The sequence below is a fragment of the Rhinoderma darwinii genome, chromosome 4 (genome assembly GCF_050947455.1).
Source record: "Rhinoderma darwinii isolate aRhiDar2 chromosome 4, aRhiDar2.hap1, whole genome shotgun sequence".
NCBI classification, from domain to species: Eukaryota; Metazoa; Chordata; class Amphibia; order Anura; family Rhinodermatidae; genus Rhinoderma; species Rhinoderma darwinii.
Window position 1 is genome coordinate 297931371 of NC_134690.1, and position 288358 is coordinate 298219728.

At 42.8% G+C, this 288358-nt stretch overlaps 1 protein-coding gene across 2 annotated transcripts; it reads right to left on the reverse strand.

Moving 5' to 3' along the window:
• Window positions 1–4525: 4525 nt before the first annotated feature.
• On the reverse strand, window positions 4526–202608 carry URB2 (URB2 ribosome biogenesis homolog). Of its 2 annotated transcripts, XM_075862642.1 has the most exons (11): window positions 202529–202608; window positions 197113–197250; window positions 181022–181198; window positions 162589–165856; window positions 158013–158173; window positions 106424–106534; window positions 90129–90371; window positions 77445–77522; window positions 75555–75645; window positions 24294–24421; window positions 4526–5048 (listed from the first exon to the last, which is right to left on the reverse strand). In XM_075862642.1, the coding sequence occupies exons 2-11, from the start codon at window positions 197236–197238 to the stop codon at window positions 4851–4853; spliced, it is 4581 nt and encodes a 1526-aa protein (XP_075718757.1). In that variant the 5' UTR covers window positions 197239–197250; window positions 202529–202608; the 3' UTR covers window positions 4526–4850. The 2 variants fall into 2 exon arrangements, with proteins under 2 accessions (XP_075718757.1, XP_075718758.1); XM_075862643.1 differs by lacking the exon at window positions 77445–77522.
• Between the last annotated feature and the right edge of the window lie 85750 nt (window positions 202609–288358).

Genomic DNA, 288358 nt, shown 5'->3' on the forward strand with positions numbered 1-288358 from the left:
GGACAGTGTCAAATGCCTTTGCAAAGTCCAAAAACACTAAATCCACAGCAGCCCCTCTGTCTAGGCTTCTGCTCACCTCTTCATAAAAACAGATTAGGTTAGTTTGACAACTTCTGTTCTTAGTAAAACCGTGCTGGCTGTCACTTATAATGCTATTTATTGTCACATAATCCTGTATATAGTCCCTTAATAGCCCCTCAAACATTTTCCCCACGATGGATGTTAAGCTTACTGGTCTATAATTACCCGGGGATAACCTAGAGCCCTTTTTGAAAATAGGCACCACATTTGCCCTGCGCCAGTCCCTTGGCACTATACCAGTCACTAGAGAATCTCTAAATATTATGAAAAGGGGGACAGAAATAACTGAACTAAGCACTTTAAGAACTCTAGGGTGTAACCCATCTGGTCCCGGGGCCTTGTGCACATTTATTTTATTTTATTTAGCTTGGACCATATCTACATTCATCCAATTCATTATATCAACTGATATATTAATAGCACTGGCACCGGCTACATCAGCTGCTCTTTCTTCTGTTGTGTACACAGTGCTAAAGAACCCATTTAGTAACTCTGCCTTCTCTTGATCCCCTGTGACCAACTCCCCATTACCACTATCTAGGGGTCCTACATGTTCAGACCTTGTCTTTTTAGCATTTATATACTTGAAGAATTTTTGGGGATTTGTTTTACTATCCTTGGCCACCTGCCTTTCATTTTGTATTTTTGCTAATTTTATTACATTTTTACAGATTTTATTAAGCTCTTTATATTTTATAAAGGCTGCAGATGTACCCTCCTGTATTGCCCCTTTCACAGAAGGTGTAAGCCATGTGCGATATAATTTTAGTCGTTTATACTTGTTACCTATAGGAATAAATTTTGCACTATAATAACCCAAAGAAGATTTGAAAATCTTCCATTTATCATTTGTCCCTTTATTTGACATTAGTTCTTCCCAGTCTATATCCTGAATTGCAGCCTTCATCCTGGGGAAATTGGCTTTCTTAAAATTAAATGTTTTTGCCCTCCCAGCCTGTGTTTGTTTTTTTACAGTATAGGTAAAATGTAACTATATTGTGATCACGGTTACCGAGGTTTTCACGAACATTGACGTTCCCAACAAGCTCTGCATTATTAGAAATTACCAGATCCAACAGAGCTTCACCTCTAGTTGGGTCTTCCACAAACTGGCCCATAAAATTTTCCTGCAACAGGTTGAGGAAATGTCACCCCTCTGCAGTTGAAGCCGAACCATGACACCAATTAATATCCCGGAAATTAAAATCTCCCATTATCACTACAGTACCCGCCTGTGCAGCCTGCTCCATCAGTTTATATAGCTGACCTTCCATCTCCTCAGTTATATTGGGGGGTCTATATATTACACCAAAAGTAATTTTTTCAGTGTTTACCTCCCTTTGTAATTCCACCCACAAGGTTTCAGCCTCCTCGCAATCTTCACCCACTATTGTCTCTTTCACACTTGCCTTCATATCATTTCTCACATACAGACATACACCACCACCTTTCCTATTTGTCCTGTCTTTCCGAAACAGTGTAAAACCCTGTAGATTTACAGCCCAGTCATGTGAAGAGTCCAGCCATGTTTCAGCAGCACCAACTATATCTATATTTTCTTCCAGTACCAAGGCCTCCAGCTCCCCCATTTTGCTTGCTAGACTTCTGGTATTTGTGAACATACACTTTAACTTGCCTTTCAGTTTTTCACTTTTATTATCAGAAATGTGATTTGACATTATTTGGGCATTTTTATTTACACTGCTGTTCTGTAACAAAATGATCTCCTTATCCTGTTGCCTAGTCCTCTTCCCACATTCTGTTTCTCCCCCCACCAATATAGTCTGACCCCTCTCTAACCTGGCTACCCCTTTTTTTTTCTACATTGACCTCCCTCCACAGCCCTAGTTTAAATACTCAACCACCCCAGCTAGAATTCTCTCCCCCAGCACAGCGGACCCCCTTCCATTTAGGTGCAAATCATCTGCAGAATACAGTTTGTACCCCAATGAAAAGTCAGCCCAGTGCTCTAGGAACCCAAATCCTTCTCCTCTACACCAAGACTTAAGCCATGCATTTAACTCCCTGAGCTCCCGCTTTCTTTCCTGTGATGCGCATGGCACAGGCAGTATTCCTGAGAAGACAACCTTGGAGGTCCTTCCCTTCAGCTTGTAGCCTAGTTCTTTAAAATTATTCTTAAGGCTCCTCCACCTACCATTTATTCTGTCGTTGGTACCGTCATGGACCACGACAGCTGGATCATCACCAGCCTCTCCCAGCAATTTGTCCACCCGTTCCACCACATGCCGAACCCTGGCACCAGGGAGACAGCAAACCATTCGGTTGAGGCGGTCTTGGCGACAAATTATTCTATCCGTCTCCCTGATTATAGAATCCCCTACGACTATCAATTGCCTTGGCTTACCTGCATTACCATCCCGCCGACTACTAGCTGGGCTGTTCTCCCGGCTGTTAGGGAGAGAAGTATCCACTAGGGCTGCCATTTCTGAGACTGACACCCTCGCATCATCACCCAACTTGGCAATTTTGCCTGGAATGTCAGAAACCGCATCGGCCTTCCTTTTTTTTGACCCCTTTCTACTGCCCCTAACTACAGAACCGATAAAAACAAGGGGACATATACAAAACCACCGAAAAAGGCCATACTTACAAATGGACACAGCCAGGTCAGAAACGTTGATGGAGTGAGCAGGTGCTTTAAATAATAATAGCCACTCCCACTGGTCTTGAGGGGAGTGGTGTGTGGTGCATGGGATGTGTAATAATCCATTTGTAAGTATGGCCTTTTTTGGTGGCCCTAACTACATTAACCCAGCTACTTGCCTGATCCTGCTCACCCATGTCTTCACCCTCCAGTTCTAACCAACTGCTTGCTCCGTAAGCAGCATGCTTCGCTCAAGATTGTCTATCTTCCTCAGTGTTGCATTTTGCTCCTCCAGATCTCTAATGCGAGCTTCCAGGTGAACAACATGCTCACATCTGCCACAGAGGTATTCACCCTGGAACTCTGGCTCCATTCGTGCATACATATGGCAAACTGTGCACTGAAGAAAACCTCCAATCTTGCTGGCCATTATCCCAGTTACAAAAAAACGGCGAACAGTTGTTAATGCAAAAAGAATAGAAGAGTACTTACTGGGGCTTTAACTCCTCTTTTGCAACTCCGGTTTTTGTAACTCCATTTGATATAAAAAACACTTGTTTTTCAAGCCCACAGAGCAGGCTCTACAGAGTACTGAGGCCCAATTTATACCACCTGGGACCAGCTAACCCCTCCCCCTAGTCAGCTGCTCAGCAGGAAGTAAGCTGCAAAGAAAAGTTGGTTTCATTCAGTCCCATTGCCACAGGTGTACAAAATCAAGCACCTAGCTTTTCCAAACATTTGTGAAAGAATGGGTCAATGGCTCTCTGAATTCCAGCGTAGTATGGTAAAGGGATGCCACCGTTGCAACAAGTCAGTTCATAGAATATCTAAAAGGGAAGACATTTCACAATCAACTAAGTGGTATTATTGAAAAGTGGAAGCGTTTAGAAACCACAGCAACTCAGCCCCGAAGTGGCAGACATAGTAAAGTTACAGGGCAGGGTCGCCGAGTGCTGAAACACGTAGTGCATAAAAGTCGCCAACGCTCTACTGACTCATCAACTTCAGAGTTCCAAACCTACTCTGGCATTAACATCTGCACAAAAATAGTGTGCCGGGAGGTTCATGGCATGAATTTCTATGGCCACGTAGCTGTTGCAAGCATTACATCACCAAGCACAATGTCAAGTGTTGGATGGAGTGGTGTAAAGCACGCTGCCACTGGGCTCTGGAGCAGTGGAAACGTGTTCTGTGGAGTGACTAATCACCCTTCTCTATCGGTCAGTCTGATGAATAAGTCTGAGTCTGGTGAATGCCAGGAGGGTGTTAAATGCCTGACTGCATTGTACCAACTGCAAAGTTTGGTGGACGAGGAATAATGCTATGGGGTTGTTTAACAGAAGATGGCCTAGACCTCTTAGTATCAATGAAGGGAAATTTTAATGCTTCAGCATACCCAAAAAATTTTGGACAATTGTATAATTCCAACTTTGTAGGAAAAGTTTGGGGAAGGCCCTTTTCTGTTCCAGCATGACTGTGACTCAGTCCACATAGCAAGGGTGTGTGGGCGAGTCAAGATTTTCCACATCAAACTCACCCAGAGCCCTGACTTCAACCCCATTGAACACTTTCAGAATGAAGTAGAAGGGAGATTGCGAGTCAGGCCCTCTCATCCAACATTAGCGTCTGATCTCACAAATGCTCTTCTGGATGAATGGGCAAAAATTCCCACAGACACACACCAAAATCTTGTAGGTTTTCCCAGAAGTGTGGAAGCGGTTTTAGGTACAAAGGGGAAACCAACTATATATTAAGGCCTATGTATTTAGAAAGGTATATCATAAAAACTTCTGTAGGTGTAACAATACTTTAATCCATATAGTGTATGTAACTGGACAATTTATATTATAGATAATTTATTTCCCGTTGCTTCTAAAACACCAACTTATTCCACTGCTCTGTACATAGATGATAGTCTCCATTCACATCAGTCCCTCTCCCATATAGAGCTTACAATCTAATTTCTCTCTCATACATGCTAGGGACAATTTCAAAGAAAGCCAATTAGCTTTGGATATTGTTTTTTGGAGAGTGGGTGGGAACTGGAGTATCCACTGTAAACCATAAGAAATATGGGGAAAACATTCACTCCATGCAGATCTAGCTGGATTCAAACATAGGATCTTAGTGTTGCAGGGTCACAGTACTAACCACTGGGCAACCATTATACTGTATATTTCTCTTCTTCTTGATTCCTTGTTTTGTAGCAGGAAGAATAATCATGATACAATTCTTTAAACACTTCTCGTGCTCCAATTTGTAGGGATGTATTTAAGAACTTAATATCACGGTCAATACATAGATCTAGAATGTGAAATATTCCTTCTGTCAAATGCTTCTTTACTTCAGACTGAAGTGTCACCTACATGAAAACAATAAATACAAATGTTTACATTTGAACTGTTAAAACATTGTCTGGCAATTTACAAAAGAGGAGGAACACTTAGGTCAAAGATGAAAAATCAGCCAGCACATCATTGTAAAGGCTTTGTGCTTCTTATTTGCGGTTATGAATATTTTCTACCTTGCAGCATCAAGTGGCTGCTAGAGGTGTCTTCCCTTAACTTATCTCTAGACCCAACATATCTCGACAACTCATCAGCCGTTTGGTGCCCATAAATGTTAAAAAGTATATGTTTAATATATTTTTTTTTTTTTACTGGTGGGCTGTGACGGATGCCTCTGCCAGACGTCATTCAATCATCCAAAGACTATTATGTTGAAAAAAGTATATCTTAGTGTATACCTTTTTTTTACTGGCTGGTGTGAGTTTGTATTGAATTGGTATGACAAATTGCATAACAAACGCAACTCAAGAAAAGTTGGACTCATCTGTATCTCCATGACACAAAACTTTAAAGTCTAGTAATTGAGTTAGGCCGGATTCACACGAGCGTGTTCAGTCCGTGATATACGGTCCGCATAACAAACTCACACCCTCCAGTAAAAAAAAAAGTATACACCAACATATACTTTTTTCAACAGAATAGTCTTTACACTGTGTCACTATGACACAGGCTGCTGTTAGGGCAGCACATAGTGTGCCCGAACAGCAGACTTACTGAACAGACAGCCCTGGGGTCCTTTGTAGGTCCCCAGGGCTGACTGCAGAGGGATTCCCCAATGTTTGATTGATCGCATTACCGGGATTCCGGTGATGCAGAGAGGGGAATTCCCTTTGATAATGCCGCAGTCACGGACCGTGGCGATCAAAGGGTTAAACAGCATGTTTTCCAACCCCAGCTGTGTTCAGGAGGCTCCTCTGAGATCAGGAGCTGTTAGTTACAGCTCCTGCTTAGAGGATGAGTGCTCGCACGAGAGCTCGTCAGCCTCATCTACAGCGTCCCCAAAAGGACATCGTCATAGACTGGGGACCTGCACCGCCTGCCGTCAAAAGACGGTTGGTGGTCGGGAAGGAGTTAAATTAGAGTTAAGGAACATGTTCTCACAGGAATTGCTAGGTGCAGAAAACACAAACTGAAAAGTTGGTGTCCATTAACAACAACTTATTCCAATCTAATAGTATATATACAGTACCAGTTAAAAGTTTAGACATACCTTTTCATTCCATGCTTTTTCTTGTATTTGTTATTTTCTACATTTGTAGATTCATATTGAAGACATGAAAACATTGAAGGAACACACAAGGAATGGAGTGGTAAACAAAAGTGCTAAACAAACCAGATTATTATTATTTTAGGTTCTTTAACCCCTTCCCGACATCCGTCGTATTTATACGACGCTGCCGGGAAGGGCTAACACCCTGCTGTAACGGCCAGGACCGGAGCTAGTCTCCGATCCGGCCGATTAACCCCTCAGTTGCTGCGCTCAATAGAGATCGCAGCATCTGAGGGGTATTTAGCCACCAGTATCCCAGATTTGCGATCACTGGGCTATCTATGACTACAATAGCAACCGGAGGCCTAATACTGGCCTCCTGGTCTGTCGGCTAGGGTAGCCTCCGAGGACTCACCCAGAGGCGGAGCCTAAAAGGCTTCCGTAACCGACGGCAAGATGGCCCCAGCTCAAAAGCTGAGCCGGCTCCATCAGCGGTGGGTGTCAGCTGAAGTGGTAGGATTGGTACACCACTTCCATACAGTGTTTAGTCCTATTCAATTACAGTTCTAATCTACATTATGGCACTCAAAGTAATTATGTACTGTCGTTTCTCTTTATTTAGTTAAGACATGAAGGTCAGTCAATCTGGAAAACTTCCAAGAACTTTGAAGGTACCCTTAAAGGTGTATTCCGGTTACAAGTTACCCCTTATCCATAGGGTAAGGAGTAACTTGCGGATTGGTGGCGTCCACCAGCTCGGACTCCCACCCCCTCGTTTGAACCAAGCGGCAGGTCGCTCATGTGCACTGATGCTCCTTCCATTCTCTATGGCAGCGCCGGAGACAGCCGAGTGCAGTGTTTGGCTTTTTCTGGCGCTGCCATAGGGAATGAATGGAGCGGCAGTCTGCATGAGCGACCTGCCGTTGAGTTCTCGTAAACGGTGGGGGTCTGAGCCATCGGACACCCACGATCAGCATGTTACATTTTACACTACGGATAGGGGGTAACTTGTATCCGGAATACCCCTTTAAGTGCAGTTATGAATACCATCAAACGCTATGATGAAACTGGCTCTCATGAGGACAGCCCCAGGAAAGGAAGACTAAGTCTTTATGGTCAAATTGCTGCAAAGAAGCCACTACTAAGGAGGTAAAGAATTGCTTGGGCCATCAAACACAATGAATGGACTTTAGACCAGTGAAAATCTGTACTTTGGTCTGATGAGTTAAAATTTTAGATTTTTGGTTCCAACTGCCATGTCTTTGTGAGTCGCAGAAAAGGTGAGCGGATGGTGTGGTTTCCAAAATGAAACAAAGTGATGATGTGGGGGTTCTTTGCTGGTGACACTGTTGGCGATTTTTTCAAAATTAAAGGAACACTTATTGCAGAATGCTATGGTAGCCATGCTGGTTGACACATTCCATCTCGTTTGCGTTTAGTGGGACCATCATTTGTTTTTCAACAGGACAATGACCCCAAACACACCTCCGGGATGAGATTAAGGATAAGATTAAGGATGAGAGTGATAGAGTACTGCGTCAGATGATATAGCCTCCGAAATCCCCCGACCTAAAACCAATTGAGATGGTTTGGTATGAGCTATACCGTAAAGTAATGGAAAAGCAGACAAGTGCTCAGTACCTCTAGGAACTCCTTCAAGACTGTTGGCAAACTAACTCATTAACCTGATTGATAGAATGCCAAGAGTGTACAATGCTGTCAAAGAAAAAGGGGGCTACTTTGAGGAATCTAATATATAAAACATTCTTGTTTGTGTAACACTTTTTTTTGTTTACTACTTCATTCCATATGTGTACCTTCATCTTCATTTAGAACCTACAATGTCGAAAATAAAGAAAAATAATAACTAGAAAACCAAGGGAATGAAAAGGGGTGACCAAACTTTTGACTGGTATATATATATATATATACACATATACACACACACACACATATATATATATATATATATATACACACACATATACATACATATACACACACACATGTGAATAAAAACTTTGTAATTTACTTACGGTTAAAATTTAATTTCATCCATGCAAATTGTGTGTGAAGTTACCACCACTAGGTGTTTGCCTACTATTAATCTGCTGCCCACCCGCTATGGTGAAGAAAAATCTGTCTCTAGTTACAGAGCAGAGGAGACAGACTGCATTAAGGGGTGTGTCTTTTTACAGTCTGCCAATACAAGTCTATGAAGAGGGTCGGGGGGAGCGGGAGGAGAGTGCAGAGAGAAAGAAACACAAACACACAGACTTGTTGCAGTTTCTGATGGGGATTATATGTCACCCCAGTGCTGGATTCTAAGCTACAATGCTCCTTACTGCTGTATGATCTCCTCTATTCTGGCGCTGCTTCTATATGTATATGATAGAGACAGGGGAGCAGGATTCTCCTCTTCTCCTTGTGCAGTGTATAGAAGACATAAAATTCAATAACCGCGCTGATGTCATCGGATAAGATGATGGTCTTATCTGTGACAGTGCGGTTATTGAATTTCCCGTATTTTATCAATTTTTGACATTTTGCTGTAACACTATTGTGCACCAGCAAGAGAATAGATGCAGTTGTCATCTCCATCCACTTATCCGCCCACAACAGTGTTGTGCCTGTTTGCACATCCTCTCCTGTTTTCAACCTGGGTGACCTTAACCTTTGTAATAGCCAATAGGCTCTACCTACTAGCTCAGGGAAAAGGAAGAATTAGAGATGGCATCTGCAGATCAAACTGCTAAAAAAAATTGCAGAATACAAGTCATATAATGGCCAGGAATAGTGGGATTCCTCATGTACACACAACAGCTTATTCTGAAAAGTGAGAATACAGAGCAGCTGCATCTAAAAAAGTAAAAAGAACTAATAAAAAGTATTTACAAAGTTACACAAAACACACAGATGCACCTTTTTATATAAAAAAAATAATATATTTTTTCAAAGGTTTACATATCCTACGGTGTAAAACGAAGCAATCCCGTCTCTCCCCATATCTTCCTAGTCTCCTTCCACACTTATGTTCGTAACCTCATTATCGGTGTTTCTTTTCTCTTATCATACCGTGATGACTAATAGCTCAAACAAATCCTTAAATTTTGCCTGGTTGGTTTCTTCCAATTTAGCCCTATTGATAACTGTGCGGCCAAGAAAAATAACAGTAGAAGTGTGGTACTGCCAAACCACCCTGTTTTTTTAGGCAGGGTCAAATATATTTGTTTTATCCCAACTCTTTTACAGTTCCAAATACACTCATTCATGAGCCTATTTTCCTAAATATATTTTTTCCCTATACAAATCGGGGTATGGTTAAAGAAAGAATTTGTGGCAGAATTCCCTTTTTCATTAACCCAATTTTATCAGATTTGGAAAGCGGCAGTCTGTTCCAAACATCCACATTTTTCTTAATTTTTTTTCCAATAATGGGGTGATATTTAAAGGGGCAATCCGGGGGGACCAAAGATTGCATTGCATTAATATTTTTAGGTAAATCACTTACTAATGCACTGTAATTTAAAATTCAGCACTAAATGATGCCTTTCAAACCTAGTAAATTGTTCCCGGCAGTCCTGTAGCTTTTCTAATATTGATGACACGCAGACACAGCCCCATGTGACTGAGGGCTTGCTTCCTGTGCTGTTCGTATCGACGTGTTAGCCCCTTGCGGTCATGCCATTGATGTCACATTGCCTATTGCTGGAGTCCCCGAGGAGAGCATCAGCTAGCGCTTTGCTCGGGACTCCAGCACTGCTCCCGACATTTGGTAAGTAACTTTCAGGGGTTTCCTATCGCTGGAGTTCCCAAGCACAGCATCAGCTGATGCTCTGCCGGGAACTCCAGCACTGCTGCCAACGCTGCTGTCACTGTCCATATATGACTGTGACACTCAGTGACTGCGATGATCGCAGCAGTGCTAGAGTCCCCAGGCAGAGCATCAACCGATGCTCTGCTCAGGAACTCCAGCTATAGGAAACCCGTGAAGTCACTGACCAAATGTCGGGAGCAGTGCTGGAGTCCCGAGCAAAGCGCTAGCTGATGCTCTGCTCGGGGACTCCAGCAATAGACAATGTGACAGCCCCTTGTGGTCATGCCATTGAGAATACACTAACAGGAACAACACAGGAAGCAAGCCCTCAGTCACGTGGGGCTGTGTCGGCATGTCATCAATATTAGAAAAGCTACAGGACGAACAATTCACTGTAGCAACTTCTTTTAACATAAAAATATTAATGCAATGCAATTTTTGTTCCCTGGATAACCCCTTTAAGTCTACATATTTTATTTGGGTCCACAGTCAATTTAATCCCTAAATATTTACAATAGCCTGTAGCATCAACTCTTTGTATCTTTACATTATTCAGGCTTATCCTTGGATCTAAGGGCAGAACTGTCGATTTCTGATAGTTGATCTCTAGCCCGGAGCATTTCCTATATTCCAAAAGCATATCCATTAAATAGGGCAGGCGGTCTTCCGCATCAGCCAAAAACAAGTTGTCTGCATATAGAACTCCAAAGCACCTAATTAACGGGTTCTTTCTAATTTTAATCGCCAAAGGCTCAATGGCCAAGGCAAAGAGTAAGGGGGAGAGAGGGCAAACCTGTATTGTGCCTCTACTCAACTTGAAGGCCTCAGAAATATCTCCATTTAAACAAATCCTGGCCCGTGGACTATCATATAGCATTTTTACCCATCGAACAAAGGTTTCTCCCAGGCCAAACTGTTCAAGTACTTTCCAAAAGGTAGGGCCACTCCACACTGTCAAACGCCTTTGTAGTGTCTAATGACAGTATGGAGTGCCCTCCAGGTCAACCGACCTGGATATTTTCATGCGCCCGAAAGACGTTATCTTGTGTAGATCTGTGTCATAAATCTACACTAATCCCTACCAACTATATGATGTATTATAACAAGCCTGTTTGCGAGAATTTTATCAAAAAATGTTAGCATCCGTAATTATGAGGAAAATGGGCCGATACGAAGACGGATCACTTGAATCTTTATCTGGTTTCAATATTAGTACAATATTTGCATCATACATGGACACTGGGAGTTGACCAGATTCGATCGCATACCTAAGTACCATATTTAATCTCTCCGACATGCATTTCTCACAGTGTCTATATACCACTACCGGTAGTCCATCTGGACCAGATGCTTTATCTGATGGTATATTTTTTATTGCCTGCTTTATTTCTGCTAGTTCTATTGGCCGATCCGATTAATTCAATAAAATGCCTTTACTTTTGGAGATACAGCGACGCTGTATTCTCTATAAAGAACAGCTGTATGGTTCACTTTACACTGAATCGGTCAGTCCAACGGGCCTGACGGGCTCAGAGTTGGTGGGTCCTGTGTCTGACACGCAGGACACACCTGTAAACAATCACATCTAATTTATGAACTTAGATGTGATAGTTTACAGGTGGATACCCACCGACACTGTACCTGTCAGGTCTGCGGGACTGACGGATTCAGTGTAAAACGAACGATACAGCTCTTCTTTATAGAGAATACAGAACAGCTGTATCCCCAAGACGTAAAAGGAATGTTTTTTTGAAATAAAAACTAACTACAAATTTACAGTAATCACACGGACTAATCTATTTAAAAAAAAATTATTCCCTCAAAGGTGTACATAGCCTTTAATGTGCAAGGGAAGCTAAAAAGTTAGCCAATCTAGTCTGATCCCACAGTAGAGCCACTAATGCAGAAATCCATGAAAAAGTAACTGCTGGCTATGAGATAGAAAGGTGTCAGAACACAGAGTACAGGCTTCAGATTACTGGACTCATTTAACATTGTTATTTATTTAGTACATTGTATTGTAACTTATGTTTGTACTATTGCTTGAAGACATCTATATATTTTTCGGATTTGTCATATTTTTATGTCAGAATGTTGTGCTACTCATTTCCACTACGTGAGTTTGTAGAATAATATTTGTTATACTGTACTGCCTTCTTTTGTACTTATTGCTCAATAAAAACAGATTTGATGAGGGGGCGTGGCCAGCTACTGATGTGAGAGGACGTGTGTGGCGATAGCTCCGGGCCGGCATCCTGCATTATATCCTCCTGACGGTACTGTAATCCGTGAATGTTGCCAAAATTCCTTACCAGCTACGTCGGAAGGGAAGGACATCTTCCAAAAAAAAGATGAGCCCGCCTAAAGCGATGGACGCGGTGGAAAAACTGAAATCCTATGCCCGCGTGGTGATCCAAGATGGCGCCGGCGGGTGTCCTGCTGGGCAGGCCGCGGCAGGGACATCCACATCGGCTCCCTCGGAACAGGATGTGGGACTCACGTTGCAGGAGGCATCGGATAAGCTGCTGACAGCCATCCTTGAGACGCGTACGACACTCACGGCTAAGATAGATGAGGTGAGAGTGGACGTGGGCCTATTGAGGCAAGACCTGCAGAATGTGCGGGAAAGAGTGACGGAGACGGAGGGCAGGATTTCGGCCTTGGAAGATCTCACTGCGAATATGCCTGCGGCTATACAAGATCTGCACCGTAAAGTGGATTTGTGGCGCCAGAAAGCCGACGATCTGGAAAATAGATCGCGCCGTAATAATCTCCGCATTGTGGGGCTGCCGGAGAGGGCAGAGGGGCAGAGATCGGGAGAGTTTGTGGAGAAATGGCTGAAGGAGACCTTCCCAGATGCATCATTCTCGCTGGCGTATGCGGTAGAAATGGCGCACAGGGTCCCAGCACGATTACCACCTCCGGGTGCTCCCCCAAGACCTCTGCTTGCACGGATGCTGAACTGCAAAGATCGGGATACGGTTCTGCTGGAAGCTCGGAAGGCCGGAGGGATCCGCTTTGGAAATGCTTCTGTGTCCATATATCCGGATTTTTCTCCTGATTTGCAGAGACAGAGGGCGTCTTATGTCCCTATCAAGCGCCTGCAGATTCCTTATTCGATGGCATATCCGGCTAGATTGCGGGTTGTGGATGGAGACAGAGCCATATTCTTTACGAATCCAACTGAGGCGGAAGAATGGATTACGAGGAAGCATAGGCAATCTCCCCGAAGATGAGTGCAGTGGCTGTGCAGGATGGAAGTTGTGTCCGACATATGGAACTCATGGATACCCCATATTGCTTATAGTACAGACGTTACAGCTGAAAGTATCCTTCTAAGATAATGATGTGATGATGTATCATATTATCTGCAACTTGTTATGGGGGGCATGAGGCCCATGTTATAAGGTGGGCAGTTTAAGCCCCATAGTAACATCCTTATATGTTCTAAATTGAAGGTATGGGGGACCGATATTATACGTCAGGTATTGAAATGTCTTTATAAGTGCCTGGGGGTGCTGGCTCCGGGGTGTGCTACACTTATACAGATAGTGTATTTACGGCAGAAGCACGCTAGCCGTAGAAACTACCCCCTAGAGCAGACATGGGCAAACTACGGCCCGCGGGCCACATACGGCCCGTTAGGCTTTTTAATCCGGCCCGCCGAACTTGTCCAAATCATAGTAAAAACCTCCTTTTTTTTCCCCTTTCCCTGCAATGCCCACGTTTTCCCAATAGATGGCGCACTCAAAACACATTGACCGTTGTCCTTAAAGGAACAGTGTCATCACAAATAAATTTTTTATATGTTAAAGATGTTAGTGCTTTAATAAAAACGTTTATATTCATTTGTGTGTTTGTGTTTTACTGTTTCTTATTTTTACACTTTTTCTTCCCTATGGGGGCTGCCATTTTTTGTTCCATTTCTGTGTGTGTCGATTAACGGCCGCTTCCGGACTTGTGCACATGGAACAGCGGCAGCAAAGGGAGCGGACGGGCCGGAGGGAGCCGCGGCGGCAGGAGCAGGTAAGAGATTTCAATGTATGTTAGTGTTTGTGTGTGTTTACTACTGTATGTAAACCTACTACACTGTGGGTTACCTCAAAAAATGGCGACACACAGTGTAGGAGGTTAAACCTTTCAAACCCCTCGTTTATCCCGGCACTAGCCAGGATAAAGGAGGGGGGGATGCTGAGAGCTCACTAGAGCGAGGGCTTTTAACCCAATGTTGCAATGCTGCAATTTTGGGAACTAGCTCCATCTAGTGACCAAAAATGGGTAGTATTATAAATTAGAAAAAATTTATAATATTTCCTGTCTCTTGAAAAAAATAAAAAAAATTTGAACAATGTTTAATCACCCACACACTAAATGTTTAATTTTTTTAAAAAAAACATGTTTTTCTGGCAACACATTCCCTTTAACGCCGAAGGACGGATATATCCGTCCTCAGCAGCTGCTAGTTCGCGCAGGAGGACGGATATATCCGTCCTGTGATGGCGCGGGTACTGCCAGTGTACCCACGCGATCAGCGGCAGGAGCACGGCTGTTATACACAGCCTGGCTCCTGCTGCAACTGCCGGAATCGAAGCGCGCTCCGATTCCGGCAGTTTAACCCATTAAATGCCGCTGTCAATAGTGACAGCGGCATCTAATGTGTTTGACAGAGGGAGGGAGCTCCCTCTGTCACCCGATCGGCGCCCCCGCAAACAAATCGCGGGTCGCCGTCGGGTTTCCATGACAGCCGGGGGTCTAACAAAGACCCCCAGGTCTGTCTTCCGCAACTGCCTGTTTGGCGATGCCGGAGGCATGACCTAACAGGTTGCCTGTCAGTTTTACACTGACAGGCAATAATGCTTTGGTATACTAAGTATACCAAAGCATTATATATGCGATCGGCACATCGCATAGTGAAGTCCCCTGGTGGGACTTAAAAAAAAAATGTCAATCAGTTAAATAAAGTTTGTTGAAAAAAAATAAAATAATTACAGTCAAAATCAAATAAAACTACTTTTTTTGCCCAAAAAGTGGTTTTATTCAGTAAAAGTGTCAAAACAAATAACACATACACATATATGGTATCCCCGCGATCATAACAACTTGACCAATAAAATGAACACATTAATGAAACCGCCGAATGTACGGCGTCCAAAAAACCCGCAAAAAACAACGGCAAAATTCTCTCTTTTCTCCCATTCCCCCCATAAAAAATAAAATAAAAGTTAATCTATAAGTCCTATGTACCCCAAAATAGTACTAATGAAAACTACGCATTGGCCCGCAAAAATCAAGCCCACATACGGTCACATCGACGGAAAAATAAAAAAATGACGGCTCTTGGAACGCGGCGATGCAAAAACAAGTAATTTTTTTCTAAAAGGGTTTTTATTGTGCAAACATAGGAAAACATATAAAACCTTTACATATTTGGTATCCTCGTAATCGTGCCGACCCGTAGAATAAAGGTAACATGTTATTTATGCTGCATAGTAAAGGGCATAAATTTATAACGTGAAAATTAATGCTGGAATAGCTGCTTATTTTCAATTCTCTCCTAAAATAAAGTTAATAAAAGTTAATCAATATATTGTAAGCATCTAAAAATGGTGCAATTACAAAATACAACTCGTCCCGCAAAAAACAAGCCCTTATACGGCTATGTCGACGTAATAAAAAAAAAGTTACGACTCTTGGAATGCGACCATGAAAAAACAAAAAATAATCCTTGGTCATTAACGTGCAAAATGGCCCGGTCATTAAGGGGTTAATGTGGCGCGTATTTCTCTTTATTTCACTTTAATTTTCACTTCGTTTCACGTCACCATTAAGCCCTTCGGTTTTCAAAGAGTACAATATCAGCCGTCACTTTGCCACGAAGCATGCAAACTATGCTAGCAAGCAGTCAACACAAGAACGGGCGGCTACTGCTCAGAGGTTGGCAGCTAATTTACAGAGTCAACAGAACTTTTTTCTTGATAAATCACAGTGCGTATGTTATTTTAATCTATTTACATTTCCTCCTCCCAGTATCTGCGAAATAGTATGTAAATGCCATATCTTGCATATTCCTTGAGACAAATTTATTAACTGATAAGGGCTATTTTTCACATTTGAAAGACAGTTAATAAATTGGGTTGTAGTGTTCTTACTGTGCTATGAGGTTTGCACACACTACATTTAATGCTTTAGTATATCCGGCCCAAACACTCCCTCCAAATGCTCCTGGCCCGGCCCCTCTGTCAAATTTTAGAACCCATTGTGGCCCGCGAGTCAAAAAGTTTGCCCACCCCTGCCCTAGAGTATAGGCTACAAAGGTTAGCTCCTGTTGAGCAATGTTTGTTTTTGAAGGTGTTATGAAGGATATTGAGTCAACTCACATTACCGCAGAACACGGCTTTGATATTGCATACATACGAGTCATGGAGGGTAATGCATACGGGACTGGGATAATTGTTACTCAGGGGTTGGGGGATAGGCTCCAGGGCAGTGGTGCTCCAAGGTGTGTTAACAGTATGAAATGGCAGGATTACGGTTAATGTCCTGGAATGTCCGGAGAATGGGGTCTCCTGAAAAGAGGCATATGATATTTGCTACTGTGCGGGGACAGCGTCCACATATAACGTGTCTACAAGAAACACACATGACACCGGACACTGTGTCGAATCTGAATAAGCCCTGGGTACAGTGGGCGGGACACGCTTCGCACACTTCGTACTCCAGAGGGGTGGCCATCTTAGTACACGCAGAGCTTCGTTGGAAATTGCTACAATCCAATGTAGACCCGGAGGGGCGGTACATTTTTTTAGATGAATGCCCATATGTGATCCTGGGGGTGTATAATCCTCCTCCAGCCTCATTGGCAGTAATTCAGGAAGCCGTCCGATTTGTGGCAGCACACCCGGGGGTTCGAGTGATCATGATGGGGGATCTCAACTTGGTTATGGACCCAGGTATGGATAGACTGCAGGGGAATGGGAGTAGAGGCCCTGGTAGTCCCACTCAGTTGAGCATGTTGGTAAAGGAAATGGGATGGATAGACTTGTGGAGGGTGACACATGAAGGGATCAGAGAATTTACATGTCACACCTCGCAGTACAACGCGCTGTCCAGAATTGATTATATATTTGGATCACATGCGGTTTTCCAGGAGATAGAATCAGTGGATCATTTACCGAGGGGGATCTCGGATCATAGCCCGATCTTATTGACATTAAAAAGGCCACAGGTAGGCAGAAGGGGGATGGGTAAAATACACCCGTTTTGGCTTCAGCTCATCCAACAGAATGATCGCATACCGGAACAGTTATCAATATTTATAGAAGCGCATGCTCAGATGGAGAATCGGTCACTGGTGTGGGATACCCTCAAGGCCTATTTAAGGGGGTGTCTCTGATCCTCCATATCCTATGTAAAACGAGCATCCGCCATGCAGGAGGAGGACATAGCATATCAATGTTCACAGGCGGAAGGGGCATTTGTTCAGGATCCCACACCAGCTAACCGGAATGCATGGCTGGATTTGGGTAGACAGTATCTACAGATCCTGAGGGATAAGACATCGCGTAGCTTATTCTTTAGCAAACAATCCCATTTTGAATTGGGCAACCAATCGGGTAAAATTCTGGCACATATGGTACGGCACAGTTCTAGATCCCCCCCGGTGATGGGCATAGCGGGGCCTGGAGATGAGATCTACACCTCCCCGGGAGAGATTCTCGAGCAATGTACACGGTTTTATGATCAGCTGTATGCATCAAAAGTTGATTATAGGATGGAGGAGATGGAGGGCTACTTGGATGGAATATCGTTTCCTACATTGACAGCGGAGGGGGTTGCATCGCTTGAGGTTCCATTTACGGTAGATGAGATTTTGGAGGGAATGGCTTCATTGGCCAAGGGGAAGGCTTCAGGGCCGGATGGTATTCCTCTGGAGGTATATTTACAATATGGAGAGCTACTGGCCCCCCAATTGTTGGCCCTGTTTGAACACAGCTATCGGATTTCCGCTCTTCCGGAATCCATGTGTGACGCCACCATAATTGTGTTGCTGAAGCCAGACAAAAAACCAGAAGAATGTGGTTCATATAGACCGATCTCGCTGCTGACAGTGGATTACAAAATCTTGACTAAGATGTTAGCTAGCAGGCTCTGCAGAGTGATAAAAGAGATCATCCATTCAGACCAGTGTGGTTTTATACCTGGCAAGTCCACCTCAGAAAATATCAGGCGGGTACAGGTGGTGACACAGATTGGATGGGAGGAGCAGCAGGACTGGGCGGTGGCATCTCTGGACGCGGCAAAGGCATTTGACTCGGTAGAATGGCCTTATCTGCTGGCTGTGCTGCGAAGATTTGGGTTTGGGGAGAGATTTATTAATTGGGTTTCCTTGTTATATAAATCTCCACGAGCGCAGGTGTTGGTGAATGGGGCCCTGTCCCCTTCCTTTGGCCTCCATAGGGGCACGAGGCAGGGGTGCCCACTTTCGCCACTTCTCTTCGCTTTGGCCATTGAACCACTGGCTCTTAACATCAGGAAGGATCCTGCATATATGGGAATTAGAATAGGAGACAGAGAGGACCGGATAGGATTATATGCGGACGATATGGCGTTGTTCATGGCGAACCCCAATGCCACCCTCCCCAGGGCTATTTCCCTCATTAACGACTTTGGAAGATACTCAGGGTTACTAAATTAATTGGTCTAAATCGTATCTGATGCCTTTGATCTTACTGGCAGTCCGCTAAATTGGGTGCCCCATCCACAATTATCCTGTCTCAGAGTTCAAGTACCTGGGGATTAATATTGCTAGAGATAGCTCTAGATCGTATGGGTTAAATGTAGCAGCCTTGGTCACGTATCTAAGGGACAAAATACAGGTGTGGAAAGGCCTGCCTTTATCAGTAGCAGGACGCGTCAATCTATTAAAAATGATAGTATTGCCAAAGTTCTTGTATGTGCTGGAGCACATGGATGTGTTGGTGCCTAAAAGGTTCTTTAAAATAATAAACTCGTTGTTCGCGCCGTTTGTGTGTGGGGGGGGGGGGGGGGGGAGATCTAAACTCAAGCTGTCGATTCTACAAAGACCTAAAGATGAGGCTGGGGCTGCGTTACCGGATGTCTTTCTATATTACTTGGCGGGGCAGCTCAGGTACTTGATCTCTTGGGTCTCCCCCCCCCCCCTAAAGACTAATGCTGAGAATCATCTAGCCCGGGTACTGGGCTTAAAAACTTTATGGCCGATACTGGAGCCGCATGATTTCAGACACCGCTCCCTGTTACCCTTACATAAGCTGGCGAGACGAGTCTGGCAACAGGCTAAAGATCTACTGGGATGTGTGGGGGTGGTGGCGGAGAGCCCGCTGTGGGATAATCCAAGCTTTTCCCATCTGCATGGGTTGGTGGGGAAACGTTACTGGTCATCTAGAGAGGTAGTGGCTATATCACAACTGCTAACGGAAGAAGGGTCGGTAATGACGGTGAGTGAGATTCAGGCAGCATTCAATATACCGCCAGGGGATGAATTATATTGCATACAGCTTCATCATGCTCTATTAGCACAATTCCCATTGAACTCCGTAACATACTCTAGCTGTGACTTGGTGGTGAGGCTGAGCAAGCCGTTTACAAGGGGTGTTGTTTCCCAAATTTATTCTTATCTAATGGAGGTCAAAATGCGAATGGAGCCCCTGGGGGTGGAGGATAGGTGGCGTGCATTAATTCCACAACTCACAGCGGAGGAATGGAGGGAGGCGCAGGGCTCCCATCTGCTGGTTTCACCAGCTGCAAATAATAAACTAGTGCAACTGTTCATCATCCACCAATGTTATTTAACGCCCGTAAAGTTACATCGTATGGGAAGAATGGCGTCCTCACAATGTCATAGGTGTGGAGAGATGAGGGCAGACTTTATACACCTAATGTGGGGTTGTCATCGGATTCTTCGTTTTTGGGAGGAGGTGGTTGCATTATTAACGATAGTGATGGGGAGGACGATAACTTGCAGGCCGGAGGTGTGTTTACTGGGACTGCTAAATGAGGAGCAATGGTCAATATATGAGAGGATCTTTCTTAGAGAAACACTGTTTATGGCAAGAAAGGCGGTGGTCATGAGATGGATGGCGGATAGGACCCCGACAGTAGCGCAATGGCGTAAAATGGTCAATGACACGCTTCCATTTGAGAAAATAGTGTATAAACACCGGGGAAAGCCAGCTAAATTTGATCTGATCTGTGATGGTTGGTGCTCATCGAGTCTCACTCATTGTACAGTCCAAGGGCTAACAGCTGCTCTGGCACAAGCTGGGGGTGGGAGAGGGTAAAAGACTAGGGAGGATGACACGTCCAGGTGCTTCAGGGTATGATGTACAAGAGGATTGGGGCGATGTGATAGAATATTGAAATGAGGGAGTATTCCTATTTTCATGATGTAATGTAATAAAAGTCGGGTTGGATTGAATTGAGAATCCTGTATTATGTGGGTGTGGTCTGCGAACCACGGGCTATTATGATGGATACCTGCGAGTAATCCCTTTGTATATATTGATTCTTCTGACATATGTACTATTGAATGTATAATGTTTTCCTGATGTATGTGATGGTTTGACTCTGACAGTTACTTTTAATAAAACGAGTTTAAAAAAAACAACAGATTTGATAAAAAGAACACAAAGTGTCTATAATGGGCATGCGAGCATCAGAACTGACCCAACCATGGATAAATAGAAGAAGTGACCTTATCCAATGAATCTCATTTTGTTTACATCACCTGGGCGGTCTGGTACGTTTGCATCGCTTATCTGGGGAAGAGATTGCACCAGGATGCAGTATGGGAAGCAGTCGGCAGAGGCAGTGTGATTGCTCTGGTCAATGTTCTGTTCAAGTGAAACGTTTGGCAATAGTATTTCTGTCGATGTTACTTTAACACGCACCACATACCTTGAAGTGTACTCTATCTACATTTTCAGATGTCTTTTCTAAGTAAGCTGTCAAGTGTGCACATGACGAATAACACTATTTCTGTCCATTATATGGCTTTTACATGGCATTTTTTTTGTATATCAAAAGTAGTTTAGGCACTGTCCACTAACAACCAACAGCTATGTCGTCATCTATACACAGTAGACATATGAGAGCAGGATTATTTTCTTTTAATCTCTCACATATATAGAAACTGCAGCAGGGGAAGCTCAAACAGCAGTAATGAGCAATGTAGCGGAGAATCCAGCACTGGGATGAGACAGTAACACTTACTAGGAAGTATACCCGCTCCATACACTTGTATTACTAGGAAGTCTACACTCTCCGCACACTTGTATTGGAAGGGTGTCTGTCTCTTTCTCTAAGCTTCCTCCTCCTGTTCCCTGTCCATAGACTTGGAATACGGGGTTGTAGCTCTACACTGCCTGCCATTACGTCTGTAAGGGACAGAGTTTGCTTGACAACAGGGGGTGAACAGCAGATTACAGGAAGATAGACCCTTCGTGGCAGTAACGTCACAGAATTTGCATGGATAAAACGAAATTAACAGTAAGTGAATTTCAAAATTGATATCAGGTATGCTATTAGATAAGCATAAGTTGTTTCAAAAGTTAGTGTGCATTTAAGCATTGTTGAAGACAAAATACACTCCTTTATGGCAACAGTATTACCGACTTACAATAGTCTCCTTTAATTTTAGCATGATATTGCACCCTGCAAAAATTGTTCAAAAATGGTTTCAGGAAAATTATAGTTCGAGGTATTGACTTGGCCTCCCAATTCCCCAGATCTCAATCCGATCAAGCTTCTGTGGGATGTGCTGGATAAACTAGTCCGATTCATGGAGGACCCACCTCTTAACTTACAGGACTTAAAGGATTCTGCTGGTAAGATACCACAGGACAACTTCAGAGGTTTCGCAGAGTCCATGCCTCGATGGGTAGGGTCTGTTTTAGCAGCACAGGGGGATTTACACAATATTAAGCAGGTGGGTCTAAACCCTTCTGGCTGCAGTTATTTATTTTGTAACACATTCCAAAAGCTGCAAATTTTTTATTTTTCTGTCGACATAGCTGTAGGAGAGCTTTTTTTTTTGAGGGACAAATTATAGATTTTAATGGCACCATTTAAAACGATTTTGTTTGAGCAATATGGATAAATAAAACAAATCCTCCATTTTTCATGGGTCTTGTTTTTACGGCGCTTACTGAGCAATAAAATTGGCATACCTTTATTCTGTGGGTCAATACATTTCCAGTAATACTAAATTTATACAGGTTTGTTTTTTTTCAAATCTTTTACTAATGTAAAGCAATCAACACAGGAGAATAATGTAATGCTACAGAGGGATTTGGGGAAGCTGGAGGTTTGGGCAGAGAAATGGCAAATTAAGTTTAATGTGGATAAATGTAAGGTTATGTACCTAGGCCGAGGAAACAAATTGTAATATTATGCATTAAAATAGTAAAATACTGGGTAAAACTACTACTGAAAAAAACTTGGGGATATTGGTTGACAGTGCATTTACCTTTAGCAACCAATGACAGGCAGCTGCTGCAAAGGCAAATAAAATCATGGGATGCATCAAAAGACGCATGGAGATTCATGACAAGAACATAGTTTTGCCTCCATATAAATCACTAGTCAGACCACACATGGAATATTGTGAACAATTTTTGGAACCTGTGTATAAGAAGGACATGGTTGTAATAGAATGGGTACAAAAATGAGCGAGTAAGGGGGATGGGTGGATTGCATTACCAAGAAAGATTATAAAACTTGGGGCTATTCAGTTTAGAAAAAAATACTACTTAGGGGGAGAACTCATTACAATATATAAATATGTAAATGTACAGTACAGAGATCTTTCTAATGATCTTTTGCCACCTGTGCATGAAACAAGGACAAGGGACATCCTCTAGATGTAGAAGAAAAAAAGGTTTCACAACCGTCACAGACAGGGATTATGTTTTGTGAGAGCAATGAGACTATGGAACGCTCTGCCACAGGATGTAGTAATGGTTGATTCTTTGAACAAGCTCAAGAAGGGCATTGATGCCTTTCTGAAAAATAGAACATTACAAGTTATGAGTACTAGATTCTAGAGATGGGACGTTGATCCATAGATTTATTCTGTTTGCCATATTTGAGTCAGGGAGGTATTTTCCCTTATTGGGGAAATTGGCATCCACCTCATGTTTTTTTTTTGCCTTCCTCTTCATCAACATGGTAGGATTATAGGTTGGACCTGTGCCTTTTTTCAACCATGTAACCACTTTTGCAAAATAAAACCAATCTATTAAAAAACAAAGTTGGTTTTGTGTCGCCATGTTCTGAGACCCATAACGGTTTCATTTTTTTTTTTACTATGGAGCCGTGTAACGGCTTGATTTTTGCTTTTCATTGGTACCATTTTGGGGTGCATACGATTTTATTTTTATCACTTTTTATAAAAAAAATTGGGGGCAGTAAGGTGACCAAAAAACAGCACTTCTAGCTTTTTTGTTTTTACGGCATTCGCTGTGCAGTATAAATAATGCCATATTGTAAAAGCTTGGACATTTACTGACGCGAAAATCCAATTATGTTAATTTTTTACATTACCTGAGGGGGGAAAGATTTTTTTATATATATTTTTTCTTATCTTACAAAAAACTAACTGCATTTTGTTTTAGTTCCACTAGGGTCTTCAACAAGCGATCATTAGTAGAATATTGTAACGCTGGTACAATACACTGCAAAAAAAAACAAAACTGTGTATTGTGCTTTTTATCGTTTAAACCCCCTCTCTGGCAGGGCTTAAAGTGGTTTTTCCATCTTGGACATTTATAGCATATCCACAGAATATGCCAAAAATGTACTATAGACAGAGCCTCGCCCTTTCTAACAGCTTAGATGCTGCAGTCACTACCGCATCTAAGTGCTTAAATATCCGAAATCGAACTTATTTTCGATCCTGGGCGTTAGTGTGAGGTGTCAGCTGTAATATACAGCGGACACCTGCAGTATATGGTGCTTGCTCAGCCCGTGAGTATACTCCATACAACCCCCCTCCCATGATGTACATGTATGACAAATGTTGGGAAAAAGCTAGGTTAAATGGTGAACAATGTATACATTTGTATAAAAAATAAACACAAAAAAAGAACTTAAAAAAAGGAGTGCAAATGTATTTACAACCACAAAATGTCTCATCTGTATTATTAAAAAAGATCTATAGTCGCAAAAATTTTTGCAAGATAAACCGGTTTATACCTTTTGTAGTTCATGTATATATTGCGAAACAATGAAAGTTGAAAACACAGTGAATTCTTCTGTCTTTGCAGCAATGTGAGTATACATTCTTTCTACCAACTTGGCACATTTTTGGATACAAGCGGCACCTTTAAAAAGAGGAAGCATATTAAAAGGTGAACTAAAATGAAACTATAGCATTTCAACTTTCGTTAACTGCAGATGCACAAGAGAGAAGTTCATAATTCACCACTGATCATATTTTCAGGTATATCAATGAGACAGTTAAGATAAAATGTCTATTTTTATCTTAAAGTAAATTTAAAAAGGATATCCACCTAAAACAGAAAAATGATCATATATTAATAAATCAGAAGTAAAAACCATAAGCCAAGTATGGACATAATAAAATTAGACATAGTAAATTTTCACTTTTTTTCTGGTGTAACCACTTTGTATAATAGTCTCAGAAACCGATGGCAAAACGGTTTGTTAGAATGTTTAACAAAGTGACCAGTTTTACCAGTTAATGGTCTTCTATAAGAATTGGCACAAGTGTGTGTTTGAAATAGAGAAATTAGACTGTAAACTCCATTGGGGATGGGTACAGATATGAATGTGAATATTCTCTATACAGCATTTTGGAATAGGTTTGGGCTATATAAGCAACGGGAAATAAATCCGTTGCTGAGAAGTTAATTTGAAAATAATGGCTGCCAGAACAAAGCCAGTATCTCTAAGTAAAATAAAGAAATCGCAACTTTGGCTGCTGTGCTAACCTCCCATTTTCTAATATAAAATAATTTTTCTGTTTTGGATGGAAATTTTCGGTGCAGAGAAAAATTTCTAGAATGGCTATGTACACCTTTGTGTGTATGTGTAACTATATATATATATATATATATATATTATAATTAAGTTGTAAAAAAGCAGCACCGTTTCTCAAATCCGTGTAATCAGGGTGCAATATTCCAGTTTGGACACATGACCAGGGTCCCTAGATACTTAGTCAAAAACTCCAAAATACGAGACAGCACTCCTCACTTAGTGAAAAAAAGTGTGTTTATTCACCACATGTGACGCTTCAGCCCTACTCCATGGGGGCTTTTTCAAGCATAACAATCAGTGAGCAGTGCAAATATAAAATACACAGATTACAATAATCGACATTTAAGCAATAAGGACGTAATGTATTCAATTTGAAGATCCATTCTAACTCCCGTCTCTTCAGTTGAGCTACTCTGTCGCCCCCACGCCTAGGTTTTACGATATGGTCAATGATCCTAAACCGCAGATCTAATCTTTTGTTGCGAATTGTGAATCTATGATTATTCACCCTTGTTTTGAAGTAGAGTGTTGTCTCCCCTATGTATAGCAAATTGCATGGGCTTTGTAGTAAGTAAATTACATAATCTGATGTACAGGTCAAATAATGTTTGATCCAAAACTCTTTTCGTGTAAATGGGTGAGTGAACATCTCCCCCTTCAACATATACTTATAGTCAGGGCCGCACTTACCATGAGGCAAGTTGAGCCTCTGGCTTCAGGCGGCAGACTGCAGGGTCTTAGAGGGGGCGGCATTACAGAGCTGCTGGCCGACGTTTCCAGCACTTATTAGCAGCTGCAAGATGTGCTGCCTCCTTAAGAGAATATCGCTCCTGTGCCACCTTAATAACCCCCCCCCCCCTGACTTCCCCGCTCTCCACTCTCCTGTCCCTATTGTAATATGATCCTGCTGAGTGTCTGGACGAGAGAGCAGGGGGCAGTGTGTCTGCACTGAACTCATCACGGCATGAGGACGCTCAGGGGAAATCCTGCCATGGACTCTCCACCTCTTCCTAAAGTTTACAAAAGGTATGTGTAGTGTGTACTGTATGTAATGTGTTTACTGTGTGTGTACTGTATATGTTGTGTGTGTATATATATATATATATATATATATATATATATATACATACACACATATATACATATATATACACACACACGAATATGTAATGTATGTACTGTATGTGTATATTCGTGTAGTTTTGTGTGTGTGTGTGTATATATATATTTGTGTATGTATCAGTGTGTAATGTATGTACGGACGTACAGTATGGCCTCATGCACATGACCGGTTTTTCTCAGCTGTAATTTATGCGCATATTTGCGGATAAATTGCGGATCCATTCATTTCTATGGCCCTGTGCACACGACCGTGGTTTACACTGATCTGTATGATGGCTGCAAATCCGGACCGCAAAAACTCAAGACAAGTAATTTTACGGTCCGGATTTGCCAGTAATGGTGAATTGTTGTGAATCCTAATGATACACCAATGCACAACTAACCAGTGCGGTCGTGTGCATGAGGCCATAGTGTGTGTGTAACGTATGTACGTACGTATATGTGTGTGTGTGTGCGCAATATATATATATATATATATATATATATACACATACATACATATACACACACACACACACACACCAATAAGAAACAAAGCGGCACAACGCTCACCTGAGCACTTTTGCTGTTTCGTTTTAGCCATCGGGAGTGCTAAGTGCTCAGACCCCCAATGATCAAAACTTCTGAAATTTTACTATGACACGTCAAATGTTTTTTTTAAAGTTTAATTACACTTTAAGGGTCAGTTCACAAAGAGTTTTTTGACACGGAAACCGCGTCGGAAAACGTGCCAAAAAATGGTCGAAAATGCCTCCCATTGATTTCAATGGGAGGCAGAGGCGTTTTTTTACCCACGAGCGGAAAAACCATCTCGCGGAAAAACCATCTCGCGGGAAAAAGCAGCGGCATGCCCTATCTTTTGGCGTTTACGTCTCTTTCCTCCCATTGACAATGGGGTCAGAGAAAGTGTATTTTGCGGCATTTTTGCCCGTTGCGTTCAATGGGCACGAGCGAAAAGCGCGGCAAACGGCGTACAGGCACATCAAAATCTCTGCAAAAAACTCTGTGTGAACATACACAAGTTATGAGCCTATTTTTTCTAACTATTTTAAAGAGGCTCTGTCACCAGATTCTCAAACCCCTATCTCCTATTGCATGTGATCGGCGCTGCAATGTAGATAACAGCAACAGTTTTTTTGTTTTTTTTTAAACGTTCATTTTTGGCCAAGTTATGAGCTATTTTATATTTATGCAAATGAGCTTTGAAATGGACAACTGGGCGTTTTTTTTTCTCGTTATGTCCAACTGGGCGTGTATTGTGTTTTTAACTGGGCGTGTTTAGGTGTATGACGCTGACCAATCCGTGACCAGTCAGCGTCATACACTCCTCAACATCTGCACGCTCCTCTCCTGAAATATTCTGTGCTGCTGTGAACTCTGCTCTTACCATTACGTAGCTCTCAGTCTGTTACCTCTCCTCCACTCCTTTCCTCAATAACACCTTCACATGATTGGCAAGTCACCACCCCGCACAAGATCCGCACGCTTATCTCCTGAAATACTCTGTGCTGCCTTAAACTCTGTGGACAGGTCAGGATCCTGTTTCTTTTAAATGCTGCTGGGGAACCCGCTCGATCCACTATATAAGGCTGCGCCTCCATCCTCTTCTGCCCCAGTCACTTATTCCCAAGCACTGTAAACTTTCAGATTGGTTGCGCTGTGAATATTCGGAGAACGTGATTGGTTTATGTGCAGGGTAATGAACAAACAGACAAGTAGTAGAAGACTGACTAAGTTCTGAGCATTTCATTGAATTCAGTCTTCTACTGCTTGTCTGTATTTAAACTAGGGCTGAGGAGGGAGGTCAATGTAGAAAAAAAAGGGTAGCCAGGTTAGAGAGGGGTCAGACTATATTGGTGGGGGGAGAAACAGAATGTGGGGAGAGGACTAGACAACAAGATAAGGAGATCCTTTCGTTACAAAACATCAGTGTAAATAAAAAGGCCCGATTAATGTCAAATCACATTTCTGATAATAAAAGTGAAAAACTGACAGGCAAGTTAAAGTGTATGTTCACAAATGCCAGAAGTCTAGCAAGCAAAATGGGGGCGCTGGAGGCCTTGATACTGGAAGAAAATATAGATATAGTTGGTGTTGCTGAAACATGGCTGGACTCTTCACATGACTGGGCTGTAAATCTACAGGGTTTTACACTTTTTCGGAAAGACAGGACAAATAGGAAAGGTGGTGGTGTATGTCTGTATGTGAGAAGTGATATGAAGGCGAGTGTGAAAGAGACAATAGTGGGTGAAGACTGGGAGGAGGTTGAAACCTTGTGGGTGGAACTAGAAAGGGAGGTAAACACTGAAAAAATTACTTTTGGTGTAATCTATAGACCCCCCAATATAACTGAGGAGATGGATGTTCAGCTATATAAACAGATGGAGCAGGCTGCACAGGCGGGTACTGTAGTGATAATGGGAGATTTTAATTTCCGGGATATTAATTGGTGTCATGGTTCGGCTTCAACTGCAAAGGGGAGACATTTCCTCAACCTGTTGCAGGAAAATTTTATGGGCCAGTTTGTGGAAGACCCGACTAGAGGTGAAGCTCTGTTGGATCTGGTCATTTCTAATAATGCAGATCTTGTTGGGAATGTCAATGTTCGTGAAAACCTCGGTAACAGTGATCATAATATAGATACATTTTACCTATACTGTAAAAAACAAACGCAGGCTGGGAGGGCAAAAACATTTAATTTTAAGAAAGCCAATTTCCCCAGGATGAGGGCTGCAATTCAGGATATGGACTGGGAAGAACTAATGTCAAATAATGGAACAAATGATAAATGGGAGATTTTCAAATCTACTTTGAGTTATTATAGTGCAAAATGTATTCCTACAGGTAATAAGTATAAACGACTCAAATTAAACCCCACATGGCTTACACCTTCTGTGAAAGGGGCAATACATGACAAAAAAAGGGCATTTAAAAAATACAAATCTGAGGGTACAGCTGTAGCCTTTGTAAAATATGAAGAGCTTAATAAAATCTGTAAAAATGTAATAAAATTCGCAAAAATACAAAATGAAAGGCAGGTGGCCAAGGATAGTAAAACAAATCCCAAAAAATTCTTCAAGTATATAAATGCAAAAAAGCCCAGGTCTGAACATGTAGGACCCCTAGATAATGGTAATGGGGAGTTGATCACAGGGGATCAAGAGAAGGCAGAGTTACTAAATGGGTTCTTTAGCTCTGTATATACAACAGAAGAAAGAGCAGCTGATGTAGCTGCTGCCAGTGCTATTAATATATCAGTTGATATACTGAATTGGATGAATGTAGAAATCGTCCAGAGCTAAATTAAATAAAATAAATGTGCACAAGGCCCCGGGACCAGATGGGTTACACCCTAGAATTCTTAAAGAGCTTAGTTCAGTTATTTCTGTCCCCCTTTTCATAATATTCAGAGAATCTCTAGTGACTGGTATAGTGCCAAGGGACTGGCGCAGCACAAATGTGGTGCCTATTTTCAAAAAGGGCTCTAGGTCTTCCCCAGGTAATTATAGACCAGTAAGCTTAACATCCATCGTGGGGAAAATGTTTGAGGGGCTATTGAGGGACTATATACAGGATTATGTGACAATAAATAGCATTATAAGTGACAGCCAGCACGGTTTTACTAAGGACAGAAGTTGTCAAACTAACCTAATCTGTTTTTATGAAGAGGTGAGCAGAAGTCTAGACAGAGGGGCCGCTGTGGATTTAGTGTTTTTGGACTTTGCAAAGGCATTTGACACTGTCCCCCATAGACGCCTAATGGGTAAATTAAGGACTATAGGTTTAGAAAATATAGTTTGTAATTGGATTGAGAATTGGCTCAAGGACCGTATCCAGAGAGTTGTGGTCAATGATTCCTTCTCTGAATGGTCACCTGTTATAAGTGGTGTACCCCAGGGTTCAGTGCTGGGACCACTATTATTCAACTTATTTATTAATGATATAGAGGATGGGATTAATAGCACTATTTCTATTTTTGCAGATGACACCAAGCTATGTAATATAGTTCAGTCTATGGAAGATGTTTGTGAATTGCAGGCAGATTTAAACAAACTAAGTGTTTGGGCGTCCACTTGGCAGATGAAGTTTAATGTAGATAAATGTAAAGTTATGCATCTGGGTACCAACAACCTGCATGCATCATATGTCCTAGGGGGAGCTACACTGGGGGAGTCACTTGTTGAGAAGGATCTGGGTGTACTTGTAAATCATAAACTCAATAACAGCATGCAGTGTCAATCAGCTGCTTCAAAGGCCAGCAGGATATTGTCGTGTATTAAAAGAGGCATGGACTCGCGGGACAGGGATGTAATATTACCACTTTACAAAGCATTAGTGAGGCCTCATCTAGAATATGCAGTTCAGTTCTGGGCCCCAGTTCATAGAAAGGATGCCCTGGAGTTGGAAAAAATACAAAGAAGAGCAACGAAGCTAATTAGGGGCATGGAGAATTTAAGTTATGAGGAAAGATTGAAAGAATTAAACCTATTTAGCCTTGAAAAAAGACGACTAAGGGGGGACATGATTAACTTATATAAATATATTAATGTCACATACAAAAAATATGGTGAAATCCTGTTCCTTGTAAAACCCCCTCAAAAAACAAGGGGGCACTCCCTCCGTCTGGAGAAAAAAAGGTTCAACCTGCAGAGGCGACAAGGCTTCTTTACAGTGAGAACTGTGAATCTATGGAATAGCCTACCGCAGGAGCTGGTCACAGCAGGGACAGTAGATGGCTTTAAAAAAGGGTTAGATAATTTCCTAGAACAAAAAAATATTAGCTCCTATGTGTAGAAATTTTTCCTTCCCTTTTCCCTTCCCTTGGTTGAACTTGATGGACATGTGTCTTTTTTCAGCCGTACTAACTATGTAACTATGTAACTGTATTTATTCATATATTTGTACTAATAAAGATGGGGGCAGCCATCTTTATTAGCATCTGTAAACGAGTTTCTGCATGACACAAACACAGGTGAATATATGGTGCACTCAGGGCTAGGGATGCACGATGCATCGAAACTTCGTTACTGTTTCGATACTCTGCATCCCCAAACGGTTCGATACCGTTATTTCATGTATTTCGATACGGAGCTGTGCGGCTGCACAGCTCAGTATAGTAACACATGAATGTATGATAGCGGAGCTGCGGCCGTGTGATAGTCATTGCCGCGCTCCTGAGTCCTGACAAGTGCGCGCGGTCAGGATGATGCGATGCGGCCGGCACTGCACTAATGAGCAGCGACACAGAAGACAGAACATGGCGGGCGCGCTGCAAAACACACCCATGTTCTGTGTTCAGTGCCTGAACCGCCGCTCATTAGTGCAGCGCCGGCCGCATCACCTCATGCTGACCGCGCGCGCACTTCCTGTCAGGAGCGGGGCAATGGCTGTATTACACAGCCGCAGCCCCGCTGGCGGAGATCAGTGAAGCCCCTCATCTCCGCTGTTATTCCCGTGAATGCTGCGATCACAGCGGACTGCAGCATTCAGGGAAAAATGAGAAGGGGGGATGTCCCTTGGATGCGTCACAGGGAACTCCTGTGACGCGATTGAGGGACATACCATATATGGGCAGACAGCCCAGGGTCCATTGAAGGACCCCAGGGCTGTCCTACCATATTTCCTGTTGTTAGGGCATACTTAGGTATGTCCTAACAACTGCCTGTGTACTATCCGTACACAGGCTAATGTACTGGCATATAGATATATGCCTGTGTACTATCAGTATATAGATATATGCCAGTACATTAAGGTTTAAAAAATGTGTCAGAATAATTAATAACGATTAATATTTCTGCCGGATCTCTAGGTCCCGGGCGCCACAATAGGAAGTAGAGTTCATTGACCTCTAGTTTCTATTGCAGCGCAGGGCAGGAGACAGAAGACAGAAGACTGCAGTAGGTGAGTAGAAGTATTATTACTTTTCATACTGGTTATGTTTTGTTTTGCAGGTTCCGCTGGACCATTTGGACAACGTCGTGGATTCGTTGGATTACTTTGACCATTTTATTTAAAAAAATGTAGATCATCAGAGGGTTATGTGAGGGAGTTTTTGTCTTTTTTTATACTTTATTACCGTCTTCGTAATAGCCGCTGTCTGACAGCATCCATTACTAAAGCTGGGGCTTAGTGTTAACCAGTAAAAAGGCTAGCACCAACCTCCCATTATGACCCCAGTACCCAACGCCGCCAGGGGTACCAGGAGGAGCCAGGTACGATCCAACAGTAAGCCCCAGCCTTAGTAATGGATGCTGTCAATCAGATAGCGGCCATTACACTGGCGGTAATAATGTATTCAAAAAACACATGGACATAAGAAACATTTTTTAATTTAACTAAAAACTCCCTCACACAACCCGCTTTCACCATTTTATAAAAAAAACTAAAAAAAAACATAGATCATCAAAGTAGTCAAATAAATCTACGGTGTAGTCCAAACGGTCCATTGGAACCAACCGGGAAAATGATGAAAAATTAAAAAATATACACTTTCCTTCTCCCCTGCAATGCACTAGAGTCTAGAGGTAAAAAAAATAATAATTCCCCTTCAGACTCCGCTACCGGTCAACTGAAAAGTCTTTCGCCAGAGGGAACATTTTTTCCACATGGCAGAGTACCAGGTCCCAGGCTCAGGTGAAGCTTTCTTTTACTCCACTATTGGGAAACATTTTTTCCTCCGGTGGAAGACTTTTCCATTGACATGTAGCAGTTCTATAGTCGTGGTGTTAGGGAGGACAAACTCAGCAATTTCACAATGCCCCCAAAATGGGCCGCTACTCTTGGGAAAGTGCTGTGTGCTTGCCTCCAGGCTAAAATGTGCCAGACAGCCCTGGGCCGTTGACTCCCTGCCCCACCGTTTTCTCTCGTAGACCACAGCCTGGTTTAGGCCTGCGGTCTACAACAGTCCAAGAGCACGCTATTGACGTCAGCGGCTTAGCGCGATTACGTCACTGCATCATGCCATCCGCGCTGGGCCGCTGAACTCAGCAGAAAGTCAGAACGTCCGGCAGTGGTTACTTGAATAGATTTGGGGGGGGGGGGGGGGCGGGGCACCTTTCTATAGTTCGCCTCAGGCAGCAAGGCGGCTAGGTTCACCCCTGCTTATAGTTGATACAATTTAAGCACCGAAAGCAACCTAAATTCTTTGTTCCAAAGAATGTCTGTCTAATCTTCCTAGTACTGCCAACATCTGCTCGTACCAACTTGTCCTTTAGATTATGTGATCGTTTGTGTGATATTAATGGTGGTAGATCAAATTCTGTACCATGTTTTAGATTACTCTTTAACATCGGCCAGTGTTTACGGATTATCTTGGATATGTCATTAACCCCTTAAGGACGCAGCCTAGTTTTGGCCTTAAGGCTCAGAGCCCATTTTTGAAATCTGACATATTTCACTTTATGTGGTAATAACGTCGGAATGCTTAAACCTATCCAAGCGATTCTGAGAATGTTTTCTCATGACACTTTGGGCTTCATGTTCGTGGTAAAATTTGGTCGATATATTCAGTCTTTATTTGTGAAAAATTGCAAAATTTAGAGAGAAAATTCAGAAAAAATTGCATTTTTCAGAATTTAAATGCATCTGCTTGAAAAACAGACGGTTATACCACCCAAAATAGTTACTAGTTCACATTTCCCATATGTCTACTTTAGATTGGCATCGTTTTTTGAACATTCTTTTATTTTTCTTGGACGTTACAAGGCTTAGAACATAAACAGCAATTTCTCATATTTTTAAGAAAATTTCAAATGCCTTTTTTTTAAGGTACCTCTTGAGTTCTGAAGTGGCTTTGTGGGGCCTATGTATTATAAACCCTGATAAAACACCCCATTTTAAAAACTAGACCCCTCAAAGTATTCAAAACAGCATTTAGAAAGTTTTTTTTAACCCTTCAGGCATTTCACAGGAATTAAAGCAAAGTGGAGGTGAAATTTGCAAATTTCATTTTTCTTGCTGAATTTCAATTTTATTCATTTTTTTTTTCTGTAACACAGAAGGTTTTACCAGAGAAACACTACTAAATATGTATTATCCAGATTCTGCAGTTTTTAGAAATGTCCCACATGTGGCTCTAGTGCGCTCGTGGACTAAAACACAAGCCCTAGAAGCAAAGAAGCACCTAGTGCATTTTGAGGCCTCTTTTTTCTTAGAATATATTTTAGGCAGCATGCCAGGTTTGAAGAGGTGTTGAGGTGCCAAAACAGTAGGAATCCCCCAATAGTGACCCCATTTTGGAAACGACACCCCTCAAGGAATTAATTTATGGTTGTTGTTAGCCCTATTCAAATACGTGCTGTGAAAAAACTGTGCCGTCAAAATGGTGTGAAATGAAAAAAATTTCATTTTTTCCAATAAAATGTCATTTGTGATCAAAATTTCTTATTTTCACAGGGAACAAAATACCCCATTTTGTTGCCCAATTTGTCCTTAGTGTGGCAATACCCCATTTGTGGTGATAAACTGCCGTTTGGGCCCATGGGAGGCCTCAGAAGGGAAGGAGCGCTGTGTGTTCTTTGGAGTGTAGATTTTGCTGGTTTGGTTTTCGGGTGCCATGTCGCATTTGCAGAGCCCCAGAGGTATCAAAGCAATGGAAACCCACCAGAAGTGACCCCATTTTGGAAACGACACCCCTCAAGGAATTCATTTATGGGTAATGTGACCATTTAGACCCCATAGTTTCTTCACAGAACTTATTTGAATTGGGCTGGGAATGAAAAAAATATATATATTTTCCAATAATATGTCATTTTAGCTCAAAAATTCTTATTTTCACAAGAAATAAAATACTCCATGTGGGTTCTCCCGGGTATGGCAATTCCCTACATGTGGCTGTTATCAGCTGCCTGGGCACACAGCAGGGCTCAGAGGGGAAAGACGAGGGGGGATAAGCTGTGCGGAGTGCATCAGGGTAAGTAAAATTGGGATAAATTATAAACCAACGGATGTATGATAAATTTTAAAACACTCTTTCATACAGAGCTCTGGTTATTCGGGACACGAGTCACATTGATATATTGTGCCATCCCTTATCGCCCTCTTATAACACACTTTGCACCTCTTTTGACTTTTTCCCTTCTTGCCAGTTTGGGGAACTTCTCCTGGAAAGTGTTGCCGCCCTGGTACGATGCGTGTGGCCTCGCTTCCAGAAGTACTGGGTGCCCCCATTCTTGGTCCCTAAAGATTAAGTTCTTGATAATCACCTCTTGAAATTCCAGGAAAGTTCCCGTCTGGCCTGCACATCGATGTAGCACGTACACATTGTACAATGCCATCTGTATGATGTGCCCGGCCAGCTTCTTATACCACACCGCATTGCGCTGTAGGGCTTCAGGATTTGATCTGAGAAGTCCATCCCTCCCATGTACCTATTGTAGTCCAGGATGCAGTCTGGTTTGGGGGTGGCCTTTCCTTCATATATCCTAAATCTGTAGGTATACCCTGATGCACTCTCGCACAGCTTAGACATCTTCACGCCATACCTTGCCCTCTTACCCAGCAGGTACTCGCGGAATTGAACCCTCCCTTTAAAATGTACCAGGGACTCATCAATAGAAATACACTTCTCGGGGGTGTATGCTTGGGAAAACCGGGCTCTGAAACGGGCACGGCTCATTATAAGTATAATGTAAGAAGCAAAGTATTGCCTCATTTATTTATTTTTTTAGGTTACAGTTCAATTCTGAAGTTGCTTTGAGGGGCCCATATATTAGAAACCCCTATCAAACACCCCATTTTAGAAACTAGACCCCTCAAAGTATTCACAACAGCATGTAGAAAGTTTATGAACTCTTTAGGTGTTTCACAGAAATTTAGAGCAAAGTAGAGGTGAAGTTTACATTTTTTTTTTGTCAGAAAATCCTCTTTATTCCATTTTTTTTACAACACAATTGGATTTATCAGAGAAACGCAACTTAATACGTATTGCCCAGATTCTGCAGTTTTGAGAAATATCCCACATGTGGCCCTAGTGCGGTAATGGACTGAAGCACCGGCCTCCGAAGCAAAGGAGCACCTAGTGGATTTTGAGGCCTCTTTTTTATTAGGCACCATGTCCGGTTTGAAGAGGTCTTGTGGTGCCAAAACATTGGAAACCCTCCAAAAGTGACCCCAATTTGGAAACTAGACCCCTTGAGGAATCCATTGTAGTTTTCTTGGGGTGCATGTGGCTTTTTGATCCGTTTTTATTCTATTTTTAGGTGGCGTGGTGACTAAAAAACTGCAATTCTACTATTGTTTTTTTATTCTATTTTTTTTACAGCGTTCACCGTGCGCTAAATGACATATTCACTTTATTCTGCGGGGCGATACGATTACAGCGATACCAGATGTTTATAGGTTTTTTTTATGTCTTATGGCGTTTGCACAATAAAATACGTTTTGTAAAAAATCATTCACTTTTTGTTTTACCTTATTCTAAGCGCCAGAACTTTTTTATTTTTCAATCAATAAAGGCGTGCGAGGACTTATTTTTTGCGTAACGAACTGTAGTTTCGATCAGGACCATTTTTCGTTACATGCGACTTTTTGATCTCTTTTTATTCAATTTTTTGGGAGGTGAAGTGACCAAACAATTGTGATTGTGATACGGTTTATTATTATTTTCTTTTACGGCGTTCACCGTGCGGGATAAATAACGAAATAGTTTTGTAGTTCAGATCGTTACGGACGCGGCGATACCAATTATGTATAGTTTATTTGTTTGTTTATATATTTTTATTAATAATAAATGACTGATAAGGTAAAAAGGGGGATTTTTACTTTTAATACTTTTTAAACTTTTATTTTCTTATTTTTACACATCTTTTTTTAACTTTTTTTTTACTGTATGACTTTGTCCCACTAGGGGACTTGAGGGCAGGAGGCCCTGATCGCTATTCTAATACACTGCGCTACATGCGTAGTGCAGTGTATTAGAGCTGTCAGCTACTCACTCACCGCAAGCATAGTGGGTCCTGACTTTGTCAGGACCCACTAGGCTTCTGTCTATGGCATAGCCGGACGCCATTGTTTGGTGTCCGGTTGCCATAGTCACCATCGCCGGCCGCTATCTTGTAGCAGGCCGGCGATGGCAGCTTAACCCCTAAAAAGGCGCGATCTCTATAGAACGCGGTTTTAAGGGGTTAATCAGCGGGGACACAGCGATCGGTCCCCGCTGTAGGAGCTGTGACAACTGCTGTACGAGACAGCAGCTGTCACAGCTCCTGTATGTGTCGGGAGGACGGCCGAAACGGCCGTTACTCCCGAGACGTACTATTCCGTCATGGAGCGCGAACGATACAGCTGCCATGACGTAATAGTACGTCCAGGAGCGGGAAGGGGTTAATCGTTTCTGTGTATGTGGATATAAATGGTATCCTTCTACATACATCCTTTTTAGTGTCACTCTCTCTTCTGGAGGGGATTTCTCTGTCTGATCTCATCACTCTATCCCTATGTTGTTGAACAAGCTTTTTTGGATAGCCCCTGGAAATGAATTTCTCACCCATCTCATCCAATCTATTCTCGGTTTTTCCCTTCGCTGTCCACTATTCGTCTCACCGTCAAAAGCTGGCTATACGGGAGTGCCCTTACCAGTCGTCTTGGATGACTACTCTCGAATTTCAACAGGTTATTTCTGTCCGTGGGTTTAATATAAATGTCAGTTGTCAATCTTGTACAAAGTTTTATTATTTTGGTATCCAGAAATTATATAGATGCGGCCGACTGTACCGACGTAAATTTGATGTCCAAATCTATATTATTATTAATAAACTCATGGAACATATCCAATTCCTCCGTGGTGCCTAGCCAAATGAAAAATATGTCATCTATGTATCTCCACCACCTCAGAACATGTCTGAAGTAGTGGGATACATAGACTGACTCACTCTCCAATATCTCCATATATATATTGCAATATGTGGGTGCCACATTGGCAACCATCGCCGTACCTCTCTGCTGTATGTAGAATTTAACTCTGAATAGAAAATAATTCTGCCTCAATAGTGAAAGGAGAAATTCAATACACTCAGGTGTATATTCGCTAGTAGATAGGACTTTGCTTATTGTCGACAGTACCCTACTGTGGTCAATCGACGTGTATAAACTATCTTCATAAGTTATATGAATTTTTGATAATTTATTATGGATTATCGCAATCTGTGTATTTATATTTGCACTGCTCATTGTTATGCTTGAGAAAGGCCCCATGGAGTAGGGCTGAAATGTCGCATGTGGTGAATAAACCCACGTTTTTCACAAACTGAGGAGTGCTATCCCATATTTTGGAGTTTTTTTACACACACACACATATATATATATATATGAGTAGATTAGTCAGTGTGTTTAGTGTAACTTTGGAATTAGTTTTTATTAAAAATTCCTTTTACTTTTGGAGATACAGCTGTACTGTATAGAGAATACAGAACAGCTGTATCGCTTATTTACACTGAATCCATCAGTCCCACAGACCTGATGGATTCAATATCGGCGGGTCCTGCGTGTCTGTAACCAGGATCCACCTGTAAACGATCACATCTAAGTTATGTACTAAAAGGAATTCATAAAAACGAACTGCAAAAGTTACACTAAACACATTGACAAATTATTTATTTAAAAAAATGTAAAAAAATTCCCTCAAAAGGTGTACAAAACCTTTAAAGCAGGGGTCTCAAACTCGGCCGGGTAAGTGGGCCACATATAGAAAAAATGTGACATTGACAGGCCGCATTACTTTCAAATTTGATTGATTAACAATCATTTTGTAATGTATGTTATTTTAACTACTATAACAATACTACATTACTATAATACTTTCTCCACGTGCTTATTTTAACAATCCAGTTTTCCCGTTTAAGTGTTGATAAATGCAGTCCGGTGGCTTAGTTGGCAGCGATTGGCAGACAGACGAATGTACAGATTGGGCCTTTTTAGATAGTGCCACAGTGTCCCTGCAGATCGTGCCACAGCGCCCCCTGCAGATCGTACCACAGCGCCCCCTGCAGATCATGCCACAGTGCCCCCTGGGGCTGTATGGTATTATCTACAGGGGGTGGGGCTGTATGACGCTCTCTACAGGGGGTGGGGCTGTATGACGCCATCTACAGGGGGTGGGGCTGTATGACGCCATCTACAGGGGGTGGGGCTGTATAACGCTCTCTACAGGGGGTGGGGCTGTATGACGCTCCCTACAGGGGGTGGGACTGTATGACGCTATCTACAGGGGGTGGGGCTGTATGACGCTATCTACAGGGGGTGGGGCTGTATGACGCTCTCTACAGGGGGTGGGGCTGTATGACGCCATCTACAGGGGGTGGGGCTGTATGGCGCTCTCTACAGGGGGTGGGGCTGTATGACGATCTCTACAGGGGGTGGGGCTGTATGACGCTCTCTACAGGGGGTGGGGCTGTATGACGCTCACTACAGGGGGTGGGGCTGTATGACGCTCACTACAGGGGGTGGGGCTGTATGGCGCTATCTACAGGGAGGGGCTGTATGACGCTATCTACAGAGAGGGGGCTGTATGGCGCTATCTACAGGGAGGGGGCTGTATGGCGCTATCTACAGGAAGGGGGCTGTATGGCGCTATATACAGGGGGCTGTGTATGGCGCTATCTACTGGGAGGCTGTATGGTGCTATCTACAGGTGGGCGCTGTGTGGCGGAATCTACAGGGAGGCAGCATCTACAAAGGGGGGGGGGAGTTGTGTGGCACCCAGGGGAGGGGGCTGTATGACGCTATCTACAGAGAGGGGGCTGTATGGCGCTATCTACAGGGAGGGGGCTGTATGGCGCTATCTACAGGAAGGGGGCTGTATGGCGCTATATACAGGGGGCTGTGTATGGCGCTATCTACTGGGAGGCTGTATGGTGCTATCTACAGGTGGGCGCTGTGTGGCGGAATCTACAGGGAGGCAGCATCTACAAAGGGGGGGGGAGTTGTGTGGCACCCAGGGGAGGGGGGGCCCCAGTCAAAAGTTTGCTATGGGGCACAGTCTTTCCTAATCACACCCCTGACCGTGCATTTACACACACAGATACAAGCATTTTAAGAATAAAATGTATACATTTTACATGATCTTTAATTTAAACTCCCATTACCGATTCTCTAGCGATAACCATTACACAGTACAGTGATAACAATTCCTGCCAGAGAAGAATGTCAAATGAATTTCTGACTGACTAAACAGATTTCAGTCAGTAAAGACAGACATATTTGGGTCAGTCGAATTCCGTTGTGGTGTCCGTTATTTTGACGGTAAAAAACAGCATTATTGCACTATTCCCATCTAATATGACAGAAACTGCAATTAATGCTCTGAAAGGAGCCTCTGATGCAGATCTGACAGAGGGCTGGTTTACAAAAGCAAATATGTGCCCATAACGAGCACCAATAATTAGAGATCGATTGACGTTCGTGAACAATCATTCGTCCCCATACAGTTTACATTGGCCCGTGTACTAGTGCTGATCGACCAGTAATTAATGGCTCTCGTTTTAAAGCCCTTTACAAAGGCCAATGCAAACTGTAAAGGGACTAAAGATCAGTAATATGATCATTCATGTAACAATATGATGACAGTATAAAATAATTATGAATGACTGTCTTTTATATGTGTATAGCCTGCTAATTTAACCCCTTCCCTCTTTGGCCGCTTTTGACCTTCCTGACAGAGCCTCATTTTTCAAATCTGACATGTTTCACTTTATGTGGTAACTCCGGAATGGTTTTACCTATCCAAGCGATTCTGAGATTGTTTTCTCGTGACACATTGGACTTTATGTTACTGGCAAAATTTGCCCGATACATTCAGTATTTAATTGTAAAAAAAACACCAAAATGTAGCGAAAAATTGCAAAAATTTGCATTTTTCTCAATTTAAATGTATCTGCTTGTAAGACAGGCAGTTATACCACACAAAAATGTTGCTAACTAACATCCCCCATATGTCTACTTTAGATTGGCATCGTTTTTTGAACATCATTTTATTTTTCTAGGACGTTACAAGGCTTAGAACTTTAGCAGCAATTTCTCACATTTTCAAGAAAATTTCAAAATGCTATTTTTACAGGGGCCAGTTCAGTTGTGAAGTGGCTTTGAGGTCCTTAGATATTAGAAACCCCAATAAGTCCCCCCATTTTAAAAACTGCACCCCTCAAAGTATTCAAAACAGCATTTAGAAAGTTTCTTAACCCTTTAGACATTGCGCAGGAATTAAGGCAAAGTAGAGGTGAAATTTACAAAGTTCATTATTTTTTCCCAGAAATTCAGTTTTAATCCATTTTTTTTGTACCACAGAATGTTTTACCCAAGAAATACAACTCAATATTTATTGCCCAGGTTCTGCAGTTTTAGGAAATATCCCACATGTGGCTGTAGTGTGCTACTGGACTGAAGCACCGGCCTCAGAAGCAAAGGAACACCTAGTGGATTTTGGGGCCTTATTTTTGTTAGAATAAATTTTAGGCATCATGTCAGGTTTGAAGGGCTCTTGCAGTGCCAAAACAGTAAAAATCCCCCAAAAGTGACCCCCATCTGGGAAACTAGACACCTCAAGGATTTTGGGCCTCCTTTTTATTAGAATATATTTTAGGCACCATGTCAGCTTTGAACAGGTCTAGTGGAACTAAAACAGTGGAAACCCCCCAAAAGTGACCCCATTTGGGAAACTACACCCCTCGAGGAATTTATCTAGGGGTGTAGCAAGCATTTTGACCGGCCAGTTTTTTTGCAAACATTTTTGGAATTAGGCCATGAAAATGAAAATCTACAATTTTTCAAATTAAATGTAGGTTTACCTAATTTTTTTTCATTTCCAAAAGAACTAAAGTAGAAAAAGCACAACAACATTTGTAGAGCAATTTCTCTCGAGTAAAACAATACCCCACATGTGGTAATAAACGGTTGTTTGGACACACGGCAGGGCTTAGAATGGAAAGAGCGCCATTTGGCTCTTGGAGCTCAAATTTAGCAGGAATGGTTTGCGGAGGCCATGTCGCATTTGGAAAGCCCCCTAGGGGACAAAATAGTGGAAACCCCCAACAAGTGACCCCATTTTGGAAACTACACCCCATGAGGAAATTATCTAGGGGTACAGTGAGCAGTTTGACCCAACAAGTGTTTTACAGAACTTATTGTAAGTAGGCCGTAAAAATGAAAATCTTCATTTTTTCAAAGAAAATGTAGGTTTAGGTATTTTTTTTTCATTTCCAAAAGGACTGAAGGAGAAAAAGCACCGCAACATTTGTAAAGCAACTTCTCCCGAGTAAAACAATACCCGACATGTGGTCACAAACATCTGTTTGGACACACGGTAGGGCTCAGAATGGAAGGAGCACCATTTGGATTTTGTAATGGTTTCTGGGTGTCATGTCATATTTGCTGAGCCCCTGTAGTACTAGTACAGTGGAAACACCCCAAAAGTGACTCCATTTGGGAAACTGCACCCCCTGAGGAATCATCTAGGGGTATAGTGAAAATTTTGATCCCAAAGGTTTTTTGCTGAATTAATTAGAATTAAGCCATGAAAATGAAAAATATTTTTTTTTTCCAACAAGATGTAGTTTTAGATACACATTTTTCATTTTTAAAAGGAATAGAGAAGAAAAAGCACCCCAACATTTGTAAAGTAATTTCTCCCGAGTACGGTAACACCCCATATGTGGTTATAATCGGCTGTTTACATATATGGGAGCATTCAGAAGAGAAGGAGCAGTATTTATCTTTTGGAGCGTAGATTTTGCTGGAATGGTTTGCGGACGCCATGTTGCATTTGCAAAACCCCTGATGTACCAAACAAAAGTGACCCCGTTTTAGAAACTACACCCCTAAAGGCATTTATCAAGGGATGTAGTGAGAATTTAGACTCCACAGGTGTTTTTCAGAAATGAATACGCAGTGGATTGTGCAAAGTGAAAATTGCAATTTCTCCACTGATCTGCCTATTCACCGCACAAGATGTTGTGCCCCTAGAGAATCTTACCTAAATTGTTAAGTGGGTTCTCCCGGGTATGGTAATGCCTTACTTGTGGCCATAAATTGCTGTTTGGGCACACTGTAGGGCTAAGAAGGGAAAGACCGCCATTTTGAGCATGGATTTTGCTTGGTAATAGTTCTGTTTGGGGTTTTGCTGGTATTTTCGTTTATAATGTGGTGGCATATGTAATCTGTGCGGAGTATATCAGGGGTATATGTAATCTGTGCGGAGTACATCAGGGCATAATAAGAGGGTATAATAATGGGGTAAATAATGCAATTATCCATAGATGTGTGTTACGCTGTGAAGCGATCCGTTATGCACAGGCCGGTGTCACACTGATAAACTGTTTTCTTTCTTATCCCCCTTTTGTAACGCTCTGCACCTTTTGGGGACTTTTTCTCCTTCGTAGTTTGGGAAATATTACTGGGAAAGTTTTGCACTGGTATAATACGGGCGCCCTCGCTTCCAGCGGATGTGCTATGTCCATTCCCTTTCCTAGTTCCTAAATACTAGGGCCCTGAAACTGAAGGAATGTTCCCCTCCGGCCTGCGCATTGAGATGTTTTTCATCACCGCATTACTAGTTCCATAACTTTTTTATTTTTCAGTTGATTGAGCGGTGTGCGGGCTTGTTTTTTGCGAGACGGGCTGTAGATTTTATTGGTACCATTTTGGAACACATACGACTTTTTGATCACTTTTTATTTCATTTTTTGGTAAAGGAAATTACCAAAAACAAGCAATTCTGGAATAGTTTTTTATTGTTTTTTTTATCGGCATCCACAGTGTGCCCTAAATTACATGTTAGCTTTATTCTGCGGATACGATTACGGCGATACCAATTATGTATAGTTTATGTATTGCAGCTTTTGCACAATAAAATCACTTTTTTTTATAAAATCATTTGTTGTAAAGGATCTGCCAGGCACAGCTTCGGGGTTAACTCCCAGAACTAATCAGTCAGCACCTGAGAATACATCCCTGAGACTGACTCCTGCTTCCACCATTCAGGCTGGCAGGCTTAGGAGTGGGAGAGCCTATCGTAACCTGGCCAGACTCAGCTAGCTCCCGCCCTCGGTCTATTTAAGCCTGCACTTCCTGTCCCTCGGTGCTTGTGTTTCTTTCCTTGTGGTTTCCTGGCCCAGCTTCAGCTCCTGCTATTTTTGATCCTGCTCCATACAGACCCTGGCTTACCGACTACTCTTCTGCTTTTCGTTTTGTACCTCGCACACTCCTGGCTTGACTCGGCTCGTTCACCACTCTGGTTGCTCACGGTGTTGCCGTGGGCAACGGCCCCTTTTCCTTGCTTGTGTTCCTTTGTATGTTTGTCGTGCACTTACTGAGCGCAGGGACCGCCGCCCAGTTGTACCCCGTCGCCTAGGGCGGGTCGTTGCAAGTAGGCAGGGACAGAGTGGCGGGTAGATTAGGGCTCACTTGTCCGTCTCCCTACCCCCTGCCATTACATTTGTTTTCTGTGTCGCCATATTCTAAGACCCATAACTTTTTTATTTTTGCGTACACAAAGCGGTGTCAGGGATTATTTTTTTGCGGGACGGATTGTCGTTTTTATTAGTACTATTTTGGAGTAAATGTGACTTTTTGATCACTTTTTATAGCATTTTTTGGAAGGAGATGTGACCTAAAAACAAAGATTCTGGCCCTGTTTTTCATGTTTTTTTTTTACGGCGTTCACCGTGCGGGATAAATTACATAATAGTTTTGTAGTTTGGGTCGTTACGGACGCGGCGATACCAATTATGTATAGTTTTTTTTATTTTTACGGTTTTTCCCATAATAAAAGTCTTACTATGGGAAAAAAGTCAGTTTAGCTTTATTTTTATTTGAAATGTGTGTGTTTTTATTGTTTTACCACATTTTTATTAACTTTTTTTTACTTGTCCCACTAGGGGACATGAGGGCCTGATGCCCCGATCGCTACTCTAATACACTGCACTACATACGTAGTGCAGTGTATTAGCGCTGTCAGTTATTCACTGACAGCAAGAATATGAGGACACGCCGCAGGCGTCCGATTGCCACAGCAACCCAGCGATTGCATCACTGGGTTGCCGGTCGGGTGAAAACCTATCAGATGCTGCGCTCTATTGAGCGCAGCATCTGAGGGGTTAATCTGCCGGATCGGAGAATAGCTCCGGTCCTGGCAGTTACAGGAGAGTGCCAGCTGTATAATACAGCTGTCACCCCGCGGTGATGGTGCCGGCTCTGCTTCTGAGCCCGCAACATCACTGCGCCGTACATATACGGCGCTTTGCGGGAAGCACCTCCCGACAGCGCCGTATATATACGGCGGATGTCGGGAAGGGGTTAAGGATAAAGACAATTGTTTTGTCAGCATTGTGCTCCAGTCATTAGGGTAATTTAACCCCATGGGGCCCTAAAGACTCCAAAAGAGCAATCATCATAGTAGGGCTGGGCGATGAATCTAATTAATTTGATAAATTCGCCCTCAATGACGCACACTATTCTGTTTTTTGTTTTTTTTTAAATATTTTTACTGAAAAAATAAATATCTACTGTAAATACAAAACCACTTGTACAATATCATATTTCAAACCACGTACAATAAGCGCAAAAGATGGAAAAGGCACATTTATCTTGCTGCATATGCAAAGCCACGAGTACCGAACCAAATTCAGACAATCTGCAAATGATACGGTAAGACATAAAAATTCTTGTTATATTTCCCTTAACCCAACCGCATAAGAGGGAGACGAGACTGAAGATAGAAAGAGAAAAAAAAAAAAACAAGCATTTTAACCCTTTAATGACCGCAAATACGCCTTTTCCCAACAGTCATTAGTGGGCTTTATTCTGATACAATAGCCTTTTCACGGCGCTACATCAGAATAAATAAACAGAGCAGGGTGCCGTTACATCTCACTGCTCTCAGCTGCTAGAGGTAGCTGAGGGCATCCCTGCTCAAACGAGTGAGATCGATATTAGTATCGATCTCACCCGTTTAACCCCTCAGATGCAGCGCTCAATAGCGAGCGCCGCATCTGAGTGGTTTTGGAGAGAGGGAGGAAGCTCACTCTCATCCCACTGACACCCGGTGTCTGTGTCTCCGATGGCAGCAGAGGGCCTAATAAAGGCCCCCAGGTCTGCCTGTAGTAAATGCCTGCTAGGTCATGCTGGAGGCATGGCCTAGCAGATGCCTGTCCGTTTTAAATGGCCAGGCAGTAATACACTGCAATACAAAAGTATTGCAGTGTAATATGCGATTATCCGATCGCTTTTATAATAAAGTCCCCTAGTAGGACTAGTAAAGTAAATAAAAGTTTAATAAAGTTAATTTAAAAAAAATTTGAAAAAAAAATTAATGAAAAACCCACTTTTTCCCCGTACAAAATGCTTTACTATTATGAAAAAAACAAAATAAAGCAAAAAAGTTACACATATTTGGTATCGCCGCGTCCGTAACGACCCGACTATAGAGCTATTGCATTATTAAACCCGCACGTGAACTCCGTAAAAAATAAAATAAAAAACAATGGAAAAATTGCTGTTTTCTGCGAACCCTGACTACAATTCGTCCCCCAAAAAATAAAAGCCCTCATACAACAGTGTCGGCAAAAAATAAAAATGGCTCTTCAAATATGGAGACACAAAAACAAATAATTTTTGAAAAAAGTGTTTTAACTGTTTAAGTAGTAAAACATACAAAATCTATACAAATTTGGTATCGTTGCAATCGTAACAACCCGTTGAATAAAGTTAGTGTTATTTCTACCACATGGTAAACGGTGTAGATTTAGGACGCAAAAAATTAGTGTGTATATATATATATATATATATATATATATATATATATATATATATATATATATATATATATATATATACGTATATATAATTTTTCTCCCCTCCCCAAAAAAAAGTTAATAAATAAATAATACGTACCCCAAAATGTTGTTTTTAAAAAATACAACTTGTCCCGCAAAAAACAAGACCTTATACAGCTATGTAGACACAAAAATAAAAAAGTTATAGCTCTTCGAAAGAGGCGATGGAAAAACGTAAAAAATGGCTTGGTCATTAGGGCCTAGAATGCAAGCAGGGGGAAGGGGTTAACTATGCCAACACTCAGATTTGTACACAAAGATTTGTAATTTCCCTACCAGGGTTCTTCCTGAAGTCCCACGTTTCAAAAGAGAGATCATCTCTAACTAAATTTCTTCCAAATGGACACTTGCGGAGAATTTTTGGCCAACCAACTTTTGGCGATACAGTATTTTGATATATAATAATGATTTGATAAACATAGCGGTCTGCCAAGTACCCAGAGAGGATTCCCACAGCCCCAACACAGTTATTAACAGACAAATGCACAGGAAGATATGTTTTATAACTTTTTGCCAAAAACGGAACAATTTTGGGCAGCGCCAAAAGAGGAACTAGACCTACGTCTTGTTCTCCACATTTAGGGCAGATTGAAGAGTCACGTTTACCAATTTTATACCAAAAATTTTGCGTACAGTATATCCTGTGTAATATTTTATATTGTACCAAATTATATGAAGAGCTCAGCCTGGAACTAGCTAGAAAAGTCCAAATTTCATCCCATTGTATTTGAGAGCGCACCCAAATCCCTAGACCATTTTAATCTTTTTATCCTCAAGTAAGTCATTGTTTAAGGTGACAGGCCTAGGTTTTTTATAAATTTTTCCTGAACACCCCTTTCTAGTTTGTGTTTTCCAAAAAGTAGGAAAATATCCAATTATCCACTACAAACGACTCCAACGCCTCTGCACATAATGCATAATGTAGTTGGAGATATTTAAATATATCCATATTTTAAGTCAGTGCCTATAAAACCTTTAAGTGATTAAAACAAATGATTTTACCGTTATCCAATAATTGTGATAATTTAGTGATGCCATTTTTAACCCAAAAGGCAGGCGTCGTCAGTTTCCTGACTTCTTTAAGACTCCTATTATACCATAGTGGAGAAAATCTTGTAAATTTGACCTTATAATTCTTCTTAAGTGTTACCCAAACCTCGTACAATATTCTACCACTTGAGAACTCCCAATCCTGCAATGATCCAGAGTCAAGAAATTCATAACTATCGGAATATCTCCCCTTCGGCCATACATCGACCTAGTATATATTAAAGATAATATTTCTCCAGTCAACCAAATATTGAATTCGAGAAGATTAAAAAATATTTTAAAAAATTAGTCTCGGAACAGGGAGGAATGGAATCACCTAACTGTAAAACCTATTAATTCTGTTTTTGTTTTTTTTACCATCCCAAAGTCCAATATCAGAGTCAAGTGACCCAAATCATGCTTTTGTAAACATTACAGGACAACTGAGAAGTCTATGAAGAATTTTAGGCAAAATAATAATTTTAACTAACGCGACCCGATCCGATAGGGAAAATTGGAATCTCCTCCAATTCTACAACTTTGCCCGTACCCGTAACTGGATAGGGGAAAGGTTAAGTTCCAAATGCTCCTCAGCACTACCGAAAATAACAATACCAAGATATTTTAAAAAGAGTTTGAGTGGGTAATACGTCCAATACCACTGCTAACCTCATTGATTGTGTTACCTAGTGATAGCAAATAAGACTTGCCAAAAATTATCAGACCGGAAAACCCACCAAATTTGTTTATTATCTCCATAATAACTGGGTAAGAAATAGATAAGTTACCCAGAAATAACATATCATCCGCATACAATGATATTTTATTCTCGCTGCAAAATCTAATTATACTATCGTCACCTCGGACTGCAAAAACCAGAGGCTCGATAAAAAAAATAGCAAAAAGTAGCAGTGATAGAGGGCAACCCGTCTCATTCCCCGCTCAATACCAAAACTGTCCATTGTGCGATTATTCACCAGGACTTGGGCGTTTGGGTTGGAATTTAACCCAGTCTATAAAGGTATCCCCAAAACCAAAGGCCTTCATCTCCAACCAAAGGTATGACCAGTTCGTACAGTCAAAAGCCTTTGTAGTATCTAAGGACACAAAAAAGAAAAGGCTTTTCCCTTTTTTATCCATGAGGCCAATCCGGATGGCAGTAAAAACATTTAGATTATACATAGTCGAGCCCTGTGGCATAAATCCCATTTTATCCCCTGACACTATTTGTCTTATAATTCTCTAAAGTCGAATAGCAAGAATTTTTGCCAAGATTTTACAAATCGGCATTTAGTAGAGAGATGGGCCGGTAGGACTCCACCAACGACAGATCCTTCTACTGTTTCAAGATTAAACTAATGATAGCCCCAGTCTGGGATTTGGGTAAAATACCTAATTTCTGTGAATCATTGAAAACCTGTAACATAAATGGAAGTAGGGTTTCTTCGTACCTTTGATAGATCTCTGGCGGAATACCGCCAGTTCCAGGTGCTTTATGACTCAGCAGTAACTGAAGTGCCAGTTTAATTTCTTCCAAAGTTAAGGGAGCATCAAGTACATCCCTTGCTTCTCTAGTAATTTTTAGTAGGGGTAAATTCTCTAAGTATAAATCATACTGCTTCAATATCTACACCTCTGTAGTTGCTGTACAATTGTGAAAAGTAATCTTTGAAAACAACTAATGGAATTTAAGCTGGTTTTCCTCCTTATTCTTGTTTTTTTTATAAGTGCTAGTTTTTTTTTTTATCACTAACCCCCTCAAAATATGTAATGACCCACAACTTGTTGTGATTTATTGAAGTATATTTTATACGGCTATTATTGTGGGTTTGTGATTTAATATGGTCTCTCCTGTGTTCCTGTACTCTAGCTGTGATGTAATAGCTCCTCCCCTCCCCCTGCTGGTAATAGCTCCTCCCCTCCCCCTGTATATGCAGCAACCTAGCAGCTATCACCCTTTTTTACCTACTGTACTGAGCATTTTACAAGAATTCAGCCTGGAATAAAGCATTGTATCTTTCTACATGCCTTATAGTCGAGTTAATACTGTCTGACAAGACAACTCTCTCTCGGTGTGAGTACTGGTTTAATACAGATACAGGACTGTCTCTCACAAACCTTAGACTTACAGCCAAGTTATTGAGTCAGAATAAAATATTTTTGAGTGTATCCCATACACAAAGGCTACTTGTGCTAGTTACATTAATCTGAAGGAAAAAATTCAATTCGGTCTTTATTAGCTCATCCTTGTTACATAGGCCCAATAAATGTACATTTATTCTATATCTTAGGATTTTGGGCTCATCTGATGTATTAAGGACTGTTCAGGTGGAATGGTTCGAAATTCCTCTAGCTTCATATGTGATCTTATAAAATATAGATCTAAATAGTTACCCAAAGTGATTCTGGATAACGTACCAAGTGACTTGGAGTAACATGAAAAAGCCACTTTATCATGAAATGTCATTTTCCATAGATAAGCGCAACCCAAATCCTCCATTAATCTAGCTAGAGGAGACATAGAATTAGACTTTTTTTCTTTTGACCAAAACGATCCCTCCCAAGGTCTATCACCTGATTAAAGTCTTCTAAAACCAATAGTGGTATATTAGCTCTGTTTTGTGTACTTTAAATAAGACTACTAGTGAGTAGGGAGGGGGAATATAAACATTGGCCAGAACTAATCTATAACCATTAAGTATAATGTAAAGAAATATATATCTGCCTGCCTTGTCAATAGAGCTGGCCATTATTTTACTATTTTATTATTATCAATTGCATTATGAATTAGGATAGTAACTCCCGGAGAATAACTTGAAAAAATAAAAAAGTGTGATATCCCCTATTAATCCACCACTTTTCCAATTGATATATTTTAATCAGCCTGCAGATGTGTCACTTGCAGGCAGTATACCGATGAACCAAAATTAAGTAAAAAAAAGTATTGTAATATGTTTCAGGCCATTCTGAATACCTCTTGAGTTCCACTATATAAATTTTAAATCTTTAGCCATGTCTCAAAATAAGATAGGTGGAAAGAAAAGAAAAATAGCCCCCACCACATAACCCTCCACAAACCCCAACTTTCCCAAACACCCCAGTAACCAACCTACCCCTCCGCATAACATCCTAAGCTGAATCACAAGTTAGGAAATTCCTCCTCTAAGCGTGACACCCCCTTCAACAAATACCCATATAATTATATAGGGAAAAACAAAACATTTTCTGCCTAAAGACCCTTAGAGTCCAGCCATTCCGATGATGTTGCTGAAGCAAAGAATATGGATTCTTGATTGTAGAGGACTAAGTTTTGTTGGAAACAATAATTTACACTTCAAGTTAGCTTTCTGTAAATTAAATTTCACATCCTTATATTTTTATCTTGCTCTCTCTCTCTGTTTCATAGGAAAAATCAGGAAACAGCCGAAATTGAGTGCCGTTGTAGACTCCCGGTGTAGATGTTCTATTATGAGCCAATATTAAGTGTCTGAAGAGAGTAGAATTCTGGTCAAAATTGGTCTTATAGGGTATTCTATGTGCTCTCTCAAGAGCGAATATATTGGACAGTTTTGCCACTCCCATAAAATTGGAGAACCATTTGGTTACAAAATGTTTGCGAACATCTTCTTCAGCTCCTTCGGGGGAATCCAATGACCTGGAAGTTGTTCCTACGCGAGCGATCTTCAAAATCGCTAATCTTTTTCTCCAGTTTTTTTTAATTTTAGTTAAATTGTCTACCTTCTGTTTAAGGCTATGTAATGTGTCCTCAGACTGACTCACTCTAGTTTCAACTTCTCAAATTCTGCGGCTTTTAGCGTTGCGATCCCCACGAATTAGAGCAATGTTCGTACCTAGGGAGCCCATTTGCACAGAGAGATCCCATCTTGGAGCCCTATTTTTTTTATTTCAATCATTATTTCTGCCAGGGAATGTTCAGCTACGTCACCCTGGTTCTGTCTTGCTCTGTGTGGATATGCTTCTTGTGACTCATCGCTTTCATTCTTGTCAAATTGCCCTTCTAGCAATAGTCGTGCTATTAGTTAGCTTGGATTTATTTGTAACATGAACTGTTGGAGATGAAGCGGCCTGATTGCCAGATGAACTCAAATAATTTTCCATCTTGTTCTTGTGTTTTAAAGAGGCTCTGTCACCACATTATAAGTGGCCTATATTGTACATAATGTGATCGGCGCTGTAATGTAGATTACAGCTGTGTTTTTTATTTAGAAAAACGATCATTTTTGACTGAGTTGTGACCTATATTAGCTTTATGCTAATGAGTTTCTCAATGGACAACTGGGCTATAAATCGCTATCTGCAGCCTCATACACACACACACACACACACACACACACTAACATTACTGCAGTGTCCTGATAATGAATATACATTACCTCCAGCCAGGACGTCATGTGTATTCAGAGTCCTGACTACTTCTGTAGCGTCTCAGTGATTTACAGCATAGCAGGCGTAGTCTCGTGAGATTACGCTGTAAGCTGTCATTCACAGCGAGATCTCGCTGTGCTGTGGTCTCACAGAGGCTACAGAAGTGGTCAGGATTCTCAGGATTTGAGCCATAGTCCCGCAACAGATCAAGTTTTAATATAGCGGAAATACCTTAAGGATTCAATATTGCATTAGAGCCTTCAGTGTTCAATATAGCAGTAATACCTCCGGGGTTCAGTATGGAATAGCTTTTAGCATAGCAATAACACCATCTGGATTCAATGTTAGACAAGTGCCTACTGGGTTCAGTATAGCAGTTGTACCCTCAAAGTTCAATTTTACAATAGTGCCATTCAAGTTTCATTATAACGGTGGTTTCAAAGTTCAATTTTGCAATAGTGTCCCTTAAGGCACATATGTGACTCAGGCAAGGCACCCAAGAAACATGGGACAAAATGAGACACAATGAGGCACAAGTAAAATACGATTAAAGAAGGAGAAAAGAAAACAGCAGCAAAAAAGCCACAGTTATGTAGTTCCTCAATGGAGTGCTATTGGAAGGGGGGCTTGTAGGCAGGCAAGAAATGCATTATTTCACAGAAGAAAAACTTTTCCTCAGCACATACGTAACATATGGTATAGAAAGACCTTTATTAGGTCATCTTTAAAAAATCCATAGAGGACACAGGTAAGGCATGTCACAGCTTACATGTTTCGAACAGGTGTTCTTACTCATAGCATACGTAACAGATTCAATACATGTGTTTGAATGTCAGAATTGGCTAACTGATTTTAAATTAACAGTTCTACACAGCATTTATGAAAAGAAACAAGTTTCATGTGTGACAGAATCACAATTTTTTTTCTATATGCGCATATAGAAACCTATGAACAGTTTACTTTGTAATGAAATTACACAAAGAGTATTTTAAATTAGAATAGGAAAAAGCAAAACAGCAGAATATATCTTGAAAAATATCCTCAAATAGAGAATGTGTCGGAAGACACAATCCCCATAAAATGTGAATGAATTGTTATACATGTTTAGGCACTAAGTGTACACAAACTAAGTATACATATATTAAAAAGAAATTTCAAGACAAAAAGTCTATTTTTCGTTTGGAAATAAAGGTTTATAAGCGAAATTTTTTATAAAATATGTCGATTAGATCAGAGATTGTACAAGAAAAACACAAAATAAATTATTATGCATATTTAGACACTAAGTGTACGCAGACGAAGAATATATATGTTATACATAAATTTGTAGGTGATCGTATATTATTTTTAGCTTGGAAATAAAGTTTACGGTTTAATTTTTTCGAGGTGAGATACTTTATAAGATTTTTTTTGCCAGTAAACTTTATTTCCAAGCTAAAAAAATATCCCTATCACCTAGAAATTTATATATAACATATATATGCTTCGTCTGCATACAATTTGTGTCTAAATATGCATAATAATTTATTTTTTATGTTTTTCTTGTGCAATCTCTGATCTAATTCACCTATTTTATTAAAAATTTTGTTGGAAACATTTATTTCCAAACGAAAAAAAGACAATTTATCTTGAAATTTCTGTTTAATATATGTATACTTAGGTCACAGGACGACCTGGTTTTGTTGTGGCTTCCCACTTCAGTTTCAGCCCTCTAGGAATAATTTACCCACAATACTACTTACGGCAGCAAAATTGCTTATTCCTCTTAAATGGAGATCTGTCGAACCCCCCCCCCCCCACCACCACTATGGAACAGTGGATTGATAAAGTAAATCAAATTTCGAGATTGGAGGAATTGGCCAGCGGGGAGACAGTAAGCCATGTCAAATACGTGAACTTATGGAAACCTTGGTGTGATTTCCGGAGCAACTGTAGACCATCCATTCTAGCTTAAAAGGGAATGTGTCGCGAATTAAACCTTCTTTTTTTTTTTTTTTTTTTTAAGTGTCGTTACTTGTTTCTATTATATTTTTTAAGTTTTTTGCTGTATTTTTTTTCTTCCATATGGTGGAAAGTAATAAAAATCAAAAAATAATTTGACATGTTTTCCTGTTGGCCACCAGGGGGAGCACTTCCCAGAATTACAGCAAGGTGAATAAGGCAAAGCAACCTGACTCACAGCTGCTGTAAATGTGGGAGGGAATCTCACCCCCCCCCCCCTCCCACAAGCCAGGAAAAGGTGTCTTCAAACTGCTAAGAAGTGTCCGGCAGCCATTTTGGGTGTGATTCTGCAGCTGGCAGAAGTTATAGGACACACCAAAAGGCTAAGGGTATAATCACACGCTTACTAAACAAAGGGAAAACAGCTCCTGATTTTCAGCCATTTTTTAATGGCCGTTTTTGGAGCTGTTTTTCTATAAAGTCAATGAAAAACGGCTCCAAAAACGTCCCAAGAAATGATGTGCACTTCATTTTGGTGGGCGTCTTTTTACGTGCCGGTTTTGGAAAACGACCACGTAAAAACGCCCTGTCGGAACAGAATGCCGTATTTCCCATTGAAACCAATGGGCAGATGCTTGTAGGTGGTCTGCTTCAGATTTTACAGCTGTAAACATTGTGTTTGGCCTTACCCTTAGGGCTTATTCAGACGAATGGGATATACGTCCGTGCAACGCGCGTGATTTTCAAGCGCGTTGCACGGACCTATATTAGTCTATTGGGCTGTGCATACAGTTGGGTGATTTTTGCTCAGCGTTAGTCCGCTGCGTAAAACTCACGACATGTGCGAAAAACGCTCAAAGAACGGACATCACGCACCCATTGAAGTCAATGGGTGCGTGAAAACCACGCATGTCACACGGAAGCACTTCCGTGGGACGCACGTAATTTGCGCAACAGCTGTGAAACTATGAATGTAAACAGAAAAGCACCACGTGCTTTTCTGTTTACAAACATCCAAACGGAGTGTCATAATGATGGCGGCTGCGCGAAAAGCACGCAGCCGCGCATCATATGCTGCCTTAGGCCGGGTTTACACGAGCGTGTGCTTTTTGCACACGCAAAAAATGCGGCGTTTTGCGTGCGCAAAAGGCACTTAACAGCTCCGTGTGTCAGCAGCATATGATGCGCGGCTGCGTTTGGATGTTTTTCTGTTTTCATTCATCCTTTTCACTGCTGTTGCGCGAATCACGAGCGTCCCACGGAAGTGCTTCCGTGCGACATGCGTGGTTTTCACGCACCCATTGACTTCAAAACGCTCAAAGAACGGACATGTCGTGACTTTTACGCAGCGGACATACAGTGAAGGAAATAAGTATTTGATCCCTTGCTGATTTATAAGTTTGCCCACTGTCAAAAACATGAACAGTCTAGAATTTTTAGGCTAGATTAATTTTACCAGTGAGAGATAGATTATATGAAGAAAAAAAAACTGAAAATCACATTGTCAAAATTATATATATTTATTTGCATTGTGCACAGAGAAATAAGTATTTGATCCCTTTGGCAAACAAGACTTAATACTTGGTGCCAAAACCCTTGTTGGCAAGCACAGCAGTCAGACGTTTTTTGAAGATGATGATGAGGTTTGCACACGTTAGATGGTATTTTGCCCACTCCTCTTTGCAGATCATCTGTAAATCATTAAGATTTCGAGGCTGTCGCTTGGCAACTCGGATCTTCAGCTCCCTCCATAAGTTTTAAATGGGATTAAGGTCTGGAGACTGGCTAGGCCACTCCATGACCTTAATGTGCTTCTTTTTGAGCCACTCCTTTGTTGCCTTGGCTGTATGTTTCGGGTCATTGTCGTGCTGGAAGGCCCAGCCACGAGCCATTTTTAATGTCCTGGTGGAGGGAAGGAGGTTGTCACTCAGGATTTGATGGTACATGGCTCCATCCATTCTCCCAGTGATGTGGTGAAGTAGTCCTGTGCCTTTAGCAGAGAAACACCCCCAAAACATAATGTTTGCACCTCCATGCTTGACAGTGGGGACGGTGTTCTTTGGGTCATAGGCAGCATTTCTCTTCCTCCAAACACGGCGAGTTGAGTTAATGCCAAAGAGCTAAATTTTAGTCTCATCTGACCACAGCACCTTCTCCCAATCACTCTCAGAATCATCCAGATGTTCATTTGCAAACTTCAGACGGGCCTGTACATGTGCCTTCTTGAGCAGGGGGAACTTGCGGGCACTGCAGGATTTTAATCCATTACGGCGTAATGTGTTACCAATGGTTTTCTTGGTGACTGTGGTCCCAGCTGCCTTGAGATCATTAACAAGTTCCCCCCGTGTAGTTTTCGGCTGAGCTCTCACCCTCCTCAGGATCAAGGATACCCCACGAGGTGAAATTTTGCATGGAGCCCCAGATCGATGTCGATTGACAGTCATTTTGTATGTCTTCCATTTTCTTACTATTGCACCAACAGTTGTCTCCTTCTCACCCAGCGTCTTACTTATGGTTTTGCAGCCCATTTCAGCCTTGTGCAGGTCTATGATCTTGTCCCTGACATCCTTAGAAAGCTCTTTGGTCTTGCCCATGTTGTAGAGGTTAGAGTCAGACTGATTAATTGAGTCTGTGGACAGGAGTCTTTTATACAGGTGACCATGTAAGACAGCTGTCTTTAATGCAGGCACCAAGTTGATTTGGAGCATGTAACTGGTCTGGAGGAGGCTGAACCCTTAATGGTTGGTAGGGGATCAAATACTTATTTCTCTGTGCACAATGCAAATAAATATATATAACTTTGACTATGTGATTTTCTGTTTTTTTTTAAATATAATCTCTCACTGGTAAAATTAACCTAGCCTAAAAATTCTAGACTGTTCATGACTTTGACAGTGGGCAAACTTACAAAAAAGAATATCTCTGTACTTTGCTTGATTCAACCTTCTCTCAACACTGACCAGTCCAAGTCACTGAAAAACACCCACAGCATGAAGCTGCCACCACCATGCTTCACTGTAGGGATAAGTATTGGCCAGGTAATGAGCAGTGCCTGGTTTCCTCCAGACATGATGCTTAGAATTGAGGCCAAAATGTTCCATCTTGGTTTCATCAGACCACAGAGTTTTGTTTCTCACAATCTGAGAGCCCTTTAAGCGTTTTTTTTTTTTTACAAACTCCAGGCAGGATTTCATGGGTCTTTTACGGAGGAGAGGCTTCTTTCTGGCCACTTTGCCATAAAGCCCTACTTTCTTACTGTAGGTACAGCCAAAACTCATTGTCGCTCTGATTCATTCTCATCTGAACTACTGTTACTCATTACTAATCTGTCTTCCTCACACTAAACTCTCCCCTCTCCAATCTATCCTAAATGCAGCAGCCAGGCTCATCTTTCCAACCACCCACTAATAAGGTTGTCACGATACCAGAATTTGGACTTTGATATCGATACTTTGTGTAGTATTGCGATTTCGATACCAAAACGATACTTTCCCAACAGTAATAAAAAAAATAAAAAAAGTTATTCCATTTTCTGATGTGAAGCATGTGGTGTGATGACTTTTGAATGTGCCTCACATTAATAGTAATTAATCCCATCATGTTTCTCAGTCATAATGGGTTAATGTGTAAGGTACATGATGGGGTTAATTACTATTAATGTGAGGGACCTGGAGGTTAAATTCATCACACCTCGTGCCCCACAAGAAGTGAAAGAAAGCAGTTTTTATTAAAAATTTTTATAGCGTACTCAACATAAATGACGCAAAATAAATTGTTGTGCAGGTTATTACGGCAGCACCAATACTGAATGTGTATTTTTTATGTATTGAGACTTATTTTAAATGTTTATTGTAAAAAAGGTGTATGTGTATTTAACATTACTTTGTTTTTATTTTATTTTGAAACTTTAATGTACTGGAATATATCTATATGCCAGTACATTAGCCTGTGCACTGATAGTAGACAGGCAGTTGTTAGGACATACCTAAGTATGCCCTAACAGGAAATATGGTAAGACAGCCCTGGGTCCTGTGACGCGATCCAAGGGGCATCCCCCCTTCTCATTTTCCTCTTGAATGTGGCGGTCAGCTTTGATCGCAGCATTCAGGGAAATAACGGCGGAGATGAGAGGTTTCTCATATCTCCACTGTTAGAGCGGTGCTGCGGCTGTGTTATACAGTCATTGCCCTGCTCCTGAGAATAAGTGCGCGCTCGGTCAGCATGAGGTGATGTGGCCGTCGCTGCACTAATGAGCTTTACGTTCTGCTAACAACCTTAGATTAATTTCCTTCATGATCCGAACTTCCCAGTCCCGTCTCAAAGATTTTTCTCGTGCTGCACCAGTCCTTTAGAATGCGGTACCCCAGAAAATCAAATTAATTACCAACATCCACAGCTTTAAACGTGCCCTGAAAACACATTTTTAGACAGGCCTATAACATTCCCTAATATGACTTTCTTGGTCCCCAATAAACATTAGTCATAAGAACATGAGCCCCTCATTCAGTGGTATCCCCCACACTCCTTGCACCCTAATACACTCCATATCTGTCATACACAGATACTGGCTGGTAAGCGGCTCATGCAGCTTTATGCATACTACACCATGTGTATAAAAGATGGCTGGACCATTGTACAAGACAAGTACTTTTTTAAATTTTTGAGTCTCCCTTATTTCCTCATAGATTGTAAGCTCTTGCGAACAGGGTCCTCACTCCTCTTGCTTGAATTGTAAATTAGATTTGTCACTATGTAATGTCTGATATTGTCTGTTCAAGTTCCCTGTTGGCGCTATATAAAGATTATTATTATTATTATCATTAATAATAAAGCCCAGATTGGTATAGTGCTGCAGTGATGGTTTCCCTGCTGGATGTTTCTCTCATCTGCACTCAGGATCTTTGGTGCTCAGCCCGAGTGACCATTCGGTTCTTGTTTCACTTCCCTTCACAAGGCCCTCCTCCCCCGATTACTTAGTTTGGTGGTACGGCCAGCTCTAGCTAGAACAGCTTTCAAAAAATTGGAACATCACTGGTTGTTCCAATATTCTTCCATATAAGAATTATGGAGGCCACTGTGCTCTTGGGAACTTTCAATGCAGTAGAAATTTTTTTGTACCCTTCTCCAGATCTGTGCCTCCGCAAAATCCTGTCTGACCTCTACAGGCAGTACTTTCCTCCTCATGACTTGGTTTTCGCTCTGATATGCATTGCCAGCTGTGAGAACTTCTATAGACAGGGGTGTCTCTTTCCAAAATCATGTCCAATCAAATTCATTTACCACAGGTTGACTCCAATCAAGGTGTAGAAACATTTCTAAAATGATCTAGAGAAATGGGAGGCCCCCAGATCTAAATTTCAAGTGCCATAGAAAAAGGTCTGAATACTTATGTCCAAGAAAAATTTTAGTTTATAATTTTTAATAAATTTGCACTTTTCACTTTGTCATTATGGAGTATTGGGTGCAGAATGATGGGGAAAAACGTGAATTTTTTTTATTTTAACAGAAAACCTCAACATAACAAAATGTGAAAAAAGTAAAAGGGTCTGAAGACTTTCCGAATGCACTGTATACTATCATCGCATGGGTAATTTAAAAAAAATATATATGTATATTAGTACCATGTGTGCAACTTTGTTGCGTTCAGGTGACTACTATAAATACACATCACGTGAGGCACCAGGATGAAGCATCAGATGACGTGAAACAGCCGTCGTGCCAATAGATAGAACTGGAGTACTGTTTTCCCCAACTGCCAAACGCCCGAAGATAGGTTTTAATAAAAAAAAATATATTTTTTGATGTACCGCTGCTCTGTATCCTGCATACAAAGCAGCTGTATCGTTGACCTGCTGGGTTCAGTGTCAGCAGGTCCAGCGTGTCTCTGACATGCAGGATCCACCTGTAATCTATCACAACTAAGTTATGAACTTAGATGTGATTCATAATAGGTGGATCCTGCATATCAGAGACACGCTGGACCTGCTGACACTGAACTAATCAGTCCCGTGGGACTGACAGATTCAGGTCATCGCAAAAACTGCTTAGTATACAGAGCAACTCTATCTCAAAAAGTAAAAATAATTTTTAACCCCTTCCCGCGATTGGGCGTGACTGTACGTCCAGCATGTAAGCGATTTCCCGCATTCGGGCGTACAGTTACGCCCAAGCTTCAAACTGTCACCATGTCAACAGACATGGTGACATCGTCCCGATCGCAACTGTCAGACAGTTGCCGAGCAGGACTCGTAGACACAGGACCAATCAGAGTGGTCCCGTGCCGGAACGAGCTGTGATTGGCCAGTCAGTACTGACAGGCCAATCACAGCGCAGGAGCAGTGGTTTGCCGGCATCTCCATCTCTGACAAGCTCATTCCTGTCAGAGAGCTTGTGAGAGTCAGAGACAAGAAATACAGTGTAAAAGTGAAAAAAAAGAACGAAAAAACCCAGCGATCTGCCCCTTTTCTGCCCTTTTGTGCCCACTAACCTGTGATCACCCCCTTTGGTGCCCACTGGTTAAGAAAAAATAAATAAAATAAATATATATATATATATATATTATATATCATTTCAGGCCCCCACAGTGTCCTTCTGCCGTGCTGTGATCTGCCACCTGTCGGAGTACCCGGTCGCCATCACCCTGCTGTGTCCCTAGATTGCCCACTGCCCGAGTTCCCTGTTAGGTAGCAATGCCACGTCTCATTTAGTTTTTCCCCTGGTAGGTAGGGTACCCTTACTAATTGAATACAGCAGGGTCTGTTCTCATTCCACGGTTGAGAGTAGCGGTTTATTTTTTGATAAAAAAAGTTTTAAAAAAAATTTGTTCGTTCGTTCGTTAGTTAGGTAGCAAAAGTTTATCAGTATGGCCAAAAGAGTCTTTTCAGCCGAGGAAGCATATGAAATGCTGTGTTCCGACACGGACAGCGCGAGTGAAGAGCAGTTCGTGCTTCCATCTTCCTCTGAATCTAGTGACTGAGTCTGCACCCCCCAGTCGGCGCAGAAGAGCCGTAGGTCCTGCTCTGCCTGAGCTGACCTGGGAAGCTGCGGACAATTATATCCCCCAGGTGCCTGAGTTTTCAGCCCCCTGAGGCATTCAAATTGAAATTACCGGCTTCAGCCCCATTGATTATTTTAAACTTTTTTTTTCAGACTCCCTTTTAGAGTTAATGGTCCAGCAGACCAACATCTATGCGGAACAGTTTATCGCCCATAACCCTGACTCTTATTATGGGAGAAGCCAAAATTGGACCCCCACAAATCCAGTGGAATTGCGGAAGTTTTGGGGCATATTTTTACGTTTTGGTCTCATAAAAAAGCCTAGTATTAGAGACTATTGGTCCCTTGATATTTTATATAACACCCCCCTTTACCGCACAGTAATGACAAGGAAGCGATTCTAAGCCATCCTGAAATTCCTTCATTACAATGATAATAGTTAGTGCCCACCCCCACAGGACCCAAATTTTGATAGGCTATATAAAATAAGACCATTGATTGCCCACTACTCCCAAATTTTTTCCCACGTTTATACCCCCCAACAAAATATTTCGGTGGATGAATCCCGTCAGCTTCAAGGGTAGACTGCACTTCTACCCAATAAAAGAGCCCGGTACGGCATAAAGCTCTACAAGCTGTGCGAAAGTGCCATCGGTTACACGTACTCTTTTAGGGTCTATGAGGGAAAAGACTCCCATATAGATCCCCCAGAATGCCTCCCTTTCCTTGGAATTAGTGGAAAGATCGTATGGGATCTTATCCATCCTTTACTTGGCAAAGGATATCATCTTTATCTTGACAACTTTTATAACAGTGTCCCATTACTAAAAGTTCTCTCGTCCAGATCCACCTTGGCGTGCGGAACAATCCGCAAAAATCAGAAGGGCCTCCCCAAAACATTGCTGGGTCAGATCCTAAAATTAGGAGAGAGCAAAGCTGTCTGCAGCGACGATCTGCTCCTCCTAAAGTATGAGGATGAAAGGGACGTCCTTATACTGATGAGCATACACGACAGCAGAGGCAGCCTAGTCTTTGTACGTGGATCCACCACCCAAGTCCCAAAACCATATTGTGTACAGGAGTACAACAAGTATATGGGTGGCGTTGACCTGTCCGACCAGGTTGTAAAACCATACAGCGCCATGCGCAAGACCACAGTATGGTATAAGAAGCTGTCTGTGCATCTTACACAGATGACTTTATACAACGCCTTTGTCCTCTACAGATATGCCAGCAGTGGAGATACGTTCCTGCAATTTCAGGAAAAGGTCCCTGATATTTGGTGACCAGGAAGGAGAGGGCAGTTCATCCGGCTCTTCCGTCAGTAGGATAATTCCCGGCCAGCATTTCCCCACAGAAATCCCCCCCACTGAAAAAAAACAGAAGCCCCAAAAAAAATGCCGTGTGTGTGGCAAGCGAGGCATTCGTAAGGACATCACATACCAATGTGAGACGTGTCGCACAAATCCCGGCCTGTGCATGAAACAATGTTTCAAAATTTATCATACCTCCTTGGATTTTTAATTTATTTATTCTTTATTCACCTTTTCTGTCTCCCATACTGGCCATGACCAATTATTAATTTTTTTACTGACCAGCCCCATTTAAAATTTGTAAAAAACCACCTAAAACAAAACTAAAAATTCTCACTATACCCGAGGGATTGTCTGTCTCAGCCAGGTTGCAAATCTGGGTAGAGGAATAAATCCAGATGAGATTGGTTGTCTCAGCAAATCTTTTTTTGCTGAGGCCTTTGATTTATTTTTTGGGCTGGATTTTATGGAATGGTGGGTAGGTTGGTAGTGGGACCTGCCATTCCCTCTCCCTCCATTGCGGATTTTCCAGGTTGTCCTCCTTATTTACTAAAATTAAAGTATTTCTTATTATACCCCTAGTTGAATAACTAGAGGGTTGTCACTTCACAACTTAAAAATTCTCATTATACCCCTAGATGAATACCTTGAAAGGTGTTACATTACAATCTAAATATTCTCACTATACCACTAGATGAATTCTTTGAGGGGTTTAGTTTCCTAAATGGGGTCACTTTTCTGGGTTTCTAATGTTTTGACACCCCAGATCCTCTGTTTTCATGACACAGGGCAGTAAATGCCATCGTACTAGGCCTCAGATGTTGCATGGTGCTCTTTACATTCTGAGCCCCGCCACGTGCTCAAACAGCAGTTTGTCTCCACAAATGGAGTATTGACGTATTCAGGAGAAATTGCGTAAAAAACTGTGGGTGCTGTTTCACCTTTAACCCCTTGTGAAAATTATGAATTTGGGGCTAAAGCAACATTTTCTTTGAAAAAAATCTAAATTTTATTATTTTACTGCCCAGTGTATGACACACCTGTGGGGTCAATCGGCTCAATACACCACATGAAAAATTCCTTGAGGGGTGTAGTTTCCCAAATGGAGTCACTTTTGGGGGGTTTCCACTGCACTGGTACCTTTACAAATGCGACATGGTGCAGAGAAATCAATCCAGCACTGCAAATGCTAAATGGCGTGCCTTCCCTTCCGAGTCCTGCCGCATGCCCAAACAGCCGTTTATGACAACATGTTTGGTATTTTCGTACTCTGGAGAAGTTGCTTTACAAATGTTGGGGTGCTTTTCCTCATTTATTTGTTGAAAAAAATAAACATTTTGAGGTAAAGCTACATCTTATTGGAAAATAATGTAATTTTTCATTTTCACTGCTCAATTCTAATGGAATCTATGAAACACCTGTGGGGTCAAAATGCTCACTACACCCCTAGATGAATTCCTCAAGGGGTGTAGTTTACCAAATGGAGTCACTTTTGGGGGGTTAACACTGTACTGGTACCTTAGGAGCTTTACAAATGTGACATGGTGCAGAGAAATCAATCCACTAAAATCAGCGCTCCAAAAGCTAAATGGCGTGCCTTCCCTTCCGAGTCCTGCCGCGCCTTCCCTTCCGAGTCCTGCCGCTTGCCCAAACAGCAGTTTATGACCACATGTTTGGTATTTCCGTACTCTGGAGAAGTTGCTTTACAAATGTTTGGGTGCTTTCCCTCATTTATTTGTTGAAAAAAATAAAAAATTTGAGGTAAAGCTACATCTTATTGGAAAATAATGTAATTTTTCATTTTCACTTCCCAATTCTAATGAAATCTATGAAACACCTGTGGGCTCAAAATGCTCACTACACCCCTAGATGAATTCCTCAAGGGGTGTCGTTTCCTAAATGGAGTCACTTTTGTGGGGTTTCCTTTGTTTCGGCACCACAAGACCTCTTCTAACCTGACATGGTGCCTGAAATATAATTAAAGAAAAGGAAGGCCCAAAAATCCTCTAGGTACTCCTTTGATTCTGGGGCTTTTGTTTCAGTCCAGTAGTGCACTAGGGCCACATGTGGGATATTTCTAAAAACTTCAGAATCAGGGCAATAAATATTCAGTTGTGTTTCTCTGGTAAAAACCTTCAGTATTACAGGAAAAATTGATTAAAATGGAATTTCTTCCAAAAAAAATGAAATTTGCAAATTTCCCTTCCACTTTGCTTTAATTCCTGTGAAACGCATAAAGGGTTAAGAAACTTTCTAAATGATGTTTTGAATACTTTAAGGGGTGCAGTTTTTAAAATGGGGTGATTTGTGGGGGTTCCTAATATATAAGGCCCTCAAAGTCACTTCAAAACTGAACTGGTCCCTAAAAAAATAGGCTTTTGAAATTTTCTTGAAAATTTGAGAAATTGCTGCTAAACTTATAAGCCTTGTAACGTCCTAAAAAAATAAAAGGATGTTCAAAAAACGATGTCAATCTAAAGTAGACATATGGGAAATGATAGCTAGTAACTATTGTGTGTGGTATAACTATGTGTTTTACAAGCAGATACATTTGAATTTAGAAAATGCCAATTTTTGGCAAATTTTCTCTAAATTTTGGTGTTTTTCACACAAAAATATTGAATATATCGACCAAATTTTTTAACTAACTTAAAGTACAATATGTCACGAAAAAACAATCTCAGAATCGCTTGGATAGGTAAAAGCATTCCCAAGTTATTACCACATATAGTAACACGTCAGATTTAAAAAATGAGGCTTTGTCATTTGGTCCAAAAGTGGCTGGGTCCTGAAGGGGTTAAATAAAAAAAACATTTATAAAGTTGCGAGACAAATTTTATTTTTCAATTGCACCATTTTCTTTAGAGCATATAATATATTGATTACATATTAACTTTTTTTTGGGAGAGAATTAAAAAAAACAAAAAAAAACAAGACAGCTATGTTTTTCACCTTTTAAATTTACGCCGTTCACTATGCGGCATAAATAACATGTTACCTTTACTCTATGAGTGGGTAGGATTACGGCGATACCAAATATGTATAGTTTTTGCTATGTTTGCATACTAAAAACCCTTAAATATTTGTTTTTGTATCGTCGCATTTCTAGAGCCGTAACTTTTAATTTTCTGTCAATGTAGCCATATGTGGGCTTATTTTTTGCAGTACAAAGTGTAGTTTTCATTGGTTCTATTTTGGGGTACATGGGACTTATTGATTAACTTTTACGTGTTTTTATTTATGGTGGGGTGGAAAAAATAAAGGAATAGTGTCGTTTTGTGCATTTTTTTGTACGCCGTTCGTCTAGGAGTTTAATGTGTTAACATAATTGTTCGAGTAGTTACAATCCTGGCGAATATACAGTATACACACACACAAATACACGTCCTTCTCAGTGAATTAGAATATCATCAAAAAGTTAATTTCAGTAATTCAATTTAAAAGTGAACCTCATTATATAGATTCATTCCACACAGAGTAATCTATTTCCAGCATTTTTTTTCTTTTAACCCCTTAAGGACGCAGCCTAGTTTTGGCCTTAAGGCTCAGAGCCCATTTTTCAAATCTGACATATTTCACTTTATATGGTAATAACGTCAGAATGCTTAAACCTATACAAGCGATTTTGAGATTATTTTCTCGTGACACATTGGGCTTCATGTTCGTGGTAAAATTTGGTCGATATATTCAGTGTTTATTGGTGAAAAATTGCAAAATTTAGAGAAATTTTTGAAAAAATAGCATTTTTCTTAATTTAAATGTATCTGCTTGTAAAACAGACGGTTATACCACCCAAAATAGTTACTAGTTCACATTTCCCATATGTCTACTTTAGATTGGCATCGTTTTTTTGAACATTTTGATTTTTCTTGGACGTTACAAGGCTTAGAACATAAACAGCAATTTCTCATATTAAGAAAATTTCAAAACCCTTTTTTTTAAGGTACCTCTTCAGTTCTGAAGTGGATTTGAGGGGCCTATGTATTCGAAACCATGATCAAAGACCCCATTTTAAAAACTAGACTCCTCAAAGTATTCAAAACAGCATTTAGAACGTTTTTTAACCCTTCAGGCATTTCACAGGAATTAAAGCAAAGTGGAGGTGAAATTTGCAAATTTCATTTTTCTTTCTGAATTTCAATTTTATTCCATTTTTTTTGTGTAACACAGAAGGTTTTACCAGAGAAACACTACTAAATATGTATTGTCCAGATTCTGAAGTTTTTTAGAAATGTCCCACATGTGGCTCTACTGCGCTCGTGGACTAAAACACAAGCAAAGAAACACCTAGTGCATTTTGAGGCCTCTTTTTTATTAGAATATATTTTAGGCAGCATGCCAGGTTTGAAAAGGTGTTGAGGTGCCAAAACAGTAGGAATCCCCCAATAGTGACCCCATTTTGGAAACTACACCCCTCAAGGAATTCATTTATGGTTGTTGTTACCATTTTGACCGCACAGTTTTTTCACAGCACCTAATTAAGTTGGGCTGTGAAATTAAAAAAATTTCATTTTTTCCAATAAAATGTAATTTGTGATAAAACTTTATTTTCACAGGGAACAAAATACCCCATTTTGTTGCCCAATTTGTCCTTAGTGTGGCAATACCCCATTTGTGGTGATAAACTGCTGTTTGGGCCCATGGGAGGGCTCAGAAGGAAAGGAGCGCTATGTGTTTGTTGGAGTCCAGATTTTGCTGGATTGGTTTTCGGGTGCCATGTCGCATTTGCAGAGCCCCAGAGGTACCAAAGCAATGGAAACACACCAGAAGTGATGCCATTTTGGAAACTACACCCCTCAAGGAATTCATTTATTGGTGTTGTGACCATTTTGACCCCATCGTTTTTTCACAGAACTTATTTGAATTGGGCTGGGAATTTTAAAGGGAATGTGTTGCCAGCAAAACATGTTTTTTTTTTTTTTAATTAAACATTTAGTGTGTAGGTGATTAAACATTGTTCAAATTTTTTTTATTTTTTTCACGAGTCAGGAAATATTATAAATTAGATTCTAATTTATAATATTTCCCATTGCTGGTCACTAGATTGAGCTATTCCCAAAATTGCAGCATTGCATGTGGTAAAGCAACCACATTGCTTTTTGCTGCAAAATTGGGAAAAAAGAACTCGCTCTAGTGAGCTCTGAGAATCCCCCCCTCCTTTATCCTGGCTAGTGCTGGGATAAACGAGGGGATTGAACGGTCTAACCTCCTACACTGTGTGTCGCCATTTTTTGAGCTAACACACAGTGTAGTAGGTTTACATACAGTAGTAAACACACACAAACACGAACATACATAGAAATCTCTTACCTGCTCCTGCCGCCGCGGCTCCCTCCGGCCCGTCCGCTCCGTCTGCTGCCGCTGGTCCAAGTGCACAAGTCCGGAAGCGGTGACCGGAAGTAGTAATCTTACTGTCCGGCCGCGACTTCCGGTCCACAGGAAAATGGCGCCGGACGGCACGCATTTCAAATTGGACTGTGTGGGAGCGGCGCATGCGCAGTTCCCACACAGACGGCGTACACAGAAGTGGATGGGACGGGACCCGTTCGCAGTCCCTATGGGACTGTGGCTGCCGTATTCCATGTCTGAAAAAAAAATGGCAGCCCCCATAGGGAAGAAAGTGAAAAAATAGAAAAAAGTAACCCACAAACACACAAATAAATAAAAACGTTTTTAATAAAACACGAACGTTAAACTGACATGAAAATTTTTTTTGTGGCGACACTGTTCCTTTAAACAAAATTTATTTTTTAAAATAATATATAGGTTTGGCTGAAAATTTCTTATTTTCACAAGAAACAAAATACCCCATTCTGTTGCGCAATTTGTTCTGAGTGCCGCAATACCCCATTTGTGGTGATAAACTGCCGATTGGGCCCATGGGAGGGCTCAGAAGGAAAGGACCACCATTTGGCCTACTGGGGATTTTCTGGTGCGAAGTCATGTATGCAGAAGCCCCTGAGGTACCAGTACAGTTGAAACCCGCAAGAAGTGACCACGTTTTAAAAACTACACCCTTAAGGCATTCATCTAGAGGTGTAGTGAGCATTTTGACTGGAGACATACACCCCATTAACTAAAATGTGGGTTCTCCCGGGTACGGCAATACCCTACATGTGGCTGTTATCAGCTGCCTGGGCACAAGGCAGGGCCCAGAGGGGAAAGACGAGGGGGGATAAGCTGTGCGGAGTACATCAGGGTAAGTAAAATTGGGGTAAATTATAAACCAAAGGATGTATGATAAATTTTAAAACACTCTTTCATACAGAGCCTTGGTTTTCCGGGACACGTGTCACATTGATATATTGTGTCCTCCCTTATCCCCTTCTTATAGAAGACTTTGCACCTCTTTTGACTTTTTCCCTTCTTGCCAGTTTGGGGAACTTCTCCTGGAAAGTGTTGCCCTGGTACAATGCGTGTGGTCTCGCTTCCAGAAGTACTGGGTGCCCCCCCCCTTTCTTGGTCCCTAAAGATTAGGTTCTTGATAATCACCTCATGAAATTCCAGGAAAGTTCCCATCTGGTCTGTACATCGACGTAGCACGTACACATTGTATAAAGCCATCGGTATGATGTGCACGGGCAGCTTCTTATACCACACCGCATGGCGCTGTAGGGCTTCAGGACTTGATCTGACAAGTCCACCCCTCCCATGTACCTATTGTAGTCCAGGATGCAGTCTGGTTTGGGGGTCTCTGTACTGGTACCTCGTACTGCTACATGGGTACTGGTGTGGGCATGTATTGTTGTCAATACAAGGACATCTCTCTCGTCTTGTACTTAACACACAATATGTTGCTGCTAGATTGTGCCCTGCTCTCACCCCTTCTGAGTGTTTGCCCAAGCAGAGTCTTAGGGAGGCCTCTCAGATTTCTTCTAGCAGTGCCGCATGCCGCAGGACTGGAAGTGAGGCAGTTGAAGAGTGGGACGCTGGTATAAAAGTTATCCAGGTAGAGGTGGTAGCCCTGGTCCAGCAGTGGGTGCACCAAATCCCACACAATTTTTGCATTAACTCTCAGTAAGGGGGGGCATTCTGGGGGCTGTATACTGTTGTCCTTCCCTTCATATATCCTAAATCTGTAGGTATACCCTGATGCACTCTCACACAGCTTATACATCTTCACGCCATACCTTGCCCTCTTACCCGGCAGGTACTCGCGGAATTGAACCCTCCCTTTAAAATGTACGAAGGACTCATCAATAGAAATACACTTCTCGGGGGTGTATGTTTGGGAAAAACGGGCACTGAAACGGTCTAATAGGGGTCTCCGTTTAAACAAACAGTCAAAACTGGGGTCGTCTCGGGGTGGGCACGGCTCATTATCAGTATAATGTAAGACACGAAGTATTGCCGATTTTTTTTTTTTTTTTTAGGTTACAGTTCAGTTCTGAAGTTGCTTTGAGGGGCCCATATATTAGAAACCCCTATCAAACACCCCATTTTAGAAACTAGACCCCTCAAAGTATGCACAACAGCATTTAGAAAGTTTATGAACCCTTTAGGTGTTTCACAGAAATTTAGAGCAAAGTAGAGGTCAAATTTACATATTTTTTTGTGTCAGAAAATCCTGTTTATATTATTTTTTTTATAACACAAAAGGTTTTATCAGAGAAACGCAACTTATACGTATTACCCAGATTCTGCAGTTTTGAGAAATATCCCACATGTGGCCCTAGTGTGATAATGCACTAAAGCACCGGCCTCCGAAGCAAAGGAGTACCTAGTGGATTTTGAGGCCTCTTTTTTTATTAGGCACCATGTCCGGTTTGAAGAGGTCTTGTGGTGCCAAAACAATGGAAACCCCCCAAAAGTGACCCAATTTTGGAAACTACACCCCTTGAGGAATCCATTGTCGTTTTCTTGGGGTGCATGCGGCTTTTTGATCAGTTTTTATTCTATTTTTAGGTGGCGTGGTGACTAAAAAACAGCAATTCTACTATTGTTTTTTTATTCCATTTTTTTTTTTTTACAGCGTTCATCGTGCGCTATAAATTACATTCACTTTATTCTGCGGGGCGATACGATTATGGCGATACCATATGTTTATAGTTTTTTTATGTCTTATGGCTTTGCACAATAAAATAAGTTTTGTAAAAAATCATTCACTTTTTGTGTTACCATATTCTAAGAGCCAGAACTTTTTTATTTTTCCATCAATAAAGCCGTGCGAGGACTTTTTTTTTGCGTAACGAACTGTAGTTTCGATCAGCACCATTATTAGGTACATGTGACTTTTTGATCTCTTTTTATTCCATTTTTTGGGAGGTGAAGTGACCAAACAATTGTGATTGTGGTACGGTTTATTATTATTTTCTTTTACGGCGTTCACCGTGCGGAATAAATAACGAAATAATTTTGTAGTTCAGGCCGTTACGGACACGGCGATACCAATTATGTATAGTTTATTTGTTTGTTTATATATTTTTATTCATAATAAAGGACTGATAAGGGAAAAGGGGGGATTTTTACTTTTAAATCTTTTATTTTCTTATTTTTACACATCTTTTTTTTTTAACTTTATTACTTTGTCCCACTAGGGGACTTGAGGGCAGGAGGCCCTGATCGCTATTCTAATACACTGCACTACATGCGTAGTGCAGTGTATTAGAGCTGTCAGCTACTCACTGACCGCAAGCATAGTGGGTCCTGACTTTGTCAGGACCCACTAGGCTTCTGTCTATGGCATAGCCGGACGCCATTGTTTGGTGTCCGGTTGCCATAGTCACCATCGCCGGCCGCTATCGTGTAGCAGGCCGGCGATGGCAGCTTAGCCCCTAAAAAGCCGCAATCTCTATTGAACGCGGCTTTTAAGGGGTTAAATCAGCGGGGACACAGCGATCGGTCCCCGCTGTAGGAGCTGCTGTACGAGACAGCAGCTGTAACAGCTCCTGTATGTGTCGGGAGGACGGCCGAAACGGCCGTTACTCCCGAGACGTACTATTAGGTCATGGAGCGCGAACGATAGAACTACCATGACCTAATAGTACGTCCAGGAGCGGGAAGGGGTTAATGTTGATGATTATGTCTAACAATTAATGAAAACCCCAAATTTAGTCTCTCAGTAAATTTGAATATTAAAGAAGCCCAATTTCAAAAAGGATTTTTAATACCGAAATGTTGGCCTACTGAAAAGTATGTGCAGTATATGCACTCAATACTTGGTCGGGGCTCCTTTTGCATGAATTCGTGCATCAATGCGGCGTGGCATGTATGCGATCAGCCTGTGGCACTGCTGTGGTGTTATGGAAGCCCAGGTCGCATTGATAGCGGCCTTCAGCTCGTCTGCATTGTTGGGTCTGGTGTGTCAGCTTCCTCTCGCAAATACCCCATAGATTCTCTTAGTTGACTCTGGATTCTATATAATACAGTGGACCAACACTGTTGCTCAGTGGTCGAAAGTCCTGTTTTCAGATGAAAATAAATTTTGCATTTCATTTGGAAATCAAGGTCCCAGAGTCTGGAGGAAGAGTGGAAAGGCATCAATCCAAGTTGCTTGTGGTCCTGTGTGAAGTTTCCAGAGTCAGTGATGGTTTGGGGAGACATGTCATCTGCTGGTGTTGGTCCACAGTGTTATATCAAGTCCAGAGTCAACACAGCCATCTACCAGGAAATTTGACAGCACTTCATGCTTCCCTCTGCGGACAAACTTTAATGAGATGCTGATTTCATTTTCCAGCAGGACTTGGCAACTGCCCACACTGCCAATAGTACCAATACATGGTTTCATAACCACAGTATCACTGTGCTTGATTGGCCAGCAAACTCGCCTGACCTAAACCCCATAGAGAATCTATGGGGTGTTGTCAAGAGGAAGATAAGACATACCAGACCCAACAATGCAAACGAGCTGAAGGCCGCTATCAAAGCAACCTGGGCTTCCATAACACCGCAGCAGTGCGACAGGCTGATCGCCTCCACGCCACGTCGAATTGATGCAGTAATTCATGCAAAAGGTGCCCCGACCATGTGTTGAGTGCATATACTGTACATACTTTTCAGTAGTCCAACATTTCGGTATTAATAATCATTTTTGAAATTGGGCTTATTTAATATTCAAATTTTCTGAGACACTACATTTTGGGTTTTCATTAACGGTTAGGCCTCATGCACACAAACGTATTTTTGTCCTCCCGTAAATACTGGCGTAAATACGGGTCCTTGGTCACACATATTGGACCCGTATTGCACCAGTATTTACAGACCCTAGCCCGTAAATACGGGTCCGGTGTCACCAGTATTCCACCCGTATTTACAGGCACGTTTAAGCTGCAAAATTGCACTGCACTAATTGGCAGCCCCTTCTCTCTATCAGTGCAGGATAAAGAGAAGGGACAGCCCTTTCCGCAGTAAAAGTAAAAGAAATTCATACTTACCCGGCCGTTGTCTTGGTGACGCGTCCCTCTTTCGACGTCCAGCCCGACCTCCCTGAATGACGGGGCAGTCCATGAGATCGCTGCAGCGGTCACATGGGCTGAAACGTCATCCCAGGAAGCCGGACTGGAGGAAGAAGCAGGGAGTTCTGGGTAAGTATGAACATCTTTTTTTTTTTTACAGGTTGATCTATATTGTGATCGGTAGTTTCTGCCCAGGGTGCTGAAGGAGTTACTGCCGATTGTTTAACTCTTTCAGCTCCCTGGACAGTGACTATTCACTCCTTCGTCGCCTAGCAACGCTCCCGTAATTACGGGTTCACACACGTAGTCACCCGTAATTACGGGAGCCCCATAGACTTCTATGGGCCTGCCCGTGCCGTAATTACGGCCTGAAATAGGACATGTTCTATATTTTTCAACGGCACGGGCACCTTCCCGTAAGCATACGGGGAGGTACCCGTGGCCAATAGAAATCCATGGGCCCGTAAAAATGTGCCGTAATTACGGGCGTTTTTACGTTCATGTGCATGGGGCCTTAGCTATACTCATCAACACTAAAAGAAAAAAAATGCTGGAAATAGATCACTCTGCGTGTAATGAATATCTATAATATGAGTTTCACATTTTGACTTGAATTACTGAAATAAATCAACTTTTTGATGATATTCTAATTCATTGAGAAGGACTAATAAATATATATATATATTTCTTTTTTTTTTTCATGCACCCTAAAAGGTCACGATCGCATTGCAGGTGTGCGGATGAGCTGCTGATGAGCTCCCTCCGTCAAACACCTTAGATGCCGTGGCCGCTATTGACTGCGGCATTTGAAGTGTTAAACTGCTGGAATCTGAGTACTCCAATCGGTGCAGTTGCGCCTTGCTGTGTATAACTGCCATGCTACTGACGCTGATCTCGTGGATACAGTGGCTGTACCCATGAGATCCGAGTGACTGATATATCTGGCGCTTGTCAATAAGGGGTTAAACCAGGAGTCTCAAGCACGCCGCATGCGGCCCCTGGGGCAGCCATCTGCGGCCCGCTGGACACAGGGCCGCTAGTACAGGCTTTGCTCCGGGACTCTGTGGAATTCCCTGACATCGCTTTCCACATATTGACAGTGTTGTCAAAGTCTTCCCCAGAGCGGCGTCCCGGGCAGAGTGCCAGTATAGGCTCTGTTCCGGGACTCTGTGGAATCCCCCGACATTGCTGTCCACATATGGGCAGCGATGTCTGGGGCTTCCCCAGAGCTGGAGTCCCAGACAGAGCGCTATGATATAGGCTCTGCTCCGGGGAAGCCTCTGACAATGCTGCATACATCGACAGTGATGTCAGGGGTTTCCCCAGAGCAGGAGTCCCAGTGATGTCAGGAGCACAGCTGGAGTCCCAGGAAGAGCCTACTAGCGCTCTGCCCGGGACTCCAGCTCTGGGGTTGCCCCTGACATCCATGTCCATATATGGACAGTGATGTCAGGAGCAGAGCTGGAATCCCAGGCAGAGTGCTAAACGTGGCTCTGCACCGGGACCCCAGCTCTGGGCAAGCCCCTGTAGTCTGTGGCTTCCCCAGAGTTCCGGCGCAGAACCTATACTAGTGCTTTGCTCCGGGACACCGGCTATGGGGTTGCCCCGGATATCACATTCCCGTCCAGGAGGATCCCCTGACGTCACAGTGTATGAACAGTGACGTCAGGGGCTTTAACAGCAGAGGAATCCCCAGCCAAAGCGTCGGCAACGCTCTGGCTGGGGATTCCACTCCTAGAGGGGGGCACAGTGGCAGCATCTAGGGGTGTGTTAGGGCACTGTGGCATTATCTACAGGGGGGCACTGTGGCATTATCTACAGGGGGGCACTGTGGCACTATCTAAAAAAGGGCTGCCCAATCTTGACATGTGTGTCTGCCAAACGCTGCCAACTGAGCCGCCGGACGGCATTTAGCGACACATACTGGAAAACTGGATTGTTGAAATAAGCATGTGGAGAATTCTCAAATTTTAAAACTTGCAGTATTATTATAGTAATGTAGTATTATAGTAGTTCAAATAACTAATTGATTAACAAGAATTTTGTATTGTATCAAATTTTAATGTCATGTGGCCCGTCAACTTCACATTTTTTCTACATGTGGCCCACTTACACAGCCGAGTTTGAGACCCCTGGGTTAAACTAGGTTTTCCCTTAAATGCAGCAAAGTTTTAGTTAAACCTAATGACCGGTCCGATCATAATCAACTACATCATGCTGCCCATGATCATATTACTTTGTCATAGTCCACTGATTTCTCAGCTTGGCTCTCACAAATCCTCATTTTAATCATTAGAAGATACCTTATTATGTAGACATAGCAACTACCACTTAGAAGTAAATTAAGAACAGAATGCTGCAAATTTAATTGGGTGGAAAAAGCAGCAAATTAACCATATGCAGAGCGGTGAATAGACATTCATATTCCAATAAAATACTTTGTAGATTTACCTTTGTCTCCTTTTTGATGTCCCTCATGCATGACAGATGCAACCAATCTATGAAAACAGCTCAAGAATGTGGGAACCGATTTTAACATAACCTTGATGTACAGAGAAAAATAAAGAAAAACTAAGTAAGGAATTATAAAACAGAGATTATATTTCAAACTATAAAAGGTATAAGACACATAGGAAGATGTTTTATACTATGCAAGTCTACATGCAATCCTAGAACAATGCACGTAGCTTAACATGCAAAAATGACCGATGACGCAGTTACTCCATTAAACAGTACAAAAGATGTCTCGCACACTTACACTCCATCAGCAAATCAGACACTTATCTGCAGGGAATGGGGGCCACTAGCGTCTCAGCCTTTTTGGGATAAGAGATGGAGGGATATTAACCCAATAAGGCCTGAGCCGATTTTGGCATTATAAAGCCCTGCCCACACTGAGGTTTTTTTGCAGGCAGAAAAATCTGCCTCAAAATTCAGGGTTGAATTTTGAGGTAGATTTTGACCTGCTTGCATGCAGTTTGCAGCGCTTTTCGGCCAATGAACGCTGCAGGGAAAAGTTCAGAGACTGAAACGCCCAAAGAAAGGGCACGTCGCTTCTTTTTCCCACAAGGGTATTTTTTCCGCTCGCGGGAAAAAAACACCTCTGACTTCTATTGAAACTAATAAGAGGCGATTGTCAGTTTTTTGCCGCGGTTTTCGCAGCCAAAAACTCTGTGTGAACATACCCTAAGGGTTATCCGGGCAAGGGTTTTTGTTTTTTTTAATACGGATACCTCGAGGCACCGGATGTTATGCAATGTTCGGTGCCAGAAGCAGATGACTTCATACTGTACACTGCATAGTGGCTGTGCTGCAGTACAGCAGCTCTGCTCGTATTCACTTGAAAAACCACCCCGTGCCTGGACAAGTACTGCAGGATTTTTTTCCTTTTGCATTGGGGAATTCTCAGAGCGAAGGCTTTTTTTCTTCTACTTGGATGCATAAAAGGCTTGATTTTAGCAGGATAAGTTGAAGTTTCCAATGACACCATTTTGGGGGTTGGGTTTTATAAACTTTTTTTGTGGTGGGAATGGAAAGAAAAAAAACCCTGCAGTTCCATAGATTTTAGAGTCTTAAATTCACACTGTTCACCGTGTGGCATAAATAATTGTTACCTTTTCCACAATAGCTTGTTTTTTGCGGCGACAAGTCATATTTAAAAAGGACCATTGTGGGAGGTGCATGTGTGGGGGAAAATGGTGGATGTGTTTCCCATGAGCTCCGCACCTCAATAGGAGTATCCAGCTATTTCCAGCCATCAACCTCACTCACATTCCACCGGAATCCCTCCTGCTTCCCTCAAGGATCTTTTAATGGTGAAAAGGAACGCCAAAAAGTCCAGGATCGTGCCCAGATCGACAGCTGCTGAGACTGAGTCTGAATTGCAAATTTCACACGTGGAGCAGGCCATGATGGCGCCAGGCCCGCCTCACTCTCCTCAGTTGCAGGCACCCTCACCATACCCGATACACAGCGTCGATGGAGGTACCCCAAGTTTTTGGAGCCCAAGCCCTGCCTCAGTTTTGTTTGGGGATGATGACTCCAATGCTTCCTCTGCAGAACCTGCGGTACAGGGGTTTTCAATTAGCCAGGCAGGATGGATCCTCTCAATTATCGTCCTCGCAGCTGCAAGCGGACACTGGGGCATATTCTGGCGAAAAAAGTGCTTATTGCACGCTTTTCACAACGCTTAGAGCAAGAACTTGAAAAAACATGTGTGAAGATCACATCTGAACATAAAGCTGACTTTCATGCTCTGGGGTCTAGAATGAAAGCTATGGAGGCTAAAATTGATAACACTGTGACGACTTAACCAGCACTCTGATTGTATTGATGACATACCAGCAGCTTGAGGAAGCCCACTCTAAACTTGAAGACATGGAAAACACATCCAGGCTGGAAAATTTCCGTATAAGAGGTCTGTTAAAAAATGTCCTGGATTTAGAAACTGCAGTAAACGATCTTTTCAAACATCTCCTTCCTGATTTACCTGACTGCTATTTGTAAATTTATGTATTTTTATATTTTCCAAACGTTACAGACAGACAAACAAGAATTCAACAAAATATCCCATGACAATAGCAACTCTGAACACTTATATCATTATTTTACATATTATACAATCTAGAAATTGTACAAATCACTACAGATGATGCTGATTAAAGCGATGACAAAATTAGAGATTTTACCCCAAAGTCAAATTGAAAAAGTGTCAAATTTTCATAGGACATAAAACACAGTTAATAAACCATAAAGAAGGTGGAAAGGGAGGGATAGAGGGGGGAAAGGAAAAGCAGATGTACACGTGTATCCTCCACCGTCACTGCGAGGTAGTACAGATATTAAGGAATCATACTATGATCGGTGCCACACCAGACAGCTGTTGCTCCAGGTACCAAGTTGTGGAGCCAAAGCATGCAAATAGTTTTTGTTTTATATGAAATGGTAAGAGGTATAAAGTTCTCCCATAACATAAAAAAGACTTCAGTTTTATGCTGTTTTCGAAGGGAGGTTACCACCCAATCCATTCTGAAAAGATAAGATGTGTGAGGGGTGTTTTAGTTATCCAAACCAGGAGAATCGCCTTCCTAGCAGCCGCAGAGACATAGTAGAATAGTTTTTTGTGATGTTTCGGGATAAAGAGCATGGAAGGTGGCAGTATCCCAAATAGACACCACTTTTGGGTTGAGGGGCATTGTATGGACAGGATGTTTGACACGAAGTATTGTATTTTTCGCCAAAGATCAACAATAGTTGGGCAAAACCAGAGACAATATAATAAGTCTGCGTGCGGTGCTCCACACTTTACACATGAATGATCAGAGGAGTTACCCATGAGAAAGCCCCTATGAGCGGTTTCAAAAGACATTTCCCAGTACATGGCTGATGGGAGGTATTTGGCAGCCGTAGTTACATATGACAGGATATCGTCATGAGTTATTTGATCTAAATGGTCAAATCAGTAAGATACGCCTGATTTCGATTTAGTGTAGTCCAATGGTTGTTATCCCTTTATCTTGTAAGCGTCGAATGACCTTGTGAGCATGGCTACAGGCCTGCATGTAATAAAATGGGTGTTGTCGCCGAAAATCGTATTGTATACGTAGTTCATTAAATGAATATGGACGGCGATTAAGCATGTTAATTATCTGATTAATACAAGTCAACCCTCTCAGAGCCCATCGACGAAAGACCGTTATTGATCCAAGGAAGGAGTATGGAAAATCTAGGGTTTAAACCTAAATGTTGTCTGAGCTTGGTCCATGTCTTCCAGGAGGACATGACTAAGGGGTTAGCTCGTTGATCGGGTGACAGAGCCGAGTAGGGAGTGTGTAAGAGGCATGTTAAGGAAACGGGTCTTGAAAATTGTTGATCTAATGTAGAATCAGTAAAGCAAGAGCTACCAGTTATACAATATGGCAGCTCAACTACGAGTGATTGGAGATTGGATAAGTGAATCTGGTGAAAGTTAATCCCACCATGGTCACGACATTGCTGCAATATACATAGGCTCACTCTTGGTCTCCTGTTGTTCCAAATGTAGCCACGAAAGAGTGTTCAGCCACCTAACGTCCACTGCTCTCAAGTATATAGGCAAGGATTGTAGTAAATATAACAATTTAGGGAATATAACCATTTTTAATAGATTTGCCCTACCTAAAAAGTATAGAGTAAAGTGCCTCCAAGCCATGAGTTGGGACTCCAAACACGCAATAAAGGGATTTAGGTTTTGTTTATATAGACGCGATGGTTGTCTCGTGATGTGTACCCCCAAATAGGGAATTGAATCAAGAGTTCCACTTAAACACATGCTTCGAGGACCATAGTAGCCTGGAGGAACCCTTAAGAATTAGGGCTTCTGATTTTTGTAGATTGATCTTAAAACCTGACAGGGAACCATAAAATGAGATATCCTGAAGAATCGGTTGGAGAGTAGAAGCAGGATTAGATATGAACAACAGAATATCGTCCGCAAATGCCGATAATTTAATTTGAGAATCTCCAATTTGTATACCTTGAAAACATGCTATGGACTGTAGATGACGAAGAAGTGGATCTAGGGACAAGTTAAATAGTAGTGGTGAGAGAGGGCATCCCTGGCGCGTAGCACTGAAAATCAAGATAGGAGGGGAGTTAAGTTCATTGATGGTAAGAGATGTGGTAGAACAGGCCTGTGATCGTGAGGGGAACGTTAGAAAGCGCTCCCCGAAGGCCCGGGACTGCAACACCGCTGTGAGAAATGGCCATGATACAGAGTCAAAGAGCAGACACCGTGGCTGCTACAGCCTGACAGATACCTTTAGTAGAATGTCTATTTCTTAAGAAACCCAGTTGGGTTGGGGCAATGATCGGGCCAAGCATGGTTTGGAGGCGGTCGGCCAGAATCTTTGTTAGGAGCTTATAGTCTTGGTTCAAAAGGGAAATTGGGCGATATGAGCAAAGGAGAGTTGGGTCCCTGTCAGGTTTGGGAAGCAATATGGTCCTAGACTCATGGAAGTCAGGCATGTCAATCTTCCCGCTAAATATGGCTTGTAAAGTCCTCGTCAATGTCGGTATAAGGTCTGGCAAAAGCTTGTAATATTCAGCCGATAGGCCGTCAGAACCCTGCATTTTATTATTGGGTAGCTTAGGGATTGCTGAAGCAACCTCCGCCTCCGTAATATCATTATTTAAAACTGCTCTATTTTCTTCAGTTAGTTTGGGCAGATGAAGCCTGGACAGAAATTACTTTGTTTCCTCCTGGTCATATTTTGTCATTCAATAAAAGTCCGCAAAATAATTCATCAACTCCCGTCGGACGAGGTCAGAGTCTAAAACGTCAGAGCGAGATACGGGATCCACTAGTTTCACAATGTTACGATTCGAGTACTTAGGTCTGTGAATTTTCGCCAGCAGGGAGCCAACACGATTAACCCATCTAAAATATCTGTTATTGGTCATATCCACGCCCTATCTAGCCTGAACCTGTATGTAAGTCTCCAGTAGAGATTTGCTAAATATGCTGTTTTAGCCTCAGGAGTACGGGATTCTAACAGTAATTTATGGGCTTTGATAATGTCCATATTTAAGGTATGAAACTTCTTACGATATTCCTTTTGTTTAAAATTAACATAAGAGATGATATGTCCTCTCATAACCGCCTTGGACGCAGACCAGAAAAGGGCCGTATCATCTAAGTGGGCAATATTGACATCTACGTAATGAGACCAGTGGACGGTCAGGTATTTGCGAAAATCCTTAGAGGCCAACAGATAGGAAGGAAAGCGCCAGTTACGACTATATGATGTCAGAGTGATCGTGGTAACTTTCATGCATACTGGAGCATGATCCGATATACATATGGGTGTCAGGTCTACTGAGGTGAGTGATGGAAAAAGGGAATCCGGTATAAGAAAATAGTCAATTCTCGAGTGAGTGTTGTGAACATGTGAAAAATATGTGTATTCCCGTGAGGCGGTATGGTTTACACGCCAGGGATCAGACAATGGTAAGTGGTCCATGAGTGTAAGGAGTACCGAGGCCCCCGCGCGGTCCTGTGTGGTCGGGTTGGACCGGTCTATGTCTGAGTTCAAGGCGAGATTAAAGTCACCTCCCAAAATCAGAGTATGTGTATATCTCTGAAGTAGAAAAGTGAAGAGAGAGGAGTAAAAGTCCGCGTTAGGGTACACGTTTGCGTATATGTTAACAAGGCTATATCTGTGCTTGTTAATGGTAACATCGATGTACAGGAAATGTCCACCCGGGTCTGAGTATGTATCATGAACAGTCAGGTCCAGAGATTTGTGAAAAAGAGTCGCCACCCCTCTGGATTTAGAAGTGTATGAGGCAGTGTAACAGTCGCCCAACCTTGGGGCCCTCAAGAAACTCCCCCCCCCCTCCACACACCCTTGCTCCAAAAAAATTACATGAGGTCTCAGTCACTTTAAGTGAGTTACTACCTTTTTACGTTTGATTATAGTGTTTAAGCCGGCAACTTTTCAAATGACCATTCGTAGTGTGGAAGGCGTGACAACAGGTGTGTCTATAGTGCTATAAAGGGTACTCATCCTATCCCCGTAGGGGTGATCTCAAAGTAAGGGGGCGTTGAATTAAAAAAAGTTTGGGGTCCACTGTCCCAGCAAGAAGTAGATCCCACGACGTAGCAGCCTAGGAGGAGAACACGTGTCCAGGGAAGAAGAGGGTAGAGAAAAACCGGAGTTAGGAGAAAAATATAGGTAAACAAAGTGAAAAATATGTGCATCACATAGCAATAAAAATCAGTAATGCAAGGCATATCAAAAGAAAACAATAGCAGCGCTACAGTGCAAATATGCAACACGCGATAACGCACTGAAGAAAATAAGGTAGAAGAGTCCCCAAAAGTGAAGACAGGTCAGGCAGGGACATCTCTGAAGAATTGACATCAAGCTGCTCCAGGATCCTCGTAGATGTTGGTTCGGCCATTTTCAGTCACCCTGAGCTTTGCTGGGTACAGAAGTTGGAAACGTATTCCATTCTCATGTAGACGACGGCATATTGGCGTGAATGCCTTTCTTTTCAAGTAGACTGCTGAGGAGAAGTCCTGGAAAATAAGGAGTTTAGATCCCCTGACCTGCAAGTTCTTGGCCTGTCTATAAGCCCTTAAAACACGTTCCTTGATTACCCAGTTAAGGTATTTCGCTATAACTGGGCGAGGTTTACTCTCTCTCTCTCTCGCTCTCTCTCTCTCAATTCCCAATTCTTTGAGCACGCTCAATGCTAAATGGGTCCGGTGGAAGATCTAGTTGGAGGGCGGAAGGGAGGTCTGTTGTGAGAAGATGCATAAGATGGTCACCCACCGAGCTTTCGGGAATTCCTACAAAAGTGCAGATTGTTCCACCTGTTTTCCAGGTCCTCCAGCTTCTCTCTTAGAATGATTTTGATTTCTGCATTTTGGCGTTGAGCTACCGAGTTATCTAGATCAGACACTGTAGATTCGCATGCCAGCACACTGTTTTCCAGGTCCGCTATTTTTTGCGCGTTTGTGGTAATCTGCGCCAAGTCTGAGATAATGAAGGTATGGATCAGATCAATTCTCTTGTCAAATAAAGGCATCATTAAGCGAGATACCTCTTCTGCCACTGCAGTGGCATGATGATGATCCATAAGCGGAGAGGACATAGGACTGTCAGTCGGAGATAGATTTGGAGAAGCTCTGGCGAGTGAGGAAAAGACAGTGATGCAGACAGAGTCTGAGGAGGTCTAGGCCCCGGTTTGTCTTTACCAGCCTTTCCCATTGTCATTGCTTCTGCTTTAGGGTTGGTCCCTTGGGATTGCCTAGTAAGACATGGAGGCTGAGCGTGTCTATGAAGAATTTGTCCATTATCAAGGCAGGGAGAGAGAGATGGGAGGGCTAAATTAGGGTAGACGGGTCATCTCCTACATTTTGGGGTTATGGCATAAGCATCTTATCAGGATTTTCAATTTGTAGAGAAGAAGATGTAACGAACAATGGTAGAATGACCACTAGGTGGCAGCAATATCACAAGCATTCAGCGATTGCTTAATTCAGATGGTAGTGAAGTATGAGCAATCAGGCCCGTGTATCAGGCAATGTAGTTATCCAGGGGGCATATAAGTCATATTGTAGAAGTATGAGTAGTCAGGCCCATGTATCTGGCAATGTAAAGGGGAGACACTGTACTCACTCAGTAACAGGCGGTATCTCCGGTCCAGATGCTTTACTGTGGAAGGTAAAGGTGAGCAGAGCACAAGATGGCCGCCAAACCCCTGATGGTGAGGAAGGAGCCAGCACCAAGCGGGGTGCTCAATTCTTCGCCCCTAAGGAGCCAGGCAGAGATGTCTCAATCCCCTCCAGTGTCCCCTATGGAGGGAGGTGATGTTCACCGGCCAACAGCAGTGACCTGCTGACTCTGGATGGGATGGAATGGCAGGCCCCAAGATGGCCGACAGCTCCTCCGTGATGCGGGTAGTCAGGCAATGCCAGCAGCCCTCACCGGCAGTCAAATGTCCATGGGGAGCAATATCAGGGCGCTGAAACCCTCACCGAGGGGAGAATGTAAACTTGCAGCTTCAGCGCTGCCACCAGGCTGTACTCACCCGTGGCGAGGTAATAGGCCGCAATATGGCCGGCGGCCTCTGAGGCAGCGTGCCTCGATGGAGACACTGACGACTCCCGGAGCAAATGAGCGGTTCCGATGGTGCAGGGGAGGACGTCTTGTGCACCCACTGCTGGAACGAGGTCAGTTCGCCTCCGATGTCGGCGATATCAGCCGGATTCCCTGCACGGTTCTAGGAGCTGAGGTAAGATGTGGCCACTCGCGATGTCCCGCCTCCGGAAGTCACCTGACTGCTATTTTGATATTGATAGAGTGCATAGGGCACTTACTGCTCCCCACACAGATGGTCTGCCCAGAGATTTGTTAGTAAAGCCTCAATATTACTCTGTGAAGGAAAAGGTCATGAAAGCTTCCAGGTCCTCAGAATAGCTATGACTGCGTAGCTGCGACATACAGATCTTCGCTGATCTGGCGCCTCGCACGATCCAAAGGAGTCGTTCATTAAAACGTCTCCTCCAAGTCTTGATTCGCCAGGGGATTAGATATCGATGGGCCTTCCCTTTTCATCTCACTTTTTCTTACCGCAATCGACCACACTATTTTGCTTCTCTCCAAGGAAAAGCCATTATGGAATGTTTGGGTCTACTTTCAAAAGATGGTACACCTCCACCGAGGAAATCGCCACTGCCTGCTTCCTCTTCTTCTACAGCACGTCTTCGACCACTTTGGAGCTCCAGATCTTCGACATGAATTTTGACTTCTAAACATTCCCCATGGCATATATTTGGGCATTGCTTTAAATCTTGCTATATGTACCGTAATAATTTGTGTTTGTTTTTTCTTTTTTACTTTTGCTCCTCTCCTCCTTTCCTGTCCCCTTCTTATGATGGTCGAGTGTCTTAGGAATGGTGCTTTCTGTGAACATTTTGGTCATGGCTGACCCTCAGTCCTCCTTTAACATGGTCACTCACAACGTTCAAGGCCTCAACTCGCCGACAAAACGGCAGCAAGCCTTCCAAACATATACATCCTTGAATTGTGATGTTATGTTTCAACAAGTACTGCATTTCTCCACTAGCTCTTGTCCTAAATTTATGCATAATCATTATCCTTTGTATTACTGAGCAGTGGCTGCGGAAAAGGAGTGGAGTGAGCATCTGTTTCAAGAGAAATATTCCCTTCACACATCAAACTACAGTGGCAGAGTCTGAGGGCAGGTATTTGCTCGTATATATTACACTACAGGACACTCCGGCCACATTTATTTCTTATTATGCACCAAACGAAGGCCTAATAAGTTTTTTCAATGCAATATTCTGACACTTCCTCATTTCCTTGGTAAAGTGTTTTTGGGTGGGGATTCTAATGTAGCATTGGATCACCTCCTTGACAAAACGATCACAGGTGTTCCCCCCCCCCCCTAAACAGGGGTTGCAATTAGCCAAACTCTTACACTCCCATGATTTTGTTGATGCCTGGAGATCTGCCAATCTTACCATCAGCGATTATACCTCTTATTCTCATGCGAATTTATCTTACTCTCGCCTAGACGATCTGTTCATTCATCTCCGCTCTTAAATAGTCTACTCCGTGCCAAAAAACACCCCATTTCGTGGGGAGATCAAGACTTGGTGTTGTTTACATCGGATTGCTTTTGGCTTAAGCCTTGGTCTAGCTCATGGCGTTTAAAGGAGTGCCTTCTAACAAATATCCAAAGAAGTTGCAACTGAACTTGAACAATATTTCCAAATTAATTGCGCGACTGACACTTCCCCAGCTATTAACTGGGAGGCCCACAAAGCTACCCTTAGAGGGAAACATTCAGATTGCCTCACGTCTGAAAAGAATTAGAGACCAAATTCTTAAGGATAAGGAAGTAACTTATTTAGCTTTAGTTGGACAGCAAAAGGCAGATAATAGCCTTGATTTACAGTCTAAGATAGAAGAAGCCCGTACCGAACTTAACTTGTGTCTTACGACTATCGCAGAACGTCACATTCGTTGGACACACTATTCTTTTTTTGCCCAAAGTCACAAACCAGGCACCCTTTTAACTCGGAAACTGGCTTCATTGTCTCGTAACTTTATGGTCCCTAAACTAAGGATAGTGAACGGTAATCTCTCGCAGCACCCTAAAGAGGTTCTCAATAGTTTCTTTTCATTCTACTCCTCCCTTTATAAATCTCCTCCCCAGCTAGATAAAGTGAAAGTTAATGCTTTATTTCAAGATATCTCCTTGCCTGTATTAAAAGACCACCCCCCCCAGAGATAATATGGAGGCCCCTATATTCGACTCAGGAAGTTTGGGGTGCGATTAAATCCCTTAAATCCACTAAATCCCCAGGACCTGATGGTTTCTCTAATCCTTACTATAACAAATTTGCAGATGTTTTGGCCCGTCCATTGGTCAGCCTCTTTAATGCTTTGAGGGATGGTGGTTCTCCTGGACCTGAAGCCCTTAAGGCGTATATTTTGGTGATCCCAAAACCAGGTAAAGACCCTTTTTCTTGCCAAAATAATAGGCCAACATCACTAAATTAATGTTGACATGAAGATTTGCACTAAAATCTTGGCAACGAGACTCAATGCCTTTCTAGAACAATATATTCACCCTGGTCAGGTGGGTTTCGTACCGAACAGACAAGCAGCTTATCAGACTAGAAGGATCATTGGTCTTCTATCCCTTGGTTGTTCACACTGGGATGGAACGCAGAAAACGGGAGCACTGTGCCGGTCGCTGGACCTCCATAAGGCTTTCGATTCCCTGAGCTGGGACAATTAATTTTTTGTCCTAAGGCGTTGGAGGTTTGGTGATAAATTTATTCCCCTTTTGAGAAGTCTATATTCGACTCCATCTGCCCAGGCAATGATCAAGGGATTTTCCTCAGACCGTATATCCATAGCCCAAAGGACGAGACAGGGGTGCCCTCTCTCCACTATCCTTTTTGTCTTGCCAATTGAGCCCCTGGCCCACCTGATTAGGATGAATAAGGAGATAAAGAGAGTGGAGGATGTGGATCAGACACAAAAAATGTGCACTATATGTGGACAACATCTTAATGGCATTATTTTGTCCCTCCTGAATCTTTAATCACATCTTACACCAATTCAACCATGTTAAAGAGGCTCTGTCACCAGATTTTGCAACCCCTATCTGCTATTGCAGCAGATAGGCGCTGCAATGTAGATTACAGTAACGTTTTTATTTTTAAAAAACGAGCATTTTTGGCCAAGTTATGACCATTTTTGTAGTTATGCAAATGAGGCTTGCAAAAGTCCAAGTGGGTGTGTTTAAAAGTAAAAGTCCAAGTGGGCGTGTATTAGGTGCGTACATCGGGGCGTTTTTAATACTTTTACTAGCTGGGCGCTCTGAAGAGAAGTAACATCCTCTTCTCTTCAGAACGCCCAGCTTCTGACAGTGCAGACCTGTGACGTCACTCACAGGTCCTGCATCGTGACGGCCACATCGGCACCAGAGGCTACAGTTGATTCTGCAGCAGCATCAGCGTTTGCAGGTAAGATCGACTTACCTGCAAACGCTGATGCTGCTGCAGAATCAACTGTAGCCTCTGGTGCCGATGTGGCCGTCACGATGCAGGAATCAACTGTAGCCTCTGGTGCCGATGTGGCCGTCACGATGCAGGACCTGTGAGTGACGTCACAGGTCTGCACTGTCAGATGCTGGGCGTTCTGAAGAGAAGAGGATGTTACTTCTCTTCAGAGCACCCAGCTAGTAAAAGTATTAAAAACGCCCCGATGTACGCACATAATACACGCCCACTTGGACTTTTACTTTTAAACACACCCAGTTGTACTTTTGCAAGCCTCATTTGCATAACTACAAAAATGGTCATAACTTGGCCAAAAATGCTCGTTTTTTAAAAATAAAAACGTTACTGTAATCTACATTGCAGCGCCTATCTGCTGCAATAGCAGATAGGGGTTGCAAAATCTGGTGACAGAGCCTCTTTAAGTCTGAGGTTTTGAACATCAGCATTCCACATTCCATGGCCAAGTTGATGCAATTGAACTTTGAGCTGAGATGGAAGGAAGACAAAATCTCCTATCTGGGGGTTCACCTCACTCCTTGCTATTCTCCACCCATTTTCGCTCAAATTTGCTCCCTCTCAAACAAAAATTTACAACAGACTTGTAGCACCGGGCTTCTATGCCTCTTTCCTGGTTCGGTAGGATTGCAGCTATTAAAATGACGGTTTTTCCCAGAATCGTATTTTTCCGCACTTTACCAATAGTTGTCCTTGCCCCCTATTTAAAAGACCTTCAAAGGCTTATATTGTTCTTCGTCTGCAGCCAGATTATTTGCTAATCCTATTTTTGCTCCTGGAATGCAACCGTCAGCGTTTCATTGGTGGCTAGATAAAAATCTATACCGAATTGGACATTTCTGTGATAGATTAGCATAAAACCCTGTCATTTTTTATCAGTCTATATACCACATGCCGGACTCTGAGATTTTTAGCTTTCACCAGATTCACCACTTTATGTCCTCATTTAAACCTACTTCGGTCTGCAGAGTACTTCAGTTTGAGAATTTATGCTTGAATAATTCTAGTGGTCATCTCTTGTCTAACATTTACTCATTTTTGGTTTCGCCGTCGGACAAACGGTCATATATGTCTATGTGGAAGAGGGACTTAGACACATCCTTTACGGTTAGGGAATGGCAAGATATGGCAGAACGTACTGTGAAAATTTCCATTAACGCTTCGCTGTCTAAGCCAATTATAAAGTATATTTACGATGGTACTTCGTTCCCTCTAGACTGGCCAAGATGTTCCCTTCTTCCTCATCTTCTTGCTTCGGACACAGTCGATGTGTGGGAGAGGAGACCCTCTGCATGTATGGTGGGGTTGCCCGAAGGTACGCTGATTCTGGTGAAGAATCTTTAATATGTTATATTCTATAACTCAGCTTAAAGAGGCTCTGTCACCAGATAATACGTGCCCTATCTCCTACATAATCTGATCGGCACTGTAATGTAGATAACAGTGGTTTTTATTTTGAAAAACAATCATTTTTGAGCAAGTTATGAGCAATTCTAGATTTATGTTAATGAGTTTCTTAAAGACCAACTGGGCATGTTTTTACTTTTGACCAAGTGGGTGTTGTAAAGAAGTGTATGAGGCTGACCAATCAGTGTCATACACTTCTCATTGTTCCAGCCCAGCATGATCCACAGCACAGTGTCAATTGTGCTGTGAAAGAAGCTGGGCTGGAACAATGAGAAGTGTATGACACCGATTGGTCACTGATTAGTCAGCCTCATACACTTCTTTACAACACCCACTTGGTCAAAAATAAAAACACGCCCAGTTGGTCTTTAAAAAACTCATTAGCATAAATCTAAAATTGCTCTTAACTTCCTCAAAAATGATCGTTTTTCAAAATAAAAACCACTACTGTTATCTACATTCCAGCGCCGATCAGACTATGTAGGAGATAGGGCACTTATAATCTGGTGACAGAGCCTCTTTAACTTGAAACTCCCCGCATCAGGCATTACTTAATGAGACCGTCCCTGGATTATCTAAAGCCTCTCATACATTTGTATCCTTTCTTTTCCTGGCAGCCAAAATTGCTATAGCTACATCTTGGAAAAGTCCTGTGATTCCTCTTCATCTGGTTAAGACTAAACTGAATTGGATCATGGTCAATGACCGTTTACACTGTATGATCTCCGATAAAGAGGAGCTCTTCCTTCAAGTTTGGCAGCCATGGCTCAGATACCTTAGGATGATCTCGTAGGTTCATTTTGCCTGGAAGACACTTAACCCTCATTCTCCTATCTTCCCCCCTCTTTTCGCTATCTCTCCCTCCCTTTTATTCCTTCTTTCTTTGATATTTGGCAATATTTGGAATATATTTGTCGGTCATGATTCAATTTATGGGGATTGCCCCCGGCTGCTGCTTGCATTGCTTGATGTACAGTTTACCATTCCTTGAAGACCTTCAAAAAAAAATTATTGAAACATAAAAAGGACCATTTTGGGGTACATATAACCTTTAGATCTTCACTGTTTTGCCACGGTGTATAAGAAAAACGGAGGACAAAGCGCTATATAATTTGCAGGAAGAAAAAATTGGTGGACCATATACGGGCGCTGCAGGTAATAAAGGTAGAAGCAGTTCCAGTGTTTGGAAATACAAAAATAAATAATTTATTGTAAAAGACTACACGTTTCAACGCTGTACCAGCGTCTTCATCAGGCCGAGCACTAAGTCAACAATGCATCCTCTCCATTCTCAGAATTGGTGGGGGGCACATTATAAAACCTTCTCTGTGGAAATATTTTTTTTGCTTTTTACGGCTTTCTATTTTAAGCAATAGATTTTTCTATTAAAATTTCCTGTTGTATTGTCAAAACATAAAAGTGAACACACAATACATGCTTAAAAAATAGATACAATCTCATTACCACCAAAAAAACAAGTTACAATACAATGTGCTTTTAGAATGTGAAATTACCTTTGGATGACATTGTAATACAGAAAATAGCACTTCATGTATTGCCACAAATATTCTATAGTAATCTTCCTCGTTCACATTTTCAAGTGACACCATCAGAAGTGTGCTCAATGAGAGTGTAACATGATGAGGATTGCTTAGAAAAAGCTCCCCTCGTCGTAAAATCGAAGCCATAATGTCAAGAGCAGGGACAACAAAAGTGGAAAGCAGCATATGTTCCTTACAAGCTTCCATGCTGAGGGTCTACAAGGATTGAATGAAAGAAATTATAATTTGTTTTACCCATAATTTGAATACATTAAATGGAGCGGAGAGGAAAAACCCGTTTCAAAGGCTAGGAACCTTGATTGCATGTATTACACTCAGCATTGAAATTGCAACACCAAGAACGGCAAGACGTAAAGTTATGTAACTCAAGGAAGTAGCAGGTATCGCTAAGATCATTCAAATGAAAAAAAATTCAAGCACCTAACTCAAATCGGTGGCACGAAGGAGGGGCATAAAAGCCAGATTGATAGCAAAGTTTATAGCCACATGAATCCTCAAAAACCACATAAAGTGGTGTGGGATGATTGCGGGATTGCCTCCGGTTTGTCGATGTGCCAGTTATTGCCACTCGTCACAAACTAAGAGGGCCAGAATCCTTTCACTGCGGGACCTTTATTTGTCACACCGGCAGATCACTGCACGCCCAGGCCGAGATATCAGCACTGTTTAACGTTGTGTCCCGGAGGTGGGGAGAAAAACAACTAACGGGAATGACAGCAAGAGGTGTGCGGAGGCAGGTACACTAACAGCTTGGCGTTACATTGATTTGGTCGTAGAACCAGTGGTACGGCCATTTCCCCAAAGTGTCCCAGAAGTCGTTTTTCAACATGACAACGCCAAACCACCTGTTGCTCATGCTACTATGAGCAGCCTGCGTGGCCTAAACGTGCTACCATGGCCTTCAGTGTTTCCGGACTGATCTCCGATTGAGCACATCTGGGACGTCATTGGTCGGCAATTGCATAGGGAGCTGCCAGCAGCCAATTTTGAGGATTTGGGTACCCAAATGCATTAAGCGTGGCATAACATTCCTCAGACAACCATTAATAACCTCATTGATCGTACGCCAAGGCGTGTAAAGGCTTTATTACATTGGCCCCTTCAGGCCGGTGCCACGAGCGCCGATCAACGTGACCGCTCGTTGATCAACGTGACCGCTCGTTGATCAACACGACCGCTCGTTGATCAACACTCGTTTGCTCCTTTCACAAGGAGCTATGTATGGGGACGAGTGCTCGTTACTCAGATCACTCATCCCCATACATCATCATCATGTTGGCAGCGAGATAATATTTTAGTTTTTTAAAACGATACGATCAGCAGAAGAACGAGCGTTTACACAGGGCAATTATCGGCAACGAGCATTCTATGAACGCTTGTCTGCCCGAAAATTGCCCAGTGTAAGTATATTTTTTTTTATTATTTGCATATCATTAACATGTCTATCGAACCTGTGATTTCCACAATTCCAAAACTTTCCTTCTTAGTGTTGCAATTTCAATGTTGAGGAGAGTATGGGATATAAACATGGCACAGTACAGTATCCCGCACACATGGTATCAATGCTAGTTAAAATCGGAATAATGAAAGACAATTCAACATTCACCACCTAACTCATTTTATGAAAGTAGTTATTATGAAGAACTTCGAACCTTCATCTTAGTACAGCAAAATATACACAATATGTATTTATAGTAAAAAAAACTAATTGATTCAAGCCAATTCTTTAATGTGTGTAGGTTGCACACAAGCTTGTGTAAACAAAAAACCTGGAGGGAAAAAATGTGATTTTCAGAACGTTAAAGGGAGTGTCCCCAAAAATGTGCCCATTAAACCAACAAAGTAATATAGTGTAGCCTCACCTGAAACAAAAGCTTTAATTTTTCACCTGAGTGCCTCCTTTGCAGCGAAAATCACTTTATTGGATGGACCTCGGAATTGCAGAGGTTCGTCTCTTAGTGGTGATCTTATTAATATGTATAAGTATGTGTGTGGTCAATACAGAGAACTAGCACATGCTCTATTCCTTCCAAGGACTCTACAAAGGACAAGGGGACACATATCGAAGAAAGACGTTTCAGACATCAATATAGAAAAGGGTTTTGTACAGTTAGAGTGGTCAAGCTATGGAATTCCCCTCCCCAAGTGGTAGTGATGGCAGATACTATGTCAGCATTTAAAAAAAACGTTAAATGCCTATTTATTTACAAATGGCATTGGGGGTTATAATTAATGAAGCAATGAATGACCTTGTAATATAAGGTTGAACCTGATGGACCTATGTATTTTTTCAACTTATGTAACTATATGCAGTACAGCCGTTAAAACCGGTGAAAATTCAGGGATGTACTGCGCACGCGCCGATTCGGAAGCAGAGGGGTGGGCGCGTTCACGATCGTTACAGGGTCAGGCGTGAACACTGCCTGGCCCCTGTCAATCAAAGTAGGGAGGGACGAACTGGGGATCGAAGCTAGAGTGGTTTGGAGTAACAGCGACGCCCTCGTTGCTCCAAAAAGCTAATTTGCATATGAAGAATAAAAGTGATTTTCAAAGCAAAGGAGGTACTCTGAAGAAAAAAAAAAAAAACGCGTTCGATTCAGGTGAGGCTACACTATATTACTTTGTTGCTGGTTTGATAGGTACATTTCTGGTGACAGACTCCCTTTAAGTTTTCAAAGCTCTGATTATTGGCTGAACACCTAAAAACTTCCTGACAGGAAACGTTTATTTATTTTGATATTACTTGAAAATTTACATATCTGCTAGTAGCAAAACCCAAATTTGCCGACAGTGAAATTTTACATACTGTAAAGGTACCACCTATTCATTCTAATTAAAACCACAGAAAAGGCCATACTCACAGATTAGGAGGAGGGTAAAAAACCTCCTAATGGCCAAAAGAACGCAAGCTCACAATCCACATCACGGATCCCCACACTTGCGAGTCCCTACCTAGAACTTCACATGCACATCATACACAGTACTTTATTATTTTTTCTATTACACATTTACTTCCATGCCCAATACACCACTCCCCTCAAGGTTAGTGGGAGTGGCTATCATTATTTAAACACACCTGGGCACTTCCTTTCATCAGCGCTCTCTGACCTGGTCGCGTCCTGTTTGGAACGGGTTTTTTACCCTCCTCCTAATCTGTGAGTATGGCCTTTTCTGTGGTTTTAATTACATTCTATGTCCCAATTTTTTTGCATATCTTAGATTTTGGAACCAAAAGTTCTAGGTATGGATTCGCAAGTGTGGGGATCCGTGACATGGATTGCGAGCTTGCGTTCTTTTGGCCAAAACGACAACAAATACCCCATGTTTTTTCATGGTTACTTACATTGTACATACCTTTTTTTTCAGGACGCGGCCGGGTCTTATGGTGCTGAGATAGCCTGGTGTGCGGATGTTTGGCACTGCATGCAGGGCAGCCCGCTCTCTTACAGTATAGTCGTTCAAAATAGGCTGCTATACGGCGATATATGCTGTGCCTCACTAGCCAAACACTATGCCTCCATGTTTTACACACTACACTCACTTTTTTGTATCACTCACAGCCCTGATTTCTGCACACTACACTTAGTAATGTCCCCTATAACTCACATGCACATCATACACAGTACTTTATTATTTTTTCTATTACACATTTACTTCCATGCCCAACACACCACTCCCCTCAAGGTTAGTGGGAGTGGCTATCATTATTTAATCACACCTGGGCACTTCCCTTCATCAGCGCTCTCTGACCTGGTCGCGTCCTGTTTGGAACGGGTTTTTTACCCTCCTCCTAATCTGTGAGTATAGCCTTTTCTGTGGTTTTAATTACACTCTATGGCCCAATTTTTTTTGCATACCTATTCATTCTACTCCCAATCTCCACACAAGTTTGTATTAACCCTTTCACTGCCAGGGCATTTTTTTATTTTTACATTGACATTTAAAAATAAAACCTGAATAAAATACAAAAAAAAAAATACATTATACCCCCCTTCCCACATATTTTTTGAAAGCACACACCTGGCACATTGCAAAAATGCCACCCAGCACTTTAAAGCCCCACTTATCATTAATCGACATTCAGAAAGCACATTTCATCCCTGATCGTTTATGGGTGGGATAAAGTAAGGGCACAGGATGAAAAGTTTTACTTTATGGTTCTAATTATGTTTAGGGGAGGAAGTGGAAGGAGGAGCTGAAAGTCAGAGCAGGAAGGAGGAGCTGAAACCAGGAAGACATTCTGCTTTTGTCATCGCTCCCCCTGTACAGCCTTCCATATGACCCCTGGGATGTGATTAACCCCTTAGTGACCAACAGTACGCCTTTTTACGTTCCTCACTAATGGGCTTTTAGGCTAATGCGACGCCTTTTAACGTGATCGCATTAGCCTAAAGTAGCGCCGAAATCAAAGATCGGGGCTCCGTTCTCTCAGCTGAGAGTTCGGGGCAACGACCAGAGACCATAACGAGTGGTCTCTGGTCACGTGATCGCCGTGAATCGCTATTTCACGGCGATCACGCTAAACCGGCAGATAATCGCCATTTCTCTCTCCTCTCATGGAATAACTCCTTAGAGAGGAGAGAGAACGGGTAAATAGTGCGTCCGTCCCCCCCCCACGTCCGATCCCCCCCCCGTCCGATTCCCCTTCATGTCCGATTTCCCCCCCCCCCCCCGGTCCGATCGCACCCCCCCACGGTCTTTTTACCCCCCCCCCCTGCTAAAATGGCGCCCGAGTGCGCTTTGCATGTCTTACCTGTGTCGTCATCTGGCACAGTAACAATCAGGGACCGTTGTGACTGGTCCCTGATCAGGTGATCTCTGTGATAAAACCTATCACAGAGATCACTGACAGTTATTTTCAAAACAGAGCCAGGACATGGGCTGTGTTTCTCTCTCCTCCCATTGTAGTTGTTCTGAGAGGAGAGAGAAATCAGTCTAAGTCCTGTGCTGTGAAGAAAGAAAAAAAGTGAAAAAAAAATCATCGTTCTTATACACACATATATATATATATAATATATAAAATCTATATTAGCGTCAGCGCTAGATTAGCGTCAGTGCTAGTTTAGCGTTAGTGCTAGTTTAGCGTTAGTTTAGCGTTACTTTAGGGTTAGGGCTAGTTTAGCGTTCGTGTTTAGGGCCGTTTAGAATTAATTTTACGTCTGTTATATAAAAAAATATATATATATAAAAAAAATATATATATAAAAAAAAAAAAAAAATAATGTGTCGTTTTTAGGATTTTAGGTTTACTTTAGGGTTAGGACTTATAGGGCATATATATATATATATATATATATATATATATATATATATACACATACATACACATCTATAAATATGTCTCAGCGTATGTGCAGCGCGGAGCAAGCCTACGCCTTGCTATGTTCCGACACTTCTGAAAGCGAAACAGACACCGCTTCAGAATTTGTTCCAGACAGTGACAGTGACGATTCTAATTCCACTGCTGAACCCCATAGTCCTATGGTGGTGGATACGTCAGTCGCTGTAGGGTGTCAGGTGTCAAGTGCAGGGCCGAGTGTTGCAGTCCCTCCCGTGATGTGGGATCCTGCACTATCATTTTCCCCCCAAGTACCCCAATTTGAAGCGACCCCAGGAATTAGTGTCGACGTCCAAAATTTTACCCCCTATAATTTTTTCCATTTATTTGTATGTGATACGGTCCTAGACTTGATAGTCCAGCAGACTAATCTGTATGCTAGGCAGTTTGTTCTACAAAAGCCTGCGTCTATGTACTCCAGAATGTGGAGCCCCACAAGTGTCCCAGAAATACAAAAAAATTTAGGCATTACCCTCAATATGGGTTTGGTTAAAAAACCCTCTGTCCGGTCCTACTGGACTTGTAATGCTGTCCACGCTACCCCTGTATTTGCAGCAGTGATGTCCAGAAACCGCTATGAGGCCCTAATGCGATTCATGCATTTTACTGATAATTCCCAAGTCCCCCCAAGAAGTGACCCAGCTTATGATCGGCTTAATAAATTAAGGCCATTAATCACCCTTCTAAGTGATTTATTTCTAAAGTTGTACACCCCTGACAAAAATTTGTCAGTAGATGAATCGCTCATGAGCTTCAAAGGGCGTCTTTCCTTTCGTCAATTCATCCCTTCCAAACGAGCCAGATATGGGGTGAAATTGTACAAAGTGTGCGAGAGCACAACGGGTTACACCTGCGGTTTCAAAATCTATGAAGGCAGGGACTGCCAAACTTATACCCCAGGCTGCCCAGAAACTATTGGCACCTCTGGCAAAATTGTGTGGAACCTAATGGAGCCATTTCTGCACAAGGGGTACCACGTCTATACAGACAATTTTTATACCAGCGTTGCCCTTTATAAAGCCCTCCATGCTGCAAATACAGGGGCCTGTGGGACAGTACGGAAGAACAGAGTGGGACTATCACAACAGTTGGTGTCCAGGCGTTTGGGAAAAGGAACATCCATGGCCCTTGCAAGTCAGGAATTGCTTGCAGTGAAGTGGGCCGACAAGAAGGATGTCTACATGCTGTCCACCGTACACACGGACACCACTGTGGCAATTACGGAGAGGGGGGCTACCACTGCAAAGCAGAAACCTGTCTGTGTAACAGACTACAACAAATTTATGGGGGGTGTAGACCTTTCCGACCTGGTGCTTCAGCCTTACCTGGTGAAGCGCAAAAATAAGGCCTGGTACAAAAAGGTAGCAATCTACCTCATCCAGGTTGCTACCTATAACAGTTTTGTTATTTTCAAAAAAGCCCAAGGAACGCTCACTTTCCTTCAATTTCAGGAGAAGGTCATTGAGCATCTCCTTTTTGAGTCCACTATACCGGCACAATCCTGCGAATCTGAGGATGTGCGCAGGCTTTCAGAGCGCCACTTTTTACACCCTATTCCCTCCACTGAGACCCAAAAATATCCCCAAAAAAGGTGTCGGGTATGTAGCAAGCATGGCAGGAGGAGGGATACCCGCTTTTATTGCCCCATGTGTCCATCAAAACCAGCCCTTTGTAACTACCCCTGTTTCGAAACCTTTCACACGGTTGCAAATTACTAGAATTTAACACAAAAAAAAAATGGGTTGGGGGCCTTTTTAGGGAGTCAATTTCTTTATATTTTCTTTTTAGTTTGTGGGCTTTCCAAGTAGGGATTATTTCTTGTGGGAGAGGTTGTAGAGCACATTTTTTTCAGACCGTGAAACTAATTTTACCCCTTATGATTTTTTTTATTTATTTGTGGGTGATCAAGTGCTGGAATTAATTGTCCAGTACAAAATCCCACATCCACAATTTTTTTATTTTGACTGTTCTTATGACTATGTCCTGCCACATACAGCTGTTACATTCCTAATTCTGTACCGTGATACGGGCATGATCTTTTTTTTTATTTGGAGGATCTCTAATAATTGAGCTGTTCCTTATCAATACACCATGGGCTTTGTTACGGTTCTTCTGAAAATACTGACATCATTTTGGGGATTAGTGATCCTTTACTGTTCCTATAGATGGTTTTGGACACTGTCCTTTTATATATTCTGTAGGTGATTGGTTGTTTTGTGCACATAGCGGTTCCTACCTTGCCGGGCAGGGGCCTGTTATGGTGTACCGCGTCACTTGGCACATTCGTCCCTCATAAGGATTGATGGAGCTAAAGAGACGTTGTACAACCAGTCACTGAAAAAAAAAAACCTTGTCTTGACAGCCCTGCAGGTGTTCTTCTATCTAGTGAAGAGACTCGAGTTTGCAACATAGTTGGATACATTTTCCTCCATTTGTTTGAAGATATTGCCCGTCACTCCAGTACAGTTTATTTTTTCCTCTTTGACTGATTTTATATTAGGACAGAATTCTGTCCACAATGACATCATAATGGCACCAACTGCTTCTTCAGCCAGCAAGACGTAGTCATAAGTACAGGCAAATAAGTCTATAGCGACATGTATCCGTTATGAATACACGGCTTCAATTCTATTCTGTGCCGCCCAAATTTATTAATGTGGCATATTTCTAACAAAATAACCTTCTACCACGTCTCCTCTATTTCATGTGGAAACGTAATAAAAGCTTGAAGAAAACATATACCCATAGTGTCTGAAATGATACCCATTATTTCCTCCTTTAAAAAATTTTTGGGCCGCATGCCCACTACACCACTAGATGAATACCTTTAGGGGTTTCGTTTTTACAATGGGGTCATTTCTGAGTGTTTTTTTTTTTTGTTCAGGCAGCTCAATGCCTCTAAATGCATGATATGGGGCCTAGAATTTATTCAATTGTGCCCTGAAAGCCAAAGGGTGCTCCCTCTCTTTTTGGCCCAGCCACACGTCTAATAAGCAGATTGGGGCAACAATGAGAGTATTTTTGAAAACAGGAGAAACGGGGTGATAGATTTTGGGGTGTGTTTCTTCATTTTCATGTTCGCTTTACAAAGAAATCGGTCTTCAAAGTGATACTTTTATATAAAAAGTGTTTTGTTTTTTTTAATTTCACCAGCTATGCATTAAATTTAGCAAAAAACTGTGGGGTCAAAATACTCACTACACCCCTAGATAAATACCTTAAGGGGTCTAGTTTTCTAAATGGGGTCGTTTATGGGGAGTTTCTATCGTTCTGGTAGTTCAAAACCTCTCCAAATGTACAGTGGGGCCTAAAACATTTTCAAGCAAAATAGGAGTCCTGAAAGCCTCCGGGTGCTCCCTTTCTTTCGGGCCCTGCTGTGTGTCCAGGCAACACATTAGGGTCACAATGGGGGCATTTTTGAAAACAGGAGAAACAGGGTGATAGATTTTGGCGTGTGTTTCTTCATTCTTATAGTCGCTTTACACAGAAATCGGTCTTCAAAGTGATACTTTTATGAAAAAAGTGATTTTTTATTTTTTTTCACCTGCTATGCATTAAATTTAGCAAAAAACTGTGGGGTCAAAATACTCACTACACCCCTAGATAAATACCTTAAGGGGTCTAGTTTTCTAAATGGGGTCGTTTATGGGGAGTTTCTATCGTTCTGGTAGTTTAAAACCTCTCCAAATATACAGTGGGGCCTAAAACATTTTCAAGCAAAATATGAGTCCTGAAAGCCTCTGGGTGCTCCCTTCCTTTCAAGCCCTGCTGTGTGTCCAGGCAATGCATTAGAGTCACAATGGGGGCATTTTTGAAAACAGGAGAAACAGGGTGATAGATTTTGGGGTGTGTTTCTTCATTCTTATGGTCGCTTTACACAGAAATCGGTCTTCAAATTGATACTTTTATGAAAAAAGTTAAATTATATTTTTTTATGCCTGCTTTGCATGAATTCTTACAAAAAAACTGTGGGGTCAAAATACTTACAACACCCCTTAATAAATACCTTAAGGGGTCTAGTTTTCAAAATGGGGTCACTTGTGGGGGTTTCCACCATTCTGACACCTATGAAAACCTGGCTTGGTGCAGGAAAACAAAATGTACTACAAAATCTATAAAATTATTACTCAACTTGTAAGTCTTCTAAATTGCTCAAAAATAAAAAATAAATTTCAAAAGTGCTGCCAAAATGGAGTAAAGAGATAGAAATATTTATTTAATAAAAAAAATTGTACAGTATGTGTGTACATATGTGACATATTGCAGTTAAAAATAGGGAAAAATGATAATTTTTACAAAATTTCTTCAATTTTTCTATTTTTTAAGTTATTTCCGCAAATCGTATCAGTCTACTTTTACCACTAAAATAAAGTACAACATGTGACGAAAAAACAATGTCAGAATTACTTGGATATTCAAAACTTTCACAGAGTTATTCTCTGATAAAGTCAGACATACCAGATTTGACAAATTTGGCTTGGTCATTAAGGTCCAAACAAGCTTGGTCACTAAGGGGTTAATTAACTTTTGGTTGTGTTATTACTGTTCCTTACGAATGAGAGAGAATATGTGCTCTCTGTCACATTCAAAGTTATATTTTGTATTGCACTACTGAAGTGGTGTGGTGAGCAGATGAGCAGCTGTTGATCTATAAATCACTACCCGTGCCTAAAACAGGCCACTTGCCAACTCAGTGCCTGGAATGTTTACCAACAACTGGATTACAGAGAACTTCGTTCTCTTCAGCTTTGATTATTTTCTGGAGACTGTTCAGGGAAGTGTGGTGCGTCTAAGGCCTTGCTTGGGTCAGACTTTTAATTTCCAAATCATTACATTTTGATAAAAAAAAAAATGCATTATGGTGTTTAAGAGTGTAAAGCGTTGGGTGGCATTTTTACTATGTGCCAGGTGTCTACTTTCAGAAAATATATGGGTATGGGGTATATTATAATATTTTATCATCATTTTGGTTTTATATGTGTATGTCACATGTCTAAATGGTCTCAAAACCATGGCAGCAAAAGAGTTAAGAGACATAAATTTGCCTAAGTTCTGGATTAGCACTGCTACAGGACATTTCTACTAGCAGTATGGAAACGTTTTTCCTAGTAAGGAAGGGATTAATGGTATAAGGAGAAGCTAGGCAGGTGATGTTGGTAGGGGGGTTTAATGACACCGGAAATCTGTTACAAAAACTGGGAAATGGTTTGATAGGTTTAGAATAGCACAGATCAGGTTGATGAATTATTGAAGGGGATGTTAAGAACCATTGGTTTTGGTGCAGATAGGCAGCAGTGACCGTTAAGTTGGATGGAAAGTCCTTTAAAATAATTTCTGAGGCATCGGCCTCTTTCAGGCTTATGGCCTTACTGGTACACTTTAGCATCTATATTAAGGTCGCAAAACTCTGTCCTACCTCTGTTTTTCAGAGCCTGGATCCTATGATGATCTAAATCTGGTTCAGAAAAACTGCGGGAGGTCTAGCTATTTTGTCTGTAATACGTACCCTAGAATGCACCTGTATTGTGGTTGAGGGAAAGCAGCCTTCGGTCTCTTTCACACAGCAGTAGTCACGTAAGCATTTTGAATGAAGTTGGTCCAAAGCACGGAAGAGCTACAAATCTTTTTATCATACTTTTTCAGTTTATGTTCCACTCCTGGTTTTGGCTTCAAAATACTGATGCCAAATACTGACCAAAATACTGCTGTGTGAAAAAGGCCTTAGGTTGAAATCTTGGGGCAGGACCTCAAAGGTGGGTTTTTTAACTACTACCTGTACCAGGGAAGGAAAAACGGGATAAGAATGAGGTAAAACGCTGCTAAAGGGAAAATAAATTCCCCTGACGAACATACATGGCAGTCAGACTGGATTAATATTAATAAGTTATTTTATAAATATACACAGCCCTAAATATTGCTGTCTCTGGTTAAAAAAAATCCCAAAGACAATTATGTAACTTCACTACTCTTACAGTAAAGAACGCTTTTTTTCACCATTAGAAATTAAACCTGTGTCATTTCCTGTTTGAGTGGTCCAGATACATATTACAAGCAAATTGAATCCCCTCTCCCTTAAAGGTCTTTTCTCACAACTAAATACATTTAACCATTTTATTCATTTTTAATAATCCCGGTCACAAGATTTTTTTTTTTCTTCTTCCAACCTCAAGGCATCATTTTTATAAACTGAATTTAAGATGTTGCTTGACTAATGCTTGTATAAAGTAGCAAGATTATGCTCCCTCCTGTTAATACATGAAATAATCCTGCTGGTTTTACAGCTTTTATGAATTTATAGTAGACCCAAATCTTTCCACTTGTTGCTCCCAGTACCCCACCCTCCTACTTATAATTATATTGAATAATGATACTAACACGGGACAATAATGAATAATAAATTTGTGCTCTTCTATATTTTTTTTCTGTCATGTACACCTGTATGTAGTCCCTTAACACCCCCTTAAAGAGAACCTTTAAACCTGCCCATACACGTGCAGCTGAGTGGGGCTGCTCAAACCCTGGGGCACTTTAAAAAAAAATTCTACCCTCCTCTGTTATTTAGAGATCGGTGCCGTTATATTTGGCACCTGATATTTAAATAACCCCCTGAACTGTCAATGGGGCGTGTAATGGCAAGGTGGCGTGTTACTATGGCTGTGATACTGTCCAATCAGATACGGAAAGTGTTACAGCAAGAGCGAGGAGAGCGTGTGCGTGTGCATGCGCGCTCTCCTCTCTCCAGCTTACACTGTCCGTAGCAGTGACACGCCCCCTTGCCAGTTCGGCACACCAGTCCAAAAATGTCTGATCCCTCGCGAGAGATCGGTCTTGTCCTTGTCTGCCGACAGCTGAAGAGAGAGCATGCGCACGCGGTCTCTCCTCGCTCTTGCTGTAACACTGTCCGTTATCTGATTGGACAGTGTCATAGTAACACGCCTCCTTGCCGTTACATGCCGCATTGACAGTTCAGGGGGTTATTACATATCCGGGGCCAAATAGAACGGGCATTAAGAAACTCATTAGCATAAAGCTAAAAATCGCTCATAAAGTGGTTTAAAATAGATCGTTTTTCTAAATAAAAAGCATTACTTTCACCTACATTACAGCGCCGATCTCCTTATTCAGAAAGATAGGGCACTTATAATGTGGTGACAGAGCCTCTTTAAGGCCCAATTTCAAGGACCAATGGTCGTTCCTGAAAACAGGGCAAAGATCAGCAGACGAACGAGTTAACGCTTATTATTCGCTAATTTCACCTTTCACCCGAATCCGTTAGGTCAGGGGGACTTGCTGCTTCGGTGACAGCGGGTCCCGCATGTCTGACCAGAAGTATCCAGCTGTTATTTATCATGCTGTTATTGACCTAAAGTCTGATGTTAGATGTGATGGATAAAAGGTGGGGCTGCTATCACCAAAGCAGTCAGTCCCGCTGACCTGACTGATTCGGGATACATAGAAGCTATTTCTTGCCGGGAGGAAGAAAGGAGTGAAACGTTCATCGGGGCTGGTGGTTTGTGTGCAGTTGGTATATTCCTTGCAAATTAGTTTATTTTTGCCTGCGTGTTAGCTGGACTTTTAGTTTCTATTTACCTTTGGTCAGTTCTTTATATGCTGCCAGAAATCTACTATTTATTATTTGGTCCTGTGGCACATGTTTTATTTCAGCTTACCATTATTGCAATGGACTATGTACTTACCTCTCACCGCAATTTATGTGGGTTCTCTTTCTCCTTTTAAGTGTTTTTACATTTGTCTTTGATTATATGTGTTATACAATAAAGCTTTTTTTCTGATTAAATTGACAGTTTTTTTTGTCCAGTGGATATTCTTGGGGTTTATTACTATTATCTAAAGACAAATGACATTGGGGGTTATAAATAATTTAGTAATGAATGATGTATACCATATTTTCCGGTACAAAATAAATCTTGCTAAAATGTCCCTGCGTCTTATAGTCGGCAGTCAAGGGACCCGGTATCGCCAGGCCCCCTGACCGTTCCTTACTTAAAGGAAGGGTGTCGCGAAAAAAAAAATTCTATATCAATTTGCTTTTAGTGTTTTATTCAAAAAATGTTTATTTATTTGTGTGTTTGTGTTTTACTTTTTTTTATTTTCTAACTTTTGCTTCTCTATGGGGGCTGGCATTTTTTTTTTTCACCTCTGTATGTGCCGATTAACGACACAAACAGACATGGAATACTGCACATACATCCCCATAGAGAATGCAAACGGGAGCCGTTCGCATTCACTATGGTGTACGCCGTCTGTGTGGGAACGGCACATGCACCGCTCCCACACAGTCCAAATGGAAGGTCTTCGGCAGAGCGACATCCAGCGCCATTTTGTTGTGGACCGGAAGCCGCGGCCGGACAGTAAGATTACTACTTCCGGTCGCGGCTTCCGGATATGTGTTCTGAAGCAAGAACTAGGAGCGGAGGGAGCGGCGGCAGCAGGAGCAGGTAAGTTATGTCTGTGTTTGTTCGTGTTTTACTGTGCGATTACCACTGTATGTAAGCCTACTACACTGTGTATTCGCTCAAAAAATGTCGACACACAGTGTAGGAGGCTTGAACATTCAATCCCCTCCTTTCTCCTGCCACTAGCCAGGATAAAGGAGGGGGGATTGTTTGAGGACGCTAGAGCGAGTGTGTCTTCTCAAATTTTGCAGCATAAAGCAATGTGGTTGCTTTACCATATGCCAATGCTGCAATTTTGGGAATTGCTCCCTCTAGTGACCAGAACAGGGAAATATTATAAATTAGAATCTAATTTATAATATTTCCTGACTCGTGAAGAAATGAAAAAAATTAGAACAATATTTAATCATTTATACACTAAGGCTATGTTCACACGGGGTATTCTCGGCAGAAACGGCCCGAGAACGCCTCCCATTGATTTCAATGGGAGGCGTCGGCGTCTTTTTCCCGCGAGCAGTAAAACTGCCTCGCGGGAAAAAGAAGCGACATGCCCTATCTTCGGGCGCTTCCGCCTCCGACCTCCCATTGACTTCAATGGGAGGCAGGAGAAAGCGTATATCTCGCTGTTTTATGCCCGCGGCGCTCAATGGCCGCGGGCGAAAAACGGCGCGATAATTGCCGCGAAAATCGGCGTGCAGGGAGAGGAATATCTGCCTCAAAGTTCCAAACGGAATTTTGAGGCAGATATTCCTCCCCCAAAATACTCCGTGTGAACATAGCCTAACTGTTGAACTAAAAAGAAAAAAATTTTCAAGCAACATATTCCCTTTAACCCCTTCCCGACCCGTGATGTGCCGGCACATCTTGGAGCGGGAAGGGGATGATATATGGAGTGGGCTCGCGCGCTGAACCTGCTCCATACACTGCAGGTGTCAGCTTCCGACACGCTGCGCTAACTGCCAGGAACAGCGATGGCGCTGTTTAACTAGATAAATGTTTTCCCATGAGGGACGTTTATGACATATCCACAGGATATGTCAAATGTGAGATAGATGCGGGTCCCACCTCTAGAACGGTGCCCCCTAAACCCTGTTCTCTTACCCTGCTCTGCTGTCTTCCGGCCACTTCCTGATTACATGGTCGAGTTATGGAAATAGCGTAACTTGCTGAGCTACGCAGTTTCCGTAACACCCAAAGTACTGAATAGTAGTAACGTAAACAGTGTAGCATGCTACGTAGCTTCTGTAACTGCCATGCACTACGATGGGAGTTAAGGAAACAGCGTAGTTCATCGAGTTACGCGGCTTCCGTAACTCATCCATGTATTGCAGTGTATTGTACCAGTGATCTAATGATGGCTGGTTCAAGTCCCCTAGGGGAACTAGTAAAATGTGTGTAAAAAAATTAATAAAAAGTTAGATAAATTTTCAGGAGTGAAAAAGTAAAAAAACAAAAACAAACCCTTTTCCAATTTTTCCCCAAGCACAAAGTAAAAATATAAAAAATAATCAAAAAATTGGTATCGCTGCGTCCGTAACAGTCAGAAACTATTACAATATAGCATTATTTGACTCACAGCGAATGGCGTATCAAAAATTAAATTTAAAACCCCAGAATCTTGTCTTTTGGTCATCATACCGCTAAAAAGAATGAAATAAAGTGATAGAAAAAAATCGTATGTTCCCAAAAAATGGTGCTAATAAAAACTACAACTTGTCCCGCAAAAATGAAGCCCTCACACCGCTCAAACGATGGAAAAATATAAAAGTTATGGCTCTCAGAATGTGGTGAAACTGAACAAAAAATTTGTTAACAAAAGATTTTTCTTTGTAAAAGAAGTGAAATATGACATTTTTTCATATTTTCTGTTGTCTAAGACCGGAGTGCGTCTTATAGTCCGAAATATACGGTAATTGATTTGGGAAAGACTGAATGATGTAAATATGTATTTTTAAAAAATAATAAAAAATAAAGAAATTAAAAAAAATTAAAAAAAAAAATAAAAATTACAAACTTTTCCATTACAAAAAGCTTTATGTATTGGCATGACCACAACTAACGCGTTCTTTATCCTGCATGGTGAACGCTATAAGAAAAAATGAAAAGCAATGTTGGAATTACCGTGTTTTTTGTTCGTCTCTCTCCAAAAAAATGTAAAACTGAGAATATATATATATCTCCCACAAAATGGTAAAAACTAAAGCTCTTCCGCACAAAACAAGCCTTCACACAGATCCGAAAAAAAAAAAAAAAAAGGTTATTATTGTGCAAAGCAGTAAAACAAAACAATATAAATTTGGTATCGCCGTAATCACTGACCCGCAGAATAAGTTTCACATGTCCTTTATACATGTCCTTTATCAGAACGCAGTGATGCAAAAGTGGAAAGCATTCCTGCATTCAAGTGGTTAATATAGGATTTTCATCCAGTTGTAATACAATCAGGTCATCTTTGGCAAACGTAACAAAACGAATAGAAATGTAAAACTTACCACTAATGCAGTTATAATCTGGGAAGCTGTAGACCAGAATAATGTACTTTTTTCTTCTTGCAAGGAACAGTTAAGCACAATTCTAATCATTGTAATTCCAGCAAATAGGTCCTGAAAATTAAAATATCACAGTTTGTCACAGTTTTCCTCTGATAATCAATGTAAACTGATAAAGCTTAGCACGAACTATAGTTATTCTGTACGTTAGCCTGCTCGGCTGTTTTTTACAGAAAACTTAGATTCTTAAGATAAAAAGGGGGGATAAAAACACCCATGATGAACCTTCACCTTGCCAGTTTAACCTGGAAGTGAAGCATATGATACAAGTATATAAGATGATGTATTGTAACCAAATTTATATGCCTGATGAAGACCACAGTGCGTGGTTGAAACGCGTTGCAGCAATCAAATTTTATATTGTTCTTTTTTAATAATAAAATCGTTGAAAATACACCCTGACGATTTTGTGAAGATACCAGTACAAACCACACCTGAGCGCCCGTTCAGAGGAGCAGCTTTTTCTTCCTAATCTGCATTACAGAAAACTTAGAGTAACTTTGATATTAACAACTATATTAACTCCAAATATTTCAATAGGATTTTTCTGAATCATTTAGCTTCCATTTTTGTGTTTTTTTGGCAGGTAGAATTAGTGTAGCCGGTCTATTGATTTAAATTAACCTTTAACACTTTCCCTGCCAAAGACATCTCATACGTCCAGACAGGGAGGCACTTCAGTAGACAAGGACATATCGGTTCCGTCATTACTCCCTAAAAGTCTAGCTCAGGCTAGATCTGTGCTGTTGTTGGTATTGTTTTAAGGCTGGGTTCACACGAGCACATTAACGTCCGTAATGGACGAACGTATTTCGGCCGGAAGTCCCGGACCGAACTCAGTGCAGGGAGCCGGGCTCCTAGCATCATAGTTATGTACGATGCTAGGAGTCCCTGCCTCTCTGCAGGACAACTGTCCCGTACTGTAATCATGTTTACTGAGTTCGGTCCGGGACTTCTGGCCGAAATACGTCCGTCCATTACATGTGCTCGTGTGAACCCAGCCTAAGGCTTAGACTCTTGGCTTTAACCCCTTCAAGACGCAGCCTGTTTTGGCCTGGTGGCACAGACGATTTTTTTCAAATCTGACATGTGTCACTTTATGTGGTAATAACTTGGGAATGCTTTTACCTATCCAAACAATTCTGAGACTGTTCTGTCGTGACATAATGTACTTTAGATTATTGAATTTAGCGACCAAATTTTTCCACTATTAGTGAAAAAACACAAAAATTTAGAGAAAATGTGGAAAAATTTGCATTTTTCTAAATGTAAATGGATCTGACACAAAATAGTTACTAGTTAACATTCCCCATATGTCTACTTTATGTTTGCATTGTTTTTTGAACGTCGTTTTATTTTTCTAGGACGTTACAAGGTTTAGAACTTTAGCAGCAATTTCTCACATTTTCCAGAAAATTTCAAAAGGCAATTTTTACAGGTACCAGTTTAGTTCTGAAGTGGTTTTGAGGGCCTTATATATTAGAATCCCCTAATAAACTACCTCATTTTAAAAACTGCACCCTCAAAGTATTTAAAACAGAATTCAGAAAGTTTAACCCTTTATGCGTTTCACGAAATAAACCAAAATAAAGGGGAAATAAAAAAAATTCTGTAAGGGTATGTTCACACGCAGTAGCAAAATACGTCTGAAATTACGGAGCTGTTTTCGCGGCATATTTTACGAACGTTATTGGAGCGGTTTTTCAATGGAGTCAATGAAAAACTGCTCCAAAAACGTCCCAAGAAGTGACATGCACTTAGACACGGGCATCTTTTTACGCTCCGTCTTTTGACAGCGACGCATGAAAATTACACCGCGTGGGAACAGAACATCGTAAAAACCATTGAAAGCAATGGGCAGATGTTTGTCGGCGTAATGGAGCCGTTTTTTCAAGCGTAATACCAGGCGTAAAACGCCCAAATTACATCTGAAAACAGTGCGTGTGAACATACCCTAACACAGAAGGTTTTACCAGGGAAACGCAAATCAATACTTAAAGGAAGAAGGAAAAAAGGAGGGGGCTGGCACTGTTGAACCAGAAATTGATAGTGGAGTTGAGGTTCACATTGGCACTATTCACACTAATGGATCACGGCAGTCAATATACCCACAGGGTGCTCATCGACTAGTACAGCATGTACAACCTGAAATCAAAAATAGAAAAAAAAACGCAAAAAAAAAACGCGAGGCACTCACCAACTTGGTAATTAAATTCTTTTATTCAGGATATTGGTCTAAATGATGCGGAGTAATGGTGTCAACAGAAACTACTACTCCTCCCACAAAAAATGAGCCCTCGTACCACACTATTGATGGAAAAATAAAAATGTTATGGCGTTTGGAAGGCGGGGAGTGAAAAACTAAAATGGAAAAGCAAAAAAGGATCTGTCCTGCAAAGGTTAATTAATTTCTAATAAAAAAAAAATATTATTACCACATGTGGGATATTGTCGTACCCGGGAGAGATTGCGTTACAAACGTTGGGGTACTTTTTCTCCTTTATCCCTTGTGAAAATGAAAAATTTTTACATTTTCGTAGACAAAAATATTGACATTCATTTTCACGGCCTAATTCCACTAAATTCTGAAAAAAAACCCGTAGGGTCACAATGCATACTATACCCCTAAAAAAAATTGTTGAGGGGTGTAGTTTCCCAAATGGGGTCACTTCTGGGGTGTTTCAACGGTTTTTGTCCCCCAGTGCACTGCAAACACAACATGGCAGCGAAAACTATTCCAGCAAAACCTGCTGCAAATACAGCAAATTCGTTCTAGGCAATTACGTAAGGGTATGTGCACACACACTAATTACGTCCGTAATTGACGGACGTATTTCGGCCGCAAGTCCCGGACCGAACACAGTGCAGGGAGCCGAGCTCCTAGCATCATACTTATGTACGATGCTAGGAGTCCCTGCCTCTCCGTGGAACTACTGTCCCGTACTGAAAACATGATTACACTACGGGACAGTTGTCCTGCAGCGAGGCAGGGACTCCTAGCATCGTACATAAGTATGATGCTAGGAGCCCGGCTCCCTGCACTGTGTTCGGTCCGGGACTTGCGGCCGAAATACGTCCGTCAATTACGGACGTAATTAGTGTGTGTGCACATACCCTAAGCCTTTTTTAACCCCTTCCCGCCATTTCACGTACTGTTACGTGATGGAAGATGGTCTTTTCCCGCATCTCCACGTAACTGTACGTGAAACAGATGGCGCTGGCTCAGGAGCTGAGCCAGCGACATCACCGCCGGGTGACAGCAGTATGTTACAGCTGGCACCCTGGGGTATCGGCCAGGACCGGAGCTAGCCTCCGATCCGACCGATTAACCCCTCACATGCTGCGTTCAATAGAGATCACAGCATGTGAGGAGTTTATAGCCACCGGCACCCCAGCAACGTGATCGCTGGGTTTCCGGTGGCTGCAAAGGCGACCGGAGGGCTAATACTTACCTCACGGTCCGCCAGTAACGGAATCCTCCTATGCCCAGTCGTCGGCGGGGCCCAGGAGGCTTCCGGTACCATCGTCAAGATGGCGCCGGCTCAGCTTCCGGTTCAGAAGCTGAGCCGGCGTCATCAGCAGAGGGTGTCCGCTGTATGTTACAGCAGACACCCCGATCTATCGCCAAGAACCGGAGCTAGCTCCGATTCATGGCATTAACCCCTTCGATGCAGCGATCCATTGTGATCGCTGCATCCTAGAGGTTTGTAGCAAATCGGCAGCCTTGCCATGCGATGGCAAGGCTGGTGACTGTTACTATGGCAACAGGAGCCCTAACAATGGCTTCCTATCTGACATTAAGTAAACAGATTAGGCCCCGCCCGGAGGCGGATGCCTGATCGGCTTGCTGTCAGTGAACAACTGACAGTTCTAATACATTGCACTACATAGGTAGTGCAATGTATTAGAACATCAAACAAACAGTTGGGACCTTCAAGTCCCCGAGTGGGACTAAAGAAAAGTGTAAAAAAAGTAAAAATAAAAGTTGTAAAAAATACAATAAAAGTTTCAAATAATAACACAAAACACAATCGCCCTTTTTCCCTTATCAAGTCATTTATTATTGAAAAAAATAATAAAGCCATACATATTTGGTAACGCTGCGACCGTAACGACCTTAACTATAAAAATATTATGTTATTTATTTCGCACAGTGAACGCCGTAAAAAAAATAACTAAAAAATACTGACATAATCGCTGTTTTTTAGTCACTTTGTCTTCCAAAAATTGAAATAAAAAGTGATCAAAAAGCCACATGTACCTAAAAATGGTACCTATAAAAACTATAACTCGTCTCGCTAAAAACAAGCCCTCATACAGCTCAGTCGACGAAAAATGTAAAACAGTTATGGCTCTCACAACTTGGCGAAAATCCATTCTCTTTACAAAAGTTATTTTATTGTGCAAAAAGTTGTAAAACATAAAAAAGTGCTATAAATTAGGTATTACCGGAATCGGACTGACCCGCAGAATAAAGCTAACATGTAATTTATAATGCGTGGTGAACGCTGTATAAAAAGAATTAAAAAAATATGCCAGAATTGCTGTTTTTTGGTCACCTTGCCTCCCAAAAAAAAAAGGATAACAAGTGATCAAAAAGTCGCATGCACCCCAAAATGGTACCAATAAAAACTACAGCTCGTCCCACAAAACAAACCAGCCCTCATACCACTACGTCTATGAAAAAATAAAATTAGCCAAGGCACCAATAAGCCAGGAAATAAAAATATGCAGTTGTGCCGGCCCGAGGGGAACATTTCTTCTGTTTCAAGTAGCGAATTATCAAGGCCCCTAAAATTAGGGAACCAGGAAGGGGAGGGCCCAAACATATCTGCTGGAAGTGAGGGTGCCCGTATTATACCAGGACAACACTTTCTCAGCAAAATTCCCCATCTTCAAAGGTGCCGAGTGTGGACCAAACGGGGAATAAGTAAAGACCATTTATTAGTGCAACACCGGCCTGTGCAGAAAGGATTGTGTCACAACATAACACACATCTATGAATTATTTTATTGTTTTTTTTTTACCCCACTATACCACCTGACTATGCCCATTATATACTCCGCCCGCCTTACATGTACCCCCACATTATAAACGGAAACACCAGTAAGACTCAAAACAAAACTACTACAAGCAAAATCCACGCTCCTAAAGCCAAATGGCGCTACCTCCCTTCTGAACCCTACAGTGTGCCCAAACAGCAGTTTACTTCCACATATATGGCATCGCCATACCCGGGAAAACCCTTTTAACAATTTTTGGGGTGTGTCTCTCCAGTGGCACAAGCTGGGCACCACATATTGGCATATCTATTGAAAAAAACATTTTCACTCTGGCAGAAATTGGTGTGCACTCGATGTTGCAATCACCTGTGGGGTTAATATGCTCACTACACCTTGAGGGATGTAGTTTCCAAAATGGGGTCACTTCTGGGGGGTTTCCACTGTTTTGGTCCCACAGGGACTTTGCAAATGCGACATAGCGACCAGAAACTAATCCAGCAAAATCTGTACTCCAAAAGCCAAATGACGCTCCTTCCCTTCTGAGCCCTACTGTGTGCCGAAACAGCAGTTTATGACCACATATGTGGTATTGCCGGACACAGGAGAAGTTGCTTTACAAGTGTTAGGGTGCTTTTTTTCATTTATTTGTGGCGAATATGAAACATTTTCAGCTAAAACTACGTCTTATTGAAGAAAAAAAGTTTTTTTTTATTTTCACTGCCCAATTCTAATAAAATCTATGAAACACCTGTGGGGTCAAAATGCTCACTACACCCCTAGATTAATTCCTCAAGGGGTGTAGTTTCGTGAATCGAGTCACTTTTGGGGAGTTTCCACTGTACTGGTACCTTAGGAGCTTCGCAAAAGTGACATGGTGTCAAGAAACCAATCCAGCAAAATCTGTGCTCCAAAAGCCAAATGGCGCTCCTTCTCTTCTGAGCCCTACGGTGTGCTACTGTGTGGTGCTTTCACGGTTTTGGTCCCTTAGGGGCTTTGCAAATGCGACGTTGTCTCCGCAAACCATTCCTGCTAAATTTGAACTCCAAAAGCCAAATGGCGCTCTTTCCCTTCTAAGCTCCGCCGTGTGTCCAAACAGCAGTTTATGACCACATGCGGGGTATTGTTTTACTCGGGAGAAATTGCTTTACAAAAGTAGTGGTGCATTTTCTCCTTTTAGTTCTTGTGGAAATTAGAAAAAATTAGCTAAACCTACATTTTCTTGGAAAGAATGTAGATTTTCATTTTCACAGCCTACTTCCAATAATTTCTGCAAAAAACCTGCGGGGTCAAAATGCTCACTATAACCCTAGATAATTTCCTCAAGGGGTATAGTTTCCAAAATGGGGTCACTTTTGGGGGATTTCCAGTTTTGGTGCCGCAAGAGCCTTTCAGACCCGACATGGAGCCTAAAATATTTTCTAATAAAAAGGAGGCCCCAAAATCCTCTAGGTGCTCCTTTGCTTCTGAGGCCGGTGCTTCAGTCAATAAGTGCACTAGGGCCACATGTGGGGTATTTCTAAAAAGTGCAGAATCTGGGAAATAGATATTGAGTTGCATTTCTCTGGTAAAACTTTGTGTTACAAAAAAAATAGATGAAAAATGAATTTCTGCAAAAAAAAAAAAAAAAGAAATTTGAAAATTTCACATCTCCTTTGCCTTAATTCCTGGGAAACATCTATAGGGTTAAGAAACTTTCTAAATGCTGTTTTGAATACTTTGAGGGGTGAAGATTTTAAAATGGGGTGACTTAGAGGGTTTCTAATATATAAGGCCCTAAAATCCACTTCACAACTGAACTGGCCTCTGTAAAAATAGCCTTTTGAAATTTTCTTGAAAATGTGAGAAATTGCTGCTAAAGTTCTAAGCCTTGTAATGTCATAGAAAAATAAAAGGATGTTCAAAAAACGATGCCAATCTAAAGTAGACATATGGGTGATGTTAATTAGCAACAATTTTGTGTGGTATTACTATCTCTTACAAGCAGATACATGTAAATTTAGAAAAATGCAAATGTTTGCAATTTTTCAGAAAAATTTTGGTGTTTTTCACAATTAAATACTTAATGTATGGAGCAAATTTTGCCAGTAACATAAAGTCCAATGTGTCACGAGGAAATCTCAGAATCGCTTGGATAGGTAAAAGCATTCCGAAGTTATTACCACAGTGAAACATGTCAGATTTGAAAAAATTGGCTGTGTCCTGAAGGCCAAAACAGACTGTGTCTTGAAGGGGTTATAGCCATCTACAGTCCCTGCTGTGACCAGCTCTTGCGGTAGACTATTCCATAGATTAAAGTTCCCACAGTAAAGAACGCTTGACGCCTCTGCAGATTGAGCTTTTTTTTCTCCAGATGGAGGGAGGCCCCCTTTTTTTTTTTTGAAGGGGTTTTACATGGAACAGGATTTCACCATATTTTTTGTATATGCCATTAATATATTTATATAAGTTAATCATGTCCCCCCTTAGTCGTCTCTTTTCTAGGCTAAATAGGTTCAGTTCTTTTAATCTTTCCTCATAACTTAGATTCTCCATGCCCTTATTAGCTCCGTTGCTGTTCTTTGTATTTTTTCCAACTCCAGGGCATCCTTTCTATGAACTGGAGCCCAGAACTGAACTGCATATTCTAGATGAGGCCGCACTAATGCTTTGTAAAGTGGTAATATTACATCCCTGTGCCGCGAGCCCATGCCTCTTTTAATACACCACAATATCTTGCTGGCCTTAGAAGCAGCTGATTGACTTTGCATGCGGTTATTTAGTTTATGATCTACAAGTACACACAGATCCTTCTCAACAAGTGACTCTCCCAGTATAGCTCCCCCTAGGACATATGATGCATGTAGATTGTTCGTACCAAGATGCATAACTTATGATACATTTATCTACATTAAACCTCATTTGCCAAGTGGATGCCCAAACACTTCGTGTGTCCAAATCAGCTTGCAATTTACTAACATCTTCTATAAACTATACAATACTACATAGCTTGGTGTCCTCTGCAAAAATAGAAATCGTGCTCTTAATTCCATCCTCTATATCATTAATAAATAAGTTGAATAATTGTGGTCCCAGCACGGAACCCTGGAGTACACCACTTATAACTGGGGACCATTCAGAGTAGGAATCATTGACCACAACTCTCTGGATACGTTCCTTGAGCCAATTCTCAATCCAATTACAAACTATACTATCTAAATTTGGACGTCTATGAGGGACAATGTCAAATGCCTTCACAAAGTCCAAAAACACTATATCCACAGCGGCCCCTCTGTCTAAGCTTTTGCTCAACTCTTCATAAAAACAAATTAGGTTGGTTTGACAACTTCTGTCCTTCGTAAAACCGTGCTGGTGTCACTTCAAATACTATGTTTTGCTACATACTCATGTATATAGTCCCTCAATAGCCCCTCAACCATTTTTCCCACGATGGATGTTACGTTTAAGACCCCGTTGACAAATTGATTTCTCTAGACAAGGATTTTATGAACATGGGAACAAAGCTCATACACGGTTAGCTAAAGAACTACGAGATCGTACTGCTAACTTAACACACACACCACAATATAGTCCCTTTAAAGGCTATTTACACCTGTGCACAGTGTTTTATTTTTTTTTAAATTGAATGTTTTTTGCAAAAATAAAAACACATTTCACAGTTCTCCATCTGATCCATCAGTCAGCTCCCTGACAGCAAACTCAGCAGCTCCTCCTTTGTAGATTCATGTATGAGCATTTAATGTGACATCTGCGAATGTGCAAGGTCCAACTAACTGGTGTGTGCTGTAAAGATGAGTTCCCCTTCAATTATCCAGCAGTCACTTTCTCCTCTTCACTGATGACTGTGCACAGGGGCGTAGCTAGAGGCTCATGGGCCCCGATGCAAAAATTCTTACTGGGCCCCCCCCCCCCCCGCAAACTTCTCATGGCCGACGGTCCGCATTCAGCTGAATCGCTGGGTCTCAAAAGTGACCCAACAATGCAGCACTAGCAGCCGGGGCGTCACTAAGGCTGGGTTCACACACACTATTTACGGACGTAATTCGGGCGTTTTAGCATTGAATTACGTCCGAAAATGCGGCTCAAAAGCGTCGGAAAACATCTGCCCATTCATTTGAATGGGTCTTACGATGTTCTGTGCCGACGGTCATTTTTTTTTACGCGCCGCTGTCAAAAGGCGGCGCGTAAAAAAGTGCCTGTCACTTCTTCAGACGTAAATGGAGCCGTTTTCCATGGACTCCATGGAAAACCAGCTTCAATTACTTCCGTAATGGACGCAGCAAAAGACGCCTGCACATGCCATTACGGCTGAAATTACGGTGCGGTTTTCTCCTGAAAACAGCACAGTAATTTCAGCCGTAACAGACGCTGACGTGTGAACATACCCTCAGGGCTTAAAATGTCAGGGAAATAGCCCCAATACATATGTGTCCGCCTCAAAAAAAAGTGTGTATAGGAGACAGCATAGCATATCTATAGCACTACGACCCTATAAACTATGGATAGGATTAGATACAGTGGCTCAGCAGACAGTATCACACATGATAGGATTAGATACAGTGGCTCAGAAGGCAGTATCACACATGATAGGATTAGATACACAGCTCAGCAGACAGTATCACAGATGATAGGATTAGATACAGTGGCCCAGCAGACAGTATCACACATGATAGGATTAGATACAGTGGCTCAGCAGACAGTACCACACATGATAGGATTAGATACAGTGGATCAGCAGACAGTATCACACATGATCGGATTAGATATAGGGCCCAGCAGACAGTATCATACATGATTGGATTAGATACACAGCTCAGCAGACTGTATCACACATGATAGGATTAGATACAGGGCCCAGCTCGCTGACATTGCGGCTCCAGCGCTGGACCCAGGATAGGTAAGAATAATAATTTTGCTTCTTTATGTGTTACTGATTATTTTTGTGTGTTTGTGTTTTTTTACAGGTTCGGTTGTTGGACTTCGGATACGAGGACTTCAATGACAGCGTTTTTTTTATTCTCAATAAAATGGTTAATGAGGGTTGTTTTTTTATTTCAATAAAATATTTTTTCTATGTGCTTGTATCTTTTTAAACTTTATTATCACCGCCTTAGTAATGGCCGCTGGCTGATTGACAACCTCCATCACTAAGGCGAGGCTTAATGTTAGCCGGTGCAGAGGCTACACTAACCCCCATTATTACCCCGGTACCCACCGCCACCAGGGGTACTGGGAAGAGCCGGGTACAAACCAGTACCCGACCATCTGTAGTGACGGGCAGGCACCGGGGTGGCCGCAGGCTGGTAGTATTAGGCTGGGGAAGGCCAAAAACAGTGGCCCTTCAAACCCTTGTAATGCTGCCTGCTGCTGCTGTGTTGTATCTGGCTGGTTATGAAAATTGGGGGGGACCCCACATCGTTCTTTCCAATTATTTTTTAAATGACGTGGGGTCCCCCCCCATTTTCATAACCAGCCAGATACAATAAAGCAGCAGCAGGCAGCATTACCAGGATGGGAAGGGCCACTGTTTTTGGCCTTTCCCCTCCTGATAATACCAGCCTGCGGCCACCCCAGTGGCCGACCATCACTACAGATGGTCAGGTACTGGATCGTACCCGGCTCTTCCCAGCACCCCTGGTGGCGGTGGGTACCGGGGTAATAAAGGGGGTTAGTGTTAGCCTCTGCATCCGCTAACACTAAGCCCCGCCTTAGCAATGGATGCTGTCAATCAGCCGGCGGCCATTACTAAGGCGGTAGTAATATAGTTTAAAAAAAACCACAAAGACATAGAAAAAATATTTTATTGAAATAAAAAAAAAAAACACACAACCCTCATTAACCATTTTATTAATAAAAAAAAAAAGCTGTCATCGAAGTAGTCCTGGAATCCGCCGTAGTCCAACGACCGAACCTGTAAGAAAACACACAAAAAATTATTAGTAACACGTGTGTTAGGGTATGTGCACACACACTAATTACGTCCGTAGTTGACGGACGTATTTCGGCCGCAAGTACCGGACCGAACACAGTGCAAGGAGCCGGGTTCCTAGCATCATACTTATGTACGACGCTAGGAGTCCCTGCCTCGCTGCCGGACAACTGTCCTGTACTGAAAACATGTTTACAGTATGGGACAGTTGTCCTGCAGCGAGGCAGGGACTCCTAGCATCGTACATAACTATAATGCTAGGAGCCCAGCTCCCTGCACTGTGTTCGGTCCGGAAACTTGTGGCCGAAATACGTCCGTCAATTACGGACGTAATTAGTGTCTGTGCACATACCCTAAGGCTTAGATACAGGGCCCATGTGTGATACTGTCTGTGGGACCCTGTATCTAAGCCTACCACAAGGTAGGCTTAGATACAGGGTCCAGACGACGGTAATCTTATACAGTATAAGATTACTGTGTGCTGGGGCCCTGTATCTAAACCTACAGTGTGGTAGGCTTAGATACAGGGCCCAGCAGACAGGATCACGCATGGGCCATGTATCTAAGCCTACCATGTGATTGGCTTAGATACAGGGCCCAGCAGACAGGATCACACAATCTGTGATCCTGTCTCATGGGCCCCCTAAGCCTGCTACATCGTAGGCTTAGGGGTTGTGCAGTCCCTAAACATTGATGGCCTATCCACAGGATAGGCCATCAATAGCTGATGTGTCGCCCGGGACCCGCAAATCAGCTGTTTTGAAGGGGCCGCAGCACTCGTACGAGAGCTGCTTCCCCTTCATTTCACTACTCGCCCACACTGTGAATCGCCGAAACCGATTCACAGTGTGACCGGAATGAAGGGAGCTCTCGTACGAGTGCTGCGGCCCCTTCAAAACAGCTGATTGGCGGGTCCCGGGAGTCGGTCCCCGCCAGTCAGGGCTAATCTTACCTTCCTCTTCAGCCGCGGCGGAAGTTCTGTCCTCTCGATGCTGTGCGCGGCGGCATAGCGCTGTGACGTCATGCGCTGCGCACAGCGCCTGACGTCAGGACCTCCGCTGCGATCCGGAACCAGGAAGGTAAGTATAGTATGTTACTATAGTAACAGGGGCCCGCGCCCGAGTTACTATAGTAACTTTTTATTGATGTGGTGCGGGGGGCCGTGGGCCCCCCTGGCTTCGGGGCCCGGTCGCAATTGCGACCGCTGCGACCCCTATAGCTACGCCAGTGACTGTGCAACATATATCCCCTGTGTTAGCAGAGAGCCATGGTGTGAGAAAATCGTGAGCAGAAGCTCAGAGGGGGAGGGGGGAGCATGGGAAACATGCTGTGTAACAAAGTGGGCGAGGTTATGCAAAACAGCCTCAGAAGAAGCAGAAGGGAGGGGGAGAGCGGAGGGTAGAGCAGAGAGAAGGCTGTGCTTGTGCATAAGAAATCCACACAGCCAAAGAAGAGAACATGTGACCTGTGCTGGGGAACACCCCTAGAACTTTGAATTGACAGAAGGTTGTAAACTGGTTATGACAACTGCTGAAGCCATAAAAAGGAAAGCTCAATGCATAAAACAGATAAGTGCAACTTTTTTTTTATTTCTGCAGGGACTTAGTAACATGCATGTATTTTGATTTTCATTCACAAAAGGTTTCCACAGACTTTAACCACTTCCCGCTTTGACCACTTTTGACCTTCCTGACGGAGGCTCATTTTTCAAATCTGACATGTTTCACTTTATGTGGCAATACCTTCGGTAAGTTTTTACCTATCCAAGTTTTCTTGTGGCACATTGGACTTTATGTTACTGGCAAAATTTGCTCGATTCAGTATTTAATAGTGAAAAACACTGGCATTTTTCGAAATTGAAATGTATCGGCTTGTAAGACAGGCAATTATACCACAGAAAATATTCGCTAATTAACATCCCCATAGGTCTACTTTAGATTGGCATCGTTTTTTGAACATCCTTTTATTTTTCTAGGACGTTACAAGGCTTAGAACTTTAGCAGCAATTTCTCACATTTTCAAAAAGCTATTTTTACAGGTTCCAGTTCAGTTGGCTTTGAGGGCCTTATGCATTAGGAAAACTCCACTAAGTCACCCAATTTTAAAAAGTGCACCCCTCAAAGTATTCAAAACAGCATTTAGAAAGTTTCGTAACCCTTTAGAGATTTCGCAGGAATTAAAGAAAAGTAGAGGTGAAATTCCCAATTTCAGAAATTCATTTTTAATCTATTTTTTTTGTAACGCAGAAGGTTATACCAGAGAAATGCAACACAATATTTATTGCCCAGATTCTGCAGTTTTAAGAAATATCCCACATGTGGCCCTAGCGTGCTTATGGACTGAAGCACAGGCCCCAGAATCAAAAGGAGCACTTAGTGGATTTTGGGCCCTCCTTTTTATTAGAATATAGGGCTGAGAAGGGAGTGAGAACCATTTGAATTTTAGAGCTCAAATTTAGCAGGAATGGTTTGCGGTGGCCATGTGCCACATTTGCAAAGCCCCTGAGGGGACAAAACAGTCAAAACCCCCCCACAAGTAACCCCATTTTGGAAACTAAACCCCTTGAGGAAGTTATCTAGGAGTATAGTGAGCATTTTAACCACACAGGTTTTTGCAGAAATTATTGGAAGTGGGCCGAGAAAATGAAAATCTAAATTTTTTTTTTGTTCAAATAAAATGTAGGTTTCGCTAATTTTTTTTCATTTCCACAAGGGCTAAAGGAGAAAAAGTTCTCCCGAGTAAAACAGTACCCCACATGTGGTCATAAACGGCTGTTTGGACACACAGCAGGACTCAGAAGGGAAAGCGTGCCATTTGGAGCTTAAATTTAGCAGGAATGGTTTGCAGAGGCCATGTGGCATTTGCAAAGCCCCTGAGGGGACAAAACATTGGAAACCCCCCAAGATTGACCCCTTTTAGGAAACTACGTCACTAGAGGAAATTTAGGGGTATAGTGAGCATTTAAATAAATGATCCAATTAAAAATCCATGGATGTGTGATAATCTTTGAAGCACTCCTTTATACACAAGCCAGGTTTGTCGGGGCAGGTTTCGCATGGATAGTGTATTTTCTTCCCCTCCATTTGGAACACACACTGCACCTTTTTTGGGTCCTTCCCTTTTTACCAGTGGAGGGCATTTCGCTGGGAAAGTGTTGTCCTGGTACAATACGTGGACCATCGCTTCTAGAAGTACTGGGGCCCTTCCCTTCCTGGTTCCCAAATAAGAGGGCCTTGATTACCACCTCTTGAAAATTAAGGAATGTCCCTGTCCGGTCTGCACATTGGTATAGCACGCTAGCTTTTTGTGCACACCTTTGTTTTCCGCATGGCACTGTATGGCTTTAGAACTTTATCAGGGATCAACCCCTCCCATGTACTTATATTGTAGTCCAGGATGCAATCTGGTTTCGGGGTCATTGTAGTGCTACCTCGGACAGGTACAAGGGTGCTACTGTGTATTGTGGTCAACATAAGGACATTCCTCTTGTCCTTATACTTGACCAGCAACATATTCTCGCTGTTTAGTGACCTGCTTTCTCCCTTTCTTATTCGTTGCCCAATTAGAGTTTTAGAGAGGCCTCTATAGTGTTTGTGCAGAGTGCCGCATGCTGCAGTACTTCTGGTGGAGAGGCAGTTAAATAGTGGGATGCTGGGAAAGAACTTATCCACATAAAGGTGATAACCCTGATCCAGCAGTGGGTGCATCAAATCCCACACTATTTTCCCACTAACTCCCAGGACAGGGGGGCATTCTGGAGGTTCTATCCTGGAGTCCTTCCCTTCATAAACCCTAAACCTGTAGGTATACCCTGACCTACTCTCACATAGCTTGTATATTTTAATTCCGTCGCTCGATCTCTTGCTTGGCAGGTATTGGCGGAATTTTAGACTTCCCTTAAAATATACAAGAGACTCGTCTATTGCAATGTTCTTTTGGGGGTGTAGGCTTCTTGAAATTTGGTGCATAAATGATCAATAACTTGCCTGATTTTGAATAGGCGGTCATGTGTGGGGTCATCACGGGGCGGGCACTGCGCATTAACATTATAATGCAAAAATTTCCGAATTATTTCAAAACGTGTCCAGGTCATTGCCATGCGGTTAAATGGGGTGCTGTATAAAACGTCCGTATTCCAGTATTGCCTAATCTATGGCTTTTTTACTAGGCCCATATTCAGCACAAGGCCCCAAAATTTCATCATCTCCACTGCGGAGATGGGGGTCCACCTAGCAAATGATGAAGTGGGGTTTTGGGTAAAAATTGCTGGGCGTATAAATTTGTCTGGGCCACCATTAAATTAAACAAAATCCTCAGAGAGAAAGACCTTGAATAAGTCAATTTCTGCAAGGCCTGCAGTCTCTGTCCAAATTCCTGAGCTCCCTGTGAAATAAGGAATGTGAGACTTAATTCTCAGGGGGCGGGTTCCACATGGTATCACTCATTTGGGGGGATAGCCTGAGTGGATGTCCTGGGGTGCCTTTGTGGGGGTTCCTCATTACTGATTGATGAGAAGGAGGTCAAGAGGAATGGGGCAATTTCCTATTCTCCCTCGCTGGCCGATTCAGTGTTAGGCTGGGTTCACACGACCTATTTTCAGACGTAATGGAGGCGTTTTACGTCAAAAAACGGCTCCAATACGTCGGCAAACATCCGCCCATTACTTTCAATGGGCTTTACGATGTATTGTGCCGACGACCTGTCATTTTACGCGTCGCTGTCAAAAGACGGCTCGTAAAATGACAGCCTCGTCAAAAGAAGTGCAGGACACTTCTTGAGACGTTTTTGGAGCCGTTTTCTCATAGACGCCAATGAAAACCGCTCCAAAAACGGCCGTAAAAACGCCACAAAAAACGCGAGTTGCTCAAAAAACTTCTGAAAATCAGGGGCTGTTTTCCCTTGAAAACAGCTCCGTATTTTGAGACGTTTTTGACTCTGCGTGTGCACATACCCTTAGAGGCCGGGATGGCGTATGCCTCCTTGGCGGAGAAGACCCTTTGGGATGATTGGGAAATTTTTATTAGGGGGGTATGTAGTGCTTCAACACGTATAATACTTAATTTATTTTTATAGAGATGGTTGTGTGTGTTGTGCTTTTACACGTGTATATAAAACTAAAAGAAAAAAAAAAAGGAAGAGAAGATAAGAAAAAAAGAATAAGATAAAAAAATTTAGGAGAAGGAAATTTACTGAACGTCCAATATAAAACTGTAATAAATTCCTGACTACCTGACAAATGAACCCTAAAGTTGGAAAAAATGTAAAAAAATTTAGTTAACAAACTTCAGTTAAAAAAAAACTCTGAATGTCCATCACTAACTGATGCTGATGACGCTATAAATTTATACTAAAACGATCGCTACGCTATCAAAAACCTGCGTCAACAAATTACCACTGAGGTGGATTATAGACTCAGCACTCAGCCACGTGCAAAAAGATGGTGCTGTAAAAAAAAAAAAGCCCAAAAAATAAAAAACCTGCGCCAAAAATTGATCACAGATGCTGATCAGTGACATTGGTCACTGATCAGTGCTCAGCGGCCGCAGGATGCACAAACTGAAATGGTGTGTACAATAGGTACAAAAAGACAAAAAAAAAACGACGTCAAAATAATGATCACAGATGCTGATCAGTGATGGCGGTCACTGATCGGCACTCAGTGGCGGAAGGGCGCACACAGGGAGACTGTGCAGAATACAGAAAAAAAAAGTCCTGTGACAAAAATTGACGGAGGTCACTGATCCGGACTCAGCGGCCGCAGGACGTAAAAAGGAGAAGAGGGGGAGGGGTACAGGGATAAGAAATTTAGGGTCAAAACTAGTGCTGCTGCTAAAAAAAAACATTAATAATAATTAGCAGCAGCACAGATAAGGATGATGACCACTTAGTGTGATCACACAGCGGCAGGAAGCAGACGGATGAAGAAGTCACAGCAGGATCGCAGCACAAAAGGCCTCCAAACCGCTAAGTATCAGCTCACAGACGGTCACACCAGTTCTGCTCACCGTTCCTAACCGTAACGTGGTGGGCAGGGCTGGTGGAGGGTGTTTCAAACACCCGCCATGGCAGCGACCAACCGTGGCGACTGGGGGGGGGGGGTGGCATCGCCGCCATTTTTTACATGGTACATGGTGGGGATTAGTGCTGTCCTAGACAGCACCAATCCCAACTATATCACTGTGCCCTGTGGCATAGTAATTGGCCGGTCTTAATTGAATAACAGCGATCGCCGATGCGGGGGGAGGTGACACCCCCCTGGGCATCGTGTACAGATGGCCTGCTGTTCTGAACAGCAGCCACCTTTACTTCAAAATGCTATTATTTTTTACTGTAACCGGTTTCCCATTTGTCGTAAGCATACGACATTTTGCGGGAAGCACTGGCTCAATTAGATTGTGGTGATACCAAATTGTTTATAGTTTTTTTTTTTATATTTTACTACTTTTATTGATAAAAAGTTTTGTGTAGCCACATTCGGAGAGCCATAACTTTTTTAGTTTTTTTAAATTGAGCAGTGTGAAATTATTTTTTTTCGGGACAAGCTGTAGCTTTATTTGTACCATTTTTTTTGATACGTAGAACTCATTAAAAAAAATTTACTGCCAAGTTGACCAAAAAAAAACAGATTTTGCAGTTTTAAATTTTTTATTTCTTACGCCGTTCACCGTGCACTTTTATGGACCCAGCGATACCAATTATGTTTACCATTTACATTACTTTAGGGGGAAAATTGTGTTTTTTTAAAACACACACATATATATATACACATACACACACACACACACACACACACACAATACCGTTCAAAAGTTTAGGGTCACTTAGAAATTTCCTTATTTTTGCAAGAGAAGCACAGTTTTTTTTCAATGAAGATAACATTAAATTAATCAGAAATACACTCTATACATTGTTAATGTGCTAAATGACTATTCTAGCTGCAAACGTCTTGTTTTTAATGCTATATATACATAGGTGTATAGAGGCCCATTTCCAGCAACCATCACTCCAGTGTTCTAATGGTACATTGTGTTTGCGAACTGTGTTAGAAGGCTAATGGATGATTAGAAAATACTTGAAAAACCCTTGTGCAATTATGTTAGCACCGCTGTAAACAGTTTTGCTGTTTAGAGGAGCTATAAAACGGACCTTCCTTTGAGCTAGTTGAGAATCTGGAGCATTACATTTGTGGGTTCGATTAAACTCTCAAAATGGCTAGAAAAAGAGAGCTTTCATGTGAAACTCGACAGTCTATTCTTATTCTTAGAAATTAAGGCTATTCCATGCGAGAAATTGTCCAGAAACCGAAGATTTCCTACAACGGTGTGTACTACTCCCTTCAGAGGACAGCACAAACAGGCTCTAACCAGAGTAGAAAGAGAAGTGGGAGGCCCCGCTGAACAACTGAGCAACAAGACAAGTACATTAGTGTCAACGTCTACAGTGAAGAGGCGACTCCGGGATGCTGGCCTTCAGGGCAGAGTGGCAAAGAAAAAGCCATATCTGAGACTGGCTAATAAAAGGAAAAGATTAATATGGGCAAAAGCACACAGACATTGGACAGAGGAAGATTGGAAAAAAGTGTTATGGACAGACGAATCGAAGTTTGAGGTGTTTGGATCACACAGAAGAACATTTGAGAGACGCAGAACAACTGAAAAGATGCTGGAAGAGTGCTTGATGCCATCTGTCAAGCATGGTGGAGGTAATGTTATGGTCTGGGGTTGCTTTGGTGCTGGTAAAGTGGGAGATTTGTACAAGGTAAAAGGGATTTTGAATAAGGAAGGCTATCACTCCATTTTGCAATGCCATGCCATACCCTGTGGACAGCGCTTGATTGGAGCCAATTTCATCCTACAACAGGACAATGACCCAAAGCACACCTCCAAATTATGCAAGAACTATTTAGGGAAGAAGCAGGCAGCTGGTATTCTATCTGTAATGGAGTGGCCAGCGCAATCACCAGATCTCAACCCCATAGAGCTGTTGTGGGAGCAGCTTGACCGTATGGTACGCAAGAAGTGCCCATCAAGCCAATCCAACTAGTGGGAGGGGCTTCTGGAAGCATGGGGTGAAATTTCTCCCAATTACCTCAGCAAATTAACAGCTAGAATGCCAAAGGTCTGCAATGCTGTAATTGCTGCAAATGGAGCATTCTTTGACGAAAGCAAAGTTTGAAGAAGAAAATTATTATTTCAAATAAAAATCATTATTTCTAACCTCATCAATGTCTAGACTATATTTTCTAGTCATTTTGCAACTCATTTGATAAATAGAAGTGTGAGTTTTCATGGAATACAAAAAATTGTCTGGGTGACCCCAAACTTTTGAACGGTAGTGTATATATATATATATATTTTTTTTACGACTAAAATCTTTCACTTTGTTTTTTTCTTCACACATTTTATTAGCCCACCTAGGGGACTTGAACCAGCGATTGTTAGTATTGCAGTGTATTGTACCAGCGATCTAACGTATTGCAGTATATTGTCATTCTTACAGGCTTCTGTTAAGCCCTGCCACAGGCAGGGCTTAGCAGAGGCAGCGTTAAGGCAGCCCTGGGGTCCTTCATTAGGCCTCTGGGCTGCCATGTGAACTGTCGTCACCCCCGATCTCGTTGTGGGATAGGGGCGATGAGCTGTCGGTGTGGGCTGCCACCTCTTTTCAATGCCTCAGATGCCGCGGAGTTAAACAGTCAGGTACAGCGCGATCGCTGCTCCTGGCTGTTAGTCCCGGGTGTCCGCTGTAAAATACAGCCAACACCTGCAGCATATATAAGCGAAGGGCTTAAAAAGTATGTATATTATAGAACGGCCACAAACGTGAAGCCCCAAATGTGCTTCTTGCTTTATTAGTGCACGATCCAAGTTTTCACCTCTGGGGCTGTTTCAGTTGGAGGATACACCAGAAATGGGGTCCTAGTATTTAGCATTTCCATTGTGCACAGATCTAATGTGCCTGGATAATGGTGTCTCCTCTTTTCGATTAATCAAACTGATATGTTTGGAAATGCGTCTTCTCAACTGTTGAATGGTTTTACCAACAGAGTTTGGGGCACGGACATCCTGCAGCATATACACAGTAGAGTCACATTATTATGACCACCTACTTTCGACGTTGGCAGCACGTAGCCCATGAAGGAAGTGATGTGTCGTGGGCTGGCTTAGTGGGTATATAAGGTGTGTGATATAGGCTGTCTGAACACACATCACTTGTTGTTGCCATGGGTAAAAGGACTATGGACTAGGAATTCTCTAAGAGGTTTGCCCATACGGTGATACTTGGAATGGCTGATACAACATCTTCAAAATCTGACTCAGCACACAGGATAGACCAGTGTTTAGAATGTTAGTGACGTGAGAGGAACAAACATATGTGCCAATGCATCTAATATTGGTGGGTGAAATTGTTGAGTTTTTATTATACTTAAGGAGATCCCTCCTATTCGTCGCCCTGGCCCTGGGATAGGCTCTATGTAAAGTTTATTTGGGGTAGCCACGTGCTAGGAATTTTTAAAGATATAAACGGTTACATTCTTTCTGGAATGTGAATTCATCTTAGCAGTTTCTTTTACGCCTCATGCATACAACCGAGTCCCGTCAGTGACCCGCGGAAAGATAGAACGTGTCCTATCTTTCCTTGGACAGGAGACTCGGATTATTTTTCACGGACCCGATTCACCCGCTAAAGTGAAGGGGTCCGTGAAGACTAATCGGGTGCCACTCGGATGCGGACAAAAACGGTCCGAGTGGCACAACGGTCGCGTGCCTGAGGCGTTTGCCTTGAAGGGGTTATGCCATCAAACAGATAATTGCCACATTTCTGTGAGGAAACATTTACTTTTAATAATACTTTACAAAGGTACTCTAAAATGTATATTGACTTTAATAGAAATGGCAATATATAACGGCACAACCCCTTTAACCCCATCCCGTCGTAAACAACTTTCAGATTTTCATTTTTTCCTCCCCACATTCCAGAAGCCATAACGTTTTTATTTTTCCCTCGATATAGTACTATGAGGGCTTGATTTTTGCGGGACGAGTTGTAGTTTTTCGTAGCACCATTTATTTTGCCGTATAATGTACTAGGAAACGGGGAAAAAATTATTTGTGGGGTAGAAAATAAAAAAAAAACAGCGATTCCTCCATGGTTTTTTGTGCACTGTTTTTACGGAATTCACTGTGACATTAAAACAACATGTTAACCGACGCCGCTAGTTATTCCGAAGTGTCGGCTGTAACATACAGCCGACACCGTCATCGTATGGGGCGAGCTCACTGCGTGAGCCCGCTCCATACTTCCCCTACCCGACTTTGGCGTATGGATACGTCAAATGTCGGGAAGGGGTTAAGGAGGCTCTGTCACTAGTTTAGTAATGCCCAATCTCCTAGCTAATCTAATAGGCGCTGTCACACTGATAATGCTAGTGTAAATTGTGTCCCAAAATGTTTATTACATTAAAAAGGTATGAGCTTTTTTCTAAATAGATTAATGAAGCTATACTAGACAAGTGGCTGTCAACACCCGCGATTCACATGAGGTGGAGCTACCTCACAGCCTCCGACACTGTCCTATCAGCAAGAAGCTGCTTCACACACACTGTGAGAGGCTGAGGCTGGAGGGAAGGGGGATCACTTAAAATAGCCATATCACCAGCTGTGGACCACCTAGAACAGTGGTTCTGGCGGCACAGGAAAGATGAGATTCTTATTGCAGCTCTAAATGTGAAACAACCGGAGGTATCACCAGCTGAATAGACAGTCGGGAATGGAAGCTGTATACTATATGATCACGCTGTGTTGTTGGGCTGGGAAGAGGAGTCCTGTATGAGCTGAATGGACTGCGTCATACAGAAAACACTATACCGCCCAGAGTGAAAAAAAAAAAAAGAGAGTGACCTCCCATTTGGAAAGTATAGCCAAATTCGCATATTTGGAAAAATGCAAATAAACTTTTTAAAAAAAAACAAATTACACTACTGTTATCAGCATCATACATTTGTTAGGAGATAGGGTATGAATAAATTAGTGACATATCCTCTTTAACCCCTTCCTGCCTTCTCACGTAACTATGTGATGGAGCTGGCTCAGAAGCTGAGCTAGCGCCATCAGCGCCGGGTGTCGGCTGTATATTAAACCCTTAGATGCAGCAATCAATAGCGATCGCTGCATCTAGGTGGATTCTAGCCTGCTGCCACCCGAGATGGAATTCTCTGGTATGCCAATGGTTGCCATGGCAACCAGAGGCCTAACAATGGCCTCCTGGTCTGCCCAGTACGGAAGCCTTTTGGGCAGGGCCTAAAAGGCTTGCTATCAGGGCCAAGAAAATGGCGCAAGCTTATTTGTCGTGGATGTCAGCTGTTTGTCACAGCTGACACACTGTTGTAACGGCCAGGACCAGAGCTAGGCTCCGATCCAGCCGATTAACCCCTTAGATCTAGGTGGTTAAATCGCACCCGATGGTTGCTAGCGGCAACGATCAGCACCCGCGGTGATGCCGATGCTTGCTATGGCAACTGGAGGCCTAACAATTGCCTCCTAGTAAAGAGCATATTAGGCCCCGCCGGGAGGCGAAGCCTAATAGGCCTGCTGTCCGTGAATAGTTGACAGCTCTAATAAACTGCACTATGTAGGTAATGAAAATGTTGTAAAAAAAAGTAAGAGTAGAAGTTTCAAGTTGAAAAAACAATAACCACCTTTTTTCCCATAAGTAGTCTTTTATTATAGGAAAAAGAAATTAAAAAAAAAAAAAAAGTACACATTTGGTATTACCGCATCCGTAACGACCCGAACTATAAAAATATCATGTTATTTTACCCGCACGGTGAACACAAAAAAAATGAAATAAAAAATTCCAGAATTGCTGTTTTTTTGGTCACTACCCTTCCCAAAACTGAATTAAAAAAGTGATCTAAAAGTTGCAAGTACCACAAGATTATACGATTAACCCCTTCAGCACACAGCCTGCTTTGGCATTAAAGACGAAGGAGATTTTTTTTTCTAATCTGACATTTGTCACTTTATGTGGTAATAATTTAGGAATGTTTTACCTATCCAAACGATTCTGAGAATGTTTTCTTGTGACATATTGTACTTTAGGTTAGTAAAAAAAAAATGTATAAATTCAATATTTGTGAAAAACACCAAAGTTTAGAAAAAATTAGCAAAAATTAGCGCCTTCCTAAATTTAAACGTATCTGCTTGTAAAAAAGATAGTAATACCACACAAAATAGTTACTATTTCACATATCCCATATGTCTACTTTATGTTGGAATTGTTCTTTTGAACCTTCTCTTCTTTTTCTAGGACATTACAAGGCTTAGAACTAGAAATTTCTCATATATTTCTCATATATTCAAAAAATTTAAAAAAGGCTATTTTTTCAGGGACCAGTTCAGTTGTGAAGTGGCTTTGAGGGGTCCGGCCAATACAAACCCCCATAAATCACCCCATTTTAAAAACTGCACCCCCAAAGTATTCAAAACAGCATTAAGAAAAGTTTCTTAACTCTTTAGGCGTTTCTCAAGAATTAGAGCAAACTAGGGGTGAAATTTACAAATTATTTTTTTTTTGTAGAAATTTATTTAACCCCTTAAGGACGCAGCCTAGTTTGGGCCTTAAGGCTCAGAGCCCATTTTTTAAATCTGACATATTTCAATTTATGTGGTAATAACGCCGGAATGCTTAAACCTATCCAAACGATTCTGAGATTGTTTTCTCTTGACACTTTGGGCTTCATGTTCGTGGTAAAATTTGGACGATATATTCAGTGTTTATTAATGAAAAATTAGAAAATTTAGAAAAAAATTGCATTTTTCAGAAATTAAATGCATCTGCTTGTAAAACAGATGGTTATACCACCCAAAATAGTTACTAGTTCACATTTCGCATGTGTCTACTTTAGATTGGCATCTTTTTTTGAACATTATTTTATTTTTCTTGGACGTTACAAGGCTTAGAACATAAACAGCAATTTCTCTTTTTTTAAGAAAATTTCAAAAGCCTTTTTTTTTAAGGTACCTGTTCAGTTCTGAAGTGGCTTTGAGGGGCCTATGTATTAGAAACCCCGATAAAACACCCCATTTTAAAAACTAGACCCCTCAAAGTATTCAAAAACAGCATTTAGAAAGTTTGTTAACCCTTCAGGTATTTTACAGGAATTAAATTAAAGTGGAGGTGAAATTTGCAAATTTCATTTTTCTTGCTGAATTTAAATTTTATTCAATTTTTTTTTTGTGTAACACAGAAGGTTTTACCAGAGAAACGCTACTAAATATGTATTGTCCAGATTCTGCAGTTTTTAGAAATGTCCCACATGTGGCTCTACTGCGCTCGTGGACTAAAACACAAGCCCCAGAAGCAAAGAATGACCTAGTGCATTTTGAGGCCTCTTTTTTATTAGAATATATTTTTTGGGCAGCATGCCAGGTTTGAAGAGGTGTTGCGGTGCCAAAACAGTAGGAATCCCCCAATAGTGACCCCATTTTATAAACTACACCCCTCAAGGAATTCATTTATGGTTGTTGTTATCATTTTGACCACACAGTTTTTTCACAGCACCTATTTTAATTGGGCTGTGAAATTAAAAAAATGACATTTTTTCCAATGAGATGTAATTTGTGATCAAAATTTCCTATTTTCACAGGGAACAAAATACCCCATTTTGTTGCCCAATTTGTCCTTAGTGCGGCAATACCACTTTTGTTGTGATAAACTGCCGTTTGGGCCCATGGGAGGGCTCAGAAGGAAAGGAGTGCTATGTGTTTGTTGGAGTCCAGATCTTGCTGGATTGGTTTTCGGGTGCCATGTCGCATTTGCAGAGCCCCAGAGGTATCCAAGCAATGGAAACCCACTAGAAGTGACCACATTTTGGAAACTACCCCCTTCAAACAATTCATTTATGGGTAATGTGACTATTTAGACACCATAGTTTCTTCACAGAACTTCTTTGAATTGGGCTGGGAATTTTTTTTTAAATAATTTATTCCAATAATATGTCCTTTTAGCTCAAAATTTCTTATTTTCACAACAAATAAAATACCCCATTCTGTTGCCCAATTTGTCCTGAGTGCGGCAGTACCCCATTTGTGGTGATAAACTGCCGTTTGGGCCCATGGGAGGGCTCAGAAGGAAAGGACCACCATTTGGCCTACTGGGGATTTTCTGGTGCGAAGTTATGTATGCAGAAGCCCCTGAGGTACCAGTACAGTTGAAACCCCCAAGAAGTGACCCCGTTTTAAAAACTACACCCTTGAGGCATTCATCTAGAGGTGTAGTGAGCATTTTGACCGGAGACATACACCCCATAAACTGAAATGTGGGTTCTCACGGGTACGGCAATACTCTCAATGTGGCTGTTATCAGCTGCCTGGGAACACGGCACGGCTCAGAAGGGAAAGATGAGGGGGATAAGATGTGCGGAGCACATCAGGGTAAGTAAAACTGGGGTAGATTAAAAATCAAGGGATCTATGATAAATTTTGAAGCACTCTTTCATACGGAGCCTTCGTTTTTCGGGACACGTGTCACATTGATATATTGTGTCCTCCCTTATCCCCCTCTTATAGCAGACTTTGCACCTCTTGACTTTTTCCCTTCTTGCCAGTTTGGGGAACTTCTCCTGGAAAGTGTTGCCCTGGTACGATGCGTGTGGCCCCGCTTCCAGAAGTACTGGGTGCCCCCCCTTCTTGGTCCCTAAAAATTAGTTTCTTGATAACCTCTTGAAATTCCAGGAAAGTTCCCCTCTGGCCTGCACATCGATATAGCACGTACGCGTTGTACAATGCCATCTGATGATGTGCCCGGCCAGCTTCTTATACCACACCGCATGGTGCTGCAGGGCTTCAGGACTTGATCTGAGAAGTCCACCCCTCCCATGTACCTATTGTAGTCCAGGATGCAGTCTGGTTTGGGGGTCTCTGTACTGCTACCTCGTACAGGTACATGGGTACTGGTGTGGCATCTCTCTTGTCCTTGCACTTGACACACAATATGTTGCTGCTGGATTGTGCCCTGCTCTAACCCTTTCTGAGTGTTTGCCCTGCAGAGTCTTAGGGAGGCCTCTCAGATTTTTTTCTAGTAGTGCCGCATGCCGCAGGACTTCTGGAAGCGAGGCAGTTGAAGAGTGGGACGCTGGTATAAAAGTTATCCAGGTAGAGGTGGTAACCCTGAACCAGCAGTGGGTGCACCAAATCCCACACAATTTTTGCATTAACTCCCAGTAAGGGGGGGCATTCTAGGGGCTGAATACTGGTGTCCTTCCCTTCATATATCCTAAATTTGTAGGTATAGCCTGATGCACTCTCACACAGCTTATACATCTTCACGCCATACCTTGCCCTCTTACCCGGCAGGTAGTGGCGGAATTGAACCCTCCCTTTAAAATCTACCAAGGACTCATCAATAGAAATACAATTCCAGGGGGTGTATGATTGGTAAAACCGGGCACTGAAACGGTCTAATAGGGGTCTCCATTTATACAAACGGTCAAAAACTGGGGTCATCTCGGGGTGGGCAGGGCTCATTATCAGCATAATGTAAGAAGCGAAGTATTGCCTTATTTATTTTTTTAGGTTCCAGTTCAGTTCTGAAGTTGCTTTGAGGGGCCTATATATTAGAAACCCCTATGAATCACCCCATTTTAGAAACTAGACTCCTCAAAGTATTCACAACAGCATTGTAATGGCAGGAAGGAGGTGAAGGGAAAGTGAGCCCTAATCTACCCACCGCCCTGTCCCTGCCTACTTGCAACGACCCGCCCTAGGCGACGGGGTACAACTGGGCGGCGGTCCCTACGCTGTCTAAGTGCACGGGAGAACAAACAGGGAACACGCAAGGGAAGGGGCAGTAGCCACGGAACGCCGCGAGGAAACGGAGCGGTGACTGAGTAGTCAGGACCAGGATGAAGTGGAGTATAATTTCACTGTCTAGTTTGATAGAAATCTAATTGTGCTCCCACAATATGAGTTAATTATATAGTTCACTGAAGTAACAATAAAGTAAAAAATACCTTTTAATTAGTAGCTAGTTAAAAACAGGGGTAACACACCACTGTGACATAAGCCCCACCGTGATTGTTAAAAAACGTATTAAACAAAAAACACTGAGTCATTGTGATACATCTAACTCGGTGTTTATAACAATATTATGTCTGGAAACAGCATATATCCAGGGCACATCAGTAGTACAATCCCAAAATAAAGCACAGGCGTCCGAATAGATCGGGTCTCCTAGTGCTGGGTGTAACACGATATGACTATCCCCAATGCAAACATTCCATAAACAGTACAACGACCCTACGCGTTTCAGGTACTCATCCTCAGGGGTCCGTATAATGGTAACTCTGGCCTTCACACCAGCGATAGAATCCTTTAACAGCAGATATTCTGCTGTGCGTCACGGCAAAGATGCACGTATTGATGTCAACGGCATACTTCATTGCAGGCGCTACGTTACTATAAACGCTAAACTCCACCCCTCGTATTCTAGCGGCAAACATGAACTGACCAATCCCCACACCCTCACGATTAGTGACACCTGCCCATGTGACCCCCCGCCGTCAGCTGACAACCAGGGGTCATCATCGGCCGCATCAAACCGCACGCGCAGGCGCAGTAGAAGTCAGGGACAATTCGCCCAGACTGCCAAAATAGGAGAAGGTAAGCGCTACACGATAATAGATTGTAAGTAAATCTCGCGGGACAGTTAAACACCGCAAGTAGGCTACCTCACAAAGCAACTAAAAATGTAATTAATCACATGTAGGGTGGAAGGAAATACGATCCCTCATGACATGGGGGACCGAGAGACGATCGCCGTTAAAAAACGGCAGACCAATAGGGCCATCTCAAACCTACATGTGTTAGGCAAAAATGAACTCACCCACCCCCTGGGCAACCCAAGGGAGATAGGTCGTCCATACGGAGTGTTAAATAAAACATGTATAATTAGTCTGCTCATTTAAACCTGCTGGATGTATGCATTCCAGTCTGTGGATCCATTGTGCTTCTTTGCGTAAAATCAGGTTATCCCAATCACCTCCTCTTTTGGGGGGTCTAACAAGTTCAATAGCTTGAAACTTTAAACATGCTGCCTGGCCTTGGTGTTTGGCATGCACATGCTTAGATATTGGGGTGTCCCTATCATGGACAATATCTCCAACATGCTCCCTAATACGGCGACGAAATTGTCGTGCTGTTTTTCCCACATAGTTAAGGGGGCATGGACATGTGATTAGGTAGACCACTCCCGCAGTCTTGCAATTGACATAATCCCGAATAGTGTATTGTTTCTGTGTGGTGACGCTAGTGAAGCTATTACCTTTAAAAATGAAATCACAGGCTTTACAACTACCACACCTAAAGGTGCCTGGTATTTGTCTGTCCAGCCACGTGCCCCTAGGTGAAATGGGGTCAAAACAGCTGTGCATGACTCTGTCCCTTATATTTTTCCCTCTCCGATAGGTGACAGACGGCCTCTGTGTGATTTGATCTACCAGATCTGTATCAGAACTGAGAATACGCCAATACCTATTCAGTATCTGCATAATATCATTTTGTTTGGAATCATAGGTACCTATGAGTCTTGTGACCTGTTCTTCTTTCCGTTTTTTAGGGACCAGAAGACATTGCCTATCAGCATCCCTTGCTCCCTCATAGGCCTTCCTGATAACCCTCTCGGGGAAACCTCTGTCCTTCAATCTTGTTTTGAGCTCCTTGGCCTGGAACTCAAAATCACCCATAGAACTACAATTCCTACGTACTCTCATAAATTGGCCTTTTGGTATGCCACTTTTGAGGGAATGGGGATGACAGCTATTCCATTGCAGGAAACTATTTGTTGCTGTTTCTTTCCTATGTACCTTAGTGTGGATTGTGCCATCTGATGTTTTTGTGATTTTCAAATCTAAAAAAGACAATTCTTTCTCACTGATCTCACATGTGAATTTAAGTCCTACATCATTCTTGTTGAGGGCTGCTACAAAATTATGGAACTCATCCGCTGTAGAGTTCCAGAGGATCAACACGTCATCAATATATCTAATCCATAATCCAACAGATGAAGTCCAATTGACAAATTTGTCCCCAAAGACAATTGTCTCCTCCCACCAGCCAAGAAATAAATTTGCATAGGTGGGAGCAGCAGGACTCCCCATTGCAGTACCACATTTCTGATGGAAAATTTTGTCTTCAAAAATAAATATATTTCTTTCAAGAACAAACTGTAATAACTGCATGACAAACTGGTTATGAGCTACAAACTGGGTACCTCTAGATCCCAAATAGTACTCGACCGCTTTATAGCCACATTTGTGCGGTATGGATGAATACAACGCCTCGACATCCAGACTCGCCAAAATTGTATCTTTCTCCAGGGAAATGCCATCAATCTGTTTCAGGACATCCATTGTGTCACGCACATATGATGTGAGACTCAAAACAAAGGGACGCAACACTTGGTCAACATACGTGCTCACATTTTGGGTTAAATTATTTATGCCTGAAACAATAGGTCTGCCACGTAAAGGAGGATAACCTTTGTGGATTTTGGGCAGGCTATAGAAACACGCCATAACAGGAAATTGTGGGTATAAAAACCCAAATTCCCCTGCACTAATCAAAGATCTGCTCTTTGCATCACTCAAAATGCTCAGCAACTCTTTCTTGAATAATGCCGTGGGGTTATCCTTTAAAATGGTATAGCAGTCATGGTTAAATAAAATGTCCTCACACATCTTCTTATAGCCATCCCTGCTCATGACCACAATGTTCCCACCTTTATCGGATGATTTGAGAACAATATTCTCTTTTTTCTCTAAAGTGGTCAGAGCTAATCGTTCAGACCAAGACAAATTATTATCCATTCCCCTGCTATCCTGACTGAGACTTTTGATCTCATCTCCCACCATATCCACAAATAAATCCACATTGGTAAAGTCTCCTATAGGTGGCAATTTCCTACTCTTCATTTTAAGGTTGGTGAAGGGACCTATACCTGGAGTGCGTCCAGATTCCTCTAATAGCCCCTCAAGGGCCGAAAGACCTTCCATATCAGACTCCTCTAGGCCTAATTCCATGCATTTTTTTCTATTATGGTGTTTAAAAAATTTTATCCATTTAAGTTTGCGAGCAAATAAATTGAGATCTTTTATCCACGAAAATGAGTCAAATTTAACTGTAGGGACAAAGGAAAGTCCCTTTTCTAATAGTGTAATCTCTGATGCACTCAAATTATATTCAGAAAGGTTAATGATTTGAAGCCTATCCATGTTATTCCCCTTCACTAATCCTTTTGACCCCTCAGCATATAGCGGGAAATGGGAGGATTGTTGGCTAAAAAATTATTGCCACTATTAGAAGAGGCTCTCCCACGGCCTCTATTTCTACTTCTTGCTCCTCCCCTAAATTTGTGTTTCCCACCACTACCGCCAAAGAATGGGCCCACTCTTTCAGAGTCTGTAGTTTCACTCTCTGATGTGGAAGGGTCAGATTCCCTCGGCCCCCTATTGGTCTGTTGATATTGCTGTTGTTGTGTAGTGACAAAATCATACGCTTTTTTCTCCCTAAATTCCTGTAGGTCTCTCTGGAATTGGAAGTGTTTTCGTTCCTTAAGATGATTAGTAAACCTTTCCAAAGTTTGTTGGAGGATTTTGTCCCTTTTTTCAAAACCTGGGGTATCTACCAAGGACTTGGCTGCCTCAATCTCTTTTTTAAGCTCAACACTAATAAAGTCAAACTGGACTTTTTCTTCGTTTTTTAACGGCGATCGTCTCTCGGTCCCCCATGTCATGAGGGATCGTATTTCCTTCCACCCTACATGTGATTAATTACATTTTTAGTTGCTTTGTGAGGTAGCCTACTTGCGGTGTTTAACTGTCCCGCGAGATTTACTTACAATCTATTATCGTGTAGCGCTTACCTTCTCCTATTTTGGCAGTCTGGGCGAATTGTCCCTGACTTCTACTGCGCCTGCGCGTGCGGTTTGATGCGGCCGATGATGACCCCTGGTTGTCAGCTGACGGCGGGGGGTCACATGGGCAGGTGTCACTAATCGTGAGGGTGTGGGGATTGGTCAGTTCATGTTTGCCGCTAGAATACGAGGGGTGGAGTTTAGCGTTTATAGTAACGTAGCGCCTGCAATGAAGTATGCCGTTGACATCAATACGTGCATCTTTGCCGTGACGCACAGCAGAATATCTGCTGTTAAAGGATTCTATCGCTGGTGTGAAGGCCAGAGTTACCATTATACGGACCCCTGAGGATGAGTACCTGAAACGCGTAGGGTCGTTGTACTGTTTATGGAATGTTTGCATTGGGGATAGTCATATCGTGTTACACCCAGCACTAGGAGACCCGATCTATTCGGACGCCTGTGCTTTATTTTGGGATTGTACTACTGATGTGCCCTGGATATATGCTGTTTCCAGACATAATATTGTTATAAACACCGAGTTAGATGTATCACAATGACTCAGTGTTTTTTGTTTAATACGTTTTTTAACAATCACGGTGGGGCTTATGTCACAGTGGTGTGTTACCCCTGTTTTTAACTAGTTACTAATTAAAAGGTATTGAAGTGGAGTATACCAAAGTGAGCACGGAGAAGGAAGCAAGCCAGGGGCAAAGCAAAGCAGGTTAAGCGGAACTGCAGCAAGGCAGAAGCACGGCAGAAGCAGGCTGGAGCAAGCAGCAGTGAGGCCAGGAATCCAGAAGAATTACAAGCACTGAGGAAGAGAACACGGCAGGTAATAAAGGACAGGGGGCGGAGCTAACTCCGACTGACCAGGCCGCGATAGGCTCTCCCACTCCTGAGCCTGCCACCCTGGTTGGTGGGAGATGGTGTCAGTCGAACAGGTCTGGCCTCAGGTGTGGATTGATTAATCCCAGGAGTATACCCAGACGTAGTACCTGGCAGATCCCTAACAGTACTCCCCCTTTTATGAGGGGCCACCGGACCCTTACTAAGAGGAACCGGTTTAGTGGGGAAGAGAAGGTGGAACCTCCTGATCAATACCCCAGCGTGAACATCACGGGCAGGTACACAAGTCCTCTTCTCCGGCCCGTATCCTCTCCAATGGACCAGGTACTGGAGGGAGCCCTGGACCATCCTACTGTCCATAATCTTGGCCACCTCGAATTCCACCCCCTCAGGGGTGAGAACGGGAACAGGAGGTTTCCTCGAGGGGGACCAGGACGGGGAGCAGCGTTTAAGGAGGGAGGCATGGAAGACGTCATGTATGCGAAAGGATGGGGGCAGCTCCAGACGGAAGGATACAGGGTTGAGGACTTCAATGATCTTATAAGGTCCAATAAATCGGGGAGCAAACTTCCTGGACGGGACCTTAAGGCGCAAGTTCCTGGACGACAACCAGACCAAATCCCTGACAAACCGGGGGTTAGCAGAACGTTTACTATCCGCCTGAATCTTTTGTGCGCTCTGGGACGCCTCTAGGTTCTTCTGAACCTGGGCCCAGACAGTGCACAGTTCCCGATGAACATCCTCTACCTCAGGATTATTGGAACAACCAGGGGAAACGGAGGAGAACCTTGGGTTAAACCCGAAATTACAGAAAAACGGGGAGACCCCTGATGAGTTACTGACCCGGTTATTCAGGGAAAATTCAGCAAGGGGAAGGAATGAGACCCAATCGAATTGACAGTCAGAGATGAAACACCTTAAATATTGTTCCAGGGATTGGTTAGTCCTTTCCGTTTGGCCATTAGTTTCGGGATGGAAGGCGGAGGAGAAGGACAGATCAATCTCCAACTTTTTACAAAAAGCTCTCCAAAATAAGGAAACAAATTGTACCCCTCTGTCAGAAACGATATGGACTGGGGCCCCATGGAGACGCAGGATGTGTTTCACAAACAAAGAAGCTAACGTCTTGGCGTTAGGTAGCTTCTTAAGGGGCACAAAGTGGCACATCTTGCTGAAGTGGTCTACTACCACCCACACCACCGACTTGCCCTGAGATGGAGGCAAATCGATGATAAAATCCATGCAGATATGGGTCCAAGGTCTCTGGGGAATGGGCAAGGAACGTAGTTGGTCCCGCAGGTCGGGACCTAGGGGTTTTGGACCTAGCGCAAACCTCACAAGCGGCGACGTAAGCCCCAACGTCTTTGGCAACCCAGGCCACCAATAGTTTCTGGTAATGAGGTGTTTGGTGCCCAAGATGCCAGGATGACCAGATAGAGCGGAGTCATGGTTTTCCCTGAGTACCCTTAGCCGGTATTGCAGGGGAACAAACAGTTTGTCCCCAGGGACGTTCCCGGGAGCTGCACCCTGATCAGCCGCGATATCAGAAGCTAAATCAGAATCCGTGGCAGAAACGATTATACCAGGGGTTAAAATACAAGCAGGATCCTTCTCGGAAGGAGGATTGGCCATGAAACTACGTGACAGAGCATCAGCCTTAATATTCTTGGACCCAGCCCTATAGGTAACCAAGAAATTAAATCTGGTAAAGAATAGTGCCCACCGAGCTTGTCTAGGATTAAGCCTCCGGGCTGATTCTAGGAAAACCAGATTCTTGTGATCCATAAGGACCGTTACCTGGTGTCTGGCCCCTTCCAGGAAGTGCCGCCACTCTTCAAACGCCCATTTAATGGCTAGAAGTTCGCGGTTGCCAATATCATAGTTACTCTCCGTGGGCGAAAACTTCCTAGAGAAGTAAGCACAGGGGCGGAGATGGGTGAGGGAGCTGGTACCCTGGGACAAGACGGCCCCCACTCCCACCTCGGATGCGTCAACCTCCACAATAAATGGCTCCTCTTGGTTGGGCTGAATCAGCACGGGGGCCGAGATAAAGTACTTCTTGAGGGTCTCAAAGGCCTGGACGGCCTCAGGGGGCCAATGGAGGACATCAGCACCCTTGCGAGTAAGGTCCGTAAGAGGCTTAGCGACGACCGAGAAGTTAGCAATAAATCTCCTGTAATAGTCGGCGAACCCTAAAAAACACTGTAACGCCTTAAGGGAGGCAGGTTGGACCCATTCCGCCACAGCCTGAACCTTGGCAGGGTCCATGCGGAATTCATGAGGAGTGAGGATTTGCCCTAAAAATGGTATCTCCTGTACACCAAAGACACATTTTTTAGTCTTAGCAAACAGATTATTCTCCCGAAGGACCTGGAGCACCTTCCTGACATGCTCCACGTGGGAGGACCAGTCCTTGGAAAACACCAGTATGTCATCAAGGTACACAACAAGAAAATTACCCAGGTAATCTCTCAGGATTTCATTAATAAAATTCTGGAAGACAGCAGGGGCATTACACAACCCAAAGGGCATGACCAGGTATTCGAAATGACCCTCGGGTGTGTTGAACGCAGTTTTCCACTCATCCCCCTCTTTGATGCGGATAAGGTTATATGCCCCCCGTAGATCGAACTTAGAAAACCATTGGGCTCCCTGAACCTGATTAAAAAGATCCGGAATCAAAGGAAATGGGTACTGGTTCCTTACGGTGACCTTATTCAGGTTACGATAATCAATGCACGGCCTAAGACCACCATCCTTCTTCCCCACGAAGAAGAAGCCAGCACCTACAGGAGAAGTCGAGGGGCGAATGAAACCCTTGGCCAGGCATTCTTGGATATACACCCTCATAGCTTCACGTTCAGGACATGAAAGATTAAATATCCTACCCTTAGGAAGCTTGGCACCAGGCACCAAATCGATGGCGCAATCGTAATCTCTATGGGGGGGCAACACCTCGGAGGCCTCCTTAGAAGGCTTGTAATTATGTAATGGCAGGAAGGAGGTGAAGGGAAAGTGAGCCCTAATCTACCCACCGCCCTGTCCCTGCCTACTTGCAACGACCCGCCCTAGGCGACGGGGTACAACTGGGCGGCGGTCCCTATGCTGTCTAAGTGCACGGGAGAACAAACAGGGAACACGCAAGGGAAGGGGCAGTAGCCACGGAACGCCGCAAGGAAACGGAGCGGTGAATGAGTAGTCAGGACCAGGATGAAGTGGAGTATACCAAAGTGAGCACGGAGAAGGAAGCAAGCCAGGGGCAAAGCAAAGCAGGTTAAGCGGAACTGCAGCAAGGCAGAAGCACGGCAGAAGCAGGCTGGAGCAAGCAGCAGTGAGGCCAGGAATCCAGAAGAATTACAAGCACTGAGGAAGAGAACACGGCAGGTAATAAAGGACAGGGGGCGGAGCTAACTCCGACTGACCAGGCTGCAATAGGCTCTCCCACTCCTGAGCCTGCCACCCTGGTTGGTGGGAGATGGTGTCAGTCGAACAGGTCTGGCCTCAGGTGTGGATTGATTAATCCCAGGAGTATACCTAGACGTAGTACCTGGCAGATCCCTAACAAGCATTTAGAAAGTTTATGAACTCTTTAGGTGTTTCACGGGAATTTAGAGCAAAGTAGAGGTGAAATGTACATTTTTTTGGTCAGAAAATCCTTTTTATACAATTTTTTTTATAACACAAAAGGTTTTACCAGAGAAACGCAACTTAATACTTATTGCTCAGATTCTGCAGTTTTGAGAAATATCCCACATGTGGCGCTAGTGCGGTAATGGACTGAAGCACCGGCCTCCGAAGCAAAGGAGCACCTAGAGGATTTTGAGCCCTCCTTTTTATTAGGCACCATGTCCGGTTTGAAGAGGTCTTGTGGTGCCAAAACACTGGAAACCCCCCAAAACTTACCCCATTTTGGGAACTAGACACTGAGGAATTCATTGTAGTTTTCATGGGGTGCATGCGACTTTTTGATCAGTTTTTATTCTATTTTGAAGTGGCGTGGTGACTAAAAAACAGCAATTCTACTATTGTTTTTTTATTCTATTTTTATTACAGCGTTCACCATGCGCTATAAATGACATTCACTTTATTCTGCAGGGCGATACGATTACGGCGATACCATATGTTTATAGTTTTTTATGTCTTATGGCGTTTGCACAATAAAATACGTTTTGTAAAAAATCATTTACTTTTTGTGTTACCTTATTCTAAGAGCCATAACTTTTTTTATTTTTCCATCAATAAAGCCGTGCGAGGACTTATTTTTTGCGTAACGAACTGTAGTTTCGATCATTACCATTTTTAGGTACATACGACTTTTTGATCTCTTTTTATTCCATTTTTTGGGAGGTGAAGTGACCAAACAATAGTGATTCTGGTACGGTTTATTATTATTTTCTTTTACGGCGTTCACGGCGCGGGATAAATAACAAAATAATTTTATAGTTCAGGCAGTTACGGACGCGGCGATACCAATTATGTATAGTTTGTTTGTTTATATATTTTTATTAATAATAAAGGACTGATAAGGGAAAAGAGGGGATTTTTACTTTTAAGTCTTTTATTTCCTTATTTTTACACATCTTTTTTTAACTTTTTTTTAACTTTATTACTTTGTCCCACTAGGGGACTTGAGGGCAGGAGGCCCTGATCGCTATTCTAATACACTGCACTACATGCGTAGTGCAGTGTATTAAGAGCTGTCAGCTACTCACTGACAGCAAGCATAGGCTTCCGTCGATGGCATAACCGGACGCCATTGTTTGGTGTCCGGTTGCCATAGTCACCATCGCCAGCTGCTATCGTATAGCAGGCTGGCGATTGTAGCTTAACCCCTAAAAAGCCGTGGTCGCTATTGAACACAGCTTTTCAGGGGTTAATCAGCGGGGACACAGCGATCGGTCCCCGCTGTAGGAGCTGCGGCAGCTGCTGTACGAGACAGCAGCTGTCAAAGCTCCTGTATGTGTCGGGAGGAAGGCCGAAATGGCCGTTACTCCCGAGATGTACTATTAGGTCATTGAGCGCGAACGCTATGGTTACCATGACCTAATAGTACGTCCAGGAGCGGGAAGGGGTTAATCCTTGTTTTTCTGTAGCACAGAGGGTTTTACCAGAGAAACGCAACTCAATATTTATTGCCCAGATTCTGCAGTTTTTTAGAAATATCCCACACGTGGCCTTAGCATGCCTATGCATGGAAAAGCAAAAAGAGAACCTAGAGGATTTTGGGGCATTCTTATTAGAATACAGTATATTTTAGGCACCATGTCAGGTTTGGAGAGGTCTTGTGGGGCCAAAACAGTAGAAACACTCCCAAAAATACACCATTTAGCAAACTACACCCACTCAAGGAATTTATCAAGGGAATAATGAGCATTTTGCTGAATTTAGTGAAATGAGACCGTAAAAATTAAAATCAAAATATTTTCCAACAAATCATAGAAATATTAAAATTTTACAAGGCATAAGGAACAAAAAAAACAAAAAACAGCGTTTAAAAAGCTATTTCTCCCGATTACGGTAATACCCCATATTGTGGTAATAAACTGCTGCTTGGGCACACGGCAGAAAGGAGCACCATTTGGCAAGTGACCCCATTTGGGAAACTACACCTCTCAAAGTATTTATCGAGGGGTATAGTAAACATTTTGACCCCACAGGGTTTTGGCGACTATAGAGGAATTAGGCCGTGAAAATAAAAATCAGTTTTTTCCTAATAAAATGTCGTTTTAGCTCAGATTTTTTCATTTTCACAATAAAGGAGAAAAAGCACCCCAAAACTGAGCACAGCAATACCCAAATGTGGCAATAAACTGCTGTTTGTACCCATGGCAGGGTTTAGAAGGGAAGGAGCACCATTTACACCTTTTGGAGCTCAAATTTTGCTGGAATGGTTTGCAGCGCCATGTCACATTTCCAATGCCCCTGCAGGACCAAATCAGCGGTAACACCTGAAAGTGACCCCATTTGGGAAACTACACTGCTGAAGAAATTTATCTAGGGAGCATTTTGACCCCACGTTTTTTTGCCAAATTTAGTGGAATTAGGCCATGACCTTTAAAAAACAAAATTTTATCCAATAAAACGTGGACATTTTCAATTTTTACAAGGAATAAAGGAGAAAAAGCACCCCAATGTTTGAAAAGCAATATCTCCCGATTACGGCAATACCTCATAAAAATGTCGTAAACTGCTGTTTGGACACACTGCAGGGCTCAAAACGGAAGGAGCACCATTTGGAGCTCAAATTTAGATGGAATGGCTTTTCAGGTACCATGTCACATTTCAAAAGCCCCTGCGGGGCCAAAACAATAGGGCACCCCCCCCCAAAGTGACCGAATTTGGGAAACTACAAGAAATCTATCTATTAAGAAATCTATCTAGTGGTATAGTGAGCATTTAGACTCCACAGGTCTTTTGCAGAATTTATTGTAATTAGGTCGTAAAAATTAATATCAATATTTTTTCCACTAAAAAGTTGAATTTTTTAATTTTTACAAGGGATAAAGGAGAAAAAGCCACCCAACATTTGTAAAGCAATTGCAGAGTACGGCAATACCCCACATATGATCATAACCTGCTATTAGGACACACAGCAAGGCTCTAAAGGGAAGGAGAGCAATTTTGTTTTTGGAGTGGAGATTTAAAAAAATGTGTTTTGACCCCATGTTGCATTGAGCTAAGGTACCAGTACAGTGGAAAGCCCCAAAAAATTACCCCATTTTGGAAAATACAACCCTGAAGAAATCTAGAGGTATTGTGAGCATTTGGACCCCGCAAGTGTTTTGCAGAAATTAGTGCATAGTGGATGGTGAAGATTGAAAATTGCCATTTTTCCACTGATATGCCATTTCAGTAAACAAAATGTTATGCCCAGCTTGTGCCACTGGAGAGAGCCACCCCATAAAACCTTAAGCGGGTTCTCCAGAGTACAATAATACCCCATATGTGGTAATAAACTGCTGTTTGGGCAGAAGTACCGCCATTTGGCTTTGGGGGCGCAGATTGTGTTTTACTGGTATTTCGGCCTATAATGTGGGGGCATGTGAGCTGGGCGGAGTGCATCAGGGTACATCTAAGCTGGGGCGGAGTACATTAGGGGAATATCTAAACTGGGGCGGAGTACATCAGGGTATATCTAAGCTGGGGAGGAGTACATCAGGGTATATCTAAGCTGGGGCGGAGTACATCAGTAAATATGTAAGCTGGGGCGGAGTACATCAGTAAATATGTAAGCTGGGGCGGAGTACATCAGGGCATAATAGGAGGATGTAATGAATAATACATGAATGATGTAGGTGAATGAATAATACAATTAATAATCTATGGATTGGTGTGATGCGCTTTGAACCAATCCTTTATGCACAGGCCGGGTTTTTTGGGTACTGTCCAAAATATCTGCGGTCCAGTATTGCCTAATCTTTGACTTCTTCACTAGCCCTATAAGAAGAACAAGGCCCTAAAGTTTCCTCATCTACAAATGCATCTACGGGGTCCATCTGTGGGGTCCAGCAAATGACGATGTGGAGTTTTTAGTGAAAAACTACTGGACCTAATAAATTTGTCTGGGCCGTCATTTAGCATCGTTTAGCAACATTGCGTTTTGGAAGTCATAAAGTGGTATTTTTCCGTTGACTGAGCGGTGTGAGGGCTTGTTTTTAGTGGAATGAGCTGTAATTTAAAATTTTGGGGTACATGTGATTTTTTTAAATCTCTGTTTATTGTATTTTTTGAGACGAGGAAACAAAAAAACAGTAAATTCTAGCACTGTGCCGTTTTGCGAGAGATTACAGTCTTGTACTTGTCTGCCGAACTGGTAAGGCGGCGTGTAATGGCAAGGCGGCGTGTCACTGCTGAGGACAAGCTGTAGCTGTAAGAGCTGTAGCTAGGGGAGCGCGCATACGCCCTCCAGCTCTTGGACAGTGTCACAGCCATGTTACACACACCCTTGCCATTACACGCCCCATTGACAGTTCAGGGGGTTATTTAAATATCGGGCGCCAAATATAACGGCACTGATCTCTAAATAGCTGAGGAGGGTAGAAAAAAATGTAATGTGCCCCAGGGTTTGTGCAGCCCTGCCCATTACATGGTGCACATGTATGGGCAGGTGAAAGGTTCTCTTTAAAAAACTTAGTTCAGATATGGAGAGCGGGACAGAAATAATATTCAGAGATTCTCTAGTGACTGGCAAATTTGGTGCCGATTTTCAAAACGGGCTCTAGGTCTTCCCCGGGTAATTATAGTCCAGTTAGCTTAACATCAATCATGGGAAAAATGTTTGAGGGGCTATTGAGGATCTATATACAGGACAAAAATTTGTATCTTAAATGACAGCCAGCACGGTTTTACTAAGGATAGAAGTTGCCAAACCAACCTGGTTTGTTTTTATGAAGAGGTGAGCAGAAGCCTAGACAGAGGGGCCGCTGTGGATATACTGTTTTTGGACTTTGCAAACGCATTTGACATGGTCTCTCAGACATCTAATGAGTAAATTAAGGACTACATATTTAGAAAGTATAGGAGAATTGGCTCAAGGTCTGTATCCAGATGCTTGTGGTCAATGATTCCTACTCTGAATGGTCACCGGTTATAAGTTTTATACCCCAGGGTTCCGTGCTTGAACCACTATTATTCAACTTATTTATTAACAATATAGAGGTTGGGATTAATAGCACTATTTCTATTTTTGCAGAGGACACCAAGCTATGTAGTATTGTTCAGTCCATGGAAGATGTTCGTGAATTGCAAGCTGATTTGGACACACTGTTTGGGCATCCACTTGGCAAATGAGGTTTAATGTAGATAAATTTAAAGTTATGCATCTGGGTACCAACAATCTGCATGCATCATACGTCTTAGAGGGAGCAACACTGGGAGAGTCACTTGTTGAGAAGGATCTGGGTGTACTTGTAGATCATAAACTAAATAACAGCATGCAATGTCAATCAGCTGCTTCTAAGGCCAGGAAGATATTGTTGAGTATTAAAAGGAGGCATGGACTTGTGGGACAGGGATATAATATTACCACTTACAAAGCATTAGTGCAGCCTCATCTAGAATATGCAGTTCAGTTCTGGGCTCCAGTTCATAGAAAGGATGCCATAGAGTTGGGAAAAATACAAAAAAGAGCAACTAAGCTAATAAAGGGCATGGAGAATCTAAGTTATGAGGAAAGATTACAAGAATTAAACCTATTTAGCCTTGAAAAGAGAAGATTAATGGGGGACATGATTCATTTGTATAAATATATGAATGGCATACTCAAAAAATAAGGTAAAATCCTGTTTCATGTAAAACCCCATCAAAAAACAAGGGGGCAACTCCCTCCGCCTGGAGAAAAAAAAAAGGTTCAATCTGAAAAGACAAGCCTTTTTTACTGTGAATCTATGGAATAGCCTACCACAGGAGCTTGTCACAGTAGCTTACAGTAGATGGCTGTAAAAAAGGCTTAGATAATTACCTAGAGAGAAAAAATATCAGCTCCTATAGGAATGTGTAGAATTTTAGTTTCATTCCCTCCCTTTTCCCATCCCTTGGTTGAACTTTATGGACAGGTGTCTTTTTTTCAACAGTACTAACTATGTAACTATATAGAGTAGACATATGGTAAATGTTAACTAGTAACTAGTTTGTGTGGTATTACTATCTGTCTTACAAGAAAATACATTTAAATTTCGAAAAATTCTAATTTTTGCAAATTTTCTCAGAGTTTTGGAGTTTTTCCACAAATAAACCCTGAACGTAAGTACAGTGTAAGTGGAAAAATTAGGTTCATATATTCAATGTGTCATGAGAAAACAATCTCAATCGCTTGGATACATAAAAGTATTCCACAGTTATTACCACAAAAAGTGACATCAGATTTGGGCCAAAACAGGCTGTGTCCTTAACCACTTCGCGCCATTTCACGTACAGTTACGTGATGGGAGATGGCCTTTTCGCGCATCTCCACGTAACTGTACGTGATGGAGATGAAGCTGGCTCAGGAGCTGAGCCAGCGACATCACCGCCGGGTGACAGCTGTATGTTACAGCTGGCACCCTGAGGTATCGGCCAGGACCGGAGCTAGCCTCCGATCCGACCGATTAACCCCTCACATGCTGCGTTCAATAGAGATCGCAGCATGTGAGGAGTTTATAGCCATCGGCACCCCAGCAACGTGATCGCTGGGTTGCCGGTGGCTGCAAAGGCGATCGGAGGGCTAATGCTTACCTCCCGATCAGCCTGTAACGGAATCCTCCTATGCCCCGTCGGCGGCGGGGCCCAGGAGGCTTCCGGTACCATCGGCAAGATGGCGCCGGCTCAGCTTCCGGCTCAGAAGCTGAGCCGGCGTCATCAGCAGTGGGTGTCCGCTGTATGTTACAGCGGACACCCCGATCTATCGGCAGGAACCGGAGCTAGCTCCGATTCCTGCCATTAACACCTTCAATGCAGCGATTCAATGCAATCGCTGCATCAAAGTGGTTTGTATGCAATCGGCAGCCTTGCCATGCGATGGCAAGGCTGGCAACTGCTACTATGGCAACAGGATGCCTAACAATGGCTTCCTATCTGCCATTACGTTAGCCGATTAGGCCCCGCCCGGAGGCGGAGCCTGATCGGCTTGCTGTCAGTGAACAACTGACAGTTCTAATACATTGCACTACATAGGTAGTGCAATGTATTAGAACATCAAACAAACAGTTGGAACCTTCAAGTCCCCTAGTGGGACTAAAGAAAAGTGTAAAAAAAAGTGTAAAAAAAGTAAAAATCAAAGTTGTAAAACATACAATAAAAGTTTCAAATAATAACACAAAACACAATCGCCCTTTTTCCTTTATCAAGTCATTTATTATTGAAAAAAAAAAATAAAGCCATACATATTTGGTATCGCAGCGACCGTAACGACCTGAACTATAAAAATATTATGTTATTTATTCTGCACAGTGAACGCCGTAAAAAAAACAAAAAAATACTGACATAATTGCTATTTTTTGGTCACTTTGTGTTCCAAAAATTTTAATAAAAAGTGATCAAAAAGTCGCATGTACCTAAAAATGGTGCCTATAAAAACTAACTCGTCTCGCTAAAAATAAGCCCTCATACAGCTCCGTCGACGAAAAATTTAAACCGTTATGGCTCTCACAACATAGCGACAGAAAAAATCCATTCTCTTTACAAAAGTTATTTTATTGTGCAAAAAGTTGTAAAACATAAAAAGTGCTATAAATTAGGTATCACCGGAATCGGACTGACCTGCAGAATAAAAGTAACATGTAATTTATAAAGCGTGGTGAACGCTGTATAAAAAAAACTAAAAAAATATGCCAGAATTGCTGTATAACAAACAGGTGATCAAAATGTCACATGTACCCCAAAATGGTACCAATAAAACTACAGCCCGTCCCGCAACAAACCAGCCGTCATACCACTACGTCTATGAAAAAATAAAATTAGTCAAGGCAAAAATATGTAGTTGTGCCGGCTCGAGGGGAACATTTCTTCTGTTTCAAGTGGCGAATTATCAAGGCCCCTAAAATTAGGGAACCAGGAAGGGGAGGGCCCAAACATATCTGCTGGAAGTGAGGGCGCCCGTATTATACCAGGACAACACTTTCCCAGCAAAATTCCCCAAACTTCAAAGGTGCCGAGTGTGGACCAAAAGGGGAATAAGTAAAGACCATTTATTAGTGCGACACCGGCCTGTGCAGAAAGGATTGTGTCACAGCATAACACACATCTATGGATTATTTTATTGTTTTTTTTTACCCCACTATACCACCTGACTATGCCCCTTATATACTCTGCCCGCCTTACATGTACCCCCACATTATAAACGGAAACACCAGTAAGACTCGAAACAAAACTACTATAAAGCAAAATCCACGCTCCAAAAGCCAAATGGCGCTACCTCCCTTCTGAGCCCTACAGTGTGCCCAAACAGCAGTTTACTTCCACATATATGGCATCGCCATACCCGGGAGAACTCTTTTAACAATTTTTGGGGTGTGTATATCCAGTGGCACAAGCTGGGCGCCACATATTGGCATATCTATTGAAAAAACATTTTCACTCTGCAATATCGAGTGCACACCAATTTCTGCCAATCACCTGTGGGGTTAATATGCTCACTACAGCCCTAGGTGAATACCTTGAGGGGTGTCGTTTCCAAAATGGGGTCACTTCTGGGGGGTTTCCACTGTTTTGTTCCCACAGGGACTTTGCAAATGCGACATAGCGCCCAGAAACCAATCCAGCAAAATCTGTACTCCAAAAGCCAAATGGCGCTCCTTCCCTTCTGAGCCCTACTCTGTGCCCAAACAGCAGTTTATGACCATATATGTGGTATTGCCGTACACAGGAGAAGTTGCTTTACAAGTGTTGGGGTGCTTTTTTTCATTTATTTGTTGAGAATATGAAACATTTTCAGCTAAAACTACGTCTTATTGAAGAAAAAGGATTTTTTTATTTTCACTGCCCAATTCTAATAAAATCTATGAAACACCTGTGGGGTCAAAATGCTCACTACACCCCTAGATGAATTCCTCAAGGGGTGTAGTTTCGTGAATCGAGTCACTTTTGGGGAGTTTCCACTGTACTGGTACCTTAGCAGCTTTGCAAAAGTGACATGGTGTCAAGAAACCAATCCAGCAAAATCTGTGCTCCAAAAGCCAAATGGCACTCCTTCTCTTCTGATCCTTGCCGTATGCCCAAACATAGTTACATAGTTAGTACGGCTGAAAAAAAGACACATGTCCATCAAGTTCAACCAAGGGAAGGGAAAAGGGAAGGAAAAATTTCTACACATAGGAGCTAATATTTTTTTTTTCTAGGAAATTATCTAATTATTATGCAACACTGAGGAGGATAGACAATCTTGAGCTGAGCTTGCTGCTCACGGAGCATGCAGTTAGTGGGTTACAACTGGAGGGTGAAGACATGGGTGAGCAGGATCAGGTAAGTAGCTGGGTTAATGTAGTTAGGGGCAGTAGAAAGGGGTCAAAGAAAAGGAAGGCCGATCCGGTTTCTGACATTCCAGGCAAAATTGCCAAGTTGGGTGATGATGCGAGGGTGTCAGTCTCAGAAATGGCAGCCCTAGTGGATACTGATCTCCCTAACAGCCGGGAGAACAGCCCAGCTAGTAGTCGGCGGGATGGTAATGCAGGTAAGCCAAGACAATTGATAGTCGTAGGGGATTCTATAATCAGGAAGACGGATAGAATAATTTGTCGCCAAGACCACCTCAACCGAATGGTTTGCTGTCTCCCTGGTGCCAGGGTTCGGCATGTGGTGGAACGGGTGGACAAATTGCTGGGAGGGGCTGGTGATGATCCAGCTGTCGTGGTCCATGTCGGTACCAACGACAGAATAAATGGTAGGTGGAGGAGCCTTAAGAATAATTTTAAAGAACTAGGCTACAAGCTGAAGGGAAGGACCTCCAAAGTAGTATTCTCAGGAATACTGCCTGTGCCATGCGCATCACAGGAAAGACAGCGGGAGCTCAGGGAGTTAAATGCATGGCTGAAGTCTTGGTGTAGAGGAGAAGGATTTGGGTTCCTAGAGCACTGGGCTGACTTTTCATTGGGGTACAAACTGTATTCTGCAGATGATTTGCACCTAAATGGAAGGGGGTCCGCTGTGCTGGGGGAGAGAATTGTAGCTGGGGTGGCGGAGTATTTAAACTAGGGCTGAGGAGGGAGGTCAATGTAGAAAAAAAAGGGGTAGCCAGGTTAGAGAGGGGTCAGACTATATTGGTGGGGGGAGAAACAGAATGTGGGGAGAGGACTAGACAACAAGATAAGGAGATCCTTTCGTTACAAAACATCAGTGTAAATAAAAAGGCCCGATTAATGTCAAATCACATTTCTGATAATAAAAGTGAAAAACTGACAGGCAAGTTAAAGTGTATGTTCACAAATGCCAGAAGTCTAGCAAGCAAAATGGGGGAGCTGGAGGCCTTGATACTGGAAGAAAATATAGATATAGTTGGTGTTGCTGAAACATGGCTGGACTCTTCACATGACTGGGCTGTAAATCTACAGGGTTTTACACTTTTTCGGAAAGACAGGACAAATAGGAAAGGTGGTGGTGTATGTCTGTATGTGAGAAGAGATATGAAGGCGAGTGTGAAAGAGACAATAGTGGGTGAAGACTGTGAGGAGGTTGAAACCTTGTGGGTGGAACTAGAAAGGGAGGTAAACACTGAAAAAATTACTTTTGGTGTAATCTATAGACCCCCCAATATAACTGAGGAGATGGAAGTTCAGCTATATAAACAGATGGAGCGGGCTGCACAGGCGGGTACTGTAGTGATAATGGGAGATTTTAATTTCCGGGATATTAATTGGTGTCATGGTTCGGCTTCAACTGCAAAGGGGAGACATTTCCTCAACCTGTTGCAGGAAAATTTTATGGGCCAGTTTGTGGAAGACCCGACTAGAGGTGAAGCTCTGTTGGATCTGGTCATTTCTAATAATGCAGATCTTGTTGGGAATGTCAATGTTCGTGAAAACCTCGGTAACAGTGATCATAATATAGTTACATTTTACCTATACTGTAAAAAACAAACGCAGGCTGGGAGGGCAAAAACATTTAATTTTAAGAAAGCCAATTTCCCCAGGATGAGGGCTGCAATTCAGGATATGGACTGGGAAGAACTAATGTCAAATAATGGGACAAATGATAAATGGGAGATTTTCAAATCTACTTTGAGTTATTATAGTGCAAAATTTATTCCTACAGGTAATAAGTATAAACGACTCAAATTAAACCCCACATGGCTTACACCTTCTGTGAAAGGGGCAATACATGACAAAAAAAGGGCATTTAAAAAATACAAATCTGAGGGTACAGCTGTAGCCTTTGTAAAATATAAAGAGCTTAATAAAATCTGTAAAAATTTAATAAAATTAGCAAAAATACAAAATGAAAGGCAGGTGGCCAAGGATAGTAAAACAAATCCTAAAAAATTCTTCAAGCATATAAATGCAAAAAAGCCAAGGTCTGAACATGTAGGACCACTAGATAATGGTAATGGGGAGTTGATCACAGGGGATCAAGAGAAGGCAGAGTTACTAAATGGGTTCTTTAGCTCTGTATATACAACAGAAGAAAGAGCAGCTGATGTAGCCGGTGCCAGTGCTGTTAATATATCAGTTGATATACTGAATTGGATGAATGTAGAGATGGTCCAAGCTAAATTAAATAAAATAAATGTGCACAAGGCCCCGGGACCAGATGGGTTACACCCTAGAATTCTTAAAGAGCTTAGTACAGTTATTTCTGTCCCCCTTTTCATAATATTCAGAGAATCTCTAGTGACTGGTATAGTGCCAAGGGCTGGCGCAGGGCAAATGTGGTGCCTATTTTCAAAAAGGGCTCTAGGTCTTCCCCGGGTAATTATAGACCAGTAAGCTTAACATCCATCGTGGGGAAAATGTTTGAGGGGCTATATACAGGATTATGTGACAATAAATAGCATTATAAGTGACAGCCAGCACGGTTTTACTAAGGACAGAAGTTGTCAAACTAACCTAATCTGTTTTTATGAAGAGGTGAGCAGAAGTCTAGACAGAGGGGCCGCTGTGGATTTAGTGTTTTTGGACTTTGCAAAGGCATTTGACACTGTCCCCCATAGACGCCTAATGGGTAAATTAAGGACTATAGGTTTAGAAAATATAGTTTGTAATTGGATTGAGAATTGGCTCAAGGACCGTATCCAGAGGGTTGTAATCAATGATTCCTTCTCTGAATGGTCACCGGTAATAAGTGGTGTACCCCAGGGTTCAGTGCTGGGACCACTATTATTCAACTTATTTATTAATGATATAGAGGAAGGGATTAATAGCACTATTTCTATTTTTGCAGATGACACCAAGCTATGTAATATAGTTCAGACTATGGAAGATGTTCATGAATTACAGGCAGATTTAAACAAACTAAGTGTTTGGGCGTCCACTTGGCAGATGAAGTTTAATGTAGATAAATGTAAAGTTATGCATCTGGGTACCAACAACCTGCATGCATCATATGTCCTAGGGGGCGCTACACTGGCGGATTCACTTGTTGAGAAGGATATGGGTGTACTTGTAAATCATAAACTCAATAACAGCATGCAGTGTCAATCAGCTGCTTCAAAGGCCAGCAGGATATTGTCGTGTATTAAAAGAGGCATGGACTAGCGGGACAGGGATGTAATAATGCCACTTTACAAAGCATTAGTGAGGCCTCATCTAGAATATGCAGTTCAGTTCTGGGCTCCAGTTCATAGAAAGGATGCCCTGGAGTTGGAAAAAATACAAAGAAGAGCAACGAAGCTAATAAGGGGCATGGAGAATTTAAGTTATGAGGAAAGATTGAAAGAATTAAACCTATTTAGCCTTGAAAAAAGACGACTAAGGGGGGACATGATTAACTTATATAAATATATTAATGGCACATACAAAAAATATGGTGATATCCTGTTCCTTGTAAAACCCGCTCAAAAAACAAGGGGGCACTCCCTCCGTCTGGAGAAAAAAAGGTTCAAGCTGCAGAGGCGACAAGGCTTCTTTACAGTAAGAACGGTGAATTTATGGAATAGCCTACCGCAGGAGCTGGTCACAGCAGGGACAGTAGATGGCTTTAAAAAAGGGTTAGATAATTTCCTAGAACAAAAAAATATTAGCTCCTATGTGTAGAAATTTTTCCTTCCCTTTTCCCTTCCCTTGGTTGAACTTGATGGACATGTGTCTTTTTTCAGCTGTACTAACTATGTAACTAAGTTAGAGTGGGAAAATGGATTAAACTGTCGGCGGAAAAAGGCAATATATCCAAAAAAAAGGAGGAAGAATGTATCCAGCTATGTGGAAAACTAGAGCATGTTCACAGGATGAAAGAAAATTTGTAGGGCTGTAATGACTATTATTCAAAGTGACTGGTCATACAACGTCTCTTTAGCTCCATCAATTCCTATATAAGGGACGAATGTGCCAAGTGACGCGGTACACCATAACAAGCCCCTGCCCGCAAGGTAGGAACCGCCATGTGCACAAAACAACCAATCACCTGTAGAATATATAAAGGGGCAGTGTCCCACACCGTATGTATAGATACAGTAAAGGACCACTACTACCCAAATTAATGTCGCTATTTCTAGAAGTATTGTCGGGTGTAAGAGGTCCACCAAAAACCCGAACAAAACTGTAATAAAGCCCATAGTGTATTGATAAGGACAAAACAGGGACTTATGCATAGACTAGGGTTGGAAGGACAAGCGGAACAATAATATCGTGACTCACTTCGCTGTCCTCGTTTTCAGCAGACCTCGTTTGGGGTATTTTTGGTTAGATGTTGAAGGGATGGGGTGTAAAAAATTTTTTTCAACAAGTCGGTGTGCATCCTCTGACTCATGGACTACTCTCTGGTCTGCAGATTGAAATAGGAGCTCTTCAATCACCTTCTCCTGAAATTCAAAGAATGTCGCCCTGCCCGCTGATTTTTTGTACAGGACAAATGCGTTCTGCATCGCAACCTGAATTTGTTATAGCCGATGACACACACAGGCTTTTGTCTATCTGCAGAGGCCCCACGTTCTCTAACAGTTGCTGTTGCACTTGTATGGATAGTGCTGATCATGTAGACGTCCTTGCGGTCACGAAATTTTAAAGCCAGCATCTTCTCAATTTGAAAAGTGCATGACTCCCCCTTTCGTAGTTTTTTATCCACAAGTTGACGTGGGAAACCTTTGCGATTCCTGCGTATTGTGCCACAGGCTCCGGTGTTGGCACAATGAAGGGCGCTAAACAATGGCACACTGGTATAAAAACTGTCCGTGTATACAGGATACCCCTTGTGTAGGAAAGGGCCAATTAAATCCCACACAATCTTACCAAAGGTACCAATATTTGGAGGGCACCCTGGTGGATTAAATTCACTGTCTTTACCCTCGTAGATCTTAAATGCACATGTGTAGCCAGTAGTGCTTTCACATAACTTGTAGATCTTTACCCCGTATTTTGCACTTTTTGAGGGTATGAATTGACGGAATGAGAGACGCCCTTTGAAATTTGTGGTATTCCACAACCTGGCATTAGGTGACGAAGGCTTATTGGCAATGTACTGCCTGGCATACAAACTTGTTTCCTGCACAAAATGTTCCAAAACTTGGTCCGTAATAAAAATATTAAAATAATTTAGTGGTGAAAAATTACTGACATTGGGACTTATGCCAGGAGTAGCAATAAAGTCATTTATGGTGGGAGAAAATAAACTCGTGGGTTCCCACACTAAATCGGTTTGGTGGGGTTGTGCAATTTCAGGGGCTGCACTTTGAACGGATGTTGTGGCAACTGCGCCGTCTCCCATATCACTGGGGCTGGGTCTCATATCCATAGAATCCCTTGAAGCGACACTTTCGCTGTCGCTTTCAAGTAAGGCTGGGTTCACACGACCTATTTTCAGACGTAAACGAGGCGTATTATGCCTCGTTTTACGTCCGAAAATACGGCTCCAAAACGTCAGCAAACATCTGCCCATTCATTTGAATGGGTTTGCCGACGTACTGTGCAGACAACCTATCATTTACGCGTCGTCGTTTGACAGCTGTCAAACGACGACGCGTAAAAATACAGCCTCGTCAAAAGAAGTGCAGGACACTTCTTTGGACGTTTTTGGAGCCGTTTTCTCAGACTCCAATGAAAACCGCTCCAAAAACGGACGTAAAAAACGCAGCGAAAGCGCAGCGAAAACCGTGAGTTGCTCAAAAAACTGCAGCAGCATCGGCGTTTGCAGGTAAGTCGATGTAGCTACTTACCTGCAAACGCTGATGCTGCTGCAGAATCAACTGTAGCCTCTGGTGCCGATGTGTCCTCGCTCGTCCGACACGATGCAGGACCTGGGGCAGGAAGTGAGTGACGTCACAGCGTGATCTCTCGAGAACACGCTGTGTGTCTGGACTGCCAGAAGCTGGGTGTTAACGAACAGAAGTGGATGATGCTGATTCGTCAGCATCATACACTCCCATTCACAACGCCCAGCTAGTAAAATAAGTAAAAACGCCCAGATGTAAGCACATAATACATGCCCAGTTGTACTTTAGCAAGCCTCATTTGAATAAATACTAAAATGGTCATAACTTCCCCAAAAATGCTCGTTTTTTAAAAATAAAAACGTTACTCTTATCTACATTGCAGCGCCGATCTGCTGCAATAGGAGAAAGGGGTTGCAAAATCTGGTGACAGAGCCTCTTTAAGAGTCATTTGGCATAAATGCAGAATTCAGTTTCAACTAGCCATCTTCACTTCCCTCTTATCCCTTTTCTATTTACTCCAAACCTCCTTGATAGCATGACTTCCACGATGTCTCAACCTTGGTATACAGCTGGTTTCTTCCCTTTTAGGGACCTTGTCAACCCTTGCACGAATACTACAACTCAATGATCTTAGAACGAAACATCCGACTCTGCACAGCTTTCGTCCGTAATGGGGTCAGTGGTCCCCAGCTTTAGGCCCTATGCACACGACCGTAGAATTCATCCGTAATTGCGAGCCATAATTGCGGTCGTCAATTACGGACCCATTCATTTCTATTGACCACGGACACCTTCCCGTATATATAGGGGAAGTTGTCCGGGCCGTAGAAAGCCGCTGCAAAAGAGTGGACATGTCCTGTCTTTTGCTTTTTACGGACCGCGCTCCCATACTTTGTATAGGAGCACGGGCTGAAAAACGCGAGCGTACCAAGATACAAAAAACAAAAAAAACAAAGCCAATTTAAAAATAAACTAGTCTAAAGATAAATTTCCACTGGTCAGAATTGATTACTTTTGTACTGCAAACATGAAAATTGCAGTTAAAAATTAGCAGGTAAATAATGAAAAATTACCAACCTTAAAACTCTTTCTCCACAAGTTGCAGACTTCAAGTTTGTTAAAAACAAATTTCATTAATGCGTGAAATTCCTCACAGGTACAATTTTCGATCACTCTATTTAATAAGTGCTGCAGCTCTATTTCAGCATTCTGGAGCATCTCATTATTGATCCAAGGACCTCAGGGTGGGAAAAAAAAAGGAGCATTTAAAATAACAAAACAAAAAAAACCCCACAAGGTTTCCTTTTTTGTAAAGATAAGGCATTATAGTTTCACACTAATAGTTATAAAGCTTAGACTATGTACACCTTAGAGGGCTTTTTTTTAAAAAAAAAACAAAAAAAAAAACACATTAGTACAGTGTGACTAACTATTTTGAAAAAAGGGGTTTGGTTGGAATCAGCGCTGGAAGTAGTTAAAAGGAAGCTTTTTCCAAGTTTTAATGATTCTTAGTTAAAAGAAAGTTTTCTTTGGCATATATTAGTTATGATCCTGCAAGAATAGAGTGGATGAAGAAAGTAGGAAGCCTACGCGTTTCGTACGGTGTCTCCGTCCTTATTCATGGCTTAAGATGGAGTGACTGACTTTGAATGCTTAGTTTAAATATTCCTGATCTCAGGTGTGTATTTGATTGCGTTCCAGGGATGCATGGTGCTGGAGCGCAGCCTCGGATCCGCTTTCATTTACCGAAAACCTGGGTTCGTTATCTGGCTGACTTCATGTTGGTGAGTATATTTTATTAATTTGTCGGTTCCGATAAATGAAGTTGATATTTGAGTGATGTCTGTTTCTGTTGTGTATTTTCATTCGAATATATGCAGATTGGGAGATCTAGGGTGTTTTTATTGAATTATTTTGTTTTATGTATATAACGCATTGTGTCAAATGTGTGTGTATTGTGACTGAATGTACGAAGAAAGAAGTAGTGAAAAATTGAATTGTGAATGTGTTGATGTTGATAGATATTGGGTAACTTAGTCTGCTAAAAGGCATATCTATTGGTTGATAAAATATGCTAGTTAAAAACGTATTAAATAGACAAATTGAGGTTGTAAACTGTTACACAATTGGATGGTTTGAGTTAGACTGTTTATTGTCTACTACTGATGTTAGTCGATTTAGCGTAATATTGTATATAGTATTATGTAGATTTTATGTTTACTGACTGTTATAATTGTGTATTAATAATAGTGCATAATCTCTCTTTTTAAATTGAGACCTTCAGGGTTTTGAGATGAAATATCCAATATGCTTCCCTTTGGAGCATTTTTTTCTTTCATATTTCCTCCTCTTTTAGATTTACGAATTTTTTCAATTGCATAACATCGAAATGAGTTTATTGTTCTTTTATGGAAATAGATGAAGTGTCTTGCCGCGTTTGAGATGTTTTGGATGTTAGAGTTTCTTATATAACTTAGATGTTCAAGTATGCGGATTTTTAATTTGCGGCTTGTACAGCCTATATACTTTAAATTACATTCTGTACATTCAATTATGTATATTACTAGTTCTGAGTTGAAATTGATGTAACTTTGTATAGGAAACGTTTCAGAGTTGTTAGAATTTGAGAAGGTTTTTGATACATGGGTATATGAACATATTTTGCATGGATGTGGTCCACATTTATATGATCCTTTATTTTCCAACCATGTGGTAGTAGGTTCTGTGGAGTGGAATACAGATGGTGAAAGAACACTTCCTATTGATGGAGCTTTGCGAGCTACTATTCTGCAACCGTCTTTTAAAATTGATCTTAAATTATCGTCCTCCATTAATATTGGTATATATTTATTGACGATTTGTTTAATTTGTTGAAACTGGTTGCTTTGTTGTAGCACTAAAGTTGGTTTATTTGGTTCCACTTTGGTATTTTTGATTTGATTTAATAGGTGTGTTCTGTCCGTTTTGGACGGGATGATATCAGCTCTTTTGAGGGACCATTTTGGGTATCCTCTTTTTTGTAGTCTGTTTTCGATTTGGTTTTTCACTTTCACATATTGGGTGTGAGAGGTGCAATTTCTCTTTGCCCGGTACATTTCCCCCACTGGAATGGATTTTATGGTTTGTTTTAAGTGGTTGCTTTCAGCATGTAATATTGTGTTACCACTAGTTATTTTGCGGTGGGTTTGTATTTGTATGATGCTGTCTGTTTCTCCTATTAAATCCAGATCTAGGAAAGTAATTTTATTTTGATCATGGTGATGAGTAAAACTAAGATTATAATTGTTGTTATTTATGAATTCAATGAATGAGGGAATTGATTTTGAATCATCTTTCCATATTAGTAGAAGGTCGTCGATGTATCTTCCGTACCATTCTATCTGTTTTTCATATGGATTGTTTGAAAATATATGGAATTCCTGCCACCAGGACATTACTAGATTTGCGATAGATGGGGAGAATTTTGCCCCCATTGAGACACCTGCTAATTGTAGGTAAAATTTCTCATCAAATTGGAAGTAATTGTGCGACATGAGAAACATGAGTATTTCTAGAATGTAATTTTGGAAATCCTTGGTGTGGGTACTGTGAGTTATAAGATGATATTTTAGTGCATCATGTGCGACTTGATGGGGAATTGCAGTGTACAGCGAGACTACGTCACATGTTAATAGGTGAGCTGGAGAAATTCTTTCTATTTTTGCTTGTATCTACAGTGTGACTAACTTTGTAAATAGTTTTTATTAAAAATTCCTTTTACTTTTGGCGATACAGCTGTTCAGTATTCTCCATACAGAATCACTGTATCGTTCGCTTTAAAAGGATCTGTCAGTCGCGAAGACCTGAAGGGTTCAGTGACGGCGGGTCCTGCGTGTCTGACACGCAGGATCCACCTGTAATTGATCACAACTCCGTTATGAACTTTGATGTGATCGTTTACAGTGATTGGTCACTCTCTGCATGTCCTATATTGGTGCGTTTTCTCGCACGTATGCGCCCATTGAAGTCAATGCGTGCGTGAAAACCACGCACACGGATCCCTGTGCTGTGCATGATTTGCTCATCAATTCAATTTAAAAAAAAAAGCAAACGCAACACACACGGACTAGATTTACGCGTGTTTTTTATACATGCGTAAATCTGTCACGCTCGTGTGAATGTAGCCTTAAAGAGGCTCTGTCACCAGATTCTCAAATCCCTATCTCCTATTGCATGTGATCGGCGCTGCAATGTAGATAACAGTAAAGTTTTTGTTTTTTTTATGAACGTTCATTTTTGGCCAAGTTATGAGCTATTTTATATATATATATGCAAATGAAATGAACAACTGGGCGTTTTTTTTTCGTTATGTCCAACTGGGCGTGTATTGTGTTTTTAACTGGGCGTGTTTACGTGTATGACGCTGACCAATCAGTGACCAGTCAGCATCATACACTCCTCTACATTCATTTACACAGCAGCGATGTGCAGCCACATACACAGAGATTAACATTAATCAAGTGTCCTGATAATGAATACACATGAAATCCAGCCTTGACGTCATGTGTATTCAGAATCCTGACAATTCTGAATCTTTTCTGTGAGATTTCCAGCAAGTGAAACTAAATCTCGTTTACCTCCGTAATCTCGCGAGATTTCGTTTCCCTTGCTAGAAATCTCACAGGAGTCAGAAGTGTCAGGATTCTGAATACACATGACGTCCAGGCTGGATGATCATGTGTATTCATTATCAGGACACTCGATTAACGTTAATCTCGGTGTATGTGGCTGCACATCGCTGCTGTGTAAATAAATGTAGAGGAGTGTATGATGCGGACTGGTCACTGATTGGTCAGCGTCATACACGTAAACAAGCCCAGTTAAACATTTCAAACCTCATTTGCATATATAAAATAGCTCATAACTTGGCCAAAAATTAACGTTTTTTTTAAAAAAACAAAAAAAAACGTTACGGTTATCTACATTGCAGCGCCGATCACATGCAATAGGAGATGACAGAGCCTCTTTAAGAAGCAAAAAATGAACCCAACAGCTGACAACTGAACCTTTAGAGGTTTTTACAAGATGCATAAAAAGACATGAAGGCAACCCCTGTCCATATGCTCTATTAGGGAATATGGAGGTCATAGTGTGGGGTCCTAATTGTATGAGCCACAACGGACTGCTACAGTGCACTCTTTTGGATGGTCGCAATGTAACTCTACATTTCCTCTGCAGCGGCCACTGCAAAGGAAATGTCTGGCCAGAGAAGGCCTCTCCTTGCAGAATCAGCTGTTTGTCAGATCGCCACAGGGACTGCCATGTGAAAGTGCTGTCTCTTATGATAATTTAGTATCAAAAGTATGAAACGAAGAAAAATGTTGCAGAAAGAAGGCAACAAAAGAATAGTGCCAAAATCTAAGGCATTAGCATAAGAAAAGTAAGGGAACGGCAGAGCATACCAGCTACCCTTCTAACTGGAGGGGCGGGCAACAAGTAGGTTAAAAAGAATAGAGTGAAAACGCGAAAAAGAGAATAGAGTTAAGAAAAGAAGAGGAAGGTTCACGATCCAATAAAATAGATTGTGTAACTTAGATTAGGTAGAATAGTCATGCAGTCAAGGAAGAAATTCTGAGTTATGTAATATACAAAAACATATGCTTTTCATACTTACTAGCGAGTAGATTTCCCACAGTAGTAAATACAGAGGTCGCCAACCCTTGCTGTTTAAGACAAACGTCTTTCACGGACATAAACACGGTTAAATAATGCAATGCGGATTTCAAAAATGCATTTTGTTCCTTTGCATAACAAAGCTCCTTCAGAATTTGCGAGCAAAAGATTCTGTACAGTTCAGTATTTTGCAGGTTCCCTTTAACACTAAGTTCTGCTTCAAGAAGAGTAGTTGTAGAGGTCACTAGAATCAAGGGCAAAAATGGACTAGGGACCGTAATCTCTAAGCATTGCTGAATAACAGTCTTCAGTTTTATAGCAATTTGTTTCAATAGGCAATTTAGACATTCAATCTGTTCCTCTTTTGAATTATCTTCCTGGATAGTAAGTGTTACATGATGACATAAGTTTTTCAGTATCACAATATGCAACTGACCCATACAGGTACTCCATAATGTGCTTTCCGCCTTTGAAATAGAATTCAGCACAAAGGTTGTGCACTTTTCTAGATTAACCAGTACACTCTGTTTTCGCTTTATCACAAGAGAAAAGAAAGTGTCAAAAAAGAAGTGCATAATGTCAAGAAATTTTGGCCAGTACTGTTCATCAGCTTCAGTAACCTCCCAGTCTGCTGACTGGATGCAGGTCATAACAACTTTTAGAATGTCACTAGCATATGCAATTTTAAATAAAGAATTTGCATGAGTACTGCAAAGCAGGCATGTTAAACTTCTGTAACAGACACTTGCAACATGCAGGCTCTTTGAAGGACTTGCGTTAGCCATAGATAATAATAAGAAAAAACATCGACATAGGTCTGATGGTGGCAGGCTGTTTGGTTTCAACATAGAAACTAATTCTACCAGATTCATTAGCAAGTTCATATCCGTATCAAAACAGATGTATTCGTTCACCTTTGGCACTGATGAAACACGTTGCAGAACATTCTTCATATTGGTCATAAACGCTAAGTCATCACAACTGTCAATCCCTTTTGGATCTACCATTTTGGCTCCTTTGTTATATACAGAAATATACTCATGCCAATCGGAGTTTTTCAAAGAAAGCAGATCAAAAATTTCACGTAATAATGTTTGCTCTCTAACCAGCATGGCACACTTTTTAATGATGCTGGTTATAAAACTACACTGCAAAATGCACATTTCCGAGAAAGAATCGCTTCGGAGTAGACTCGTAGAAATCTCTTTAAAGGCGATTGTGATATCTTTGTCATCATGCTTGCTTTGGTCATTAGTGGGCAGTTGAGTTTCCAACAGAAAATCAGCAATATTGTTCATATCCTTAAGGGATATATATGGAAGGAGAATCATAATATTTGATACAATAAAGTGCCACTGAGCTACCGGGAGGCAATTAAAGTAAAATGCACTAACATTGCCAGTGCAAGGTTTTTGATCTTTGTGGTTCTTAAAAAAGATGATAGAATTAACCAAAAAAGATGCACATGCTTGAAGTGTGAGTCTTTCAGATTCAGTTGGTGTGTGAATGTGCATAAGGATAAGTTTTATTTTCTGAATGGAAAGAAGTCCAAGGTAGAACATGCTGATTGGATTGGATTGCCTACAAAGACTATAAACTTTATGCCAACATTCTTTATCTTCAAAGAAGGTAGAAAAGTCCCAATGCTCCAAAGACGAGTCCAATGGTAGAACCAGTTCACAAATCTGTGAAACATATTTGTCACAATTCAATGCAGTCACAGTATTTACTTCTATCCATGTATAAAGAAGCAGAAGGACAACTTCACAGAGCTTTAGACGCCAGGATGTATCATCTGCCTCCTCATTATGTTCCTTCAGAAGGGTTAGGGAAGGCAATATAAGCTCTTCGGCAATTTGCTTCATGAGATGCTGAAATCGTTGGATAACTGGAACTGGAGTATTACGGTCTAAGCTTTTCATGTTCATCATTAAACAATGCAGAAGTGAGCCAAAGTGTTCCAGTTTCAATCTGAGACTTGGGTCATCTTTAATATGTGGAAGTTGACAGTTTTTCAAAACCATAGTCCACATATCCAACATTTGATTAGGTGAAAGTTGAACAAGAAATTCTGCAAGCTTTTCGGTCAATCCTGACAAAATAACTGGTTGCTTTAGTTCATCTGTTGCTGACTGACTTATGACATTAAGAATTATCTGAAACAGTTTTGGAAACTGTCGAAGCTTTGTATATGTCTTCAGAAGGCTAACAACTAAAGCTTCCTGTGCTTTCCTGGTGCGTGCATCAGAAATATCTGCATTAAAGCATGAACGTAATATCTCAGCAAGGTCAGGCTCTACAATAAGATGATTTAATAAGTTCAAAGTTTTCAAACAACTGAACCAAGGTAATGAGGATGTGCAAGGATTGAACAATAGTATTTCTGTTAAACTTCGATAGAATTTGTACTGAATACCATTCCGTTTCAGGTTATCCTCTACAATATTATATATATTATGACGAAGAGCAAGATTCAGCATACTTTCTAGTGCATTTATACCAATCGGCCATCCTGGAAAATATACTTTTAGGTCATCCTTTTCTACAGTAAAAGGTGCACAAAGACATCTAAATAATTTGACAAGCATTTGAAAGCAAAGTATTTCATTTCCATCTTTGCAGTAAGAGTCTAAAAAGAGTTTATACAGTAGGGGAACCGAATTGGCCAAGAAGGAAAGTTTGGATTCTCTCTCACAAAATTCTATTTTTTCCAGTTTTGCTAACATAGAGCCAATTGGAGTCAAACAATCTTTGAACGGTCCCTTTATCTTCTCTGATTTCTCCAATTGAGGAAGCAGCTGTTCTTTGTAAAAAGCGAGAAGTTCAGCCTGGAAAAGACCAGTATGAAGGACAACCTCTATGTTATTCCCAATATCTTTGATGAGATGGTGGATTCCACTGTTAATATCCTCAAAGACATGGTTGTTTAAGGAATTCCTTAAAAGCAAACATGGTTCAAAAAGTTGTGTGAGCACTTGTGTGAAAAGTCTGTTGGTGTTGCTCTGCTGTCTCTGTAGAAGTGTATACTGTTTAATTGATACGTTAAGTACATTGAAAACTTGATGTGTGATGGCGTAGTCTGAAGTCAAGCAGTGACAAGCCAATAAACATAGCTTACTTAAAAGTTCTACCATGAGTTCACATTTTGCTCTGTAGACCATTCCAAAACATGGAGTAGAGAGAACACCTTGACAACAGCTTAACACTGTTCCAATACTAGCTGGTGGGCTTGGCTTTGTTGGTGTAACTGCAATAATATCATTGATTACCTTGAGAGAGAGAAAAAAAAAAAAAAGGATTCAGGCGGTTAGTGGCATGTTTAACAAACATAGACATATAAAAGGAAAATGTGTATACCAAAATAGTGACTTATGCCTCATTCACACGTGTTGGCTCTGTAATTTGACCATATGGAGTTGGAGCAGAATAAGGAGTGAATGTTATTCTCTGGTAATGCATCTGCACCTCATGATCGCATTTCGCTGATGATCTAACAGAGGGAGCCTACTCCCTCTTTCAAACACTTTAGATAACGCGGTCACTGTTGACTGAGTCATCTAAGGGGTAAACTGCCAAGATCAGCAGTTGCGGCGCATGACCATGGATGTATAGTACAGCCTAGGACTGGGTGATTAATCAAATTAATTTGATTAATTCGCCCTCATGGGCTCTCACGATTCTGTTTTTTTTTTTTTTTTTAACAGAATCGATTCTGTAGTGGCAACGCCACGCTGTGCTGCAGGAGGAAGCTCCGCCTTGCCGCGTCGTCACTACCTCGTCTGCCACGTCCGGTCTCTGCATCCCCACAGAACTGCTGTTCCATGGGGAAGCAGAGACTCCTCATATATAGCCATGCCCCCTTGCATATCCCACCACCACCACCCCCCCCCCCCCTGTCGATCGCACCATTGTAGCTCCCACTAGGAGCTGAATCCCCAGCCAAAGCGTCGGCAACCTCTGGCTGGGGATTCAGCTCTTAGTGGCAGCTACAGCGACGCGATGTACACAGGGGGGAGGGTAGGAGTCCGATCTACAAGGAAGGAAGGGGGGGTGCGCGATCTGCAAGGAAGGAAGGGGGGTGCGCGATCTGCAAGGAAGGAAGGGGGGTGCGATCTGCAAGGAAGGAAGGGGGGTGCGATCTGCAAGGAAGGAAGGGGGGTGCGATCTGCAAGGAAGGAAGGGGGGTGCGATCTGCAAGGAAGGAAGGGGGGTGCGATCTGCAAGGAAGGAAGGGGGGTGCGATCTGCAAGGAAGGAAGGGGGGTGCGATCTGCAAGGAAGGAAGGGGGGTGCGATCTGCAAGGAAGGAAGGGGGGTGCGATCTGCAAGGAAGGAAGGGGGGTGCGATCTGCAAGGAAGGCAGGGGAGGTGCGATCTGCAAGGAAGGAAGGGGGGGTGCGATCTACATGAAAGGGGGTGTGATCTGCTAGGGGTGTGGCACCATCTACATTGGCACTGTAGCAAAATATTGGGGGTGGCCCTATATGGGCACTGTCACTACGGCACTGATGTGGGCACTATGTCACTATATCTGGCCACTGTGGCACTATATGGCCACTGTCATTACATGTGGGCTCTGTGGCATGGTCATATGTGGGCACTGATGTGTGCATTCATTTCAAGTGGGCGCTGTGGCACTGATGTGGGCACTGTGGCACTATCAACACAGGCACTGTGGTGCTTTCAGGGAATTGGGACAAAAAAAAAAACCTGACAAATTAAATCCATTTTTATTTTTTAACGGCCATAAAAAACGGATGGCAAATGTATGAAAATTTAGAGACACCGACGCAAAATAGACATGAAAAACTGACAAATAACCATTTTTAATGGCCATCTTTGTTCACGGTCATGTGCCTAAATGACTGATACCAAGAGTCCCTTTCACATGTACCTTGATCGGGCTGGGAAATCCGGCTGACACACGGATGGTTTTTCACGGTCCAATCACGATCGTGTGAATCCAGCCTTAATGTCATTTATTTAAAACCTCATGGTGGGACCGGTACTGCACAAGGTCCTGCTCACACTTCAGACACTATAATGTAATCTCGCCCCAGAGTACCCGGCCAGCGCTATCTGCCTGGCCCTGCTGCTATGTACACTGCTCTCGCCTGCAATGTCTGAGACCGACTTAGGTGGTGACGGGCAGAGGGGGATGTTAGTGCACGCAGCGCATCATTGATTATAGATTCTGTTAACCTGTTCCCTGCCGGGGAACGTAGAATTTATCAATTATATAGACATTTTTCCAATTGTATTTCTGATAAAGTATTTGCAGACGTTAAAAGTTGTGAAGTTGCGTACAATTATTATAGTAATATATGTTAAAAAGTTATTTATATAAAAGAAAATGTATTAAATCTCTTGGTATTAGTGATAAACCGAAAAAAAATAAAATATTTTTTTTGGCAACCTCGCCCAGCCCTAGTACAGTCATGTTGATCCTGTTGATCGCACAAGCACAGAGACAGTGCTCATCTGATGAACTCCTGCAAGCGCCGTAGTATTACATAGTGAGGGACTGAAACAAAGTACCCCCTATCCATCACATGCTATCAATACGATTTTTCAAAAAGTTATTAAAGTTTTAAAGAACAATTAAAAAAATCAAAACAACTAAATTTAATTTATCCAGCATATAACAATTCAGGAAGTTGGATAATCCAGCAAAGACCGCAAACAAAATACTAAACAATGAAGAAATTCTCGATTAAAAAAAAAAAAAAAAAGTGCCATATTTTTGTGTTCACTTTTTTCGTACTAAATGTACTTGAGCACTACAAATCTGTTTTGTACATTTTTCCATGATCGTCCAATACTTCAGTATATATCTAATATTGTACTAGTCCGGTCACATTTATGACGGATTGAGGAATATTACTGTATATACACATAAATCACCAATGATTATTACAACATTATTAAACAAAATAAGCTTCTTAAAAATGTAAAAATTACAAATATAAATTATGTTCGCGTCATAAAAATTTCCACAGGTTAACCCGTTCCCGACATTTGTCGTAAGTATACATCATAGAAAGCCAGTGCTTCCTGCAAAATGACGCATACTTACGACAAATGGATGGCACCGGCTCAGAAGCTGAATCGGTGCCATGATCCCCGGATGTCAACTGTATCTTACAGCTGACACACTGCTGTAATGGTGGGGACCGAAGTCAGCTTTGATCACTGCCATTAACCCCTTAAATGCAGCGGTCAGAAGCGATCACTACATTTAAGGTGTTTGCAGCACATCGGCACCCCAGCAATGAAATCGCCGGGGTGTCGGTGGCTGCAATGGCATCCGGAGGCCTAATACTGGCCTCCCTGGTCTGCCTAACACAGATAACTTCCAGCACCCACCCTGAGGCGTGGACTAATAGGCTTCCGTTGCCGTCGGCAAGCTGGCGCCGGCTCAGTAGCTGAGCCGGCGTCATTAGCGTTGGATGTCAGCTGTATGTTACAGCTGACATCCACCTGTAACGGCAGGAACCAAATCGAAAGCGATCGCTGCATGTTTGAGGTTGTCAGCAGATCGGCAGCCCTGCCATGCAATCAGGGCTGCGTACTACTACTATGGCAACAGGAGACCTAACAATGGCCTCCTGCACTGCCATTACGGAAGCCGATTATGCCGCGCCCAGTGGCGAAGCCTAATCGGCTGACAGATCTAATGCATTGCACTACATAGGTAGTGCAATGTATTAGAAAAAAAAAACTGACAGTTGGACCTTCAAGTCTCCTATAGGGACTAAAGAAAAAAAAGTGTAAAAAATATAATAAAAGTTTAAAATAATAAAATAAAACCTAAAACGCCCTTTTTCCCTTATCAAGTCATTAATTATTGAAATAAATACATATATCGCCGTGAGCGTAACAGCATAAACTATAAAAAAATATTTATTCCACGCGGTGAGCGGCGTAAAAAAAAAACGTAAAAAACAAAGCCAGTATTTGTTTTTTGCTCACTTTTCCCTGCAAAAATTGAAACAAAAAGGGATTCAAAAGTCGCATATATCCAAAAATGGTACCTATAAAAACTATAGCTCATCTCATACAGCTACGTTGACGGAAACATTTAAAAGTTTTTACAAAAGTAATTTTTTTGTGCAAAAGGTTGTAAAACATAAAACAGTGCTATAAATTAGGCATCGCCGGAATCGTACGGACCCGCAGAATAAAGTTAACATTTACAGGGTGGGCCATTTATATGGATACACCTAAATAAAATGGGAATGGTTGGTGATATTAACTTCCTGTTTGTGGCACATTAGTATATGGGAGGGGGGAAACTTTTCAAGCTGGGTGTTGATCATGGCGGCCATTTTGAAGTCGGCCATTTTGTATCCAACTTTAGTTTTTTCAATGGGAAGAGGGTCATGTGATACATCAAACTTATCGAGAATTTCACAAGAAAAACAATGGTGTGCTTGGTTTTAACGTTACATTATTCTTTCATGAGTTATTTACAAGTTTCTGACCACTTATAAAATGTGTTCAAAGTGCTGCCCATTGTGTTCGATTGCCAATGCAACCTCTTCTCCCACTTTTCACACACTGATAGCAACACCGCAGAGCCCTGCAATTGTGAACAAATACTTTGTAGTCTGCAACATCGAGTGCAAACTAATTTCTGAAAAACACCTGCAGGGTTAACATGCTCACTAGACCCCTAGGTGAATACCTTGAGGGGTGTAGTTGCCAAAATGGGGTCACTTCTGGGGGGTTTCCACTGTTTTGGTCCTACAGGGGCTTTGCAAATGCTACATAGCGACCAGAAACCAATCCAGCAAAATCTGCACTCCGAAAGCGAAATGGCGCTCCTTCCCTTCTGAGCCGTGCCGTGTGCCTAAAAAGCAGTTTATGACCACATATGGGGTATTGCCAAACTCAGGAGAAATTGCTTAACAAATGATGGGGTGCTTTTTCTTCTATATTTTTTGAGAAAATGAAACATTTTGAGCTAAATCTATATCTTATAGGAAAAAAAATTTAATTTTTATTTTCACTGCCCAATTCTAATAAAATCTATGAAACACCTGTGGGGTCAAAATGCTCACTAGACCACTAGATTAATTCCTCAAGGGGTGTAGTTTCCTAAATGGTGTCACTTTTTGGGAGTATTCACTGTTTTGGTCCCTCAGGGGTTTGGAAATGCGACATGGCCTCCGTAAACCATTCCAGTTAAATTTGACTCCAAAAGCCAAATGGCGCTCTTTTCCTTCTAAGCCCTCTGGTGTGTCCAAACAGCAGTTTATGACCACATTTTGGGTATTGTTTTACTCGGGAGAAAATGATTTACAAATGTTATGGTGCTTTTTCTCCTTTAGTCCTTGTGGGAATGAGAAAAAAAAAAATAGCTAAACCTAAATTTTCTTTGAAAGAAAGTAGATTTACATTTCCACAGCCTACTTCAAATTTCTGCAAAAAACCTGTGGGGTCAAAATGTCTAAAGGGTTAAGGAACTTTCTAAATGCTGTTTTGAATACTATGAGAGGTGAAGTTTTTAAAATGGGGTGACTTATTGTGGGTTTCCAATATATAAGGCCCTAAAAGCCACTTTACAACTGAACTGGTCCCTGAAAAAATAGCCTTTTGAAATTTTATTGAAAATGTTAAAGTTCTAAGCCTTGTAACGTCTTAGAAAGATAAAAGGAAGTTCCAATAATGATGCAAATCTAAAGTAGACATATGGGGGATGTTAATTAGCGACAATTTTGTATGGTATAACTGCCTGTCTTACAAGCAGATACATATAAATTTATAAAGATTTTTGCAGTTTCACTAAATTTAGGTGTTTTTCACAATTAAATACTAAATGTACCGAGCAAATTTTGCCAGTAACAAAGTCCAATGTGTCACGAGAAAACAATCTCAGAATCGCTTGGATAGGTAAAAGCATTCCGAAGTTATTACCACATAAAGTGAAACATGTCAGATTTGAAAAATAAGGCTCTGTCAGGAAGGTCAAAAGTGGCCAAACGGCAAGGGGTTAATGAGATAGAGGATGGGATTAATAGCACTATTTCTATTTTTGCAGATGACACCAAGCTATGTAGTATGGTTCAGTCTATAGAAGATGTTCGTAAATTGCAAGCTGATTTGGACAGTGTTTGGGCATCCACTTGGCAAATGAGGATTAATGTAGATATATGTAAAGTTATGCATCTGGGTACCAACAATCTGCATGCATCATATGTCCTAGTGGGAGCTACACTGGGGGAGTCACTTGTTGAGAAGAATCTGGGTGTAACTTGTAAATCATAAACTAAATAACAGCATACAATGTCAATCAGCTGCTTCTAAAGCCAGCAAGATATTGTCGTGTATTAAAAGACGCATGGACTCGCGAGACAGGGCTATAATATTACCAATAGACAAAACATTAGTGAGGCCTCATCTAGAATATGCAGTTCAGTTCTGGGCTCCAGTACATAGAAAGGATGCCCTGGAGTTGGAAAAAATACAAAGAAGAGCAACGAAGCTAATAAGGGGCACGGAGAATCTAAGTTATGAGGAAAGATTAAAAGAATTAAACCTATTTAGCCTTGAAATGAGACGACTATTGGGGGACATGATTAACTTATATAAATATATGAATGGCACATACAAGAAATATAGGGAAAATCTGTTCCATGTAAAACCCTCTCAAAAGACAAGGGGCACTCCCTCTGTCTAGATAAAAAAAAAAAAAAAAAGATTCAATCTGCAGAGGCGACAAGTCTTCTTTACTGTGAGAACTGTTAATCTGTGGAATAGTCTACCGCAGGAGCTGGTCACAGCAGGGACAGTAGATGGCTTTAAAAAATGTTTAGATAATTTCCTTGAACGAAAAAAATATCAACTCCTATGTCAATGTGTAGTATTTTTGCTTCATCCCTTCCCTTCCCTTTTTCCCATCCCTTGGTTGAACTGGATGGACACGTGTCTTTTTTCAACCGTACTATGTAACTTTATTCTGTGGGTTGATACGATTACGGCGATACCATATGTATTTTTATTACATTTATTTTTGTCCCACTAGGGGGCTCGAAGTCCTGTACCTCCGATCTTTATTCTAATACATTGCACTACCCACGTAGTGTAATGCATTAGACTAGACAGTCATACAAAGAAAGCAAGCCTATTAGGCTTCGCCTCCAGGTGGGGCCTACTGGGCTTCTGTACATGGCAGGTCAGGAGGCCATTGTTAGGCTACTGGCTCCCATAGCAACCATCGGCACCCCCTGCGATTGCGTCGCAGGGATGCTGATCAACTACAAACCACCGAGATGCCGCGATTGCTTTTAGTCGAGGCATCTAAGGGGTTAATTGCAGGGATCGCAGTTAGTGATTAACCGATCCCTACCAGCTATCGGCCGTTGTGAAAGTGATTAGAATATGTTTAAAAGATTTTGCATGGACTCCATTTTGTATGGTAGGCGTCCATTTTGGATCGTTGGAATCCATCTTTTGGCCTGAAGGAGCCATCTTGAGATTAATAAGTAAAAAGTAATATGTCAGCAGATGTCCTGAAGCAATTCTATGTTATGTGTTCTTGAATTGAATGTTTTATTATTCTTGTAAGGAGCAGATCAAATAGCCTTGGTCAAATGAACAATGACATTGTTTACCATGAGGGAAGGGGATTCAGCCCTCTGTTTAAAGAGGCTCTGTCACCAGATTTTGCAACCCCCATCTCCTATTGCAGCAGATTGGCGCTGCAATGTAGATAAGAGTAACGTTTTTTGTTTTTTTTTTAAAACGAGCATTTTTGGCCAAGTTATGACCATTTTTATATTTACGCAAATGAGGCTTTCTAAAGTACAACTGGGCGTTGTGAATAGAAGTTTATGATGCTGACGAATCAGCATCATCCACTTCTCTTCGTTAACACCCAGCTTCTGGCAGTGCACAGACACAGCGTGTTCTCGAGAGGTCACGCTGTGACGTCACTCACTTCCTGCCCCAGGTCCTGCATCGTGTCGGACGAGCGAGGACACATCGGCACCAGAGGCTACATTTGATTCTGCAGCAGCATCGGCGTTTGCAGGTAAGTCGATGTAGCTACTTACCTGCAAACGCTGATGCTGCTGCAGAATCAACTGTAGCCTCTGGTGCCGATGTGTCCTCGCTCGTCCGACACGATGCAGGACCTGGGGCAGGAAGTGAGTGACGTCACAGCGTGATCTCTCGAGAACACGCTGTGTCTGTGCACTGCCAGAAGCTGGGTGTTAACGAAGAGAAGTGGATAATGCTGATTCGTCAGCATCATACACTCCTATTCACAACGCCCAGCTAGTAAAAGAAGTAAAAACGCCCAGATGTACGCACATAATACACGCCCAGTTGTACTTTAGAAAGCCTCATTTGCATAAATATAAAAATAGTCATAACTTGGCCAAAAATGCTCGTTTTAAAAAAAACAAAAAAACGTTACTCTTATCTACATTGCAGCGCCGATCTGCTGCAATAGGAGATAGGGGTTGCAAAATCTGGTGACAGAGCCTCTTTAAATGATTTAAACTTATCTGCAGTCTCCATTCTTTAGTGAGATAAGAAGTAGAGACAAATTAACTTGTGTCTCTGAAATGTGTGTCTTCCCATGGGACAAGGTTCAGGCCACCTGGGGCTTGGAGGGTGAAGAATTATTATAATGCATTGAAATATTCTCATTGGCTGAATCAGAGTCATTATCATATTGTAGATGATTGGCTGAAACCAAAGCCTACACCTTTCCGGTCATTATACTTATATACTTGTTTGGATCAATAAACCGCAGAGAAGGATTTTGAGCATACAAGCATGGTCTCTTGTGTCATCTTTTCTCTCAGATATATATATCTATTACCTATGATTTGGAAACTGGATAAATCACTGGAGGGCGGGTATCGGTTGACATACCCATTACAAATTTCAGTCTAATATATTTTGGCCCATGATTGCGTTAACAGCCGTGTAAACATTCTCCAAAGCTGTGATTGGCCAGTCACTACTGTTTGACCAATCACAGTGATTGCGGGCGTCCCCCGTCCCGCATGGTCCCCTGTCTGACAGCCGATAACACTGTTCTGCTACCATGTCTTTTGACATGGTGGCAGAAGTAAGCCATGACGTTACTGTACTTCATGGTGCCTTAAGGCAGTGCAAACCATGATGTACAGTTTCCTCATGGTGCGCTAAATAATACCCATATATACAGTTCTCTTAACACAACATGAAATGTAGTAAATTTATAAAGATTTATTTATACGCACAGGAAAATATGGCACTATATACTCACACTTTCCTTCTTGCTCACAAAAAAAAAAAAAGTATATTTTTCTTAAGACCCTCCAATGTAGTCCTTCCATCTACTATGGTAAACCTCCTATTTTCCTTGGAGGGCCCCATAACGGTTTTATAAAAATGAATAATTGCTTAAAAGGTTTCTTTAATAACTCTGCATAGTCCCTCCTAGCTGCCGCCAGATATGTAATAAACAATCCGGTGGCTCATAAAAAAAATTAACAGCTATGTACACCTTTCAAGCCAGCATTTTTATTTTTATTTTTTAAATAAATCAATGTTTTAAGTGATTTTAAACAATTACTAAATTGACTTATTTTAAAAAAAAAAATTACTTTTTAAGAAACGGTGTGTATGTATTTTGTATACATAGAAGCCGTATCCTTGTTTCAAAGCAGATTCCATCAGGTCAGCTGAACGGACAGCTAGGCTGAATGCTGTCCTGCATGTCTGAAACACAGGATGTGGCCAATAACAATCACATCTAGGTTCATGAAATTAGGTGTGATCATTATTAGCTAAATCTAGCTTTCAGCCGAGCATTCCGTTCAGCTGACCTGACTGAATTGGCTTTAATGGAATGCTACAGCTTCTATCTATGCAAGATAGTTAAAAGATGCATCTTAGGCCTTATTCACACGAACGTATAATACGTCCTTGCTACGCTCGTGATTTTCACGCGCGTTGCACGGACCTATGTTAACGAATGGGGCCGTTCAGACTGTCAGTGAATTTCACGCAGCGTATGTGCGCTGTGTGAAACTCATGACATGTCCTATATTTGCCCGTGTTTCGCGCTGCACACACCCATTGAAATGGGTGCGTGCAAATCACGCTCGGCACACGGAAGCACTTCCGGGTGCCGCGCGTAATGCGCGCTACAGTAGTCAAAACTATGAATGAAAACAAAAAAGCACCATGTAAACATAAAAACAGAGTGTCATCATGATGCCGGCTGCGTGAAAATCACGCAGCCGCGCACCATATGCCGATGACACACGGACCTTTTGCGCACGCAAAATGCAGCGTTTATTGCGCACGCAAAACGCACACGCTCATGTGAATCCGGCCTTAAAAAGTAGTTTTGTTGTCTTTGTTTTTTTAATAAAAGTCAACTTCAAAGTTGATTAACCCCTTAATGACCGCCAATAAGCATTTTCAAGGCGGTCATTAGTGGGCTTTAGGGCAGATTCAGACGAACGTTGCGTTTTCGCGCACGCAAAAAACGCGGCGTTTTGCGCGCGCAAATAACACTTGACAGCTGCGTGTGTCATCCGTGTATGATGCGCGGCTGCGTGATTTTCGCGCAGCCGCCATCATAGAGATGAGGCTAGTCGACGCCCGTCACTGTCCAAGGTGCTGAAAGAGCTAACTGATCGGCAGTAACTCTTTCAGCACCCTCGACAGTGAATGCCGAACACAACATCGAGAAACCTGTTAAAAAAAAATGAAAAAGTTCGTACTTACCGAGAACTTCCCTCCCGGCCGTTGCCTTGGTGACGCGCCTCTCTTGACATCTGGCCCCACCTCCCTGGATGACGCGGCAGTCCATGTGACCGCTGCAGCCTGCGCTTGGCCTGTGATTGGCTGGAGCTGTCACTTGGACTGAATTGTCATCCCGGGAGGTCAGACTGGAGGAAGAAGCCGGGAGTTATCGGTAAGTCAGAACTTCTTTTTTTTACAGGTTCATGTATATTGAGATCGGAAGTCACTGTCCATGGTGCTGAAACAGTTTAACTCTTTCAGCACCCTGGACAGTGACTATCTCCTGACATCGCGTACCGGAATTTTTTTGGGTGAAGTTCGGTTGTCCGGGTTCGCTCATCTCAAAGACACTCCGTTTGGATGTTTGGAAACAGAAAAGCACGTGGTGCTTTTCTGTTTACATTCATCCTTTTGACAGCTGGTGCGCTGTTTCAGTCGGTTCGCACGGAAGTGCTTCCGTGCGACCTGCGTGGTTTTCACGCACCCATTGACTTCAATGGGTGCGTGATGCGCGAAATACGCGGAGATATTGAGCATGTCGCGCTTTTTGCGCAGCTGACAAACGCTGCGCAAAAAGCACGGACTGTCTGTACTGCCCCATAGACTTGTATTGGTCTGTGCGTGGCGCGTGAAAACCACGCGGAGGGCACGGACCCAATACACGCTCGTGTGAATCCCCCCTTATTCTGATGCAATAGCCTTTTCACGGCGCTGCATCACAATAAATAAACAGCAGGGAGCCATTAAATCTGGGGGCTGGTGGCATCCCTGCTCGAACGGGTGAGATTGATATTAGTATTGATCTCACCCGTTTAACCCCTCATATACGGTGCTCAATAGTGGGCGCCGCATCGGAGTTGTTTTGGAGAGGGAGGGAGCTCCCTCTCATCCCACCGGCACCCGGCGATAAGATTGCCGAGTGTCTGTGTCTCCGATGGCAGCCGGGGGGCCTAATAACGGCCCCCAGGTCTGCCTGCTAGATCCTAGCAGATGCCTGTTCGTTTTAAACGGACAGGCAGTAATACACTGCAATACAAAAGCCATAACGTCTGCCGGAGGCAGGGCTTAATAGGTGTACAAAGATGGCGGACCTGGTGGTCTTCATTAGGCCCCCAGGCAGCCGTAGCAACCATCGCCCCCCGCGATTGCGTTGCGGGGGGGCGCGATGAGCTGTTAGAGGGGGTCGCCCCCTTCTAACGATTTAAATGCTGCAGGCTCTGTTGACTGCGGCATTTAACGAGTTAAACTAGCGGGATCGCGCTCGAGCGCGATGCCGCTAGTTACTCTGAGGTGTCGGCTGTAACAAACAGCCGACACCAGCATCGTATAAAGCGGGTTCACTCCGTGAGCCCGCTCCATACTTCCCCCTACCCGACTTTCGCGTATGGATAGGTCAAATCTCGGGAAGGGGTTAAAAAGTACAACTTGTCCTGCAAAAAACAAGGCCTTATACAACTATGTAGACGCAAAAATAAAAAAACGTGACACGATGGAAAAATTTAAAAAAGGCCTTGGTCATTAGGGCCCAGAATGCAAGCAGGGGGAAGGGGTTAAAGTCACTTCAAATATTGATTTACTAAAAAAAAAAAAAAAAAAAAAAGATTTTCTTCAAAAAGGTGTACATAGCCTTTAATTTTCATATCAGCCATCGCATTACTCATTAGGGTATGTGCACACGTAGTGACCAAAAACGTCTGAAAATACGGAGCTGTTTTCAAGGGAATACAGCCCCTGATTTTCAGACGTTTTTTGAGCAACTCGCGTTTTTCGCGGCGTTTTCGCTGCGTTTTTGGAGCTGTTTTCATTGGAGTCTATGAGAAAACGGCTACAAAAACGTCCAAAGAAGTGTCCTGCACTTCTTTGACGAGGCAGTCATTTTACGCGTCGTCGTTTGACAGCTGTCAAGCGACGACGCGTAAATTACAGGTCGTCGGCACAGTACGTCGGCAAACCCATTCAAATGAATGGGCAGATGTTTGCCGACGTATTGCAGCCGTATTTTCAGACGTAAAACGAGGCATAATACGCCTCGCTTACGTCTGAAAATAGGTGGTGTGAACCCAGCCTTACATATCTGGCGGCAGCTAAGAGGGACTCCGCGAGTAAGGGATAAAAGGAGATATACTCGGCTTACTGCTATTAGTCATCAGTCATACTATTTCTCATGGTCCTCAGGTCCCACAAGCTAAAGAAAATACATTTCTTTATTTCAGTTTGACTTTTCCAGATTCGTGATCAGTAAACTGGCAAGAGCAGAAAATTTCAGCTCGGGAAAGGCACCACAGAGGTGCGGTCATTGTTTTTCCCAGTGCAGAAACAGAGAGGTGATGCAGCAGTAAAACTTTATTCTGATCGTTGCACGACCAAATGTTGATGTGGAGCTATATCCTTAGCGTAATCTTACTACAAAAGCCTTTGTACTTAAAGGGAATGTGTCGCTAGAAATTATTATTATTTTTTTTCAGTTAAACAATTAGTATTTAAGTGATTACACATTGTTTTAATAAAAAGTCAGGTAATATTATAAATTAGATTCTAATTTATAACATTTCCATGTGCTGGCCGCTAGAGGGAGCAGTTCCCAAAATTGCAGCATGGTCACTGTGGTAAAGCAACCTCATTGATGTATGCTGCAAATTTGGGATGGACACACTCTCCTCTAGTGTCCTCACACAATCCCCCCTCCCTTCTTCTGGCTAGTGCCAGGAGAAAGAAGGGTTTGAATGTCTTCAAACCTCCTACACTGTGTGCCGCCATTTTCTGAGCGACTGCACAGTGTAGGAGAATTAGATACAGGGCTCAGACGACAGTATCACACAAACATACAGGAACAGAATGCACACGAACAGAATGCACACGAACAGACACGAACATAAATTACCTGCTCCTGCCGCCGCCTCCGCTGGTCTACGCTCCTCTTACTAGCGCCTTCGCTTCGTTGAACATATGGCCGGAAGCCGCGGACCAAAGTCGTCATCTTACTGTCCGGCAGCGGCTTCCGGTCCACATGAAAATGGCACAGGATTTCGCTCTACGAACGACTTTTGTTTTGGTCTGTTTGGTCATGCGCCGCTCCCACACAGACGGCGCACGCAACTAAGAATGGTACGGCTCCCGTACGCATTCTCTATGGGGTTGTATGTGCCATATTCCGTCTCTGTATGTGTCGTTAATCGACACATACAGAGATGAAAAAAAAAAATGGCAGCCCCCATAGAGAAGTAAAAGTCAGAAAACATTAAAAAGTAAAACATGAGAACACAATTAAATAACATTTTTGGAAATATTATATTAAAAGCAATAGGATTCAAAATAATAATAAAAAAAAAATTCAAGACACCTTCCCTTTAAGGCCATGTTCACACGTTGTGTATTGTCAGGATTAAGGACCGGATTCCACGCCTAAATCTGGACAGAATATGCAACATTTCCGCAGGCAATGCATGTGGATGGGGATTTTCTACGCCCCACTCATATGCTTTGGAAAATGTTTTTACAGTAATGTTGACTCATCCGCTAGAAGAAAAAAAATGATGGTCCCCAAGCAGAGATCTTTAAAACTGAGGAATTGATAGAGAAAGAATATTATAAAATGTTTTAACATTTTATATCATACACTTTAAAGGGAATGTGTTGCCAGCAAAACATGTTTTGTTTTTTTTAATTAAACATTTAGTGTGTAGGTGATTAAACATTGTTCAAATTTTTTTTATTTTTTTCACGAGTCAGGAAATATTATAAATTAGATTCTAATTTATAATATTTCCCATTGCTGGTCACTAGATGGAGCTATTCCCAAAATTGCAGCATTACATGTGGTAAAGCAACCACATTGCTTTTTGCTGCAAAATTGGGAAAAAAGCACTCGCTCTAGTGAGCTCTGAGAATCCCCCCCTCCTTTATCCTGGCTAGTGCCGGGATAAACGAGGGGATTGAACGGTCTAACCTCCTACACTGTGTGTCGCCATTTTTTGAGCTAACACACAGTGTAGTAGGTTTACATACAGTAGTAAACACACACAAACACGAACATACATAGAAATCTCTTACCTGCTCCTGCCGCCGCGGCTCCCTCCGGCCCGTCCGCTCCGTCTGCTGCCGCTGGTCCAAGTGCACAAGCCCGGAAGCCGCGGCCGGAAGTAGTAATCTTACTGTCCGGCCGCGACTTCCGGTCCACAGGAAAATGGCGCCGGACGGCACGCATTTCAAATTGGACTGTGTGGGAGCGGCGCATGCGCAGTTCCCACACAGACGGCGTACACAGAAGTGGATGGGACGGGACCCGTTCACAGTCCCTATGGGACTGTGGCTGCCGTATTCCATGTCTGTATGTGTCGTTAATCGACACATACAGAAATGGGAAAAAAAATGGCAGCCCCCCATAGGGAAGAAGTGTAAAAATAAGAAAAAGTAACACACAAACACACAAATTAATCCAAACGTTTTTAATAAAGCACTAACATCTTTAACATATTAAAAAAAAAATTGTGATGACACTGTTCCTTTAACCTTTATCTGCTGAAAACATAAAACCGTTTAACCCTCTTCTATTGTATGTTACTTTTTAGAAGAAAAGATCTTACAGCTTGTAGATGTATTTGCAGTTATACAAAAGGCGAATACCAAAAACAAAAGCAATGATTAGTGAGTAAATGATAGGTCATACTTCAAAATTATTACCTGAGCAACAGCAAAGCGAAGCTTTAGAGATTTTCCCTCTTCCGTAAGACATTGCACCCTTTTGCTATGTAAAATGTTGTCCAAAAAGATCCAGAGCTTCTGCTCAACATCCTCTTCTAGGTTTTGCTTCTTTGTATGTAATCCAACCAAAATTTGGCTCACCCAGTCAAGTAAGAACTGAATAGAAAAAGAGTACACACTTAAACATGGATTACAGCAAAATAAAAAAAAATTAAATCTACTTTTGTGATGCAGTACAATTGTGCTGGTGAGTAGCTCTTCTTTTGAAAGTCAAGACATTGGCCAGTGTAGGGTAAAAACAGGCACATGTCTTTAACCCCTTAAGGACTAAGCATGTTTTGTCCTTAACCCTTTCTTGACAAAGGGTCATTGATGCCCCTGTGTCCAGGTCAAATTTTCAATTTTTGACATGCACTTCTTTAAACGATTATATCTTTGCAACCACTTTGAATATCACAACAAATTTTACTTATTTTTTTTTTTTTTTTACAAAACTAACAATTAGTCTTCTTGTCACCCTGGATCGCAAAGGTGAGAGTGAAGAGGGCTATATACACACACACACACACCGGTGAAAAAAATGGCAGTCAACAACAGATCAACGGTAAGTTTTTCATGGCTGTTTTGCATCGATGCGTGAATTTTAATAGTTTGGTGTTTTCAGGGGATTGGAACCAAAAAACCCTCAGTGCCCATGTAGATAGTGTCCACATATTCCAACTAAAGCAAGAGGTGAAATTTACAAATTTAATTATTTTTTGGCTGAAATTAATTCGTAATACAGTGGTTTTACCTGAGAAACGCAACGCAATATTTATTGCCCAAATTCTGCAGTTTTTAGAAATATATATCCCACATGTGGCCATAGTGTGGTAATGGACTGAAACAGGCCTCAGAAGCGAAGGAGCACCTAGTGGATTTTGAGAAATATATATATATATATATATATAGAAAAAGCAAAAAATAAAAGCAGCACCGTTCCTCCGATTTAGGGTGCAAGGGTACCTGTTCAGACACACGACCAGCGTCCAATACACAGCAAACTCCAATATACAGGTCAGCACTCCAAGTATGGTGAAAAAAATGGATCTTTTAATCAATACATGCAACGTTTCAACCCTGCTCAATGGGGCCTTTCTCAAGCAATACATTTCAATGTGAAGTGCACATATAAATACATGGTTTACAGCATCGTTGTGATAATGCAATAAATTTTCAATCAACTCTAAAACCCAGTTGTATTCTAAAAACAGTGTGGTGCAAAAATCACCATATAAAGATATCATTTATTCAAATGAAATACGTGCAATAGATAGTAGGGCATAACGCCCGTACTGTATAAATCTTTAAAATACAGTCTAATTGGCAAAGTACCAATAGAACCAGTGCAGGTGTATAATATCAAAATTTATTAAAAACATACTTTAATTAAGCAAAAATCCGGCTCACCTTTCCATGAATCCCGTCATCCACCATGCTGGTTAGTGCGCCGGTATTTCCGGGTATCAGTGCGCATGCGTCACATCGCGTGTTTTGCATAAGGTAGTTGCTGCTCAGAAACTAAGAGTGAGTCGTGGAACGCACTCGCTCTAATGGCACGCATCTTGCGCATGCTCCGTTCGTCCCTATGTTGGAAATCTTCAATGCCGCGATACATTCACCTTTCACTATTGATTCATATATTTTCGTATCTTTGTATGTATTGTCTAGCTTTGTTGCATATTTTAACATTCAATCCATTCAGTATAGAAAACATTTCTCTACAATAAATGATTGTGAAAAATTAAAAAGTTGGAAAAAAAGTGAAAGTGAATGTAAAGCCAAATTCGTTTAGTATTGACATATAGATTAACATATGAGCATATTGCGTTTAATTTGCGCTAAACATCAAATTTCGAAAGAATGGCAACAATGCCTTATATATATTATTTAAAAAAAATTTTTATATAGAAAGGCATGGAAACAGGATGAGGGGATCCATTGTAGGTGAGTCTTCATGTATTATCTGAAATAAACAGAAGAAAATCTGAAATAAACAGAAAAAATATTTTATGTTAGTATAGTGATATGTACACGATGTCTAATCATACTCCCTGATACGTAAAGTAAAAAACAAAGTCATGGGCAAACCATCTCCTAACCTATACCACTCAATTTGAAATCGACATTTAGTCCATAGGGACATAGTGTGTTTAACCTGTAGATCCATTCCAGCTCTCGTTTTTTCAGAAAAGAAGTTCTGTCGCCCCCTCGTCTTGGTTTAGTAATGTGATCTATTACTCTAAATCGCAGATCTTTTTCTGTGTGATTGGCCTCCATAAAATGTTTTGATACTGGTAGATCCAGTCTTTTGGAACGTATACTAAATCTATGATTGTTTATACGTGTCTTACAGTCTAGTGTTGTCTCTCCTACGTAGAGGAGATCACATGGACATTGCAACAAATAAATGACATAATCTGATGCACAGGTGAGGTATTGTTTAATTTTGTATTCCATACTTATAGGGTGAATAAATGATTCACCTTTAATCATGTATCTGCAGTTAACGCAGTTCAGACAAGGGAAGCATCCCAATTTTTTCTTATCCAGGAAAGTTTGTGTCGCTTTCCTATTCGAACCTATATCAGCTTTTATCAGGTTATCTTTTCAATTTCTCGGACGTTTATAGGACATCAATCGAGGTGCTGAGAATTCGGGGACATGTTTTAAATTACTGCCCAATATGGACCAATGTTTATATAAAATCTTAGAAATATCGTGACTGATTTCATTGTATGTGGACACAAAAGGTATCCTATTGCTTTTGTTGTTTTTCGCTAATTGTGTAGACGTTTCTGTGGATAGTAGTGTCTCTCTATCTATTGATAAAACTCTGTCTTGATGTTGTTGGACTAATTTGTTTGGGTACCCACGTGAAATGAACTTTCCACCAATTTCTTTCAACCTCGTCCTACTTATCTCATCGGTATCTACAATTCTTTTAACCCTCAATAACTGGCTATATGGGAGCGCTTTAATAAGACCCCTAGGGTGGTTACTTTCAAACCGTAGAAGGTTGTTTCTATCAGTGACTTTAGTGAAAATATCCGATGTTAATTTAGAATCTGATTTGGTTATGGTAGTGTCCAGAAACTCAATTGAATGACTGGACTTAACCAATGTAAATTTGATATCTGGATCAATGTGATTGACATACTCGTGGAACAATTCCAAATCAGATCCCAACCAGATGAAGAAGATATCATCTATGTATCTCGAACAAAAGAATTTCCGTCGGTATGTTGGAACGGATAAATCCCAGAATAGACGTACACAGTACGAAGACAGGAGGGATGAGAATTTCACTACGGATCACAGACAACGGGTTCAGTTCAGACGCACACGTGACGATGGAAGGAGAGAGGAGAATCTTGCTGCGGGACACATTCAACAAGATTTTTTAGGACGTACGATGGACGAAGGTCGTCCAAACACAGCCAAAGGAGGATTCGACGTGGTGGAAGAAAGCACTCCAGACAACGGAAATCCCACACTACCCAGATCACCCAGATCAGTGAGGACACGGACACTGTCCGCACGCAAGATGGACTTTCAACGGAAACATTAACGGAAACATTAGTGGTAAATATTTCATCTATTTTGCTTACTAGTGCCCAATGTACCGTATTAAATAAAGGTCTATCGTTCTGCCCATCTAAAATTAATTGGTTTGAGCTAGAACTAGATTTGCATAGATTTTATCGCAAAATCAAATTGAAAACCTGGTTTGCAGAACGGAGTTATATCCCCACTGATGTTAAAATTGAGGAATTGAAATTACGTGATTTTGACCTTTGTTTAAAAAGTGATTTTGTCCCATGTTGCAATTTACCGGCCATTGAAACCTTCATCACAGCCGTCAAGTTGGATATTGGAGCACTAAAAGATAAGAGTAACAATCAGAGATTTAAACACCCTAACATGACTAGAGAGGAGATTGAGGCTATATCTGAACTTAAAAACAATACTAAAATTACTATCAAACAAGCAGACAAAGGGGGAGCGATAGTGGTGATGGACACCAAGGATTATGTGGAGGAAATTTTGAGACAATTACAGGATAGACAGATTTATGGGGAATTAACATCTGATCCTAAATTTAATATACAAAGACTTCTAGAGAGAATTATTGAGAAAGCAATACAGAATAAAATTATTGACAATGATTTAAAACAATTTCTTTTGGTCAAACACCCAGTCACACCAATTATATACACACTCCCGAAGATACATAAATCGCTTGTGAAACCCCCAGGTAGACCCATAGTATCCAGCATGGGCTCTATCCTGGGTAATGTCTCAATATTTCTCGACAAGATATTGAGAAAATATGCAGTTGAGGTACCATCCTACATACGAGACACCTCTGATTTTCTATTGAAAATCAGGGAGATACAGATCCCAGATACTGCCCTACTATGCTCATTCGACGTGGTGAGCTTATACACGTCTATTGATCATGGGAGAGGTACTTCCTCTGTCTATAAAACTTTACGTAATAGTGAGCATTCACCAGCCTGTATTGAATTTATACTTGCCTTACTAGATCTTGTATTAAGATACAATTATTTTTTGTTCCAAGATCAACTAAGAGGTACAGCCATGGGCACCAATGTGGCACCTACTTATGCCAATATCTTCATGGCAACACTGGAGAGAGAGTTCGTTTATGTATCCCACCACTTCAGGCATGTACTGAAGTGGTGGAGATACATAGATGATATCTTCTTCATCTGGTTGGGATCTGATGTGGAATTGGAATTGTTCCACGAGTATGTCAATCACATTGATCCAGATATCAAATTTACATTGGTTAAGTCCAGTCATTCAATTGAGTTTCTGGACACTACCATAACCAAATCAGATTCTAAATTAACATCGGATATTTTCACTAAAGTCACTGATAGAAACAACCTTCTACGGTTTGAAAGTAACCACCCTAGGGGTCTTATTAAAGCGCTCCCATATAGCCAGTTATTGAGGGTTAAAAGAATTGTAGATACCGATGAGATAAGTAGGACGAGGTTGAAAGAAATGGGTGGAAAGTTCATTTCACGTGGGTACCCAAACAAATTAGTCCAACAACATCGAGACAGAGTTTTATCAATAGATAGAGAGACACTACTATCCACAGAAACGTCTACACAATTAGCAAAAAACAACAAAAGCAACAGGATACCTTTTGTATCCACATACAATGAAATCAGTCACAATATTTCTAAGATTTTATATAAACATTGGTCCATATTGGGCAGTAATTTAAAACATGTCCCCGAATTCTCAGCACCTCCATTGATGTCCTATAAACGTCCGAGAAATTTAAAAGATAACCTGATAAAAGCTGATATAGGTTCGAATAGGAAAGCGACACAAACTTTCCTGGATAAGAAAAAATTGGGATGCTTCCCTTGTCTGAACTGCGTTAACTGCAGATACATGATTAAAAATGAAACATTTATTCACCCTATAACAAGTATGGAATACAAAATGAAACAATACCTCACCTGTGCATCAGATTATGTCATTTATTTGTTGCAATGTCCATGTGATCTCCTCTACGTAGGAGAGACAACACTAGACTGTAAGACACGTATAAACAATCATAGATTTAGTATACGTTCCAAAAGACTGGATCTACCAGTATCAAAACATTTTATGGAGGCCAATCACACAGAAAAAGATCTGCGATTTAGAGTAATAGATCACATTACTAAACCAAGACGAGGGGGCGACAGAACTTCTTTTCTGAAAAAACGAGAGCTGGAATGGATCTACAGGTTAAACACACTACGCCCCTATGGACTAAATGTCGATTTCAAATTGAGTGGTATAGGTTAGGAGATGGTTTGCCCATGACTTTGTTTTTTACTTTACGTATCAGGGAGTATGATTAGACATCGTGTACATATCACTATACTAACATAAAATATTTTTTCTGTTTATTTCAGATAATACATGAAGACTCACCTACAATGGATCCCCTCATCCTGTTTCCATGCCTTTCTATATAAAAAAAATTTTTTTAATAATATATATAAGGAATTGTTGCCATTCTTTCGAAATTTGATGTTTAGCGCAAATTAAACGCAATATGCTCATATGTTAATCTATATGTCAATACTAAACGAATTTGGCTTTACATTCACTTTCACTTTTTTTCCAACTTTTTAATTTTTCACAATAATTTATTGTAGAGAAATGTTTTCTATACTGAATGGATTGAATGTTAAAATATGCAACAAAGCTAGACAATACATACAAAGATACGAAAATATATGAATCAATAGTGAAAGGTGAATGTATCGCGGCATTGAAGATTTCCAACATAGGGACGAACGGAGCATGCGCAAGATGCGTGCCATTAGAGCGAGTGCGTTCCACGACTCACTCTTAGTTTCTGAGCAGCAACTACCTTATGCAAAACACGCGATGTGACGCATGCGCACTGATACCCGGAAATACCGGCGCACTAACCAGCATGGTGGATGACAGGGGATTCATGGAAAGGTGAGCCGGATTTTTGCTTAATTAAAGTATGTTTTTAATAAATTTTGATATTCTACACCTGCACTGGTTCTATTGGTACTTTGCCAATTAGACTGTATTTTAAAGATTTATACAGTACGGGCGTTATGCCCTACTATCTATTGCACGTATTTCATTTGAATAAATTATATCTTTATATGGTGATTTTTGCACCACACTGTTTTTAGAATACAACTGGGTTTTAGACTTGATTGAAAATTTATTGCATTATCACAACGATGCTGTAAACCATGTATTTATATGTGCACTTCACATTGAAATGTATTGCTTGAGAAAGGCCCCATTGAGCAGGGTTGAAACGTTGCATGTATTGATTAAAAGATCCATTTTTTTCACCATACTTGGAGTGCTGACCTGTATATTGGAGTTTGCTATATATATATATATATATATATATATATATATATATATATATATATATATGCTCCTTTGCTTCTGAGGCCTGTTTCAGTCCATTACCACACTAAGGCCACATGTGAGAGATATATATATATATATCTCACATGTGGCCTTAGTGTGGTAATGGACTGAAACAGGCCTCAGAAGCAAAGGAGCATATATATATATATATATATATATATATATATATATATATATATATATATATATATATATATATATATATATATATATATAACTATAACATTTATCTAGGGATATCTAGCATTTTGACCCCACAGGTTTTTTGCTGAATTTATTGGAATTAGTCTGTGAAAATGAAAATCTACTCTTTTTTTTCCCCCGAAAATAACGTAGAAGTTTTTACAAGGAATAAAAGGAGAAAAAGCACCCCAACATCTGTAAAGCAATTTCTGCCGATTACAGTAATACCCCATATTTGAATGATAATAATGAACTGCTGTTTGGACCCATGGCAAGGTCAGAAAAGAAGCAGCACCATTTGGAGCACAGATTTTGCTGGAATGGTTTTCGGGTATCATGTCACGTTTGCAGGGTTCCCGAGGTACCGGTACCGAAGAAAACCCCAAGAAGTGACCCCATTTTGGAAACTGCAACCATCAAAGAATTTATCTAGGGGTCTGATCACAGTTTTTTTGCTGAATTTAGTGGAAATATGGCATGAAAAATAAAATGTTACATTTTTCACAAATGCATCATTTATAGGACAGATTTTTCAGACACAGATCATGTAAGTGAAGGAAAGCACCTCAACATTTATGGGGCTATTTCTTCTGAGTTCAGAAATACCCACAAAGTGATATAAATATGTCTGGACACATAGCAGTGCCTGGAAGTGAAGGAGCACCACAAGGATTTTGAGGCCTTATTTTTACTTGGATGATTTTTGGGCACAAGCATAGGCTTCCGCATCTACCACACCTCCCTGGATTAAAAATGTTGGACTTTTAAAAACCCCCACCCCCTCCCTTTATCCTTGTGCTCTATTTTACCCATTTTTAAAATGGAATACTCAAACACTATAACAAAACAAAAAATTCGCATTATATCCATGCATTATCTTTCATGCAGAGTCCGGGTTTGGATGGACAAGTGGTCGCACTGATATATGGTATCTTTTCAGATAACCCTTTTTGTGCAGACACTGCACCTTTTTGTGCCCGGTGTTTTGTTTTTTGCTGTGGCAGGCACTACAGTTGGAAAGTGCTGCCCAGGAACTATAAAGAAAACATTACTTGGAGCAGCAGAATTTTCCCCCATCTCGTCTCCAAGCAAAAGAATTTTGATAAATTCTGAGTAGGGATGTCACGATACCAGAATTTTGACTTCGATACCGATACTTCGTTTAGTATTGCGATTTCGATAGCAATTTGATACTTTGCCAACAGTAATAAAAAAACAAAAAAAGTTCTTCCATTTTCTGATGTGATGCGCGTGGTGTGATGAATTTAACCTCCACGTGTCTCACATTAATCGTAATTAACCCCATCATGTTTCTCAGTCATAATGGGTTAATATGTAAGGTACATGATGGGGTTAATTACTATTAATGTGAGGCACATGGAGGTTAAATTCATCACACCTCGTGCCTCACAATAAGTGATAGAAAGCAATTTTATTTTTTTACAGCGCACACATCATAAATGACGCCAAAATATTGTTGTGCATGTTATGGCCGCGCCAATACTGAATGTGTATATATTTTATGTATTGAGACTTATTTTAATGTTTATTGTAAAAAAAAAGTATATATGTATTTTTTTTAATTTAACATTACTTTATGTTTTTACTTTAATGTACTGGCATATATCTATATTACAGTACATTAGCCTGTGTACTGATAATACACAGGTAGTTGTTAAGACATACCTAAGTATACCCTAACAACAGGAAATATGGTAGGACAGCCCTGGGGTCCTTCAATGGACCCTGGGCTGTCTGCTCATATATGGTATGTCCCTCAATCGCGTCACAGGAATTCCCTGTGACGCGATCCAAGGGGCAACCCCCCTTCTCAATTTCCCCTGAATGCTGCAGTCCGCTGTGATCACAGCATTCACAGGAATAGCGGCGGAGAGGTTTCTCTGACCTCCGCCAGCGGGACTGCGGCTGTGTAACACAGTCATTGCCCCGCTCCTGACAGGAAGTGCGTGCGCGGTCAGCATGAGGTTATGCAGGCCGGCGGCGCTGCACCAATGAGCAGCGGTTCAGGCACTGAAGACAGAACATAGGGGTGTTTTGCAGTGCATCGCATCACCCTGACCCCGCGCATTTGTTATCAGGACTCAGGAGCGCGGCAGTGACTGTATCACACAGCCGCAGCCCCACTCATACATTCATGTGTTACAATATTGAGCTGTGCGGCCGCACAGCTAAGTATCGAAATACATGAAAGAGCGGTATCGACCCGTTTCGGGATGCAGAGTATCGAAACAGTATCAAAGTTTCGATGCATCGTGCATCCCTAATTCTGAGGATATGTCATAAATGTCCTTGATGGGATACTGTATATACCACGAGTACTGTACAAAAGTTTTAGGCAGTTGTGGAAAAACGCTGCAAAGAAAGAGTGCTTTCAAAGTGTTCATTGTTTTTTTTTTATCAATTAACAAAATGCAAAGTGAATGAACAGAACAAAAATTTAAATCAATATTTGGTTTGACCACACTTTACCTTCAAGACATCATCAATTCTAGGTACACTTGGTGTATGATTAACCAATTATACCAAACAGATGACAATCATTTTCATATGTAGATTGAAACAGTCAACAGCACTGTATAATATGTAAAACTTATATATTATATATATATATATATAGTTCAGTGGGCGGTACTATACAGTGATTGGCAGCTTATCTGTATTCCGACTTATACAAGGAAACTATTAATCAATGGTGAGCAGGGGAATTAGAAATAATTAATTACAAGTTGTATGGAATCTTTTTGCATAAAGCTATGTACTGTAACAATCTGCTCCGCTCCTATTGCTCTATAGCATGCTGCCTGCTGATCAGACTGCATTTTTCATTTTAAAAGTGACAGGCTCCCTTAAACCCTTAAGGACGCAGCATTGTTTTGGCCTTAAGGCTCAGAGCCCATTTTTGAAATCTGACATATTTCACTTTATGTGGTAATAACTTCGGAATGCTTAAACTTATCCAAGCGATTCTGAGACTGTTTTCTCGTGAGACATTGGGCTTTAGGTTAGTGGTAACATTTGTTCGATATATTCAGTATTTGTGAAAAACTGCAAAATGTAGAGAAAAATGTAATTTTTCAGAATTTAAATGCATCTGCTTGTAAAACAGACGGTTATACCACCCAAAATAGTTTCTAGTTCACATTTCCCATATGTCTACTTTAGATTGGCATCATTTTTTGAACATGCTTTTATTTTTCTTGGACGTTACAAGGCTTAGAACATAAACAGCAATTTCTCATATTTTTAAGAAAATTTCAAAAGCCTTTTTTTTAAGGTACCTGTTCAGTACCGAAGTGGCTTTGAGGGGCCTATGTATTAGACACCCCCATAAAACATCCCATTTTAAAAACTAGACCTCTCAAAGTATTTAAAACCGCATTTAGAAATGTTTTTTTTAACCCTTTAGGCATTTCACAGGAATTAAAGCAAAGTGGAGGTGAAATTTGCAAATTTCATTTTTCTTGAAAAATTTCAATTTTATTCCATTATTTTCTGTAACACACAAGGTTTTACCAGAGAAACACTACTAAATTCATTTGCTGAAACTAACTTTAACAAGCACTGAGCACCACCAGACAAAGGCTGTCGAACTACAGGTCCCAGCCAGCTGAAGCACAGAGTCTGTGACATTGCAAGCTAAAGCAGTGCCAACCATTTTTCATTTCTACATGTTGCACACTACTAAATATGTATTGACCAGATTCTGCAGTTTTTAGAAATGTCCCACAAGTGGCTCCAGTGTGCTCGTGGACTAAAACACAAGCCCCAGAAGCAAAGAAGCACCTAGTGCATTTTGGGGCCTCTTTATATTAGAATATATTTTAGGCAGCATGCCAGGTTTGAAGAGGTGTTGAGGTACCAAAACAGTAGAAATACCCCAAAAGTGACCCCATTTTGAAAACGACACCCCTCAAGGAATTCATGTATGGTTGTTGTTACCATTTGACCCCACAGTTTTTACACAGCACGTATTTGAATTGGGCTGTGAAATTAAAAATGACATTTTTTCCAATAAGATGCCATTTTTGATCAAAACTTCTTATTTTCACAAGAAATAAAGGCTATGTTCACACAGAGTATTTTGGGGGAGGAATATCTGCCTCAAAAATCAGTTTGGAACTTTGAGGCAAATTTTCCTCTCCCTGCACGCCGATTTTCGCGCCGTTTTTCGCCCGCGGCCATTGAGCGCCGTGGGCATAAAACAGCGCGAAATACGCTTTCTCTGCCTCCCATTGAAGTCAATGGGAGGTCAGAGGCGGAAGCGCCCGAAGATAGGGCATGTCGCTTCTTTTTCCCGCGAGGCAGTTTTACTGCTCGCGGGAAAAAGACGCCGACGCCTCCCATTGAAATCAATGGGAGGCGTTCTCGGGCCGTTTTTGCCAAGTTTTGTGACGCGGTTTCCGCGTCAAAAAACTCGGCAAAATACCCCGTGTGAACATAGCCTAAATACCCTATTTTGTTGCCCAATTTGTCCTCCGTGCATAAATACCCCATTTGTGGTGATAAACTGCCGTTTGGGCCCATGGGAGGGCTCAGAAGGAAAGAGCGCTATGTGTTCTAATGGAGTCCAGATTTTGCTGGATTGGTTTTCGGGTGCCATGTCGCATTTGCAGAGCCCCTGAGGTATGAAAGCAATGGAAACCCACCAGAAGTGACCCCATTTTGGAAACTACACCCCTTAAGGCATTCATCTAGTGGTGTAGTGAGCATTTTGATCCCACAGGTATTGTCTAAAAGGTAATGCGCAGCAGATGGTGTAGTGTGAGATTTGCAATTTTCTATATAAGTATGCCATTTCAGTGTCCAATATTGTGCCCAGCATGCGCCACTGGAGATATACACCCTATAAATTGAAATGTGGGTTCTCCTGGGTACGGCACTACCCTAAATGTGGCGGTTATCTGCTGCTTGGGCACACGGCAAGGCTTAGAAGGGAAGGACCACCATTTGGCCTACTGGAGCTTTTCTGGTGCTAAGTCATGTATGCAGAAGCCCCTGAGGTACTAATACAGTTGAAACCCCCAAGACGTGACCCCATTTTAAAATCTACACCCCTTAAGGCATTCATCTAGAGGTGTAGTGAGCATTTTGATCCCACAGGTATTGTGTAAAAGGTAATGCACAGCAGATGGTGCAGACTGAGATTTGCAATTTTCTATACATATGTGCCATTTCAGTGTCCAATGTATTGTGCCCAGCATGCGCCACCGGAAATATACACCCCATAAACTGTAATGTGGGTTGTCCTGGGTACGTCAATACCCTACATGTGGCTGTTAGCTGCCTGGGCACACAGCAGGGCTCTGAAGGGAAAGATGAGGGGGATAAGCTGTGCGGAGTGTGTCAGGGTAGATTAAAAATCTAAGGGATCTATGATAAATTTTAAAACACTATCATACAGAGCCCTGGTTATTCGAGACACCTCTCACATTGGTATATTGTGTCCTTCCTTATCCCCCTCTTATAGCAGACTTTGCACCTCTTTTGACTTTTCCCCTTCTTGCCAGTTTGGGGAACTTCTCCTGGAAAGTGTTGCCCTGGTATGATGTGTGGCCTCGCTTCCATAACTACTGGGTGCCCCCCCTTCTTGGTCCCTAAAGATTAGGTTCTGGATAACCAGCTCTTGAAACTCCAGGAAAGTTCCCCTCTGGCCTGCATATCCACGTAGCACGTACACATTGTACAATGCCATCTGTATGGGGTGCCCGGCCAGCTTCTTATACCACACCGCATGGTGCTGCAGGGCTTCAGGACTGGATATGAGAAGTCCACCTCTCCCATGTACCTATTGTAGTCCAGGATGCAATCTGGTTTGGGGGTCTCTGTACTGGTACCTCATACAGGTACATGGGTACTGGTGTGAAATCTCTCTTGTCTTGTACTTGACACACAATATGTTGCTGCTAGATTGTGCCCTGCTCTCACCCCTTGTTTGCCCAAGCAGAGTCTTAGGGAAGCCTCTCAGATTTCTTCCAGCTGTGCCGCATGCCGCAGTGCTTCTGGAAGCAAGGCACTTGAAGAGTGGGACGCTGGTATAAAAATTATCCAGGTAGAGGTGGTAACCTTGGTCCAGCAGTGCGTGCACTAAATCCCACACAATTTTTTTATTAACTCCCAGTAAGGGGGGGCATTCTGGGGGATGAATACTGCTGTCCTTCCCTTCATATATCCTAAATTTGTACATATACCCTGATGCACTCTCGCACAGCTTATACATCTTCACGCCATACCTTGCCCTCTTACCCGGCAGGTACTGGCGGAATTGAAGCCTCCCTTTAAAATGTACCAAGGACTCATCAATAGAAATACACTTCTCGGGGGTGTATGCTTGGGCAAACCGGGCACTGAAATGGCCTAATAGGGGTCTCCGTTTCTACAAACGGTCAAAACTGGGGTCATCTCGGGGTGGGCATCAGTATAATGTAAGAAGCGAAGTATTGCCTCATTTATTTTTTTTAGGTTCCAGTTCAGTTCTGAAGTTGCTTTGAGGGGCCTATATATTAGACACCCCTATCAAACACCCCATTTTAGAAACTAGACCCCTCAAAGTATTCACAACAGCATATAGAAAGTTTATTAACCCTTCAGGTGTTTCACAGGAATATAGAGCAAAGTAGAGGTGAAATTTACATTTTTCTTTATTTTTGTCAGAAAATCCTTTTTAATCAATTTTTTCCTGTAAAACAGAAGGTTTTACTAGAGAAAAACGCAACTCAATATTTATTGCCCAGATTCTGCAATTTTGAGAAATATCTAGTGCGGTAATGGACTGAAGCCGCGGCCTCAGAAGCAAAGGACCATCTAGAGGATTTTGAGGCCTCCTTTTTATTAGGCACCATGTCCGGTTTGTAGAGGTCTTGTGGTGCCAAAACAGTGGAAACCCCCCTAAAGTGACCCCATTTTGGAAACTAGACCCCTTGAGGAATTCATTGTAGTTTTCAAGGGGTGCATGCGACTTTTTGATCAGTTTTTGTTCTATTTTTAAGTGGCGTGGTGACTAAAAAAACAGCAATTCTACTATTGTTATTTATTCCTTTTTTTTTTTCTACAGCGTTCACTGTGCACTATAAATGACATTCACTTTGTTCTGCGGAGCGATACGATTACGGCGATACCAGATGTTAGTTTTTTTATGTCTTATGGCGTTTGCACAATAAAATACGTTTTGTAAAAAATCATTTTCTTTTTGTGTTGCCTTATTCGAAGAGCCAGAACTTTTTTATTTTTCCATCAAGAAAGCCGTGCGAGGACTTATTTTTTGCGTAATGAACTGCAGTTTCGATCAGGACCATTTTTAGGTACATCCGACTTTTTGATCTCTTTTTATTCCATTTTTTGGGAGGTGAAGTGACAAAAAAAATATTGTGATTCTGGCACAGGATAAATAACGAAATAATTTTGTAGTTCGGGCTGTTACGGACGCGGCAATACCAATTATGTAAAGTTTGTTTATCTATTTTTATTAATAATAAAGGACTGATAATGGAAAAAGGGGGATGTTTACTTTTATTTTTACACAACTTTTTTTTACTTTGTCCCACTAGGGGACTTGAGGGCAGGAGGCCCTGATCGCAATTCTAATACACTGCACTACATGACTGTCAGGACCCACTAGGCTTCCGTCGATGGCATAGCCGGACGACATTGTTAGGTGTCCGGTTGCCATAGTCACCATCGCCGGACGCTACTGTGTACCAAGCCAGTGGGCGTGTTTTTACTTTAGACCAAGTGGGCGTTGTACAGAGGAGTGTAAGACGCTGACCAATCAGCGTCATGCACTCCTCTCCATTCATTTACTCAGCGCATAGGGATCCTGCTAGATCCTTATGTGCTGTCTTAGACTAACACATTAACAATACTGAAGTGTTTAGACAGTGAATAGACATTCCACGGGATGTCTATTCACAATCTCTGCGCTTCGTTACTCTGTCTGTGGTAGTTACAGCAGAGGAAGCGTAATCTCGTTGTAACCTGTCATTTACTGCGTAATCTCGTGAGATTACGCTTTGCTCTGCTGTAACTACCATAGAAACCGTAACGAAGTGCAGAGATTGTGAATAGACATCCCGTGGAATGTCTATTCACTGTCTAAGCACTTCAGTATTGTTAATGTGTTAGTATAAGACAGCACATAAGGATGTAGCAGGATCCCTATGCGCGGAGTAAATGAATGGAGAGGAGTGCATGATGCTGATTGGTCAGCGTCATATACTCCTCTGTACAACGCCCACTTGGTCTAAAGTAAAGACACCCACTTGGGCATTAAGCAACTCATTAGCATAAATCTAAAATCGCTAATAAAGTGGTGAAAACAGATCGTTTTTTTAATAAAAAGCACTGCTGTCACCTACATTATAGCTCCCATCTCCTTATGTAGGAGATAGGGAACTTATAATGTGGTGACAGAGCCTCTTTAACCCCTAAAAAGCAGCGATCACTATTGAACGCGGCTTTTAAGGGCTTAATCAGCGGGGACACAGCGATCGGTCCCCGCTGTAGGAGCTGCGGCAACTGCTGTACAAGACAGCAGCTGTCACAGCTCCTGTATGTGTCGGGAAGACGGCCGAAATGGCCGTTACTCCCGTGACGTACGATTAGGTCATGGAGCGCGAATGATACAGCTACCATGACCTAATAGTACGTCCAGAAGGGGGAAGGAGTTAAAAAGGAAATAGACTGGTCCGCAACTCTGATTGTTTCTGCAAGACCGTTCATAAGAGCACTTTCAAAACGCTCTATGGACATCTTATAGATGGCTGTTGCTAACACACCACGATCATACAGTGGCACTTTGAATTATTTAGTCGACATATAAAAAAAAAATTTAAAAGTTAAATTTTGTCTCTATTTACAATTACCTGCTCCTTGTTTGGAATGAAGCACTGATTGGAAATCCACGCAAAGTGAGCTAGTTTTAGCTTATGTTCCCAAGGAATTTTTGCATTTTTCAGCTTCAAGTGGATACCGGAGTAAATTCCAGCCATTGTTTTAGCCTTCTGTAAGAAAAGAAAAAAAAGTTATCAAAATAGAAAAAGATCTCATCATAGATCTTAAAGGCTATGTAATCCTTTGCACACATTTTTTAAAAATAAAATAATGTTTCATGGGCTTTTAACCCCTTAAGGACCGGGCCAACATTCACACCTGGCACTTCCGGTCATGTGCCTGCTGTGTAACCACGTGACAGTGCGCAGCTCTGGCTGAACTGCAGGATACACAAACCTCTCTGAAACCAGACTGGAGCCCGGAAATCTAGCCCAGGACGGCAGATGCTCACAGCACAGCCTTCCAGAGTGCAAAGAATAGCATAACACAGCACAATACAAGCGCAGTCCAGCAGAGAACCACAGAGACACAGCGCATGCAGGAAGAGAAAACGAGTGGCAGAGTTAGTTGGATTACTATTACTAACAAGGAAATCCTCCCCTACTATTCATGCACCACTTGCTTGAGAGACTTGGTAGAAAATAGGGGAAGGGGAGAGGGAGGGATAAATATACAATAATAGAGTTAAAAGGTTATAATTTTACACATAGTTTGTATACAAATATAAGAGGGAGAAAGGGGGGGGGGGAAGAAGGGTAAAAGGTGGGGGGAATCAAGGGAACACGGACACAGAGAAACATAGGAAGAGACTAGGGGTTTTTTTGTTTTTTGTTTATTTTCTATAAATTGATGTTCTATAGATAAAATGTATTTTCTATATAAAACCACTGGTAAAGACAGCAGACATGTGAAACGTAGATTATAAATTAAATAGGAAAGATGGATACACAGGGAGGAAAGGAAGTCTACAGGAAGGTAACATTTTTTAGGGGGGGGGGGGGGGGGGGGGTAACCTTGCAAAAATAGGATAGGTATTAATTAAAAATTATCATTAATGGGAGGATTAAAAGTAGCATCGTGGAATGTTAAAGGTATATCTACCCCAAAGAAAAAAGGCAAAGTATTGAGACAGCTGAATAGGTTGAAGACAGATATTGCATTATTGCAAGAAACATACCTAACAGCAAAAGAAATTACGAAAATGGAGAGAATGTCAGAAGGACAGGCAAGAGGGATCCATGTAACAAGGAGAAGAGGCGGAATAATATTATTGATACATAAAAATCTAAACTGTAAGGCCCCATGTACACGAACGTAAAAACGCCCGTAATTACAGGCCCATAGACTTCTATTGGCCACGGGGACCTTCCCGTTTGCTTACGGGAAGGTGCCCGGGCCATTGAAAAATATGGAACACGTCCTATTTCAGGCCGTAATTACGGCACGGGCAGACCCATAGAAGTCTATCGGGCTCCCCTAATTACGGGTGGATACGTGGGTGCACCCGTAATTACAGGATCATTGCTAGGCGACTTTAGGGGATAGTCACTGTCCAGGGTGCTGAAAGAGTTAACTGATTGGCAGTAACTCTTTCAGCACCCTGGACAGTGACTACCGATCACAATATAGATCAAACTGTTAAAAAAAAAAAAGTTCATACTTACCCAGAACTCCCTGCTTCTTCCTCCAGTCCGGCCTCCCGGGATGACGTTTCAGCCCAGGTGACCGCTGCAGCCAATTACAGGCTGTAGCGTCATCCAGGGAGGTCGGACTGGATGTCAAGAGTGGGACGCGTCACCAAGACAACGGCCGGGTAAGTATGAATTTCTTTTACTTTTTCTGCGGAAAGGGCTGTCCCTTCTCTCTATCCTGCACTGATAGAGAGAAGGGTTGCCGATTACTGCAGTGCAATTTTGCAGCGAAAACGTGCACGTAAATAGGGGTGGAATACTGGTGACACCGGACCCGTATTTACGGGAACGGGTCCGTAAATACTGGTGGGATACGGGTCGAATTCGTGTGACAAAAGGACCCGTATTTACGCCAGTATTTACGGGAGGAAAAAAATACGTTTGTGTAGTAAAAATGTAAGAAAATCTGCAGGGAAGGGATCTCAAAGCCAAACTAGCAATTAGTGTTAAAATACATAGTATCTATAATATCTATGCACAGGGGAATTTTTTTTTTCTTTTGGAGAAGTGGATTGAGAAGGTAGAACACGGTTTAAAATTGTAGCAGGGGACTTTAATCCGATAATGGATCCACACATGGATAAAACTAATACGAAAACTATGCGAGTTAGAAACAAATATTACAAAAAAGTCCCGACTGACAGATGTATGTAGTGTCTTCAACCCTGATGCTAAAGAATTCACCTTTTCCTCGGCGATGCATGGATCCCTCTCAAAACTGGATTATAATCTTGTGAGCAGAATTTCCCAGACCTGTGTACATGATATTATAATATCAGACCATGCCCCTGTGAGCGTGGTTTTACAAATCTTAAAGAGGCTCTGTCACCAGATTCTCAAATCCCTATCTCCTATTGCTTGTGATCGGCGCTGCAATGTAGATAACAGTAAGGTTTTTTTTTGTTTTTTTTTAAACGTTCATTTATGGCCAAGTTATGAGCTATTTTATATATATATGCAAAAGAGCTTTGAAATGGACAACTGGGCGTGTTTTTTTTCATATGTCCAACTGGGCGTGCATTGTATTTGTAACAGGGCGTGTTTACTTGTTTTATTAACTGGGCGTTGTGAATAGAAGTGTATGAGATGCTGACGAATCAGTGACCAATCAGCATCATGCACTCCTCTCCATTCATTCATTCATTCATACAGCAGCATCACGTTCTTACTAGAACGATGTGCAGCCACATACACAAGTGTCCTGATAATGAATACACATAATGAATACACAATACTGTGCAAGCGCAGTTCAGAGTGACCCAGCATAGAAGCTGGTTCGTAGGGGGAAAGCCGGCGGCATTATGAAGACCGGCCGCACTGCAGGTAAGGTGTGTGTCTCTATCGGCCTCTCTCACAGCCCTCCCCTTCTCGCGACCACTGTGTGTGGGGGGTTGTGTGCAGAGTGCTTGTGTGATGGTTTGCGTGGGCGTGTGTGTGAAGGGTGCTTGGGGGGGGGGGTGCAGGGTGCTTGTTGGGACCTCTAGTATTTATTGTGGGGAGAAGACAGAAGTCGCTGTAGGTGAGTATAGGTCTTGTATTTTTCTATTAGTAACTTTATTATTTTGGTTTTGCAGGTTCCGCTGGACCTATTGGACTACATCGTGGATTCGTTGGACTACTGCGATGATCTACGCACAAGGCGAGTACGAGCAATTACGTCTGAAATGACGGAGCTGTTTTCTCCTGAAAACAGCGCCGTAATTTCAGACGTAAATGTAGTTTACGTGTGCACATACCCTTATACTGACATATTAACGTTACTGAAGTGTTTAGACAGTAACTAGACATTCCTTCCAGACAGGACAGGATGTCTATTCACAATCCCTGCACTTCGTTAACGTTTGTTTGGTACTTACAGCAGAGCAAGCGTAATCTCGCGAGATCTCGCTGTAAATGACAGGTTACAGCGAGATTACGCTTGCTCTGCTGTAAGTACCATAGAAATGATAACGAAGTCTGGAAGGAATGTCTATTCACTGTCTAAACACTTCAGTAACGTTAATATGACCGTATAAGACAGCACACAGTGAACAACCCAGAGTCACTATGCGCTGTCTAAATGAATGAAGAGAAGTGCATGACGCTGATTGGTCACTGATTGGTCAGCGTCATACACTCCCCTGTACAACACCCACTTGGTCTAAAGTAAAAACACGCCCACTTGGGCATTAAGAAATTCATTAGCATAAAGCTAAAATCGCTCCTAACGTGGTGAAAATAGATAGTTTTTCTAAATAAAAACCACTGTCACCTACATTACAGCGCCGATCTCCTTATGTAGGAGATAGGGCACTTATGTGGTGACAGAGCCTCTTTAAATAAAAGGGGTTTTTTTATGTACAGAAAAAAAATTGTTAAAACAAATAAAAACTTTTCCACTTTCCCATTAAAGAGGCTCTGTCACCAGATTTTGCAACCCCTATCTCCTATTGCAGCAGATCGGCGCTGCAATGTAGATAAGAGTAACGTTTTTTGTTTTTTTTTTAAAAGCAGCATTTTTGGCCAAGTTATGACAGTTTTTATATTTATGTAAATGAGGCTAGCTAAAGTACAACTGGGCGTGTTTACAGTGAAAGTACAACTGGGCGTGTATTGTGTTCGTTACATCTGGGCGTTTTTACTTCTTTTACTAGCTGGGCGTTCTGACGAGAAGTATCATCCACTTCTCTTCAACGCCCAGCTTCTGGCAGTGCACAGACACACAGCGTGTTCTCAAGAGATCACGCTGTGACGTCACTCACTTCCTGCCCCAGGTCCTGCATAGTGTCGGCACCAGAGGCTACAGTTGATTCTGCAGCAGCATCAGCGTTTGCAGGTAAGTTGATGTAGCTACTTACCTGCAAACGCTGATGCTGCTGCAGAATCAACTGTAGCCTCTGGTGCCGATGTGTCCTCGCTCGTCCGACACGATGCAGGACCTGGGGCAGGAAGTGAGTGACGTCACAGCGTGATCTCTCGAGAACACGGTGTGTCTGCACTGCCAGAAGCTGGGCGTTCTGAAGAGAAGTGGATGATACTTCTATACACAACGCCCAGCTAGTAAAAGAAGTAAAAACGCCCTGATGTAACGAACACAATACACGCTCAGTTGTACTTTAGAAAGCCTCATTTACATAAATATAAAAACGGTCATAACTTGGCCAAAAATGCTCGTTTTTACTCTTATCTACATTGCAGCGCCGATCTGCTGCAATAGGAGATAGGGGTTGCAAAATCTGGTGACAGAGCCTCTTTAAAATGTAGAGTGAACGCCATAAATAAAAAAAATTAAACAGTCATTTAGAATCGCTGTTTGTTTTGCCACAAAAAAAATGGAATAAAAAGTTGTCAAAAACTTGCATGTACCCCAAAATGATACCATTAAAAACTACAACTCGCTTCACAATATCCAACCCCTCATACAGCTGTATCGACGGAAGCATAAAAAAAGTTATGGTTTTTGGAACGTGGTGAGGAAAAAACTAGCATACAAGAGATGGTTGCGGTGGGAGGGGGTAATATCTTGTTTGCCCACTTTGATGCTTATTTTTGTGCCAGTCATTCCGGTTTTCTGGCTGCTTTCAACTTTATTCTCCTCAGGTCATTGTAATTTATCAATAAAATTAAAAATACTTCCCCCTTGAATAGGAAACTGATAGATAAGAAAACAACCTCAGCGCCGTCTTTAAAACAGGAAAACTGCATGTAAAAACCCATTTCAGACAATGTTACGTGTCACATGTTCCTACATACACTATGCAATACATGCACTTCTTACCTGGAAAGAAGCAGACCGGTGACTGTCACAAAAAACGACCGTTTCCCATGCTTAGAACACACGTGCGTAGAACCGGGATACGGAAGTCTAAAGGGAAGGGAGGAGTCAGAGCTCGTGTAGTCGTTTACTGGATGTGTCACGTGACTGACGTAGCTAGGACTGAGCTAGCTTGTAGAGTACGGCTGATCGCTGCACTGCAGACATCGGGTGGCGTTATTTACCATGGGATTGACTCCTTATGAAAATGACTATTATTATGCTGTGTGAAAATAGAATGAAGTGGTTTAAAGAATAAGTTTATCATCTGGCCTATTAGTGAAAAAGTGAATAGCACACTCTCAAAAATATGTTTTCGGTTTTTAGATTGTTGCAAATTCTGCACATGTTATAACTTGTGAGTTATTGCATAGTCTATTCTGGTTGACTGTTAAAGGGGTTGTCAAGGTTTGGGGGTGTTTTAAATACCGATGACCTAGCCACAGGATAGGTCATCAGTATATGATAATGGGGTCCGACAGCATAGTTTCACATTCCACTGGACTAATGCCATATACCTACGTTTCAGGCTTCCTATTAGTCCACAATGTCCTAAATGCCTGCCCCATTTACCTCTTGTTTAGGCTCAATGCGCACGTGCCATGGCAAACGGACAGTTCCCGCCCCATTTACCTATTGTTTAGGCTCAATGCGCACGTGCCATGGCAAACGGACAGTTCCCACCCCAGTAGTATATTCACGGATCCTGGGGGTTATATGCAGGGATTCTGGAGGGTAAATACAGGGTTGATGGGGGTAATATACAGGAATGATGGTGGTTATATACGGGGATGATGGCTAGTATATACAGGGATGATGGAGGTCCCTGCATATAACCCTCATCAGCCCTGTATATAACCCTCATCAGCCCTGTATATCACCACCATCATCCCTGTGTATTACCCCATCATCCCTGTATATAACCCATTATCCCTGTATATAACCCTTATCAGCCCTATATATCATCCAGATCATCCCTGTATATAACTATCATCCCTGTATATAACCGCCATCATCCCTGTATATAACCCTAATCATTCCTGTATATCCCCTCATCATTCCTGTATATAACCGCCATCATCCCTGTACATAACCCCATCAGCCCTGTATATAATCTCCGCTCATCCCTGTATATAATCTCCCCTCATCCCTGCATATAATCCCCATCATCCCTGTATATAACCCTCATCAGCCCTGTATATCACCCCATCATCCCTGTATTTAATCCCCATCATCCCTGTATATAACCTCCATCATCCGTGTATATAACCCCCATCAACCCTGTATATACCAGCCATCATCCCTGTATATAACCCCCATCATTCCTGTATATGTCATGCCCATGGCCTCCTGACGGCCGCAGCCATGGATCTGTGGGCCCTGGCTCCCGTCTCCTCCTCAGGAGACGCCAGCGTTCGCTTCCGCTTCTCTCGGCCAGGTCCCATAGGGTGCGTGCGCACGCACGTGCCCACTCTTAAAGGGCCATCGCTCGCACCTAAGTTAAAGTGCCTAATTAGCCCATGAGCACCCTGGACTATAAGAGGGGCCCAGCCCCTTCCTGCCTTGCCTGAGCTTTGTTGTTGTTACCCTAGTTTGTCTCTGCAAATGGTCTCCTAGTGTCTTCCAGTTCCCAGTGTTTCCCGTTCCTGCTACCTGCAACCTGTATCCCGTGCTATTCTGGTCAAGTGCCGAATTGAGTTGGAGTCGTACTGTGTACCACGCCTGTCTTGTTACACCACGCCTGCTGTCCACCTGCTGCCAAAGTCCCTTCCGAGCCTGCCTCGCTACTGTCTGAAGCTGCCACAGGTACACCTATACGAACTATAGACTTTGACCTGTGTCCTGTTGGCAAGCTGCCATACCGTTAAGGCGGTATGGCCCAGTGGCTCCACGTACCCAACGTGACAGTATATAACTCCCATCAGCCCTCTATATAACCCCATCATTCCTGTATATAACCCTCATCAGCCTTGTATATCACCTCCATCATCCCTGTATATCACTGTCATCATCCCTGCATACAATCCCCATCATCCCTGTATATAACCTCCATCATTGTGTATATACCAGCCATCATCCCTGTATATAACCCCATCAGCCCTATATATAACCCCCATCATCCCTGTATATAACTCCCATCATTACTGTATATTAACCCATTAGCCCTGTATATCACCGCCATCATCCCTGTATTTAATTGTAACGTCCGCGGCCGCGGTCCATCTTTCTTACTCACCCCTCGACGGACGTGACTGCAGACTTTCTAGTTCAGGCCGGCATCTCCATCCTAGGAGACGCCGGCACTCTGTTCCTCTCCTCTTCCTCCTGCATTGTTCTCTAGGGTGCGCGCTCGCTCATGCCCTGCCTCAAAGGGCCAGCGCACGCACATGAAAAATATTACAAATTAACCCCCATAATCCCTGTAAATAACCCCCATCATCCCTGTATATAATCCCCCAAAATCCCTGTATATAACCCCATCATCCCTCTATATTACCCCATCATCCCTCTATATTACCCCATCATCCCTGTATATCCCGTCATCATCCCTGTATATAATCTCCGTCATCCTTGTATATAACCTCCGTCATCCATGTATATAACCCCACATTATCCCTGTATATAACCCCCATCATTATTGTATATTAACCCATCAGCCCTGTATATCACCGCCATCATCCCTGTATATAACCTCCATCATCTGTGTATATAACTGCCATCATTCCTGTATATAACTCCCATAAGCCCTGTATATAACCTCCGTCATCCCTGTATATAATACCCCATCATCCCTGTATATAACCCCATCATCCCTTTTATGTATTTACAGGGATAAAGAGGGTTATATACAGGGATGATAGGAGTTATATACAGGGATGTTGGCTGGCTGGTATGTACAGGAATGATGATTGTTATATACAGCGATGATGGTGGTTATATACAGGGATGATCGGGTTATATACAGGGATGATGGGGGTTATATACAGGGATGCCGGCTTCTGGTATATACAGGAATGATGGTAGTTATATACAGGGATGATTGGAGTTATATACAAGGACCCCCATTATCCCCGTATATAACCCCCATCATCCCTGTGTATTACCCCTCAACCCTTTATATAACCCCCATCATCCGTATATTTAAGCCCCCAGCATCCCTGTATATTACCACCATTATCTGTGTATATACTATTGGGGTGGGGACTATCCGTTCGCTGCAGCTCTCGGGCATTGAGGCTAAACAAGAAGTAAATGTGGCGGGTATTGGGGCGGAAATAAAGAGTAAATGAGGGGGCATTGAGGATACTGTGGACCAATAGAATGCCTGAAACACGGGTATATGGCGGAAGCCCAGCGGAATGTGAAAATATGCAGTCTGACAAGATCATGCCGGAAGCAGTATTCCAACCACTGTATAGCAGCTGTGCTTCAGTACTGCAGCTCTACTCCTATTGTTGGGGCCCTGTATCTTAGCCTGTCACGTGTGATACTATCTCCTGGGGCAATGTATCTAACCCTTTCATGTGTGATACTGTCTGTTGCGCTGTTCTATCTAATTCTATAATGTTAGAAGCAGTGGCGTAACTACCACTGTAGCAGCCATAGCGGCTGCTACAAGGCCCGCGGCATGAGGGTGCCCGTGCCGCTCACCACCACCGCCCCCCATGCCCTGTGGTGCCGCTAGCAGCCCCTATGGCTGCTACAGCAGTAGCAACACCACATTCAATAGTATCTGCGTCCTTAGGACGCAGATACTATTGAACGCTATGGCAGAGCAGGGATGTATCTCCTTACTCTGCCATTTACTAGGCTACAGGCAGGGCTCGCGTTGGGGTGGGGGGCAAACTGGGCAATTGCCCAGAGCCCCCATCCTCTTAGGGCCCCCCTCTAATAACATTTATGGGTCAGGCGGTATTATTCAGTAACTGCGTGAGGGTATTATTCAGTCACTATGTGGTTATGGTGTGGCGGTATTATTTAGTAACAGTATGGGTGGATTATTTAGTCACTATGTGCTTATGGTGTGGCGGTATTATTCAGTAACAGTATGGGGGTATAAATCAGTCACTATGTGTTTATAGTGTGGTGGTATTATTCAGTAATAGTGTGAGGGTATTATTCAGTCACTATGTGGTTATGGTGTGGTGGTATTATTCAGTAACAGTATGGGGGTATTATTCAGTCACTATGTGATTATGCTGTGCCGGTATTATTCAGTAACTGTATCGGCGTATTAGTCAGTCACTATGTGATTATGGTGTGGCGGTATTATTCAGTAACAGTGTGAGGGTATTATTCAGTCACTATGTGGTTATGGTGTGGCGGTATCATTTAGTAACAGTATAGGTGGATTATTCTGTCACTATGTTTGTAATGTCAGGGTAGGGAGACAGACAGATGAGCCCTAATCTACCCGCTACTCAGTCCTTGCCTACTTGAAACGACCCGCCCTAGGCGACGGGGTACAACTGGGCGACGGTCCCTACACTCAATAGGTGCACGACAGACAAACGGACAAGGATAAAAAGAAGCAGGGGAAATGGGGAAGTTGCCCACGGGAACACCGTGAGCAACAAGCGAGGTGAACGAGCCGAGTCAAACCAGGAGAGGAGCAAGGTACAAAAACGCAGAGCAGAAGAGTGGTCAGTAAAGCCAAGGTCAAATACAAGCAGAGGGTAGTAGTTCAAGAAGCTGCAGCAGAGCCAGGAAACCAGCAGAGAAGAATCACAAGCAAAGGAGGAACAGGAAAGGTAGGTATAAATAGACAGAGGGTGGGAGCTAGCTCCGTCTGGCCAGGCTGTGATAGGCTCTCCCACTCCTAAGCCTACCATCCTGAGTGGTGGAAGATGGAGTCAGTCTCACAGACAGAAGCAGGTGCAGACTGATTACCTATGGGCGTTGACACAGAAGCTGTGTCTGGCAGATCCTTTACAGTACCCCCCCTTTTATGAGGGGCCACAGGACCCTTTCTAGGTGGACCTGGTTTATTGGGGAAACGAAGGTGGAACCTCCTGACCAATACCCCAGCGTGAACATCCCGGGCAGGTACCCAAGTCCTCACCTCAGGCCTGTATCCTCTCCAATGGACCAGGTACTGGAGGGAGCCTTGGACCATTCTGCTGTCCACAATCTTGGCCACCTCGAATTCTACCCCCTCAGGAGTGAGAACAGGGACCGGAGGTTTCCTCGAGGGAGCCAAGGACGGGGAGCAGCGTTTAAGGAGGGAGGCATGAAACACGTCGTGTACTTGAAAAGACGGGGGCAACTCCAGTCGGAAGGAGACAGGGTTGAGGACTTCAATGACCTTGTACGGCCCTATAAACCGGGGAGCAAACTTCTTGGACGGGACTTTAAGGCGCAAATTTTTTGACAATAGCCACACCAGATCCCCGACCACAAACAAGGGGTTAGCAGAACGTCTTCTATCTGCCTGAGTCTTTTGTATGCTCTGGGACGCCTCTAGGTTCTTCTGAACCTGGGCCCAGACTGTGCACAGTTCCCGATGAACGACCTCTACCTCGGGATTGTTGGAACTACCAGGTGAAACGGAGGAGAACCATGGATTAAACCCAAAATTCCAGAAAAAGGGGGAGACCCCTGACGAGTTACTGACCCGGTTATTAAGGGAAAATTCGGTGAGGGGAATGAATGAGACCCAATCATATTGACAGTCAGAGATAAAACACCTTAAATATTGTTCTAGAGACTGATTAGTCCTCTCAGTTTGGCCATTAGTTTCAGGATGGAAGGCAGAGAAGAAGGACAGATCAATCTCCAACTTTTTACAGAAGGCCCTCCAAAACAATGAAACAAATTGCACCCCTCTGTCAGAAACAATATTGACAGGGACCCCATGGAGACGCAGGATGTGTTTGACAAACAAGGTAGCTAACGTCTTAGCATTGGCACATCTTACTGAAGCGGTCTACTACAACCCACACCACCGACTTGCCTTGAGATGGAGGCAAATTGGTGATAAAATCCATGGAGATATGGGTCCAAGGTGTCTGGGGAATGGGCAAAGAACATAGTAAGCCCGCTGGTCGGGACCTGGGAGTCTTGGACCTAGCACAAACTTCACAAGCGGTGACGTAGGCCTTAACGTCTTTAGGCAACCCAGGCCACCAATAGTTTCTGCCAATGTGGTGCTTGGTACCCAGGATGCCTGGATGACCAGATAGTGCGGAGTCATGATTTTCCCTAAGTACTCTTAGCCGGAATTGCAGGGGAACAAACAGCTTGTTCTCAGGAAGGTTCCCGGGAGCTGAACCTTGATCAGCCACAATTTCAGAGACTAAATCAGAATCAATAGAGGAAATGATTATACCTGGAGGCAAAACACAAGCAGGATCTTCCTCCGAAGGAGGGCTGGCCATGAAGCTACGCGACAGTGCATCAGCCTTAATATTTTCAGACCCAACCCTATAGCTGACCAAAAAGTTGAATCTGGTAAAAAATAACACCCATAGAGCTTGTCTCGGGTTTAGCCTCCGGGCAGATTCTAGGAAAACCAGATTCTTGTGGTCGGTAAGCACCATTACCTGGTGCCTAGCCCCCTCCAGGAAGTGGCGCCACTCTTCAAATGCCCATTTAATGGCTAAGAGTTCACGGTTGCCAATATCATAGTTACTCTCAGTGGGCGAAAACTTCCTGGAGAAGTAGGCACAGGGACGGAGATGGGTGAGGGACCTGGTATCCTGGGTCAAGACAGCCCCCACTCCCACTTCGGACGCGTCAACCTCCACGATAAATGGCTCCATTTGGTTGGGCTGAATCAGCACAGGGGCCGAGATAAAGCACTTCTTAAGGACCTCAAAAGCCTGGACAGCCTCAGGAGGCCAGTGGAGGAGATCAGCACCTTTGCGAGTGAGATCCGTAAGAGGCTTAGCGATGCCGGAGAAGTTAGCAATAAATCTCCTGTAATAATTAGCGAACCCCAGGAAGCACTGTAACGCCTTCAGGGAGGCAGGTTGGACCCATTCCGCCACAGCCTGGACCTTGGCGGGGTCCATGCGGAATTCATGAGGAGTGAGGATTTGACCCAAAAATGGTATCTCCTGCACCCCAAACACACATTTTTCGGTCTTAGCAAACAGTTTGTTTTCCCGAAGGGCCTGGAGTACCTTCCTGACATGCTCAATGTGGGAGGACCAGTCCTTGGAAAACACAAGTATGTCGTCAAGGTACACTACAAGAAATACCCCCAGGTAGTCTCTTAAAATCTCATTTATGAAATTCTGGAAGACCGTGGGAGCATTACACAACCCAAAGGGCATGACGAGGTATTCAAAATGACCTTCGGGCGTGTTAAACGCAGTCTTCCACTCATCCCCCTCTTTGATGCGGATAAGGTTATAAGCCCCCATAGATCAAACTTAGAGAACCATTGGGCCCCCTGAACCTGATTGAAGAGATCAGGAATCAAAGGAAGGGGATACTGGTTCCTTACAGTGACCTTATTCAGGTTTCGGTAGTCAATGCATGGCCTAAGACCACCATCCTTCTTCCCTACGAAGAAGAAGCCAGCACCTACCGGAGAAGTAGAGGGGCGAATGTAACCCTTGGTCAGGCATTCATGGATATACTCTCTCATGGCTTCACGTTCGGGACAAGAGAGATTAAATATCCTACCCTTAGGGAGCTTAGCTCCTGGTACCAAATCAATTGCGCAATCGTATTCTCTATGAGGAGGTAACACTTCGGAGGCCTCTTTAGAGAAAACATCAGCGAAGTCCTGAACAAACTCAGGTAGAGTGTTCACCTCCTCAGGGGGAGAAATAGAATTAACAGAAAAACATGACGTTAATGCATTCATTACCCCATTTGGTAAGATCCCCAGTATTCCAGTCAAACGTGGGATTATGCAACTGCAACCAGGGAAGGCCTAAAACCAAATCGGACGATAATCCCTGCATCACCAGTACAGAGCACTGCTCCAAATGCATGGAGCCAACAAGGAGTTCAAAAACAGGGGTATGCTGTGTAAAATAACCATTAGCAAGAGGAGTGGAGTCGATACCCACTACCGGGACAGGTTTAGGCAAATCAATCAATGGCATAGCTAGAGACATAGCAAATTCCACAGACATAGTATTAGCAGAAGACCCTGAATCCACGAAGGCACTGCCGGTAGCAGACCTACCACCAAAAGAGACCTGAAAGGGAAGCAAGATTTTATTACGTTTCATATTTACGGGAAATACCTGTGCGCCCAAGTGACCTCCCCGATGGTCACTTAGGCGCGGAAGTTCCTCCGACTGCTTATTCTTACGCCTAGGACATTTGTTCACTTGATGTTTGTCATCCCCACAGTAGAAGCAGAGACCATTCTTCCTGCGGAACTCTCTACGTTGTTGGGGGGACATGGAGGCCCCGAGTTGCATAGCTACCTCCGAGTCTTCCGTGGAAGAACGAAGCAAGGGAACCTCAGGAGGCATCATGGGGGAGTCAGAGGAGAAAACACAAAAACGTTCAAGTCGTCGTTCCCTGAGACGTCGGTCAAGTCGTACCGCTAAAGCCATAACCTGATCTAGGGGGTCAGAAGAGGGATAGCAAACTAGCAGGTATTTCATGGCGTTCGACAGACCCAATCTAGACTGGCACCTTAAGGCAGGGTCATTCCACCGAGAAGCTACACACCACTTCCTAAAGTCAGAACAATACTCCTCAACAGGTCTCCCACCCTGACGTAAGGTCACCAGCTGACTCTCGGCAAAGGCAGTCTTGTCAGTCTCGTAATAAATGAGCCCGAGAGCAGAAAATAAAAGATCAACGGAGGAAAGTTCAGGGGCGTCAGGAGCCAAGGAGAAGGCCCATTCTTGGGGCCCGTCCTGGAGCCGGGACATAATTATACCCACCCGCTGGCTCTCAGAACCAGAGGAGTGGGGCTTTAAGCGAAAATAGAGCCTACAACTCTCCCGAAAGGAGAAAAAAGTCTTCCGGTCCCCTGAGAACCGGTCAGGCAACTTGAGGTGGGGTTCAAGAGGTGAGGTGAGGGGCACTACCAGGGTAGCATCAGGCTGGTTGTCCCTCTGAGCCAGGGCCTGGACCTGTAGGGAGAGGCCCTGCATTTGCTGAGCCAGGGTCTCAAGGGGGTCCATAGTAGTGTCAGGGACCAGGGTAGACTAGGTATATGGGCTTGTGATTATGTAATGTCGGGGTAGGGAGACAGACAGGTGAACCCTAATCTACCCGCCACTCAGTCCCTGCCTACTTGCAACGACCCGCCCTTGGCGACAGGGTACAACTGGGCGACGGTCCCTACACTCAATAGGTGCACGACAGACAAACAGACAAGGGTAAAAAGAAGCCGGGGAAATGGGGAAGTTGCCAACGGGAACACCGTGATCAACAAGGGAGGTGAACGAGCCGTGTCAAACCAGGAGATGAGCGAGGTACAAAAACGCAGAGCAGAAAAGTGGTCAGTAAAGCCAAGGTCAAATACAAGCAGAGGGTAGTAGTTCAAGAAGCTACAGCAGGGCCAGGAAACCAGCAGAGAAGAATCACAAGCAAAGGAGGAACAGGAAAGGCAGGTATAAATAGACAGAGGGCGGGAGCTAGCTCCGTCTGGCCAGGCTGTGATAGGCTCTCCCACTCCTAAGCCTGCCATCCTGAGTGGTGGAAGATGGAGTCAGTCTCACAGACATAGAAGCAGGTGCAGACTGATTACCTATGGGCGTTGACACAGAAGCTGTGTCTGGCAGATCCTTTACAATGTGGTTATGGAGTGGTGGTATTATTCAGTAACATTATGGTGGTATTAATCAGTCACTGTGGTTATAGTGTGGTGGTATTATTCAGTAACAGTGTGAGGGTATTATTCAGTCACTATGTGGTTATGGTGTGGTGGTATTATTCAGTAACAGTATGGGGGTATTATTCAGTCACTATGTGGTTATGCTGTGTCGGTATTATTCAGTAACAGTACGGGGGTATTATTCAGTCACTATGTGGCGTTATTATTTGAACCTTATATTGCGTTAATATTGGTAATATGGATCCTATAATAGTGAGTTGTGTTCAGTAACATTATTTAGGTAATATTGCTTCTGGTATAGTGGTATTATTTAATAACTGTATACGTACATAGATAATTTTTTGTGTGAGAGGGGGACATATGCTTTGAGCAATCAACACTGCTGGACGCACTAGAAATCAGCGATGCAGTTCTCTGCACACCGCCTTCTGAATTTACTGCATTATTGATACTATAAGGTTGTGTTCACATCAGCGTTTGGTTTCTGTCGACTGCGCCATTGTTTCCGACAAAAAACGGAAACCTTACGGAACAAGGACAAACGGAATTCATTTGCAATGGAAACATTACCATTGAAATCAATGACCATGCAAACGGAAAGCTATGGTGTCCGTTTGGTTTCCATTCATTGGTTCCCCTGATGGAAAGGTTTGACGGAAGCCATCAATGGAACCCCGACGCAGATATGAACATGCCCTAATTCAGCATTTGGGGCCCACTTTTAATTTTGTCCAGGGCCAAACTTTGTCTAAAACCGGCCACGTTCGGCCTGCAGCCTATCAGGCGCAGGGAAGGGATCCCAGTGCAGGCTGGCATGATGACGTAACTGTATCACTGCGACCTAAGCAAGGAACCTGTTGGCATTGATTCGCTCTAATCGTTGCGGGAACGGGGCCTAGGTGAGTATGACTTTTTTCTTTTATTTGTTTGGGGTCGCTAGATGGCACTATCTACAAGAGTGGGGGTCACTAGATGCTGCTATCTACAGGAGGGGGCTGTATGGCGCTATCTAGAGGGCGATAGTATGGCGATATCTACAGCGGGAGCTGTATGGCGCTATCTACAGCGGGCTGTATGGCACTTTTTACAAAGGAGAGGTGGGGGCACTATCTGCAAGTTGGGGGTAGCACTGTCTACAGGGGGGGGCTGTATAGCACTGTCTACAGGGGGACTGTATGGCACAATCTACAGGGGGGCTGTATGGCACAATCTACAGGGGGCACTATCTACAGGGGCACTATATACAAGGGGGGCTGTGTGGCACCGAGGGGATGGGGAGCCGTGTCAAAAGTTGCTATGGGGCCCAGTCTTTCCTAATTCCGCCCCTGGTTAGAAGCTGTCTGCTTAACCACGTATCTAATCTCATCATGTGTGATACTGTCTGCTGAGCTGCTTTGTTTAATGCTATCATGTGTAAGGCTGTCTACTGAGCCGTGTATCTAATCGTATCATGTGTGATACAGTCTGCTGTGCTGCTGTGTCTAATGCTATCATGTGTGATGCTGTCTGTTGAGCTGTTCTATCTAATTCTAGAATGTTAGAAGCTGTCTGCTTAAAGAGGCTCTGTCACCAGATTTTGCAGCCCCTATCTGCTATTGCAGCAGATAGGCGCTGCAATGTAGATTACAGTAACGTTTTGATTTTTTAAAAACGAGCATTTTTGGCCAAGTTATGACCATTTTTGTATTTATGCAAATGAGGCTTGCAAAAGTACAACTGGGCGTGTTTACAGTAAAAGTACAACTGGGCGTGTATTATGTGTGTACATCGGGGCGTTTTTACTTCTTTTACTAGCTGGGCGTTAGGAATGGGAGTGTATGATGCTGACGAATCAGCATCATCCACTTCTGTTCGTTAACACCCAGCTTCTGGCAGTGCAGACACACAGCGTGTTCTTGAGAGATCATGCTGTGACGTCACTCACTTCCTGCCCCAGGTCCTGCATCGTGTCGGCCACATCGGCACCAGAGGCTACAGTTGATTCTGCAGCAGCATCAGCGTTTGCAGGTAAGTAGCTACATCGACTTACCTGCAAACGCCGATGCTGCTGCAGAATCAACTGTAGCCTCTGGTGCCGATGTGTCCTCGCTCGTCCGACACGATGCAGGACCTGGGGCAGGAAGTGAGTGACGACACAGCGTGAACTCTCGAGAACACGCTGTGTGTCTGCACTGCCAGAAGCTGGGCGTTCTGAAGAGAAGTGGATGATACTTCTCATCAGAACGCCCAGCTAGTAAAAGAAGTAAAAACGCCCCGATGTAGCACACATAATACACGCCCAGTTGGACTTTTACTTTAAACACGCCCAGTTGGACTTTTGCAAGCCTCATTTACATAAATACAAAAATGGTCATAACTTGGCCAAAAATGCTCGTTTTTAAAAAATAAAAACGTTACTGTAATCTACATTGCAGCGCCTATCTGCTGCAATAGCAGATAGGGGTTGCAAAATCTGGTGACAGAGCCTCTTTAACATGTATATAATGCCATCATGTGGTGATATTGTCTGCTGAGCTGCTGTGTCTAATGCTATCATGTCTAACGCCTCATGCACACGACCGTTATGCCACTCGGGCCATTTTTGACGGCATCGGAGTGGCACCTGATAGTCTTCACGGACCCATTCACTTTAGCGGGTGAATTAGGTCAGTGAAAAATGATCCGAGTCTCCCATCCGAGGAAAGATAGGACATGTTCTATCTTTCCTCCGATCACTGACGGGACTCGTATTAAATCCTATCATGTGTGATACAGTGTGCTGACCTGTGTATCTAATCCTAACACGTGTGATGCTGTCTGCTGGAGACCTGTATATAATCCTATCATGTGTGATGCTGTCTGACGGGGCCCTGTATGTAATCCTATTACGTGTTATACCGTCTGTCGGGGCCCTGTATTTACTAAGCCTATCATATGTGATACTGTTTGCTGACTGCTGTATCTAATCCTATAATGTGTGCTGCTGTCTGCTGAGCCATGTGCAGTGGTGTAACTACTGCTGTAGCAGCCGTAGCGGCTGCTACCAGGCCCGCGACATGAGGGGGCCAGTACCGCCCTCCGACATGCCCCCCCCATATGCCCAGTGGTGCCGCTAGCAGCCGTCATGGCTGCTACAGCGGTAGCGACGCTACGACGGGGCCCGTGAGCATCTAATATTTATGCCCGGTGGCATCGCTAGCACCGGAGGGGGCCCCGGTCCTAGCGACAGCTACCCCATCTTGCAATAATTGTACCTGCGTCTATAGCACGCTGTTACAAATACATTCATTAGGGCTGAATGGCCGGGCACGCTCCGTGCCCACCCTTTCAGCGCCTTGCGATGACGCTGAATGGCGGGGCAAAATTACTTGCTCCGCAAATCAGCACCTTTGAACGTCGCTAGGTTCGCAATGACGTCATCGTGCCGCTTCCGTGGTTGAAAGGCGCTGATTGACGGGGCAAAAAAGAGCAGATCTGCATTGCCACCGGACGGTGCAGGAATGGAATCATGTGAGTATGTAAAGTTTTTTGTTTTTTTTTTCTACTAAAACTGTGAGTGGCATTATCTACAGTGGGGGTTCTATCTACAGGGGGGTCTATATGGGGGCATGTGGAGCACTTTATGCAGGGGAGCTATATATAGGGCACTATCTACTGGGGTGGGCTATATGTGGGACACTATATACAGGTGTGGGCTATATGTGGAGCACTCTCTATAGGGGGAGCTATTTGTAGGGCACTATCTATAGGGATGGGCTATATGTGGGAACCTATATACAGGGGTGGGTTACCTGTGGGGCACTATCTACAGAGGTGGGCTATACGTGGAGCACTATCTATAGGGGAAGCTATATGTAGGGCAGCACGGTGGCTCAGTGGTTAGTACTATTGCCTTGCAGCTCTGGAGACCATATGTGGGCACTATCTACAGGGGCTTCTATGTAGCGCACTATCTACAGAGGCTCTATGGGAATCACTACCTACAGGGGGCTATAGGGGCACTTTCTACAGGGGGCACGTGGTGTGGTATGACAAAATGTATGGTACTATTATAATCAGGGACACAGTGTATTCAGAGGTGTTGAGAATTTTATCTTCGTTTATAGGTGTAGAAATGTTTTAAAAGTGAGAAGCTGAAGACATCTGAGAGGAAAACGGCAGAAATGGGTCGTGCAGGGATAAATCCATCATAGAGGTCTGGACCGGAGGGAGAAAAAAAGAAAAAAAGAACTAGAATCTGAGACGTCTCCAGTGAGTCACTTAATGTAAATGTTTATTCTGCCTCTATTCAGTACTGTAGTCACTGTATGGTCTGCAGCAAGATAATGGGTGGTATGATTTTTTTTGTGAAGCAGCATCTCCCAGCATATCCTTACCATTGTTCGGGCCATGCTGGGAGCAGCAGTTTTACGCCGTACAAACCGATACGGCAGGGGTTGCAATAAATTGAGCTGTATTTGTTCTGGTGTTGTATATATGTACTGAGCTTGGTTGTGATGCTGTATATATGTACTGAACTTGGTTCTGGTGATCTATATATGTCCTGATCTTGGTTCTGGGATTGTATATATGTACTGAGCTTTGTTCTGGTAATGTATATATGTCAGAGTTTGGTTGTAGTTCTGTATTTATGTACTGAGGTTGGTTCTGGTGCTGTATATATGTACTGAGCTTGGCTCTCGTGCTGTATATATGTATGAGCTTGGTTCTAGTGCTGTATTTATGTACTGCGCTTGGTTGTGGTACTGTATATATGTCAGAGCTTGGTTCTAGTGCTGTATTTACTGTATGTACTGAGCTTGGTTGTGGTACTGTATATATGTATGAGCTTGGTTCTGGAGATGTAATTATATAGAATATATTTATAATAACAAAATTGCAGGACAGATGGAATTGTTTTCCATTCATTGTATATTGAATGTCTGGTAGTTTTAACCCCTTGAACCGCCACCATGCGGTAATACATGACCTAACAATATTTCCAAATATATGTTTTTTCAGATGCAGCAAAATCTATAAAATCAACTTTTAAAACGGTGCACACTATATGCTAATTACCCATTAAAGGGTCATGGGGCGGTGCCGCTATCCTGAAGAGTCACATAGTCCTGCCTCCAAAACCAACTTTCAATGTTTGATTGACATTCCCCTGGCTGATACAACTTTCTCAGATGTGTCATTACCTTGTACTACTGGGGGGGGGGGGGGCTGTGTGGCACAAGGGGGAGCTGTGTGGCACTATACACAAGGGTGAGCTGTGTGGCACTATAGACATCGGGTAGCTGTGTGGCACTATGCACAAGTGCCTGTGTGGCACTACTAAAGGGGGCTGTGTGGCACTATTTGCTAGCGGGCTGTATGGCACTATTTACGAGGGGAGGGTTGTGGCTCTATCTACAGGGGGCTGTGTGTGGCAATATCTACTAAGGGGGGCTGTGTGGCACTATCTACTACGGGGGCTGTGTGTACTATTTCCTGGGGGAGCTGTATGGCGCTATATACAGGGGGGCTTTATGGCGATGTCCCCAGGGGGCTGTATGGTACTATCTACAAGGGGGAGGTTGGGGGTACTATCTACAAGTGGGGTGTGACACTGTCTACAGGCGGGATTGTATAGCACTGGCTACAAGGGGGGTGTATGGCACAATCTACATGAGGCACTATCTATAAGGGGGGCTGCGTGTGGCACCTGGGGGCCCCAGTCACAGGTCTGCTATGGGGCCCAGTCTTTCCTAGTTATGCCCCTGGCCGTGTGTATCTAATTTTACAGTATCATGTGTGCCCTGTATCTAATCTTATCATGTGTGATACTGTCCCCTTAGCTATATCTGAGCCTTTTGTGTGATACTGTCTGCTGAGCTGCTGTGTCTAATCATTTCTTGCGTGATACTGTCTGCTGAGCCATGTATCCAATCCTATCAGGTGTTATACTGTGGGCAGAGCCACTGTATGTAAGCCTATTGTGTAATACTGTTTGCTAATCCATGTGTCTAATGTGTCTAATCCTATCGTGTGATACGGTCTGCTGAGTGGTGTATCTAATCTAAACCGGGACCCGGTGCTAGCTACAGCCACATTCAATTGTATCTGCATCCCAAGAAAGAGCACTGAGGGATCACTATCACATCTGTATTCAGGAAACTGGAAAAAATGCTCCTCGTGTCGGGGGCTCTGGTGTAGCTGGTACGGTGGTTACAACGGACACATCAGATGGATTTTAAAACAATTTATTGGAGAACATGATTTAAAACAATAAAAAACGATTGCTGCAACGCGTTTCAACCTCGTACTGAGGTCTTCGTCAGGCATATACATTTTGGACATAGCACATCTTAAATAGCCGTATCATCCGGTTCGAACCCGGGTTAAAGTTCATTGTGGGAGTTTTTCAAAAGGTAAGTGTGGATCATTACCAGTTCTAAAGTTTTGTTGTTATTATTGAAGTTGTTATTCCATTCAATGCAAGGGTTTTATTATTCTCAACAACGATACATAAAAATGTGTATTTGTTCGTTTTAACTCATATTTCTAGACCCTTAGGAGCGCAGTATGCTGATATTTATGTTTGCTTTTTCCATGCGCATATTTTGTATGAATTTATTTCCCCCATGTGTAGTATGATGTAGTTGTAACCAATTCTGTCATTGTTTGAATGGATTTGTCATTTCTCTTACTCACTTATCCTAGGGGGCCGAGGACCCACATATCACCATGAAACGTAGCGAGGAAAAAGGAAATAAATTGTATTGTTACTAGTCTATTCTTATCTTTCTTAGAATTTTTTATTTTTTTTCCATTTTCTTTCTTTTATTGATAAACTTGATTCGTAATAACCTGTTGAGAGGTTATTGAATAAACTGAAGTTTATTTATTTTCCTTAGAGTAAAACTTCTGTATTGCTGTAAAATGTTCAATAGATACTTTTTATTCCTCATTGTATAGAAATAAAAATGTCTTTGATTAGGGAAAATCACGACTCCGCACTATCTGGTCATCCAGGCATCCTGGGTACCAAACACCTCATTGCCAGAAAACTATTGGTGGCCTGGGTTGCCTAAAGACGTTAAGGCCTACGTCACCGCTTGTGAGGTTTGTGCTAGGTCCAAGACTCCCAGGTCCCGACCAGCAGGCTTACTACGTTCTTTGCCCATTCCCCAGAGACCTTGGACCCATATCTCCATGGATTTTATCACCGATTTTCCTCCATCTCAAGGCAAGTCGGTGGTGTGGGTGGTAGTAGACCGCTTCAGTAAGATGTGCCACTTTGTGCCCCTCAAGAAACTACCCAACGCCAAGTCGTTAGCTACCTTGTTTGTCAAACACATCCTGCGTCTTCATGGGGTCCCTGTCAATATTGTTTCGGACAGAGGGGTACAATTTGTTTCCTTGTTTTGGAGAGCCTTCTGTAAAAAGTTGGAGATTGAGCTGTCCTTTTCCTCTGCCTTCCATCCTGAAACTAATGGCCAAACTGAGAGAACTAATCAATCTCTAGAACAATATTTAAGGTGTTTCATTTCTGACTGTCAATATGATTCATTCCCCTCGCCGAATTTTCTCTTAATAACCAGGTCAGTAACTCGTCAGGGGTCTCCCCCTTTTTCTGTAATTTTGGGTTTAATCCACGGGCTCCTCCGTTTCACATGGTAGTTCCAACAATCCCGATGTAGAGGTCGTTCATCGGGAACTGTGCACAGTCTGGGCCCAGGTTCAGAAGAACCTAGAGGCGTCCCAGAGTGTACAAAAAACTCAGGCTGATAGAAGACGTTCTGCTAACCCCTTGTTTATGGTCGGGGATCTGGTGTGGTTATCGTCTAGGAACTTGCGCCTTAAGGTCCCATCCAAGAAGTTTGCTCCCCGGTTTATTGGGCCATATAAGGTCATTGAAGTCCTCAATCCTGTCTCCTTCCGACTGGAGTTGCCCCCATCTTTTCGAATACACGACGTGTTTCATGCCTCCCTCCTTAAACGCTGCTCCCCGTCCTTGGCTCCCTCGAGGAAACCTCCTGTTCCCATTCTCACCCCTGAGGGGGTGGAATTCGAGGTGGCCAAGATTGTGGACAGCAGGATGGTCCAAGGCTCCCTCCAGTACCTGGTCCATTGGAGAGGATACGGGCCTGAAGAGAGGACTTGGGTACCCGCCCGGGATGTTCACGCTGGGGTATTGGTCAGGAAGTTCCACCTTCGTTTCCCCAATAAACCAGGTCCACTTAGAAAGGGTCCGGTGGCCCCTCATAAAAGGGGGGGGGGTACTGTAAAGGATCTGCCAGGCACAACTGTGTATACTCCCATAGGTAATCAGTCTGCACCTGAGTCTGTGTCTCTGAGACTGACTCCATCTTCCACCACTCAGGATGGCAGGCTTAGGAGTGGGAGAGCCTATCACAGCCTGGCCAGACGGAGCTAGCTCCCGCCCTCTGTCTATTTATACCTGCCATTCCTGTTCCTTTGCTTGTGATTCTTCTCGTGTTGTTTCCTGGCCTAGCTACAGCTTCTGACTATTTGATCCTGCTCCATACTGTCCCTGGCTTACTGACTACTCTTCTGCTCAGCGTTTGGTACCTCGTGCACTCCTGGTTTTGACTCGGCTCGTTCACCATTCTTGTTGCTCACGGTGTTGCCGTGTCACCTTTCCCTTCGCTTTGTGTTCCCTTGTCTGTTTGTCTCGTGCACTTACTGAGTGTAGGGACCGCCGCCAAGTTGTACCCCGTCGCCTAGGGCGGGTCGTTGCAAGTAGGCAGGGACAGAGTGGCGGGTAGAATAGGGCTTACTTGTCCGTTTCCCTACCCCCGTCATTACATGAACAGTCTAGAATTTTTAGGCTAGGTTAATTTTACCAGTGAGAGATAGATTATATTAAAAAAATAAAAATAAAATCACATTGTCAAAATGATATATATTTATTTGCATTGTGCACAGAGAAATAAGTATTTGATCCCCTACCAACCATTAAGAGTTCAGCCTCCTCCAGACCAGTTACACGCTCCAAATCAACTTGGTGCCTGCATTAAAGACAGCTGTCTTACATGGTCACCTGTATAAAAGACTCCTGTCCACAGACTCAATTAATCAGTCTGACTCTAACCTCTACAACATGGGCAAGACCAAAGAGCTTTCTAAGGATGTCAGGGACAAGATCATAGACCTGCACAATGCTGGAATGGGCTATAAAACCATAAGTAAGACGCTGGGTGAGAAGGAGACAACTGTTGGTGCAATAGTAAGAAAATGGAAGACATACAAAATGACTGTCAATTGACATCGATCTGGGGCTCCATGCAAAATCTCACCTCGTGGGGTATCCTTGATCCTGAGGAAGGTGAGAGCTCAGCCGAAAACTACACGGGGGGAACTTGTTAATGATCTCAAGGCAGCTGGGACCACAGTCACCAAGAAAACCATTGGTAACACATTACGCCGTAATGGATTAAAATCCTGCAGTGCCCGCAAGTCCCCCTGCTCAAGAAGGCACATGTACAGGCCCGTCTGAAGTTTGCAAATGAACATCTGGTTGATTCTGAGAGTGATTGGCAGAAGGTGCTGTGGTCAGATGAGACTAAAATTGAGCTCTTTGGCATTAACTCAACTCGCCGTGTTTGGAGGAAGAGAAATGCTGCCTATGACCCAAAGAACACCATCCCCACTGTCAAGCATGGAGGTGGAAACATTATGTTTTGGGGGTGTTTCTCTGCTAAGGGCACAGGACTACTTCACCGCATCAATGGGAGAATGGATGGAGCCATGTACCGTCAAATCCTGAGTGACAACCTCCTTCCCTCCACCAGGACATTAAAAATGGCTCGTGGCTGGGTCTTCCAGCACGACAATGACCCGAAACATACAGCCAAGGCAACAAAGGAGTGGCTCAAAAAGAAGCACATTAAGGTCATAGAGTGGCCTAGCCAATCTCCAGACCTTAATCCCATCGAAAACTTATGGAGGGAGCTGAAGATCCGAGTTGCCAAGCGACAGCCTCGAAATCTTAATGATTTACAGATGATCTGCAAAGAGGAGTGGGCCAAAATTCCATCTAACATGTGTGCAAACCTCATCATCAACTACAAGAAACGTCTGACTGCTGTACTTGCCAACAAGGGTTTTGCCACCAAGTATTAAGTCTTGTTTGTGTAGCGCCCATGGCCGCGGGCCGTCGGGTTTACTCACCTCCCGACGCCCGCAGCCATGGATCTGTGAGCGCTGGCCTCCATCTCCCTCCTAGGAGATGCCAGCGCTCACTTCCGCTCCGTTCGGCTAGATCCCGTAGGGTGCGCGCGCACGCTCGCGCCCGGCCTTAAAGGGCCAGCGCGCGCAATTACGAAATCGTCATCACCATCAACTGCCACGATTTCCTGGTCTATAAGAAGGCCCCTGGCCTTCTAATCCTTGCCTGAGCGTTGTTAGTCTTTCCCAGTCTGTCTCGCAAATGGTTCCTTAGTGTCTCCCGTTCCAGCTGTTACCCGTGCCCTGTTACCGTTCCTGTATTCCGTGTTGTTCCTGTGCCTACCCGCGTTCAAGTGTCTTCTGCCACGTCAAGTGCCATCTGCCACGTCAAGTGCCATCTGCCACGTCAAGTGTCTTCTGCTACGTCAAGTGCCATCTGCCATGTCAAGTGTCATCGGATACTGCCCGCCACGTCTGGCGCCACTTGCCGCACCTGCCTCCATCCGTGTTGAAGCCACAGCCACCGCCCGGACTATTTCAGGTACCCAAGCATACTGTCTACCATTTACTTCTGCTTAGACTGTGACCTGGTCAGCTGCCTCCCCGCTACGGCGGAGCGGCCTAGTGGGTCCACATACCCTGTGCCCGTGACAGTACGCTCCGGCCATGGAACCCGCTGGCCAGCCCAAGACCCCAGTACAGAAGATTCAGACAGAGATGCATGACCTACGCACACGTCAGGATCAACTCCTTGAGGCGGTGAATTCTATCCTGGTCCGCCTGGATCTACTCGCTGTTCCACCCCCGGTTCTTCCCCCTGAAGCTGTTGCCATGCCACTGCCTGTTGCTCCCCCTGTTTGTTCCGGATCCTCAGTTCCTCTGCCTCTTCCTCCTCGCTACGACGGTGACCCCAGAGCATGTAGAGGATTTCTCAATCAATGCACGGTGCATTTTAGGCTACGGCCTCATCTCTTCCCCTCCGAGGAGGCCAAAGTGGCATTTATTATCTCCCTCCTCGCTGGCAAGGCCCTCGCATGGGCGAACCCAATCTTGGAGCAACAAGGACCTGTATCCTCTGCCGCAGCCACTCTGCTGACCCTCAAGCAAGAGGGCTCCACAGTAGGGGAGTATGCTATCTCCTTCCGTACCCTAACAGCTGAGCTGGCATGGAACAATGAGGCACTGGTGGCGACCTTCTGGCAGGGACTGTCCTCTCACATCAAGGACGAACTGGCAGCCCGCGACCTTCCTTCTACCTTGGATGCCCTCATCCTGTTAGCCACCCGGGTTGATATGAGTATCCGGGAGTGCTCTCAAGAGGTTCGTCAGGAGAGCTGGGCCCACAGACCAGCACCCTCTGCCCAGAGACCACTATTGTCCACTCCTAGTGCGCTACCTGAGGAACCCATGCAGGTAGACAGAGTCCGGTTATCTGAACAGGAGAAGCAGCGCAGACGCTCCTCTGGACTTTGTATGTATTGTGGCCTCAAGGGTCATTTTGTGCGCCAATGCTCACAGAAACCGGGAAACTCCAGTACCTAGGGTTGATTGGAGAGGCCACTCTAGGTGGAACGTCTCCAAACGTTAAAACCTCTTCCAAATTGTCGATACCTGTGGCCATCGTCACCGGACAGGCATCACATCCTTCCTCCGCCTATCTTGACTCTGGAGCGGCTGCTAATTTTATCCACCAGGATCTAGTGGACCGGTTTCAACTACCCACAGTCCGTCTGGAGAGACCCCTGGCAGTTGCTTCTGTGAATGGTCTACCGTTGCCTGATCCGATCATGATCATCACTGAGCCGTTGACACTACGGGTCGGAGCTCTTCACTCGGAACAGATCTCCTTCCTGGTACTACCCAAGGCTATAAATGCTATCCTGCTGGGTCTGCCATGGCTCCGTCTACACGCCCCGACACTCGACTGGGGTTCTGGAGAAGTTCTTCAATGGGGTTCCAGATGCCATAGCCATTGCCTGTCACAAGTCCGTCCTGTTGTGCCTCCTCTGCCTCAGTCACTCTCCGATCTACCTTCTCAGTATGCCAGTTTTGCGGATGTCTTCTGCAAACGAGAGGCTGAGACGTTGCCTCCACATCGGAATTACGACTGTCCCATTGAACTGGTTCCCAATGCTTCTCTTCCCCGTGGACGAGTATATCCTCTCTCCTTGCCAGAGACTTTATCGATGTCAGCCTATATCATGGAGAACTTGGAGAGGGGTTTTATTCGAAAATCTTCCTCCCCGGCCGGGGCAGGATTCTTCTTCGTTAAAAAGAGAGATGGATCTCTCCGACCCTGCATTGATTACCGTGGTCTCAATCAGATCACGGTCAAGAACAAATACCCGTTGCCACTCATTTCCGAGCTGTTTGATCGCATACAAGGAGCCAAAAAATTTTCCAAGCTAGATCTGCGGGGGGCCTATAATGTAATCCGGATTCGCCAGGGTGACGAATGGAAGACGGCATTTAACACCCGGGATGGGCACTACGAATACCTAGTGATGCCCTTCGGACTGTGTAACGCTCCCGCAGTATTTCAGGAGTTCGTTAACGACATCTTCTGAGATCTCCTCTATATGTGCATTGTAGTTTATCTCGATGATATTCTAATTTTCTTCCCAGATCTGATGACCCATCAGAGGCATGTTCGTCAAGTTCTTCTGCGACTAAGAGAGGATCGCTTGTATGCCAAGTTAGAGAAATGCACCTTTGAAAAGAGGTCTTTGCCCTTCCTGGGCTATGTCATCTCGGATCAAGGCCTTAAGATGGACCCTGAGAAGTTAAAGTCTGTCCTGGAATGGCCACGTCCTCAAGGCCTAAGGGCCATACAGCGGTTCCTGGGTTTCGCCAATTTCTACCGGCAGTTTATTCCGAACTTTTCTTCTCTGACGGCCCCCATCTCTACCCTTACCAAGAAGGGTGTGAACGCCAAGGTGTGGACTCCAGAGGCAGAGTCCGCATTCATTAGCCTCAAGAAAGCCTTCACCTCAGCTTCAATCCTCCATCACCCTGACGTATCTCGGCAGTTTTTACTGGAAGTGGACGCTTCCTCTGTTGGTGCAGGCGCACTTCTGTTCCAGAGGAGCTCCAAAGGAAAGGCAGTAGTATGTGGCTACTACTCAAGACTGTTTTCCTCTGCTGAGCGCAGTTTTAATTGGATATAGGAGAATCTTTCCTTCTCCGTCAAGTCAAAATCAACTGATAATTTTTCCCATGTTTTGATTTTTCCTTCTTCCATTATATCTAATACATATCTAATCCCTCTAAGATTTAACAATGGTAACTCTGGGATAGCCTTACATTCTTCTATATTAAGATTGTGCCATAACGGGGAAAAGGATAAAAAACCATTTCGACCAGTCATATTTCTTAAACTATTCCAGCATTCATGCAGGAGTTGTGCTGTCAACACGTTTTCCATAACTCCAGATTTTAATTGACCAGATTCTAACACCTCATAAATATCTGAAAAACGGCCTTTAATGTTAGTGATCAACCATTGTAAGAACTCGGCCTTATCCCATTCTTGTATGTATTGTAATTGTGCTGCTAAGTAATATACTCGAATATCTGGAAATGCTAGTCCTCCTCGTTCTCTTGAAGGACATAAGTAGTCTAGCTTAATCCGAACTCTGTTCCTTCCCCAAATCAAGTTATTAAAGATAGTTATGATTTTCTTAAAATATTTATCTTGTATCCATACCGGGGTAACCCCAAAAACACATAAAAGTTTGGGGATTAGAACTGTTTTAATCAAGACAATTTTATCGGCTTTTGATATTGGCAATTCGTTCCATATTCTTATTTTTTTTCCATTTCGTTTATAAGGGGGAGCAAATTATAATCCAAAAATTCTTTTATATTCTCTGAAATTTCTATACCCAAATATCTAAAACTTTCTCCTGGATATATGATTCGAATTTTTGTTTGTAGTACTAAATCGCTTTTATCTAGTGGCATTAATATGGATTTTTCCTAATTGATCTTTAGACCAGAATAGAATCCAAATCTTTGAATAGTAGATATAACATAATCCAATTTTTCTTCCGGGTTCGTCAAAAAAAATAAAAGGTCGTCCGCATATAAGATAATTTTATCCTCTTCCCCCCTAGCTCCAAAACCCACAATATTTCCATCCTCTCTAATCAAACAGGCGAGAGGTTCCATTGCCAATGCAAAGAGTAGGGGAGAAAGAGGACAACCCTGTCTTGTACCCCTACTTAAATTGAAAAATTCTGAGTTCTCACCATTTATGTTAATGTTTGCTCTAGGACCATTATATAATAATTTAACCATTCCTATAAAAAATTCTCCAAAACCTTGCTTTCTCATGACTGCCCATAAATAGCCCCACTCCACTCTGTCAAATGCTTTGACTACATCGAGAGACAGAATGGAGCGGGGGGCCTCTCCTGGTGTAACTTGAATATTCCCAAATACCCGACGAACACACTGGTTGACCGTTCTACCAGAAATAAATCCCTGCTGATCACTATGTACTACAGTAGAGATTACTTTAGCCAACCTTCCCGCCAACACTTTGGCGAAAAGTTTAGCATCCGTGTTCAACAGGGAAATAGGTCTGTAAGATTCCATCCTTTCCGGGCATTTACCTGGTTTCAATATCAAAGCTATATTAGCTTCTACCATTGAGCTTGGCAATTTGCCCTCTACCACTGCCGAACCCAATGTTTTTAACAGGGCTGGTAATAGTTCTTCCCCAAATGTTCTATACAGTTCAAATGGGAAACCATCCAAACCTGGAGCTGTATTTCCTTTAACACTAGTCAATGCATTTCTTAATTCTTCCAGGGAGATTGGTCGATCCAACTCATCTTTCTGAATATCAGACAAGGGGGAGAAAGACATTGAATCTAGAAAGAGCTCCAATTGTTCTTCATTATACTTTTTTCCGGAGCCATACAATTCTGAATAATAATTCAAGAATTCTGATCTAATTTCATAATCTTGCTTAATCATATTCCCTCTTTTATCAAGAATTGCCAAAATATTATTCTTCTGACTTTTATTTTTAATAATACTCATTAACAGTTTATTTGGTGTTCCTGATTCACAGAAATTTTTCTGCCCCAGAAAAAATAATTTATTTTGTGCTTTCTCGATTAACCAGGCCTTATATTCCTCTTGGGCCTGAAGCCACAACTTTAAACTATCTTCCGTAGGGGTTTCAAAGTAATTTGCCTCCAACAAATTTGCACTTCGTTCTTTTCCCTGCTCAATCTTATTATATTCTCTTTTTAATCTTATTATTCTTTCAAAAAGGATACCCCTTATACAGGCTTTTAATGTTTCCCAGACAATTAAGTCTGGGGCAGTCTCCGAATTTAGTGACAAAATATTATGAATTTCAACTTTAATATTTTCAAGGTCTTTTAATAATGAGAACCAATGTGGATTTATTTTTATAGGCTTAATGAATTCCTTTTTTTCATTTATTTTTATGTCCACAATAAGTGGCGTATGATCCGAAATGCTTTTGTTGTCATATTTTATTTTCCCAATAGTTGTAACAAGTGATTCACTACACAATACCAAGTCAATACGTGACATGGTATGGTGTGAACCACTATAACAAGAGTACATTTTCTTTTTAGGGTTTTTCAGTCTCCATATATCTACTAGACCCATTTCTTCACTTATCCTCGCCAATGATGTTTTAATTGGGCTCTTATTTCTTCCCTTAGTGCTAACCCTATCCATTACCTCGTCCATAACACAATTCATATCCCCCAAAACCATTACAGGACAATCGCTTCTACTAATAATATAATTACATAATTTCCTGAACACCACGGATGAAAACGGAGGTGGAATGTATACAAAAGCTAAAATACAAATTAATTCCTTTAATCTACAGTGAATAAAAATGAATCTACCTTCGTTGTCTATATTTTTATCAAGTATCTCACATTGCACTCCCGAGTGAATAAGAACACTCACTCCCCTGGAATAGGAGGAGTGTATAGAATGAAACTGTTGTGACCACCACCTATTACCCAATCTTGGGATTGTTTCTTGTGTCAAATGTGTTTCTAACAAACATGTAATTGATGGAAACTGTTTTTTTATATAATTCTTAATAGTAAAACGTTTTAATTTTTCCCCCATACCCCTAATATTCCATACCACAATTTTAGTGTTCATCCGTGCGTTTTAACAGAATGAAAAGTAACAAATATTAGAAATTTTATATAACATATTCGTAAAAAATTCTTAATGTATACCAATACCAGACCGGTCTTGCCCCACCCCCCTCCCCTTCCCTTCCGTTGACTTGTCATATTTTTAACAAGTCTCTCAACCAACGCATGTTCCCCTAATACACCATTAATTAATTCATAATGATTTCAAACTTGCTAACCACTTAAATGTCTCTTCCTGTGACGAATCAAAATTAACCTTACCCTGATATTCTGTTCTCAATTTTGCTGGATACATTAAAGAATATTTAATCCCTGCCTCTCTGAGTTTTTTCTTGACTGGACCAAAAGCTTGTCTCTTTAATTGAGTGTCATATGAGTAGTCAGGATATATTGCTATTTTTGAATTGTTATGGGATAGATTTTGTAACTCCCTTGACTTTCTCAATATATTATCTCTACCCCGGGAATTTAGAACCTTGGCTATTATAGCTCTAGGTCTAGAACCAGGGATAGGCACTCTTGCTGGTACTCTATGAGCTTTCTCTATGCCAAACAAAGGAGACAGATTTTCAATTCCTATTTTGTTTTTGATCCAATTTTGGACAAAAGTTTCAACACCTTCCCTTTCTTCCCCTTCTGGAAAACCCAATAATCTGATGTTACTCCTTCTGGAGCGATCTTCTATGTCAACCATTTTATTTTTTAGTGTACTATTTCCTTCCACTAACCCCTTCATCTCCTTTTTCAATTGGGTAACTTCATCTTCAAGTAAACTCACTCTATTTTCCACTTCAGTATATCTTTCTTTAATTTTACCCATATCATCTCTTATTATTGAAATTTCTATACTAATGCTACCTACTTGAGAGGATACTTTATTAATAGCGTCTAAAATCTCAGTCAATGATGGTAGAGCTTGGTCGCTCAAAATCTCCCCAGTTGTCTTATTTGCTGTTCTAGTTTTCCCTGCTACAAGGGGGGACATCATATATCTGTCCATCCTGCTTGTATTCTTACCCTCCTTACTAGGGCTCAAAGATTTCCTACTTTTAGCTGGCATTTTCCCTGGTTCTTCCTTCCCCCCCTTACTCTCTCCAGACGCACAATACACAATACACAAAACACAAAAACAAACAACTGCAGTTGTTCCATTGGAGATCGGGAGCTACTGGCTATCAAATTGGCCCTGGAGGAGTGGAGACATCTTCTGGAGGGCACTGCTCACCCCATCCTGATCTTCACCGACCACAAGAATCTTACTTACCTTCAGTCTGTTCAACGACTGAATCCCCGTCAAGCCAGGTGGTCACTGTTCTTCACCTGTTTCCAATTTCTGCTCCACTACCGTCCCGCTAACAAGAATGTGAGGGCCGATGCCCTGTCCAGATCATTTGAGACGGAAGACACGGTGGAGTCCCTTCAGACGATCATAGACCCATCCTGCGTTGTTACCGCCAATCCTCTGCAGCTTAGAGATATCCCTCCGGGGAGAACTTTTGTTCGGTTGGCAGACCAAAAAAGAATTCTCCGCTGGGGACACTGTTCTAAACTGGCTGGGCACGCCGGTGTCTGTAAAACCCAAGACCTGGTCGCTCGTCACTTCTGGTGGCCCACGCTACCTAAGGATGTTCTGGACTTTGTCTCTGCTTGCACGGTGTGTGCCTCCAACAAAGTTACTCACAGCAAGCCTGCCGGCCTGCTTCAACCCCTGCCTGTACCCAGTGCCCCCTGGCAGCACATCGCTATGGACTTCGTCACAGACCTTCCTCTCTCAGCAGGATGCAACACCATCTGGGTGGTGGTGGACCGGTTCTCTAAGATGGCACATTTTATCCCTCTGACCGGCCTACCCTCTGCTCCTCGACTGGCAAGTTCCTTCATTCAGCACATCTTCCGCTTGCATGGCTTGCCTCTTCACATTGTGTCCGACCGGGGGGTTCAGTTTACCTCCAAGTTCTGGAGAGCCCTCTGTAAACTCCTGGATGTGAGTTTGGACTTTTCCTCTGCCTATCACCCCAGTCCAATGGGCAAGTTGAGAGGATCAACCAGATCATGGAAAATTACCTCCGCCACTTCAGCTCTTCACAGCACGATAACTGGGTACAGCTTCTAGCATGGGCGGAGTTTTCATATAATAACCACACAAGTGAGTCCACCACCTCCACTCCGTTTCACATCGTGTACAGTCAACATCCCAGAGTTCCTCTTCCAGTGTCGACTTCATCTCAGGTACCCGCTGCTGACTCTGCATATGGGGACTTCCTGCAAATCTGGCAACAGACCTTGTCCTCTATTTTGCTGGCGGTAGATCGCATGAAGCGTAAGGCAGATACCAAGAGAAGAGAGCCGCCTCAGTATCTTCCTGGGACTAAAGTCTGGCTGTCCTCTCGGAACATTCGCTTGAGGGTGCCTTCATACAAGTTTGCTCCCAGGTTCCTTGGTCCTTTCGAGATCCTGCAACAAATTAACCCTGTTTCCTATAAGCTGCGGCTGCCTCCTACCCTCAGAATCCCTAACTCCTTCCATGTGTCCCTCCTGAAACCAGTGGTCCTGAACCACTACAGCAAGACCTCTAGTTCCACAGTTGCTCCCAGCGGCCCTTCTGATGTATTCGAGGTAAAGGAGATCCTTGACCGCAAGAGGGTAGGAGGAAGGACTTTCTATTTGGTGGACTGGAGAGGGTTTGGTCCTGAGGAGAGGTCCTGGGAGCCAGAAGAGAACCTCAGCGCCCCTACTCTTATTAAAAAGTTCCTCTCTCACTCTGGCCCCAAGAAGAGGGGGCGTAAGAGGGGGGATACTGTAGCGCCCATGGCCGCGGGCCGTCGGGTTTACTCACCTCCCGACGCCCGCAGCCATGGATCTGTGAGCCTCCGTCTCCCTCCTAGGAGATGCCAGCGCTCACTTCCGCTCCGTCCGGCTGTGTCTCGTAGGGTGCGCGCGCACGCTCGCGCCCGGCCTTAAAGGGCCAGCGCGCGCAATTAGGAAATCGTCATCATCATCAACTGCCACGATTTCCTGGTCTATAAGAAGGCCACTGGCCTTCTAATCCTTGCCTGAGCGTTGTTAGTCTTTTCCAGTCTGTCTCGCAAATGGTCCCTTAGTGTCTCCCGTTCCAGCTGTTACCCGTGCCCTGTTACCGTTCCTGTATTCCGTATTGTTCCTGTGCCTACCCGCGTTCAAGTGTCTTCTGCCACGTCAAGTGCCATCTGCCACGTCAAGTGCCATCCGCCACGTCAAGTGTCTTCTGCCACGCCAAGTGCCATCTGCCACGTCAAGTGCCATCTGCCACGTCAAGTGCCATCTGCCACGTCTAGTGTCTACTGCTCATCGGATACTGCCCGCCACGTCTGGCGCCACTTGCCGCACCTGCCTCCACCCGTGCTGAAGCCACAGCCACCGCCCGGACTAATTCAGGTACCCAAGCATTACTGTCTGCCATTTTACGTTCGCATAGACTGTGACCTGGTCAGCTGCCTCCCCGCTACGGCGGAGCGGCCTAGTGGGTCCACAAACCCAGTGTCCGTGACATGGAATACCCCAACAAGTTTGCAAAGATGGCGCATGAGGGGGACGTCTGTTCAGGGGTAGCACTGCTGCAGCTAGACACCTCCTCCAGCAACCAGGGGAATGTCTGCTCCAGTAAGGAAGAGAATGGGAGCATTGGAAATGCTAAACATGTCCTGGTAGTTGGAGACTCTATTAGGGGAACAGATAGGGCAATCTGTCACAAAGACCAGGAATACCAAACAGTTTGCTGTCTTCTGCGTGCTCGGGTTCGGCATATCGCGTATCAGGTTGACAGATTATTGGAAGGGGCTGGTGAAGACCCAGCGGTAATGGCGCACATTGGCACAAATTACAAAGTTAGATGTAGGTGGAAGGTCCTAAAACATGATTTCACTAACAAGCTTAGGGCAAGGACCTCAAATGTAGTATTTTCAGAAATACTGCCTGTACCACGTGCCACACCAGAGAAACAGCGGGTGATTAGGGAGGTTAACAAGTGGCTGAAGAATTGGTGTAGGAAGGAGGGGTTTGGGTTCTTAGAGAACTGAGCCGACTTCTCTGTTGGCTACAGACTCTACGATAGCGATTGGCTGTACCTAAATGGGGAGGGTGCAGCTGTGTTGGGGGGAAAAGATGGCTAGAAGGTTGGAGTAGTGTCAGGGGCATAACTAGGAAAGACTGGGCCCCATAGAAAACTTTTGACTGCCCCCCTAGGTGCCACACGCAGCCCCCCTTATAGATAGAACCCCCTGTAGGTACTGCCCCCTGTAGATTGTGCCATACAGCCCCCCTGTAGATTGTGCCATACAGCCCCCCTGTAGATTGTGCCATACAGGCCTCCTATAGACAGTGCTATACAGCCCCCTTGTAGACAGTGTCACACCTCACTTGTATATAGCGCCCCCTCCCTTGTGTAAAGTGCCACACACATCCCCCTTAGTAGATAGTGCCACCGAGCCCCCTGTAGATTCTGCCACACACAGCCCCCCTAGTAGATAGTGCCACACAGCCCCCCTAGTAGATAGTGCCACAAAGCTCCCTCTTGTGTATAGTGCCACACAGGCCCCCCTGTATAGTGCCACACCTGTAAAGTGCCACCCTCTTGTATATAGTGCCACACAGCCCCCTCGTGTATATAGTGTCACACAGCCCCCCCTTGTATAAAGTGCCACACACCCCCTCTTATATATAGTGACACACAGCCCCTTCCATTGTAGATAGTGCTACACAGCCCTCCCTTGTAGATAGTGCCAGGCATAGCCCCCCCGTAGATAGCGCCACACACAGCCCCCTATAGATTGCGCCCCCTTTTAAATAGTGTCATACAGCCGCCCTAGTAGATAGTGCCACCCTGCTCCCCCTTGTATATAGTGCCACACAGCCCCCCCTTGTATATAGTGCCACCCTGCTCCCCATTGAATATAGTGCCACCCTGCTTCCCCCTTATATATAGTGCCACACAGCCTTCCCCTTGTATAAAGTGCCACACAGCCCCCTTGTATATAGTGCCACCCTGCTCCCCCTTGTATATAGTGGCACCCTGCTCCCCCCTTGTATGACGGAGCTCTGCACATCCTCCGGGCAGGACGCATGCGTAGACTAGCGTGATGCAGTGACGCCATCATGCCGGCGCCTTATAGGCTGCAGGCCTAACGTGGCCTGCAGCCTATAGTATTCATTTTGTATCTGCATCCTGGGGATTCAGAAAACAAGTGAATGTGGCTGTCGCTAGCACCGGGGCCACCTCCGGTGCTAGCGATGCCACTAGGCATGAGGGGGCCCATACCGCCCAGCCCATAAATACCCCGTAGTGTAGTCGCTACCGCTGTAGCAGCCATAACAGCTGCTAGCGGCACCAACGTGCATGGGGGTGCGTGTCGGCCAGCGGCATGGGCCCCCTCATGCTGCGGGCCCAGTAGCAGCCTCTATGGCTGCGATAGTGGTAGTTACGCCACTGAGTAGTGTTTATACTAGGGAATGGGGGAAGGGCAATTACTTTATAGAAGGGGAGGACAGCGTAGCTAGTGAGCTAGGACTGAGAAATGAACATGGGGTGGAATAGAGGAATGGGTTAAAACCGTTAATAGAAATAAGAAGAAAAGTGGTACGGATAAACATATAAAGTTCATGTATACTAAGGCCAGAATCCTCAATAACAAGATTGAGGAATTAGAGTTGATAATGCTGAAGGAGAATTGTGACATATTGGGGATTAGTGAGACATGGCTGGATGATAGCTATGACCGGGCTGTTAATATGCAGAGTTACAGTCTGTTTAGAAATGATCGTACTAATAAGAAAGGGGAAGGGGTCTGCTTATATGTAAAAATTGGCCTATAGCCCATCCTGCATGATGATGTCTATGAGGGAACTGATTATGTGGAGTCCCTATGGATGGAAATAAGGAGAGGGAGAAAGAATAATAAAATACTGATCATGGTTTGTTATATGTCTCCAATTATAATGGAAGAAGCAGAAAATCAACTAATACAGCAAATAGATGAGGCAGCAAACCATAATGAAGTCATTATTATGGGGGACTTTAACTACCCTGATATTAACTTGGAGGCAGAAACGTGCAGAGGAAACATGTTTTTGACAATAATTAAAGACCTTTATCTAATAATTACCTTTCACAACTGTTGTAAGACCCAACAAGAGGGGGGGGGGGGGCACTTATACACCTAATTTTAACTAATAGGCCAGACAGGATATCAAAAGTGCAGGTTAAGGGTCACCTAGGTAATAGTGACCACAATACATTTTTATATATGCTTGGTATAAATATGTTTGGTAGAGTACCTACAAAAACACGAAACTTCAAAAATGCCAATTTTCATGGGCTAAGGGATGACCTTAAGGGCATAAACTGGGAAGATGTCCTCAAAAATTAAAATACACAAACTAAATGGGATATTTTTAAAAGCCTCTTAAATAGGTCCTGTGAAAATGATATATCTTATGGGAATAAACAAGCTAGGAACAGGATGAAATCGATTTGGTAACCCCTTAATGACCACCAATACGCCTTTTCACGGCGGTCACTAAGGGGCCGCCTTTTCATGGCAGCCTTGAAGTGAAGGAGAGAAAAGGCTGCAATACCTGTGATTCGCCACTAAATGGGTTGCGAACATTCACAGTGAGCAAGAAGAAATGAAGGGGACGCAACAATCATACGAGCGCTGCAGCCCCTTCAAAAAAGCTGATCAGCGGGGTCCCGGGTGTAGGACCCAGACCCATCAGCTATGGATGACCTATTCTGTGGATATGCTATCAATTTTTATTGGATGGAAAACACCTTTAGTCTTTACAATAAGTTAACCCTATCAAGATGTTAGGAAGATGCCCTCCCCCCTCAGAAACAGAAAAAAAAGAAGAGGAATAAAATATAAATATGCCCAGATATTTAGAATCCAATGGTTCAACATAGCAGGTGTCCGTCCGTGGTTGCAGGGAGCCAGTCAGGGACAAACCAAAGGGTAGCCACAGATCAGTTCCCTACCAGCCAAGACAGACCAATATGCACAGACCCCTGGCTTGCTCTTCATTGGGCTTGGTTGACTAAGTGGCTTGTGTATTAAGTGGATTTATTAAACTGGAGTTGAAAAGAGGAGTTAAAGTCCCTGTAAGTACTCTTCTTTTCTTTTACCATATCAATTCTTTATTGTAAATTGGATAATGGATAGCAAGATTGGAGGTTTTCTTCAGTGCACAGTTTGCCATATGTATGCACAACTGGAGCCGGAATTCCAGGGTGAACACCTTTGTGGCAGTGTGAGCACCTGGAAGCTTGCATTAGAGATCTGGAGGAGCAAATTGCAACACTGAAGGCGATAGACAATCTTGAGCGAAGCATGCTGCTCACTGAGCAAGCAGTTAGTGGGGTAGAACTGGAATGTGAAGACATGGGTCAACAGGACCAGGCAAGTAGTTGGGGGCAGGATATAGGGATCCATGAAAAGGAAGGCCAATCCTGTTTCTTTTAATCCAAGCAAAATTGCCAAGTTGGGTGATGATGCGAGGGTGTCAGTCTCAGAAATGGCAACCCCAGTGGATACTGATCTCCCTAACAGCCGGGAGAACAGCCCAGCTAGTAGTCAGCGGGATGGTAATGCAGGTAAGGCAAGACAATTAGTAGTTGTAGAGGATTCTATAACCAGGAAGACTGATAGAATAATTTGTCGCCAAGACCGAATGGTTTTCTGTCTCCCTGGTGCCAGTGTTCTGCACGTTGTGGAACAGATGGATAAATTACTGGGAGGGGCTGGTGATGATCCAGTTGTCGTGGTCCATGAGGAAACCAATGACAGAATACATGGTAGGTGAAGGAGCCTTAAGAATAATTTTAAGGAACTAAGCTATAAGCTGAAGGGAAGGCCCTCCAAGGTAGTATTCTAAGGAATACTGCCTGTGCTATGCGCATCACAGGAAAGACAGCGGGAGCTCAGGGAGTTAAAATGCATGGCTTAAGTCTTGGTGTAGAGGAGAAGGCTTTGGGTTCCTAGAGCACTGGGCTGACTTTTCATTGGGGTACAAACTGTATTCTGCAGATGATTTGCACCTAAATTGAAGGGGGTCCGAGGTGCTGGGGGAGGGAATTGTAGTTGGGGTGGCGGAGTATTTAAACTAGGGCTGAGGAGGGAGGTCAATGTAGAAAATAAAGGGCTAGTTAGGTTAGATAGGGGTCAGACTATATTGGTGGGGGGAGAAACAGACTGTGGGGAGAGGACTAGACAACAGGATAAGGAGATCCTTTTGTTACAAAACAGCAATGAAAACAAAAATGCCCAAATAATGTCAAATGATCACAGTTCTGATACCAAGTGTGGCAATTTGAAATGCAAGTTAAAGTGTATGTTCACAAATGGCAGAAGCCTAGCAAGCAAAATGGGGGAGCTTGAGGCCTTGGAACTGGAGGAACATATAGATATAGTTGGTGTTGCTGAAACATTGCTAGGCTCTTCCCATGATTGTAAATTACAAAGAGCTTAATAAAATCTTCAAAAATTAAATGCAGGTGGCTAAGGATAGCAAAACAAATCCCCAAAAATTATTCAAGCATATAAAGGCAAAAAAAACAAGTTCTGAACATGTAGGACTCCTAAATAGTAGTAATGGGGAGTTGGTCACAGGGGATCAAGAGGAGGCAGAGTTACTAAATGGGTACTTTAGCTCTGTATACACAACAGAATAAAGAGCAGCTGATGTAGCCGGTGCCAGTGCGTTAATACATCGATTAATATAGTTAATTGGCTGAATCTAAATATGGTCCAAGCTAAGTTAAATAAAATAAATGTGCACAAGGCTCCGGGACCAGATGGGTTACACCCTAGAGTTCTTAACCCCATAAGGACGCAGCCTAGTTTTGTCCTTAAGGCTCAGAGCCCATTTTTCAAATCTGACATATTTCACTTTATGTGGTAATAACGTCGGAATGCTTAAACCTACCCAAGCGATTCTGAGAATGTTTTCTCGTGACACATTGGGCTTCATGTTCGTGGTAAAATTTGGTCGATATATTCAGTGTTTATTGGTGAAAAATTGCAAAATTTAGAGAACATTTTGAAAAAATAGCATTTTTCAGAATTGAAATGCATCTGCTTGTAAAACAGACGGTTATACCACCCAAAATAGTTACTAGTTCACATTTCCCATATGTCTACTTTAGATTGGCATAGTTTTTTGAACATTCTTTTATTTTTCTTGGACGTTACAAGGCTTAGAACATAAACCGCAATTTCTCATATTTTTAAGAAAATTTAAAAAGCCTTTTTTTTAAGGTACCTCTTGAGTTCTGAAGTGGCTTTGTGGGGCCTATGTATTAGAAACCCTGATAAAACACCCCATTTTAAAAACTAGACCCCTCAAAGTATTCAAAACAGCATTTAGAAAGTTTTTTAACCCTTCAGGCATTTCACAGGAATTAAAGCAAAGTGGAGGTGAAATTTGCAAATTTCATTTTTCTTGCTGAATTTCAATTTTATTCATTTTTTTTTTCTGTAACACAGAAGGTTTTACCAGAGAAACACTACTAAATATGTATTGTCCAGATTCTGAAGTTTTTAGAAATGTCCCACATGTGGCCCTACTGCGCTCGTGGACTAAAACACAAGCCCTAGAAGCACCTAGTGCATTTTGAGTCCTCTTTTTTATTAGAATATATTTTAGGCAGCATGCCAGGTTTGAAGAGGTGTTGAGGTGCCAAAACAGTAGGAATCCCCCAATAGTGACCCCATTTTGGAAACTACACCCCTCAAGGAATTCATTTATGGTTGTTGTTACCATTTTGACCGCACAGTTTTTTCACAGCACGTATTTGAATTGGGCTGTGAAATGAAAAAAATTTAATTTTTTCCAATAAAATGTCATTTGTTATCAAAATACAAATACCCCATTTTGTTGCCCAATTTGTCCTTAGTGTGGCAATACCCCATTTGTGGTGATAAACTGCCGTTTGGGCCCATGGGAGGGCTCAGAAGGAAAGGAGCGCTATATGTTTGTTGGAGTCCAGATTTTGCTGGATTGGTTTTCGGGTGCCATGTCGCATTTGCAGAGCCTCAGAGGTATCAAAGCAATGGAAACCCACCAAAAGTGACCCCATTTAGGAAACTACACCCCTCAAGGAATTAATTTATGGTTGTTGTTAGCATTTTGACAACACAGTTTTTTCACAGCACCTATTTCAATTGGGCTGTGACATAAAAAAAATGAAATTTTTTCCAATAAGATGTCATTTTTTATCAAAATTTCTTATTTTCACAGGGAACAAAATACTCAATTTTGTTGCCCAATTTCTCCTGAGTGCAGCAATACCCCATTTGTGGCAATAAACTGCCGTTTTGGCCCATGGGAGGCCTCAGAAGGGAAGCAGCGCTGTGTGTTCTTTGGAGTACAGATTTTGCTGGTTTGGTTTTCGGGTGCCATGTCGCATTTGCAGAGCCCCAGAGGTATCAAAGCAATAGAAACCCTCCAGAAGTGACCCCATTTTGGAAACTACACCCCTCAAGGAATTCATTTATGGGTAATGTGACCATTTAGACCCCATAGTTTCTTCACAGAACTTATTTGAATTGGGCTGGGAATTAAAAAAATATATATTTTTTCCAATAATATGTCATTTTAGCTCAAAAATTCTTATTTTCACAAGAAATAAAATAATCCATTTTGTTGCCCAATTTGTTCTGAGTGCCGCAATACCCCATTTGTTGTGATAAACTGCCGTTTGGGCCCATGGGAGGGCTCAGAAGGAAAGGACCACCATTTGGCCTACTGGGGATTTTCTAGTGCGAAGTCATGTATGCAGAAGCCCCTGAGGTACCAGTACAGTTGAAACCCACAAGAAGTGACCCCGTTTTAAAAACTACACCCTTAAGGCATTCATCTAGAGGTGTAGTGAGCATTTTGACCGGAGACCTACACCCCATAAACTGTAATGTGGGTTCTCCCGGGTATGGCAATACCCTACATGTGGCTGTTATCAGCTGCCTGGGCACACAGCAGGGCTCAGAGGGGAAAGACGACGGGGGATAAGCTGTGCGGAGTGCATCAGGGTAAGTAAAATTGGGGTAAATTATAAACCAAGGGATGTATGATAAATTTTAAAACACTCTTTCATACAGAGCTCTGGTTATTCGGGACAAGTGTCACATTGATATATTGTGTCATCCCTTATCACCCTCTTATAGCAGACTTTGCACCTCTTTTGACTTTTTCCCTTCTTGCCAGTTTGGGGAACTTCTCCTGGAAAGTGTTGCCGCCCTGGTACGATGCGTGTGGCCCTGCTTCCAGAAGTACTGGGTGCCCCCCCTTCTTGGTCCCTAAAGATTAGGTTCTTGATAATCACCTCTTGAAATTCCAGGAAAGTTCCCGTCTGGCCTGCACATCGACGTAGCACGTACGCATTGTACAAAGCCATCTGTATGATATGCACGGCCAGCTTCTTATACCACACCGCATGGCGCTGTAGGGCTTCAGGATTTGATCTTACAAGTCCATCCCTCCCATGTACCTATTGTAGTCCAGGATGCAGTCTGGTTTGGGGGTGGCCTTTCCTTCATATATCCTAAACCTGTAGGTATACCCTGATGCACTCTCGCAGCTTATACATCTTCACGCCATACCTTGCCCTCTTACCCGGCAGGTACTCGCGGAATTGAACCCTCCCTTTAAAATGTACCAGGGACTCATCAATAGAAATACACTTCTTGGGGTGTATGCTTGGGAAAAACGGGCACTGGAACGGTCTAATAGGGGTCTCCGTTTATGCAAACGGTCAAAACTGGGGTCATCTCGTAGTGGGCACGGCTCATTATCAGTATAATGTAAGAAGCGAAGTATTGCCTCATTTATTAATTTTTTTAGGTTCCAGTTCAGTTCTGAAGTTGCTTTGAGGGACCCATATATTAGAAACCCCTATCAAACACCCCATTTTAGAAACTAGACCCCTCAAAGTATTCACAACAGCATTTAGAAAGTTTATAAATCCTTTAAGTGTTTCACAGAAATTTAGAGCAAAGTAGAGGTGAAATTTACATTTTTTTTTTTGTCAGAAAATCCTATTTATACCATTTTTTTTTATAACACAGAAGGTTTTACCAGAGAAACGCAACTTAATACATATTGCCCAGATTCTGCAGTTTTGAGAAATATCCCACAAGTGGCCCTAGTGCGGTAATGGACTGAAACACCGGCCTCCGAAACAAAGGAGGACCTAGGAGAGTCCTCTCCAGCTCATCATGAAAAGATTTAACGTTGTAATTAGATATTTGGGGCCATCTAGAAAGTTGGATATCTGTATAGTACATCTCTAGGTCAGGCAGAGAAATACCTCCTGATGTCTCTTTCCTCAGAATAGAGAAAACCTGAGAGCGCTTTTGGGGAGTGTTGAAGCCATTCACATTAAAAGTTAATACTTTAATTGGGGCAATTTAACAAGGTGCATCATAATAACCTATACGGCAGCCCTGGACTTAACAAAAAACAGATAAACCATACAAAACTATATACAAACATATAGAAAAGGTCAGGAAATGGCAAATGCATACAAGGTATATTCAGTAGAACAATAACATCTCCTATCCCATGGAAAGTGTTAGTGTGAGGAATATGCACAGGCCAAAACACAGAAGTGGGGAGATTGCAAGGGAAAACTTGCCACATCAGGGATGAGAGAGAACAGATCACAATAAACATATGACGTATGCTATGCTACCAGGGCAAAGATCGCTACCCCTGGAACCAAAAGACCAAGATTATACAATGGGGTATAGGCATCTCGCCAGAGATTAACTGGTCACAGTGTAGAGGGAGAGCCAAAAGAAATATGATCAGGGTCTAGAGAGAGACATGAGAGCAGATTAATTGAAACATTTTCCTTAGATCGCTTTAGAAGCACCAACTCACATGTCTGCAGTTCCAGTGAACTTAAACAAGATAGAGACACCAAAACGCTGAAGAAGGCATATTTCTCTTCAAGTGTCTTTCTGTTGGTCCAATTTTTTCTTGATGTGTGGCGACTTGGATTTTTGTATTCCATGCCAAGCATGTTGGTCAGATAAGTCCAGCAGGTGCAGGTCTTGTTGTAAGGGCAACCAGTTTGGAATATCAAGCTTTGCAATTCCAAGTTTGTTCCAGACTTTCGTTAGATTGTCTGGTGTTCTAATGGTGATCTGCCTGTCGTCTTTCAGCATGGCAAGGCCAAACAGAAAAAGCCATCTCATGGGTATGTTATTCACACATAGTGCTTCGGTCAGGAGCATCAGCGCCTGTCCTTTGGCCAGAGTACTCTCTGCCTGGTCCTGGAAGACCATGATATTCGCGTCCTCCAACTGCAAGTCAGGTGCAGCTCTCGCGGCTTGCATGATGGCGTCGTTATCAAGGTAAGAGTAGAGTTGGCCGAAGATAACGTCTCTAGGAGGCTCTCCATTTGAGGGTTTAGGCCTTAGGGCCCTATGGGCTCTTTCTTTAACCACCAGTGTAGCATGTTCCACCCACAGAAGTGAGGTAAAAATCTGTCTGACGGCAGCCAAAAGCTGATCCGTTCAGGAATACCTCGGAGCCTGACATTCTTGCGCCTGCTACGGTTTTCCTGATCCTCTATCTGGGGATAGGCATTGTTTAGGTGAGTGTACTAAGAATGCATGGCAGGTTGTATAACATCAGCATGTTGTATGATGGTTGACTGCGTGTCCTCCAGCACCTCAACCCTATGTCCAATGTGATATATGTTTGATTTTATAGAGGACAACTCTTTTAACACCGGAGTCATTGTTTGTGCCAGTGTTTTCTTTATGAAGGCTCTGGTAATGGGTAAAGGATCGGACCCACCTGCAGCATCAGACTGATTACACAAACTCTCTTCATCTGAGTCATCGTCTTGGCGCGCTTCGTGGTGTTTCGGCGTTTCCGTCGCCATCTTGCCCTTCCCGGCTGGGAAGAAGTGCCTTTTCTGAAGAAATTTCTGCATTTCAGATTGGGATTTACAGACTTTCGGTTTACCCCGTGAGTCTCCGAGCTTGTCTCTGCTCGTGCACACCATCGCTAAGATAATAGCTACCCTAGGGCTGTAGTAATCTGTGCCTCTGAGCGGAGCTCCGCCCCCTGTGAATCCAATATTTAAAAGAAGCCTGTTATGAAAAAATGAAAGGCCAAGACAGGACAATGAATTAAGGAGGAGGGCCCATAGTGAGTAAGTATAAGTATTGGACGCTGTTAAGCAGCCAACCCATCCGAAGTTCGCCCAACCTGGATCCCCAATGTAATTTAAAGGAACATATTAAATTTAATTTCATTGTTCAGACCCCCCGGAATCAATGTACCTAAAGTGTAAATCAACATAGTTTCTTTTTGCAGTAATAATCTATTCCTATCTCCACCTATCTTCTGGCAATTGGTATATTCCCATGAATCTTAAATCAGATGATGATTGCTGATGAGGATTTTTAAAATGGGCTGCCAGGGGATTTTTAATTTCACCCTTTCTTGTGTCAGAGATATGTTGACTCATGCATTTGTGTAATTCACGTTTCATTTTGCCAATATACATTTTCCCACAAGGACAAATAATTGAGTATACCACCATGGTGGAACGACAATTAACCGGTTCAGGACCGGACTATTTTGATCCTTCAGGACCAGACACTGTTTAGCCATTTTTAGCACGCGTTAGTTTAACGGCTATAACTTTTTTATTTGTGGGGCTAGCGACGTGATTTTTGCGATGTTTGTTTCCTTAGACAATGCAGGTTTCTTTTTTTATCATTGTTATACACATCCTTTTTGCTATTTTAGAATTTTCGGGCTTAGGGTATGTTCACACGAGGGCGTCCGTTACGGCTGAAATTACGGGGATGTTTCAGCCTGAAAACATCCCCATAATTTCAGCCGTACCGGCATGTGCAGGCGCTTGAACGCCGCGTCAATTACGGCCGTAATTAGCGCTGCTATTCATTGGAGTCAATGAATAACGGCTCTAATTACGGCCAAAGAAGTGACAGGTCACTTCTTTGACGCGGGCGTCTATTTACGCGCCGTCTTTTGACAGCGGCGCGTAAATATACGCCTCGTGTGAACAGACAAACGTCTGCCCATTGCTTTCAATGGGCAGATGTTTGTCAGCGCTATTGAGGCGCTATTTTCAGACGTAATTCGGGGCAAAAACGCCCGAATTACGTCCGTAAATAGGCCGTGTGAACATACCCTAAAATTTAAAAAATAATAGTAAAAAAAATAAGCTTTTTTACATTTTAGCTATTTTTTCTGGTAATAACAACATAGTTTTACCCTGAAATAGACCTTTTATTTGTGATCGTCATTGTCTACCGTAAATTTTAATATATTACATGTCTATTTTAGGGTAATTGGGTCATGGCCAGCATTACTACAATGATTGGCGGGGGAAACGTTTTTTTTTGGGGTGGGTATTTTATGTGTATCTATTATTAATTTTTTTTGCACTTTATTTTACTTTTTTTATTTTATTATTATGGTCTGTCCCTCAAAAGGTCAGAAAACATCTTTGGGGGAGTTTTTGTTTTTTTTACTTTCTTCTTTTACACCATGTTTTTCCACTGTAGCTGGGGCAGCCCCAGTTACAGGGGAAATCAGCCCTCTTATAGTGATTATTGTCACTAATAGGGCTGTGCTGGGTCTAGTAAGACCCAGCAACAGTCTGCCACTAACGGCATCCCGGCGATCATGTGACCAGTAGACCAATAGAGGCAGCGGCTCTATTCATATACACAGCACTCATTGAGTGCTGTGTAGAAGAGATCAGAGAAGATAGAAGCAGGGAAAGCTGCTTCTAACTCCTCCTCAGAGTCCCCGGCAGTCACTGACTGACAGAGACCCGACATTCAGCTGCCTGATCGCTCGTTAAAACCCACGCCGTAAATAGCCAACAGTTGGGAACCGGTTAATAAAGGTATATATGCTTCATAGTTTGTTTTTTTCTTCGCATCTGTGAACATATCTGACTTAAGTACATATTTGCAATAATTACATTATCCACATTTGTACATTCCTTTAGGTCTATTTTTCAGCCAAACTTGGTTTTCTTCAAAATTCTGAGTTAACTAGAAGGTCTTTTAATGTCGGTGCATTCTTAGGAACATACTTGGAGTTGCGCCTACCAGTGTTCCGATTCTTTTATCTACTATCATGTGTGACCAATTTTTTATCATTAGATTATGTAATATGTTCCAATGTGATCCATATCGAGAGATAAAGCGTACCTTATCATCTTTCTTAAATATAATTTTCCTTTGCAAGATCTCTTTCTTACCGCTCTTTAGAGCTTTGTTGTACTTATATTTGATCCCATTTTAAGAGTAACCCCTAGTTTGAAAGCATGTAGATAATTCTGTCGCTTCTAATTTAAAATCATCAAATTTTAAGCAATTCTGAAAATTCTTAAGAATTGGCTTACTGGGATTCCCTTTATCTGAGATGGAGGGTGATGGCTACTGGCAAGTGACAACGTATTCCCTGCCATTGGTTTTCGAAAAGTGGAGGTAGTAAGTTTGTTATTATCTTTGTTAATATTAAAATCTAATAAGCTATTTTTTGACACACTATAAGTAAAGTTAAGTAATATATTCAAAGAATTACTATTTAATCCTGCCCCCAAAATGTTTCTAGACAGGTCCTTATCTATACCAGCAGGCTGCATACTTCCTGAAAAGATTGTTTAGGTATACTTCAAATCGTTCCCACCAACCCAGATGCAGACAGGCATACGATGGAGCAGAAGAGGATCCCATTGCCGTCCTCTCCATCTGGCGATAGAATTTGCCATCAAAAGTAAAACAGTAATGTTTTAAAACAAATTCCAACATCTCAATGATAAATGTGTTCTGATGTGCCCAATCTCCTCCTTGTCTTTCCAGGACGCATGCAGCAGCTCTGAGTCCTATGTTATAGGGAATTGAACTATATCGTTGCTCAACATCTAGACCTACTTCTGCTAGAAGGAAATCTGTCTCTAAGGACAGATCATAAATTTTCTTAGAAGGTCCCCTGTATCAAGGAGGGTAGATTTTGAACAAAAGCTTTTAATTTCTCATCCACATATTTACCAAGTTGGTCAGTTGGGCCCCCACAACCTGAGATAATTGGCCTCCCAGGAGGGGATTCTTTGTTCTTATGGATTTTGGGGAGTATGTAGATGGTAGGCAGGGGCGTAACTAGGAAAGACTGGGCCCCATAGCAAACTCTTGACTGGGGCCCCCAGGTGACACACGCAGCCCCCCTTATAAATAGTGCCCCCTGTAGATTGTGCTATACAGCCCCGCCTGTAGACAGTGTCATACCCCACTTGTAGATAGCGCTCCCAACCTCCCCTTGTAGATAGTGCCATACAGCCCCCCTGTATTTAGTGCCATACAGCTCCCCCTGTATATAGTGCCACACAGCCCCCCCTTGTATATAGTGCCACACAGCCCCCCTTAGTAGATAATGTAGATAGTGACACACAGCCCCCCTTAGTAGATAGTGCCACACACAGACCCCTGTAGATTGCGCCACACACAGCTTCCCCCCTTGTAAATAGTGCCATACAGCCCCCTTATTAGTGCCACACAGCCCCTTGTATATAGTGCTACAAAGCTCCCCATGTGTATAGTGCTACACAGCTCCCCCTTGTGTATAGTGCCACACAGCCCCCTTGTATATAGTGCCACACAGCCCCCCAAGTAGTACAAGGCAATAGCTCATCGAGAAAGTTGTATCAGCCATGGGGATGTCAATTAAACATGGAAATGTGGGTTTGGAGGCAGGACTATGTGACTCTTCAGGATAGCGGCACCGACCCATGACCCTTTAATGAGTAATTAGCATATAGTGTGCACCGTTTTGAAAGTTGATTTTTTAGATTTTGCTGCATCTGAATAAAACATACATTTGGAAATATTGTCAGGTCATGTATTACCGCATAGTGGCGGTTCAAGGGGTTAAAACTACCAGACAGGTTCCCATTAAATATACAATGAATTGAAAACAATTCCACCTGCCCTGCAATTTTGTTATTACAAATATATCCTTTGTAATTACAGCTCCAGAACCAAGCTCATACATATATACAGCACCAGAACAAAGCTCAGTACATAAATACAGCACTAGAACAAAGCTCATACATATATACAGTACCACAACCAAGCTCAGTACATAAATACAGCACTAGAACCAAGATCAGTACATAAATACAGAACCAGGACCAACCGCAGTACATAAATGCTGCACCAGAACCAAGCTCAGTACATATATACACCCCCAGAACCAAGCTCCGTACATATATACAGCCCCAGAACCGAGCTTAGTACATAAATACAGCCCCAGAACCAAGCTCAGTACATATATACAGCCCGAGAACCAAGCTCACTGCATAAATACAGCCCCAGAACCAAGCTCAGTACATATATATGGTACCAGAACCAAGCTCAGTACATATATACAGTACCAGAACAAAACTCAGTACATATATACATCCCCAGAACCAAGCTCAGTACATATATACATCCCCAGAACGAGGCTCAGTACATACAGCCCCAGAACCAGGTTCAGTACATATATACAGTACCAGAACAAAGCTCATACATATATACAGCACCAGAACAAAGCTCAGTACTTAAATACAGCATCAGAACCAAGATCAGTACATAAATACAGCTCCAGAACAAAGCTCAGTGGATATATACAATACCAGAACAAATACAGCTCAATTTAGTGCAACTCCTGCCGTATACGTTTGTACGGTGTAAAACTACAGCTCCCAGCATGGCCTGAACAATGGTAAGGATATGCTGGGAGATGCTGTTTCACAAAAAAAAAAAATCATGGCACACATCATCTTGCTGCAGATCATACAGTGACTGCAGTACTGAATAGAGGCCGAATAAACATTTACATTGTGACTCACCGGTGATGTCTCAGATTCTAGTTCTTTTTCTCTTTTCTTCTTCCTATGGTCCAGAATCTATGATGGATTTCTACCGGCCACGACCCATTTGTGCAGTTTTCCGCACAGATGTCTTCAGCGTTTCACTTTTAAAACATTTCTGCACCTATAAACGAAGATACAATTCTCAAGACCTCTAAATATAATTGCGCCATACACTGCACCTCTAACTATAATAGCGCCATACACTGTGTACCTGATTATAATAGTACCATACACTGTATCCCACACACACCGTGCCCCCTGTAGATAGTGACCCCGTAGCTCCCTGTAGATAGTCATGCCCATAGAGCCTCTGTAGATAGTGCCCTACATAGAAGCCCCTGTAGATAGTGGCCCACATACAGCCCTCTGTAGATAGTGCCCACATATGAACTCCAGAGCTGCAAGGCAATAGTGCTAACAACTGAGCCACCGTGCTGCCCTACATATATCTTCCCCTATAGATAGTGCTCCACGTATAGCCCATCTCTGTAGATAGTGCCTCACATATAGCCCACCCCTTTAGACAGTGCCCTACATAGAGCCCCATGTAGATAGTGGTCCACATATAGCCCACCTCTCTAGATAGTGCCTCACATATAGCTCCCCCTGTATATAGTGTCCCACATATAGCCCAGCCCTGTAGACAGTGCCCTACATAAAGCCCCCCTGTAGATAGTGCTCCACAGATAACCCACCCTTGTATATAGTGTCCCACATATAGCCCACCCCTATAGATATTGTCTTAAAAATAGCTCCCCCTATAGATAGTGCTCCACATATAGCCTACCCCTATAGATAGTGCCCTTCATATATCTCCCCCTGTATATAGTGCTCCACATCCCCACATATAGACCACCCATGTAGATAGAGCCCCCACTATAGATAATGCCACTCACAGTTTTAGTAGAAAAAAAACAAAACTTTATATACTCACCCTGTTCTCGTTCCCACACCGTCCTGTGGAAATGCAGATCTGCTCTCTTCTGAGCAGGTCTGCTGGAAGTGGCGCATAATTGAAAGGCGCTGATTGGCAAGGCAGAATTACTTCCCCCTGTCAATCAGCGCATTTCAACCACGGAAGCATCGCAATGATGTCATCGTACCGCTATCGTCGTTGAAAGGTGCTGATTGGCGGGGCAAGTCATTTTGCCCCTCCAATCAGCGTCATTGTAAGGCGCTGAAAGGTCGGGAACGGAACGTGCCTGGCCATTCAGCGCTAATGCATGTATTTGTACCTGCATGCTATAGACGTAGGTACAATTACTGCAAGAGCGGGTGGCTGTCGCTAGCATCGGGGCCCCTTCTGGTGCTAGCGACATCAGCGGGCATGAGAGGGCCTGTGCCGCCCGGCCCATAAATGTTAGAGGCTGGGCATTGTGGGTCCCGTAGTAGCGTCGCTACCGCTGTAGAAGCCATAACGGCTGCTAGCGGCACCACCGGACATATGGGGGGGCGTGTTGGTGGGCAGCACGGGCCCCCTTATGCCATGGGACCTATAGCAGCTGCAGCGGCTGCTACAGCGGTAGTTACACCATTGATGGTAGGGATACGGGGTGTCCTAACCATCAAAAAAAAATCATATTCACGTTTGTTGAATATGGCCCTCATCAAAGACATACATTTGTTTTGTATATGGCTTATATTGCCCATAGGATTTTCAGTTAGACAAATATAACAAGCCATATCCAATTGTAGGTGGCAAACCCCATAAAATAATTTTTTGTATATTTAAAGGAAACAGAATTATTTCCGACTTTAAAGAGTATTATAACTTTACTTCCCACACACAGTTCAATAAGAGTACAATCTCCCTAGAATATAGGAAAGCCTAATTATTTCATAGGACTTAATCTTTACAATAAGTTAACCCTATCAAATTGTTAGGAAGGTGCCCTCCACGCTAAGAAATAAAGAAAGAAAAAAGAGAAAGAAGTGGAATATAATATAAACGTGCGCAGATATATTTAATCCAATGATTTAACATATATATATATATATATATATATATATATATATATATATATATATATATATATTATATATATATATATATATATATATATGTAAAGGATCTGCCAGACACAGCTTCTGTGTCGACGCCCGTGGGTAATCAGTCTGCACCTGCTCCTAAGTCTGAGAGGGTGACACGATCTTCTACCAGTCAGGCTGGGAGGCTGGGGAGTGGGAGAGCCTATCACAGCCTGGCCAGACGGAGCTAGCTCTCGCCCTCTGTCTATTTATACCTGCATTTCCTGCTCCTCCTTTGCCTGTGATTCTTTCCTGTTTCCTGGCTCTGCTGCTCCTGCTATTATTATTGACCTTGCTTCATTTTGACCCTGGCTTTACTGACTACGCTCCTGCTCTGCGATTGGTACCTCGTACACTCCTGGTTTGACTCGGCTCGTCCACTACTCTTGTTGCTCACGGTGTTGCCGTGGTCAGCTGGCCCATTTCCTTTAGCTTCTGTGTACCCTTGTCTGTTTGTCTGTCGTGCACTTATTGAGCATAGGGACCGTCGCGCAGTTGTACGCCGTCGCCTAGGACAGGCCATTGCAAGTAGGCAGGGACTGAGTGGCGGGTAGATTAGGGCTCACCTGTCTGTCTGCCTACCCCGTCATTACAATATATCTATATATAGATATACATACACAGTCCAAACACAATTGAACACAGCACTCCAACACAGCTAAAAATTAGGCCATGTGCACATTACCAGAGGATGAATCACTTTCCCAACGAATTTGTAGAAAAAACCATAGGACAAAGTGTAATGCCCATGGCCGTGGGCCACCAGGTTCCCTTACCTCCTCATGGCCGCAGCCATGGATCAGTGAGAGCTGGTCCCCATCTCCTCCTCAGGAGATGCCAGCGCTCACTTCCGCTTCACTGTGCTGTGTTCCGTAGGGTGCCCACGCACGCGCGTGCCCGTTCTTAAAGGGCCAGCGCGCACACCTGAATTTAAGTATCAAATTAGTCCATGAGCACCCTGGACTATAAGAAGGGCCCAGCCCCTTCCTGCATTGCCTGAGCATTGTTGTCCTTTACCTATGTCTGTCTCTGCAAATGTTCCCTTAGTGTTTCCTAGTTCCCAGTTTTCCCGTTCCTGCTACATGTATCCTGCGTCCCAAGCTATCCAGATCCAAGTGCCGAATAGAGATGGAGTCGAGCTACGCTAAGTACTACGCCTGTCCTGTTACACCACGCCTGGTGTCTGCCTGCTGCCTAAGTCTCATCTGAGCCCGTCTTGCTGCTGTCCGAAGTTGCCACAGGTACACCTATTTGAACTATAGACTTTGACCTGTGTCCTGTTGGCCAGCTGCCATACCGTTAAGGCGGTACGGCCCAGTGGGTCTACGCACCCAACGTGACACAAAGGAACAGCACCAGGACTTCAATGAAGATGAAAATAGTTGGTTTATTCAAGTGAGCGACGTTTCGGTTCAAGACAGAACCTTTCTCAAGCTACCACACAGTGCAAAGTCTCAAGTTTATATAGGAAGTACATATAGTAATTGGTAAATACTTGTTAAATCTATAATTAATAAATACAGATACAAAATCTATATAATTTTTTTTAAAATCCATCTAGAAAGTTAGTAATATGAGGTGTACAAATTACATAATAAAACACCATATGACAATTGGATCATACACATATACAGTATACTGTGAACGTTTGTTAGGACAGAATTGGAAAGGGCAAAGGCCAACGTATGTACATACATAATTTCAAAATGGTACAGTATCTAGTTTCAAAATCGTGTCGTCCGCGTGCGTCCACCGTGTATGCTCCAAGATGGTGCCCAAACCGGAAAGTTGGCTAAATGGGCCGCATCAAATCATAGAGAAACTACCATGCATGCACACAACGGCGCTTGCGTTACAGCAGTTCTGTGCTTCTGCTAACTACTATAATAATTTCCTCAATCTGCATGTACTATTCGAAATAGGAGGACAATTGCTACAACGAAAATAAAGAAAAATAAAGAAAAAGTAAACAAAAAGTGTCATACTCCATCAAAATAGGTGGAGCATGACATCTGTGTCATAAATAGGACTGAGATGTTCTTCAAAAATACACAACACAGTGGGAATAATCCCTTCTAGTGGAACCGCTGAAAAGGAAGATACATAACAGTAACTATCTCCCCAACCCAGATAGTCCATCCGCACATCAAAATGGGGTGGCAGGACAACAGCAGGGAATAATATCGTCGGTAAAGATTTTGATAGTAGACATCCCTTGGGAATTTAACCCCTTAAAGACCAGGCCAATTTGAGTTTTTCATTTTCGTTTTTTCCTCCCCGCCTTCCAAAAGCCAGAACTTTTCTATTTCTTCATCGACATAGCCATATGAGGTCTTGTTTATTGCGAGACAAGTTGTAGTTTTTCATGGCACCATTTATTGTACCGCATAATGCACTGGGATTCTGAAAAAAATATATTTGTGTGGTGAAATGGGCAAAAAACAGCGATTACACCATAGTTTTGGGGGTTTTGTTTTTACGGAGTGCATCAGGCGGTATAAACTACATGCTCACCTTATTCTACAGGTTGATACGATTATGGCAATACCAAATTTGTATGTTTTGTTTTGTGTTGTGAGGGCTTAAATTTTGTTGGACGAGCTGTAGTTATCATACTATTTTGGGGTATATGCAACTTTTTGATCACTTTTTATTGGAGAGCTAAGGTGACCAAAAAACAACGATTTGCATGTCTTATCCACTACCGTTCAAAAGTTTGTGGTCACCCAGACAATTTTGTGTTTTCCATGAAAACTCACACTTATATTTATCAAATGAGTTGCAAAATGACTAGAAAATATAGTCAAGACATTGACAAGGTTAGAAATAATGATTTTTATTTGAAATAATAATTTTTTCCTTCAAACTCTGCTTTCGTCAAAGAATGCTCCATTTGCAGCAATTACAGCATTGCAGACATTTGGCATTCTAGCTGTTAATTTACTGAGGTAATCGGGAGAAATTTCACCCCATGCTTCCAGAAGCCCCTCCCACAAGTTGGATTGGCTTGATGGGCACTTCTTGCGTACCATACGGTCAAGCTGCTCCCACAACAGCTCTATGTGGTTGAGATCTGGTGACTGCGCTGGCCACTCCATTACAGATAGAATACCAGCTGCCTGCTTCTTCCCTAAATAGTTCTTGCATAATTTGGAGGTGTGCTTTGGGTCATTGTCCTGTTGTAGGATGAAATTGGCTCCAATCAAGCGCTGTCCACAGGGTATGGCATGGCGTTGCAAAATGGAGTGATAGCCTTCCTTATTCAAAATCCCTTTTACCTTGTACAAATCTCCCACTTTACCAGCACCAAAGCAACCCCAGACCATCACATTACCTCCACTATGCTTGACAAATGCCGTCAGGCACTCTTCCAGCATATTTTCAGTTGTTCTGCGTCTCACAAATGTTCTTCTGTGTGATCCAAAAACCTCAAACTTCGATTCGTCTGTCCATAACACTTTTTTCCAATCTTCCTCTGTCCAATGTCTGTGTGCTTTTGCCCATATTAATCTTTTCCTTTTATTAGCCAGTCTCAGATATGGCTTTTTCTTTGCCACTCTGCCCTGAAGGCCAGCATCCCGGAGTCGCCTCTTCACTGTAGAAGTTGACACTGGTGTTTTGCGGGTACTATTTAATGAAGCTGCCAGTTGAGGACCTGTGAGGCGTCTATTTCTCAAACTAGAGACTCTAATGTACTTGTCTTGTTGCTCAGTTGTACAGCGGGGCCTCCCACTTCTCTTTCTACTCTGGTTAGATCCTGTTTGTGCTGTCCTCTGAAGGGAGTAGTACACACCGTTGTAGGAAATCTTCAGTTTCTTGGCAATTTCTCGCATGGAATAGCCTTCATTTCTAAGAACAAGAATAGACTGTCGAGTTTCACATGAAACCTCTCTTTTTCTAGCCATTTGGAGAGTTTAATCGAACCCAACGATGTAATGCTCCAGATTATCAACTAGCTCAAAGGAAGGTCAGTTTTATAGCTCCTCTAAACAGCAAAACTGTTTACAGCGGTGCTGACATAATTGAACAAGGGTTTTCAAGTGTTTTCTAATCATCCATTAGCCTTCTAACACAGTTAGCAAACACAATGTACCATTAGAACACTGGAGTGATGGTTGCTGGAAATGGGCCTCTATACACCTATGTAGATATAGCATTAAAAACCAGACGTTTGCAGCTAGAATAGTCATTTAACACATTAACAATGTATAGAGTGTATTTCTGATTAATTTAATGTTATCTTCATTGAAAAATACTGTAACAGGAAAGGGAAAGAGGAAAGTAGTGTGATCAAATAATATTGAAAATAATAAATTCTTTATTAGTAAATAGTTAAAATAACAATGTTAGCTGAAAATTTGTAGTGCCAATGACCCCTCACTTGACACTATAGACAAATAAATGTCTTAATTATTCTTACTCCGTTGGGGAAATATGCGAGTAATGGGACAAGTAGCCTAAATCTTAGATGTATATTGATATATTGATTAGCCCACAGTTGTATATGCTAAAGCAAAGTGTTGTGGAAATTACACTGCTAGAGCATTAAAGGAACAGTGTCATCACAAATTATTTTTTTATATGTTAAAGATGTTAGTGCTTTATTAAAAACGTTTATATTCATTTGTGTGTTTGTGTTTTACTTTTTCTTATTTTTACACTTTTTCTTCCCTATGGGGGCTGCCATTTTTTGTTCCATTTCTGTCTGTGTCGATTAACGACACATACAGACATGGAATACGGCAGCCACAGTCCCATAGGGACTGCGAACGGCTCCCGTCCCATTGACTTCAGTGTACGGCGTCTGTGTGGGAACTGCGCATGCGCCGCTCCCACACAGTCCAATTCGAAATTGGCGCCGTCCGGCGCCATTTTCCTGTGGACCGGAAGTCGCGGCCGGACAGTAATATTACTACTTCCGGTCGCGGCTTCCGGATTTGTGCACTTGGACCAGCGGCAGCAAACGGAGCGGACGGGCCGGAGGGAGCCGCGGCGGCAGGAGCAGGTAAGAGATTTCAATGTATGTTCGTGTTTGTGTGTGTTTACTACTGTATGTAAACCTACTACACTGTGTGTTAGCTCAAAAAATGGCGACACACAGCGTAGGAGGTTACACCGTTCAAACCCCTCGTTTATCCCGGCACTAGCCAGGATAAAGGAGGGGGGGATGCTGAGAGCTCACTAGAGCGAGGGCTTTTAACCCATTGTTGCAATGCTGCAATTTTGGGAATAGCTCCATCTAGTGACCAAAAATGGGTAGTATTATAAATTAGAATTAATTTATAATATTTCCTGACTATTTCCTGACTCGTGAAAAAAATAAAAAAAATTTGAACAATGTTTAATGACCCACACACTAAATGTTTAATTTTTAAAAAAAAAACATGTTTTTCTGGCAACACATTCCCTTTAACTTGAGTTGGTTGTAGTGGTACACAATTCTCTATAATGCTGTGCTGAAGGTTCCTTCATCGGGCTGTAATGTTAGCCCAGCGATGGAGGAACCTAGTAAAGTGACAGTCACTGCGTGTCTGTCAAGTTGCACATAGACCAGATCAGCATACAATGTACAATGCTGAGCACGGTCAAATGAGAGAGAGTACACGGCAAAAGCCGGGATAAGCTGTCTGGGTGCTTCTTCCAGCCGGAAGTTCCAGCGAAACGCGCGTCGGGTGTTTCACTATCAACAATGTTTCATGCTCTAACACTAACTCCGTTATTTGAGACACTAGTCTCCAACTAACAACTGTGGCAGAATATCTGCTAAGAGACAGGGACTCCTCTATGCCTCTATCACTGAAGCTGCACATAGTACGTGCGCTCAGTCAATTATAGCAGCTCAAACAAAGGGACCGGGCTGCTCTGGACATGCTGATTAGCACCCAGACAGCTGATCCCGGCATACAGGCTTCAACTCCCTGGTCGTTGGTCACGAACGGCACTGTCTATTGTGTGCCGTAATAATCAACGAGCAGCTTCAAAGACCGCAGAGACTGTCATTTCAACAGTATCTTGTTGACACTGTACACACAGTGTGTGCCTAGGGAACCGCAGCAGCCTGCAGTGGGGGACCGTGCTGAGCTGTACTGGATGTGCTGTCAGCACCCAGACAGCTGATCCGGGCTCAACACTGTAAACTCCCTTTCTGATCACGAACGGCACTACTCCCTGTATGCCGTAGTGATCAACTAGAAGCTCCACAGGAATGCAGAGACTGTCATCCTGAAAGTTTCTCCTCGATGCAGCACACAGTGTGTGCCCAGTGAGCCGTAGCAGCCTACAGTGAGAGTCCGTGCTACGCTGTACTGGACGTGCTGACAGCACCCAGACAGCTGATATCGGCTCTTCTCTGTAGATTACACTGGTTCATTATTCACAAACGGCACTTTTGATTTTGAGCCGTGTGACCATTGAGCCGCTACGTAGAGACTGTTGATTTAGCAGTCTCTCCATCTAGGCTGCACACACATTCTGTGCTCAGTGAGCTGCAATAGCCCACAAATAGGGACCGTGTTTAGCTGCACTGGACGTGCTAACAAGCACCCAGACAGCTTATCCCGGCTTTTGCCGTGTACTCTCTCTCATTTGACCGTGCTCAGCATTGTACATTGTATGCTGATCTGGTCTATGTGCAACTTGACAGACACGCAGTGACTGTCACTTTACTAGGTTCCTCCATCGCTGGGCTAACATTACAGCCCGATGAAGGAACCTTCAGCACAGCATTATAGAGAATTGTGTACCACTACAACCAACTCAAGTTAATGCTCTAGCAGTGTAATTTCCACAACACTTTGCTTTAGCATATACAACTGTGGGCTAATCAATATATCAATATACATCTAAGATTTAGGCTACTTGTCCCATTACTCGAATATTTCCCCAACGGAGTAAGAATAATTAAGACATTTATTTGTCTATAGTGTCAAGTGAGGGGTCATTGGCACTACAAATTTTCAGCTAACATTGTTATTTTAACTATTTACTAATAAAGAATTTATTATTTTCAATATTATTTGATCACACTACTTTCCTCTTTCCCTTTCCTGTTACTATACATATATCATAAATCGGTGGTGTACACCTAGTGTGAATCTCATTGCTCCAACATATTATATATAAAATTGTATGAGGGTAATACCTATCAATCTATAATATTGAAAAATACTGTGCTTTTCTTTCAAAAAATAAGGAAATTTCTAAGTGACCCTAAACTTTTGAACGGTAGTGTATGTATATTTTTTAACGTTGTTCACCGAACGTGTTAAATAATACTTAATTGTGACAGTTCGGACTTTTATGGACGCAGCAAGACCAGCTATGTTAACTTTTTTTTTTTTTAACATTGCTTTAGGGGAAAAAAAAATAAAAAGGGGGGTTTTTTGAACATTTTTCTTTTGAACATTATAGAAATCTTTATTTAACTGTTTTTTACTTTTTTTATTAGTCCCCCTAGGGGACTTGAAGCAGCAATCAGCATGATATACTGTAATACTAATGTATTGCAGTATATCGTGCTTCTGACAGAAGGGCCAAAGGGCTTCAAAGGAGTACAAATATGGCAGATTTGGGGGCCTTTATTAGGCCCCCAGGCTCCTATAACAACCACTGTAAACGTCTGTTTGAGGAGGCGTCCCCAAATTCTAACAATTTAAATGCAGCGGTCGCGATTTACCGCGATATCTAAGATGTTAAATGGGCGGAATCAAAGTGAACTTTGATTCCGCCTGTTGCAGTGAGGTGTCGGATGTGTAACGCAGCCGTCACCTGCTGTGTATGGAGCCAGCTCAGCCCGTGAGCCCGTGAGCCCGCTCCATACTTCCCCTTAACGGCTGCCGTGTACCAGTACGTGACATGTTGTTAAGGGGTAAACGTAAAATCAATTACTATGGCATGTATCATGACCTCAGGGGTTACCACATATACTTGTTTAAAATGTTCCCTTTGCACAGCAATCGTATGTCCTCATAATTAGTAATCATGTATCTTCATAATTCAAAGAAAGGGGAAAAAATACTAGAGAGTAACATAGTAGCCCACTTTTTTGAGAAAACCATACAAAGAAATCAACGGCCTCTGCTCTCTTGCCACAAAAGTCCAATTTGCTTCACAATAAGTGATTATCTGTGAACTGATGCGGCCCATTTAGCCGACTTTCTGGTTTGGGCGCTATCTTGGAGTATGCGCGGTGGACGCCACGATTTTGGAGCTTCTAAACTACTGTACCATTTTGAAATTATGTATGTACATACGTTGGCCTCTGCCCCCTTCCAATTATGTCCTTATTGCTGATTATACACCCTTAACAAATGTTCACAGTATATATGTTCAACTACACATGATTTCCTGGACTATAAGAAGGGCCCTGCCCTTCTGATCCTTGCCTGAGCGTTGTTAGTGTATCCCAAGTCTGTCTTGCAAATGGTCTCTTAGTGTTTTCCCGTTCCAGTTGTTACCCGTGCCCTGTTACCTGTTCCTGTATCCTGTGCTGTGTTCTAGTTCCTGTGCCTACACTAGTGTTGGAGTTGTGTCTACTGTACCTGCTGTCGTTAGCCACATCCTGTGTCATCTGCCACGTCCAGTGCCATCTTCCACGTCCAGTCTGATCCGCCATATCTGGCGCAACGTGCTTCACCTGCTGTCATCTGCCAAGCCCAGTGCCGTCTTCCACGTCCAGTGTGATCCGCAACATCTGGCGCAATGTGCTGCACCTGCTGTCATCTGCCACGTCTGGCATACTGGCATATCCTGCTGCATCCACATCCATCCGTGGAAAAGCCTCGGCCGCTGTCTGTACTATTCAGGTACCCTTGTGCGGGACTTTGTATTACTGGGGTGCTCCGTGGTTTGACCAGCTGCCTCCCCGCTATGGCGGTACGGCCTAGTGGGTCCACATACCCACAGACCGTGACAATATGAGTATGATCCAATTGTCATATGGTGTTTTATTATGTAATTTGTACACCTCATATTACTAACTTTCTGGATGGGTTTAAAAAAAAATTATATAGATTTTGTATCTGTATTTATTAATTCTAGATTTAACAAGTATTTACCAATTACTGTATGTACTTTCTATATAAACTTGACACTTTGCACTGTGTGGTAGCTTGCGAAAGGTTCTGTCTTGAACCGAAACGTCACTTAATTGAGGTGAATAAAGCAACCATTTTCATCTTCATTGAAGTCCTGGTGCCGTTCCTTTGTCCTATGGTTTTTTTCTACAAATTCGTTGGGGAAGTGATTCATCCTCTGGTAATGTGAACCTGGCCCAATATTTAGCTATCTTGGAGTGCTGTGTTCAATAGTGTTTGGACTGTGTCTGTGGAATCAGAACACATGCACCCACCTGATCATGATGTCTTCTAAAGATGATGCTGATTAGTTGTGACTACACCTCAAGTCTTCACCTATACCCTGATCGTATCCGCCAAGGCCTATCAGGAGATGTTACCTTTCTGAGTGTACCCACTGTTGAGAATGTGAGGAGAAAATGGGAGGCAGATTCCAAAAGATTGATCTCCCTTGAATTACATCTATCCTACATTTGTAGGAGAGAGATTTGGCTTCAGGTCTGATCGCATACTACGAGGTAAACGAAGGCATCTAAAGCATTCCCCAAATGCTTTAGATGCCTTCGTATACCTCGTAGTATGCGATCAGACCTGAAGCCAAATCTCTCTCCTACAAATGTGGGTTTTAAAGAAAGATTCAAAGCTATATCAAATAAATACTCTCCAGATCTCCTACTGTTGAATATTGAGTTCCTACAGAAAGAATTTGACATGGTAAAAATTTGCCTAAGTGAGAGAGATACTGAATTAACAGAGATGGTGTCAACCCAAGATTTTCAAGTTCTGAAAGACAAGATGACCTTGTTCTTATAGAGATTCTGGGGTGATATTGAGAAAACAAAACGCCGAAAATGTCAACGAGACCTGGATGATTACGCCACAGCCAAAAGAGGCCCCAGGAGAAATGAAAGAGGGCGGAGAAAACGCCATAAGGGAGCTGAAATGTTTGGTATGGACTCTGAACTCTCAGATGACCAGTATAGTGCACCTTTTTTAGGACGCACCATGGATACTACGATTAAAGGAGAAAACGATCTCGCAGAGGCGGAAGGAAGCATAGGAGGAAGGGTTAACCAAACCATAACCAAAGGCAAGATGACACCAGAACGTGGGGATCGACAGTACCAGACCAGGAAGAAAAATCATCAGACCTAGTGGTGAACATATCATCATCTAACTGATTCACAGATTAAGGTGCTTAATCGTGGTTTATCATACTGTCCGACTAATTTTATTGATTGGTTCTCTCTAGATCTTGATTTAGAATGTTTTTTTAGGTCATTAAGGTTGAAGGTATATTTCTCTGATCAAGCCAAAATATCATGGTCCTAGTGTTATGTCTGCTTATCTAGGCAGAGATATGTTTCATCTTAGGGACTTTGGATTATATAATAAGAGCAAATTTCAGCCACCCCAGACTATACATGCAGTTTAAACTTATATTGCGTTTGTTAAAAATCTAGTATACTGTCTAAAAAAAACTACAGAATGAGCAATATGATGATTGAAATTTAACACGAGCCAAGTTTTTGGCCCTTAAAGAACTGTCAGACAATGGTGATCTGACGATCAAACCGGCGGATAACGGGGGTGCCAAAGTGGTTATGGATACCTCCCTTTATCTGCAGGAATTAGATAAGCAGCTTATTGATGACAATGTGTACATTGCAGGAGACCCTAAGTTCATATATCTTCGTGAACTCGAGACTTTCGTCACTGATGCATTTAAAGGGAATGTGTTGCTAGCAAAAAATGTATTTATTTTTTTTTGTTAAACAATTAGTGTGTGAATGATTAAACATTGTTCTAATTTTTTTTATTTTTTTCACGAGTCAGGAAATATTATAAATTAGATTCTAATTTATAATATTTCCCAGTGCTGGTCACTAGATGGAGCAATTCCCAAAATTGCAGCATTGCATGTGGTAAAGCAACCACATTGCTTTATGCTGCAAAATTGGGAAAAAATCCCTCGCTCTAGTGAGCTCTCAGAATCCCCCCCTCCTTTATCCTGGCTAGTGCCGGGAGAAACGAGGGGATTGAACGGTCTAACCTCCTACACTGTGTGTCGCCATTTTTTGAGCTAACACACATTGTAGTAGGTTAACATACACTAGTAAACACACACTGAAACACGAACATACATAGAAATCACTTACCTGCTCCAGTCGCCGCCGCTCCCTCCGGTCCGTCCGCTCCGTCTGCTGCCGCTGCCCCATGTACACAAGTCCGAAAGCCGCGACCGGAAGTAGTAATCTTACTGTCCGGCCGCGACTTCCGGTCCACAGGAAAATGGCGCCGGACGGCGCACAGTTCAGCTTGGACTGTGTGGGAGCGGCGCATGTTCCCACACAGACGGCGTACACCATAGTGGATGGAACGGGCCCCGTTCGCATTCACTATGGGACTGGAGCTGCCGTACTCCATGTCTGTATGTGTCGTTAATCGACACATACAGAAATGGAGTAAAAAATGGCAGCCCCCATAGGGAAGAAAAAGTGTAAAAATAAAAAAAAGTGAAACACAAACACACAAATAAATATAAAAGTTTTTAATAAAAGACTAAAATCAAACTGATGTTAACTATTTTTTTTCGTGACACTGTTCCTTTAACCCCTTAAGGACGCAGCCTAGTTTGGGCCTTAAGGCTCAGAGCCCATTTTTCAAATCTGACATATTTCACTTTATGTGGTAATAACGTCGGAATGCTTAAACCTACCCAAGCGATTCTGAGATTGTTTTCTCGTGACACTTTGGGCTTCATGTTCGTGGTAAAATTTGGTCGATATATTTAGTCTTTATTTGTGAAAAATTGCAAAATTTAGAGAAAATTTACAAAAAATAGCATTTTTCAGAATTTAAATGCATCTGCTTGAAAAACAGACGGTTATACCACCCAAAATAGTTACTAGTTCACATTTCCCATATGTCTACTTTAGATTGGCATCGTTTTTTGAACATTATTTTATTTTTCTTGGACGTTACAAGGTTTAGAACATAAACAGCAATTTCTCATATTCTTAAGAAAATTTCAAAAGCCTTTTTTTGAAGGTGCCAGTTCAGTTCTGAAGTGGATTTGAGGGGCCTATGTATTAGAAACCCCCATAAAACACCCCATTTTAAAAACTAGACCCCTCAAAGTATTCAAAACAGCATATAGAAAGTTTTTTAACCCTTCAGGCATTTCACAGGAATTAAAGCAAAGTGGAAATGAAATTTGCAAATTTCATTTTTTCTGCTGAATTTCAATTTTATTCAATTTTTTTTTAGTAACAGAGAAGGTTTTACCAGAGAAACACTACTAAATATGTATTGTCCAGATTCTGCAGTTTTTAGAAATGTCCCACATGTGGCCCTACTGCGCTCGTGGACTAAAACACAAGCCCTAGAAGCAAAGAAGCACCTAGTGCATTTTGAGGCCTCTTTTTTATTAGAATATATTTTAGGCAGCATGCCAGGTTTGAAGAGGCGTTGAGGTATCAAAGCAATGGAAACCCACCAGAAGTGACCCCATTTTGGAAATTACACCCCTCAAGGAATTCATTTATGGTTTTTGTTATCATTTTGACCGCACAGTTTTTTCACAGCACCTATTTGAATTGGGCTGTGAAATGAAAAAAATGATATTTTTTCCAATAAAATGTCATTTTTGATCAAATTTTCTTATTTTCACAGGGAACAACATACCCCATTTTGTTGCCCAATTTGTCCTTAGTGCGGCAATACCCCATTTGTGGTGATAAACTGGCATTTGGGCCCATGGGAGGGCTCAGAAGGAAAGGAGCGCTATGTGTTTGTTGGAGTCCAGATTTTGCTGGATTGGTTTTCGGGTGCCATGTCGCATTTGCAGAGCCCCAGAGGTATCAAAGCAATGGAAACCCACCAGAAGTGACCCCATTTTGGAAACTACACCCCTCAAGGAATTCATTTATGGTTTTTGTTATCATTTTGACCGCACAGGTTTTTCACAGCACCTATTTGAATTGGGCTGTGAAATGAAAAAAATTATATTTTTTCCAATAAAATGTCATTTTTGATCAAATTTTCTTATTTTCACAGGGAACAACATACCCCATTTTGTTGCCCAATTTGTCCTTAGTGCGGCAATACCCCATTTGTGGTGATAAACTGGCATTTGGGCCCATGGGAGGGCTCAGAAGGAAAGGAGCGCTATGTGTTTGTTGGAGTCCAGATTTTGCTGGATTGGTTTTCGGGTGCCATGTCGCATTTGCAGAGCCCCAGAGGTATCAAAGCAATGGAAACCCACCAGAAGTGACCCCATTTTGGAAACTAAACCCCTCAAGGAATTCATTTATGGTTTTTGTTATCATTTTGACCGCACAGGTTTTTCACAGCACCTATTTGAATTGGGCTGTGAAATGAAAAAAATTATATTTTTTCCAATAAGATGTCATTTTTGATCAAAATTTCTTATTTTCACAAGGAACAACATACCCCATTTTGTTGCCCAATTTGTCCTTAGTGCGGCAATACCCCATTTGTGGTGATAAACTGCCCTTTGGGCCCATGGGAGGGCTCAGAAGGAAAGGACCACCATTTGGCCTACTGGAGCTTTTCTGGTGCTAAGTCATGTGTGCAGAAGCCCCTGAGGTACCAGTACAGTTGAAACCCCCGAGAAGTGACCCCATTTTAAAAACTACACCCCTTAAGACATTCATCTAGAGGTGTAGTGAGCATTTTGACCCCACAGGTACTGTGTAAAAGATAATGCGCAGCAGATGGTGCAGTGTGAGATTTGCAATTTTATATATGTATATGCCATTTCAGTGTCCAATATAGTGTGCCCAGCATGCGCCACCGGAGATATACACCCCTTAAATTGTAATGTGGGTTCTCCTGGGTACGACAATACCCTACATGTGGCTGTTATCAGCTGCCTGGGCATACGGCAGGGCTCAGAAGGGAAAGATGAGGGGGGTAAGCTGTGCGGAGTGCATCAGGGTAAATTAAAAATCAAGGGATGTATGATACATTTTAAAACAATCTTTTATACAGAGGCCTGGTTTTTCGGGACACGTGTCACATTGGTATATTGTGTTCTTCCTTATCCCCCTCTTATAGCAGACTCTGCACCTCTTTTGACTCTTTCCCTTTCCACCGGTTTGGGGACCTTCTCCTGGAAAGTGTTGCCCTGGTACGATGCGTGTGGCCTCGCTTCCAGAAGTACTGGGTGCCCCCCCTTCCTGGTCCCTAAAGATTAGATCTTGAAATTCCAGGAAAGTTCCCCTCTGGCCTGCACATCGACGTAGCACATACGCATTGTACAAAGCCATCTGTATGATGTGCCCGGCCAGCTTCTTATACCACACCGCATGGCGCTGTAGGGCTTCAGGACTTGATTTGACAAGTCCATCCCTCCCATGTACCTATTGTAGTCCAGGATGCAGTCTGGTTTGGGGGTGGCCTTTCCATCATATATCCTAAACCTGTAGGTATACCCTGATGCACTCTCGCACAGCTTATACATCTTCACGCCATACCTTGCCCTCTTACCTGGCAGGTACTGGCGGAATTGAACCCTCCCTTTAAAATGTACCAGGGACTCATCAATAGAAAAACACTTCTCGGGGGTGTATGCTTGGGAAAACCGGGCACTGGAACGGTCTAATAGGGGTCTCCGTTTATACAAACGGTCAAAACTGGGGTCATCTCGGGGTGGGCACGGCTCATTATCAGTATAATGTAAGAAGCGAAGTATTGCCTCATTTATTTATTTTTTTAGGTTCCAGTTCATTTCTGAAGTTGCTTTGAGGGGCCCATATATTAGAAACCCCTATCAAATACCCCATTTTAGAAACTAGACCCCTCAAAGTATTCACAACAGCATTTAGAAAGTTTATGAACCCTTTAGGTGTTTCACAGAAATTTAGAGCAAAGTAGAGGTGAAATTTACTCTTTTTATACCATTTTTTTTATAACACAAAAGGATTTATCAGAGAAACGCAACTCAATACTTATTGCCCAGATTCTGCAGTTTAGAGAAATATCCCACATGTTGCCCTCGGGCGGTAATGGACTGAAGCACCGGCCTCTGAAGCAAAGGAGCACCTAGCGGATTTTGAGCCCTCTTTTTTATTAGGCACCATGTCCGGTTTGAAGAGGTCTTGTGGTGCCAAAACATTGGAAACCCCCCAAAAGTGACCCCAATTTGGAAACTAGACCCCTTGAGGAATCCATTGTAGTTTTCATGGGGTGCATGCGGCTTTTTGATCAGTTTTTATTCCATTTTTAGGTGGCGTGGTGACTAAAAAACAGCAATTCTACTATTGTTTTTGTATACTTTTTTTTTTACAGCGTTCACCGTGCGCTATAAATGATATATTAACTTTATTCTGCGGGGCGATACGATCACGGCGATACCAGATGTTTATAGTTTTTTTTTATGTCTTATGGCGTTTGCACAATAAAATACGTTTTGTAAACAATCATTCACTTTTTGTGTTACCTTATTCTAAGAGCCAGAACGTTTTTATTTTTCAATCAATAAAGCCGTGCGAGGACTTATTTTTTGCGTAACGAACTGTATTTTCCATCAGTACCATTTTTAGGTACATGCGACTTTTTGATCTCTTTTTATTCCATTTTTTGGGAGGTGAAGTGACCAAACAATTGTGATTGTGGTACGGTTTATTAATATTTTTTACGGCGTTCACCGTGCGGGATAAATAACAAAATAATTTTGTAGTTCAGGCCGTTACGGACGCGGCGATACCAATTATGTATAGTTTATTTGTTTGTTTATATATTTTTATTAATAATAAAGGACTGATAAGGGAAAAAGTGGGACTTTTACTTTTATTACTTTTAAAACTTTTATTTTCTTATTTTTACACATCTTTTTTTAACTTTTTTTTTACTTTATTACTTTGTCCCACTAGGGGACTTGAGGGCAGGAGGCCCTGATCGCTATTCTAATACACTGCACTACATGCGTAGTGCAGTGTATTAGAGCTGTCAGCTACTCACTGACAGCAAGCATAGTGGGTCCTGACGTTGTCAGGACCCACTAGGCTTCCGTCTATGGCATAGCCGGACGCCATTGTTTGGTGTCCGGTTGCCATAGTCACCATCGCCGGCCGCTATCGCGTAGCAGGCCGGCGATGGCAGCTTAACCCCTAAAAAGCCGCGATCTCTATAGAACGCGGCTTTTAAGGGGTTAATCAGCGGGGACACAGCGATCGGTCCCCGCTGTAGGAGCTGTGACAGCTGCTGAACAAGACAGCAGCGTCACAGCTCCTGTATGTGTCGGGAGGACGGCCGAAACGGCCGTTACTCCCGAGACGTACTATTACGGCATGGAGCGCGAACGATACAGCTGCCATGACGTAATAGTACGTCAAGGAGCGGGAAGGGGTTAAAGATAGGATCATTGATAAGGCTCTATGTGATTTTTTTACAGGTCAAATTTCCTGTTACCCCTGTTCTGTATCTTCTGCCAAAGATTCATAAGGACCCTGCTAGACCTCCAGGATGCCCTATTGTCTCAGGGAGTGATTTCCTATTTGTCCCTGCAGCAATGTTTATTGAACAGATCCTAAGGCCATTTGCCATTGGTGCGGACTCGTACATCAAGGACACCTCAGATTTTCTGGTCAGAATTCATGACCTTTGTGTCCCTGACCAGTCAATCTTGGTTACCCTTGATGTGGGGAGTCTTTACACCTCTATTGATCATCAGCAGGGCATTGGGGCCTCCTTATTTTATTTGGATAGGTCAGGGTTGTCTGATGAAAAAATGTGTTTTGTCAGATCACTTCTTGAATTCATTTAGATTCATTTACGGCAATGGGGTCCAATATGGCCCCCGCATATGCAAATATCTTTATGCGGTGGATTGAGGAGGACCTCGTCTTTGTGTTCCACCACTTCAGCCAGGTGCTACGGTGGTGACGATACATAGACGATGTCTTCCTCATCTGGACTGGTTCAATAAAAGAATTACAAGAATTTCATACCTTTTTGAATGAAATGAGTCCAATGATCCAGTTTACCATGTCGTATTCTTTTTGATCGGTTGAATTTTTGGATACGCGAATCTCAGTGTCTGGGAATAGCCTTATTTCTAAAAAAAAATTAAAATAGAATGGACAAAAGTAATCTTCACTATAATAGTGGACACCCTAGGTCTATTACCACTATTGCCTTTCAATCAATTGCTCAGAGTCAAGAGGGTAGTCAGTCAGGAAGACAGACTATCCTCATGGCTTGAGCAAATGTGTAGTAAATTTATTGTCAGGGGCTATCCTAAAAGTAACTTGGAGATTAACAAAAGAAAAGTCCAAACACTTGATAGGTGTGATCTATTGGTTGGCAATAAACCTAAGAAAAAGAGTGTTCGTATAACCTTAGTAATATCCTAAGGAAAGATTGGGGTCTGTTGACTAGGCCATTTCCAACAATTATTGAATTTCATGATATGCCAATGATGGCTTACAGGAGAGGGAAGACAATTAAAAATCGTTTAGTCAAGGCCGATATTGGGTCCAGAAATAAGATTCAGACATTTTTGGCTCCGCCTAAACAGGGCTGTTATCTTTAGCCTATGCGGTAACATCTGTAATAATATGATCAAGGGGAATACATTTAATCATCCACAAACAGGGAAAACAATTGTCATACATCTTTTGCCATCTATCTATTGAGCTGTCCTTGTGATTTGCACTATGTTGGCGACACCACCACAGAAGTGACCATAAGGATGAGGAACCATAAATCAAATATTAACACAAAAATATGTGATTTACCAGTTTCCAGACACGTTCTGGAACATAAACAAGTGGTGTCACAATTACGATTCAGAATCATAGATTTGGTACCCCCAATGAGACGGGGTGGTAATAGGGAGTTGGCACTCAAAAGAAAAGAGTTGGAGTGGATATACAGGCTGGAGACCATGTCCCCTAAAGGATTAAATATAGAATATCCATATGATCTACATATATAAAACTTGCCTTAGTCCTTAGGATTATTGTGTAAAGGATCTGCCAGGCACAGCTTCGGGGGTTAACGCCCATAGATAATCAGTCTGCACCTGCTTCTATGTCTGTGAGAGTGACTCCATCTTCCACCACTCAGGGTGGCAGGCTTAGGAGTGGGAGAACCTATCACAGCCTGGCCAGACGGAGCTAGCTCCCGCCCTCTGTCTATTTATACCTGCCTTTCCTGTTCCTCCTTTGCTTGTGATTCTTTTCGTTTGGTTTCCTGGCCCTGCTGCAGCTTCTTGTACTATTGTCCTTGCTTCATATTGACCCCGGCTTGCTGACTACTCTCCTGCTCTGCGTTTGGTAACCCGTACACTCCTGGTTTGACTCGGCTTGTTTACTTCTCTTGTTGCTCACAGTGTTGCCGTGGGCAACTGCCCCTTTCTCCCCCTAGCTCTGTGTACCCTTGTCTGTTTGTCTGTCGTGCACTTATTGAGCATAGGGACCGTCGCCCAGTTGTACCCCGTCGCCTAGGGCGGGTCGTTGCAAGTAGGCAGGGACTGAGTGGCGGGTAGATTAGGGCTCACTTGTCTGTCTCCCCACCCCCCGTCATTAAATATTGTCTGTATCTTATCATTATACTATACTTAGTTTATAAACATGTAGGAATTTGAGACTTATCTTGACTTTTTTCCAGGTGTATTTTTATTGTATATCCTGTTTGTATTTGTCCATATATCGTGTGGACTAATCACCTGTCTTCTTTATTTTTTTCACTGATATTCTGTAATGACAGGGATAGGGAAACAGACAAGTGAGCCCTAATCTACCCGCCACTCAGTCCCTGCCTACTTGCAACGACCCGCCCTAGGCGACGGGGTACAACTGGGCCGAGTCAAACCAGGAGAGTGCGAGGTGCCAAACGCAGAGCAGGAGAGTAGTGATCAAGCCGAGTCAAACCAGGAGTGTACGAGGTACAAAACGCAGAGCAGAAGAGTGGTCAGTACGCCAGGGTCAATACGAAGCAGGGACAAGTAGTTCAAGAAGCTGCAGCAGGGCCAGGAAACCAACAGAGAAGAATCACAAGCAAGGAGGAACAGGAAAGGCAGGTATAAATAGACAGAGGGCGGGAGCTAGCTCTGTCTGGCCAGGCTGTGATAGGCTCTCCCACTCCTAAGCCTGCCATCCTGAGTGGTGGAAGATGGAGTCAGTCTCACAGACATAGAAGCAGGTGCAGACTGATTACCTATGGGCGTGGATACAGAAGCTGTGCCTGGCAGATCCTTAACATAATCGCTTATTGTGAAGCAAATTGGACGTTTGTGGCACGGGAGCAGGGGCCGTTGATTTCTTTGTATGGTTTTCTCAAAAAAGTGGGGTACTATGTTACTCTTTAGTATTTTTTACCCTTTCTGTAAATTATGAAGATACATGATTACTAATTATGAGGACATACGATTGCTGTGCAAAGAGAAAATTTGAAACAAGTATATGTGGTAAACCCTGAGTTCATGATACATACCAGCATAATTGATTTTACGTTTACCCCTTAAATTCCTGAGGGTTTTATCGAAATCTTTACAGGCAATATTATTCCCAGCTGTTGTCCTGCCACCCCATTTTGATGCGGATGGAGTACCTGGGTTGGGGACATAGTTACTCCTATGTATCTTCCTTTTCAGCGGTTCCGCTAGTAGCAATTATCCCCACTGTGTTGTGTATTTTGTATGAACCTCTCAGGCCTATTTATGACACAGATGTCATGCTCTACCTATTTCGATGGAGTATGACACTTTTTTGTTTATTTTTGACTATTTTCTTTGTAGCAATTGTCCTCCTATTTCAAATAGTACATGCAGATTGAGGAAGTTATTATCGTAGTTAGCGCAAGCGCAGAACTGCTGGAACGCAAGCGCCGTTGTGCGCGTGCGCGGTAGGTCCTCTATGATCTGATGCGCCCCATTTAGCCGACTTTCCAGTTTGGGCACCATCTTGGAGCATGCGCGGTGGACACACGCGGACGCCATGATTTTGGAGCTTCTAAACTCGGTACTGTACCATTTTGAAATGATGTATGTACATACGTTGGCCTCTGCCCCCTTAAAATTCTGTCCTTATTGCTGATTATACACCCTTAACAAATGTTTACAGTATGTATGTGTATGAACCAATCAGGGCTGCCATCAGGAATTTCTGGGCCCGATACAGCCAACAAGTCTGGCCCCCCCCCCTCCATTACCGGGGTGGGCAACGGAAAGTGTGGCACTGATTTTGGTGACGATGTCAATTACAGTGAAGGAAACCATGGAACAGGCAGTCACTGGTTAATGCTCTGGATTTTGATCTATTTAGCCAAAACGTATCCGACTGTATGGCATATAGTGGGATTCGTCGCCCAGGGAATGGCTCAGGGGAAACAACTGAAGTCACTGTCCATGAACAGGACTGGAGCCGTCTACTAGCGCTCTGCCCAGGGACTATGGCTGTCAGGATTCTGTTGTTGTACTGCAAAATTACCACTAGTGGCCGCTGTTTTACACTTTGAAGAATTGTGCTGCACTTTTACTCCTTACCACTGGAGGCTGCTGTTTTGCCCTTAAACCTGCCCTTAACCAAGATGGCAAATGTTGCATCGTGTGGAACCACCTTGTTTCCTGTTTGGGCCTACTTCAGACCACATGGAATACCAAACAGTGCTTGAGTATTGTGACTTGTTCCAGTCTCCTGCTCCTGAGAACTGTCTTTGCCAGACTACTCGTGTTCCACCCTCCAAGCACTGTTCCTGGGGACGTCTCACCGGGTTCTGCACTGTGCTCCGCTCGCTACTTCTGACCATAGGATTCCAGCAGTGTTCGCCAGTATCGTAACAGGATACTCAAGCCATTTCCATGGAATCCGCCAGAGAAGCAAGTTTGGAGGTTCATGTGAACAATATGAACTGTTTGCTTACTAACATCTTTGTTGACATGCAAACTTTAAAGACTAAATATTTGGCGTTTGAAAATCAAACAACCCATGATGTTCAAATTTATGGACAAGCTACACAGGATTTACAAGGCATGGTGGCTCAGCAAGCAGAGCTGATCCGGGAACTTTAGAATCGAGTTGTGACCCCAGCCTCTTCATCTACCCTGCCGCTTCCACCATTCAGGTTTGGTGGGGATCGTGACAAATACCGTGGATTTATAAACCAATGCAAGTTATATTTTGGTGCACATCCTGCTCACTTCCCTACTGATAATTCAAAGGTGCTGTGTATTATTATGCTTCTGACACATAAGGCTGTAGCCTGGGCAAGCCCTCTTATTGAAACCAACGATGCTCGGCTTGATGACTTGGACGCCTTCCTAGCAGCCATGAGCCAAGTATTTGATGATCCTAACCGGTGTACTACAGCAGAAGCAGCGTTGATGGCTCTACGTCAGGGCAGACGCTCTGTTGCCGAATATGCCACAGATTTCAGACAGTGGGTGATGGATACTGAGTGGAATAATGCTGCAAAATTAACATTCTTTAAAAAAGGACTATCTAGTGCACTTAAGGACGAGTTAGCACGGGCTGAAGCTCCCACAGAGTTTGATGATTTTGTACACCATTGTATTCGAATAGACACTCGGCTGTCAGAGCGTCGACAAGAAAAATGGGGTTCTACTTGGTCCCGTAATAATAACTATTACTCGTCTGCTCCAGCTCCCACTCCTAGAGACTCTGAAACAAAGAATTACCAAGAACACCAAGCTGAACCTATGCAAATTGACAGTATACAAAAGCGTGAAAGTGCCGACAGAAGAGAACGAAGGTTTCGAGAAAATCAATGCTTCTATTGTGGTAAGACTGATCACTTCCTTATCAATTGTCCATGTCGTCAACGCAAGATGGTGGCGGTAGTAGCAGATCATGACTTCTCTGATGTAGAATCTGTTTCTTCTGAACAAGTGCCACCAGTGCATGCACTTATTCATTCAGTCTCCTGCACAGCACCCAATATTAAAAAAGAACACAAAGACACTCATTGCTTTATTCCCATCAAGTTTAGAATTGATTCTCAATGGATATCCGCCTCTGCCATGGTGGACTCTGGAGCAAATGGGAACTTTATGGACATTTCTTTTGCTAATAAACATGGTGTAAAATTTCAAGAGAGACTGTCACCCATTCTTATGGAAACTGTAGACGGATCCCCTCTGAACTCAGGTCCAGTTGATCAAGAGACTGAACCATTGGAGATAATTATGAGACCTAATCACCATGAGGTTCTATCTTTCCTATTAATTTCATCCCCACATTTTCCAATTATTTTTGGGCTACCATGGCTGCAGGCTCAGAACCCTACAATTGACTGGGAAACAAAAGAAGTGTCTTTTCCATCGGAGGTCCCCTCCTCAGAGTCTTTACCAGAACAATCTCACGAAAAGATTGAAGGGGAGCTTGAAGTATCTCCTAAATTACCTCCTCTATATGATGAATTTACTGATATATGTGACAAAGAGAATGCTAATAAACTTCCTCCACATCGACCTTACGATTGTCCGATTGAACTGTTGCCTGGAGCAGCTATACCTTTTGGATGCATCTACCCATTAGCAGAGCCGGAACTGAAGGCTCTTAAAGAATACATAGATGAAAATTTAGCTAAAGGTTTTATTCGTCCATCTTCATCGCCAGCAGGTGCACCTATATTTTTTGTTAAAAAGAAAGACGGCTCTTTGAGACCTTGCGTTGACTATAGAGAATTAAACAAAGTCACAATTAAAAACCGTTACCCTCTGCCATTGATTCCGGAGTTGCTGGATAGAGTTCGTCAAGCTAAAATATTCACCAAATTGGATCTTCGAGGTGCATATAATTTGGTTCGCATTAGACCAGGTGATGAATGGAAAACAGCGTTTAGATCACGTTATGGACATTATGAATATCTAGTCATGTCTTTTGGACTTTGCAATGCTCCTGCAACCTTTCAGCATTTTATTAACGATATCTTCAAGGACTTGTTAGATCAGTTCGTAGTCATCTATCTGGATGACATATTAATCTTTTCTAATTCTGCAGAAGAACATCAGAATCATGTGAGAATGGTGTTGGAGCGTCTGAAAGCATATCAACTCTATATCAAGTTGGAGAAATGTGAATTCCATCAAACGGAAATACAGTTCTTGGGTTATATCATTTCTCCCCTAGGGTTACACATGGATTCTAGCAAGATTCAAGCAATTAGAGACTGGCCAACTCCAAAAAATGTGAAAGAGGTCCAACGATTTGTAGGATTTGCTAATTTCTACAGACGTTTTATCAAGAATTTTTCGGGCATTATTACACCAATTACCCAATTAACAAAGAAAGGGATACCTTTTGTGTGGTCTCCTCAGACACAAGATGCTTTTTTCAATCTGAAAACAAAATTCACAACAGCCCCTATACTGGTTCATCCTAACCCTGAAAAAGCGTTTATTGTTGAAGTGGATGCTTCAGACGGTGCAATAGGGGCTATTCTATCACAGAGAACTGGAGAGAAAGATTTGCTGCACCCTTGTGCTTACTTTTCTCGAAGTTTGACTTCTGCTGAAAAGAATTATGACGTGGGGAACAAGGAACTCCTAGCCATCATTGCTGCTTTCAAAGAATGGAGACATCATTTAGAAGGCACAGCTCAACAAATAGTGGTTCTAACTGATCATCGTAACCTTGAATTTGTTAGATCTGCCAAATGTTTGTCTCCCCGCCAAGCCCGGTGGAGTCTGTTTTTAAATCGTTTCAACTTTGTGATCTCTTACAGGCCTGGTTCCCGAAATGGTAAGGCCGATGCCTTATCTAGGTTGTTCTCCAATGACTCCTCCTCGACAGTACCACCAACAACTATTCTTTCCGAGTCCAATTTCCTAGGAGTGATCCATAGCAAGGACTTGCTTGATGAGATAAAGGAAGCCTATGAGACCGACCCAATTCTTTTGCACCCACCAGATGAAGTGTCCCTAACTTTCAAAAATCAAGTATGGACTAACAAGCACTGCACTTACGTTCCAGAAACTGTAAGATTAAACGTGCTAAAATTAATGCATGACTCTAAACTAGCAGGTCACAAGGGGATTCAGAAAACACAAGAATTTCTTTCCCGCTTCTTTTGGTGGCCCAATTATCAAAAAGATGTGAAGAAATATGTTTCTTCTTGCAACACCTGTGCCATGTACAAAACTCCTCGTACCTCACCCATGGGATTATTGCAGCCTCTGTCAATTCCATCTCGTCCTTGGGGATCTATCTCTATGGACTTTATTGTCGACTTACCAGTCTCCAAAGGGAAGAATTCCATCTTAGTGGTTGATCGGCTCACTAAAGCAGCCCATTTTATTCCTTGCCCTGGACTACCTTCTGCTAAAGAGACGGCTGATCTTATAATTCAGAATGTGTTTCGTCTTCATGGAATACCAGATGAAGTGGTTTCGGATCGCGGAGTACAATTCACATCAAGATTCTGGCGGAGTTTTTGCACAGCACTCGACATAAATGTCAGTTTGTCTTCTGCTTTTCATCCCCAGTCTAATGGTCAGACTGAGCGCACAAATCAAACGTTAGAACAGTATCTCCGATGCTACATCTGCCATTTACAGGATGACTGGGTCGATTTGCTTCCAATGGCGGAGTTCTCCTACAATAATTCTCAGAATGCCTCCACTAAACAAACACCGTTTTTTGCAAATTTGGGTTACCATCCCAGTATTCTTCCTAATCTTCCCAGAGAAACTTTTATTCCTGCAGTGACTGACAGAATACAATCACTTCAACAGAATCTGGAAATGCTAAAAATTACATTATCAATTGCCCAGGAGAAATATAAGGAAACAGCAGATAAATCTCGTAGACCTTCTCCAACCTTCAAAGTGGGAGATGAAGTATGGCTTTCCACCAAGAATCTGAAACTTCACTTACCTTCAGCAAAATTGGGCCAAAAATTTATTGGTCCTTTCAAGATTATTGGACAAGTAAACTCAGTGGCTTTTCGTCTCAAACTTCCCAGACCAATGAGAATACATCCAGTGTTCCATGTATCCCTACTGAAACCTGTTGTTCCAAATCCATTTCCAGGACGCCACCTGCCTCCCCCTGATCCTATCGAAGTTGATGGACAAGAACATTATACTGTTGAAAACATCCTAGACTCCAGGATATTCAGAAATCGGTTGCAATATCTAATAGAATGGCAAGGATATGGCCCTGAGGATAATTCGTGGGAACCCGTAGCCAATCTCAATACTCCTCGACTGGTTAGGGAATTTCACCAAAGATATCCAGATAAACCAAGTCAAACATCGTCCTGAGGCCGCTGTCGAAAGGAGGGAGTAATGTCAGGATTCTGTTGTTGTACTGCAAAATTACCACTAGTGGCCGCTGTTTTACACTTTGAAGAATTGTGCTGCACTTTTACTCCTTACCACTGGAGGCTGCTGTTTTGCCCTTAAACCTGCCCTTAACCAAGATGGCAAATGTTGCATCGTGTGGAACCACCTTGTTTCCTGTTTGGGCCTACTTCAGACCACATGGAATACCAAACAGTGCTTGAGTATTGTGACTTGTTCCAGTCTCCTGCTCCTGAGAACTGTCTTTGCCAGACTACTCGTGTTCCACCCTCCAAGCACTGTTCCTGGGGACGTCTCACCGGGTTCTGCACTGTGCTCCGCTCGCTAATTCTGACCATAGGATTCCAGCAGTGTTCGCCAGTATCGTAACAATGGCACTGTTCCTGATGTCCATATTCGTAAAGTGACGTCCGAAGCTTTGCAAAGCCTGAGTACATGGCCGGAGCGTCGGCAACGCTGGAGAATCCCCTGACATCACTTTACATATATTGACAGTGATGTCAGGAGCTTTCCCAGGGATAAAGTCCATTGGTAGAGACCTTGCGATGCTGCCTGGTGACTCCAGAATAGCAAAGTCTACTACGCTATTCCATCCTTCAAAAATAAGGTACACCAGCGGCTACTAGCCCAACGGAGGCTAAAAGGACATAATGGAGCCCTGTGAATTATCGACTACGTTTATACTGTACGTTAGGAAATTTCCTGACGTACACGATAAACTTAGAGCAACAGCATGATGTGAAGGGGCCTTAAGGGAGGGGGAAGTGCTTGTGAGGATGAGGAGCCTTAAAGAGGCTCTGTCACCAGATTTTGCAACCCCTATCTGCTATTGCAGCAGATCGGCGCTGCAATGTAGATTACAGTAACGTTTTTATTTTTTTAAAACGAGCATTTTTGGCCAAGTTATGACCATTTTCGTATTTATGCAAATGAGGCTTGCAAAAGTACAACTGGGCGTGTTGAAAAGTAAAAGTACAACTGGGCGTGTATTATGTGCGTACATCGGGGCGTGTTTACTACTTTTACTAGCTGGGCGTTGTGTATAGAAGTATCATCCACTTCTCTTCACAACGCCCAGCTTCTGGCAGTGCAGACACAGCCGTGTTCTCCAGAGATCACGCTGTGACGTCACTCACAGGTCCTGCATCGTGTCAGACGAGCGAGGACACCGGCACCAGAGGCTACAGATGATTCTGCAGCAGCATCGGCGTTTGCAGGTAAGTCCATGTAGCTACTTACCTGCAAACGCTGATGCTGCTGCAGAATCAACTGTAGCCTCTGGTGCCGACACGATGCAGGACCTGTGAGTGACGTCACAGATCTGCACTGCTAGAAGCTGGGCGTTCTGAAGAGAAGTGGATGATACTTCTCATCAGAGCGCCCAGCTAGTAAAAGTAGTAAACACGCCCCGATGTTCGCACATAATACACGCCCAGTTGTACTTTTACTTTTCAACACGCCCAGTTGTACTTTTGCAAGCCTCATTTGCATGAATACGAAAATGGCCATAACTTGGCCAAAAATGCTCGTTTTTTAAAAATAAAAACGTTACTGTAATCTACATTGCAGCGCCTATCTGCTGCAATAGCAGATAGGGGCTGCAAAATCTGGTGACAGAGCCTCTTTAAGGGAGGGGGCAGCGCTTGTGAGGATGTGAGGAGAGCTAATTCTCTGTTCTTACGTTGCCAATAAAGTTCAATGTATTTTTCCACAGCAAAAATCTGAGGCTTTCACTTTGATTTCTGCCGCAGATGTGCAATAAGCGCGTAGCAGATCCACACGAAAAAAAGGCCCTATTCACACAGAGTTTTTTGCCACATGTTTTGCAGGGGAAACTGTGTTGGAAACTTTGGCAAAAAACAGCCGAAATGGTCTCTTATTGATTTCAACGGAAGGCGAAGGCGTTTTTTTCCCGCAAGTGGAAAAAAATGCTCGCGAGAAAAAGAAGCGACATGTCATTTCTTTGGGAATCAAGAAATCTCATCTACGTGTCGCATTTTCTGCACAAAAATGGCAAAATATGATACATGTCAATTTATCTTGCGTTTTCGCTTTGCGAATTGTTTCTGACTAGTTTAAAAAATAATAAAAAATCTGTAGCATAAAACCTGCACCTATTTCCGCATCAAAATGTAAAAAACGCATCTATAAACTTATCAAAAAAACGCACTATTAGCTGCAGATTTTACCTGCAGTTTTGATGCGGATTTTGTGCATCAAATTCCTCAATGTGTGTGTTACAGAATTTGCTAGGGATTTACAGCAAATTAACCCTTTACATTGTAAAGGATGAAATACGTTATAATTCTGCAACATAATAGGCATGCAGCGGATTTAACCCCTACCCCTACCGTTCAAAAGTTTGGGGTCACCCAGACAATTTTGTGTTTTCCATGAAAACTCGCACTTATATTTATCAAATGAGTTGCAAAATGACTAGAAAATATAGTAAAGACATTGACAAGGTTAGAAATAATGATTTTTATTTGAAATAATAATTGTAATGGCAGGAAGGAGGTGAAGGGAACAAGTGAGCCCTAATCTACCCACCGCCCTGTCCCTGCCTACTTGCAACGACCCGCCCTAGGCGACGGGGTACAACTTGGCGGCGGTCCCTACGCTGTCTAAGTGCAAGGGAGTACAAACAGGGAACACGCAAGGGAAGGGGCAGTAGCCCACGGAACGCCGCGAGGAAACGGAGCGGTGAATGAGTCAGTCAGGATCAGGATGTAGTGGAGTATACCAACGAGAGCATGGAGCAGGAAGCAAGCCAGGGGCAAAGCGAAGCAGGATAAGCGGAACTGAAGCAAGGCAGAAGCACGGCAGAAGCAGGCTGGAGCAAGGCAGCAGTGGGGCCAGGAATCCAAGAAGAATAACAAGCACTGAGGAAGAGAACACGGCAGGTATAAATGGACAGGGGGCGGAGCTAACTCCGACTGACCAGGCCGCGATAGGCTCTCCCACTCCTGAGCCTGCCACCCTGGTTGGTGGGAGATGGTGTCAGTCGAACAGGTCTGGCCTCAGGTGTCGAATGATTAATCCCGGGAGTATCCACAGACGTAGTACCTGGCAGATCCTTTACAGTACTCCCCCTTTTATGAGGGGCCACCGGACCCTTACTAAGAGGACCCGGTTTAGTGGGGAAGAGAAGGTGGAACCTCCTGATCAATACCCCAGCGTGAACATCACGAGCAGGTACCCAAGTCCTCTCCTCCGGCCCGTATCCTCTCCAATGGACCAGGTACTGGAGGGAGCCCTGGATCATCCTACTGTCCATAATCTTGGCCACCTCGAATTCCACCCCCTCAGGGGTGAGAACGGGAACAGGAGGTTTCCTCGAGGGGGACCAGGACGGGGAGCAGCGTTTAAGGAGGGAGGCATGGAAGACGTCATGTATGCGAAAGGATGGGGGCAGCTCCAGACGGAAGGATACAGGGTTGAGGACTTCAATGATCTTATAAGGTCCAATAAATCGGGGAGCAAACTTCCTGGACGGGACCTTCAGGCGCAAGTTCCTGGACGACAACCAGATCCCCGACGACAAACCGGGGGTTAGCAGAACGTCTACTATCAGCCTGAATCTTTTGTACGCTCTGGGACGCCTCTAGGTTCTTCTGAACCTGGGCCCAGACTGTGCACAGTTCCCGATGAACGTCCTCTACCTCGGGATTATTGGAACAACCAGGAGAAACGGAGGAGAACCTTGGGTTAAACCCGAAATTACAGAAAAACCCCTGACGAGTTACTGACCCGGTTATTCAGGGAAAATTCGGCGAGGGGAAGGAATGAGACCCAATCAAATTGACAGTCAGAGATGAAACACCTTAAATATTGTTCCAGGGATTGGTTAGTCCTTTCCGTTTGGCCATTAGTTTCGGGATGGAAGGCGGAGGAGAAGGACAGATCAATCTCCAACTTTTTACAAAAAGCTCTCCAAAATAAGGAAACAAATTGTACCCCTCTGTCAGAAACGATATTGACTGGGGCCCCATGGAGACGCAGAATGTGTTTAACAAACAATGAAGCTAACGTCTTGGCGTTAGGTAGTTTCTTAAGGGGCACAAAGTGGCACATCTTGCTGAAGCGGTCTACTACCACCCACACCACCGACTTGCCCTGAGATGGAGGCAAATCGGTGATAAAATCCATGGAGATATGGGTCCAAGGTCTCTGGGGAATGGGCAAGGAATGTAGTAAGCCCGCAGGTCGGGACCTAGGGGTCTTGGACCTAGCACAAACCTCACAAGCGGCGACGTAAGCCCTAACGTCTTTAGGCAACCCAGGCCACCAATAGTTACTGGTAATAAGGTGTTTGGTACCCAAGATGCCAGGATGACCAGATAGTGCGGAGTCATGGTTTTCCCTGAGTACCCTTAGCCGGTATTGCAGGGGGACAAACAGTTTGACCCCAGGGAGCTTCCCGGGAGCTGAACCTTGATCAGCCGCGATGTCAGAAGCTAAATCAGAATCAGTGGCAGAAACGATTATACCAGGGGGTAAAATGCAAGCAGGATCCTTCTCGGAAGGAGGATTGGCCATGAAACTACGTGACAGTGCATCAGCCTTAATATTTTTGGACCCAGCCCTATAGGTAACCAAGAAATTAAATCTGGTAAAGAATAGTGCCCAACGAGCTTGTCTAGGATTAAGCCTCCGGGCAGATTCTAGGAAAACCAGATTCTTGTGGTCAGTAAGGACCGTTACCTGGTGTCTGGCCCCCTCCAGGAAGTGACGCCACTCTTCAAAAGCCCATTTAATGGCTAAAAGTTCGCGGTTGCCAATATCATAGTTACTCTCCGTGGGCGAAAACTTCCTAGAGAAGTAAGCACAAGGGCGGAGATGGGTGAGGGAGCTGGTACCCTGGGACAAGACAGCCCCAACTCCCACCTCGGATGCGTCAACCTCCACAATAAATGGCTCCCTTTGGTTGGGCTGAACCAGCACGGGGGCCGAGATAAAGCACTTCTTGAGGGTCTCAAAAGCCTGGACGGCCTCAGGGGGCCAATGGAGGACATCAGCACCCTTGCGAGTAAGGTCCGTAAGAGGCTTAGCGACGACCGAGAAGTTGGCAATAAATCTCCTGTAATAGTTAGCGAACCCCAAAAAACACTGTAACGCCTTCAGGGAGGCAGGTTGGACCCATTCCGCCACAGCCTGAACCTTGGCAGGGTCCATGCGGAATTCATGAGGAGTGAGGATTTGACCTAAAAATGGTATCTCCTGTACCCCAAACACACATTTTTCGGTCTTCGCAAACAGATTATTTTCCCGGAGGACCTGGAGGACCTTCCTGACATGCTCCACGTGGGAGGACCAGTCCTTGGAAAACACCAGTATGTCATCAAGGTACACTACAAGAAAATTTCCCAGGTAATCTCTCAGAATTTCATTAATAAAATTCTGGAAGACTGCAGGGGCATTACACAACCCAAAGGACATGACCACGTATTCGAAATGACCTTCGGGTGTGTTGAACGCAGTTTTCCACTCATCCCCCTCTTTGATGCGGATAAGGTTATATGCCCCCCGTAGATCGAACTTAGAAAACCATTGGGCCCCCTGAACCTGATTAAAAAGATCCGGAATCAAAGGAAGGGGATACTGGTTCCTTACGGTGACCTTATTCAGGTTCCGATAATCAATGCACGGCCTAAGACCACCATCCTTCTTCCCCACGAAGAAGAAGCCAGCACCTACAGGAGAAGTCGAGGGGCGAATGAAACCCTTGGCCAGGCATTCTTGGATATACTCCCTCATAGCTTCACGTTCAGGACATGAAAGATTAAATATCCTACCCTTAGGAAGCTTGGCACCAGGCACCAAATCAATGGCGCAATCGTAATCTCTATGAGGGGGCAACACCTCGGAGGCCTCCTTAGAAAACACATCAGCGAAGTCCTGAACAAACTCAGGAAGCGTATTTACCTCCTCCCGGGGAGAAATAGAGTTAACAGAAAGACATGACATCAGGCATTCACTACCCCATTTGGTGAGATCCCCAGTATTCCAATCAAACGTGGGATTATGCAGCTGCAACCAGGGAAGACCTAATACCAGATCGGACGATAATCCCCGCATCACCAGTAAAAACAGGGGTATGCTGAGTAAAATAACCATTAGCAAGAGGAGTGGAGTCGATACCTACTACCGGGATAGGATAAGGCAAATCAATAAAAGGCATTTTTAGAGACATAGCAAATTCCACAGACATGATATTAGCAGATGAGCCAGAATCCACGAAGGCACTGCCAGTGGCAGACCGGCCAGCAAACGAGACCTGAAAGGGAAGCAAAATTTGATTGCGTTTCATATTAACGGGAAATACCTGTGCGCCCAAGTGACCTCCCCGATGATCACTTAGGCGCGGAAGTTTTCCGGCTGTTTATTCTTGCGCCTGGGACAGGTGTTCAGTAGATGCTTGTCGTCCCCACAATAGAAGCAGAGACCATTCTTCCTGCGAAACTCTCTACGTTGTCGAGGGGACATGGAGGCCCCGAGTTGCATAGGTACCTCCGAGTCCTCCATGGAAGAGCGAGGAGACGGGACCTCGGGGGGAATCGCAGGGAAGTCAGAGGGGAAAACATTGAAACGTTCAAGCTGACGTTCCCTGAGACGTTAGTCAAGTCGTACTGCTAGGGCCATAACCTGGTCTAGGGAGTCAGAAGAGGGGTAGCTAACCAGCAGATCCTTCAGGGCGTCAGATAATCCTAACCTAAACTGGCACCTTAGGGCCGGGTCGTTCCACCGAGAAGCTACGCACCACTTTCTAAAATCAGAACAGTATTCCTCAACAGGTCTCCTACCCTGACGTAAGGTCACCAGCTGACTCTCGGCTAAAGCAGTCCTGTCAGTCTCGTCGTAAATGAGTCCGAGGGCTGAGAAAAAATGATCAACGGAGGAAAGTTCAGGGGCGTCAGGAGCCAAGGAGAAGGCCCACTCTTGGGGCCCTTCCTGGAGTCAGGATATAATGATACCCACCCGCTGGTTCTCTGAACCTGAGGAGTGAGGTTTTAGGCGGAAATAAAGTCTGCAACTTTCCCGGAAGGAGAGAAAAGTCCTACGGTCCCCTGAGAACCGGTCAGGTAACTTGAGGTCGGGTTCTAGAGGTGAGGTGACCCGCCCTAGGTGAATGAGTCAGTCAGGATCAGGATGTAGTGGAGTATACCAACGAGAGCATGGAGCAGGAAGCAAGCCAGGGGCAAAGCGAAGCAGGATAAGCGGAACTGAAGCAAGGCAGAAGCACGGCAGAAGCAGGCTGGAGCAAGGCAGCAGTGGGGCCAGGAATCCAAGAAGAATAACAAGCACTGAGGAAGAGAACACGGCAGGTATAAATGGACAGGGGGCGGAGCTAACTCCGACTTCGTTTCGTCTGTCCATAACACTTTTTTCCAATCTTCCTCTGTCCAATGTCTGTGTGCTTTTGCCCATATTAATCTTTTCCTTTAATTAGCCAGTCTCAGATATGGCTTTTTCTTTGCCACTCTGCCCTGAAGGCCAGAATCCCGGAGTCGCCTCTTCACTGTAGACGTTGACACTGGCGTTTTGCGGGTACTATTTAATGAAGCTGCCAGTTGAGGACCTGTGAGGCGTCTATTTCTCAAACTAGAGACTCTAATGTACTTGTCTTGTTGCTCAGTTGTGCAGCGGGGCCTCCCACTTCTCTTTCTACTCTGGTTAGAGCCTGTTTGTGCTGTCCTCTGAAGGGAGTTGTACACACCGTTGTAGGAAATCTTCAGTTTCTTGGCAATTTCTCGCATGGAATAGCCTTCATTTCTAAGAACAAGAATAGAGTGTCAAGTTTCACATGAAAGCTCTCTTTTTCTAGCCATTTGGAGAGTTTAATCGAACCCACAAATGTAATGCTCCAGATTCTCAACTAGCTCAAAGGAAGGTCAGTTTTATAGCTCCTCTAAACAGCAAAACTGTTTACAGCGGTGCTAACATAATTGCACAAGGGTTTTCAAGTGTTTTCTAATCATCCATTAGCCTTCTAACACAGTTAGCAAACACAATGTACCATTAGAACACTGGAGTGATGGTTGCTGGAAATGGGCCTCTATACACCTATGTAGATATTGCATTAAAAACCAGACGTTTGAAGCTAGAATAGTAATTTACCACATTAACAATGTATAGAGTGTATTTCTGATTAATTTAATGTTATCTTCATTGAAAAAAAATGTGCTTTTCTTTCAAAAATAAGGACATTTCTAAGTGACCCTAAACTTTTGAACGGTAGTGTACATATTCATCTTATTCTACAGGTTGATACGATTACGGCGATACCAAATTTATATGTTTTATTTTGTTTTACCACTTTTAAAAAAATAAAACTATTTGCTAAATTAAAAAAAATCTTTTGTGTCGCCATATTCTGAGAGCCGTAACGTTTTCATTTTTCCATCAATTTAGCAATCTGAGGGCTTAAATTTTGCAGGGCAAGCTGTAGTTTTCACCGATACAATTTTGGGGTATATGCGACTTTTTGGCCACTTTTTTGGAGCACTAATGTGACCAAAAAACAGCAATTTGCGTGTTTTATATATATATTTTTTTACGTCATTCACCCAGCGGGTTTAACAACGCTGTATTGTGTTAGTTCGAACTTTTAAGGACGTGACGATACTAGTTATGTTAACTTTTATTTTTTTTTAACATTGATTTAGGGAAAAAATTTGAAAAGGTTTTTTTTTTTTAACTTTGAATACTTTATTATTTTATGACTTTTTTTTTTTTTTTTTTTGGAACATAAAAAAACTAACTGCTTTTTACATTTTTTATTAGTCCCCCTAGGAGACTTGAAGCAGTGATCTATTGTAATCCACTGTATATCGTGATACTGACAGTCTCCTTTGAAGCTCTGCCAGGGCTAGTACAAAGATGTCAGACCTGGGGGCTTTCATTAGGCCCCCAGGCTGTATAACAACCGTTATTAACAGCCGATCGTGCTGCGCGGGGGGGAGGGCTGTGCGATTGGTTGTTTCAGGGGGCGCCCCCTGATTCTAACACTTTAAATGCCGCGGTCGCGATTGACCGTGGCATTTAAGGTGTAAAACGTGCGGAATCAAAGTGATCTTTGACTCCACCCGTTGCAGTAGGTGTCAGCTGCGTAACACAGTCGTCACTCGCTGTGTATGGAGCGAGCTCAGCCCGTGAGCCTGCTCTATACTTCCCATACATACCTAACCCTTATCAGATACAGTTACGTGATATTATAAATCAGCAGCACGTCCTAAATTCCATGCAGATTTTTTTCTGTGCACAAGGTTTTGACAAACCGCATTCACATGAGTTTGGGCTTATTCAGACTAACGTGTTAATCGTCCGTGTGAAGAACGTTTTTTTAATGGCCGTCACACGGCTGCAGGTATTTCTATGGGGTTATTCACATGGTCGTTGCTTTAACGGACCGTGTGAAGGGCCAGTAAAAAAATAGGATGTGTCCTATTTTTGTGCATTTTCACGGATCCCTCAATAGACTCAAGTCTATGAGGGATCTGTGAAAACGGGTCCCGCACGGGTGCAAATCAGCCGTGAAAAACGGCCATTATTCACAGCTGATTTCATACACGTTGGTCTGAATATCGCCTTATATTGTAATTTGTAGTGAATTTTCAGTGACCAATCCGCACCAAAAATAGGAGACAAGTAAGTGGCCTTATTCAGACATCCATGTCCGATCTGTGATATACGTATCGTGTATCGGCCATATTTCCCGGACCGACCACAGTTCAGGGAGCTGGGTTTCTAGCATCACAGTTATCTATAATCATAGGAGTCCCTCCCTTCCCGTGGGAACACTGTACCCGGTCCCATACTATATATAGGGCAGTATTCCCATGGAGAGGCAGCGACTCCCAGCAGCATTGATAACTGTGATGTCCGGCTCCATGAAATGTGGTCGGCCTGGGAAATACGGCTGATACACGCTCTGTATATCACGGACCAAACACATCTGTCTGAATAAGGCCTTAGTATAGTTACACAGTGCAGTCAAATCCCATTTTTTTGCCACAATTTTTGCAAAATCGCGTTAAAAACGTCTTTTGGTTGCACTGTGAGAATATAGCCTAACTGCACACTTTTTTTCATGTTTTATATCTTTTTTTATGCAATTTTCATAATCGCGGCACAAATCACGCGGCAAAAAAAAAATGCGACAAAAAAACAATAGGAAAATGAAAAAAAAAATCAAAATACATTTTAACATACTTTAGATATTAAACAAGTGGGGTCATGAGGAATGGGAAGCAGGAAGGAGAGGGGAGAAAAATTCACCAGCCTGCAGGTCCGGTCGGCTGTGTAGAGGAGCTGGCTGGGGGACGGGATCTCCACACGGAGCTTCTGCTTCTCATGCTGCATTTTCCCCGTCATGTTCGTGAAGCAACAGGTATGCAGGGGGGGCCGCGAGCATTGCGAGGGGGGATCCCGAGGGTTGCTAGGGGTGGGGCGACAGTCCGAGGGGGGGCGACGACACCTCGGCGGGCCCCTTTTCTTAAGCCATGTTGCCAGACCCCTGACGTCAGTACTAGTAGTACTGCCCTGATGGCGGCCATGGATCCAATTGTCATATGGTATTTTATTATGTAATTTGTACACCTCATATTACTAACTTTCTAGATGGGTTTTAATAAAACATTTATATAGATTTTGTATCTGTATTTATTAACCCCTTCCCGACATTTGTCATATGGATACGTCATGGAAAGCTAATGCTTCCCGCATTTTGCCGTATCCATACGACAAATGCATGGCACCGGCTCAGAAGCTGAGTCAGTGCTATCATCGCCGTATGTCAGCGGTGTATTACAGCTGACATCCGGCTGTAATGGTGGGGACCGAAATGAGCTTCGATCCCCGCCATTAACCCCTAAAATGCAGTGGTCAAAATGGCGCCGGCTCAGGTGTTGAGCCGGAGTCATCAGCGGTTGATGTCAGCTGTATGTTACAGCTGACATCCACCTGTAATGTTAGGTACCGGAGCTAGCTCCGATTCCTGCCATTAACCGCTTAGATGCAGCGATCGAAAGCGATCGCTGCATCTTAGAGGTTGCTAGCAGATTGCCAGCCCTGCCATGCAATCATGACTGCCGACTGCTGCTATGGCAATAGGACGCCTAATAGTGGCCTCCTGCACTGCCATTAAGCCTAATCAGCTTGCTGTCAGTGAATGACTGACAGATCTAATACATTGCACTACATAGGCAGTCCCGCAAAAAGACAGCCCTCATACCACTACGTCTATGAAAAAATAAAATTAGTTAAGGCTTCCATAAGTCAGGAAATAAAAAGTATGGAGTTGTGCTAGCCCGAGGGGAACATTTCTTCTGTTTCAAGAGGCGAATTATCAAGGCATTAAAATTAGGGAACCAGGAATTGCAGGGCCCAAACATATCTGCTGGAAGCGAGGGTGCCTGTATTTTACCAGGACAACATTCCCAGCAATATTCCCCAAACTGCAAAGGTGCGGAGTGTTTACCAAAAGGGGGATAAGGGAGGACATTTATCAGTGCGGCACTGGCCTGTGCAGTTAGGATTGTGTCACAGCGTAACACACATCTATGGATTATTTTACCCTATTATTATACCATCTGACTATGCCCCCTGATGTACTCTACCCAGCTTACATATGCCACATTCTAAACGGAAATACCAGCAATACTCAAACAAAAATACTACCAAGCAAATCCACGCTCCAAAAGTCAAATGGTGCTCCCTCCACTCTGAACCCTACAGCGTGCCCAAACAGCTGTTTACTTCCACATATATGGCATCGCCATACCCGGGAGAACCCTTTTAACCATTTTTGGGAGAGGGCGTGGCCTGGTAATGGCACCGAGCAGATGTGCAGACTGAGAGCTCCTCTACTGACTACACCCCAGCACGCTCATTAGCACGATACCGCAGATGAAAACGGCACCCTAATGGTCAGGAGAGCACCCAGACTTCCAGGAACACCTTCCAGACCACGATCAGACACACTTACCGGCGGTATTCTCAGGTATTTCAGCGACACAGTGAGGGGAGATAAATCCAAGATGGCGCCGCCGGGTCCTGTACGCCGGACCCGGGGAAATGGCTGTGCAGTGCAGGACACCTCTTCTGCAGCCCCCCCTACTCTGGCTCAAGCCCCCTCTCCCAGCTCCTCTTCACCTCAGAAGCATACTACATCTTCAGACCTGAGTATACCAACGACTGATGTGATCTCAGTCTCAGGGAACATGCTTTTGGAGCTAAAGCAACAACTTGCTGCTGTTCCTACTAAAGGGGACATGGAAGCTTATGTGCACAGATTGGAGACCACATACAAATCAGAGATACAGGCACTGACATGCAATCTTTCTCAGCTTACAGACCAGGTGCAACGAATGGATGGAGATATTACTGCTGCATCACAAGTGCAAGCCTCTCAACAGTCGACATGAGAGCAACATACTCAACAAATCCATATGCTGTTTAATATCGCTGAGGATCATGAGAATCGCAACCGACGCAATAACTTGCGCATACGAGGTCTGCCTGAGACTTACAATACTGCTGTTATAGTCCCTACGCTGAAGGCAGAGGTGTAACTTGAAGCTCCTGGGCCCCAAAGCAAAATCTGTAATAGGGCCCCCACGTACCATGTATAAATCTGGTGTCTTTTTATGTCGCAGTATAGCCTTTGAGTCCTCTCAAGCACCAGGGCCTGGGTGCGACTGCTACCTCTGCATTCCTTATATCTACGCCCTTCCCACATACAGGACTGTGGTAAAAAAGGGTGTACTTTTAGTAGGCAAGTCTAAATATGAGCGAGGGTTTCTAGATAGTACCACTGTATGGTGCCTAAAAAATACTGCCATATATGCATGATTTCATTCCTTCGTGTTGTCGGGTTAATAAAAAACATAATTTGTGGTCAAGATTCGTCTTTGGGGTTAAAGCAGTAGTGTAGCTACAATATATGGGTCACAGCAATCACACTTGCGACCAGGCCTAGAAGTCTAGGAGGCCCACATGCCCCTACCTTATAACTACTCCTTTTTCCTTACCTCTGCATCCTACAAGCTTCACTCCGGGATGGAGGAGGAGTCTTGTTGTTGGTATGTGTTCTTCAGTGCGCTGGGACTGCTGGGTTGCAGCAATACTGCTACCATCCCAGGTGGTCTGAGGTATTGAAGGGATTTATGGATTTATTCCTGGTGGACTAAAGTGGTGAAGGGGTTATTTACTTGGTGGTTCATTGGTAACTCACCTCTCCAGTGCTGTCTAGTGAGGACTGATTAGGAGACAGTGAGGACTGTTTGACTCTGTATTTATTATTTCAGTTACTTATATAACGCCAACATATTACGCAGAGCTGGTCAGAGGTCCTCTTTTACTGTCCCCATTGGGGCTCACAATCTAAACTCCCT

Bases quoted from the DNA above. Each gene is read 5' to 3' on its own strand.
- URB2 (XM_075862642.1), bottom strand. From the start codon at position 197,238: ATGGCTGGAATTTACTCCGGTATCCACTTGAAGCTGAAAAATGCAAAA. The intron at 90,372-106,423 runs GTAAGTTTTACA...CAATCCTTGTAG, and splicing joins AGATTATAACTGCATTAGTG to ACCCTCAGCATGGAAGCTTG. The intron at 5,049-24,293 runs GTATAAACCGGT...GTTTTCATGTAG, and splicing joins ATATACATGAACTACAAAAG to GTGACACTTCAGTCTGAAGT.